The 270,000-nt window shown below is 38.1% G+C and overlaps 6 protein-coding genes and 1 pseudogene across 23 annotated transcripts; 5 read left to right on the top strand and 2 right to left on the bottom strand.

The window, feature by feature from the left end:
* The first annotated feature begins 5,698 nt into the window (after window positions 1-5,698).
* Pus7 (pseudouridine synthase 7) lies at window positions 5,699-34,776 on the top strand. 3 transcript variants are annotated; one of them, XM_076209091.1, is made up of 16 exons: window positions 5,699-5,856; window positions 16,011-16,421; window positions 17,383-17,483; window positions 17,634-17,705; window positions 18,662-19,129; window positions 20,058-20,175; window positions 21,270-21,348; window positions 22,674-22,801; window positions 23,340-23,493; window positions 24,051-24,248; window positions 24,611-24,746; window positions 27,659-27,897; window positions 28,277-28,395; window positions 30,273-30,427; window positions 31,585-31,685; window positions 33,162-34,776. In XM_076209091.1, the coding sequence occupies exons 2-16, from the start codon at window positions 16,042-16,044 to the stop codon at window positions 33,573-33,575; spliced, it is 2,862 nt and encodes a 953-aa protein (XP_076065206.1). In that variant the 5' UTR covers window positions 5,699-5,856; window positions 16,011-16,041; the 3' UTR covers window positions 33,576-34,776. The 3 variants fall into 3 exon arrangements, with proteins under 3 accessions (XP_076065206.1, XP_076065212.1, XP_076065220.1); XM_076209097.1 differs by having other exon boundaries at window positions 27,662-27,897; XM_076209105.1 differs by lacking the exon at window positions 18,662-19,129.
* A 15,825-nt stretch (window positions 34,777-50,601) lies between these two features.
* On the bottom strand, window positions 50,602-83,869 carry LOC143039240 (uncharacterized). 10 transcript variants are annotated; one of them, XM_076209115.1, is made up of 8 exons: window positions 83,750-83,824; window positions 78,172-78,235; window positions 74,750-74,879; window positions 73,607-73,815; window positions 70,829-71,003; window positions 69,686-69,769; window positions 69,427-69,571; window positions 50,602-66,486 (listed from the first exon to the last, which is right to left on the bottom strand). In XM_076209115.1, the coding sequence occupies exons 2-8, from the start codon at window positions 78,180-78,182 to the stop codon at window positions 65,405-65,407; spliced, it is 1,836 nt and encodes a 611-aa protein (XP_076065230.1). In that variant the 5' UTR covers window positions 78,183-78,235; window positions 83,750-83,824; the 3' UTR covers window positions 50,602-65,404. The 10 variants fall into 10 exon arrangements, with proteins under 10 accessions (XP_076065230.1, XP_076065224.1, XP_076065233.1 ...); XM_076209109.1 differs by having other exon boundaries at window positions 78,172-78,297; window positions 83,750-83,771; XM_076209118.1 differs by having other exon boundaries at window positions 78,172-78,251; window positions 83,750-83,765.
* An 8,643-nt stretch (window positions 83,870-92,512) lies between these two features.
* PolQ (DNA polymerase theta) lies at window positions 92,513-141,474 on the top strand. The gene is made up of 32 exons (XM_076209147.1): window positions 92,513-92,606; window positions 95,144-96,460; window positions 106,535-106,646; window positions 107,618-107,733; window positions 109,443-109,567; window positions 111,375-111,525; window positions 112,283-112,489; window positions 112,612-112,744; window positions 112,841-113,005; window positions 114,356-114,479; window positions 114,979-115,067; window positions 117,838-117,974; window positions 118,311-118,477; window positions 119,600-119,762; window positions 120,499-120,660; window positions 121,464-121,626; window positions 122,411-122,654; window positions 124,043-124,160; window positions 124,268-127,400; window positions 128,323-128,487; window positions 128,636-128,728; window positions 128,866-129,026; window positions 130,831-131,025; window positions 131,722-131,823; window positions 133,525-133,664; window positions 135,378-135,519; window positions 135,688-135,810; window positions 136,117-136,230; window positions 137,309-137,551; window positions 137,816-138,047; window positions 139,924-140,126; window positions 140,247-141,474. The coding sequence occupies exons 2-32, from the start codon at window positions 95,144-95,146 to the stop codon at window positions 140,382-140,384; spliced, it is 8,877 nt and encodes a 2,958-aa protein (XP_076065262.1). The 5' UTR covers window positions 92,513-92,606; the 3' UTR covers window positions 140,385-141,474.
* Window positions 141,475-149,265: 7,791 nt separating this feature from the next.
* On the bottom strand, window positions 149,266-161,716 carry Amacr (Alpha-methylacyl-CoA racemase). Of its 5 annotated transcripts, none has more exons than XM_076209172.1 (8): window positions 161,664-161,716; window positions 160,143-160,257; window positions 159,814-159,949; window positions 157,665-157,808; window positions 156,855-156,986; window positions 154,811-154,922; window positions 150,784-150,994; window positions 149,266-150,491 (listed from the first exon to the last, which is right to left on the bottom strand). In XM_076209172.1, the coding sequence occupies exons 2-8, from the start codon at window positions 160,248-160,250 to the stop codon at window positions 150,210-150,212; spliced, it is 1,125 nt and encodes a 374-aa protein (XP_076065287.1). In that variant the 5' UTR covers window positions 160,251-160,257; window positions 161,664-161,716; the 3' UTR covers window positions 149,266-150,209. The 5 variants fall into 5 exon arrangements, with proteins under 5 accessions (XP_076065287.1, XP_076065290.1, XP_076065284.1 ...); XM_076209175.1 differs by having other exon boundaries at window positions 161,649-161,671; XM_076209169.1 differs by lacking the exon at window positions 161,664-161,716 and adding an exon at window positions 161,470-161,625.
* Window positions 161,717-168,791: 7,075 nt separating this feature from the next.
* LOC143039279 (uncharacterized) lies at window positions 168,792-203,008 on the top strand. Of its 2 annotated transcripts, none has more exons than XM_076209160.1 (5): window positions 168,792-169,578; window positions 185,233-185,448; window positions 186,970-187,109; window positions 189,026-189,292; window positions 191,657-203,008. In XM_076209160.1, the coding sequence occupies exons 2-5, from the start codon at window positions 185,398-185,400 to the stop codon at window positions 192,333-192,335; spliced, it is 1,137 nt and encodes a 378-aa protein (XP_076065275.1). In that variant the 5' UTR covers window positions 168,792-169,578; window positions 185,233-185,397; the 3' UTR covers window positions 192,336-203,008. The 2 variants fall into 2 exon arrangements, with proteins under 2 accessions (XP_076065275.1, XP_076065269.1); XM_076209154.1 differs by lacking the exon at window positions 168,792-169,578 and adding an exon at window positions 174,923-175,381.
* Window positions 203,009-212,286: 9,278 nt separating this feature from the next.
* LOC143039316 (acid sphingomyelinase-like phosphodiesterase 3b) lies at window positions 212,287-234,563 on the top strand. Of its 2 annotated transcripts, none has more exons than XM_076209196.1 (7): window positions 212,287-212,576; window positions 220,018-220,234; window positions 224,427-224,574; window positions 226,337-226,477; window positions 227,582-227,707; window positions 227,854-228,034; window positions 233,475-234,563. In XM_076209196.1, the coding sequence occupies exons 1-7, from the start codon at window positions 212,459-212,461 to the stop codon at window positions 234,158-234,160; spliced, it is 1,617 nt and encodes a 538-aa protein (XP_076065311.1). In that variant the 5' UTR covers window positions 212,287-212,458; the 3' UTR covers window positions 234,161-234,563. The 2 variants fall into 2 exon arrangements, with proteins under 2 accessions (XP_076065311.1, XP_076065315.1); XM_076209200.1 differs by lacking the exon at window positions 212,287-212,576 and adding an exon at window positions 213,561-213,582.
* A 15,697-nt stretch (window positions 234,564-250,260) lies between these two features.
* On the top strand, window positions 250,261-253,098 carry LOC143036069 (uncharacterized; annotated as a pseudogene).
* Window positions 253,099-270,000: the final 16,902 nt, after the last annotated feature.

Here is a 270,000-nt window from a genome sequence, read left to right on the forward strand (position 1 = left end):
AGGCGTCCTGAGGCGCGAGTGAGTATATGAGGATGCCGGCGTCCGCGTTTTGATTACATTTATTTTGTAGTCGTAGCTGAGTGACCCCCATATTCTGTGAACTGGCCTGATCATATTTTCTGTGGTTATTGATATTCAGAATGAAAGAGAACGAGTAATACAGCAGTAACTTTATATTCTATAATGCAAGTATTGTGGTGCATCATCGTACATCAGACAGCTCATGCTGTCCGCGAGAATTTGACTCGTACTGAAGAGGTTAACGCATTTACTGAGTACTGGATGGTGATACCCCCCCCCCCCCGCTCTCTCTCTGTGGCGTGTATATGCCATGGTCACCTCCTGAACTAATCGACTGCGTAAGTACTAAGATATTCACAGAGCTGCTGCTGCTGCCGGATTCAGATCAGGGGTCACTCGTCTCCCTGAAACCTTTAGCGTGTTTGCTTTCTGCGATTTATCTGGTGATTAGGCCACCTGTGTTCGATAGTAATTTTTAGTCTACCAGATCCAGTCATGACTTATACTAATATGGAAACAAAGATGCAAATGCAAATGTGAATTCTAATTCTAAGGATAATGATAGCAATAATGATAATGATAATAGTAACAACAGCAATAATAATGATAATGATAATAATGATAATAGTAATAATGATAATAGTAGTAATGATAATAATAATAATAATAATAATAATAATAATAATAATGATAATAATAATAATAATAATAATAATAATAATAATAATAATAATAATAATAATAATAATAATAATAATAATAATAATAATAATAATAATAATAATAATAATAATAATAATTATAATAATAGTAATGATAATGATACTATTATTATCATTATTACTACTATTGTTATTATATTATCATCTTTGTTATCATTATTATTATCAACCGAAATGTTATCCGCAAGTAACAACTGGCTCACCTATCACATCCCTCCACTCCTACTCATCAATCCCAAAAATCTGCTCATCACCCTCGCCAATACCTTCCTCCCCACCCTATCCATACATACAACCATAGTGAAATTACAAAACCCACAGTTCCATGCTCACCTCAGTCTACCCACTGTCTCCTTTCCCTACCCTCACACAAGATCTATCAATCACGTAAATAATTTTGACCTCCCTCAATAGACCTGTTCCCCTCTCATATATCTGCAACATATTCCATAACGCCTATCTGTCAGCCGTCATGCGGCGTCTCAAAATCCATGAAAGCCCGAAAGATGTCCTTACCTTTATACAAAAAAAAAACAAAAAAAAAAAATCCATTAACCACTTCCCCAATATTTCCCTCTGTTCCTTTCCTCATTCCCTGAACATCATCCAGTAGACTTTACCAACTATACTTAGTAATTTGATCCCTTTAAAACTATTACATTTATACGTGTTCCGTATCCTCTTGTATAGTGGGACTATATATGCACTCCTTTAGTCCACCAGTACACACTTCCTTCCCTAAGGCACGCATTAAACTATCTCACCTGCCATTCCACTATAACTATTCCTCCCTTCGTCATACATTCCACACGGCAGCCATCTGACCCAGTTGCTTTACCAGTTTCCATATCTTTCAACGCACCTTGTATCTCCTCTTTTGTTATAACCTTATAATTCTCCTCTTTCATCACATATTTTCTCCTATCGTCTCCTCTCGCCACAGTCAGAGCCTTCTTATCCACCTTTACATTCAGCATATCCGCCTTCCCTTCCATTAAGATCTGCCCCTCTGCACATTTTACCCTGTCCTCTCGACCCAACTCACCTCCCTCACTCTTGTTATCTTCTCATCTCACCATCCAGCACCCACGAAGTGGAAAGTGAGAAACCCCTGGTAGGGCAGCCCGTATCAGTTGCGGCAAGCCGCTGGGTTATTAAGGCCGATGTTTGGGTCGCCTCCTGGCCTAGCCAGGCCTGTCGGGAATCAAAGCAAGAGGCACTCACCAGGTCCCGGGAATCGAACTCACGACCAACTGCCCATGTGTTCGACATGGTATCCTCCCAGCACATTTTTTTTTTTTTTTTTTTTTAAGATTTCTCCAACAAACACCTACCCCATCTCACATTCACTCTTATCTTTGCCTCCCTCACTTTGCGCACTGCTTTCACTCTACTCTCTAACCCTTCTATGATTCCTTTTTTATTACTTGCAAATATTCCTTATATGCTTGTCTTTCTTTTTCTTCCATCACCAACCTCACCTCTTTTTTTCCACTATTCGTTGTTTTCCTTTTTATAGTCTTTCCTTCTGTTCCCTCCCATCCTCGCCATCCCAACACTCAGTCTTTGAGCACTTTTCCTTTATTTTTCATTACATCCCACACCTCTCTTAGCTTTGCCTGGCATTCCTTCTTTTTCGCCTTCTCATTCAACTTGCTCCCTTTCAGCATCCCTCTACCTCCCTCTCTTTCCTCCTTTTCCACTCAACTTTTGATCTTAGTTTCTCTTCCATCATATTATAATTAGACAATACATTTCCTTCTCCCCCGAACGCATTTACTCCCAGAACTCTTCCAGTCCTCTTTGTGGACACCACTACATAATCCATTTATACCCTATTGACTACTCGACTACCCACCACCTTGGGCCAGGTATACTTATACTCATCTTCTCCCTCAAACACTGTGTTCATTATCACCATTTATTTTTCGTTGCGCATGCCAAACAACTTATCTCGGCCATCAATCCTTTCTGCCACTCTCTTCTTCATCTACCGCCTCATCTTCTATACTAGCATCAAGATCTCCCAACATCACAATATTCACATTCCTCCCAAAAAATATCTTTAAACTCGTTTAAATCACTCCAGAACGCTTCTCTTTCCTACTAATTTTTTTTCACTGCCAGTGCCATACGCAATCCCAAATGTCCATCCCCCCCACTCCAATCTCACCTTTGCATACATCTTCTTCTATGACTTTTCTCTTCCCACAACCACGCACTATCTCATCAATCGCCAACAAAGTCAGTCCTACCCTCCCTCGTCCTGTTGTCACTATTGATACCGTACCTACCACGCTCCCAAATCCCAAGTTTACCTTTTCCTTTAATTATCATTCTAGTCAACGCTAACACATCCGACTTTCTTTTCGCAAAACTAATACCAATTTATTCCTTTTATCTCTGATTCGCACCACATCCATAGACATTTACTGACCCAATTACCCGGGTTCTGATTGGAGTTCTCCCAGACCCTCTTATGCACTGACTTCACAGAAGACAATACCTTGGGTGGTGGTGGTGGGGGGGAGATTCCTACTCTCCTCACTTTGTCCCATTTGGTCACTTTCAACGACACATGTGGGAGTAGGGTGGCAACATTCTCCTCTCTACCACAGGAAGACAAAAATAAAAGGAAAGGTGAAGTCTTAGAAGTGTAGAATGTTGAAAATAGGCAGCAGAAAGTAGGGACAGCCATAGTGAAAAACCGTGTCATCGTTCCTTTATGAGTAGAGATGTTAAATTCTAACATAGATGAATGATATGTGACTGATTCATGGTAGTGCCCCCTAAGACCCTGTCTACTGACTGCATTTAACTATGCAGTCAGTATCCCAGTAGTGATAACAGTGGTAGAAATAATAATCATGATGATAATAATGATAATAATAATAATGATAATAATAATAATAATAATAATAATAATAATAATAATAATAATAATAATAATAATAATGATAATAATAAAAATAATAATAATAATGATAACAATAAAAAAAATAATAATAGTAATAATAATAATAATGATAGTAATAATAGCAATAATGATAATAATGATAATGATAATAATGATAATAATAATAATAATAATAATAATAATAATAACAATAATAATAATAATAATAATAATAATAATAGTAATAATAATAATAATGATAATAATAATAATGATAATAATAATAATAATGATAATAATAATAATAATTAAAGTAATAATAGCAATAATGATAATAATAATAATGATAATAATAATAGTAATGATGATGATAATAATAATAATAATAATAATAATAATAATGATCATAATAACAATAATGATAATAATAATAATAATAATAATAATAATAATAATAATAATAATAATAATAATGATAATAATGATAATAATAATAATAATAATAATAATAATAATAATAATAATAATAATAATTATGATAATAACTGATAATAGTGATAATAATAACAGTAATAATAACAACAATAATAATCATAATAGTAATATTAATGGTAATGGTAATAATTATAATAATAGTAATGATAATGATTATGACAATTATAATAACCATAATAATATATACTATTTTGACGGCCACAATGGTTGAAATTAATTCATGTGTGCAAAAAAAAAGGTTTCTTATAAAACTTGTTTTACATACGGCCATTTTAGTTGTTCATGATAGGGTATTTATTTTACTGATTGTATTATCATAATTATGTGTACTTCAGAGGAAGACTGCCGTAATGTACAATCATTATCTGATGGCATGGCAAAGCTACAGGAACCTATTAAATCTTTAATGAAACTAAGAAAATATAAAACCACAAAAATGTTATTAAAGCCTTATTTTATTGTTTTGTGATTTTTACGGCGATTAGTTGTACAAAATACATTAGGGTAATTTTTAAGGTAGGGTGGGGATGGTTGAGCAAGAACTTTTTTATATGTGCCCTTAATATCAGGATGAAAAACACAAAGTATTATCGACCAGCTGGATAACCAATAAGGTTTTGATTATCAGTCTCGCATTCCATTTGCAAACGCATTGGGTTCTTGACACAATCTAATCTTGCATGTATGGAGCGCTTTACATGGAATAATATTGTCATTAGTCAGAATTTATTTTGTGAACATATAATGAGTTGAAAGGTTATCCGTTTGCTATGGTTGATGTCCTCGAAACTAAAGAGAATCGCTTGGTGTTCGTCAGGGAAAGCATTTGATTACGTCACCATAGTGGAGGGGCTAGTAATTTACCCGATGTGCCTGGGGTCAATTTCTTCTATGTTATAACTTTCTCTGTATCCTATATATACCATATTTTTCGTTCTCTTGGTGAATGGTTCCATATTATATACAACCGAAAGTATGTGCCTAATTTTCTGTACGCTCGATATCCCATTCTCTCACTTCTTCACACTTATCAGTCTCACGGCTTCCCGCGTGAACCCTCCCTCCTCCACCACCTCTTCCGCAACGACACTCCCCACCCCCCTGCCACCCTCCCCTGCCTGCGTCGCCCTAACAGGCCCGCCGCCGCGTCGCTACCTTCACCTCGGCTCCTCCTCCCCCCTACATCGGTCGCCCGTGCAGTAGTTGTTTCCTTCTCAACTCGACCCTTGTTTGCTCATCCCCCTAACCCTCACCCCCTACCCTACCCCCACCTACCTAACTGGTCCTCCTCACACAATTCACGTGAAAGTAGTGCCACTTACGCTTCTACTTTCCCTTACAAATGAATATATTTTTCTGGAAAAAACTGTGGTAATCATATTAATAGATTACATATGTTTTTTTATGCAATATACCAACATAGTATGAGGAGTTTCTTGCTCTAGCTGTTTTAGGAGTACCTAAAGGAAAACTTTATTATTCTACATAATATATTACGGGTGTTATTTTATAGCTTTAATTTCTATGAAAAAATTATTTACTGTATCAGAATATAAATTTTATTTCAAAATTACCAATACTATAGAACCCAATTAGACAATTTTTAAATATGATACGATCGCTCAAGTAAATGCGCTTGGGAATCCGAAATGCTACAATCAACAACAAAATACGATCCCGGCATCGCATGGAGAAACGTTGTTTAAATAATTTCTCTGTAATGTAAGTATAAACGGGTATATTCAGGTTAGAAATCTTAAAATTTCTATTGTTCGTACACGTTTGCTTAGTTTAAACTAGGCTCAGGCCTACATATTTTACATTTGGCCGGTATATATGAAACTCAAATTGGAGAAGGAAGCGGGCAGGCGTGGGGTTTTATCCCAGCTTCATGCAACAACCACGCTAACTCGTGTCACTAATTTGTGGAAGTATTTCATGTCATGAGGTACTTGTGTAAATATAACAAATTATAGGGGAGTTATACCAAGGTGTATAACCACTAACAAAACTTTAATATATAGTTGTATTGTTAAGAGAATGCATTTCTTGTTGATGTACCCAAAGTAGCTGGAGTGTAACCCGGCCCATTGCTTGTATGGATATTAGTTGAGGAACTGTTATGTAATGCCATTCCGTTTTCTCAAATTAATGTTCTGTATATATTACTTAAACTTAAGACTGCCTAGTGGCCTTGATTAAGATAGATATATTCCAGATAAATGAAAGCAAGAGAGAGAGCATGTAGTTCCTCTTCAAGTGTTTGAATTTTAATTACAGCTATGAACTAAATAGCATTTCTTCAGGTATATTCCATACAATGGTAATAGGGTTGCCTGTAGTACCATTTGGGTAGAACTCAGGAGTAATGAAGGAAACATATCATGGTATTACATTACTTAGGTGAATGCAAAGAATTTTGCTTCTTTAGTTATTTATTTATGATGCCCATGATTTCATGGATGCATGTTAGAATCTTAATTTTGTGTATTTAATCATTTATACTAGGTATGCTGCAATATTTAAGTAGATTATGTATCACATCTGTGGTGTGGAATACGTTCACAGTTAAACAGCGGGTTAAGGGTTAGGTTTGCATCCTCCGCCAGTCGGCATATGCAAAAGTTAAAAAGAAATATTCAGACTGCTATGGTTTATGTATTGGGCAACTGTGAAAATCTATAATCTTAAGAATTACTATATCTTACATGGTTTTTGACCTTGATCTGTTGCCTAGGTACTTGGAGGAGACTTATAGTTCCCTGGTAACTGGCAATATCCATTGGATCTATCCATGATTCACTCATGGTAGTGATGAGTTTTTGGGTGGATAAAGTTAAAACAGGGTAATGTAGGATTTATTTAGTGTCTCCTATGCAAAAATTGTAATAGCCGCATATTGTTTTAATGGCTTGGCCTATCCGATGTTATTGTGTTAAAGCAGGAAGGTGTCTTAAGTGCAGTCATGCTAGTGTAGTTCTTGCTGTGGTTGTAATTATTTGAAAAGGCTTGTGTTTGAGGAAATTTGCTGGAGTAGCGAGTTTAGTGGTTGGATTAGGATTGCTTGTTTTGTGATCTGAGTGTGTTTGTGTCCTTGTAAGGTTATGTTGCTTGATATAAGCAGCAAGTTGCTTGAGATATTTGACTAATGCTACAGGTATTTTCCTTGTTTTATGCACTTGGTTAGTTGCACTTTTGTTAGATATTGAGATTGGTGACTGTTGTGTAGAACTATGCAACTTCATTTTCAGGTGGTATTCCATGGGAAAGATTTTAGTTTCTGTATTTAGATGTTGTATTTTGAGTGGTTATAGTGTATCCTGTTGGCATTCTTATGCTTTGTATTGCGAAGTTTGTTTTATATCTTTGCTTTCTTGATTGTATCCATGCTGGAATTCAGCATATTCAAGTGTGGTTGTTATATATGTTCTGTATACTGTAAATAATTTCTTCTAGCTGACACAAAATATTTATTTTGTTGATTTTCATTGTTAGGTTCTTGATGTGTCGGGTAGTTGGTTGAGTTCAGAGGCTGCCTCACAGTTGGTGAACCACTGCTGCTGACCCTGATATCCCACATTATTTGACACATCTCATATAGTATTAAGCTTGTGGCTGACTAGCAGCTGGTAGTGTATCCTATATTGCAGACTCATCAAATGGTGTTCCATGAAAATTACTTGTTTTCATTTTGAAGGCGAGAAAGTACAGCCTATATGAACTTACTGCATGGTGATGCCAATGCTTATGTAGGTTATGCTTGTTTGATTAATTTGAGTTTTCCTCTTTTAGATGGGAAAATACATTGCATATAAAGATAGAATAGAATGTGCATAGAAAGTATTGAGAAAATTAATGCAGTATGGAGAGGTGATTGAAGCAGTTGCTTTGCAGAGAGAAAATAATTAATAAGCATAGCTAGTCAGATTGTGGTAATGTTGTCCTTAAGTAAATTCATCCTTAATGACATGTTAACCTGGACTATTGTATAAACCTAACATGATATCAAGACAGTTTTATCACTGATGGGTGGACAAGAAAATATTAAGAATGATTTCAGTATTTGATATTTATTGAAAAAATAATAGTATATAACAAAACTTAACAATCACTGATTATTGAAAGCAGTGCTGTATACTTAGCAACATTCTGTAAGAAATGTTATGCACTTCTGTCCACATCTGTGTACTGCTCCCAGACCTTGAGTCTTACTCTGGAGATCCACATATCTTTTTCTGGCAGTGTTTGAGGTTTTGTTGTCAAATTAATTGACCCTGGGACTCATCATGTAGCTTACATATTACCATGTGAAATAGCAGATGTTTTTGTGTGTTGGTGGTTGTGCCACCCTTCATAGATGTTTGTGCAGTATTGGCCATACTTGCTCCCAATGCTCAGGCCTCTTATGTAATGCTGGTCATCCACATTTTCCTATTGTTAGCCACAAGGTTATGAAAGGTTTCTCCTAGCAAATAGGTGTTGCATGTAGAAAGCAACCATCATTTTCTAGACATATTTGTATTTGATGAAGGCTGGTACATTGTGACAAGATGATGGTGGAAAAAAAAGTCACGGGCCTAGTTCTGTGTTCCTGAGTTTACTTCTGACCAGTTTTGCTCTATGCTTCTTCATGTTATATGCAACCTGCAGGCCAAGGTGTTGAACATTGTTTAACATGGTCTTGCATTTTTGTTCCACACCAGGGACAACCTATGTATGGCCAGCCAGACTGACTTCTCAAGGTCAAAGGCAGTTATTTGGACAAGTAGTGGAGAATGTAGAATGACCTCTAGATGCCTTCTTCTGTTAGGGCATTATCACCTACACCATAGACAACCTGCTTGATGCAGTGTGAAAAGCTATTTAAACAAAGAAGTGAGGTGGGGTCATGCTCACAACCCTGTATTCCCTCACAATAGAAGCAAATGATTGCAGGCTTTGTTGCATCTGAAACTTTGTTGTTCAAAACATTTGAGATTACTCTGTTGCCACCTGTCCATCACTGACATCAACAACATGAGAAGGCCTGTGTTCCAGGTGAAAATGTTGCCTCGCTCTTAGCACTTGTATGTTTCCCCTTCTTATTCTTCACTCATCCATCCTTCCATCCATCCACCAGTGGCAACAATCCTTGGGCCCTTGCGCATCTCTCTGGAAAGGAACTTTTGATTGTTGTCTTTGTTGTATTAGTGTGGAACTTCCTTTGTCATCAGCTGACAGTGGTAAGGAGAATGGAGCAATCACTGGTTGTCAGCTGTCCATGTGTGAAGAAGTGCAAGAAATGCAGTTGAAATTGATAGATAAAGATCTTGGGCCTAGACTGGAAACCGAATGTTAGCTGTGAAGGAGGTAAGAGGGTTGACAGGTTTTGAAAATGGTCAGCTTCACTATTTTATAGGACTACCACTGTACATATCTGTATTTGGATTGATGGATATATATATATATATATATATATATATAGACACACACATATATACATATATATCTTTGTATATATGGGCAGGATCTTTTCTCTCAAGCATGTTTGATTAAAATTTGTGGCAAGATTATTATGAGTTTTTTATCTGCTTTTTCTCCTGCTCTGAGAGCATTTTTTTGCTTCCGCAGGAAGTTGTCTTGGAATGTCTCCATATACATTGTTTTGTACATTACTTAGGTAGCCATGCCCAAAGTAATATACAAAACACTGTCATATGGAGACATTATAAGACAACTTCCTATGGAAGGAAAAAGAGCTCTCAGAGAAAGAGAAAAAGCGGATAAAAACTGCAATAATAATCTTGCTATAGATTCTGATATAATATACAATATATATGTATATATAAACAGATGTAGACACATGTACAAGAGTCAGTGTGGTACCAATACAGTTATCCCTTAAACACTTCGGTACGATGACACTTATGTATGCGTCATGGGGCACAAGTGGATATGTGAAGATGCCAGCATTACTGTCTTGATTATAATTTTTTGTGGTTGTACACAAGTTACCTTCAGATTCTGTGAACTGGTGTGATCACAAGTAATAATAAACACAGTAATATGGCAGTGACTTTATATTGCATAAAGCAAGTAATGTCATGCATCATATATATGGCAGCTGATGCTGCATGCGAGAATTTGACTCGTACTGAAGTGGTTAACATTTGTGGGTTTAGCACTCATATATTTGATTATTCAGGGTTAAGGCCATGAAAATCAACAAGGAATAAATTTGGTTATTCATGGATTGAGTAACCCAGTGCTGCCCATGTGTTTCTGTGCTACTGCCACTGCCTCACTTGTGCTCTGACTGCTGTAGTGACATCTTGTGTATGTACCACATCTACCTTGTATATCTTTCATGATGGCCCCCAAGAAGGCTATGTAGTCATGTGCTAGAGCAGTCCCTAAGTGCCAGATGAAGGTGGTGACCTTGGAGGTGTTGGACAACTGTATAGAGAGTCTTTGTAAGTTATGCTATTTCCACATGAATGAGAGAATTGTACACTGAAAAAACAATCTATCAATATTCCATTTGCTCTGCAGTAGTAAGTGGAGAAAGACTTGCCATTCAATAAGCCCCACTCTTCTTACAACCACTGCATCTTGTTTAATTGGTTTTCATGGAGACTGGAAACAAATGGGTTCAGGGTGGGTTCATGCCTTGGTTGGCTACCTTCCTTATAAGGGAGAAGCCATTGGATAGACCTAATTTCATGAATATTAAAATATTTTAAAGGATGAACATAGTGGTTTTCTTTAGTTTATTTTTGCTTCGTGTTCATAGACATTATTCAAGTTAGGCCTCATGTACTTTTGCAATAAGTACTTTATGTTTACACTTTTTTTTTATTATGTTGTGTACTATAAGAAAATGATTGTGTATCTGATGCCATAGAATTTTGTTTGTTTATTGTTATTATAGTTTTTGTTTCATGATTTAATATGGTTACATTATTTGGGGCAATGTTAAATGAGGTTGAATTTGTGGTTGAAAAGTTCAGATACATTGATGTAGAGAATGAATGTATTATGTATCAATAGTTAAAATTCTTAAGTTGCATATAAGGTTGACTTGCATAACATTGGAGTAAGAGATTTCTGATGTAACTGGAGACTTTACTGTACTTACCTTTTTGGGACCAATTTGAGTCTGTGGCCAGGCCTTTTCTGTGTTGGCACTGTTTCAAAGCTATACCTGAGTGCAGAGTGAGCATTGTTTTAGGGCACAGGTGGTTGATGTGAATGAGTAGTATGCATCTGGTACAGTTTTTATGTTTTTCTGTTGGTGTTACTTGTGAGATATAGTGTGGTATGTGTGTGGTGTTGGGTTCTGGTATAAAAAAAATTGTCATTTTCATGTGGTGTTCTATGAGAAGGATATTGGTTTCTGCATGTACATGTTCCATCGGGGAAGTTTTGGTGCATGCTGTGCTTCATTCTGTAAAGTTCAGAAATTGTTTGTGTTTGTCTTGGCGTGGTTTGTATGAATTGCTTGGAGATAGCTGTTAGAGTTTCATTATTGTCCAAAGTCGGTGCTAGCGATAGATTCGAGTAGGTAAGTTTTCTTGTTGATTTTTGCAAGTCCTTGATATGTTGGCTGAACAATAATAGAGTGCATTAACCCATACAGTCAGTGGCATTAATTTAATGCTGAGAAAGTTGCCATAGCAGCTGCTTCTTTGAACAAAAAAAGAATAATGTGAACCATTGAAGATAATGTATTACATAACCTACATTTCATGAAAAGTGGCACAAGATAAAAATATTTTGCACAAAGGTGTATTGCATTTGAAAATTATGGAATGCAGTAGAAACTAACCTCAGATAGCGAACATGCCCCCCCCCCCCATACTCCTTGAAAATCATGTGGGAGACTATTGACCCATCCTACCAGACTGAGGAGTGGTCACAAATGCAGATGTAATCAGCTGTGAATATTTTTTTATGCTCTACCTTCATTTTATGTTGTCTTATGACAAGTTATGGAAAAAAGAATACATTTTGAAAATTGGCCAATACAAGCTTGTATCTGAACTCTACTTTGTGATAACACTGTATGGGTTAGTACGTGTTGATTTATTTCATACTGTAGATAAACTAAAGATATGAAAAGTTTTATTTATTACTTATAATTACATATATATTTACACATTCTTTGATGATTGCCAATTTACTAAGTCAATGGACAATTGTGAGAGGTAATAGACAAAATGTCTGAACTTAAAAAAATATTGTTTGACTACCATTAGAGGTTTGTTAAATTGTAATTTGAGTGTAAGATAAGAGTATTGCTTCTAATACAATATTTTTTGCTTCGTGGATGCATTCAGCCCAAATCACTAGTGCTCATTAGTTTTACACCTCTGACTGTTGTGCATTTTGTCCATAACCTCTTGGTAATATGGCTGTAATAGATGCAGGATGATTTTTTGAAATAATTTTTTAAGAAAAACATAAATGTGATGCTTTTTCTCTTCATGCCTGCATCACCATCGGGTCCAGTAGCTTTACTTGTTATTATTATTATCATAATTATTGTTATTCAGAGCTCACCCTAATGTTTTATATTTAACCAAAGGTGTCCATAGGTGTTATACAAGCTGAATAGAATCATCTGGCAATAGCTTGAATGAAATCTCGACACTGGGGTTTAGTGGGTCAGTCCATCAAGGGAGTTGTGTTTTTAACCTCTTAGATATGATGATGCCTACATAGGTTTTGTGAGGTGCAAGTGGGTAGATGAGGATGCTGGCTTCAGCGTATTGATTATATTTATTTTGTAGATGTAACTGAGTGACCCCCGAGGTCTGTGAACTGGTTTGATCACATTTTCTGTGTTTATTATTACTCAGAGTGAAAGAGAATGAGTAATACAGCAGTGACTCCATATTTTATGTGAGTAGTGTGATGCATCATACATTTGGCATCTGATGCTGCACGCGAGAATTTGGCTTGTATTGGAGAGGTTGACTTGTTAGCACCCAGGGGTATTCCTACAATCTCAATAAGATATCTGGGATTAGCCAAAAATTCTTGAAAAGAGGACACAGGTCTTTAATGGGTTGAATTGGAGTAGAGCTATCTCATATTTAGGTCATTATTATCACTATCCAGAATGGCTTGTGGTGTGTAAAGTTTCCATAATTATAGTATGTCCATCCTCATATTCTCCATGAACATTCACAAGTTTTCATGAACATTACCAAAATGAGTTAAGTGAAAGTATGATTAGTGAAATACTGAGAACATCTCTCACAATACATGCACAAATGATATGACGGGATGAGGTTGCATTATTTCATATTATGAAAATGTGTGGAGGTGACAAACGTAACATCCTATATTATTGACTGGGTAAAATAGTTTGATCTATTTTTGCTTGTTCTTGTAACTAGGGGGCAATAAATCGATGTCATGAAACCTGCATTAGAATTGCCAGTATGTGGATATCTATTTTTTGAAGATGAGTAATTGATATGTGAATATTTATGGTGTATATTGTCATGCAGTATGTGATAATATGAGTTCATGAACAGCATGGATAAGTTGTATTAAATCATTGAAAGGAAATTGAAATTTTGAACACATTTGAGCAGTATTAGTCACAACATAACATTTTGTCGATGCATTGTGAGTCACTGTTGTGGTGAGTAGAGCCAGTCCACTAGTGCTGTTTTATGGTAACTGCAACTGTTTGTTGCATTTTCACTCCTACACCTCTATACATAACACACCCTGCACATATGCTTTTTGCTCAAGTTGGGAAAATGAAAATTATGCAAAAAGTGAAAATCTGTAAATGTTTATCCCCCCTCCCTCTACATGGCTAATTATCACAAATCTCTCATGGAACAGGCCGATGGGATCGTATTGACTCATACTTAGCTCATATTCACTCAAAATCACATCACACAGAAGCTTCTTGAATTAAGTCTATAGTGAATAGGGATTGTATTGACTCATACTTAGGTCTTATTCACTCAGAAATCACATCACACAGAAGCTTCTTGAATTAAGCCTATAGTGAATAGGGGCAGCAAGAATATTGAGAATGAATGGCACTGAGCAGGCTGGGATTTGATTGGCAGTATGCCAAGGCAGTGGCGGCAACAAGTCACTGCCATGTGGCCTGCTTGTGGATGATGTGGGAATCAAAAATGCATGATGCTATGTCTAGATTATGGTAGGATGGAGCTGCTGCTGTAGGCTTCTGCGAACATGTGAATTGTGGATCTGCAAGTGAATCGAGGAATAGTGGGTGTTTATTTTATTCCTTGACATTAACATTATTATTGTTTTACAATGAAATTTATTATTGTTAATGTCAGTCATTGACCACTTCAGTATGAGTCAAATTCTCGCACACAGCATTGGCTGCCTATGAATGATGCATCACATTACTTGCATTATAAAATATAAAGTCTTTGCTGTATTACTCCTTCTCTTACTCAGAGTAGAAAAAAAAAAGTGGTCAAACTAGTTCACAGAATCTGGGGGTTCATGTACAACAATAATAAATATATAAATCAAGACGCCAATGCTGGCATCCTCGTTTACCCACTTGCGCCTCATGACGCTACGTAGACATAATCATATCAAAATGGTTAATGAAGATGTTAGATGTAACAGTTGTTTGACTCACCCCTCATACGTCAACTGTTCCAGATACCTTTCCTACTGTTGTTGTTTCATTTTTTGGTATTAGTACAATCACTTAAACTCTTTCTCTTCAGCATCATTGAATAAAAAAAATTAAGAAATGAGCACAGTAGTGAGAGTAACTGCATTTGGCTAGTGATGGTGATAGAATTGAATTTGGAATTGTCATTTTTCAAGTGTTTGGAAACCTGAATTTATTCAGAAGTGATCAGTTCTGTAATGTTTGAAATGATTTGTCAATTATTGATAGAATGAATAATGATCAAATTTACAAGATGCTGTTATATTTTTCTTATGCACTGGTAGTGTAATCAGAAGCTTGCTGGTCTCTCATTTGCTGAGATCTGGGTTTGAAACCTGCACTCTCTTTGAATCCTAGCAATGACTACTACCAGCCTCAACAGTCTAGATGTATAGGGTAAAGGTGACGGCTTTGGCTACAGCTATGTGTCTCCAGGCATAGGATCTTCACCTGTTATATTTTTCCCGTCAAATGATTTCTGCTATTGTGTTAGCATGTTGGTAGCTCAAATTCATTTAAGTCTTTTATCATACTAATCGAGGAAATAGGAAAATTGTGTGACAATATCCTTCCAATCAATGCAGAAGATCCCTGGCCTCCAGGAAATTGGCAACATCCCCTAAGTGGGACCATAAGTCACTCAGAGAAGAGATATTGTGTTATTTCCTGGGAATTGTTTGTAGAAGACACTATTGTGGGTATTTTGATAATTTAAAATTGATAGAAATGTAGCTTTCCAAATGGAAGAGCCCAAATATAGCGTAACTGTTGGTGCTCAGAGTTTCAGCCTACACATTAGACCCAACAGTGAAAAACAATAAGGAAATAGAGAATTCTTTAGTTAAGTGAGTTTTACATATGTTTTTAACCTTACACAAGCTAAAATTATAAAATATATTTATTTGTTAGGATTTAGACAGGTGATATAACTTGAAGTTATTTCATAACCAATGCTATGCAACAGTCTGTGCCAACAATCCCGGGGAATGTTTGAAGGTGGCAACTGCCAACAATTTTGATAAATACCATTACAGGACAAACCCTTTATCTAATGTACAATGTTTTGCTTGTTTAAGCTTTCTCAAAATTGTGCAAGATATATGCTTTACTGTTTTACTTCTGATAATCTCAGCAAATTTCTGTGTACCAGATGTGTTTAGAATTAGTCTGTCCATGAAATGTCTTAACAAAGTTGCTCTATTTTCAGAGTGTGAAGCTGTTGTTGATTAAAAGCCAAAATGGGTGATGAAAGCAAAGGAGGGAAGAGTGGAGCAACAAAGGAGGAGGAACAAGAAGAAATGGTTGTGGACCAAGTAGAAGAACAGGAAGAGGAGGAGGAGGAGGAGGAAGAGATGGAAGATGATGATGCAGAGGACAAGGAAGATACTGAAGAAAAGGCTGAAGAAAATGGCGATGAAAATAAAAGTGAAGAGGAAGAGGAAGCAGCCGCTGATACAGAAAATGTAAAGAAAAATGGGGACGTAGCTGAGAATGAATCGAAACCTGAAAAAGAAGTCAGTAAAACTGAAAAGGTAGCCTCATCGAAAGCAGAGGCCTTAGTTGGCATCAAGGCCTTCCTTGGCACTCACAAAGGCTTTCATGGTATTGTCAAAGAAAGGTGGGTCCTATTTTTATATGTACATATATTCTTTATTAAAATTGTATGCATATGGCATTGAACATATATATATATATATATATATATATATATATATATGGCATTGAACATGTGTATATATATATATATATATATATATATATATATCTAAGTCTAAATAAAAATATTCTAAAAAACACTGGAAGTCAGGGACAGGTGGTATTACGGTGACACTGTCCTAAAATATTCTTGAAAAAGCAATTGGGTAAGTCGGGGTCAGGTGGTATTCTTCTTCTTTCCGTTCTTCTTCTTCTTTTTGTTATTCTTCTTCGCGTTCCTCTTCTTCTTCTTCGTGTTCATTTTCTTCTTTGCGTTCTTCTTCTTCTTCTTCCTCACGTTCTTCTTTGCGTTCTTCTTCACATTCTACTTCATGTTTTCTTCCTTGTGTTCTTCTTCGCATTCTTCTTCGCGTTCTTCTTCATGCTGGGGATCCTGTGTTGTGGATCCGCCCCGAGGCCGAGGACGAAGGGAAAAACAAGGGATTAGAGCGCGGAAAACTGCGGCCCTAGGCCGCTGTTTGCGTAGCCAAGCCCCCGGCGAAGCGCGCGGCTTGTATATATATATATATATATATATATATATATATATATATATACATATATATATATATATATATATATATATATATATATATATATATATATATCAACCACAATGCACTTTAATTCTAAGCCATCAACATTGTGAGACCTGTGGAGGCCAACATGAAAGTAAACTGCATTGTGGTTGATAAAAATGTATCTATGCATTGGGACCCGTTCAGTGTTGTACATATATATATATATATATATATATATATATATATATATATATATATATATATATATATATATATATAACCACTTATATGTAATTTGCATGTTGAGCATTTATGTGCATTGAAATTTACATTTTCGTTTTAAATATAAATTTATTGTTTCAGGTATTCTGATTTCCAAGTAAATGAGATCACACCAAATGAAGAAATTGTCCATTTGACAGACTCCTCAACTCCGTCCTTGCCAGTACAGGCTGCTACTATTGGTATGTGGGTGTGTTTTGAAGTTGATGTGATTTGCAGCATTCTTATTAGAATATTGAGTGTTTTATTTTCCATTTGATTTCTTATATATGGTATGTCAATCTGTCTTACTTTCTGCAGTCTTTAATGGGAATTTGTATTTCTATTTTCAGAGAAGACAGCCCCCTTCCCAGATATCCTTCCTCTAGAGACATGGAAGGAAATTGCTGCTTTTGCAGATACAGGTGACTAGTTCAGCAGCAAGCACTGTTATTTATTTTCTTTTTGTATTTGATCATTGTAAGGGTGCAAACAATGCACCTCAAGAATGCAGTCTTTTCATACTACTTACGTGCATAAACCTAAAAGCCTTTCCACCCCTCACATGGGGGGTGGCCAATTCACATATATCCACCGATCCCACATCCATCCAAACCCATTTGTTGTCCTTTCTATCTGAGGTACTAGTGGATGAAAGGTCATTTCTGCCCCCAGCCCACTGCTGGAGTCCAGCATTGCAGCAAGACATAAGAGCATGGCCCAACAACTAAAGCTGGTTTACCTTTAACACTGTATTTCATGGTGACCCTCCACAGTTATCCACTTTAGAAATTAAAATTATATACCAGATAAGAGGAAATCCCAATTTCTCATCCATTCATAACCACTCTCCATTCATATTTTTCAATTGTCCTCTCTCTTCCCTCCTAGATAGAAATTTGTCTTGCACACAGTGCCCTTTTCACTCCATCCATCCTACTCATTTCAGTCTTCCCCACAAGTTTATTCCATCCACCTCTGCCTTCCACACTTTTCTGTCAGAACTACTTTCCTCTTTAGTACAGTGATTTTCTTATCTATCAGCTGAAAGGATTGTTAAGCAGTAGCCAGAATAAACTTTGTAGCTGGCACCTCAGCAACGATAGGGTCACATGGAACTAATATAACCAATGTTTTTAGATTTTTCTATGCATCCCTATTACTACACATACATACATATACCAAGGCTTTTTCCCCCTTCCAAGGGAGGTAGCCAAAAAGGGAAAGGCATAAAAACACTCCCACCCATTTCATCCCTAAATACACTCCACACCCCTCCCACCCTTCCTCTCATCTGAGCACCTCCTGGATGACGGGTCATCCCTGCACCCTGCCCACCGCCCTGGGTCAGAAGCCTATTACTAATTTATGATAATTTCAGGAAAAGATAAAGATAAGGCCAAATCGAAAGGTGACAAAAAGGAAGAGAAAGAATTGGATAAAAAGGACAAGGAATCTGGTGAAAAGAAAGATAAAGAATCTGGTGAGAAGAAGGAAAAAGAATCTGGTGAGGAAAAAGAAGATGAAGAGGCTGGTGAGAAGAAGGAAGAAAAAGAATCCGAGGAGGAAATGGACGACAAGGAGACCGAAGAGAAGGACAATGAAGAGGAGAAACAGGCAAAGAAGGAGTCTGAAGAGGGAAAAGGAAAGGAAGATTCAGAGAGTGGAAAAAAAAGTGAGAAAGGTAAAAAGGAAGGTAGCAAAGGTGATGAAATGCTGGTCAATGTGGACACACTTGATAAGGAAGAAAGGACAAAAGTGCACAAGGAGATCAAGGCTCGATATGAAGGCGTCAGCAGCAACACAAAAGAAGTTGATGGTGTCAAGTACATTATCATCCGAAGAGGGAGTAAGTAGTGAAATGGGACATGTGTCTGTGTATGTATATATATATGTGTATATATATATATATATATATATATATATATATATATATATATATGTATATATATACATATATATATATATATATGTACATATATATATATATGTATGTATGTATATATATATGTATGTATATATATATATATATATATATATATATATATGTATGTATATGTTTTAAATTTATATATCTATGTCTATATATATCTTAGTATTGGTATGCATGTGTGTTTATGGACTGTTACTCCTGAGAACAAGTCATGGAGTATTCTTTTATGAGACTATTCACTATTCATTCAGAATTCTTGAGTATGGAGAGGTTAGAGAGGGATTGGTTGTAGGAGTGGGAGTAGCAAAGGAAACGACTGTAATGGGAGAGGAAAATAAAAAATATAGGAAAAGATGAAGTAATGGAATAATTTAAAATTATGAAAGATGGTAAGGCACCTGGGTTGGATGGATGTCATGAGGTTTGTGCTGACAAAGGGAGGAAGAGTTATAATTAATTGGAAGGTAAGGTTGTTAATATCTTTTGCCTACATTTACTCACAACCTTCTTTCACACACCCTTTCAAACGCACAGTGCTTTAGTTTCTCCTATTGCAGTAAGGGAAAAAGAAGAGGTTGTTTCATAGGGATGGTGGAGGAAGGTAGCAGAAGGAGGGATTGAAATTGAAAGTGATTCTGCATTACATAATGAGTGGAGATGGGTCTCTAAACAAAAGAATGCCATTGGACTGGTTCCTTTGCAACAGTAGTCCCCAAAGTTTTAACTATGTGTAATTTTTGCTGTCAGTAGCTGTTGTAGATATGGTGTTACTGAGAATTTTAAGGTGATGCTGTTATTCTGTTTGACATTACAAAATTTTATTGATTTTATTTATTTATTTCAGAGCTTGCACAGAAAAACAAGCGAGATTGGCCCAAGTCATGTGGATTCACCCATTTTGTTCTCTACAAAGAGAATCAAGACACTATGGATGCAATCAATAACATTGCTTGGAAATTGAGGTACAATTCTAATGCCAGTCCATTGTCACTTTAATTTTTATCATTGTGGTTATGTACTTTACAAATTGTGTGGATTAGTTTTTTTTTATTGTGTGGATTATTATTATTATTTTTTTTTATTTTTTTTTTAATATCCTTTGATACTAGAGGGAATATGCATATGAATGAAGAGATAGTTGACACTCAGCATAGAAAGAGTTGATAGAGATAACCCCTTCATTACTAAAGTGGTCATATACAGCAAGATGATTTTGCTTTGTGTTAGCCAGAATATAAGGTATCGTGCCGTTTCAAATGGAACGAGTTAAACATGCCACTATATTGATTAGATTAAGAACAATTATTACTTCTGCATCTCAAGGTTAAAATATGTACAATAATAGTACATACATACATATACCAAGGCTTTTTCCCCCTTACAAGGGAGGTAGCCAAAAAGAAGGCATAAAATCATTCCCACCCATTCCATCCCTAAATACACTCCACTCCCCTCCACCCTCCCTCTTATCTCCTGTAGACTACCTATAAATATACATACATGCTAAAGGAGTAGGTTAATTTTGTAGAAGTTGTTCACATGGAACATATTTACTCTTGTAGTATTTATCATGCATTTGTATTTGTCCTAATCAAATTTAGAAGAAGAAAAAAATAAAAATAAAACAAATCAGCAACATGGCACAATACCAGGTGGTTGTTGGACCCTAACTAACTATACAGTGTAGATATGTAAGAGTTTAATGTGAATGAGATAGCAACATAATCCTTATGTATTCCAATGTCACTTCAAAAACATCAAGTGGAAAGTGTTTTACCCACATTTACCTTCAATGTTCTCCTATTGAATACCTTCCCAAACTCCGTCTTTGGTACATAAATATATAAAAAGCATTTGTCAAGGTGGTTGGTCAACTCCAGATCAGAGTAAAATTTCATCTTGCATTTTATGGCAAAAGATGTTATACAAGAAATTGGTTAGAAAATACGATGAATGCATTAGCATGGGTAAAGTACAAAAATGTAGCTTAGGTGGTGCAGGTTGACATGATTAATCTTTACTTTGGTTGAAAAATAATTTTTCTTTTCTCTTTCAGGGTAAAGGCCAATATGATTAGTTACCTGGGTACTAAGGACCGCAGAGGCAAAACTAGTCAAATGGTGTCAGTCCGGAAGGTGAGCATAGTTTAACAAGACCTGCCCTTGGTACAACCAATAGGCAATATCTAAAGGCATTGTAATGTGCTCACCCACATTCTACCAACTGTGTGTGTGTGTGTTTGCTTGCTTGCTTTTTTACACAACACATGTATGTACATTCACACACATACACATATCTGCAGCCTTCATGTAACCAGTCTTATGGTGTGCATGTGTGTATTATATTATGTGCACACATCCATGTGCACAATACCATAATGTCCTTTCCCCTTAAAAAGGGGATGGCTAAGTCAAACCACACCCATCTTGTACCCAACCAAAATCCATTTTTTGCCAAATCTGTGTTAGCTCCTTGTAGATGAAGAATTGTCCCCATCTTCCCACTGTGTAGGTCATGGTCAATGTACCAAGACACAGCAGGACTGATAGCCAAAGCTGGTATACCCCCACCACTTGATTACATAACCCTCCCTCTTTATTCACTCGAATAGACAAGAAAAAATTCCTTCAGGCCAAGTCATTTTCTCACCCATTCATAAACACACCATTCACACCTCAGACATTCCTCTTGTGCAATAAGACCCTTTCAACTCTTATCCACCTCATTCGGGTTCAAGATTACTCAATCCATTCTGCCTTTGATTCTTTTTGCTAGTTTTTCTTTTCTCATTCTTTCCATTTGCCTGATCCGTCCTAGTACTCTTTGAATCCTATCTGACATTTCTATTTCCTCCCCTGCTTTTTGCTGCAGCTCCACATTTCTCATTCCATCCATCACTGTAACTATTTTATTAGTATACCAAAGGCCTCTTCCCCATAAGGGAGGTAACCAAGTTAAAGGCACACACCTACTTCCACCCGTTCCACTTTGATCCTTGTAATGACCACCAATAATTCATAAAAACTTCATCCCAAACACATTGAGACACTTCTTTTGTGCCTCTTTTAATTCAAAGTGTCTGTTCCCTCAAGGATTGTAATCAGTGTCATATATTTTATTTTATTAATTTATTTAATTTTCTTCGTGCTCATTTACTAGTCCACAAAGCTTAAGATATACATGTAGTAGTTGAGTTTAGTATTATTCATATTTCTTAATTCCTCAAATGGATATTTTTCTCATTTGGATTGTAGAATTTATAATTGTCTTTTTTATTTTTTTTTTAAGTAACAATTTTGCGTTTGGATGAGATATAATTGTAACTCATTCTCTTTGTTAATTTTGTTACTATTAACTAGTTTGTAGGAGACATTGGTCTCTAAGAGAGACCTGGTGATTGATCTCTATTGTTGTGTACTTGCAAGTGAACTTCATGTGACATATGTATTGAATATTACAGATATTACCCAAAAGGCTGGTGGAAGCAGCCCGAGGCTGCAGAGGGATCTTCGTTGGGAATTTCAAATTCAGCAACAAACCTCTCAAGCTTGGGCAGCTGTATGGCAACAAGTTCACCATTGCTTTGAGGTAAAGTAAATGGCTGTTATCATGATTGTAGGATGCTGGATTGTGTAGAAGATCGTATTTCATTTGGAGTTGGAAATATTAACAGTATTTCATTTGGAGTTGGAGATTTTAACAGATGGAGATGTGTTGTCATCATCTAGTATTAGAATAGTACCAGTGCAGAATTAGCTAGGCAAGACACTAAATGCCCATAATGGAGTCAACACACACAAGATGTAGAATGTATAGTCTTACACTCAGACATTCAGACACTGAATTGATTGTGAAGTGAATGAAGGATCACTGAAGGTTGCCTTAGGGGCTGAAGGTCTCCTGGAAGAGAAAATTAGGGCAATAGATAGATTAATGACATAGTAGTAGATTTTTCACCCATACAGGCCCTTGATTTGCCCAACTTAGATGTCGATTTGTGCGTGAATTTTCAATCTATTCTTTGCATCTGAATGTAGTGTCCAGAAAATTTAGTTTGGACTGAATTTTATAAGCAGTTCAAAGCCATCATTTGTACAAGGCCCTACATTAAATTGGTTGATGGCAGGAAAGTGAAAGGGAGTGATGATGACATCAATGCAGCAGTAGAGTCTTTGAAGAACAGCGGATTCATCAATTACTATGGAATGCAGCGTTTCGGCTCAAGTGCTGCTCCTACTCACAACATTGGACGTGCCTTGCTTCAAGCTGACTGGAAGGAGGTAAGTAAAGTGTTAGAATGATTCAGTTGTAACATCACAAACTCTCACTCTCACAGTAGGTTAGGATGGTGTCACCTTAAATAATGAGGTAGAATTAGATGTCCTTTGATATTCATTTTGTATCATGAAAGGAGCAAGCACATTGGGCTGGGTTTCTCCTCCCCATATTATTTTTTGCATGGTGCTCAGTTTCTCACATAGACAATGGGTGGGGGTTTGGTGGGGGCCGTTATGGCCTTTCATCTGCAAGGAGCCAGAAATTTAAAGGAAAACAAGTTGGTGAAGTGTGGGTATGCCTTGGGTGGCCACCTCCCTTATAAGGGGGAATAGGCCTTTTGGTATATTTATGTACGTACTGAGAAAATTACAGGAGGTGCTCAGATGAGAGGGAGGGTGGGAGGGGTGTGTAGTGTATTTAGGGATGAAATGGGTGGGAGTGTTTTTATGCCTTTCCCTTTTTGGCTACCTCCCTTGTAAGGGGGAAAAAGCCTTGGTATATGTATGTATGTACTGAGAAAATTGTGGTTACCCATATATAATTTTTTTTCTAATTACAGGCCATCAACATGATCCTCACTGCCCGTGAGGGTGCCTACTACATTGTACAGAAAGCTTGCAGAGTGTGGCATGAAACTGGCGATGCTGATAAAGCTCTGGAGGAGCTTCGAGGCAGCAGCAGGAATACCATTGAGGGTCGCTTGCTTGTTGGCATGACTGAATGTGGAGCAAAAGACTATGTTAATGTGCTGAACAAGGTAAGACGACTTTTCCTTCTTCTCTTCCTCCACCTGTTCCTCTTTCTCCGTAAAACTTCTGCTTTCCACATGCAGGCTTTTCTTAATGCATTTTTTCCATATGCCCAGACAGATGAGTCAAGGTTGAGTGTAGGATATGAACTTGACTTGGCCAACCTCCCAATTTTGGGGAAAAGGCTATATGATGTATCTATGTATCAATGTTTGGGAGAAAAGAAATTATCTGCATGCTGTATGAAGTACATGGTAATTTAGAATTTTGTAAGGATACTTCAGCTGGCATTAGCAATGAACTATAGATTTTTCTTGCGAAAGTTAGATTTTTCTACTCGTTAACCTTGGTCTATTTATCTTATTTTCAGATTCCTCGTAATATTCGCACCCTGTACCTTCATGCATACCAGAGCTACCTGTGGAATACAGTGGTTTCCCGCAGAGTAGAAAAGTACAAATTTGCTGTACTGCCAGGGGACCTAGTCAGAGTGAAGAAGACTGAAGGTATGATAGTGAAAATATGATGTTGGATGATATACTTTTCACCCTCACCCACTCTCACCCTCCCTCATCCTCACCACTCTCACCCTCACCCTCTTCCTCTTCCTCATCCACATCCTCATCCTCTCTCACCAAAACTTGATTGATAGTAGGAATATATTTATTAAACCTAAAGCATTCATGATTTTCTCATGTCTTATTGAGTGTCATTTACGAGATGTGCAGTAGGTGTGATAAGAACTAAGATCATAAATATTGTATATATTAACCCTGGTGTGATGACACAAATTTGTGTGAAAATTGGTTAACATTATTTTTCTGGAGAACTTATTCCATGTATTTTATGTATAGTTAATATGGATGAGTGAATAATTTTTTGTGTCTGTGTGTGCATGACTTTTTGAGTATTCATTAAATGCCTTCTTCCATTGTTGTATCCTTGATTGCTTCCTCTCTCTTTTCTCGCTTTCTGCCACTCAACTATTGAGGAAATTTTAGAATGGGAGTGTTTTTCAACATTCAAGGCCTAATAGAAAAGTGTGCAGCACATAATAAATTCCCATGAAAGTGTATTTATATGTAACATTATATTCTTTGTGCAAGATTGATCAAATATGTATTCTTTCATATATTATGATTTTTTATATATATTTTAAATCTAAACATATTCATGTAATTTTTAGTGATCAGTTATTCCTAGTGATTAATGATATAATTGTAACACTTTCCCCCTTTCATTTTAAATCTAAGAATTCACTTCATGTAGATTTTTATATTTCATATTTCCATCCCATTTTTAATGATTATTAAGTGAGTAAAGCAAAAGAAAGCAAAAATGATGACATACCAGCATATCAAAAGGACGTAACCATCCTTAGAAAGGTGTTGGTCAAATTGGTGTTTACCCACCCAACACTTGTCCAAAACACATTCATTCCTCTTTCCACATTAACAGCCTTGAGGTGCTAAGATGGGAGTGAGTTCTGGATTTTTGTAGGATGGGTGTATGCTTTGATGTGGCCACTCCCAGAAAGGTGTTCCTTTGGTATGGTGGTATTTATTTTGTCATGATGTATTCATCACGACAGTGAAGTTTGAATGAGCAGGTTAAGTTACTAGGGTCTTGGATGCATGTAGAATTAATTCATTAGTAAAGTAGTATGGAAGGGACCATGTTATGAGAGCATTAATGACCTACTCTAGATATTGACTGTTTCTAGAGATGATACACTGGTTTTCTAAAGATCAAGCACTCTTCATACACGGGACCAATGTCAGTGTGCTTTTGCAAGGTTTTGCTGAAATCTGTCCACCTCTTGTTATGCTAGAGATGAGGGATGGAGAGGGTGTCGGATATTAGGGATGGTTTGAATTAAAGTGCTGGTAGTTATACAGCAGTTTAGTGTCTGGAGGTTGGGGATTGCAATTACATCTTATTGGACGTAAATTAAAGGGATGTTTGACGTGCCTATTAAGATTGCAGATGCATAATACTGCTCAATATTTCTGGGAAAGACTGCTTAGGTGTGATTATGAGGGTCTGTTGTAATGAGCCACTATATTCAGTAATCAAGCTTTCTGCTCATTAAATGCACAGCTGACCAGATCATAGCAGTTACTCTATTTGGATGACTGGCTTTGGTTTTGACCTAAGATATTTGCATGTGTAAATTTTAAGAAGGTATTTGATTCAATTGATAGAGATTCTGGAGTGATCCTGAGGTAGCAATGAGTATATAATAAAGTGACCTCTTTTATGGGAGTTAAGCTTGTAGAGGGCTTCTCCAACTGATGCAGTGAAGGGTAACATGGGGCAAGTTCTTCCAATATTTCTCATCATTATTGATCTGATGACAAGGCTGGTTGTCTATTGATGTTGAACCAACATCAGAATTGCTTGGGTATCTGAATGTTGCTAATACTGCTTCATTCATTGTAGGTTACACAGATGTCATGTTATCTACTTGCATTTGTTGGTGAAGCCTTATGGATTTGAAAGACATTTAGATAAAATGTATATTGGGAGTGTGAAAGAAATTGGATGGCAAACTGGTTGTAGTGAGAGTATGGAGGTCCTGGAAAAACTCACCTGAATTTATGTTATGCTTTACCCAAAAGATGTAATTCAATTTTTTTGTAGACAACCTATGAATGCTTAAGCACATAGGGATAGGGTCCACTGTGGTATTTGGTTATGTGAGAATTAGTGATGGGTAAAGGCCTTCGTTTCTGATCCCAGTTTTGCTGCATGGTTATGACTGATACTTATAAGTATGCCTTTCAAATCCATAACTAAATTCTGGATGATCATAGTAGCATCACTCAAATTAACATCAAAACCAGGAAGTGCTCTTTGATGGGATAAAGGTAACCTGTTACAATACTTCAACTTGGCATAACTGGTGTGTTTACATGGCTTGTGAAGTTAACGTTTGCCATGCTTTCAAAATCATTAGGGAAAGTATTGCTTTAAGTGAGGCACTTTGTTAGATGTGACGTAGAATAGATTGTCTGTCGATGAGAATTGGTAAAGAGGATTCACACCCTTTTGTCCAGAGATTAGAAGAAATGGAATGACTACAATCAAGTGCTGTTATGATAATGACCCTAATTATTAAGTTGGAAATTGTGAAGTTGCATTGAGTATTGAGCAGATGCATTTGTAATTAGGCATTGTGAACATCTCATTCTAAGCCCACATTCGCAGTTTTCCTTTTGGTGAGACAGATCAAGAGGGATCTGAATTGCACTGAGTATGACAATGTATAGGGTAGATGTAATTCTGTGTTTGATATCTCACTTTGATCATGCTGTTCTTGATGCACTCTTATACAAATGCCTAAAAGCTTCACACATGGATTTATTTTACAGATTGATTTTAAGGATGTGATGATACATATATTGCTCTTTTTAAGCAGATGAAAGTGAAGCCACGGATGAGGCAGTGGAAGAAGAGGAAAAAGATGAGGAACCAATGGAGGAGGAGGACGGGCAGGAGGAGGAAAAGAAAGAGACTGAGGAGGTTGCCAAGGGGGAGGGGGAGAACGAGGAGGAAGAGGAGGGGGAGACATTGGATGAGGAAGAGAAAGAAAGTAGCAAAATCCGTGTGAGGACCATAACGGCAGATGAAGTGGATAGCACGGACATTACAGAGGTATTTGCGTAGAAGACTGTGGGTAAAGGCTAAAATAGATGATGGGGAAGGTATTTTGAAAGTTTGGTACATTTTATATCTGTGTATACAGTAAATAAGTTAAGCCAGTGTGTTAAATAATTTAGTGTTTAAACATGAACAAAGTACAGTTGGTATGGAGGGCAATTTTCAGTAGTGTACCTAATTGAGTATTAGCTAGGTAAGTGTTTTTTTAAGAATAATATGCAGGTTGAAATTACTAAACACAGCCTGTCAATCTCTTTTATCTTTGCCTTACTCTGTCTGTGTATCTATCTCCATTTTCTCTTTTTTGTCTTTGGCTTTAGTTTATATGTAATTTTGAAATGGCATGTGAAAGATTTCTCTTTATTTTTTGCAGGTCTTGATACCATTGCCTGGGCACAACATAACCTTCCCAGACAATGAAATTAAGGAATGGTATGAAGAAATGCTTAAAGCAGATGGACTTGATTTTGATGCTCTTCACCACAAAGTAAAGTAAGTGCTTCAAAAATGTCTAGCAGAGTAAAGTTTATTTTTTAACTTGTATATGCATTCTTTATTTTATTCTTCAAAGGATTTTTGTTAGAAAATATCTGGCAGAGGAAGGCTAATTTTTTATATATTTTTCTTAACTTGTGTAATCATACTTTATTGTAATTTTTGAAAGATTTAGCAGATGAACATTTGTTTCCTCATTAATCGGTTGCCCTGGTTCTTTTGTGGAGGGTCTGTGTTGTGAAGTATATAAGTGTGGTGGAGGTTACAAGGATGGATAGATTGAAAAGTGAGGAGTTGAGGCAGGAACAAGGGGTGGGAAGGTATGCTGAGTTGATTAAAGAATAATGGGATGGTTTGAATACATGGAAAAACTGAGTAGAGAAAGCAAAGAAAAATATGGGGCGGCAGAGGTAGATGAAGTGAACTTGGCAGAAGAGTTTCGTTGTATTTAAGCAGAAATCTGAAAGTAAGCGTGGGGATAGATTGTAAGTAATGAGATGGGAAAGGAGCATTGAAGGTGGCAGGTTGGATGTAAATTTATAGGGTGATGGAAGTGGAGTGTCTAAAGTACTGCAGTTGTGTTTGTGGAAATGAATGGAGTAGAGATGAATTGTAAATGTGGTGAGTAATGTTTGGGTAGAATGGAAAGGTATCTGAGGATGAGTACAAGGAGATTATTAGGGAGTGATTATGCTAATAGCACTGCATGGAATAGAGACTTGGAATTAGAGAGAGGTAGAAAAGAAGACCCTGAACGTGTTTGTAAAGTATGGTAGGTGTTGCAAGGATAGACTGGAGGAAATGTAGATTTGACACACAGAATCAGAGCTGTCATAGAGATCTAAAAGCTCTGAGTTGGGTAAGACCAGTTGAAATAATAAATAGAGAAAGACTAGTTATAAGAGTGTGGAAGGAAGACATGAACAGAATAAACTTGAGAAAGACCAAGAATTAAATGGATGGAAAGGGAACATTGTATATGAGAGAAGTGTTCGTCAAGCAAGGAAGAGTGTGTGCTAAAGATATGAGTGCATGGAGAGCAGTTGTAAATGGGTGAAGAAATTATGCATCCCATTGGGATGATTTTGTCTGCTCCATAGACTTTTCAAGTGCACCTCAGTCTTCATCCCCCACTCACCAACTGCCATTTGTGTGGATGCTTGGACCCAGGACATAAAAGTATTTTGTGAATTGGTGTTTTATGACCAGGGCCAATTCCTGAAGTGGGTTTATGTCCTCGGCCCAGATGATACAAGTGATGGTTGGTGAGTGGGATTAAGACAACAAGTTGTTGATGGGGTGGAGAAGTTTGTCATGTAATGAAGTAGTAGGGGTATATTGACTCAACCTGTCTGAATCTTTTAAGGATGCTGTCCTGCATCATTGCCTTTGTTGTAAGTGGTGTGGTGGGACAGAAGGAATCTTTCATCCATTAAATGCTAAAGTGGGACATATAATGATTTGAGGGGAAAGGACCATTTATGTATGTATTAATAGTGTGTTACTTAGGCTGACTGATTTGTTGGGACCACCTGTAGCAGGTGTGCTTTGCTGCCCTCCTTTGACTCGTCCATTTATTGTTTATTTTATTCTTTGCCAAGATAAGTGGGATGGAGGGGGGTGAATGGGAGTTATGTCGGGATGGAATGGGTGGGAGTGGATTATATACCTTTGTTTTTTTTTTTTTTTTTTTTTTTTTTTTTTTTTTTTTTTTTTTTTTTTTTTTTTTTTTTTTTTTTTTTTTTTTTTTTTTTTTTTTTTTTGTTACTATTTCCCTTGTAAGGGGGAAATAGCCATTTGTATATGTATGTATGTTTGCCATGAGTTGTATTGAAGGAACTATTTTGATTTAAGATTTGGTTATGTCATTTCAGGTCATATTCTGTGAGCGGTGCATATCGCCCCATGGTTGTGAGACCCAAGGATGTGACTAGCAAAGTTTGCTATTACAATAACATGGCACTCCCACTTATCCAGTCAGATATTGAGAAGCTCAAGAACATCAGCATCAAAGATCATCTGTTGGAAGGTAATATTATCTTGATTTGTTTATCACAGGTTATCAGATACCCATGATGAGTACCTGCTAATTGTGGCCCTGAAAAAAGGACAGCAGAGTTCTCTTACCTCCATCTCAGGGTGTTAGATGGTGCTCAGACTCATATCCTACTGCCTTAATGTGGTGACAGAAACTTCTACAATAATACAACACAGTCCAAAGTTTCTTATGAGAAAGATGTAGGAGGTCCAGAGGATCATTGCCAACCACTGTGGGGCCATAGGTTTCCGGTCATTGAAACTTGAAGTAACAATAAACAGGTTACCACAGTTAGGGTTCCAAAGAATAAAACTAGTGGGAACTGTTCACTGACAAAATGAAAATTGTTGTATTTTTATGTAGGTTGAAGGGATGACCCATGATCCAGGAGGAGCCAAGGAAAGAGGGAGGGGTGATGAATGGGAATGGAGTATAAGGGGATGAAATGGGTGGGAGTGGATTTGTGCCATTGACTTTGGCTACCTCCCTTGCAAATGGGAGAAGCCTTCAGTATACATATATATATATGTATGTTTTACTCAAAATATAATAATATATTGTGATTAAGAAAAATTAGATGAACCATTCATGCCACGAAAGAGGGGGTGGGACCAATTATCAGGTACAGCAGTATACCATGTAATTTTTATCCCCAGGGAGTAAGTATAGCCCTGGTTGAGAATTGTTGAATTAATAAATTAGTATTTACTGGTTGAGCAGTTTAGAGCATTGGCTCCTCCCACCCCTTTTAACCCCTTCCATACGGTGACGCCTACGTAGGCGTTATGAGGAGCAAGTGGGTAAGCGAGGATGCTGACGTTGGTGTCTTGATTATATCTATTGTAGTCGTACCTGCGTGACCCCCATACTCTGTAAACTGGCTTCATCATATTTTCTATGGTTATCAAAATTCACGGGTGAAAGAGAACGAGCGATAGAGCAATTACTTTATTTTTTATAATGCGATTATTATGATGCAACATTGCACGTCTGGCAGCTAATGCTGCCAGATGTGCGATGTGGCTCGTATTGAAGGGGTTAAGGGAGAAAGGGCTTTTTGGTATATGTACTTAAGAAGAGTTGATTCAATTTTTTGTTGCACCTGTTTCCCATGAATTGATGATCACAAAGATTATTTATTTTTGCAGAAGGTGATCATAAGGCTGTAATATTGGAAATGACACTGCCATCATCCTCGTATGCAACAATTGCTCTCAGGGAATTGATGAAGATGGATACATCATCAGAGGTAAGTGAATATTATTTTGAGAACAATTATTGTACTTTGGTATTGTAAAGGTTTGGTACATATATACATACCAAAAGGCCTTTCCCCCATATGACAGGGGTGGCCGAGTCAAAACATACACCCATCCCTACCACATTGCTCAGGTCAAAGGCAATGCAGCAAGTCATAGTGCCTGCACAACAGAACAGGGCCTGACAGCTGGAGCTGGTTAACCACACACACTCACACTCACCTTACTCACTCACTCACTCACTCACTCACTCACTCACTCACTCTTGCACTCACTCACTCACTCATTCACTCTCCATGTTACATTTAGGTTCCCCCCATCCTCATCCATTCAAAAAGAACAACTCTTGAGGCTGCATCCATTACAACCACTTGCTGTTCATTCGTGTCTTTTGCACTGAACAGACATTCCTCTTGCATCTAGTGGCTCCTTTATATTATTTACTTACCTCAGTTTTGGTCATTCTTTACATGTGCCCCATTTGAGCATTGTTTGATCTGCACTACCCAATAGCTGCCTTTCTATTCCTGTTTTTGGTCTTCTTGACCTGCCCAAAATTCACTGCTCTCCAGAAGTTACTCTACATTTTGTTGATCAAAAGAATCTAATATTCATGTAATTCAAGGAAAGTTGCATTGATTTGACATGTCCCTTCTTTAAAGTCATTATGAAAGATGCCAAGCCACTTTTATTCAGTATTGTACCCAAAACTACATACATATTTCAAAATACTGTATCCCCCTTTTAATGGTGGGGTGGCCAAGTCAAAGTAACCTTTCACCCATCTTGCATCAATCCAAAACCTATTTTTTGCCTCAATTAATTTGCTCTTTGTGGATGAATGGTCATCCCTATCTCCTTCCCATTGCTCATGTCATAGGCAATGCAGCAAGGCACAGCCCCACAGTAGGGCCTGACAGCCAAAACTGGATTTATCCCCATTGCCTCATTACATAGGGATCCACCCCCTATTATCCATTCAGATGCCAGACCCCCTGATATCCATCCCTCTGAATCCTCTCACCCCTGAGAGGACAGGGTCCACCTAGCCAGGCCACCATCCAGCCCTTCTGAGTTACTGAGTTACCAGAGGAGGCTGGATGACAGCATCACAGATAACTCTAAGATGTAACACTTCACTCCATACTATACAACACATTATGGATGACAGCTTTGTACACAATCATATGTACCGACAACACAATATACACTATAAAGGATTTGTGGGAAAACCCCGTTCCAGCTGTGATGCTTCTAAGGGAAATGGGACTGCTTGGCCAGACAGTCTAGGGAATGACAACAACAACAACAACTCATAATTTACAGAGCAGACAAGAAAATAAAGTCCTTGGGCTGCTTCCATTTGTCATCCATTTACAATCATTCACCAAACTAAAGAATGTTATTTATTGTTGATAATTTAATATCTATTGGTACCACATATAATAACTTGTCTATAATTACAGTTTCAGTCAACTCTTAATGCGAGCAACAGAGGAGGCGGATGGAATAATGACAGGCCCTATGGTTCAAGAGGACGCGGAAGCCGAGGTGGAAGAGGCGGCTGGGGAGACAATCGAAGTAGAGGTTGGGATGATAATAGGGGACGGAGTTGGCATGGTGGAAGAGGCGGTGGAGGATACAGAGGAGGTGGAAGAGGCTGGTATGGAGGAAGAGGAGGTGGAGGAAGTAGTGGCGGCGGCGGCGGCGGTGGTGGCGGTGGCTACAGAGGAGGTAGGGACTGGCATGGAGGTGGAAGCAGTGGTGGTGGTGGTGGAGGTGGAGGAGGAGGAGGAGGAGGAGGATTCAGGGGTGGCAAAAGACCCTGGAGGGGGGGACGTGGAGGTGGGGGAGGTTTCAAAAGACCTAGATATTCCTAGTGAAAAGGGGAGTGTTAGCTAATAATAGAGGAGGTCCACTTCGTTACAACTTCCATTATGTCAACAAGTTCCAAAATGTCCTTTACTAAAGGAAGTTCTTATCTCATATGTTCTGTATGGGCATATATAGACCTGAGCCCAGCTAAAGTAGATTTTAGAGTAAGTATTTCGTATATTATGGGTTCTAATTGACGTATCTGTCATATTCTGAATGGATTGTCCCAAAGCCAAACTCATGTATAAGATTCCATGTGATGGGACTTGCATGTGGTATGTTAATTGAGAAATTTGCTTGTCATTTTTTTCCCTCTTCTTTCTTTCTTTCTTTTATTCATGAAGGCAGGGGAACAGGGAAAGGAAAAAAAGTTGTGCAGGGTATGTCAGTGTGCTCATTTTTTAGTTAACAAATTTTGATTATTATTATTATAGATTCATAATTAGTGTTTATGGCACAAATAAAGGAAAATTGATAATGCTATGTAGTTTGCCTTCACTAGTCTTGGTTCCTGCATCTCTGGAGTGTCAGCATTTCATGTGTACTACTTTTTGGTAGTATTGCATAGTGTTGTTGACAACATTTTACTATCTGTCATGTAAATATTAGATTAATATGCAAGTGGTATATAGGGAATCTGGTTTAATCTGTAAATGGCAAGGGTTTTCATTCAAATAAATAGAATTGGTGGCAGCCATGAAAAAAAAAAAAAAAAAAAAGGAATGACCCCAGTGTCTGTGGGTTAATCTAGGTAGGCTTAAACCCATAAACATTGAGGAGGGATCAGCTGAATAAAATTGCCTGTTAGAATCCAGGAAAAAAAAAAAATTAAAAACATAAAAATGGCCCCTGCCATTTACGGGTTAAGAACTATTAGGTAGTTGCCAGTGAGCATATGGTTTTGATTGGTATGTAATCAAAAGAGGTGAGTGTGAACTTTAGTTTATGAGTATATTAGGAAGAACTCATTGCTTGTGTTGTCCAGGATGATATTGTACATGATAACCTCTTGATATAATTGATGACCACGTGAAGTTGATTAAAATCACTTTTTAAACAAAGATTGCATTGCAGTGTACTTTTGAAAGAGGAGAACCCTTTCCTGTAATACTGAGTGTTTACTACATAGTTATTATATGAAGGTTTTGTGTCAGACTTAGTTCAAATAACTTCATACCCTGTAACTAGTAAAACTTGGTTTAATTTTACATTATTTCCTTGACCATCAAAACTTTCACCAGCAGGACAAAATGGAGCCTTTGGAGGAAGTACATAGATATATACCTAAGGAATTTTTCCCCCTTATATGGGGGCTAGCTGAGTCAGTGCATACATCTACCCTACCCACATTCCACACCCATCCAAAACCCATTCATTGCTACTACCCCCAACCCATCTCATAGATGAAGGGCCGTGTTTCCAGCCATACTGGTTTGGTCAAAAGTAATGCAATAAGGCACTGCACCTCCACAGCAGGGTACAACAACCAGAGCTGGTTTAACCTCACTGGTTCATGGTATGGTAACACCCCCCCCCTCCCCCTCTAAATAAATATGGAGCAGACAAGAGCATCCTTTTGGGCTTTGACACGTAATCCTATCCTTTGCACTCTTACTTGGCTGTATCTTATTTCTAGTGGCCCCTTACTGTCCAATCTCCCGATTTATAGTTTTCCTCTCAAGTTACTTCTTCCACTTTGATTTTCACACTTAAGTGCAAATTTCACTTGTTCATTTCATATTGCCTGACCACCTCAGCATTTTTTTATCAACCCTATCTACCAACTTGGTTTGCACTCTGCCTCACCACATTTCCTTCAACCTTATTCACATTTTTTCTGCCATCTTCAAATTCCAAGTCTGCTCCATACAGTGCTGTGGGCACAATCACTTCCTTCTGTTTATATTCATTCCCAAATACCTATTTCCCCATCTACTGCCACATGCAACCCTAAATTCATAAAATTATTTACTTCCCTTGTTTCTTCTCTGTAACCAATAATCATGTGCTTACTTATTTTCTGCCACCACAACCCTCATCTCTTTACCCCATTATTCACCACCTATGTTTCTATTCCCTCCCATCCTTCTCATTATTGTGCACTTCAGCAGGAAGTTGGTTTAATTTTTTAAAGAGGATTAGGGTGGCAGTATGGTGAAGGGGTGGGGGATAAACAAGCTATGTTTGTCAGGATCTGCTGTGAAAGCTATGCCTAACTACATGTTGCCAAATGGTTGAACTCCCATTTCAGCAATATTTAATTTCACCTGGAGAACTTCGCCTTTGTCTACATTTACTTGCTTCATGTAATATTTCATTGTTTGGTATGAATCTAAATATTACTCTTTTGTTCTGCTGCACTGTGCTATGGTGTAACTGCATTTGTTTGGCAGGAGTAAAGAGTGAGAGTATTCCTGCTTGATTCAGATGCCTTTTGAACACTCATGAACACCTGACACTAGAAATTCATGTTGCCTATCAATGGGAGCAAAAATAGGATGAGGAGGGAAAGATGAGGGAGAGGGAGGAAAGAGTGGGAAGAAAAGTATGGGAAGAGGGAGGATGGTAGGGAAAAGGAAGGATGACAAGTTGTAAGAGAAGGAGAAGGAGGAGGAATGAGGCTGAAGGGGAAGGAACTATTTTGGGAGGATGTGGGATCAGGAAGAGAGGAGTAGAATGAGTAATGGGATGTGAGGAAAAGTAAAAGTGAGGAATAGGACCGGAGATGAGTAGAAGAGAGGAGAGGCAGAAGTAGGTAAGTAGGAGGAAGAGGTGGAGTATGATGAAAAAAAAAAAAAAAGATAAAATAATGAGCGTACCTACGTGATCCTGGTGCTGGTGATCTGGACTGAAACTGTGTGTGGGAATAGTTTGATCCACTTGGCAGCAGTTGTTACGAATGTTCACAGAAGTTGCCTGTTGTTTTGCATTGCTACTGAACAATGTCTAGAAAGCTACAACACAGGAACTTGCATTTCAGCAGTACTCAGATGAGAAGTGATATGTAGAAACAATGGGACACCTGGTGGCTGCCACAACTAGTATTCACCTTCCTGGACCCTTGCCAAACAATTTGCAGTAACTTTATGACGACCAAACACATGTATACATGCATTTGAACATAGATGTATGCCCACTAGAGAATAGTATGTAGATTCTTGTGGGAATATGAAACTATAAGCTGGGAAACAACTGCCTGGTTATTGATACTTACACTGTATACTAGGTAGTTCCAAAAGTAATACTCTCTCTCTCTCTCTCTCTCTCTCTCTCTCTCTCTCTCTCTCTCTCTCTCTCTCTCTCCCCCCCTCTCTCTCTCTCTCTCTCTCTCTCTCTCTCTCTCTCTCTTTCTTTCTTTCTTCTAAAACGGTTGAAAAGTTACAAAGGAGTGACGCCATTAAATCAAACAGACATTTTTGCTCTGGAATTTCTCCATGTAATCACCCTTCTCAGTGCACTTTCGGGAATGAGCAAGGGCCCTTCGGAGCATGGATTGTCATTCGCATCTGTCACCACTCTGGAATCAATGAACCTATCTCAACTGTGCTGACATCAACTTCCTCGGCTCCATAAATGTTTACCAAGTGCTGGTGAATGTCAATTGGTTCCACTTCTGTGTGGAGGAATTTAATGATGCATCTCTGCTTCTGCATCCATGACAGGGATTACTTTATTAGACTGTCAATAACTGCAACAGAGATAATTTCAGGTTGTGAGCAAGAAAATCCAGCAATCACAACAGTGCCATAGACAATTCCCTTCGTGTGTAATAAAAAGAATTTGAAACATTACTTTTGGAACTCATTGTATAATACATACAAATACCAAAGGCTTTTTTCCCCTTACATGGGGGGTAGCCTTGTATAATGCCAGCTTCAAAACTGCATGCCATGTGGACTTTTAAATCAGTTCTTGGAGAAGGCTAATTGGGCCTGCAGTGCAAAACTAAAGAAAGCAATGATAATACAGCATTTATTATAGATTTATATTGCAGTGCATCACATTTGGAGAATTTTGTATTAACATTGAATTAAAATCGAGAGTATAATCAGGCTAGTAAACCAGCTGTCAAAAATGACAGCAACTTTGCTTTTAGCAAGATCTGTGGAAATTCCATAGTTATTCAGCATTTGCCAGCACTTAACATTTGGTATCCTGTACTTATATTCCACATTGTATATTTGATAACTTGGTTATAATCAACTGTAGTAATTATCAAGTTGTTTCAAAAAATATGTGTTTGTATTTGGGAGTAATCACTCCCATCTTCTCTGATGGTACAATAATATATCATGGAATACTAAGTATAGCATTTACAGTGGAGATTTCTGGTGCATTTGGTCAGTGAGTTCAAGCAATAATGCATGTTCACTTTGTATTTGTGTCTGTGTTCTGGTAAGATATTTTATGCCAACTTTGGAAGTTACAATCCTAAGACTGATTCAAGTCTGTGAGGGTGTGACAGATTAACAGACATCACAGAATCTTATAGATAAATACATACACACACACACACACACACATATATATATATATATATATATGTAAATGGAGTAGGAAACACAGGAGTCTTAGTCTGAGTGTCAGAGTGTCTCAACAATATATATATATATATACTGTATACACATGTTAATATCATGTCATCCATCCATCTCAAAAGGCCATTAATCTGTGCCTGGAAAATCTGGGAATCTCCTCCATGGTGCAGGTCAGGGAATAGGTCATTTGTGGACAACCATTGGTATGTGTACCAAATGAGGCATGCCATCGACTTCTCCAGCATGCAAAACCCGGGCTCAGCTACGAAAATAATTAGATACACAACTTCTTTGCTGAGTTTTATAGATAGAAAATTATTCTATCAGTTTCATTTGCATATGTATATATATTGTAGGGAAACAATGATGAAGGCTATTGAGGATTTGTTTTTGATAATTTTCTTACATATATTTCCTATATGATACAGAAGTGCTGTGTCTTGTTTATATGTGGGATGTGTGGAGCATTGGGATTGTATGGTAGATGAGGCTGTTGCTGACTTGCTGATGCTGGGCAATGAGCTCTCAATGTTATCTCTAGGGAGCTCTCCTAGTGGACGAAATGATGGTCTTCACTGGTCTTCTGTCATTCTTTTTCTTGATGGCAAGGTTTGAAGGTCTTCCACTTAATGGTTGTCTGGAGATATAATGGGATTTGTGTGCTAGTGTAATGAGATTTAGATCCATTGCATGAGTGGCATGTCAGGCATCTTGTTAATTTTGTGATATTCATACCAACCATAAACATTCAAGTGGAAGACCATCAAACTTTGCTGTCAGAGTAAAGACTGACAGTGAGAAGACTGGTGAACCCCATCACTTCACCCACTAGGAAAGCTCCCTGGAAGTAAGAACATTATGCACATGCATTGGCCAGCATAGTTGATACGGGAGGCAAGTTGTAGCTGATGTAGTGCCTTGTCTCCACACTAATAATAATAATATTTGTCCTTCATTAATGAAGATGATCATAACTTTAGCTTCAGATTGAGAATCTGTGACCGTGGGTCTGGAGATGGCCCAAGAGATAATCATGGCCCAGAAGGCTCAACCACATGTTGGACACACATGGGTGGATGCTGCAGTGGAAGTGTAGGGGGTTGGTGGTTTGAGCCTTGCGTGTAGTGCGTTTTCTGAGCCTCAGCAGGGTGTCTGATCTCTGATGCATGGCTCCAGCTGTGATCTTGCTTCAAGCTCAATCTTGGGCTAGAGATTCCCAAGTGCTGAGATATGTCCAGGGCTTTGAGGTACACTTTGAGGCAGTCCTTGAAGCGTTTCTGAGTGCTTGCCCTGGGATAGTTTTCCATACAGCAGCTGCTCTGGTAGTCTATTATCAGGCATTCTGGTGATGTGTCCAACCCACTGAGCTTTAGCTTTCTATAGGAAGGTGTGAATGCTGGGGATGTTGGCCCATTCCATGACCTCCATATCCAGGACTTTGTTCTGTCTCTTGATATGGAGGAGTCTGTGGAGGCAGCTCAAATGGAAGTGGTCGAGCTGTTTGGAGTGCCTGCTGTAGACATTCCAGGTCTCACTGGTGTACAGGAAGGTGGCGGGTACCACTGCACAGTAGACATTCAGCTTGGAATGGCAGAAGCCAATGCAGCTTGGCACCAGTGACGTAGCAGGAGTTTGCTGGAATGAAATTGAAGACAACCATGGACTGCCTTAGGGACTACATCTACAGATTGTCCTCAGGGTATACTACTGAAGCCTGTCCCGTGAGTAGGTATGCCACAAGGCAACAGAGGTTTGGACTTGATCGTCTTCCCTGAGATGAAGTGCCTTTCCAGGTTGACAAGCTGTATATACCCAAAGCAAGTGATTTTAAGGCGCCTTCACCCCTTCAGTTCATAGAAGCAGTTATGGTGGGCTTGTATCTAAGCTGTACAAGAAGGGCAGGAATTGGCACTTTATTGTCAGAGGCTGTTTGAGACATATGCCATGGGAGCATTGCATTTCATACTGCCCCTCCCAGCTATGACAACCTTGGAACCATATATATATATATATATATATATACATGCACACACACACCAAGAGCTTTTTCCTTCTTATAAGGGAGGTAGCCAAGTCATGGACATGTACCCACTTTCACCCATTCCATTCTCCTCCACCCCTTCTCCCAGTCATTTTAGTTCCTCATGGATGATGGGTCATCCCATCTTGCCCATTGCCCTGGGTCAGAAGCAATGTAGCAAGACACATTACATCCACAGCAAGGCCACTTAATCGGGAACCCTCCTCTCCATCCCCTCATACAGAACAAGAGAAGGGGGGAAATCCCATTGAGCTGCATCAAAATATATTTCCCCCACCTCTCCCTCGTATAACATTGTCATTCATACACAGCCACTCGCCACTCATCCCCCTCTTTCTCAACGCCCCTTTCGCCCCATCTCATCCTAGGTTAACCCCTCAATTTACTCCCCCCCTACTTCTGCCTTCCGCACCTTTTTCACTAATAGTTCTTCAGTCATACTTGCCATGTGTCCAAACCATCTCAATACTCTTTATAATCTTACACCCTAGGGCGGGTGTAAGATTTAGCCCCCCCCCCCCCGTTAGGAGGAGTAAAATTATTCTTTGATATAAAGCAGGAATACTTAAACTTAAATAATTATCTTCGTTGAATATAAAACTGGGGCGTGTCTAAAGCTAAAGTTCCTAGCCTAGGTTTTTTTTCCTAACCATGAAATTTTGTTTAAAACTTAGGGCTATAAAATTCGCCTAGCCATCGATCCTACAACATGGCTGCCGCCATAGACCAATACAAATATTAATTTGCTGGAAAATTTTAGTGAATTTTGTGCCATTTTAAATCAATAATTGAGTTAAAGTTATATCTTGCTGGTTTCGGGTTTTACCGGCTCTCGTATTTACGTAAATTCACATCATCGTTATGTCATATTTTAATTCATTTTTAAATAGCTGACAATCGTTGAAAGCTAGAATAGCGTCTAAAGCGAATGTAGGTTAGGAAAACATTCATAGGCTAAGAAAATTTGCTTTGTAAAGACGGTCCTGATGCTACAGTTGAAAAATCTGTTTTAAAACTACCATATTACAACCTTAAAAACTAATTTTGGTATAAGATTTAAGTTTTTTGTTATATTTATATTTTTATTTTATTATTATTATTATTATTATTTTACCACAACATCCGACCCCTGACACGTGCCGCCCGGGGCGGACCGCCCCCCCCCCCCTTGCTACGCCACTGTATCTGTCATCTCTTTTTCCACTCCTGCTTTCCTCATCACGTCGTTTCTCACTCTATCCAACCTAGTGACCTCTACCACTTCTCAGATATTTCATCTCAAATACGTTCAAACGTTTCCCCTCTGCCTCTTAAATTCCATGTCTCTGCCCTGTACAAACTTGGTACAATCACCCTGTCCTCTTCGCATCCATTCCCAGACGCCCATTTCTCATGACACTTTTTAATTCCCTAAGACATTTACTTGCTTCTCTCAATCTGTAATTTATCTCTACCTCCACCCACCCACCCCACTTTCCTGCCACATGCGACCCCAAATACCTAAATCTATCCATATCCTCCTGCCTCTGTCCTGACTTACTTCCAACTCACTGCCATCCTCTTCCCTTGTGCATCTCATCACCTTGCTTTTACCCACATTTATCTTCTACTTCCTACTATCGCATACTCAACTAAACTCCGCCACTAACTCCCTTAATCCCTCCTCTGATCCTGCCACCAGCGCAGTGTCAGCAAACAGGAACTGCGCTTCCCACTTTTCTCTACTTTAACCATCTAGTGCCCTGCTCATTACCTTGGCTTTTATCTCCCGCACCACCCCTATGTACACATTGAACAGTCACAGCCACAAAACATCCCTGACGTAATCCCACCTTTACCCCAAACCACTCTCTCCATTTCCCATTCTAACACAGGGTCTACTAGAAAAAGTTAATATTCCATCGGAGTGACACGAAAATCACCTTTGATGAAAGTCCTGTCCCAACGCCCGCAGCGAAGCCGCACCAAAACACCCGATATAGCACCAATCATCGTACGTTTATAAGAAAACTATTAGACATGAGTGATATATATCTAAATTACGTAAATTGGGTAGTATGGGTGATAACTAAGAATTATAGCAATATTGAATATAATCACTGCTGCTTCGGTTCATAAGTCTGTGAATCTCAAGCTTTATGAAAGTTGTTCAAAACCTATCCGAAACCATAATCTATCGGATTTCAGTTGTGCTCGTGCTATCAAACCTGTTAGCTGCAGTTGGAGTTCTTAGTAAGTAAATATATTTTTGTGTTCTCTTTAGTAAATGGATGGACATCAATTTGTAAAATCCCAAATAAAGGCAAACTAGCCTTCGGAACGAAGACCCGAGGAGATAGGAAAGAAACTTTAAAAATATTGAAAAGGGTTTTGTGAATTTGTTTGTTGCCAGAAGTAAGAGGTCTTAACCTCAAGTTATGAAACCGCGCCACCGAACAGTAGAAAGGAATAAGTATTTTTTTTCTAATTCAAGCGTAGTAAATATGTTGAACAGCCTCACTGAAAATGTGATTACTAGCACACATGTAAATACACCTAGAAATGTATATGAACAGTTTTTAGGACAAAAGCTGTAACGGCTCCGCAACACACTTTCATGGTATGACAATTTTCAATACCTTTGGTGGATCGGTATTAGAGAAAGCACACCACGCCCCCGCTGACAAGGAGTGTGGAAATTGTAGAGAAGGCTGTTGAAGAAGTCAAATTTTCAACTTCAGCGACAGTTGCAGTTGTCCAAGAAGTTATACAAGAACTAGGCACCGCAGTAGAAATACCTTCCTCGTCTGCTATGAGGTAAGTCACCCATCGCATCCGAAATTTATATATATATATATATATATATATATATATGGATATATATATACTTATATATATATATATATATATATATATATATATAAAATAAATATCATACATATACCAAGGCTTTTTCCCCCTTACCAGGAAGGTAGCCAAAAAGGAAAAGGCTTAAAATCATTCCCACCCATTCCATCCCTGAATACACTCCACACCCCTCCACCCTCCCTCCCATCTTAGCACCTCCTAGATGACGGGTCATCCCTGCACCTTGTCCACTGCCCTGGGTCAGAAACAGTGTCGCAAGACACAGCACATCCACAGCAAGGCCGCTTCATTAAATCGGCGACCCCCCTCTCCGGCCCCCCATATAAAGGAGAGGACGGGGAGAAATCCCTTCGGGCTGCGTCAAAATTTTGCACACACATTACCTCACCCCTCATCCCCCCGTCCATTCCACCTCGTGCATCACATCTTCCATATACAACCATTCTCCATTCACCCGTCTTCTGTCCTCTCCCGTCCTTCCTCAACAGACATTCCCCTCTTCCCCAAAGCCCCCTTCACCCCATCCATCCATCTCATTTCGAGTGGAACCTGATTATGTGGCAGATTTAATCATCCCAAAATTTGAAATATTTTAACAATGATTCTAGTTTCTGGAATAAAACCTTCGTTAAAAGAAATCTTAAATATACATTTTCAACTCTTATAATTTTTTGTCTCACTTTCCATACACACAAACACACACACGTGTGTTTATATATATATATATATATATATATATATATATATATATATATATACATATATAACGTGCAGTGGTTTCATATCTTTCCCCTGTAATAAAGTTGCCTTGATGCGGGAATGTTCGAGACAAGATATACAACTGAAGCATTATTATACAATATTTGTTCAACTTTTATTTAAATTTAGACTGAGATTGATAAAAAAACAAAAGTATTAGCTTCCTAAGAATCTCGCGTCGATTAAAGGTAGACCACGCGGATTTATAAATGAGATGTGTAGTCTTCGTCGTATCGACGGACAAACAACACAAATATACATACAACTTGTATGGGGCAGAGAATTGGAATTTGAGAGAGGCAGAGAGGAAAAGTTTAAACTTGTTTGAGATGAAATGTCAGAAGTATGGTTGGATAGAGTGAGAAACGAGGAGGAGAGCGGGAGTGGAAGAGGAGATGGCAGATAGGGATGATGAAATATTGAGATTGTTTGGACACACGGAAAGAATGAGTGAAGAGAGATAAAGGTGTGTGGAAGGCGGAGGTAGAGGAAGTGAACTTCAGAGGACGAGCGAGGGTGAGATGGATGTATGGGGAGTTGAGCAAGAGCAGAAGATAGTTCAGAGTCTGTTGAGCAAGGAAGGGAGAAGGCAGGGGATAGGGGTGAGTGGAGAATGACGTTGGATGTTACTGTTATGCAAGTGAGGGATAGGTGGTCTTATGTGTGAATGATATTTTGACGCAGATCGAAGGCTTTCCATTTCTGCATGTGGGGACGGAGACGGGTCGCCGATCAAACGAAGTGGCCTTGCTGTGTATGTACTATGTCTTGATGTATTGCGTTTGACTCAGGGCAGTTGGTGGGTGCAGGGATGACCCATCATCCATGAGGAGCTGAGATGGGAGTGAAATGGGTGGGAATAGGTACGTGTCTCTGCCTTAGCTACTTCCCTTATTAGGGGAAAAGCTGTTGGTATATATATATATATGTATATATATATATGTATATATATATATATATATATATATATATATAGATAGATAGATAGACATGCAACTTTGATAGTACAATTTAGAAAGCAAAATAAACATAGGCATCGAACAGAAAAATTCCGCCTATGATACAGATTAGTCACATGATAAGTAAATACTAAAGAAAGACGTGACATCACACATCCTTTAGGGAATGCAGAAGCTCATGACGTCATGTCTTTGCTTAGACCAGGTTATAGAACACGACGCATCAGTGAAAACCTTTACATGCATATTACTAAGATATAATATGCAAGGATCGTGACTATATATATATATGTGTGTGTGTGTATGTAGCCTATGTATGTATATGTCGGTCCCCTATGTTCCCCATTGGCTAACAATTCAAGTATTGGGACACTTACTACCTTTGACAGGCGAGTGAATCCTTCCCAGTCGTTGGTGATAATATGTACAGCTTAAAAAACATATCTTTTTTCTTGTCCTTCGTGTAAAATCACCACATTGATCCCATCAGGTGCCGACATCGAGTCAAAATGATGAGCCAACGAGCTGGAAATTTTGTGGGTCCTGAGGTCGTTTTTGTGTTCAGGCCTTTTTCAATATCTCAATCGGATTCACCGATGTATGATAATGGACAACCGCTGTGTGTGCGTGTATTTATGTATGTTTACCTAATTGTAATATACATAAAAGGAGCAACGCTCGTTAGGTCCTGTCTCCTATTCTATAATTTTCTAACATACCTCAAATAAAATCCATGTACAGTTCCAACTTTATATATTTATAATTTCCAATTATCATATTTATATTTGAGCTCATGTATTGTTTGAGCTTGGGTTATATCACCTAAGCTATTCCACTGTAGTGTTCTGGTATGAAGGACAACCAAGGAAATCAAAGCAGCGATCTTGTTCCCTTTATTCGCCGAATTTGGCGAGAATGTGGCGAGCCCGAGATCTGGAGCTCCTTGATCCGAGAGAGAAGGTCTTGGAGCTTGTAGATCTTTGATCCGATGCTAGGAGAGAGAGGGTCTGGGAGCTAGTCGAGTTGTTGCTGTTGCGATCGAAGAGGCTGTTCTATGGACTATGGACTAGCTAGGACAGACCACCCGCTCGCGCGGGATCGGTAGTTGTAGGAGGGGAAGAAATGTCTGTATGAAAATGAAAAGATAGTTGTGTATAAAAGAGGGCTACTGTTCTGAATTCCTAGGAAAGACCATCCGCTTGTGCGGGATCGGTTTTTGTGGGAGGGGAAGAATGTCTGTAAGAAAATTAAAAGATAGTAGTGTATAAAAGAGGGCTCTTGCCACCGGGCGAATTAGCGAGCGATTTGGGGCAGTTGGTGGTCGTGGCTCGGGAGAAATGGACTGGGAGCTTGGACGGCGGCGCCGACGCCGGGATTAGGATCACCAACAAAATTTTAGAAAATGGTAGGAGGCGTAGTAGTAGAGAAAGGTAGAAAAACGGAAACAATATTTAGTGGGAGGTAAACTGAAATGAGATGTAGTATAAGAGAAAGTTAGAAAGGAAGCGAATTTTAGTCGAAGAAAAAGTGTAGATGTTTGTGCGTGTGTCGTGGCTATGTTCGTGAGAGGTGTGTGTGTGTATCTTACGGGAAGTGAGTAGAGTTCACTTTCCGTGTGTAGAGCGCGTTCCTGATAAGCCACAGGTGGGGCCTGAGTAACCTGCTTTTCCCCAGGTTGGGTTTGAGATCCTGTAGAGTTGATTCAGTGGCGGTGCGAGGGGGAGGGGGTTCAGGCGGGCGGGTGTTGTATTATCTCTCTCCTCCAATCACAACTCTGAAAGCAGAGAATTACTTGATTGGGAAATGTGTGTAAATGTCAGAAGTGTAAACTCGCTTGCCAGCTTCAGCGAAGAGGCCAGCGTTAGGTTGCGGGCCGGTTGGACAGAGAGGCGTCCCAATTCCTCTCCATCGACCAGCCTGCGAGCAGATGAGGGTTCTGAGAGTTGGGTTGGTCCTCTGCTAAGCCAGCGAGCAAGTGTGCGTGTGCCTCTTTTCTTCCAAGCACTACTCTGAAAACAGAGAATTACGTGTCTTGGGAAATGTGTGTATTTGTCTTGGTGTAAACCCGCCTGCCGACGTCAACGAAGAGGTCGGCCTGTGCCAGACCGGCAGCGGCAAAGGAGATATATCTCCTCGCCACCACCGGGCGACGAAGATTCCAGGGCGTTTGTTGAGAGAGCTGGCGGGGAGAGACGTCCGACCTCTAGGAGCGCCGAGTTGATTCTGGCCTCCGTTGGCAAGAGGCCGTCTTTTAAATCCTTGTGGCTCAGTTTCTGACTAGTCTTCTGATTGGCCACCTTCCCTTTGGCTAAGGGCGAATTGCGAGCCCTGGTGAGTGCAAGGGCTTTCGCTCGCTTTGGTGACGTCACCACTCCCGACTCGGTCTGCATGGGAGACGGTTGTCTCGGACGCGGTCGGCGTTGGAGGATGGAGTACCGCCACTACAGAATTACCAGTATTTTCATTGTTTGAATAAAAAACAAAGGGTTCATTATTTTTAACCTTTTAATTTGTATATCATCTTTATTCATGGGTAACTCTAGCATTTTAATTTTCTCATTCATAATTCTAGATAAAAGTTTGTGATCCTTGGAGGACAATTAAAACTATTTCTGGTATACCTCTTGAGTGAAGAATACATTGCTGCAACTTTTCTGTTTCTAGTTTTCTGTAATCAAATTATTTCAGCAGCAGTTTTAATTTTCCTGTAACTTTGTTTAAACATCTATATTCTGCACACGTGGATACTCATTTACTCAGACGTCATTTGCAGAAAAAATATAAGTATATGTTGTAATTCTAAAATGTTTTCTTGGAATTAATTTCCCAGTAACGAAATTATGATTATAATCTAACAATGAAACTGCTTTTCTGCAGGACATAAGTGGGAAAATGTACAGAATTTATAGAATTTAATATAAAATAAATATATTCATGAACTTGGAAAACAAAGGAAAAGTAAGCTGTTGTTAGGTTGATATTGAGATGATAAAATCTTAAGATATACAAACTTCAAGTCACACTGACAAGTCCACATCTTTTGCATATCCCCTTAACTATCAAATTTTGATCCACATGCCCTCCACCCTTACAAATCTCACTGTTCCTCTCCAATTACTCCCTCTGTTTCCATCCTCCCAATAAACACCCTCAATATGTCCTCCAATTACCGGTACACTCAACAGGCTGATCCCTCCAAAACTATGACAATCATATTTGTCCTCTTTATCCCTATAAAGTGGTATTGCCAAAGCACCACTCCAGCTCCTTGGCAGACATTAGGCAACCTCACTAGCCATTCCCTAGAAAATCTCCTACCACTATCACTCCACAGAACAGCCACTTAAAACCAGATGCCCCACCCCTCACTACCTTCAATGCTTCCTGCACCTCATCTTTTCTACAGCTCCATCATTTTCCCATCACATTACAAACACCCTCCCAGCAGTTCCCACTGCCACATCCATCTACCCCCATCCTCCTCCATATTCAGCAACTCCCCAAAATACTCGACCCATCCTCCCCTCACTACTACTACTTCCATTAACATTTGTCCATCTGCACCCTTTACCTTTTCCTCTCTGCCTCACTCTCTTCCAAAACATCTTTTTATTCTTTCAATATTCTCTATCAAAGGATTACAAAGGCGGAGCATGCCGACAGGAGACCTTTTGGTCCATATCTAGGTCGGATGCAAAAAAAAAAATAATAATAATAATAATGAATTAATAAATAAAAACTATAATAAATAAATAAATGCATAGGTATAGTTAAATAATAAACAAACAGGTAAATAGTAAATAATAAATTAACATATAACTAATAATAAATGAAAATCAAACAGGCAAATGATGACAAAACAAAAACAAATGAATTATAATCATTACAGCATCTTGCTTAGGTGTTTATCTAAATGATTCTTAAAGCTTCGAACTGAACTACATTGCAGTACCTGTGCAGGAAGTTTATTCCATTCATTAACTACATGGTTGGCAAAGTTGTTTTTACCTACTTCCAAATTGAATCTATTTCCGGACAGTTTGAGACCATTGTTTTTTTGTCTGATTCTCATTCAATGTGAAAATTTTGTCACTTTTGATGTTGTCAATTCCCTTTAGAATCTTAAAGACCTGTATCAAGTCACCTCTGAGTCTACGCTTTTTTAGGGAAAACAGATTCATATGTTTTAGTCAAATTTCGTATGATTTATTTTTGATATTTGGAATCAGTTTTGTGGCTCACCGTTGTACTTACATTTTCCATCTCTCCTCTGCCTCCCTCAACTTGGATCATCTTTCTCTCTTCTTATTGTACCTTCCATATGCTTTCCTTGTTTTACTTTGCAGCCAATTCTTACGCATTTGCTTTTCTTCCTCTACCATTTACCTCTTTATTCCACCTTATACATATATATTTGTGTTATATTGCCCACATTGTATAGTTAATCCCCAAGTTATTGTTGTCATCTTAGGACTGTGGCCAGGATGTGGGAGGTTGAGTGGTACCTCAATGTAGGCTTGCCTAGATAGCTTGATGTTGTTGGGGCCATGTATTACTTACCTTAGTGTTGTTCTTCTTTCTTCCTGCTTCTTTGTTGTAGGACCTGATGACGAAGGAAATTCTAGCTAGTCTTTAACTAATAATGCCTATCAATCTTACAATCCTCCTATATTTTCTTCCATTGTACTTTTCTCACTCCTTTCTCTCCCCTTGTTCACTAAACACTGATGTGTCCCCCTTGAATGACATCCATTTACCCCCTTTTACAGGGTGACCTTTGACCCCATGTCGGGGAGCCAACTGCACACCCATGCTTGCACCATATTCATACCACAGTTATCCAAGAGTTCCCGGACAGGGTGCAGATCTCAAAAGCACATATTTAAAACATGCTTTTTCCCCATAAGAAACAATGGTATTTATCAGGGTTTGGGGTTACCTTACCTTATGTTACCTTAAGGAGGTCTTGGCAAATATGCCTCAGCTATACGTACATTCCTGGGCTCAGGGAAAATCCACCTATTGTAGAAGTATGCTATTCTATAATTATTATTCAGGCATACATGGATAGGTTGAAGAAATTATATGAGCACACAATATTTGTTTTATTTATATTATATACACTATTAATTTTATTTTACACTGTATACACTATGTACAGATGAAGCACAAACAATCACTACCACCCCTCCCTCTGTTCCTGGCCCTTCTCACACCTATTGTATGCAGACTCATCTGTCTCTTTTTGTGCTAGAGTTTTATCAATGGCACACTAACCAGGGAACAGCAATGTCATGCCTAGAGCACTGGCATGGATCGTATCAACATTACTCCTGATGAATGTGGTTTCAGGAAAACACATAATGTTAACGATGTAGGCCATACTTTCTCCTCAATTGTAGTGCTCCAACATTACCACCCTCTGTTGGACAGTAAGACAAGACCTGCTGGATTCTAGCCACAGCAGATCTTAAATAGCAATTATGTGATGGCAGTGATTGAGTTCATCCAAAGCCATCAGCAGTCAAGCATGTCAAGTAAGCACTGGAGCAGAAAAAAATCATCCTACAGATGATTATGCAAAATTTCTTTTATCATTTCTGTTCTTGGGTGAGGTTCCAAAGGCTAAGTTAACATCCAAACACCAAGCCATGTGGATAGCAAAGGTTATCAACACTTAAGATATACCTGTTCTAAGCCCAATTTGAATTTAATAATCATAAAAAAAAATCCAAGATACAATGTCAGTCTGTTTATTGCCTTCAGCTATGCCAAGTACAAGAACGAAGCAAAGACTTCATGTGCTATATCTAAAGTGGCTTTCCTGAGGAAAGCCTTGCTCAGACAGCTCTTAAAACATGAAAGTAACATCTCTGATATTCAGAGATGACTCGCTTGACCTTTTTTTTTCGATGAATGGAATGACTTCTCAGAAAAGAGTGCCATCATTGAAAACACTGTGACTGAGAACATGAAAAGACATGAAGAAGAGGGGAAAAATAAATAAGAAATTACTAGAATTCAATACTTTTCTCCTCAATGGAAAATTATTGAATTTGTGACTACCCATGAGCATCTTCAGTGTCCTCCTCCTTCTTGATGGAGATGGAGATTGCAAAGGATGTCCAAGAAATAGATAAAATATATTGTTAATGACTCTGCTGGAAGAACTATTTCTCGTGACTCAATTTATGGACTCTTACATAGGGCAAGAAAGGGAAACAGTATTTCCTGAGGGCTGTGAGGCACCATCAGGTTATGCTGTACTGTTCAAAGGCTTTCATTAGAAAATAATGGATTATTGAGATCAAATGCTGGTACTGTATATGAGCCATCTTACAATTATGAAAAAAGTACAATTTCGAGTAACCTCTAAATACAATGGAATAAAGTATCTTTGTACTATTATCCAGACAGACCATATTCGTCATTTCCACTAAATGGACACTTTTATTCAACATCATTAATCCCACGAATGTCCAAATCTGCAAATATCTACATACAAATGCTCACTTGATCCAGACAACCTGTCCTACTATCTGTTGCTGTCAAGCTAATTCAAACTTTTAAGTGAACTCGTATGAGTGTGAATAGTTTTAAACCCAAATTTCCTACCTCTGCATGTCATCATAGTCACATTTCATGTGATAATAGCCACTTTGAGCACCCATCCTCAGTACCCATCTTGCCCTTGCTTCATAAACAGTTCATGTGTTTACTGATGCCATGGCACATGTGGTAGCTTTTGTGGTGATCCTGGCTATCAGCACAGAATTAAATGGAAAAAAAAAAAAAATGAGTGTAACAATTTGAAATACCCATGCAATACTGGATTGCAAAAACACATACACATGCACAGTTCCATGTGCAGAACACACATATATGCACATGCATTATCTCTCTGCTATGGAAGAGAGAGGACCACATAGGACTTAGGCAGGGGGAGGATTGAGGAGCAGCGAAGGTGGTAAATCACAATGGCAAAATGACAAGGAAGGTGATTGTCCCACATTTTTTAAAGAAATTAAATAGTCTCTAACAATTTAGTAATGACATTATATTTCATAGAAAAAATATCTTTTTTAAATCAATCAATCTGTTCCCACAGGTCTTTCTTGCAGGAAACTTATGGCTTCTAGATAATGGGCAACAGCAATTGGACAGGCCTATATGAATAAGTCACTCAGGGAAGAAATAATGTGTTGTTATCTACAGATTGTTAGTGTGGGGCAATGAAGAATAAGGTGCTTTGTCTTTTGTGTTGTGGTTGCACCTAGGGCAGTTTAATTCTGTGGTTAGGCTTATTCTATGTTGATTAAGTCTTAATTCTGGATGGTACCACTGTGGTTCTTACCTCTCTTGGGAGGGATTTTTCTGTGGGGCTGATGTATGGGAGGGTGTTGGTGGAGTAGAGAGCTTGGTAGTCTATCTTGAGAAGCTTGTTTAGTGATCCGAGTGTGAACGTATCACTCTGCACTTTCTCCCTGGTAAGGAATTGACCTCTGTCATCATTATGAATATTTGTCTCAGAGTATTTAATAGTATACATCTGGGAGCTGTCAAATGCCTTTTTTTTATGTCACTAGGTACCATCATTGTTCTTTCTTGTTGAATTCTTCCAGCACTTGTTGGGAGATATGTATGACCAGCGTGCTGTTGGAGACTCCCTCTTCGAATCGATATTGGTGAGGGGGGATAGGTAATTTTGTTGTAGTTCTTCTTGTTACCAATCTTTCTATCAGCTTGGATATGGAGGAGTGTAGTGGAATTGGTCTGTATGATGCAGGGGTTTCAGGTTTGTTTGGTATTAATATGGGAATTATGCGATTTCTTTTTCACATAGCTGGGACTTTGCTGTGTACCCAGTACATACATACATACATATACCAAGGCTTTTCCCCCCTTTCAAGGGAGGTAGCCAAAAAGAAAAAGGCATAAAATCATTCCACCCATTCCATCCCTGAATACACTCCACACCCCTCCACCCTCCCTCTTATCTGAGCACCTCCTGGATGATGAGTCATCCCTGCACCTTGTGCACTGCCCTGGGTCTGAAGCAGTGTCGCAAGACACAGCACATCCACAGCAAGGCCACTTCATTAAATCGGCGACCCCCCCTCTCCATCCCCCCATTGCATAAAAGGAGAAGACGGGGAGAAATCCCTTCGTGTACCCAGTAGTTGAAAATATCAGTTAAGGTTTTTATAGCTGTTGGGCCTAGGTGTTTGAGAATTTTCTGCACCTTCAGCAAGGGAGTTCTTCAATTCCTTTAGTGTCCATTCTGCAACTATGTCAGTAAAGTGGGGTGGTACTGCATCTGATTTAATTTTTTGCATTTCTTTTATTTTCCCAATTTCTGGAGTGAGTTTGAAGCTTGTTTTGGAGACATACTTTCCTATGATAAACTGCTATTTTGGTGATGGTATTTTCATTTGGGTTTTTCATGGGTTGGGGGGATTATTCAATTTCCTGATTTTTTTTCTGCTCTCTACAATTTGCCATAATGTTTTTTTCTATCTATGGTATTTGTTTTTCCCAGTTTCCTTTCTATGTAATATTATTTATTTTGTTATAATTGTTCTTCTATTATGTTTGATCCTATTTTTCTTTTGGGGTGGCCGGCCATCTCTCATGTGTAGTTGGGGATGTATTTTTTTCCTGTAGCCTCTGGGTGTCTCTTAGCCACTGGAGGGTCATTACAATTTCATTTACAGATCAAAGCTCCCAAGCATAGCACCCTCGGGACCAGTGCCAAGCTGAGTATTAAATTTTTTGACTTCTAGAAAATTAGTTTGTAATTTCCAGTAGCTGTTTCTTGATGTTTTGGAGCCATAATAGGAATAACAGGGCTATAGAGGTACTGTAGATACACAAATTAATAGTGAACTTCACACCACAGTGCTATCACAACAAACCACTACACCTAAATTGGAGGCTGGAAACTATTGTGGCAGTGCCAAGTGGCAATACTAGAAACTATGATGCCATGTTTTGGGCGTTCTGCCAGGTTTTAGAGGACGCTTAATTATAGCTGAGTTTTAGGTGTTACTGTGTCTTAGATTGGTGAGTTTGGGAGCTTTGACCTGTACTCTAGGGATGGGTTATTGTCTCTGAGTTTTTCTTTATATTTTCTGTGTGCTCACTGCATTTCAAAACCAACAAAGAAAAAAGTGAAAATACACATTTGCTTATTAGGGTATTTTTTTTTCTCCAATAATTGATATCTTAAAAAATGTACACATCCTTTTTATTTTGTTATTTTTATTACAGTACAATACTGTATATCTTCTGCACATTACAATGTACAGTATAGTATAATTTCTCATTATATAGTACAGTATTTATCTATAATTTTCATCCACAGTATGTACAATACTGGATAGCATTGTACGTTATGAATCTGAAAGGACATACACTTTACATACATGTCCAGAAGTAGGTTGTACATTATATGGACATTTGCAAAATCAGTACCTGGACATGTTGGTATTCAGACAAGGCTTCAGCCATATATGGATGGATATTGCAGGTATTACTGTATACATATGGATGTAATAAATAAAAAGAAAGGGATGGGGGTAACAGGTGTTTGTCATGCTATCATATTTACTTTTTTATCATATTAATATAATTATTCAGTACACACACACATTTATGCATTTACCTCATTCTAGTGTACAGCAAAGGAGCAATGCTTGTGAGATTCTATCTTATATCTAATTTTAAATTCTTATATGAATCCAACCTGTGCTCTCACCTTATTCTCCAATTATCATACATTGAAATTCATGTATGCTTCCAGTTTAGATTATCTTGCCTTTTAGGTTATTCCAAATAATTATGCATATATATGGAAAACTGGATTTCATCACATCCTTTTCAGTCTTTTTCAATTTGTTCTTATGACCACATCAAACCTTCCCATTCTAATCAAGATTTTTTTTTTTTTTTTTCAATGGAGTCCAACCCATTTAGCATCCTGAATATTAGAATAAAGTCAGCTCTTTTTCTATAATCCTCCAACACTGACAGATCTTCATATGGTTTATCTCAGACTGGGAACCAGTTTGTTTGCTGCCCTTCTTATCCTCTCAATCTTCTTATATTTTTCACTGTGTGGGGGACCACACTGATACATATTCGTCTTTGATGGATTAGTGATTTTTTTTTTTATATCACATTTTCACCCATGAAATGAAAAGCCACACAATCTTACTAATATACCTGTCAGGTTGTCTTTTATCAACATTCCCAAATCTTCCTCCTCTTTTGCCTTTGTAATGGATTCACTTCCCAAGGAAAAGTTCAGTTATGGTCTTTTTGAGCTATTTTCCATTTCCAATACTTTGCATTTTTTGGTATTGATATTAATTTTTCATTCTTGACTCCATGCAAATAATGTATTTATTTTTTTGCAACAGCTGACAGTCCTTAATTTTCACTCTTTTCATGATCTTTGCATCATCTGTAAACATGTTAGTATTGCTTGTAGCACCTGGCATCATATAATTTATATATATATATATTACAAAAAAAAAAAAAAAAAAAAAAAAAAAATATATATATATATATATATATATATATGGGTGCTCATAACAAACTATGAGGGATTCCACTGGTCACTGTTCTCCACCTTGACATCTTATCCTTTACTAGTATCCTTATGCACCTGTCCTTCAAAAATATTTCATCCATTCTAAGACTTTACCTCCTACTTCTCCGATGTGCTCCAGTTCCCACTAAAGTTAACCACGATGTACTTTACCTTGGGTCTTTTCTAGATCTAGATACACACAATCCACCCAGCCCTCCCTCTCTAGCAATATAGTAAGTATCTACTTGAGAGTGATAAGTTTGAAACACATGACCAACCAGATATAAAACCAACTGTCTGACAATATGTTAATTTTTTCAAGATATCTGACCCACTGATCTTTCACAATATTTTCACCTAATTTCACTTTTGTACCAGTTAATGGTACTAATCTATAATTCAGTATCATCTCCTTACTTCCGCCTTTATGAACTGGTACCACATTAGCCATTTTCCAAATCTGTGGCACTATTCCTTCTTCTAATACACAATAAGAAATTTTTTAAGTATCCAAGTCTTTGCCCCTTAGTGCTGGAGGCATAATTACCCTTTTATACAGTCTCCTCTCTGCATTCATCCCCAGACACTTATTTTCAAGACAATTTTCTCCTCTCCCCCCCTCCCTAAGATATTTACTTATTTCCTTTATTCTATAACTTAATGTACTTCACTATTATTAAGATTTTCCTCCAATTCAATGCCACCCTCTACCCTTGTGGATCTCATCAACTTCTACACATTTTCAGTTTTCTCTTCTCATATACCCTCCCAAACTCTACCACTAGCTACTTTACACCCTGCTCTGACCCATCCACAGTTGCAGTGTCATCTGCAAACAACCAAAATTTTATCTGTGTATCCTCTTCCTTTCTTAAACTCACACTTTTCCTCTCCATTTACTTCCTCTTAGCCCCCTCTCAATTAACACCTATATGCCTTTCCTACATTTAGACTGACCTCAAACTACTACATTCGTATTTGCCCCCCTTTTCCTTTGTATAGTGGAACTAGACATGCACTCCTGCCCTCTGCCACATTCTTTCCCTTGGGCACACATTAAACAACCTCACTAGCTAATCCACTACATCCTTTTATCAGACACAACAAATGATAACCACGTAATCCAGGTTCCTTACCTGCTTTAATCACTTCTAACGTTTATTTCTCATTTTTTCCCTATATGTCCCATCATGTTCATCATAGGGATTTTCTTGGTATCTCCCACTGTCACATTCAGTCCATCCCTAACCTCCTCCCACATTCTATAAATACCTGAAATAATTTTAACAATTTTTACTTCACTACCATTAACCTCTTCAATACAAGTCAAATATTCATGCACACATTAGGTTGCCTGATGTAGGATGATACGTCACAATACACACTACAAAATATAAAGCTACTGCTGTTAGTTTTTTTTTCACCCTGAATAAATATAATGTCACAGAAAACATGATGAAGCCTGTTCACAAAATGTGGAGATCAGCAACAACTATAAAATAAATATAATCAGGAAGTCAATGCCGGCATCTCTCGTCATCATATTCAAGAGGTTAACATCTGTCTATATGCACCCTTTATATTTTCCTTTCTACCTGCCTCACTCCTCATTCTATTCACTAAATTCCAAAACATATAAGTCTTTTCAAAATTCTTTGTTGAAATCCTACCCTATTTGACATATCTTCTCACTGTACCTCTTATATGCTCCCCAAGTTCTACTTTGCAATCAATCCTCATTAGAACTTTTCTTCCACGACAGCCCTCTTCATCTTACCACTTGTCTCCTGTTCCTTCCTATCCTCCTCATCCTACACACTATCTTTGTACAATTCATCACTTCCTCTATGAAATACTCCAGTACTCCTGTTTCTCTTTTATCCTTCACTACCTCCCATACTTCTCTCAGCTTCTATTAGTATTCCTTCTCTTTTTCCTTCTTATTAGTTAACCTTCAGGACTTTCCTACTTCCATCCCATTTCCACCTCCTCCACTCTCAATTTCCTTTCTACAAGATATTATATAACAATCCCCAGCTCACTCCTCTAAACACATAAACGTGAAAACTTCTCAAATATTCTCTTTGGGTACAACTAGTCTATTAATGCCATCTTATTCACCTTCCCCTCCACCACCCTTTTCCACATATACTTACATTTGTCTCTCTTCTTTAACACTGGGTTTGCTACTGTCAATTCACTTTCTAAAAATATCTCTTCATATCTCCACTATAGTTTTTACCCGACACTCATTACCTTTCTACTACTCCATCTATTGGCTCATCTCTATTCTAGCAGTGAGATCTCCATACACTTTTACATATACATTCCTCTCAAAACTGTGTTAACTGTCTCTTATTTTCCAATTTATCATAGCTAGCTTCAGGTTCATGTATAGTTCCAACTTGGAATATGTTCTTATTTTCCAATTATCATACTTAGATTTTAATTCATGTATTGTCCCAGCTTGTTCTATATTACTTAAGCTATTCCAAGTATTTATGCATCTATATGGAAAACTGTGTTTCTTCACATCCTTTCTCAATATGTTTTCATCACCTCTTAAACCCCTCCTATCACTAATCAAAAGATCTCCTCAGTCAGTGTAGTGTATCCCTTTTAGAGACTTGAATACTGTAATCATATAATGTTTTTCTCTTCTATCTTGGCAGATCCAGTGCTTTTTGTCTCTCCTCATATGGTTTATCTGCGAGGCTGTGGAGCAGTTTGGTTTCTCCCCTTTGTATTCTCTTGATCTTGCATATATCCTTCACTGCATGGGGACCATACCAATGATGCATATTTCAGTCTTGGACGGATTAGGGTTTCTGAGTTTTTTCATCATCTCTTCATCTATATAAGGAAAAGCCATTTTAATCTCTTGTAGCAGTGTGTACACCTCTCCCACAATCTTGCTCATATGTCTGTCAGGTGACAGGTTGTCTTTTATCAACACTCCCAAAGCTTTCCCCTCTTTTGCTTTTGTCATGGATTCACTCCCAAGGAATAGTATAATATTTTAGAGCTACTGCCCATCTCCAATAATTAGCATATTTTGTGTGTGTGCATGTGTGTATTTAGCTAATCGTATTTACATGACTGTAGTGTACAAGAAAGCAGGCCCAACGAGAGAGAAGGGCAGGGGGCCAGTGCCCCAAGGCCCAGGTGTTTAGGAGACCCAAGAAGATCAAGGACGCAACCTGGGTTTTATATAACTAGACCAGCTAAAAAAAAATTCTTCATAAAGTTGTCTACATGGATTAGCCATTTCTTCTTGTCTTTTTTCTAGCTTTTCCCCCATCTGTAGTACATGTAGGAAAGAGCAACACTTGTTGGGTCCCATCTCCTACTCTTCATGTACAGTTCCAACTTAGTCTACATCCTTGATTTCCAATCATCATATCTAGATTTGAATTCATGTATTGTTTGAGCTTGGACTATATCACCTTCTAAGCTATTCCAACTACGTATGTATCCATATGAAAAATTTAATTTCTTCATATCCTTCAGATATGCAGTTTTCCTTAATTTGTTCTCATGACCTCTTAAAGGCCTCTCATCCTTAATCAAGAGGTCCCTTCTGTCAATGTAATATATCCCCTTAAATAACCTGTATACTGCAATCTTTCTCTTTGATCTTTCAAAGTTGGCACACCCACTGCTTTTAGTCTTTCTTTATAGATTTTGTCTGCCAGGCTGGGGACCAGTTTGGTTGCTGCCCTTTGTTTTCTCTTGATCTTGCTTATATCCTTCACTCTATGTGGGGACCAAAACTGACACATGTTCCAGTCTTGGACGGATCAGGGTTCCTCTGAGTTTTTTAATCATCTCTTCATCCATAGTGTGTGTATTCACCTAGTTGTAGTATACAGGATTGGAACAATGCTCATAGGGTCGCATCTCTTTTTCTACATTTGTCAAACCTTGCCTTGAATTCTTTGTGTTGGCATAGATTATATTTTCATCTTATTCCACAAATCTAGACTTCTTTGTGGAAAGCTGTACTTCTTGACAAGTCACCTCTTTCTCTTCATTATTCTAATGTGGTTAGTCTCAGCTTCAATTTTTCCTCATATACCATGTCTAAATATTTAGACCTGGGATAATTTTGGTTGTTGGATTTTGTATTCTGTCAGTTCTTCTTATCTTCCAATATGGTGACCATATCACCACTGCATATTCCAGTCTGGGCCGTATCTTTTTTTTTTTTCATCATATCCTCATCCATAGGGTGAAATGTCACTCTTATATTTCTCAACAGATTGTATATCCATTCTGTAATTTCCTTTATGTGTGCTTCTAGAGATAGGTCATCTTTGATTATAATACTTAGGTCTTTTCTTTGATTTTGCTATTGTTTCATTTCCCATTTTACAATCTATTGTCAGTCTTTCCTTAGTTTGGCCCATTCCTAATATTTTGTATTTGTGTTAAGGTTAATTTTCCACTCTTGGCTCCACTTGTATACTTTATCCATGTCTCTCTGCAACATTTTACAATCCTCCTCACTTTTCACTCTTTTCATGATCTTTGCATTGAATTGCATAGCTATTTCTTTCATAAAGTCAATTTATATGAGGAACATTAGAGATGCCAACACTAAGCCCTGTGGCACACCACTGGTTACTTTCCTCCATTCTGACTTTTCCTGTCTTTCTACTGTTCTTGTACATTTGTCCTTTAAAAAATCTTTTGTCTATTTTAGTATACTTTCACTGAGGCCTCCTATGTTTTCTGATTTCCATATTAATCTCTTGTGTGACACTTTGTCAAAAGCTTTTTCCAAGTCCAAATATACACAGTATACTCATCCTTTTCTGTCATGCGGCACATCAGTCACTCACGAAAAACTTAGTAGGTTTGAGATACAGGACTTTCCTTCTTTGAATCCAAATTGATTGTTAATATTCCTTGATGTTCAAGATATTTAATTAATCTTTTATCATTTTCTCAAACATATTCACTACTGGTTAAGGACACCGATCTACAATTATGTGGTATCTGTTACCTCCTCAATAAATGGGCATCACCTTTGATATTTTCCAGTTCAATGGTACTGTATCTTCATTTAGTGAACAAGTTATCAAACTGTGTACTTTGTTCAGATGTTGTTTTCTGGATTCTTTCATTACCCAGTTTATTATAAGTATTGTGTGTATACAAACACAGAACACCTCATATTAGACTACCCCACCCTAACCATATTCAGACAACACATTATTCTTACCTTGAGAGACTTATGGGCCAATCCAGTGGCTGTTGCTGGCTACATAGGAACCATGGGTGTCCTGCTGGAGTGACCCATGGTAACAGATTGATTGTAGATATAAAATTTTATTCATACAACTATTGATTAGATTTTATCCTCTCTATTTCTTATCTTTACCATTCCTATAAAATACAACATTTTTAGCTGTATTTGCACCATTGATACTTGTGATATATCTATCTTGCTATGGTAAGGGAAATATTCTATTCAGATTTATCATTTTACCAGATCAAAAATATACCACATGTAGTGCAGAGGTTGTGCTTGATGATGAATACTATATTTCCCGCCATATAACACACATATAATTGGGCAAGAAATTTTTAGGAAAAAATAAGAACCCCAATATTTTCCCTGAGCTTCAATAGCCCTCTCAGCAGGATTTTAAATCAATGTTTACAAAAGGTTAAACAGGGTTTTGTATCATAATTAATTTTACTATAACTTTATTTGGTGTATTCTGTATATATTTTACCTTTATTTCTGTGGCAAATGGTTTGTTTCCATGTTTTATGAAGTTTTAACAATGCCATTTATGTCGTGTAAAATTGCCGTGTTTTGTTTAAAATAAACAAAATCGACCTACCTGGCTAAGGGGGATTCCTTCCTAGAGGCATTAGCTTTCAAACAATGTCAAAATAGATTGAAAACACAGAATAAAGCACAACTGTCAGATATAAAAAATGACTAGCTGATCACAGCACCCATTGCTAAAAGAGACTAATTGGCAACATGATGTAAACATTTATCATAACACTAACCAATACCTTGCTAGTACCCAATATTTACAAATTTATATAGAACACGGAAAACTATATATAGCAGAGTAAATGAATAAAGAAAAAATAAACACTTGACAACCATTCAAAAACAAATTATCAACATTTAGAGCAATTCAACCTTATTTTCAGGTTTGTAGGGTAATTTTAGACTGAGCAAAATGTAGAGTAATTTTGAATGTTTGGTGTTAGTTAATGTTGCACCACATGATTAAAAAGTGTAAGTAAAGAACAAAATTCCATGGTCATATGAGCATTGGCGTGTCAAACAGGGCGTTTCTTTGTTAGTTTAATACTAGTAATCTCTAGCTTTATCCTCAATTTCATTAATTGGGAGCATATGCCAAGGGGCATTTTGCTTCACTTATAGTGAGACCTCTCATTAACGGATGTTAATTAGCTGTGTTTGCGGTGTTTTCAGTGTTTTAGAGTGGTTTTTGGGTGGCAGAGTGATTGCACACACAAAACAACAGCACCAAAAACACCGAAAACACCACAAACACAGCTAATTAGCGTCCGTTAACGAGAGGTCTCACTGTACATGCCTCCTCCAGTCCCAATGGTCTCTCCAAGCAGGCTCCCATGCAGCCACCCTTCCTGTCCACTCTCCAAACAACTCTTGACAAGTTTGATAAACTTGCCTCAGCCATGAGTTCAATAGGCATCCCCTTTCATCTTCTCCAATGGATGTTGTCTCTTGTGGAGACAACCCACATACCACAAACCTATATAGCTGGAGTTGAAATTCATGAATTATGCTGGTAAAAGGCCTAAACTGAATCTCACATTACAAAATCTTATTCGATACCAAGTCATTCTAGCAGTTCCCCATGATTCTATGAAGGTACTTGGTACAAAAGACATAAAGATGCTTCTTCAAAGTCTGCATTCAATGTCTGTCTCACAGCCATACAGCAAGATAGGGAGCACAACTGACTTAAAGATTGAGATCTTAATCCTCCTCCATAAATAATGACAATGTCATACACTCTGGCTGAATGAGTCCATAACACCATGGGCAATGCCAATCCTTCAAAAGACTTCCTGACATGACCCACCACTGTTATGCACTACACTACCAAGGTATGTGAACCTTCCCAAGTCCTCAATGTTCCCGCCACTGACTTATGTCATCCAGTAAGCCTCCAAATGCCTGGAGACCTGGAGTCCATGTAAACTTGTTTCCCTATACTGTGACTTGAGGGGTGTAACCAGGACTTCCAATAACTCCACACAGCTCAGTCAGTACTAGTGACCTCAATGAAGTTATACAAAACAACAAAATTGTCTCATTTCAGGCACTGGTTAACTAAAGTCAAGCTTGGCATTGAACATCTTCTCTAAGTTTGTATGTCTTTGTAGGAGGATATACTGCAATAAGAGAGATGAAGCCCAAGGTGTGATTCAAAATCACCAACATCATACACTCATAAACCAAAGTAACCTTTATTATGGCATGTTGTAGTCAGCTAGATATGCCTACAGCTACTCCTGCGAGGTGGGACCCATCAGTGCAGCCTGATCCAAATTAGCTGTAACCCTCACTACTGATCTAAACACTGTTTGGGGTTCTCATCTCTAAGAGAACCACTATATCCAATCTAAGCTTCCCAAGTGCCGATGAAAAAGGGTAGCTGATTGTCCTGGTAGAGGGAAAGAATGTTTCAGGTGCCCATATGGAAAGCCTACTGGAGGTTTAACCCAGGCCTGGCTCGACATGTTTGTGCCTCATTTGCAATACTCCAGCAACCCATACAGAGGGTTCGGTGATTTTGATGGGGACAGATTACAAGCCTGTACCCCAAGGTCCCCCTAGGCCTACAAAAACCTAACCATTGGCATATAAGATGCTGGGTGATTTTTGGAGGATTAAAAAAAATAATAGATTAAATAAATAAATAGATAAAAACAATAATAATACATGGCAGGAAATATGGTATCTTCTATATAGTCACATGTAAACTTGTAATTTATGAATTGTGATGTTTATGTGCATATGGATGGGGTAAATCTGGTCAAGAGATGTGAAGAAAATTCCATAATTGTGTTATTAAAAAATTTCCATAATTGTAACATTTCATTCACCAAAACTCATCTGAAAAATGGAATGATACATTAGAACATGGGGCTGTACATATGTTAAGACAACCTATAAAAAAGTAGGGGGGAATGTTCTGTTGGAGCACAACTTTTTTTTACTGGTAATATTTTTTCAAATGAAATTTTTGGTACAGTGGGGCATGTGTTTCAATGTGTAGAATACTGTTATAGTGGAGGGAAAAAAAAAAAAAAAAAAAAAAAAAAAAAAAAATACACAAAGTATATGAAAAAATTTCAATCTTTTTCACCACAAATGGGGAAGTAAATTTTTACATGATGTCAACAATTACAGGAGTATATATGGTAAGCACACTGTAAGCCAATACAAAATTCAATGGATTTCTGAACTTGAGAAATGTCATGTTTACAAGCAATGTCTAAACTTAAACAGCGATCGCCATGTCTACAAGAATCCTAATAAAATTAAAATCATTCATTCCTCCATGTGTAGATTTATGCACACAATTCAACTCCTGCCACCAAATCTGACTGCACAGACACCAAGCAACAATGAAAGCACTTTGATACAACCATTGTAATTAACTCCAATTCCTTAGATATACAATATAGTCTGGAGTTTCCATTCCGAGTGACACTTAACATTGGCTGTAAATTATATTATTGGTAGGAATATGGACATTTGTGCCAATACCCTAAGAGCAAAATGATCTTTGTATTAGCGAATCTATAGCACCACTTAGACAAAAAGCAGACGTCTAATACTGCTACTAGTGTCTGGTAACTTAACACTAACTGGAAATAAGATGAATAGGATCTAACTGAATAGCATGGAGATCTGTAAAACCCAGGCAAATACAAGATGCAAATGCCACTTAAAATTTGGTCTATACTTAGTTTGAAAAACTCCAAACTAAAACATAAAGTAGCAACCTCTTAGACAATAATGACAAAGTGCAGAAAGCAAGACTCTAGTCTAATGACTAAGGTACTGCAGGCAATGAGGTCCTTCAGGGTAGGCAAGTCCAACCTTAGCCACTATCCCCTGGCACCATGATGCAACCTGACCATGTGGTAATAATGTGTTTCACTGGAGTTCTTTGGACTACAATATTAAATGACAACCACAAACAATGTGGGTCAACAATCAATATCTGGGTAAGGCCTGGCCTACCTGGTGAAGCTCACTAAATTACTTTACCTTGAAAGGGTGATGTATATTTACATTCATCCCTCTGTTGCTGTAGAGCATACAAGCAAAGACAAAAATAACAACAGAAGTACTTATGCTGTTTCTTCACCAATTCTTGAAAACTACATAATTTGCCATCTAAAAATATTTCTGAACATGGAATAACATTATTATTTTTTCCCCAATATTAAGTACTGGGTTAGCCCATTCTAGAATCCTATACTATTATAATATCTGTCTTCCCAAAATAATACTGCCAAAGCTGTAGTTTTTTTTTATATGATGGATTACTGTACCTCTCTTTACATACCTGAATTGACATTACATCAGCTTACACATTCCATGTACAGTAGATTATGATTGTCTTTCTTATGTCTAAATGCACTCAACTGCATCAAGAATATTTATGTTGCTGATAACCTTGCAACTATAACTGACTGCTACTACAACTACTACCATTACTACTGCTAGTGCTGCCGTTACATATCAACTGATAATGAAAAAATATAATTCAAGTAAACTCCATTTCATACTTATAAGAATGATAGACTAAAGTTTCCTTACACTTCTTTCAAAAAAAGTAATTTTTAACTCTTAGCACAGAAAAAAAAACCATAAATGAATATGTTGTATATTCAACTGTGCAACATACAGAATAATTGTTAAAACAACTTGTTTGATGTACATAAGAATACTTCCCTGTTCAGGGTATGAGCTGGCTACTGTGAACTACAAAAACAGTTGCTTACCCTATGGACTCTTGCTCAAATTATATAGGAACCTAAGGGAGCCATATATTTATAATGTTGTTTCTGTAGCTGAGGAAGTTTTGGTACTGGCAGCAATGACTCCCGAGGGTGTGGCTATAGAAGCTGTTAACACTGTGCTCCTTGCCACACTTGAAGTTACTGCAACAGTAGAGGCAGTACAGGCACTGGCCTTAAAGGACTTGCCACCAGGGGGGGATCGGTGAATAGTTGGAGTGAACACGTCTTGGTATGGTGAACGAGCATTAAATGGAATCTTAGGGGTAGTGGAAAAAGCAGAATTATATCCTAATTTTGGACTCTGATGGGTTGGGCCACTTCCAACACTTGTAGATGCAGAAGAAACCTGACCTATATTGGAAAGCATCTTTTGGTAAGGTGATATCAGATGAGAAGGACCATTTGCTCTAACATTTTCACTGTTGTTATGGTTGGAACTACTTTGTGATGTACCAGCTGTACTATGCATTACCGATTTCTCTGGAGAGTCTTGTGGAGAATTTGTGTTGCTGGTTTCACTCTCATAACTTAAAGATGCACTAATTAAAGATGAAGGAGTTGATGGTGACCCAGAGTCTAGACTTTCTGTTGGCCAGTCCCAGGCACTTCCATTATAGCCTGTTGACAAAGACTGCATCTTGCTACTTCTAGAAGTTGCTGGTGAAGTAGTCGTAGCAGGGTGACTGACAAGAGTTGTTCTTTCAGTTACTTCTCTGCCGTGATCATCAACAGAACTTCCTGAATTGTTACATTTCTCACTCACTGCAAGTTTACTAGATTGGCAGTAGATACAAGTTGCTTGCACTTTTTCAGTCTCTCCAATATACGATGGAAGGGTCTGTGTTCCAACATCAATCACCTGGAGCTTGAAGGGTCTTCTCATGCCACAATCACTATATTCAAGCTCAAAAGTGCCACAGTTTTCACACTGATCCCCACACAAATCTTCACAGTCGTCAGAAATGGTATCTGGTGTGTGTGTGTTTTGGCTATGACTGTTGCACGTGCAAGTAGTACAGTGCAGCTTTGCATGTTCCCTAGCTCTTTCCTCCAGAACAGCTGCCATTATTGCTGCTGACACTGCATCTGAGGCTTCTTCTTTTTCATTCTCATCTGCAATGATATAAATTTGGTTTATTTAAATGTGTTAAAAGCTATGTAACTAAGAAATTACATGTGTTCCAAGCAAGCAAATACCACTGCAATTAATCAATCCATTGACCCAGATCTCTCTTGCTGGAAACCTGTAGCCACGAGAAATCTGGCCACAGCTGTCAGGTTAACCCACATGTCACCCAGATGAAGTACCACTGTACTGAACCTATCAGAGCTTGCATGCCAACCAAAAGAGGGTTAAGTGCCACCACATGGGCATGAAGCCACCCAGATGCAAATTGATGCACAAACACAACCTCCACAAGGATCAAGCCCAGAAATGCAATATATACTTTCTCTCCCTATCAACTTATCTACTCATCTTTCGATTTCGTTTCTTCACACGTGGAGGTCAGTAATCCAGCACCTGCCCTCCTGCACCACCAGAGACATAGAAACCAACCCAAGCTCTTACACATGTCCAACATGCACAAAATCCATAAATCCAAAACCCATGGGTCAACTTCACTTACACCACAATTACCAACACAAACCAATACATAATAAATTGGAGCTGTGTCTAATAAATATATGAACAAACTCCAAAAAATACTCCAGCACAAATATATACCCTAAATAAACAACAAATAATCATCACTCAATCAAGCCACAGCCCATGGTCTTTTTTTGCAAAATGCCCATGGGTTCAAGGTAACTGGCAGCAGCCATTGGATTGGCCTCTAAATCACTAAAGGAAGAAATATTGTGCTGCCGTCTGGGTCTGGCTAGGATGAGGCAGTGTAAGATCACATGTTTGGTGTCTTGTATGCATTTACCTAATTCTAGTTTGCAAGAAAAGAGTATTGCATGTGGGGTCCTATCTCTTATTCTCTAATTTGTCATACCTACCTTCAAATTTAGCAGGGAAGGGAAAAGGCAGAGGATAGTTGTGAGTGAAGAATTGTTGGGTATGGATAATATTTTGATGCAGCCTATCTTGTCTATTTTCTGCATGAGGGGAAGAGGAGGGGAGGTCACTGTGTAAATGAGGTGATCCTAATGTGGATGTGCTGTATTTTACTGCATTGCTTATGACCTAGGTAGTGGGCAGGAGACAGGAGCAGCTAAGATGAGAGGGAAACAACGGGGGACAGATGGAAGTGGAATGGGTGGGAGTGGGTGTATGCCTTGGATGGCTACCTCCCATATAAAGGGGAACGGGCCCATGGTATATAGATAGATCTATCTATTTGACACAGCCCGAAGGGATTTCTCCCTGTCTTCTCCTTTTCTGCATGGGGGGATGGAGAGGGTGCCAAGCTAAGAGGGAAGGTAGTGGGTGGAGTGGAGTGGAGTGTATTAGGGATGGAATGGGTGGGAATGGTCTTTATGCATTTGTTTTTTGGCTACCTCCCTTGTAAAGGGGAAAAAACCCTTTGGTGTATGTGTATATATATATATATATATATATATATATATATATATATATATATATATATATATATATATATATATATATATATATATATATATATATATATATATATATATATATATAGATATATATATATATATATATATATATATATATGTATTTTTTACCAAGAGGTTCTTCCCCCTTATACGAGAGGTAGCCAGTCAAGGCATGCACCTACTCTCACTCATTTCACTCCTATCCATCACTCATTTTTTCCCTCTTATCTGCTTCTGACCCAGGGCAGTGGACAAGGTGCAGGGATGACCTGTCATCCAGGAGGTGCTAAGATAAGAGGGAGGGAGGGTGGAGGGATGTGGAGTGTATTCAGGGATGGAATGGGTGGGAATTATTTTATGCCTTTTCCTTTTGGGCTACCTCCCTTGTATGGGGGAAAAAGCCTTGGTATATGTATGTATGTATGTATCTTAGCTCTTCGTGGATGAACAGTCATCCCTGTCTCCTTCCCACTCCCTGGGTCAGAAGCAATGCAGCAAGACACAGTGCATAAACAGCAGGGCCACTTCACTTACATGGTGGCCATCCCTCCTTGTTCCCTCATGTGGAAAATAGAGAAAATGAGGAGAAATCCCCTTGGGCTGTATCCACATACCATCCATACACAACCATTCTCCACTCACACCTATCCCCTGCCTTCTCCCTTCGCTGCTCAACAGACATTCCCCTCTTGTTCAAAGCTCCTTTCACCCCATCCATCCATCTTATCCTTGGTCATCCCCTCAAGTTCACTCTATCCACCTCTACTTTCCATACTCTTTTAGTTAATCTTTCTTCACTCATTCTTTCCATGTGCCCAAACCATTCCAATAACCTTTCATCAGCTCTATCTACCAGCTCCCTTTCCATCCCTGCTCTCATCCTTACCTCCCCGTTTCCCACTCTATCCATCCTCGTAATACCCTACTTCTCAGTCACTTCGTCTCAAACAAATTTCAAATTCTCCTTTCTGCCTTCCTTAAATTCCAAGTCTCTGCTCCATACAATATTGTAGGTACAAACCCCCTTTCATACAATCTTCTCTTTGCATCCATTCCCAGATACGTAATGTCTGTCTAGCATATACAAAGTGCAAAATATAGGAGTGAGTTGTGGGAGATTGAATGGATGAACGGATGATATGGACCAAAAGAATATTTGTTTAATCTGCTCTTTATATTGTTTCAAATAGATGAGGAGAGTGTGTCACTATATAATTACGTGGAAGTAGACTAGCTCCAGTTCTTGAGACCTACTCTGCATTACTACATTGCCCTCTACCTGAGTAGTGTGATGGGGAACAAGGATGATCTTCCATCCAGGAGGTGATGAGAGATGATGGGTATTATGTTGCTTCTAATGTGTATGAAGTGGGTATGTGTTTCAAGTATTAATCTACAAAGGATGTGCATCATATTTCACAAAAACTAACCCCCATAACCTTTGAGGGAAAAGTGAATTTGACATCTGTATCAACTGTAACTCACCTGTGTATTTGTTGACTGAGTATACCATGGCTGTGGGAGGGAAGGTGGGAATGGGTACCTTGATCACTTTCATTTCGGGTTTGCCACTGTCTTTGGGGTCTTTACTTAGGCGAGCCCGAGCTTTTCTTTGTAGGTCTGACGGTAGCTGAGTAAACCAAGATAGCTATTTTATTTCTTCACTCTTCACATGAGTTACAAACTACGGTTTGCAAATACATTTCAAGTCAAATGGTTATTAGAGTTCTTTTATGTTACTTACATTATCAAGTTTATGTGGAGCATATTTAGAAGGATTACACTGGAGAAGTTGAATGGCAACTGACAAATCATTTTTATATCGTTCCTGTAACAAAAATATGAAAAGATCTTTAAATATACTTAATAATCAAAGACACATCAAAAAAACTTACCTTTCCATATTAACCCCATGAGTACCGGATGTGTGTTTTGTGATACCTGCGTGTCACGGCTGAGTGCACCTGCCAGGAACCGAGCGTGCTCCCCGTGACACGCACGTGTCACAGTTATAAGCTGTGTGTATTGAGGGCTCTCAAGGCCTCGGTTTCTGGGCCATTTCTACCCACATGGTGGCAAGTGTCTGTGTTTACAAACATAAGGCTCCAGCCATTCATGGGACGGTTTGAAACATTTGTTTATGTAAGGTTGATGGGTCGGTAACGAAGGGGTTAACCTGAATGATACATCCTACAACTTAAGATTTATTATTTTTCTACTATTACATCATTTTTTAATTAATTGTTGCTTCTAGTTTCATTAAATGGAAACCCACAACCCCAGAGTGGTTGACAATGGTCCCAAGGCCTACCCACTGATTCCTGTGGGGAGAAACTGTGGACATTTGTCTGTGCTGTATTCGTGTGAGACTGAAAGTGGTAGGAGGAAGGGAGCAGTCACTGGTTGTCAGCTCTCCATGTGTGAAAAAGTGTAGGAAAAATAGTTTTAGTTGATACACCAAGATTTTAGGCCTGAGTGTCAGCCCCTATTATGCTAAGTTGTGGGTGTTTATTCTGTATATGAATTATATGATATTTCTTGCTTTTGGCTGTACAGCTTTATATTTGTCATGATACCTATTTCCTTTGTAAACATGGTTGTTTTGTTCTGTATCTCTGTTCAACATTCTAATTTATAATGTATGAATTGAATAACAAAAAACTTTTAACATTTTTATTTTGTTACCTATTTCCCATCTTCAAGCCCTCTATGAGGGGCACCATCCTAGCCTTCTGATAGGGGGGAGTTTGTGATGTTAAACCATATCATTTCCCATCTTCTTGTATTTCTAAGTGTGGGAATCCCTTCTACAGCAAAAGATAAATTGGGTCTAACCCATTCTCATGACTGCTCATATGAATAAACAAGAGAACTCATGAATACTTACATTTTCCTGTTTTAGTCTGTTGATAGCTTGTGCTGCTGTGGTTAAGGCAGTAGTAAGGTTTGCTGTGTCATTTGTAAGTTTTGACTTTTCACTTTCTGTCCTATCTACCAGGCGTAACAACTTGTCCTCAAGGCCCTGATTAACCTTCTGCAACTTTTTATGAGCCTCCAGTAATCTGAGGGAACAAGACAAAATTATAGCTTTGCCAACTCAGCTCCACTTATAAGGATAAGAACAATTTTTTTTTTTTTTAATATTATGAAATGGAGTTTAGAAAAGGTAGAGGGTGTGTGGACAAAATGTTTGTGGTAAGGCAGATTTGTGACAGTTTTGGGAAAAAAGCAAGGGCATTCTTTCAGCCTTTATGGATTTGGAGAAGATTTATGACTAGGTAGACAGGAAGGCATTGTGGGAGGGATTGCAGACATTTGGGAGGGGGGGGGGAGTGGATGTGAGCCTTGGCTGGCTATCCCCCTTATAAGGGAGAAGAGGCCCTTGGAATACAGATACATAGATAGCGCATGTCAGACATGTAGCTAAAGGGAGGTGTGGGAGAGCCTAATAACCCTTGAAGACAGGCATTTAATTACCCAATTACTAGGGTTTTGTTCAGAATCCTCCCAGACTCACTTATGCTTTGACTTTTCATCTATCTACATACCAAAGGCTTTTCCCCTCTTACCAGAGAGGTAGCCAAGTCTAAAGGCACATACCCACTCCCACCCATTTCATTCCCATCCACCACCCTTTCCTCCCTCTCATCTTAGCTCCTCATGGATGACAGGTCATCCCTGTATCCCACATACTGTTCTGGGTCAGAAGCAATGCAGCAAGACACAGCACATCCACTTTCCATACGAGGAGAATACAATATGGAGGATCCCTAGACTCTTCCCTCCATCCCATCCAATACACATGAGAACACAGTGGTATAATTCTTTTCTCCCACCAAAAAGTGATCATGAACAGATAGTCACAGAAGTGTCAAATGACAGTCTTTAAGGACAAGGATAAGGGAGAGACAGCTGTAGTATCAAAGCATTATCATTCCTTCATGAGTTGAGATTTTAAAACTTTCCTTTGATTTCTATTTACTCAAGGCCATCTTCACTCCATCAATTCATTGAGTACTCAGCCTTCCCCTTATTCATTCAACTCACTTCTACCTTCCACTTTTTTTTTTCTTCATTCTTTCTATGTGCCCAAACCATCCCAGAATTCCAACACTATCTACCAACTCCCTTTCCATCCCCCACTCTCCTGCTGAACTTCTCATTTCTCATCCTGTCTATCCCCATAACCCCCATCACACTTCTCAACTATTTCATCTCAGACACATTTAAATTTCTCCTTTCTGCCTCTCTTAGATTCCAAGTCTCTGCCACCATACAGTGTCATAGGCACAATTACCCCTTCATATGACTTTCTCTTTACATGACACTTTTCATTCCTTAAAGATATTTACTGTTTCTCTCACTCTATATTTTACTGCCATCCCCATTCCTCCATTCCCTGTTACTAATGACCTTATATACCTGAAGCTATCCACTTCCTCTATCCTCTCTCCTTTAAGACTTGTCTCCAACTTACAATCACTCTATACTCTTGTGTATCTCATTATCTTACTTCTACACACATTTACTTTCAATCTTCCTTCTATTACAAACCTCAAACTCTGACACTACCTGTCTTAGACCCTCCTCTTACCCAGCCACGAGTGCAGTGTCATCGGCAAACAACAACCATCTCACCTCCCATTTCCCTCCACACTCTCTAACCATCTCCAATCCTCTGCTCATTGCCCTAGAATTTACCTTCCATACCACCCCATTCATGTACACTTTGCACAGCCAAGGTCACATAATACAACCTTGGCACAGCCTAACCTTCACCTTAAACCACTCACTCTCACCATTCCCAACCCTAACACAATCTCTACTACTCACATCAAAGGCTTTGACTGTCCTTAACAGCTTTCCCACTATCCCATACATCTGCAATATCTATCACAATGCCTTTCAGTTTATCCCATCATCAGCCTTCTTGAAATCCATAAAGCCCCACAAAACATCATACCTTTTCCCCAAAACAGAATTACTCCCTCTGTTCTTCCCCTAATCCTCTCAATTAACACCCTTACATATATCCCTCTAACTATGCTCAACAAAATTATCTCTTTAAACTACATTCACATTTGTCCCCTTCTGTGAAGTGGAACTATACAAGCACTCCTCCAGTCCTCTGGCACACTCCCCTCCCTTGGTCACACATTAAACAACCTCACCAGCCAATCCACTATAACTATTCTTACCTTTGTCAGACATTGCACAACACAACTCCTACCCAGATGCCTTACTAGCTTTCATCATATTCAATGCTCCTTGTACCTCATCTTTTCCTATATCTCTATCATTTTCTTCTCTTATCACAGCTATCTTCCTAGCTCTTCCCTAACCTCTCTGAAGTATTCTACCCATTTTCCCCTTACCATCTTCACTTCCACTAAAATCTGTCCATCTCCACCCTTTACCTTTTCTTCTCTACCTGACTCATCACCCTTCTCATTCACTTCTTTACAATTTTTTTTTCATTCTTTTCCAAATTTTATGCCAAACTCCTTTACTCCATTTTACATCTTCACAAAATTTAACCTGTTTGAGAGATTAGGGAACTGAAGTATGATTATAATGTAAGTATATTAACAATATCACTGGCTATATATGTCAGATATCAAAAATATGTTTTAGAACAATAACAACATTCAAAATTACTTAGCACCTTTCATATTTATCCTGCCAGTGATCACACTGGATTCGGATGGCTGCCACCTGGCCTTGGGGAAAGATGTGTGGAGCTTCTTGAGCCATGTGTGCTTCTAATTGGACAATGGTCAGGTCACGGTCTAGGAGACGGCGCTTTAACACCTCTATCTGCTGGAGCAGGGCTATTCTTCTATCTCCACAACTCAAACACTCTCCCCCCACTCCCTGTATAAATGATTTGACATCAGTGAGATTGCTAAATCAATATTTACCATAAAATATGTCATCATATGTTGCACAACTCCATCTTCCACATTACTACAAAAAAGAAATTATGAGTGATATGAGGATGAAAGTCATAAGGGTAAAAGATGGAGAGAGAAAACAGATGACTGTAAGAACATAAAACAATTGAGCATTGACAAAAGAACAAAGAAGAAATGAGAAAGTAACACAGACAATGTAAAAACATAATAAAACAGAACACAAAATGGGATTGCATAAACACACACATGGGTATAATGGCTAAAGAATGATTAAATGTGAGTTTGTAAGTGGAAAGGGAAAGAAATAAGTGATTAAGACTCAGGAGAAAGTGAGAAGAGATGTATACATGTATAATCAATCTGTTGCCCCAGATCTCTCTTCCAGGAGACCCCACAGCTCCCAGGTAACCAGCAACAGCAACTGGATAGGCACATGTATCACTCAGGGAAGAAATATTGTGTTGTTGTCTAGGGATTGTCAATGTAGGGCAGAACTGTATATGAAGTGCTCAGTGTCTTCTATGTGGTGGCTGCATCTAAAGCAGTTTGATTCTGTGGTCAGGCCTATTCTGTGTTGGTACTGGCTTTGTGCTGGACGGTGTACTGAGAAGTATGCTAGTGTGGATCTTGTTTCTCTTGGGAGGGATGTTGAGTGAAGAAAGTCTACCAAAAATTATGGAAGGCAAAGGTGAATGGAGTAAATTTGATGGGTAGACCATGAATAAGGTACATAGATGGGATCAAAGGAGATTTGGATGTAATATAAATAGAAGGAAGAGGGCAAGAGATACATGTGAATAGTGTGTTGGTGAATGGATGATAAATTGATGTGGGCTAAAGGGATTTCTTCTTGTCTGCTCTGTAATGTCTCCAATGGATGAGGGGGAGGCTACCATATATGGAAGCACTGAAGTAAACCAGCTTTGGCTTTTAGGCCCTGCTGTGGAAGTACTCTGTTTTGTTGCGTTGCCTCTGACCACAGCAGTGGGTGTGAGACAGGGTAGACCCTTCACCAACAAGGAACTAAGATGGGAAGAATAAAAAATGTGTTTTTAGAAGGGTGTGGTATGGGTGAAGGGTGGGGGCATGCTTCGACTTGGCCACCATCTTTTATAAGGGAGGGCTTTTTGGCATATGGCATGCAGTGGAACATTGATTCCCCAAACTTCAATTATACAAAAGTAATTATTTTCTTGACAGTCTTGCATTTCAATTATGGAAAAAATTCAAAATAGTGTCTGTTTGTCAGTGTGGGTTGCTAGTTCAAGTAGTCTACCATCTGTGGTGGTTGCTTTAACAATTGCCACATGACACACAAACAGTGTATCTTCCTGCTGAAGTGGCAAGTGACTGTGACTTTTGTTTGTTCCTGTCCCTGACTGCCAGGTATAGCATTTGTTGACAGTTTTTTTTCACTGAATGTTATTTAGTAATAAAGATATAATGATGCTTAACATTTGCAGGGGTTAGGTAATACTGACCCCTGCAAATGTTAAAAATCCATGAATACCTGATCCCTTCTCCCCAACCTGCATACACCCCTGGACCTACTACATCATTACAGAACTATGGAAAATATCATGTATATATATCTTAAAGCATTTCAACTGAGAAAATAAATCAATATAAAAGATTTAGTATATATACCATATTTTTTGCATTGTTTGATGCACCTTCATATAAATTGTATTCCTATTTTAGAGAAATTTTGTAGGGAAAAAAAATTATTGGCATATTCAGGAAAAAAATATGGTTTCATAAACTTGTTGAAAATACTGATATAGGGGAAATAATGTGTTTGTGCTTTGCCATGTTAGCACCAACAGCAATAGAAATATCATGGTTACAGCAATACCAATAGCAATACTGATCCGATGTATTTTTTTTTCCAAAATGATGGTGACACTTTTAACTGAGATAGCTTAGTTGTCTTCTTTACATCATGAAAGTTAAGCTGGAAAATTTAAGTTACAAAGACAATAAACACTAAATGCACACACTGTGGAGTTACTGCAAAAGTGAGACAGAGCAGTGGTAGCACAGAACCACATACAGTGTAGTGAGGAGTGAGCAAAGAGGAAGGAAACCTGCAAATACCCAAAACTTTAACTTGACAAAATTCATGGTCTTACTCATAAATAATTAAATCCTTGAATGTTAAATCTATGAATACTAAGGTTTTACTGTACTAGTTTTTAAACAATATTAAAATCTTTAATGTTGAATCCATAAATTTTAAGGGATTACTGTATTAGTAGAGGTTAACACTACAGTGAGAACAGAGATTTTATCCCTTGTATTGTCCTTAATTAAAAAAATAAAAAATAAGAAAATAAAATAAATAAAATTGAATTGTATATCTATCATTTGGAAGTTTCCGTTTTTTTTCTTTTTTTTATAATCGATGGTTCCACTGTACATACAAGTTCAATACAATGAAATAATCTAGCCAAGGCCTAGTTCAGTAGAGTAGAAATGTCAATATCTACAATTTGTTACTGACCCCTACCCCATATGCTTTAGTGCACAAGCATTTCTGCTATATTCTTCATAGCTACCAAATGGGAATAAGGTTGATCTGATTCTTTTTTTAAAGCAATACTAAATTAGATAATGACAAAAAGTACAATTGAATAATAAATTAAAAGTTATTTTTTTGAACAAGGAACACAGCAAGACTAGGTGCACTACTAGATGGATTAAGCATGTTTACTACTGTTTACACATTTTAGCTAACTTTGTTTGCAACAAGGAGTTTTTCCCTAGAACTTTTGAGTTCACCATAAAATCCATTTTAGTGAGCTTGCATGTTAGGGTAATGATAAGATCTAAAGACAAACAAAGGAAAGATGGTTCGTTCCAATGCCCATCTTACAGGTCCACTACATGCAGGTTTCCGTCATTGGCTCCAATATGGGTAAAGAGCATTGGGTAATGGTAAAAGCAGAACAACAGAGAGGAGATTTTTTTTTTTTTAATGGGCAACACAGACTATTAAAAAAGGAAGAAAAAGATGGAAAAGACTTTGCAAATATGTGACAATGAGCAATACAGATGAGATGGAGGGACAACAAGAAAAAGAGACAGAAAAAGAAAAAGCTTGGGTAAGTGAAATGTGAAGGAGTAGATAAGAAATATTAATGTATCACATAAAGAAAAGAAATGTAAAAAATGGCACAATGAAAATAAAGGGATGAAAAAAAGAGGGGCATAAACTAAAAAGGATTGGATTTTGTTAAACTGGGGGAGATGAAGTAAAAGAATGAAAAAGCAAAGACAATTCAAGATGGTGATGAAAACTTTAAATGAAAGAGTACAAATCAGTAGAGAAGAGTAGGAGGAGAAAGCAGAACTAAAAATGAACAAAACAAAAGGGAGAAAAAAATGCAGTAAGAAGTACAATGAACATAGGAAAAAAAGAACCTTTGAGTTCATGGAAAGACAGTATCATCAATTAAGAGTAGGATGATAGACAAAAAGTAGAAGACAAACAACACAATGATTTGATAAATTGAATTATGAAAGATAAAGACAAACACAAAAATAAGTTGTTTTATTGTCCTACAGTTAAGTTCTATAATTAATTCAACTTGCAACAGTTTGCCAGCATGTAATATCAAAGTTACATTAGTTGTTATTCCTAAAAAGGAATTATGACATAAGACTGCTGGTTTAACAGAAGAAATGGATTAAAAAAATTATATTAATAAGTAACATCTTATAGTTACAACTTTGAATTTTTCAAAATGTATAATGACACATTTATTCTATTCTCTATAATTTAATTAAATGTTAAACAATTTGATATTTAAAAGGATTCAATATGTCTTATGCCAGTTGAAAAAATATTCACTACAAAAATAAATGTTTAGATGTACTACTGTCTTAATGCCAAATTTAGGCAGCTTTTTTCTTGCATGTGGACAAAAATGAAAGCACAAAACAAAGTCATTCTGTATATAAAACCATAAAAACAGAAGCACAAAAATGGTGTGCAACTGAGAAAAATGCAGATGAAATATGGAAAAAGTGTTTACCCCTGATCACGAGGACAAAAAGGTGCAGGAATCAGAGCACAGCGCCATGGTCTTTCCTGTGTGTGAGAGGGGAGGCCACACAATCATAACCTAGTCCCTTACAACTACTATACAACACAGGACTTAATACAAAATTGACAAGCGACACTAATTACAGTGACAAGGTCTCCCAGGTTTGGAGCCTAATGCTATAAAAAAAGTAGCATTCAAAAAGTCAGCCATTAGTGGCAGGGCACAAGATATACAAGGAGGGAATGGATTCACAACTGGTAGCTTACCATGCCATCATGTTTCTTGTTCATCTCTTGGATCTGGCTCTGCTACCACAACTGCAACTGATGCCTGCCAATTATATCAACTTCAACTCAGAATGATAAAATAGTGCTGTGTTGATGCAACACAGCCTGGTTAAAAGAAAATAAAAGAAAAGAAAAGAAAGAAAAATTAAAGAAGTACAATGCACAAGTTCTGTAATAAAGAGGCAAAATATTGTACATGAACTGATAAAAAAAATGCTATATATTTAAAGAGTAACAAAATCCCCCTTCCAAAAGTAAATTATTAAAATAAAAATAAAATGCCCAAAGATAGACACTCCTAAAAAGAGTGGGAAAAAAAAGTCTGTGTAAGGAAGGTGCCTCAAAATTCCATTTGAGGGTCCAACGCACTGACAGGCAGAGAATTAAAGATAAATGAAAATAGATAAACAAATAAAGTATATATATAAATAAATAAATGAATAAAACAAATAAAGCCATGTGGTCCCCTAAGGAGAGGAAGCACACAGCCACCAAGATCTGAAGAACAATGACCATGAAGATAACAACAGAAAAGAGATGTAATATAGGCAGGTCCCATTTAACAAGCATCTGATTGATAAGAATCTGCACAGAGATCTTGAAATTTGCACCACTGCCTGCTTAACAAGTGTGTAAATCCCATTTCATAAAAATTAATTCAAGCATCATGCCATAGTTGTCCACCACTATCCAATCAGGAAATCATGATTTGATGCAATTCATGTGTCTGCAATAAAATTATATTTTCCAAAAATGTGTTATAGGCATTATGAATGTTTAATGATTATGCTGATGAATTACTGTTTATAACATGTCTTAACTTATCGCATACATCTATAAGGCAAATGAATCCTTCCAAGGATATTAAAATGGCAGTCGCCATTTGGATTCAACAGACAATAATGAAACCATATTGATGATTAAATTAGCAAAAAGTATTTTATAATCTGTCATGTAATAAATACATTTTAATGTATTTTCTCTTTATTGTTGTTATTTTTGTCATGCCAAGTTCAATTACTGATGATTCAAACACTACCTCTTCCTATATACGGTATTGTACTTTTGTAATGATAAGCTCTTGCCCATCACAATTATCAATTCCAATGCTGTGTTTACTTCCAAACCTTTCTGTATGATCTGTTGTTCTGAAACAACCTTAAATCCTGTCTTCACACTCTTCCAGCACAGAATGATCAAGAGGTCCGTTTTGGTGGTTTCTTGGAAGTAACTTAGAGGCCTTGGTCCCTTGCCATATTTTTCCAATAAATTCTCCCTTTGCTTAATGAGAATTTGGTTAACATGCAGATCTCTTGCTCCTAATTAGCTTGTAAGTCCAAGACCCACCTGTATTGCAGCAGACAAGGAAAAGTAGGAGTTTGTCAGTAAGAAAAAAATTAATAATTTGCCCCACTCAGTGCTTCTGAGTAGGACAATTTTCCAAACATGAGGCATACTCCATACTTGTGTGAACTAGTCCTTTCATGAGGTCAGCAGCTGGATATGAGATAAGAATTTTTGAAGGAGGCAGAAAACATCTAATTTCATTGCTGTTATAGCAACACCTATAAGTGTTCCACTCAAGTTTACAAATAATGAGAAGATCAAGAACATTTACAGACCTAGAAGAAAAAGAACTCCTCTCCTGTCACAGAAAAGGACATGGCCTTGTAGCAATGTGGACGATTATATCGAATGTGGACAATTCAGTTTTTCAGGTGGGAAATTGAGGGTAACTGATGAAGTCTGGGTAATTTTTTGGGGGGCAATTCAGTTTTTCAGGTGGGCAATTGAGGGTAACTGATGAAGTCTTTTTTTTTTTTTTTTTTTTTAATTGATGCTTTGTTCTTTTGAAGTGGTTTTAAACCAAGCTTTTATGCTTTTTCAGCTGAAGGGGAGTTTATTTTTCAAGTAATAAGAATTGTATTTCACCACATGGAGGACATCAGGATTTTAAAGGTGATTAGGTGGGGCATGGCGAAAAACACCTCTCTAAACCCACATTGATTAGATGAACCAAGAAGCAACTTGGAAACTGTTTTAAGAGCTTTTGTAAGATGTCTGCAAAGGGTGTATAACAGGCTGCCTAATAAAAATAGTGACTGTCAAGCAAAGTTAAAAAGAAGCTGAAGACACATCTATTCACTGAATGTTACAACCTATATTGAAGGAGTATTAGAAACAACTACAAATGCTAAAAAGAAAATATAAGGTGGGGCCCTGCAGAGCGCTGTGTCAGCAGTGGAGCGCAGCCCTAGAAATTGACACTTCAAGTAACAAGTAAAATAAGAGCATTGAAGCTCAGACTGGGAAGGACATCTGGAAAATCAAGCAAATTGTTGCCTCAGTACTCACTTGCAGGAAATACCCCGTTAATTATAGCAACAGAGAACACAATGACCCAGTGGGTAAAAGAAGCAACTCAGGTGAGGGATGATATTCCAACGAGATTAGATCCACTACTTAGAAAAGTAAGTACTATTACACAAGAAAGGGATAGATGGGGGATGGGGGACAGGGGGTACTATTGTGTGAATTATATTTTGACACAGCCTGGCAGGTTTTCTCCCAGTATTCTCTTTTTCTGCATGAGGGGATGGAGAGGGGGGTCACCAATTAACCACTTCAGTCTGAGTCAAATTCTCACACACAGCATCGGCTGCCATATGTACGATTTATCACACTACTCACATTATGAAATATAAAGTTACTGCTGTATTACTCATTCTCTTTTACTCTGAGCAATAACAAACACAGAAAACATTATCAAACCAGTTCACAGAATCTAGGGGTAACTCATGCACAACTACAAAAAAATATATATATAATCACGAAGCTGATGCTGGCATCCTTGTGTACCCACTCGCACCTGATGACACCTACGTAGGTGTCATTGTACTGAGGTGGTTAAGTGAAGTGGCCTTGCTGTGGATGTACTATGTCTTGCTGCATTGCATTTGACACCTGGGCAGTTGGCGGATGCAGGGGTGAACCATCCATGAGGGGCTGAGATGGGAGAGGTGGAAAGGATGTTGGAGGGGAGTGAAATGGGTGGGAATAGGTAATGCCCGACTTAGCTACCTCCCTTACAAGGGGGGAAAAGCTCTTGGTAGATAGATAGACTTACAAATGAGTCAAACGATATAATTAACTCTAAACTATCTTTACCCCATACGAGAAAATTATCATATAGCAAATGAGAAGAAAAATTTCGGAGTGTTGATAAAAGACCACCAGTCACCTGTGATACATATCAGTAGAATTGTGGGAGAGACATATGGACTGATGCAGAAGGTTAGAGTGCCTTTTCACTATATTGATGAAAAGATAATGAAAAAACTCATCGAGACCCTGATCCATCAAAGACTGGAATATATGTCAGAGGTATGGTCCCCATACAGTAAAGGATAAAAGCAAGATCAATAGAATACAAAGGCCAGCAACTAAACTGATTTCCAGCCTGGCAGATAAACCATACGTGGAGATACCAAAAATACTGCATCTGCCAATCTTGAAAGATCTATGAGAAAAGATGATAAGATTAAAGTACTCAGGTCACTAAATGGGACAGATTACATTGATACATCTCTTGATTAGGAATAGGAGGGGTTAAGAGGTCACGAGAACAATTTAATAAAAATTACATATTTAAAGGATGTGAAGAAATACGTTTTCCTTATATGTGCATAAGTGCTTGGAGTAGCTTAAAGTGATATAGCCCAAACTGCAATAATACATGAATCAAAATCTAAACATAACAAATGGAAATTAATTATATAACAATGTTGGAACCATAAATAAATTTGAAGCTAGGTATAATAAATTGAAGAGTATGAAATGGGATCCAACAAGCATTGCTCTTTTCCTGTATATTACAATTAGGTAAATGTTTTTTTGTATCTCTCACCATGGGCTGAGAATTAGAATTAAGAAAGGAGTGGTATTATTTTTTTTTCCTCTCTCTCTGAGCATTCAAGATTTTTAGTTTGGAGTACAGGCATTTCTTGAATTGAAATTATTGTAGAATTTGTATTCAAAGAGGAAAGATATGGGTTGCCTGGGTGTGTGACCAACCCAGTGCAAAATTTCAATAGTACCTGATCATGCTCTTTCAAGTAAAACATGCAAATTAAAAAATAAAACCCTAGATTTTCTTTAATTATACTATTTTAAAAGATGCAAAACTCAAACTCATGCAATAAAGAAATATGTGTACCCAAATGACAAACGCCAGCAACAATGTCACAACCCTCATTCTGGTACTAAAACCAACCAACATAGAAATAGTGTGTCTGGCAAGATAAAGGGTATATAGAAAAATTAGATTAACACAAAAACTGGATACGGCAAATGTCTATCACGTTTCTTCTACTGGGTGTAATATGATCCACATCGAAGGTGCAGCACAAGACTTTCAGTCCCAAATCTATGAACATCACTATGACGGGAATAAGGACAATATTATGAATATATAACACACAAGAATAACAGTGACGACCTACTGGACTAAACTAAAGCAAAACCGTTTATCAGTGACCTCAATAGGATAACAAGGATGTGTTCAGAACCAGCAATTACATGGAGCTCCAACATGACGGAACAAAGCAAAGGAATGTTTCATATTGCACCACTCTTAATCCATTTATTTCCTAGTTTAATCATAACAATTTTCCTGGTATGTATGATTCAGTTTTCACTTTTGTCTTCCTTGCTACTGAGAAATCTATTTTTATTCTTAATGAAAGATTGCCACTGATGAATAATAATACATCTATAAGTTTGTGATAAACCAAAACATTTAAAAAGAAGGCTAAAAAAGGAAATGCCCTAAAGGCATCCAAACTTATGGTGAGTGGTTCACTTTTGCCACATCACAAGTGACAATGACCTTGGTAAGAATGTTAGTCTTAAAAACAGACAATAGCATCCAGTTCCACTAATTTGTGGTCTTGGAGTAATACATGGTAGTTGTATGCCTTGCATGTAAGAAAGCAAGCACAGGTATAATACCAGAATTCATTAATGAATACCTCTAAGTAATGGCAAAGGACCTTTGACAGGAACCTAAAATGACAGTTTCCTGTTGCTCCAGTGCTCTATATACTGTCAGTGTGCAGATCAACAACACGAATGATAAATGTAAACTGTCATGGAAGGGTATGAGGACATGATAAAGTGGACAAATAAAATTAATAAAGAAGCTCACCAGAGAAGGTTGTTTGATCGTTGATGGAGGGCCGAAAATAAACATAAGTCAAGATTGGAAGATTGGAAACCAGTTGATGGCTTTTATTTTCCGGGTTACAAGAACAAGATCACTATTCTTCCAATAGCCTCGAAGTAATGCCTCGTATATGATACGAACTACTCTTTCGTTCTAGTATGGTTGTTGTGTTTTTCTGCATACGTGGTATAAATTATACGTAACAAGTTGAGGAAGTACGAGATTGATCCTTCTCAAGTATAAAAACGACAAACCCCTATTTTTCCTCGAGTATGGTTATAACTATTACATTCGTGCACATTAAAATTCCTATCGAGCGTCAGTGATTTTTACCTATAACTGTAATGTGTAACAGGTGAGGTCATGGCAGGAAGACTTTCATACACCCAAATCCCAACGACAGCTGACGACGACACAAATGACAACATAAGTCACTACTGCCATCTGTTGGTCAAAAATTATATGGATGAAATAGGCAAAGTTTTGTGCTCACATATAAATACATATACAATAAAAACAGAATAAATGGCTGTAACATTAGAAAATGCAATATTGGATTATATGTTGACCTTGATAACATTAAGTATAAAGATTAATAAAAATATAATAAAAACACACACATACCTCCAGCGATTTTAATCATTCATATGAAGAAAGACTAAAAGCACTTGACCTACCAACATTGAAAGATAGAAGAGAAAGAGGTGATATAATTACAGTATTCAGGTCACTAAAAGGGATATACTACATTGACAGAAGACATCTCGATCTTGATTAGGGATAGGAGGGGTTCAAATACTAGGTCATAATAACAAATTAAGGCAGGCTACGTGTCTAAAGGACGTGAAGAAATGCATTTTCCCATTATATAGGTGCATAAATACATGGGATAGCTTAGAAGGTGATATATCCCAAGCTGTAACAATACATGAACTCAAATCTAGATATGACAATTGGAAATTGGGGATCTAGACAGAACTGTAGATCAATTTGAGGCTGGATATGATAAATTGGAGAGTAGGATATGAGACTGAACGAGCGTAGTTCCAATACTACAAATAGGGAAGTGCGTCATGTGTGTCAAAGCTTTTAGTGAGAGTGATTGGTGTGCAGAAGGGAGGATGCGTCACGTTTACCTTGACCTAGAGAAAGCTTGTAGAACACCATAGTCGACTTATATGGAAATTGGAGCATATTGGAGGACTAAGAGGTAAACTGCTCCAATGGATGATATGTTTTTTGAAGGGAAGATACATGAAGACAGTAGAAAAGGATAATATGGCAAGTTGGAGGGCAGTAGGCTAACCAGTGAAGTTCCGCATCGTTCAGTATTTTCACCAGGAATGTTTCTTATTTTTGTCAATGGCATGATGGAAGGGACAACAAGCTATGCTGACGTGTTTGTTGATTATGCAAAAATCATGAGAAGAGTGAAAAACGAGCCGGACTGTAGACTACTGCAAAAAGATCTAGATACTATTTTTGCCTAGAACCAAGAATGGTAAATGAATCTCAGTACCACAAAATGCAAAAGACAAGGAATTGGCAATAGCTGTAAAAGACCATCTTTAAACTTCTTTGGGAAATGAACCTATTACAAAAGCAAAAGAGGAGAAATATTTGGGAGTGTTGATAAAAATCATCCTGTCACCTGACATCAGCGGGATTGTGGGAAAGGCACACGGACTGTGTTAGGCTGTTTGAGGCAAACTCTGATGGAGAGAATGTTGGTTTTATTTAGCAATGAATTTGGGCGCCAATGTTATGTGGCTCGCTTCTAAGGGCGACAAAAAAGATGAGGGGACGAGACGGCGAGGGAGGTGACCACTGCGTGTGTATAAATTCGTGTCCTAATGCGATCTGCTTGCGGGGGAAAGGGGGGGGGAGGTGAGATGAGAAAGCAAGGAGCCTGCGAGCTAGGGACACAGTTTGATGTTCAGAGGCGATCTAAATCTTCGGGGTTCGTCTGGTCTTTATATACACGGACAGGTCATGACCCGTACTCCTAATTGGCGTGAGGCCAAGTGTGATCCGTGGGAAGTCAGAGGCAAAACGTTCTTACGCTGCTGACTTACGAAGACGGAGGGTATGCGTTCCTCAATTAATCTAGTGTTCATCAACACATGGCTGGGTAGTCATCGCTGGCCGATGCCGGTACTGCACGTGTGTTCTTCAAGGAGGCTTTGTCACACCCGTAGGTCTAAAGGAAGCTTTGGGTCGAGTCACGTGGCCAGGGGCACGTAAGGCAAACGGCTGGCCCCACAAGCAATTCCCTTGGGGGCTTCGGGGGTCAAAGGTCGTGGGACAGCCAGAGAAAAGGTGAGAACAGGAGGAGTGATAAGGACCGAGGAGTGAGGACTAGAAGTGAGGGCAACTTTCTAACACACTTTGTGGATGAAGAGGTGATAAAAAAAAACCTGATTCGTCCAAGACTGGAATATACATCAGTGTTGTGGTCCTCACTGAAGGTGGAAGATGTATGCAAGGCCGAGAGAATACATAGGGGAACAACCAAACTAGTTCTCAGCCTGGCAGGTAAACTATATGTGGAAACACAAAAAGCACTGGGTCTGCCAACTTTGACAGATTGTAGAGAAAGAGGTAATATAATTACGTTATTCAGGTCACTGAAGAGGACAGAATACATTAATGGATGAGACCTATTGATGGATAGGAGGGCTTTAATTGGTCGTGAAAACATATTAAGGAAGACTTTATATCTAAAACATGTGAAGAAATGCAGTTTTCCATATAGATGTATAAATACTTGGAATAGCTTAGAAGGTGATATACCCCAAGCTGGAACAATACATGAATCAAAATCTAAATTTGATCAATGAAAATCAAGTCCACTCACATTTTGAGAGGGCGACTGGACCTCACTCTCCTCTCTGGAAGCAAGGCTTGACGTGCCCACTAGATGGTGAACTTCCAGCTCATTAGAGACCGCTTCGCCATCGTCACGGCTTTAGTCGTGGATCTCCACCACCTCGACGTTGGAACACAAACGACCTCCATCGGGACTCCGTCACCATTGTCAAGGCCGCTGCGATACGATCTGTCTCCATGACAAAGCCAGGCTTCAATCGACACGCTGAACGATGGTACTACAGCGACACTGTACGGGAGCAGAATTACCGGGTCAACGTGTTCTGTAGACTTCTGCGACGCCATCCATCCTTCGAGGCAAAAGGCTCTTTTGCGCTCTGCCACCAGGCACGCGCAATAGGTCATACGCAGGGTCAGGGAAGAAAATTGGTTAGAATGGTGAACCACTTTCTCTGTCAAACCCACCACTAGCACCCTCTGGAAGAAACTGCGGCTGGTAACAGGTGCAGTCTCCTCCCCCCATCCTCCATACACAATTGGCAGAGCTGGAGGCGCAGCATCTGGGGATATATCTTCCACTCTCCAACTCCCACTCCCGGTCTACGCTACACCTACTCGGTCAAGGTAGAGAAGACGTGATCCACACTGCTATGGCACAAGTTCCCCCGACGGACTGTCCCTTCACACTCGAGGAGTTCCATCAGACTTGTAAGAAGAGAAAAGATATTGCTCTAAGTAGTGACGGTTTCTTAATCCTTCTTGAGGCAACTGGGGCCAGCTGGGAGAGCTGGCAGCCCTGACACTCGTCAATGCTTCTTCGAAGGTGGAATGACTACCTGTGGAGAAAGGCGGATGTGGTGCCGATTCCCAAGGCCAAGGAATTATAACTACAGGCCCATCTCCTTCACGTCCTGCATCTGCAAGACCGCTGAACAGATGGACCTCAGTCGCCTCCTATGGTGGATGGAACCCTTCCATCACATTATGTACGGTTTTATAAAGGGAGTGGCAACACCCGTCTGTGTGACAACCCTTCTTGGCCTGGTCGGTAGTTAGCCTGCTATTGTGGTGTTTCTGGGTTTGGTAAAAAAAAAAAAGGGATTAGTGAATGCTTGTACATTCTCTGATCCTTGACTACCAAGGAGATCCAAGGCAGACTCCTATCCTAGGTTGCAGATTACCTCACGGACATGATGGAGCGAGTGCGCATCCAGGGACACCTATCCTCATATCACAGGATGGAAAATGGGACCCTGCAGGGGAGAACCTGGTTCTCCTCCAACTCGGGGTAGATGTTCGCCTCCTCTGCTATGCGGATGATCTCGCGCTGGTGGTCACTGGGGACGGTTCCCTCCTTCCAAGGTGTCAGAGGGAACTCAATCGCCTCTCCCAGGAATGCAAACTGCTTGGACTGAAAATCTGGATGGCCAAGACGCGTTTAATGACGCGGATACACCCGCCCCCACTTACTCTTCAGGAAGACAAACTCACCAAGGTGCCCATCTATCAATATTTGGGAATCTGGATCAACTGCAGGCTCTCCTTCGCTCTGGAAATCAGGTACCTCCGTGAAGCCAAGAAGACGAGAAGAAATCTCTTCATATCCATGACAAGGCCTCGGCCGGGTGCCGGGCACAAGGTCCTCCGGCCATTTTATGTATGTATATATATATATATATATATATATATATATATATATATATATATATATATATATATATATATATATATATATACATACATACATATACCAAGGGCTTTTTTTCCCCCTTACAAGGAAGCTAGCCAAAGTCAAAAGGCATAATTCCACTCCCACTAATTTCATCCCCACATACTCTACTCCCATTCACCACCCCTCCCTCCCTCTTTTCTTGGCTCCTCCTTGATAATCATCCCTGCATCTCGCCCATTGACTTGGGTCAGAAGCAATGCAGCAAGACACAGCGCATCCACAGCAAGGTCGCTTCATTTAATCGGCGACTCCCATCCCCTCCGTCCCCCCATGCAGAAAAAGAGAGGACGGGGAGAAACACCTTTCGGGCTGCATCGAAATATCATTCATACATAATCACTCCCTAACTCCCATCTCCCACACACTTCCTGCCATGCATCACAGCATCACACATATACAACAATTCTCCACTCACCCCTATCTTCTGTCTTCTCCCGTCCTTCCTCAACAGACATTCCCCTCTTTCCCAATACCCCTTTTATCCCATCCATCCGTCTTATCCTAGGTCGTCATCTCCTGTTCACTCCACCCACCTCTTCCTTCCACTCTTCTTTTACTGGTATTTCTTCACTCATTATTCCCATGTGTCCAAACCACCCTAATACTCTTCCATTAACCATATCTCCTAACTCCTTCTCCACCCCCGTTCTCCTCCTCACCTCCTCGTTTCTCACTCAATCCAGTCTAGTAACCCCTACCATACTTCTCAGACATTTCATATCGAAAACATTTAAACTCCTCTCATGTGTTCCATATTTCTGCCCCATACAGTGCTGTCGGCACAAACACTCCTTCATACAATTTCCTAATAGCACCCATTCCGAAATGACTAACTCTCATTACACTTTTCAGTCTCCCAAGGCATTTACTTGCTTCTCTCAATCTACATTCTACCTCTACCTCCACTCCTCCCTTTCTCGTCACATGCGCCCCCAAGTATGTAAAGCTGTCCACTTCTTCCAGCCTCTCTCCCGTAATACTCACTTCCAATTTGTTGCCCTCCTCTCCCCTTGTACATCTCATCACCTTACTTTTACCCACATTTATCTTCAACTTCCTTCTTTTGCACACCTTCTCAAACTCCGTCACTAATTCATTTTACCAATTTTCCTCATTTATCACTGTCATTTTCATAGCGCCTCCCACACAACCACCCTTCCCTCCCTATCCTCCTTCACACTTAACAACTCCCTAAAATGATCCGTCCATCTTCCTCTAATATATATATTATATATATAAATATATATATATATATATATATTTATATATATATATATATATATATATATATATACATGCATACATATGTATACATACACATATGTATATATACACGAAGGCGAGGGAAAGAAAGGGTGGCTATACTAGTAAGTGAAGAGATAGGTAAACGTATGGAGTGGAAGGAGGTTTATTCAAGGTTAATGTGGATGAAGGTGAAACTGGGAAGGGATACGTGGATTTTTGTAAGTGCATATGGACCTAGTAGTGAGAAGAGTGTAGAGGAAATAGATTTTTTTTTATAGATTTAAATTGGTGTATAGAGGGTTTAGGGTAAAAGGTCAATGTATTGATAATGAGAGACCTTAATGCTAGGGTAGGAAATGAACCAATAGTGTGGAGTTCCAGGAAAAAACGTAGTGGAGAGTTAATGGTGAAGATGTGTCTAGAAAGAGAGCTGATAATTTGCAAATACATTGTTTAGGAAGAAAGTCAAGCATATGTAAACATGGGAGAGGGTGGTGGATGGAAAGGTGAAAATAGGGCTTTCATGGACTATATAGTGGTAACCAGGTGAATAGTAGGAAGAGTTAAGAATGTACATGTGCTAAGGGGAGAGAGTGGGGAAATATCAGATCATTTTTGGGTAGAAGGTAAGTTGAGAGTGGAGGGTAGATGGAGAAAGAGGAAAAGTACAGAAGGTAGGGAGGTGCCTAAAGTAAACTGCTTAAATTGTCAAGAAAAGGAGGCGTACAAGAAGAAGCTGAGAGAGGAGTGGGAGAGAGTGAAGGATAGAGTAGAACTAGGAGTGGAGGAGGAATGGGAATGGTTCAAGGAGAAAGTCACACGGTGTGCAAAGATGGTGTGTGGAACAAGGAGGATGGGAGGAAATAGAAGGAAGGATAGTGAGTGATGGGATAAGGAAGTAAAGAAGGTTATAGAAGAGAAGAAACCAGCATTTACAGATTGAATACAAAATAGGATGAGAGGTACAAAGAAAAGAAAAGAGAAGTAAAGCATATTATAAAGAAAGCAAAGAGGAGAACAGATGTGAAACGGGTAAGTGTATGGCAGAATTTTTTAAAGTAATAAAATGATGTTTTGGAAAGAAATTAAGAAAGGAAGAGGAGGCAAATCAAGTAGAGAAGAAAAGGTAAAAGGTGCAGATGGAGAGATGATAATGGGAGAGACGGCAGTAAGAGGAAGATGGGCAGAGTAGTTTAGAGAGTTGCTAGATGTAAAGGAGGATAGGGAAGGAAAGGTAGTTGCAGTGGGAAGCGCAAATAAAATGACAGTGACGAGTGGGGAAAATGAAGGAGAGATGAAGTGAAGGCAATTGATGATAAGAGTAGGTAAGGCACCTCGGTTGGATGGGTGTCAAAAAGGAGGTACAGTGATGGTGGAGTGGCTGGTAAGGTTATTTGATGTTTGTTTAAGAGAGGATAGAGTGTCAGAGGACTGGAGGAGTGCCTGTATAGTTCCACTTTACAAGGGAAAAGGGGACAAGTATGAGTGTAGTAGTTTCAGAGGGATCAGTTTTTGTTAAGTGTAGTTAGGAAGGCTTACGGGAGTGTTTTGATTGAGAGGATTAGGAGAAGCACAGAGGGAATAATTGGTGAGGAACGGTGTGGGTTTGGGACAGGTAGGGGTTGCGTAGATCAATTTTTGTGGTAAGACAGATATATGAGAAAGCTCTAGGAAAAGGTAAGGATGTTTTTTGGGCGTTTATGGATCTGGAAAAGGCTTATGACAGGGTAAAGAGGAAGGGACTGTGGAAGGTATTGAAGATATATGGGATAGGAGGAAAGCTGTTAAGAGCAGTCAAGAGTTTTTACAAAAGTAGTAGAGCTTGAATCAGAAATGGAGAGAGTGAGTGGTTTGAGGTAAAGGTGGGACTTCCTCAGGGATGTGTTATGTCTCCTTGGCTATTCAAATTATACATGGATGGGGTGGTGCGAGAAGTAAAAGCAAGGATTATGGGTCGGGGATTGGAGATGGTTAATAAAAATGGAGAAAAGTGGGAGATAAACCAGTTGTTGTTTGCTGACGACACTGCACTTGTGGTAGAATCGGAGGAGGGATTGAGGAGGTTAGTGACAGAGTTTGGGAAGGTGTGCGAAAGAAGGAAGTTGAAGATAAATGTGGGTAAAAGTAAGGTGATGAGATGTACAAGGGGAGAGGAGGGCAGCAGACTGGAAGTGAGTATTGAGGGAGAGAGACTGGAGGAAGTGGATAGTTTTAGATACCTGGGTGCGAATGTGGCGAGAAAGGGAGGAGTGGTGGTGAAGGTAGAATGTAGATTGAGAGAAGCAAGTAAATGACTTGGGGGATTAAAAGGTATAATGAGAAATATACATTTGGGAATGGATGCTAAGAGGAGATTGTATGAAGGAGTGATTGTGCCGACAGCACTACATGGGGTAGAAACATGGAACATAAGAGAGGACGAGAGGAGGAGTTTGAATGTGTTTGAATTGAGGTGCCTGAGAAGTATGATAAGTGTTACTAGGCTGGATAGAGTGAGAAACGAGGAGGCGAGGAGGAGGACGGGGCTGGAAAGAGAGCTGGGAGATAGGGTGAATGAGTGAGTATTGGGATGGTTTGGACACATGGAAAGAATGAGTGAAGAAAGACTAGTAAAAGAGGTTTGGAAGGCAGTTGTGGAAGAAGTGAACATGAGGGGGCGGGAAGGGTAAGATGGATGGATGGGATAAAAGGGTAATTGTGAATGAGGGAAATGTCTGTTGAGGAAGGACGGAAGAAGACAGACGATAGGGGTGAATGGAGAATGGTTGTGTATGGATGATGCTGTGATGTATGAAAGGGACTGGGTGGGGGATGGAGGGCTGAGAGAGTATGTGTGAAAAATAATCTAAGGAGACGGAGAGGAGGGAGTCACCGATTTAATGAAGCGGCCTTGCTGTGGATATGCTGTGTCTTGCGACACTGCTTCTGACCCTGATCGAGGAGTGAGCGAGATGCAGGGATGACTGTCATCCAGGAGGAGCCAAGATAAGAGGGAGTGAGTGGTTGAATGAGAGTGGAATATGTAGGTATGGAATGGGTGGGAGTGGATTTTATGTCTTTGTTTTTTGGGCTACCTCCTTTGGACCTTTGTAAGCAGGAAAAAACGTTTATTAAATGTATATGTGTATAAATATGTATACGTGTATATATATATATATATATATATATATATATATATAGATATATATATATATATATATAAGTGTGTATACATGTCTTACTTATAATATTAATTTTTCCTATGTATTTTTTTCTGCTTTAGAAATCTTCTTGTCCAATGTTTGGTACAACATTCAAAGTGCAATGACAGACGACGTTGAAGTGATGTTATCGTTGTAGTATTTTTTTCAGTCAAGGAATACAAATTCTCGCCTATTGTAAGATGTAAGTACACGTTTCGTTGTTTTTACGTTTATCAAATTTATTACTTTTTAAATGCATTGACGTGTATTTCCTACGGGTACATGAAATAATACCTATGTAATTCATTCCATTTATGATTTTTCTTAAATTATTATTATTTAATCACCAGCTTCTTTAATTGGTTATTACTAGAAGAGCGATCACTTTTGCTACGGCATTTAATGTCAAAGTAATTTTTGCAATTATGTTAGTTATTCACAAAAAAACAGAAATAGTATTAGTATATACAGTACATATGAATATATCATATGTGCTGCAATTTCATTTTGTCAGTATTTCCAGTATATAAGACAGATATGATTTATTCATCATTTCCGTTATGCCGAGAAAGTTGGAATTGTTTGATTCTTTGTAAAGAGATATCATATGAAAGGTGAACAACAAAATTTGTCTTTTGTATAAAAAAGTTTCAAACAAGGCCCTACTGAACAAGTTTATGGTAAAAGATTGTAATAAATAGATTGTATTTTGATTTTCCCTTCATCAGACTTACACCTGTATAAAATCAATTAATCCATTGCTACTGGTTGCTCTTAGAGACCTACAATCCAGAAGTAGCCAACATTAATCATTGGATTGTGACATGTCCTAACATGTCATTCAAGAAGGATACATGCTCCTATTAGATTATTAGGATGGGGGGAGAGTAGGGTAGAGAAGACGTAGGGGTTCATTATCTTAGTGTGATGGTTGTATCTAAAGAAATTTTAATATGTGGCCTGGCTTATTCTGTGTTGGTACTTATTTAAGGCTGGGTGGTTGTCTGTATATAATTGTGTCAATGTGATTCTTGCCTGTCAGGGGAGTGATGTTGGTTTCACCTGGTTAGCTACCCCCAAATACAGTCCACTATCATGACTCTATTCATGAGTCTGTCCATTGGAGGACTGAGGTAAACTATTTAAATAGATCACAGATTTTCTGAACAGCAGGTACATGAGGACAATAATAAAGGATAAGGCATTAGGACAGAACAGTGACCAATGGAGTTCCAAAAGGTTCAGTGCTAGTACCTATAATATACCCTATGTTAATGACATGATGGAAGGTACAACAGGCTATGTTAACATGTTTGCACATGGTGCAAAGATAATGAGAGATGTGATGAATGAGGAAGACTATCAGTTGTTGCAAAATGAGGGGAAATATGAGTGTATTAGCTTTAGAGAAATCATTCTATTTAGTAGCCTATAGTTAAAAAGGCTTATTGGAGGATGTTAATGAGAACATAAGGAGGTAGACAGGAATAACTAGAGAAGAACAGTGTAATCAATGAAAAAAAATCATTGTAAGGCAGATAGTGCTTGCAAAATGATTTTAGCAAAAGTTAAGAATGTCCTTTTGGCTTTTATGGATATGGAGAAGGTATATGACATGGTTTACATGAAGCCTTTTTGAGATGAGTTCCAAATATATGAGATAGGGGGTAAGGCTGATGAAGATAGTCAAAAGTTTTTACATAAGTGGAAGAGCTTGTGTTAGGGTGGGATGTAGAAAGAGTGGCTTAAAGTGAAGTTTGGGCTGCACACATGGGTGGATTAGTACAGGAGGTGCATGGAAGGGTGATGGATGGTAGTTTCAAAATGGTAAGTGAGAGTGGAGGGAAGTGGGAGGTGAGCCAGTTGTTGTTTGGAGATGTAACTTTAATTGCTACTAGGTCAAAGAAGGGTCTGAGGAGGATAATGATAGTGTTGGGAGTGTATATGAGAAGAGCATGCTGAAAGTAAATGTGGGTTAAAGTAAGGTTATGTACACAGATGTACAAGGGGAGAAGGTGGCAGTACATTTAGAGATAGTCTCAAAGGAAAGAGGAATTGAAGGGATTTACCTATTTTTGGTTTTATGTAGTAGGGACTGGAGGAATGTGGGTGGAAGTAAACTAGAGTGAGGGAAAGGAATTATATAATGAATTGGTGGGGGTAAACCAGCTTCAGCTGTCAGGCCCTGGTGTGGAGGAGTTGAGGTTTGCTGCATTGCTTCTGACTTGGGTAGTGGGTTGGGGGTATGGATGATGCTTCACTTGAAGCTAAGATGAAAGGGAAAACAAATGTTTGTGGGGCGGGTGAAGGGTGAGTGCATGGCTTGGTTGGTTACCTCTTACAAGAGGGAAAGGTCTTTTTGTTATTTGTATGTAAGTTGCTACCACATACCATGTCTTGCTGCATTGCTACATTGGGTTGGGGGACAGGAATGATCCTTCGTCTACAAGGACCTAAGGTGAAATGGACAACAGTTGTGTATGGTATAGATGAAGGGTGACTGTATGCCTTCATTGAGCTACATTCCCTTATAAGAGGAGAGTGCATTTTGGTTTTTATATATATGTTCCACCTTGCTCCACTGGAAGTATAAAAATACCCTAGTTTTTGTGATTGTTTGCTTTATAGGAATGAAATGATGAAGTATGATGTTTAGAATTATTTTTGGACATGATTTTATATGAATATAAAACTTGAAATTTACTTAGGTGTTTTACTAATGGAGTATTGTTATTTCAGATGAACTCTACTTTTAATGATTCCTTTTGGTCTGGAGATATCTTAGAAAACCTCAACGTCATTGAAGCTAATTACCAAAGCAAGAAAACTGGAAGCATAATCAAGAAGCATAATAAAAGGTTACAGGAACTTAGTTTTAAGGCACCAAGTAAAACAATAAGAAATGATAAGAAAGATGTAAAATCAAGAGAGGGTCCAAACACACTTTTTCCTAGAAGTCCAAAGAATCTAAAGAAAAATGAAGACAAGGTCACGTCTGAAATTAAACAAAAAGATCCAACACCGTTGGATAAGAAAGCATTGTTGAAGTTAGAAAATACCAAGAATACTTCAGTCAGGACTAAAACCAATGTGTCTATTCCTGATATTGGAACTGATACACTGAATGACTTTAACTTTGATGGAGAGCATTCAGTATGTGAATTAAAGGAAAACCATTCAGCTCTTTTTGGAAATGAAAAAAAGAGAAATGTCAGCAAAATTGGCAGTCAACCTAAAAAGGAGAGGGGCAGTAATGGTAGAAAGCCTCAAACTGTAAAGAAGCCTGTTGTGCAATGTAAAGAAATGAAAAATTCACAGAGTAGTCCTACTTTGAGGAGATCATCAAGATTGAAGAGCAGCACATCAGGGTCTGCAAGCCAATGTAGAAAACATGACACTGACGAGAAAAATTCTGAAAATGTATTGGAGGAAAAGACGGAAGACAAGCATAATGAAAATATCATGGGAATGAAAGAAACCATTCAGCTTTCAAATACCCCTGAAAGTGCAAGTAAGAAAAATAGTGAAAATCAAGAATGTGGTCTAGTACAGGCTAATAAACTTGAATTCACACCATCCATTGCAAGAAATCAAAAACAGAAATGGAAACAACAACAAAATTCTTGTGATGATGAAATTATCTACAAAGAAAATAGGTTGAGGACAGATGGAGGTATTGAACATCACTCAGAAAAATCTCAAGGAAATGTGGCCATTGAGGCACTTCCTAGGCAGGTAAACAGTGCAGGAATAATGCCAAGGAATGCAGAGGATGAAAGCAATATCAGTCTCAATGACTCTCTTAAGGATAGCAGCTTTTTATCAAATGACTCACTCACTCACAAACAAGCAAATAATTCACTGGAAGGCAGTGATCCAACTAAACCTGTAAAGACACGTTCACGAAGGGCGCTTAAAAGGCGTAAACTTTTAGCTGAGAGTCCTGGGGGAACCATCCTTAAGTCTCCACTAGATACCACTGGAAATACAACAGTTCTGTCTTCACAAACCAAATTACAGCTTGGCTCATGGGGCCTTCCTGATGCTATATTAAAGGTAAGAACTGTATATAATATTGATATGTCACTTAATAGGCTTGTGTATCAGTGTATTATATGTGAGAGAGTAGGTATTTGATTTGTATAATTTACATAAGATTGTTTAGGACAATGAATACAAGGGAGCTTTTATACTGTGTATGTATATATATATATAATATATATATATATATATATATACAGGTAAACGTCGACTTACGATGGCCGCGACTTACGATTGTTCGACTTTACGATGACGACGACGACGACGACGATATGATAATTTAACCCCTTCCATACGGTGCCGCACACGTAGGCGTCATGAGGAGCAAGTGGATACGCGACGCTGCCATATCGGCGTCTTGATTATATTTATTGTAGTCGCCCCTGTGTTTTTACATTCTCTGAAATGTGCCCTGAATCCCATTCTCTGTGGTTTTCAAAATTCGCGGATGAAAGAGAGAACGATCGATATAAGCGGTGACTATATTTTATGATGCGAGTATTATTACGTCACGTCGTACGGCTGGCATTGGCTGCTGCCCGCGAGATTTAAGTTCCGTACTGAAAATACATATTATAGTGTTTGAATATGGTAAAAAGGATAAAAATAATTAAATAAACTACTGTACATGTTTAATAGGCTATATTCAGTATCTCTGGTGGTTAATATACAGGTAGGCTAGGTACAGTGACCACGGAACAGAGTGATACACAAATTGGGGATCGACTTACGATGAAATCGTCTTACGATGGCTCTATCGAAACCTAATGCCATCGTAAGTCGACGTTTACCTGTATATATATATATATATATATATACATATATATATATGTATGTATGTATATATATGTACATACACACACTGGGGTCGTGCAATTTGACAGTCAACATTTTGACAACTCACATATTTGACCTCGATAAATTCTTACCCCTAAACCTTAATTGAACACCTAAACTCAGAAATTTTACATTCAAACTGCACAAAAACTCCCACAAATTTCTCAGTTTTCTGCTAAATTGGAGATGATTTACATTTTGATACATCACTTTTTTATGCCTAAAAAAACCCCCTAACCCTGTTGAATTGTGAGACCCCAGTGTGTGTGTGTGTGTGTGTGTGTATATATATATATATATATATATACATGTATATATATATATATATATATATATATATATATATATATATATATACACACACACACACACACACACTTCAACGAATGGACGGCTTAGAAGACGTTCTGAAGAAAAGTGAAGTCTGTGGATCCCAACGCAAAGAGAAGTGCCTAGTGTTTTTGCAGGGTGGGGGGGAAATTGCTCGTGGAGTAGTGGGAACGTAGGGAAAGAGGAAAAGGGGAGGGATTACTGAGGGAAATGGAAGGAAATGAGGAGGGAGTAGACTTTGACCAGCCAGACAAGCGGAAGGTAAACAAAAGACTTAGCGAGGATCAAATGTCTAATAAAAATGTAAAGATTAGAAGTATAGAGAGGAGCAATACAGAAGAAAGTGACGAGAATATGTTCCAGGGATTTAAAGAGGGTGGGGGGGACACAACCCCCCCCCCCCGACTGATAAGACTAGAGGAGAGAGTTGATAAGGTGATCGAGGACTTGGAGCGTAAGTTAGGTAACGTAGACTCCATTTTTCAAAGAATTGAAAGGTTGGAACAACTAGAGAAGGCTAACAGAAACTTAACTGAAGAAATAGAGGACCTAAAAAGACAGTTAGGAAATGTAAAGGAGGAGAATGAGAAATTGAAGAAGAATAGTAATGAAAACAGAGAGAAACTAGCTACAGAAGCTAAAAATTGGAGAATAACTCAAGAAGGGAATAAGGTTTCATTCACTGACATAGTCAAACAGCAATTGAAAGAACATAATGAAGACTCAGTTATTAAAGTGATGAGACAGAAGGAGAATATAGTAAGAGAATTAGCTGACAAAAAGAAATGTATAATTATATTAGGAATGGAAGAGAAACATAACCCAGATAGAACTGCAAGAATCAAGGAGGAAAATGAAAGAGTAAGCAGTTTATTAAAATTAGTCCAGGAAGATGAACCAGAAATTATAAAGGAAATTGAGGAAAAATTCAGACTCGGAAAATATAGTACAGATAAGACCAGACCAATTAAGATTAAATTCAGGTCACAAACAACAGCAGAGAAAATTCTATCCAAGACAGGGAAACTAGCAACAAATGATCAATATAAAAAGGTATGGATAAAAAGAGAAATGAATAAGGAGGAAAGAGAGGCAGAAAAGCAGAAAAGAATTGAAGCTAAGGCAAAAAACGAGGAAAGAACGGAGTCAGAGAAAGAGAGATTCTATTGGAGAGTAGTGAACATGAAAATAAAGCAGTTCGACATACTAAAGAAAAACATAAGGGAAACAGAGAATACAATGGAAGTGGCAGAAAACTAAGAGTGTCTTACACAAATATAGATGGATTGATAACAGGATTGAATGAACTGAATGATTATTTGAAAGAAAAAGAACCGGACATAATGGGAATTGTAGAAACAAAATTAAAAGGCCCACTACCACCCAACAGTGTAGGACATGATACATACAATTATTGGATTAGAAACAGAGAGAAAAAACAAGGGGGTGGAGTTATGTTCCTGACTAAGAAGGATATAAACGTGAAAGGTGTCATATATGGAAAGAATACAGTAGAGATGATTATGATAGAAGTGGAAGACCGAGATAAGAAGAGCAGAAAATTTGTGATCAATTATGTGCCTCCGAAAACAGCCTCATGGGAGGAGAGTGAACATAAAAGTATGTTAGAGGACACAAAGATAGCATTAACTAAAATAATGGAAGACGGAGGAAGAATAGTTATGATGGGCGACTTTAATTGCAAAGAAATCTGCTGGGAAGAAATGACAGTAAAGAGTGGTGATGACTCATGGGGAAATGCTCTACTTGAGATGATTACTGACCATTCAATGACACAATGGATACAAGAGAACACTAGGTATAGAAATGAAGAAGAACCATCGAGGCTAGACTTAATAATTACATCTGAACCTAGAATAGTGGACAAGATTGAATATAAAACACCAATAGGTAAAAGTGACCACATATTGATTGAACTGGAACTTAATGAAGAAAAATATATGAAAAGAAATGAACAATATAGAAAAGGAAGAATGATGTATGAAAAAACAAACTTTGATAAAATAAGAGAATTCTTCCAACAAGAAAACTGGGAAGAAATATACAAAGAAGAAACAACAGTGGAAGAGAAATGGAATATTTTGACAAAAATTTACAAAAAAGGAGTGGAAAAGTATGTCCCAAGACAAAAACAAGAAAAAGAATATGTAAAATGCTGGTACAACAAAAGTTGTAGGGAGTTAAAGGACAAAAGAGACAAAGCCTGGAACAGATGGAAAAAAGACAGAAGACCTGAAAAATGGAAAATATATACTGGTTATAGAAATGAATATGTACAAAAGTGCAGAGAGGAAAAAAGAAAATATGAAAAAGATGTTATAGAAAAGTGTAAAGATCAACCAAAACTATTCTACAGATTTGTAAACAATAAACTGAAAAACAAACAAGACTTAGAGAAATTAAGACAAGGAGGAGTTGAATACACTGAGGAAATGGAAATGGCAGAAATTATGAACAAACATTTTAAATCAGTGTTTACAAGGGAAAATATACAACCTGAAGAGATTGAGTGGAAGGAAAAAGTCCCCCTATGGAAGAAATAGAAGTAACAAAGAATGAAATATTGACACACTTGGGTAATTTTGATGTCAGAAAATCGCATGGGCCAGATGAAATAGCAAACTGGATTCTGAAAGAATGCAGGAATGAACTGGCAGACAAAATACATAGCATAATAAGCAGTTCCTTAAAAGAAGGAAAAGTTCCAGAAGATTGGAAAAAAGCAAATATAGTACCTATATATAAAGGAGGAAATAAAGAAGAACCTACCAACTATAGACCAGTCTCTCTAACAAGTACAATAGCAAAAATATGTGAAAGAATTATCAAAAGTAGATGGGTAAAATACTTGGAAAAAAACAACGTACTAAATCCAAGGCAATTTGGATTCAGACAAGGACGATCATGCGTCACCAATTTAATATGTTTCTATTCAAGGCTAATAGATATAATACAAGAAAGAGATGGATGGGCTGATTGTGCATTTCTAGACCTAAAAAAAGCTTTTGACAAAGTACCACATAAGAAGTTGCTTAAGAAATTAGAATATGAAGGAGGAATACAAGGTAAATTGCTAAATTGGATGGAAGACTTTTTGCAAGAAAGAAAAATGAGAGTAGTGATAAAGAGATCAGCACTCAAAATGGAATGAAGTAATAAGCGGTGTCCCGCAGGGAACAGTTCTGGCCCCAATAATGTTTGCTATATATATTAATGATATGGATGAAGGAATTGAAAGCTATATGAGCTTCTTTGCAGATGATGCAAAATTACTGAAAAGAGTGAAAACTGAAGAAGATTGTGAATCACTACAGAGAGATCTAAATAAAGTACAAGAATGGAGTAGGAAGTGGGAGATGGAGTTCAATACAAAAAAGTGTAGTATAATGGAATTTGGAAAAAGCAAAAACAGAATAACAGGATCATATAATTTGGGAAAAGAAGGAATAAAAAAAGTAGAAAATGAGAAGGACCTGGGAGTCATTGTTATGAATAATATGTCACCTGAGAAACATATAAATAAGATTTTTGGAGAAACTTATAATTTAATAAGAACAATCAAAGTGGCATTTACATACCTGGATGAAGAAATGGTGAGGAAAATCCTAATCACCCTGATAAGACCAAGATTGGAATATGCAGCAACGATATGGTCACCAAGTACAAAAAAATGTATAAAAAAACTTGAAAGAATACAAAGAGCAATTACAAAACTGGCACCAACACTCTCAAAACTATCATATGAAGAGAGACTACAAAAACTTAAACTACAGACACTAGAGCAAAGAAGAGAGAGAGGAGATTTGATAGCTATTTACAGAATCATGAAAGGCATAGAAATTACTGATAGAGAGAATCTGATAAAATGGGATGACAGAAATACAAGAGGACACGGAAAGAAAATAAAAAAAGACAGCTATAGAAGAGATTTGAAAAAGAACAGCTTTCCTCACAGAGCAATAGACAGTTGGAACAAGTTAGATGAGAAAGTGGTGTGTGCAAAAACAATACATGAATTTAAAAATAGTTTAGATAAAATGAGATATGAAGACGGGACCCCACGAGCATAGCTCCCCTTCCCGTAAAATACAACTAGGTACAACTAGGTAAATACACACACTTTCAACGAACGGACGGCTTGAAGAAAAGTGCCGATTGTGGATCCCAACGCAAAGAGAAGTACCTTTTTGTATTTACAGGGTGGGGGGAAATTGCTCGTGGGGCAGTAGGTAAGTAGGAAAAGAGGAGAAGGGGAGGGATTGCTGGGGAAATGGAAGGAAATGAGGATGTGGAGGACTTGGCCCAAGCAGACAAGCGTAAGGTCAACATGAAACGACCACCGGACCAGCTCAGTGATGACGAAATGGCAAATAAAAATGTAAAGATTAGAAGTATAGAGAGGAGCAATACAGTAGAAAGTGACGAGAATATGTTCCAGGGATTTAAAGAGGGTGGGGGGGACACAACCCCCCCCCCCGACTGATAAGACTAGAGGAGAGAGTTGATAAGGTGATCGAGGACTTGGAACGTAAGTTAGGTAATGTAGACTCCATTTTCCAGAGAATTGAAAGGTTGGAACAACTAGAGAAGGCTAACAGAAACTTAACTGAAGAAATAGAGGACCTAAAAAGACGGTTAGGAAATGTAAAGGAGGAGAATGAGAAATTGAAGAAGAATAGTAATGAAAACAGAGAGAAAATAGCTACAGAAGCTAAAAATTGGAGAATAACTCAAGAAGGGAATAAGGTTTCATTCACTGACATAGTCAAACAGCAATTGAAAGGACATAATGAAGACTCAGTTATTAAAGTGATGAGACAGAAGGAGAATATAGTAAGAGAATTAGCTGACAAAAAGAAATGTATAATTATATTAGGAATGGAAGAGAAACATAACCCAGATAGAACCGCAAGAATCAAGGAGGAAAATGAAAGAGTAAGCAGTTTATTAAAATTAGTCCAGGAAGATGAACCAGAAATTATAAAGGAAATTGAGGAAAAATTCAGACTCGGAAAATATAGTACAGATAAGACCAGACCAATTAAGATTAAATTCAGGTCACAAACAACGGCAGAGAATATCTTATCCAAAACAGGGAAACTAGCAACAAATGATCAATATAAAAAGGTATGGATAAAAAGAGAAATGAATAAGGAGGAAAGAGAGGCAGAAAAGCAGAAAAGAATTGAAGCTAAGGCAAAAAACGAGGAAAGAACGGAGTCAGAGAAAGAGAGATTCTATTGGAGAGTAGTGAACATGAAAATAAAGCAGTTCGACATACTAAAGAAAAACATAAGGGAAACAGAGAACACAATGGAAGTGGCAGAAAACTAAGAGTGTCTTACACAAATATAGATGGATTGATAACAGGATTAAATGAACTGAATGATTATTTGAAAGAAAAAGAACCGGACATAATGGGAATTGTAGAAACAAAATTAAAAGGCCCACTACCACCCAACAGTGTAGGACATGATACATACAATTATTGGATTAGAAACAGAGAGAAAAAACAAGGGGGTGGAGTTATGTTCCTGACTAAGAAGGATATAAACGTGAAAGGTGTCATATATGGAAAGAATACAGTAGAGATGATTATGATAGAAGTGGAAGACCGAGATAAGAAGAGCAGAAAATTTGTGATCAATTATGTGCCTCCGAAAACAGCCTCATGGGAGGAGAGTGAACATAAAAGTATGTTAGAGGACACAAAGATAGCATTAACTAAAATAATGGAAGACGGAGGAAGAATAGTTATGATGGGCGACTTTAATTGCAAAGAAATCTGCTGGGAAGAAATGACAGTAAAGAGTGGTGATGACTCATGGGGAAATGCTCTACTTGAGATGATTACTGACCATTCAATGACACAATGGATACAAGAGAACACTAGGTATAGAAATGAAGAAGAACCATCGAGGCTAGACTTAATAATTACATCTGAACCTAGAATAGTGGACAAGATTGAATATAAAACACCAATAGGTAAAAGTGACCACATATTGATTGAACTGGAACTTAATGAAGAAAAATATATGAAAAGAAATGAACAATATAGAAAAGGAAGAATGATGTATGAAAAAACAAACTTTGATAAAATAAGAGAATTCTTCCAACAAGAAAACTGGGAAGAAATATACAAAGAAGAAACATCAGTGGAAGAGAAATGGAATATTTTGACAAAAATTTACAAAAAAGGAGTGGAAAAGTATGTCCCAAGACAAAAACAAGAAAAAGAATATGTAAAATGCTGGTACAACAAAAGTTGTAGGGAGTTAAAAGACAAAAGAGACAAAGCCTGGACCAGATGGAAAAAAGACAGAAGACCTGAAAAATGGAAAATATATACTGGTTATAGAAATGAATATGTACAAAAGTGCAGAGAGGAAAAAAGAAAATATGAAAAAGATGTTATAGAAAAGTGTAAAGATCAACCAAAACTATTCTACAGATTTGTAAACAATAAACTGAAAAACAAACAAGACTTAGAGAAATTAAGACAAGGAGGAGTTGAATACACTGAAGAAATGGAAATGGCAGAAATTATGAACAAACATTTTAAATCAGTGTTTACAAGGGAAAATATACAACCTGAAGAGATTGAGTGGAAGGAAAAAGTCCCCCCTATGGAAGAAATAGAAATAGAAGTAACAAAGAATGAAATATTGACACACTTGGGTAATTTTGATGTCAGAAAATCGCATGGGCCAGATGAAATAGCAAACTGGATTCTGAAAGAATGCAGGAATGAACTGGCAGACAAAATACATAGCATAATAAGCAGTTCCTTAAAAGAAGGAAAAGTTCCAGAAGATTGGAAAAAAGCAAACATAGTACCTATATATAAAGGAGGAAATAAAGAAGAACCTACCAACTATAGACCAGTCTCTCTAACAAGTACAATAGCAAAAATATGTGAAAGAATTATCAAAAGTAGATGGGTAAAATACTTGGAAAAAAATAACGTACTAAATCCAAGGCAATTTGGATTCAGACAAGGACGATCATGCGTCACCAATTTAATATGTTTCTATTCAAGGCTAATAGATATAATACAAGAAAGAGATGGATGGGCTGATTGTGCATTTCTAGACCTAAAAAAAGCTTTTGACAAAGTACCACATAAGAAGTTGCTTAAGAAACTAGAATATGAAGGAGGAATACAAGGTAAATTGCTAAATTGGATGGAAGACTTTTTGCAAGAAAGAAAAATGAGAGTAGTGATAAGAGATCAGCACTCAAAATGGAATGAAGTAATAAGCGGTGTCCCGTAGGGAACAGTTCTGGCCCCAATAATGTTTGCTATATATATTAATGATATGGATGAAGGAATTGAAAGCTATATGAGCTTCTTTGCAGATGATGCAAAATTACTGAAAAGAGTGAAAACTGAAGAAGATTGTGAATCACTACAGAGAGATCTAAATAAAGTACAAGAATGGAGTAGGAAGTGGGAGATGGAGTTCAATACAAAAAAGTGTAGTATAATGGAATTTGGAAAAAGCAAAAACAGAATAACAGGATCATATAATTTGGGAGAAGAAGGAATAAAAAAAGTAGAAAATGAGAAGGGACCTGGGAGTCATTGTTATGAATAATATGTCACCTGAGAAACATATAAATAAGATTTTTGGAGAAACTTATAATTTAATAAGAACAATCAAAGTGGCATTTACATACCTGGATGAAGAAATGGTGAGGAAAATCCTAATCACCCTGATAAGACCAAGATTGGAATATGCAGCAACGATATGGTCACCAAGTACAAAAAAATGTATAAAAAAACTTGAAAGAATACAAAGAGCAATTACAAAATTGGCACCAACACTCTCAAAACTATCATATGAAGAGAGACTACAAAAACTTAAACTACAGACACTAGAGCAAAGAAGAGAGAGAGGAGATTTGATAGCTATTTACAGAATCATGAAAGGCATAGAAATTACTGATAGAGAGAATCTGATAAAATGGGATGACAGAAATACAAGAGGACACGGAAAGAAAATAAAAAAAGACAGCTATAGAAGAGATTTGAAAAAGAACAGCTTTCCTCACAGAGCAATAGACAGTTGGAACAAGTTAGATGAGAAAGTGGTGTGTGCAAAAACAATACATGAATTTAAAAATAGTTTAGATAAAATGAGATATGAAGACGGGACCCCACGAGCATAGCTCCCCTTCCCGTAAAATACAACTAGGTAAATACAACTAGGTAAATACACAAGTGAATACACATTGAGACATTCTGACAAGTTGAAGTAGGTAGAAAGAGGAAAGACTGGAGTCATAATCTGACTCCCACCTCTCATACCATATCACACAAACACAGCCCACTGAACTTTATATAAAAACAACCCCAATAGTATTCTCCTTAAACCTGTAAACAACCTGCTGCCACAGCCTAACAGTACATTTATACAAAAACACACTTACTCTTGGATGCCAAAACAAGCCCTTCGCAGTAGACAGCCAGATTGTATATTTCACTAGACTTCCCCAGAAATCAAACCAACCAACAAATCATTCACAAGATAAAGAAGAATTGCTCATACTCATCAATATTTAGATCATCATCTTGTATTTAAACAGTATCAACATAGAATATGCTTGGCAACATATTCTAGCTTCCCCAGATACAGTCACCCCATAGAATACACAGAGTGACTTATTCTACAGTGTCCTACACACACCCTTTCTTGACAACATCAAATCTCTTCACTGAGTGACTTATGGGATTAAAATGTGCCTGTGGCTGGTTTCTTGGGGAATGTGAATCGATTGCCTGGCCACAGTAGTAAACTAATCCCTTGTAACTCTTAATCTTTAGCCGAGGAAAGTTAAAAGATTCATTGTATATTAGTAATGATTCTAATACAGTACTACATATTTGTCTGTTATCAGTGTTATGAAGAATGTGGTGTGCAGACTATGTTCCCCTGGCAGGCTGAATGCCTCACTCAACCTGGAGTGTTGGATGGCCATAACTTGGTGTACTCTGCTCCAACATCCGCAGGTGAGTCACTTCTTTCTTGTATGGATTATTTCAGCTTACAGCTGGCAAAGGCCTTTAACTATCTAATTATTTATGCCATGTAAATATGTATGTTTTTAACTATTTTATATATTTTTATACAAAGAAAAGAATACTCTATTATATATATATATATATATATATATATATATATATATATATATATATATATATATATATATATATATATATTTATATAATATTGTATATATATAGCTGGACATGGTACTGCCATATCCAGCTTTTAAGCAGCTTCCACTGACCATCGCTATTGCAGGAAGAGAAAATGCCCCCCACCTCCCTTAAAAAAAATAAAAAAATAAAATAAAAATAAATAAATAAATAGATAAAATAAAATAATAATAATAATCCCCACCTCCAGGAGGTGCAGCTCTGAATTTGCTGGCACCTGGTCTCTGGACTGGGCCAGAGAGTCACTCCTCACACTCCCCTGCAATCCCAACTATTTCCCTGTCCTATATTCCTGTTTTTTCACATAAGGAGGTCAGTACACTAACATCTGCCCTCACACTTTTCCTCCTATTAGTTGGTGAAATAGAGACCATCCCAGGCCCTTACCTATGCCCACTATGCTCTTATCACATAAACTATGCACACACATCCATCAAGTGCAACACATGCAACTATTGATTCCACTTAGCAACAGAACCCAATATCAAAAGAAGCTGAAACCAATATGTAGCAACACTCACAACCACAGACACACCAACACAAAACCACATATTAAACATACTACAAGTAAACATAAGTGGATTCACCAACAAACAGTAGGAGTTACTCCACTTCCTACACATAGCACTTATACAAGAAACAAAAATTCAAGAATCTGTACTCAGGAAATTTAAAATGAAATTGGATTTATCAAGTTCTTTTGTTGAGATGGGTAAGGTTATTATAAAACTCTTTGATGGTATTTTGTTTTTATTTGGCAGGGAAAACTTTAGTGGCAGAGTTGTTGTTGGTGAAGAAAGTGATTGAAAGTGGCAAGAAAGGAATTTTCATTCTGCCCTTTGTATCCGTTGCCAGGGAGAAAATGAACAATCTTAAGGTAAGGATGAACAGTATTCATAAAGTAGGTAATGATAATCTTGGTCAAGAACTAACCAGATATATTCTAACCCATTAATACCTGATCCCATTTCCATTAAATTCTTTCTTTACATGTTTTACATACTGGGACTGGTAAGGGACCAATGATGGGTACCTACTTATAGTAGTCCTACAAGATGGACAGCAGGGCTACCCATTTTCAAAATCTATCAATCTCCCCACCTCCATTAAGAGGTGCAGCCCCAAGCAATCACACTACTAACCACCATATCCAAATTGATAGAAAGATTAGTATCAGAAAGAGACACAACTTAACTTCTGACCTTCCCCAAACCAACATAGTTTCAAAGAGGGCCACACCACCATCAAGCTGCTCACAATCAATCAGTCATTCAATCTGTTGCCCCTGCTCTCTTGTGTGAGACACATACATGGCCTTAAACTAACCTGCCCCATGCTCCAGCTAGGTTCACAAGTCACTCGGGTCAGATATATTTTATTGTCTAGGGATTGGTAGTGTGGGGCATTGTAGTATGAAGTGTTCTGTCCTTTCTGTGGTGGTTGCACCTGGTGCAGTTTGAATCAGTGACTAGGCTTATTTTGTTTTGGTACTGTTTCATTGCTGGATGGTGTCCTGAATGCAAACATTCCAGTGCAGAACTTAGCAGGTGTGTGATTTTTTGTTTTTGTTTTTTCTCCCTCTCTTTTCTGTGGGGCTTAGGTCTGGGTATTGTTGGTGGAGTATTGAGTTTTGTCTGTCTCTTGTTTAGTGATCTGAGTGTATATGTTTTTATATGGTACAAGTGGTAGGTTGTTATAGATATTTGAGTAGTGTGCTGCTGGTGTAGTGTTCTGTTAGTTGTGCTTGGGAGATGTAGTGTAATAGGTTTGTTGTGTAAAGAATTCTGGCATCAAATTGTGTTCCTGTCATTTTCATGTGATGTTTTATGGGGAGGATTTGTGTCTATATGCAGGTGTCTAATTGGGGTGGTTTTGTTACATTCTGTTATTACTCTCATTGCTCCATTCTGTAATGTTTGTAAGTTGTTTGTTAGTTATGCTGATTTTTGAGAATCATGCTGTGGAAACGTGGTCAAGGGTGGTTCTTATGAATTGCTGGAAGATAGTTATTTAGCATTTCTGTTGTCCAAAATCAGTGTATACTTCTCAAATATCTATGACAACATACCATCTCTACCACTCTTGAGTTGTAAATGTAAGGAAGGATTTTTCCATTTCCTCATCATTCTTGTGGTATTCATGAATTCCTCCCAGTCTGGTTCATCAAAGAATTTCTTCAAGGCTGAGAAGTTTGCCTTCTCAGAATAGCTAGTTTTTGTTCTTGGGCTATACTATGGAAAAGCCGTAGCCCTTGCTGCACTGTTTTTGACTCAAGCAATGTAGTGGGACATTGGGCAGCCCATCATCTGCAAGGTGCTGAGATGGGAGGGATGGTAAGTTTAATTTGTTTACTTATTAATGTGTAGGTGTGGACTTTGACTCACTGGCCCTCTTATAAAGGGAAGATCTCCAGTACATGAAATACCATAATGAAAGTCTTATACCTCCCACCCCATGCACACACCATATCTCATAATGTGTATTAGGTAGGCATAGGATACAAAGATCTTCACTCTATTAATCCCATTGTTTTATAACTTTAAAAGATATGTAAGAAAATGTTTTCATAAATTCTCTGGTTAACAGAAACTGTTAAGTGTGGCAGGTGTGCGTGTAGAAGGATTTATGGGTTCCCAAGGACCTCCTGGTGGTCTTCAAAGAACTGATGTTGCTGTGTGCACCATAGAAAAGGCAAACAATATTATCAATAGGTCAGTACACAATTTTTTGTGGCTTATTTGCCTTCCATAGAAATACCAATGCATGTATTTACCTAGTTGTGTTATACAGGAAAGGGGGGCTATGCTTTTAGTGACCTGTCTTTGTATCTTGCAACATCTAGTTTGTTCTTAAATTCTTGTGTAGTGTTTGCACACACTATTGTTTCATCCAGTTTGTTCCAGACATCCACCACTTTGTGGATTTTTTTTTTTTTTTTTTAAGATCTCTTCTATAACTATCCTTTATGAGTTTCTTTTTATGTCCCCTTGTTTTTCTTCTGTCCCACTTTAATAAGTCTTCTCTGTCAAGGACTTCCATGCCTTTCATGATTCTGTAAATGCCCAATAGATCACCTCTTTCTCTTCTTTGTTGCAGGGTTGGTAGTTCCAGTTCAGACAATCTTGGCTCTTATGTCAATTTTGAAAGTGTTGGGGCCATCTTTGTCATTGCTCTTTGCATTCTTTCTAATTTCCTTATATTCTTTTTTTGTACTGGGTGTCCATAGTGTTGCAGCGTACTCTTGGTCTTAATAGTGTGACTAGTATTTTTTTTACTATTACTTCATCGTCCAAGTAGTTAAAAGCCACCTTTATTGATCTTAGTAAATTTTAGGTTTCTCTGGCTATTTTGTTTATATGCTTGTCTGGGGACATGTCTTTGGTGATAATTACTCCTAGGTCCTTTTTGGAACTAACTTTCTTTACTTCCTATGTCCTGATATTCTTTTTTACTTTTTCCAAACTCCATTATACTACATTTCTTAATGTTGAAGTTCACTTCCCACTTTTTGGCTCCATTCCCAGACTTTGTCCAGGTGTCTGTAGTGATTCAGTCTTTTTCTATACTTTAGTTTTACCTAGTAGTTTTGCATTGACTGCAAAGAAGTTCATATAACATTCTACACCTTCATCCATGTCATTTATATATATGGCAAACATTATTGGGGGCAATACTGAACCTTGAGGGACTCCACTTATCATTTCTTCCCAGGTCGAGTTTTTATCTCTGAGCACCACTCATTTTTCTCCCATGCAAGTAATCTTACATCCATTTCAGTAATTTTCCTTGTACACCTGTTGTTTTGAGTTTTCTTAATAGTTTTTTGTGTGTTTGTGTCTGTGTATATATATATATATATATATATATATATATATATATATTTATATGTATATATATGTATGTATATATATATATATATATGTATATATATATATATATATACATATATATATATATATATATATATATATATATATATATATATGTATGTATGTATGTATTTGTACAAAGGCCTAGTTAGAAAGTCACTGTCGCACTTGTCATGAGGATACCCGGTTCGAGTCCTGGGTAGTAGCACATTTCAATTTCAAGCATGCTGGCCTTTGATGGCTTAGAATTAAAGTGCATTGTGGTTGTTAAGATGTGTGTATATATATATATATATATATATATATATATATATATAAATATATATATATATATATATATATATATAAATATACATACATACATACATATAACAAGGCTTTTTCCCCCTTCCAAGGGCGGTAGCCAATATATATATATATATATTCTGACTGATTTTAGGTCCACTGCTATTCAGATTGATAGACTTTTACTAAGGGTTCAAATTAGTTCAAAAGGTTTAAATAGATGCATTGTAGAATAAGCAGTTACTAGAAATTATTATTTTTTTTTATTATTATATATTTTTTAGATAATATCAAGGCAACTGTATGTGAATGGTATTCCATTTAACTTCACTAATTGTTGTATTTTCTTTCTCAAAATCATCAGGTTACTTGAAGGCAAAGGTCTAGGTGACCTGGGAATCATTGTTGTTGATGAGTTACACATGTTAGGAGATCCACATAGAGGTTACCTGCTTGAATTGCTCCTTACCAAAGTCATGTATGTTTGCAAGAAGGCATTAATGTCTGAGAAAAAGGTAAAGTGAATTTGAGAACAAAAGATATTTTTTATATTAACATGATTGTATTATTTTTTTTACTTATTTATATTTCATATCAATTCTTCTGACATATCTCTTGTTTTTTCCTGTGTTCCATTGTGAGGATAAGTTCAAATTCAATCTTGTCATTACTTCAGTGAATCATAATTTCTGGAGTAATATGTTGGAAGATTACTTCTCAATGTATCATCTTAGGTTGGGTTCACAAGATGGTATTTTATTTCTGTAAATCAACTCTGTGTAATAATACTAGAAATAGATCCCTACACTCAATTAATTTTGACTTTATCTCCTTGCTTTTACTTAACCCCGAAGTGACCCCCCCAACTTATTGAGTTTGCTACTCTTTTATCCCTAACAGAGATCTTCCTAGTCAGTTTTCTTCTTTTTGTTGTTATAAACACAGCAATCATATCACCCCTTCCTTTCTTTTAATGAGGGATATTGAATTTATCAAACTTCATGTCTGTCTGCTGTTCTTTATATTTAGTTTAACTTGTGTCTTTTTTGTGTTGAGACCATATACCACTGTTACATATTCCAGTTTGTATTTATACTTTTTCTTTGTATATTTTCCTGTGAAACTAACTTTAATATTTTAGAATAGGAAGAAAGTCCCTCATGTCAAGTATATATTATTGGCATCTTGGCAACATTCTGATGTTCTTTTATGTTGGATAGATGGTCATTTATATGTTTATATATTTAATCATTAATTTTTTTCTTGTGATAGGAAGAAAGTCCCCCATGTCAAGTACAGATTGTTGGCATGTCGGCAACACTCCCCAACATTGATCTCCTTGCACATTGGCTGGATGCTCGTCTCTACACCACACAGTTTCGTCCAGTTCCACTAAAGGAAACTGTTAAGCTTAATAAAAGTATATATGACTCGAGCTTTAGCAAGATTAGAGATATTGATCCAAGGCTAACAGTTCAAGTAAGGAATGCATTTTATATTTGGAGATTAAACAATTATGAAAAGAGATTTGTTTCATTAATCATTAGATACATTAGAACTTGTGTCTTAATTGACTAATTAAGATTTTTTGTATTTATTAGGGAGACAGTGATCAAGTGATCCAACTGTGTTTGGAAACTGTTTTTGCCGGTTACTCTGTTCTTGTGTTTTGCCCTACCAAAGCCAGGTGTGAGAAATTATCAGAAAATATGGCAAAGGAATTTTTTAACATTGGTAATATAATTTTTTTTTTCATGTGTATTGAATACCTCAGTAGACTTTTAGAAATCAGGACTCCTCAATACCTTTTCTTTGTTTTATGACCTGCAGGAAAACCAGACAGTACTTACGCTCCTGCAGTGAGTGGAAGATTGCGAGAGTGTCTTAATACAGTTGGCATAAGTCGTGTACTGGAAGCCCTGAAAAACTGTCCTGTGGGTCTTGATAGAATATTAGGTCGCTCCATAGCTTTTGGAACTGCTTTCCATCATGCAGGTTAGTTATGATTTTCATATGAAAAAAGGGTTTGGGGATTTGGAAGTAGAATAACATGTACTTTTATTTTGATGAATTTAGTGAAAATCTGGAGATATGCATAAGAAAGTAGAGAGATTTAAGTATTTAGTAATCAATCAATCCATTGTCCCTGGTCTCTCAAAATGCTTAATAATAAATGGAGGTATGGCGGCTAGTTATATAATCAGGGAACTGAGAAAATTTCTGGGTGGAGTGAAGTGTTATGAGTAATGGGTATTTGGTGATCAAAATAAAGAGAAGATTGTATGAAGGAGTGATTGGGCCCATGAAACTGTATAGAGAATATCTCTTGCAAGAGACCAGCAATGGATTGATTAATCAGTAACTGGAAACCATTGTGCCCCAGTGTCTGGCAACATTCTTCAAGCCCATTCATAGATCTCTGGGAAGAAACTTTCAACTATTGTCATGTGTTAGTGTAGGACTGTTCCTTTTTTCATTAGAAGGAGGAGGAGGTAAGCAGTTGCTAGTTGTCAACTCTCCTTTTGTGAAAAGATGGAGGAAATAGGTTAAATTGGGCCAGGTCTAGAGACTGAGTGCCAGCCCCTCAGGGCTGCATCTCCAGATGATGAGGTGAGGGTGTTGATAGGTTTTGAAGGTAGGCAGTAAGACGATTCCCTCTGAAAAAGGACCACCATTTGGAGGTACACATCATTAGTGTTAAAAGTATATTAAGAAATGCAATTTTCTGTACAGAGAAAATAAGTCAAGGAAATATTCAAAACCTGTTTGTCTCCTCACATCCATCTGAAGTTGTAAATCCAAAGGGCTGATACTTTGTTTCTGGACCATGCCCAAAATATCTATTCATGTATATGTTGGTGGTGTAATTGTAAGTCTGCTGGTCTTGCATTTGAATCCCACACTTCTCTCTTATTCCCAGCAGTGACTGTTTCTCACCTGGCTCAACAGTCCTCATAGCACATAATAGGGCAAAGATAACGGCTTTGGCCACAGATATACCCCTCCTGGTGTAGGCTCCTTACCACCACCTTAAGCCATATTTCCTCCACCTGTTTACAAAAGAAGAGCTCATGTCTACTTTCAGCTGGTGACAAAGAAACAGTCCAGTTCTATTGCAACACAGACAACAGTCCAAAATTTCATTCCAGAGAGATCAGTGGGAGGGCCTGAAGATTCTTGCCAGCCAGTGTGGGGGCTCTGGGTTTCCAATCAGTAAAATTTGAAGTAATATTTGTCATTGTTAGCTAATATCCTGTATATAGAAACTAGTACATGTTGAATACATAAACTTCATTAGAGATGAAAACTAGAATGGCTAAAGGTGGATATGATTCTTTATTGCAGGTCTTACCTATGAAGAGAGGGATATTGTTGAAGGTGCTTTTAAAAATGGAATGATAAAAGTTCTGATGGCAACTTCTACCTTGTCTTCAGGGGTTAATTTGCCTGCTCGACGTGTCATCATAAGGTAGGCTATTTTTGTTTTATGTTACACAGAGTAAATGAAGCAAATGAATGTATTAGGGGGAGGAAAAGTGTCATGAAATATAGGATTTCTCCATGTCTTCTCTATTTATGTGTGAGGGGGAAAGGGTTGACATGTGGTTGAAGTAGTGGAGGTAAACTAGCTTAGGCTGTCAGACCCTGCATTGGGCAGAAGATAGGGATGACCCATTATGCATGAGTAATTAATATGAGAGGGAAACAAAGGGTGGTGGATGTCATAAGAAGCAATTGAAAGGGGTAAGGATATAAAGAAGAGAAATTAAGTGTTTAAGAGAATACATGGTTGGAAAAAAGGGGAAAAGTAAATATTTTTATATTCAGTTCCGTTCTTTCTTTTCATCTTACACCTGGTTTGAGTGAATATTTAGACCAGTGTAATTTTCATTTTTCTGTTACTTTATGGAATCAGAGACTGAAAGTAAATATGTATATGATATTAATGGACAAATTCCAATTCTCAGATCCCCAGTATTTGGTGGATCATTGCTGGACACCCTGACGTACAAGCAAATGATTGGGAGAGCAGGAAGGAAGGGCATTGATGATACAGGTCAGGAACAAAGCTTTCATAATATGTAGCATAGCAACCTACAAGTACTGCACCATTGAGATTAATCATTTAAGGTCATTCATCATGCTTTAATTAATCATTTATCTATATATTTATTTACCATGAGACAAATAATGGGTATTTACTAGTGGTGGTCCTGGAAGATAGACAGTGGAACTGCCTATTTTTAAGCTTTGTCATCTCCCTCATAAAGGGGGAGCCAAGATAAGAGGGGGTGGAAAGGGGTAATGGAAGTGGAGTATGTGTGGATGGAATGGGTAGGAGTGGTTTTTATGCCTTTGTTTTTTGGCTAAAAAAAAGCCTTTGGTATATGTACATATGTCAAACTCCCTCACCTCCATCAGGAGGTGCAACCCAGAAGGACTGCCACTTGGTCTCTGGACTGGGCCTAATCAACTTCACCTGTGTTTTACCCCTTTCACTCATAGAAGACTGACAACTGGCAGTTGCTCCCCTCCTCCTACAGTCCCATTTCAATACAACACAGACAGTAGTCCTAAGTTTCTTTTTAGAGAGATAAGTGGGAGGACCTAAGGATCATTGCCAGCCATTTGTGGGGCCATAGGTGTTCCATTAAGTAAAAATTGAGGCAACAGTTGTTATTACTCTTCATTTACTGTATATCTCAGCATATTGGACAACATCTAAAGCATCCAAAACCCCCCAGAAAAAATAAATGATCATCCTATATGCCAGGTATGAGAACAGTGACGTTAAAACCTAATTCACAATATATATGTGGCATGTATGATATGTAAACAAAATTGGCTAACAACCTTCATTGAATTAAATGAGTTTACTTCAGACAGAAGTCTACATATGGCATTTACCTTGATATATACCTCACTGATTAAAGTACTGATAATTTAAAGGATTAATAGGCAGTACAGTAAGCCTTTGCTTTGTTACTGACAATGCACTTCTTTCCAAAACATATTTTTATTCCTATTTTTCATATACTTCTCTAGTTCTACTTTGCAACCAATCTTTGTACACTTACTTTTTCTCTTCTGTCACCTTTACTTGTTCATCCCACCATTTTCTACCTTTCCTTCTGATCTCTCCATTTTCCTAATCCCACATACTGTCTGTGTACAGTTTATAATTTACTTTTTGAAACATACCCATTCTTCTGATCCTGCTTCCCCACTATTCTTCATCTTCTCCCACACTCCTTTCAGCTTCTCCTGGTCTTCTTTCTCTTCATTCTTTTCATTCAATTTGTTAACTTTCAGCAATTCTCTGCTTCCCTCCTTTTTCCTACTCCACTTTTCATATGTCCTCAATTTCCTTTCTACCAAAAGATGATCTGACTAGCCCCACTCTCATCCCAAAAAACATGAACATCCAGAGTTCTCTCAGTCCTCCCTTTGTGTACCACTACATGATTCATTAATTCATTATCAATCATCCTTCCCCCTACCTCTCTTCCACATACCTATTCTGGGGCCTCTTATTAAACACTGTTTGCTATCATTAACTCTGCTCCATACAATGCTGTTGGCACAATCACCCCTTCATACAATCTCCTCTTTGCATCCATTCCCAGTTGCCTATTTCTCATAACACTTTTTAATCCCCCAAGGCATTTACTAGCTTCTCTCAATCTACAAGTTACCTCCACCTCTACTCCCTTTCATGCCACATGTAACTAAATACCTAAAGCCTCCTCCAGCCTCTCTTCTTTTAGACTTACTTCCAACTCACTGCCACCCTCTACTGTTGTACATCTCATCACCTTACTTTTACCCACATTTACCTTCAACTTTCTCCCATCGCATACCTTCCCAAACTCTATCACTAACTTCTTTAATCCTTCCTCTGATCTTGCCACAAGCGCAGTGTCATCAGCAAACAACAACTGGCTCACCCACTTTTCTCCACCCTCTTTAACCATCTCCAGTCCCCTGCCCATTACCCTCGCCTTTACCTCACTCACTCTTGCTGCATTGCGTTTGACCCAGGGTAGTTGGCAGATGCAGGGATGACCCGTCATCCATGAGGAGCTGAGATGGGAAGGGTGGAGGGGGTGGTGGAAGGGAGTGAAATGGGTGGGAATAGGTAAGTGCCTCTGATTTGGCTACCTCCCTTAAAAGGGGGAAAAAGCTCTTGGTATATAGATAGATAGCTATCATTAACCCCCTTTCGAAAGACATCAACATCATCTCTTCTGTAATTCTTACCTGGCACCCCAAACTTTCCAACTACTCCATCTATTGCCACATCTACTCTAGCATTGAGATCCCCAACACCACTGTGTTTACATTTTTCTCAAAACTCCCTAAATATGCAATTCTTATTCAGAAAGCTTTTTTTTCATCTTCTCTTTCTTACTATCAAGCCCATATACTTTCACAAAAACTCTCAATTTCACTGTCACCCACGTTATCCTTAAAGACTCCTCGCTCCACTCCACCATGTACTTTCCTGTTCCATCACTTGTCAGCAGAGCCACTCCTTCCCTCCCTTGTCCTCTCATCACTCCTGACACCCTCCCCACCATACCTCCAAACTCAACCACCCTTCTCTTTCAACATAGTTTCACTTAGCACTAACACATGTTACTTGTGTTAAAAATAATAATCGTGCTGAATATTTTCTGATGATTTTCCATGTCAAACTTCATATGTCTGCCCTCTTCATGGAGACTAATTTCAAGTATCAGTTGTCAGCAATTTGTACAAGGTTATACAGGCATTCCTAAGTTTGATTTGTATACATATGTGACAAAAACTCATGTTTAACACAGGTGAAAGCGTCCTGGTGTGCCAACCCAGTGAAAGACATAAAGCTGAACATCTTTTGAATGCTGCTCTGCCACCTGTCTCTTCGTGTTTACAAAAGGATAACTCTCTGACATCAAGCATGAAGAGGGCCATTCTTGAGGTAAGGAAAATCTGTATATACTGTGTGCCTGTGTGTGTGTGTGTGTATTTATTTAGTTGTAGTATATGGAAAGGAGGAGTTCTCATTGGGTTCCATCTTCTACTCTCCAGTTTATCTTATCTAGCCTCAAATTCATTTACACATACTCTATTACTTGATAAATAACCTTCACTTCCACTCTTTTCACTGCCAAATGCGACTCCAAGTACTTTTTCATTATAATTTTATTTTATCCATGTAGTGAATAATTTAACACAAGTTCGGTTAAACAATTCCTTATCTGTGATGTAGCACTTATTAAACCACTTATTGTTAATATATTTACTGTGTTGCCAGGTGATTGTAAGTGGTGTTGCCAAGAGCCCAATGGAGGTGGCTATGTATTCAGGCAGCACTATGTTGGCAACCTCCCTACAGAATGAGCAGATTTCTGAGGGGAATAGCTTAAGAAGAGATGGTACTTCTACCTGTATCAGTTTTTTAGAAGAAAATGAGTTTATCAGGTTAGTACTACATGAGCCTTAGATAAGTTAGCTAGTATACTAACCAGGGTTTTTAGTGTAAGTCATCATAAGTGGTTCTTATTTCTTGAGTTTTAGTACTGTCTTGAGAGCTGTATACATACATACATATACCAAAGGCTTTTTCCCCCCTTACACGGGAGGTAACCAAAAAGAAAAAGGCATAGAAACCACTCCCATCCATTCCATCCCCAACATACTCCACTCCCCTCCACCCTCTTCCCTCCCTCACATCTTGGCACCTCCTGGATGACAGGTCATCCCTGCATCCTGTCCACTGCCCTGGGTCAGAAGCAGAGTCGCTAGACACAGCATGTCCACAGCAAGGCTGCTTCATTAATTCGGTGACCCCCACCTCTCCGTCCCCTCATGCAGAAAAGGAGAAGACGGGGAGAAATCCCTTCGGGCTGCATCAATTTATTTCTCATACATACTCCCTCACCCCCCATCCCCCACCCCCTCATGCATCACAGCATCATCCATACACAAACCTTCTCCATTCATCCCTATCTTCTGTCCTCTCCCGTCCTTCCTCAACAGAGCTATATATTGAAAGAAAGTCTATCACTTCATTACCCCAGGTCTCTCTTGCAAGAGATTTACAGCTCCCAGTCAACTGGCAACAGCTTCCAGATTGACCCACAAGTCAGTCATAGGAGAGATAGTGTGTTTTTTGCTAATACTTGACTTCTCACATGAATGTACTCATAAGGTTACAGAGAGCATGATGCCTGGTCCCACACTCCGTCCTGTTTTAGCTGCCTTTATGACCTGAGTGGGATGACTTGGTGGCATTATTCTTTTTCTCCCTACCACAGGGGAGAGGCAAAAATGGAAATATATACTCAAAGAAGTGGTACAAGATAGTATTAAGAGTGGGTGGGAGAGCATAAAGGAGGGATAATTGCAGTACAGTGAAGTAGCATCATTTCTCTATGCTTAGCAATTTCCTATAACATAGACAAAATGATGTGAGGCTCTGGTCTGTAGGGGCACCCCATTATAGTCCTTAAGGTATTGATTGCATGCTGCTCCACAATATTGATTTTTTTCTTCAATTTCTGTTCCGAGTCCAATAATTTTGCTGTCATGTGTACCTCATAGGTTACAAGATACAGGAGAAGGAGAGCAGTACATTGGTACCCAATTAGGATGTGCAGTAGTAGCTGCAGGGCTCTCTCCAGATGAAGGGCTTCATGTCTTCAGAGAGCTGCACCAAGCAAGGCAATGCTTTGTCCTGGAAAATGAGTTGCATGTTATATACCAGGTGAGTCTAGTAGTTGGCTTTTGATAGCTGTAGTGTGTTTGACACATGTTCTTTGGTGTATATGTTTGATAATTTCACTGAAAGAGAATTTAATCAGAATGAGATCGGCAGCAGATCTACGTGTATATATATGAAAGGCTTTTGTGCCCTTATAAGGGAGGTAGCCAAGTCAAAAGGCATGTACCCACTCCCACCCATTACACTCCCACCCATTCTACTCCCATCTACCACTCTTTCCACCCTCTCTTCTTAGTAGCAGATGAACTCATAAATGATGAAAACAAAATAATAAAGTGTATATTGTTGTCAAAATATCACCCATACATAAAAATTCTCAACTCACCCCTATCTCTTGTTGTCTTTCATCCTTGCTCAACAGACATTCCCCCTTTTGCTCAAAGCCTCTTTCACTACATCCATCCATCTCATCCTCACTTGTCCACTTCATCCACCTCTGCTTTACACACCTCTTTTGGTAATCCTTCTTCACTCATTCTTTCCATGTGTCCAAACCATCCCAATACTCTTTCATCAGCCCTATCTGCCAACTCCCTTTCCACCCCCGCTCTCTATAATACACAAAAATGAACCATATAAGTATGTTTTTCAAAGGAAATTTATTCTTTTTCAGAAGTGAAATTGATATGTGTATTTGAATGGAATGTGTATGAATCAATTTTGTGTCCATATATGTTTTACAATGTGTAATATAACAAATTTATTTGGTCTTCACAAGGTAACGCCCATCTATGTAAGTGGTGCTTGGCCTAACATGGACTGGATGGCCTTCTTAAGGTCTTGGGAATCCTTAAGGACAGATATGAAGAGAGTTGGTCAGCTTGTGGGGGTAGAAGAAAGTTTCATAGTGAGAGCCATGAAAGGCACAGTCAATAAAAAGGTATGGCATGTATAATTTAGAAAGATATTAAAATAATATATGGGAATATATTTTCATCATACGAGATATTTGTATGAAATTTTCAGGTGGAGTTGATAAACCATTACATACTAAATGTAGCTGGCTGAATTTAGTCATGGAGTATTGACTCCCTGTACTGGGGTTTTGACTCCTTGTACTCGGATATTGACTGTATGTTGTCATGCAATAGGGATGGACATAGTAGCATGCAGCTGATATTTTAGGAATTTGATGGGCACCCCTACAGACTAGAACCAGACATTTTGTCCATGTTAGAGTAAAATATTTACTAATAAAGTAATGATGTTATTTTTATTCAATGACTATCTCTCCTTTAAGCTGTTCCCTTAAAACTGTCCTTTACCACTTCCATTATTTCCTTTTCTTAACCCCCATGGTATGGGGTGGGGGCAGAATTCTGCCACCATGATTTCCATGTGAGTTGTAAAAGGTGAAAGTTTCCTCCGAGGAAATACTAAAGACCAATGCCAGCTGCTGTGGGGCAGCAGGTTTCCAGTCTGTGAAACTCGAGGCAATAATTATCATTACAATAGGGGAATTACAGGACATCTAATTGTACACTGCCCAACACTCCAACACTGAACAGATTATAGTACTGAATTTCCTTTTGAGTCACAGTGCGGCCAGTCCAAGATCATTTCCATATACTTTGGGGGTCACAAATCTGCAAAATAGAATTATGGCAACAGATTAATTGATTGTTATTACTATTAAATTAAGATAAAGTGAGACATCAATATTTTCTTGATTATGAGTTACAGATCAAGAGCCAAGCCCAGAAACTTGCTATTCATCAGAGATTCTTCACTGCTCTTACTCTGCATAGTTTGGTTCAGGAAGTACCACTCAACATGGTGGCTCATCAGTTCTCTGCTTCCAGAGGGATGTTGCAGTCTTTACAGCAGTCAGCAGCCACCTTTGCAGGTATTTTGAGTTCTAAGCCTCAGTTTTACTATGGTTTTCTTTTAAACATTTTCTTCTGGCTGATATCAAAATATTTTTCAGCTGAAAGGTGTCCTCATTGGCACTGGGTCATTAAAAGCTAACACAACTCATTTTTGGATGCTTACTGGCCAAGTGGTTTAGGGCTTCTATACTTGTGGAGAGGGTCAAGATGAGGATGGTTTGAACCCTGCTCAGGGCGAGTTGAACTAAGGGCATGGTTCATTAAATTCCACACTACAAAGTCCTCTGAAAGGGGAACTGTCCTAGCCTCCTGATGGGGGGAAGTTTGTGATGTTAAACAAATCATCTTCTTCACAATTAACTCATGGAGGTCCATTATCTCCTGTAAAGATTTTGCTCCGACATATGCCAGACAGTTTTGTTCAGCATGTTCAAGACAACTGTAAACCAAAAACATATTATAGTAAAATTGGATGGCCAAACCGAAGGGATTTCTCCCCGTCTTCTCCTTTTCTGCATGAGGGGACAGAGAGGAAGGGTCACTGATTTAATGAAGCGACCTTGCTCTGGATGTACTGTATCTTTTGACACTGCTTCTGACCCAGGGCAGTGGGCGAGATGCAGGGATGACCCATCATCTAGGAGGAGCCAAGATAAGAGGGAGGGAAGAGGGTAGATGGGAGTGGAGTATGTGGGGATGGAATGCATGTGAGTGGATTTTATGCCTTTGTTTTTTGTCTACATCCCTTGTAAAGGGGAAAAAGCCTTTGGTATATGTACGTATGTATGCATTCCTTTGCAGGTATGGTGACAGTATTTTGCAATCGCCTGGGCTGGCACAACTTGGAGCTTCTGGTGGCACAGTTTCAGGACAGGTTGCACTTTGGCATTCAGAGGGAATTGTGTGATCTTGTACGTTTGAGTTTACTCAATGGACAACGAGCAAGGATCTTGTATAACAAAGGATATGAGACTGTCAATTTGGTTGCAAGTGCTCATCCTAATGACATTGAAAATGTCCTTACTTCAGCTACTCCTTTTGAAAGGTAAGGAGTTATACTGGGCCTCTCTTTTCTTGGATTGTTGTCTTGTAATGTATATGTGTAGATGATATACACAAACACACACGCACACATGACTCGATGGAGTGGTGGTAGAGTTCTCAGCTGCCAATATGGCAGTCCAGGTTTGAATCCTGCCCAGGTCTGAAATAATTTCCGTATCTCTGTGCTGTGAATCATTACTCCAACTCTCGTGGGCAGGGAATTGGGTGTGTGTGTGCATGTAAGGTCACATCATTACCCGTAGACCAGTCATATATGAACTCTGAGCTCTCTACTGGGAGGGAAATAGCTGTCAATCATGGGTCCAACATGTGATCCAAGACAATAGTGAATCACACACTCAGGGGCTTCTCCCTTATAAAGGATGTAGCCAAGTCAAGGCATGCACCCTCTCCCACTCATTCCAACCCCATCCACCCCCCTTATTTCCTTCATATCTTAGCTCCTCATGGATGAAGGTTATCCCTGTCTCCTGGCCACTACCCAGGTCAGAAGCAATGCAGCATGACACATAACATCCACATCAGAGCCACTTCACTTAAATGGCAACTCCCTCTCTCTGTCCCCTTATGCGAAAATAGAGAAGATGGGAAGAAATCCCTTCAGGCTGCATTAAAATTTCATCCATACACAACCATCCTCCAATCACCCCTATCCCCTGCCTTATCCCTTCATTGCTCAACAGATATTCCCCTCTTGTTCAAAACCCCTTTCAACCCATCCACCCATCTCATCTTTGGTCATCCCCCACAGGGTCACTCAATCCACCTCTGCTTTCCACGCATCTTATGCTAATCTTTCTTTACTTATTTTTTCCATGTGTCCAAACTGTCTCCATAATCTTTCATCAGCCCTATCTGCCAGCTCTCATTTCACTGCTGCTCACCTCATCACCTCCTCATTCACATGTTTAGTACCCCAGGTAAGGTGGATGGCAGAATTATGAGGCAGTGGAGAGTGAAGGATGCAGAGATGATGGGAGAAGAAGTGTTGTTTTCTAAAAGGAATGTAACATGGAGATCATATATATTTTTTTAAGACAGCTCGGAAAGCAAGTGAGAAAACTAAATGATTATACATGTAGTTTTGGGGTCTGGAAAAAATAAATAAATAGAATGCACAAGAGGAAGTCCTAGAATGAGGTGAATGGGGGGTTGGATTTTAGTATATTGGCTTTTTGTCTTTTGAACATTTGATAATTCTACCCCATCTGTATTTTTTTTTTTTTTTATTTTTTTTTTTTTTTTTTTTTTTTTTTTTTTTTTTTTTTTTTTTTTTTTACTGTTACATCAGTATGCACTAAATGTTTATAATGATATAATAATTTTTAGCTGTATGCTTTACATTATTTGATCTTGTTTTTTTTTCAGTAACAAGATGGAGAATACTGTGGAGAGAGGTGCAACAATCTGGGTATCTAATAGGGATCTGCTCACAGAAAAACAAATTGCTGAGCTTCTTGTGAAAGAAGCACAGGAGATTGTCCAGGTTTGCATTTAATTTTATGATTTGTTTCATATGGTGTCAAAGATATTTGACTTGTGCTTCATTGGTTGATTAGAATTTGAAATAAAGTTGATACCAAACTTTTGCAGAAAGAAATTGGCATCTGTGGGATAGACTGGCGCCAGAAGCCACGAGGTGTTTCGACAGTAGGTGGTGCTCGAAGTACCAAGAGGAAACGCACATCATCCAGGAGATCAAGATCTTCATTTCGTTCGTCAATTTCACCTAATCTGACTTTGAATACAAGAAATGTTAATGTCAGTAGACATTCCAACAATGTAAAACCTATTCAGAATAGTATAGAAAAATCAACAACACTTTCAGCTAGTGTGCATCATAAACAAGGCACCTCTGGTCCCTTGGAAAATATGAATTTAGTGTCCCCCAAAGGAAATCTGAAACAAGAACAACAAAAACTTGAAAAAGAAAGAGGTGTTTCAATTGAAATGACAGAAAATTTGTGTCCAAATATTTTTTCCTCACCAAAGTTATTGAAAGATAATGGGAGAAATTCTTTAGCAGGTAATGTCCTTAAAGAAAACGAATCTATAGAAAATGGTGAATGTAATGCATATACTGAAGTTGCAAGAACTGGTAATAGTTGTGTAGAGCCAAGTACCAGTACCAAAGATGTTTCTGTGGGCAGTGAAATTGCTGTAGTTAGTGAGGAACAAAGAATTTCAGAAGCTGAGAAACAAGTATCTCTAACCAGGCATGTAGAAAATAAATCTTGTGATAGTAATAAAAGAAGAAAAATATGTATGAGAGAAGGGGACATTAATGGAGCTCCTGAAGTTGTAAGAAATGACCTTTTAGAAGAATGTAGAATACAGCCTTCAAGAAATGAATCTACAATGGCAGCTCTCTTATTCAGAAATTCAAAGTCTAAGACAAAGTCATCACTTACAATTGATTTCAATGATTCATTTGCTGTTCCTGTTTCTCAAGAGCCTAGTGTCCAAGTGGGCTTTGCAGCCAGTCACATGGACCAGAAAAATAACCTTAAATGTCAGGAAATAACTGTGAGAAATGATGAGCATCAATTGAAAAGAAAAGAATTTTTTTCAGAACAGATGAATGTTGGACAAAAGGAGACAGCAATAGAATCCCCTGAGCTTTTATTCTCTGACAAAGGCTCTGCACATAGTTTCGATAAGAATCACGAAGCCCTAAAAAAAGGAAATACTCCAAAAGCCCAAGTTGTGACAGGAACTTTATATGAATGTAATAAAAAAAAGTCAGAGCTGGATGATATTGCCACCAAGCTAACTTTTGATTCCTCGCCAAGTTTGAATGTAGATGAGGAACCTCAAGTAGAACAGTATTCCAGAAACCCGATTCTGAACGTGTCATTGAATAATCAGGTGGAGGATTCCAAAAGAGGAGAAAGTGGGAACAAGGAATCAGAGGGTGCAATGAATTTATCTTGCGATAACCTATTTAATACCACATTAGAGTTTGACATCAATAACATGGATTTACTTGAAGGAATTGAATGTAAGGGTACTTCTGCATTACCCCTACCGAGAGAAACATGTAGAGAGGAAGAAGATGTTAACTTAAATGACAGTCAGTTTGAAAACATAAAAATTGCAGAGGAACATAAGTTGTTTGAAGATATCCCCCTCTTAAACCCAGATACATCCTTTGGTCATGCTAATTCTCAAATCATGAATAAGGAAATTGGTACTCAAAATATAAAGGATGAAGAGGAAGATGGTATGATTTCAGATTCTTTTTTTTCTTCTGCAATTGAGCAGTGGGCAGGAATGCTTGAGGAGGATGATGATGATGAGGATTCCAGTCACTGCATTGAGAATGCTAAAGATCTAGATCTTTCAATTGAACTGCCTGATGATTTGATTGAGAATTTAAAATGTAATAGAGATGTGTCTTCTTCAGACTGCAGTGATTTGTTTCCAGAAGACTACGAGTTTAGGGGAGACAAAGGAGAAAGTATACTGCATTCTGAGGGAAACGTAATCCCAAAATATAAGGTGAAAGAAACAACTATAAAAAGAAAGTCTGTGAGTCCTCATAAGCGAAAAAGTGTCTCTTTTTATGATGTTTGCTCTGAGAAACTTGATTTTGGTTTTGACATGACTAAAACAGAAAGCAGAATTGAAGGAGTTTCAAAAAAGATATTGATAGAGAATGAATTCCTTCAACCCAGAAGGAACATTTTATCAAAAGTTTCCGAAGAACTTGAAGCGGGCATAAGAACAAATGAAACAAGTTCATCACGTAACGATGAAATTGTACTCAATGATAGGGCCAAACCTATTCATTGCAAGGAGTCTAAAGAAAATCAGCACATTGCTGGAAATTCTAAGGATTGTATGATTGTGCAAAGAGGGGTAGAGTCCTATAAATCTGCAGAACCTCAGCCGCAATTATTGAATGAACCAAGAGCAGATGAAAAATACGGGTTTTGCAATGTAGGCTCCAAGGATGAAACATTAAGAGACTCTTTCTTTCAGCAAGCTTTTGACAGCTGTTTCAATATTTCATGTCCTAGAATTCCTGGTCAAGAAAAGAATGAAAATATTAATGGTTTCACAAATAATTTAGAATGTGTCTTTGATAAAGAAGAGGACACAAAAAATAAAAGAAGTCATGTGGAGGCAGGATCACAAGAACCAGTGTGTGTACAGAATGGGAACATTTTGGAAAATCAAGGTGGAACAACAACAGATTTCTCTCAGTTATGTATAACTCAAAGAACCGAAGCTATGTTAATCAATTGTGAGGAGAAAGATAGGAACGATAATATCGTAGAAACATCCGATTGTAATAGTAGTACTGAGTGGAATCCAGAGAAGAGAGGAAAAATAATGAGGGAAAGTACTGATGTTCCTAATACCAGCCAAGAAAGAAAGAAAAAGAAAAGGAAGGCAGTGAGAGGCTTAACAAAAACTCTTTTTCCATCTAAAGCTACATCAAAAAATGACAAAGATTCACAAGAAGTTTTAGTGCCTGCTTCACAGGAGTCCCCAAATGCATCTGATCATGATGTTTCCCAACCATCAAGCATTAAGGTGGATTCTTGTCATAATTTGACATTCACTGTCAACTGCACATTATCAGAATTTTGTATTATTGATGTGGCAAGTGACCCAAGACTATTTAAGACATTTTTTGAAGAATGGAATACCAAGGAAAAATTTTCAGTGAGTTTAGCATGTGAAAAGGCTCCAGAACGACCAAGTGAGGGAGGCATAGGTAAGCAAATTTAAAGGTTTGTACTAAAGTCTTGGTGTTTTTGGGATTGGGTGTTGAAGAGGTCTAATGGGTGGTACAGGAGTGGATGGGGTGGAGTATATGGGAGTGGAGTTGGGGTTGGGGTGGAAGTGAATCTGTTGGATAGCCTAGATCGGAGTGCAAAGGTAGTTTGGATATGTGTAAATGATGAATGAGGGAAGACTACCAAAGAAAGTATGAAAAACAGAAGTGGATGGCATAAGCTTAAAAGGAAGACTGAAAATATGGTAAATGGAAGATGTGACTACCATACAGAGAACACAGAACACCTTCTACTACAATGCCCCACACTAACATTCCCTAGACAATAATACAATATATCTTTCACAAGTGACTTGTGAACTTGGTTGGATGTTGTTGCCAGTTACATGAAGGGTGCAGGTCTTCTGCAAGAGACCAAGGGTGATAAACTGATTGATATAAAAACATGTATATATATATACATATATACATATATATATATATATATATATATATATATATATATGTTGTGTGTGTTTAAGACAGAATGGACATTTTAGAAGCTCTTCCAAGGGATTCGAACCCTGACCTATGCATCTTGGCTTTATGATTATGCACACACAGGTCAGGGTTCAAATCCCTTGGCAGAGCTTCTAAAATGTCCATATATATATATATATATATATATATCTATACGTAGGTATTTATATTTACCTTGATAATTGTAATTGTTGCACTCTGAACTCTGAAAATGGCTATTTCAAATGAAAGCACTTAGTGCTTTACGTCTCTCCTTTATTTTTCCAAGTCATTACTTGATTTTGAAAAAAAGAAGTAAGTAAGGGGAATGGTGCATATGTCTATGATTATATTACCACCTAGGACCCAACACATTTTTAATCTGGCACTGATCCTTTCGCAGGTTGGCGCATACAGGGACGAAGCCGACGGAAGCCACAACAGCAGGATATAGCAGGGTTGGTGGTTGATACTGCTGGTAGCCTTGGGGGTTTGGTGGTAGTTGGCCTTGCAGTGTGCTGGGGAGGTAGGGATGCCTATTACATCAATCTCAGGATAAATCAACACGGTATGTTCTCCACAGTGTAACTTGTCAATGTAATAATGGTCATGGTTTGTATTTTGGATGTTCATTAATATGGGGTTTAAAACAACCTTAGGAATATCTTCATAAATTATAGTGAATATAACATAAGTTTTGTTGATGATTATCATAGAGAATTTGAGCTGCAGTCTCCCCACCCCTCCCATACATGACCTGGTTACCTTAGAGGAACGAATATTCTCCATTAAGGACTGCCTTGCAAAGGGTGAGTTAACTGTGTTTCATTTGATGATTTCAAGTCATGTATTGTGTAGATATAAAATGTATCAACAGAAGACTGAAAAATTTCTGGCATCAACTTGATGATTCATGTTTTGAGCCATAGTACATTTAATTAATCAGGACTTCAGGACAAGCGAGTAATGCAGGCATGGGATGTAAAAAGCCATGTGCGAATATTAGCTGCATCGGGTCTTGGTATGACTACAGTATCTATGGAAGACCCTCGTGTGGCTGCTTGGCTGATTGACCAAGGGGCCAAAGAGAAAAATATACACAATCTGGTAAGGTACAATAGATGTTGTATTAAGTGTATGGCTATATGCAGTTTGCTGAGAGGGCATAGGTGATATTAGTATATTTCAAAGAGCCAATGATGTCTGAGTCTTTGGTCAGTAGCAGGTCCAACCTTGTGGAAATGTTACCCCCTTTTAAATGAGTCACCTTTACTCATTGGATCAATGTGTTCTCCATTGCTATATTTACTAAGGAATTACCCCCAGGAATCTGCCTTGTCAAGTGCTTTCCACTCCCAGTTGTTCTCCCTGCAATTAAAATCTTCAGCTATCTGACATTTCTTGATATTCAGCTTCATTCCAAATCCTTGTCATGGAGGGGACATATGCCATCATGAAGTATTTTCTATTCAGTCTTCTAGTTCTTGTTTTGTGCATTGCTTCAGCCTTGCCTTCACTCAGATTTGCTTCATCCACCATTATGTAATTTCTCACAGTAACTATCACCTCACCGCCCATTTAATTTTCTTTGTCTCATCTTGGTAGCTTGTATGTTATTCTCCAGCTGTAAAGTGGCAACAATTGAAATGTTTAAATGCAAAATGCAATAAAAAATTCCACATGGCATTTTGGCTGAATACATTAACTATAATTCATTGTGCCTGAAAGGAGGAGCTAGCGATGACGTGTGGTTGGTAACTGACTGACACAATGGGAGATGAGTGTCAGTGAGCAGCATGCTGTGATTGGAAGAGGTTGTTTGTTGTATCTCTGCCAGCTATTGCTCTCACTTATACGCTGAATGATGTATTGATTACAGTCATCCAGCAGCTTGTAAAGTCTTTCTATATATTCTAACTTCTTTTGCTACATGAATGACATACATTTCCTGTTCTAATAGTGCTAGAGTATGTCCTTTTTCCTGTAATGTAAGCTTTATCTGACCCATTTTGCTGAAATGGAAGTGGAGTTACAGGATGACAAACTTGGCATATCAGTGAGAATGCAACAAACAACCTCTCCCAATGATAGCACACTGCTTGCTGATGCTCATCTCCCATTGTGTCAGTCAGTTACTCACTTCACACGTCATCACTATCTCCTCCTTTTAGGTGCAGAGAATTACTCATTGTATTCAGCCAAAATGCTATGTGGACTTTTTTATTGTGTTTTGCATGTAAACATTTCAATTGCGGCCACTTTAGATCTCAATCTTTTAAGAGTTTGGTCTCCACTTTCACCTATGAGGAGTCACAGACTTCCTTTTCATAGTTGTTTATCTCATCTCGTATTTTGGTATTACATTTCCCCGAGAATACAATACAGTTTCTCCTTTATTTCCCCTCCACATGTAGTCTTCTGGGAATAAATCAGGCTTGTCAGGCTTGTTTAGTATCAAGTAATCATTCATCTTCAACTTAGCTGAAATTAAATCATTTACATTAGCATAGGCTGCTTTTAAGCTTCTTGTAGTGTTTCCTGTGCTATAGTGCTCTTTTGACATCATGAATGATAGGTGAAGTGGGATTAGAAATATAATACAAGATTTAACAATAGGATGGGATTTGAAAGAATTGTATGTAATAAGAGTGAAAAAGGTGATGATTTTATTCTCCTGTGCCTAACCATATCTCAAGGTGAGGGGACTACAAAAAGAGGTTGCTCAAGATATAATAACATGGGAGGTCATAATCAGGTACACAACCCTGATATATGTAACCATGTATGGAGTCTTTAGAAACAAAAACTGACAAATGAATTTGATTGAATATAGTCTATTATTTCTTCATGTTGTTGGAGATAGATTTACTGGGAAGCCAAAATGGAATTATTTTTCAAACATTTCTTTTAGGTAATAAATCACAATCAAGAGTCACTGGAACTGCTTGAGCAAATGGGAAGTAGTTGGGGTGTTGGTGGCCTTGGTATCAATGTTTGCAACAAAGGATCAGCTCGAGTGAGAGCAGCCACTGAATGTGTGGTTGTGTATCAGCTCATGGAATGTATGAAGAAACAATTGGATGAAGCAAACCTCTTGGATGCATTTGTAAGTTTTATGGAGGTTATTTTATGTTTTGTAAAGGGATATGTGAACTGTATTAATCCTTTTTTTTTTGTCTATGCAAGGAAGGGAGAGGGTAGGGATGGGGAGGGAATGGTTGTGTGTGGATGACATTTTGATCTCGCCCAAAGGGATTTCTCTGTCATCTCTATTTTCTGCATGAGGGGAGGGAGATGGGGGGTTGCCATGTAAGTGAAGCAGCCTTGCTGTGGATGTGCTGTGTCTTGCTGTGGATGTGCTGTGTCTGGCTGTATTGCTTTTTATCTGGGCAGTGGGCAGGAGGCATCATCACCATCCACTTTATAAGGAGGATTAAGCCCATCATCATCATCATCATCACCACGACCACACCACCACCACTACCTTTTAACAGAGGTAGCCAAGTCAAAGGCATGCACCCACTCCCACCCATTCCACTCTCATCCACCACCCTTGTCTCCCTCTCATCTTAGCCCCTCATGAATGAAGGGTCATCCCTGTCGCCTGCCCACTGCCTGGGTCAGAAGCAAATGCAGTAAGACACAGCACATCCACAGCAAGGCTGTGGATAAATAGTAAAATGAATTGAAAGATACATGGTAATCTTTGAATATTAATACTGACAGAAAGTTTTAAACTGTTATAATATTTTAAAGAAAATTGTAATGTAGTGATGAATTTATGTATATATCATAATTTCAGAGCTCCATAGAGATGCCAGTTGTCCAGATTCTTGCCTCCATGGAGCTCAATGGGATGGGCTTTAGCCAGAAGGAATGTGAAAGACAGAAGACAATTCTTAAGGTAGAATTTACAGTTTCTAAATCTTAAGGAGTTCTAGAAACTTGAATGTTGGATTGATATACAACTTAAGAGTAAGTCTTTAGGGAGTTGGTTAATTACATTTATATGTAAGTAGTTGTCAGCTTATGATCAGGTTATATTTTGACTGGGTGAAAATGTTTAGATTATCAATCATACCTCAGACTTCAGATGAAATTTGCATCAGTTGTTTTTTATTACATGCTCAATAGTATGGGTAGTTGTTGACTTAAGACTGAGTTATCTTATGACTGACCAGTCATAAGTCAGTGTGGTCTTCATCTTATATATGGGTGAAAATTTTTTGTACTTATTATCATACCTCAAACTTCACATGTATTTCAATCAGTTCCTTGTTATAACATATGCTCAAGAGTACCATGTGTGATTAATGTCTATCTGTATTTATACCAAACAGCTGCTTTCACCTTATATGGAAGGTAGCCAGCCAAGGTATGCATCCATCCCATACCCATCAGTCACATGTTTGGGGCAATAGATTGATTGATTCTCCCGTGAGGAGTGAATGTCATTGATAATCATTTTTATATACAAGATCATCACAGAGTCCCATAGAGTTGTGACAACATGAACCTATGACCAGGCTATATCTATTGGGCAGAGTGGGCCTCTTGGTTTTAGAAAGTAGGGCATCATGAGGTTATGGGACAATGGATTGATTGTATCACTTAGGGAAGTACTAGTAATGGGTGCATGTGAGTGGTGGTCCTTTTGAGTCTGATATCAAAGACATTTATTTCTTTGTTGCTCATCTTCAAAACCATTGAAAATTCTCACCTCCATCTGGAAGGCTTAGCCCTGAGGGAATAACAGTCAGCCTTTGGAGTGGGCCCAAGATATGTGTGTCTTTTAGTTTTGAATATTGTTAGCTCTCCTTTTGCATAAGTAAAGCTAATAATTGGTGAATATTCCCCTGCTGCTACTACAATAAGTTGGTGACAAGGGGGCCAGAATGAGTGGACTGGGGTTTCTCTTTCTGTATTTTACAAGGAGTGAATGGATACTTTGATAACTACCCTTCTTCAAAGGAAAGAGACAATTAGTATATATCTGTCAGACTTTATGGATTTGTCTTTAAAATTCATGTTGATCTTTTTTGCTGACCTGTTGTATCATTTTAATCTTGTATGAATGGATAAAGGAATGATACAAACTGAGTGGATGTTCTCATCTGCTTTGTAATTTATTTTGAATGGGTGACATTGTACAGTGAGGTCACTCAATCAGTGGAGTCTTACAGCTTCCAAGTAATGACCAACAGCCACTGGGCTGGCTTATGAATCACACAAGGAAGAAATGTTGTTCTTGTCTAGGACAATGTAGAATGCATTTGATGTCTTCTGTGTGGTGATTGCATCTATTGCAAATTGCTTCTGTAGCCAGGCTTGTTGTGGGTTGATATTTCTTTAAAGCTGGATGGTGGCCTGAACACAGTCACATTAGTATGGTTCTTGTTTGTCATGGAAGGGATTTCTGTAAAGGTGCAGAGGTAAACCAGTACCAACAGGGCAACCCTTCATTGCTAAGGTTCTGAGATGGGAAGAGTATATGAATGATTTTTATCTGCTCATGATGTGGGTGTGTGCTTTGACTTGACCACCTCAGTTATAAGATATGTATAATGATACATCCTGAAAGGATTACCTTGTTTTTTCACTGAAGGCTCACCTTGAGACTCTTGAGGAAGAAGCTTACGGATCTGTAGGCCACCCATTCTCCCTGACTTCCCTGGACCAAATAAGCAGCATTCTCTACAAGCATCTTCATCTTCCCCTGCCACCTGGATTTAGCAGTACATCTAGGTGGGTAGTGGAGATATAAACAAATGTGTTGATAAGAAATATATATTTCTTTATAGTAAACTTGTATGCAGAACTTATAATAATAATGTGCTTCATAATGTCTATCTATATACCAAAAGGCTTCTCCCTCTTATAAGAGAAGTAGGAGTCAAGGGTAAGTAGATATGGCAAGATACAGAGACAGGACACCATGAGCATAGCTCTACTTACCATAAGATACAATTAGGTAAATACACACCCATCTCACACCCATTTGTCTCCCTTTTATCTTAGCTCCTTATGGATGAAGGGCTATCCCTGACCAGTCAAAAACAATGCAGCAAGACAGTGCATCCACAGCAGGGCCCAACAGTCAAAAGGGTTTACCCCCACTGCTTCACTTACATGGTGACTGTCCCTCCTCTTCCCCTTGTGTCTGAATAGAGGAGACAAGGAGAAATCTCTTCAGGCTTTGTCAATTTATATTTCATTCACTACCACTCTTCACTGACACCTATTTCTTGCCTGCTCCCTTCCCTGCTCAACAAACATTCCCCCTTTACCCAAGGTCCTCTTCACCCTATCCATCTATCCATCTCATTCTCAGTCTTTGCCTCAAGTTCACTTTATCCACCTGTGCCCTCCACACTCTTTTTCCTAGTCTTTCCTCACTCATTCCTTCCATGTGCCCAAACCATCACAGTATTCTTTGATCAACCCTATTTGCCAGCTCCCTTTCCATCCCCACTCTCCTCCTTACCTCCTCTTTTCTCACTTTATCCATCCTTGTAACCCCCACTTTACATCTCCAACACATTTAAAGTTCTCCTTTCTGCCTCCCTTACATTCCAAGTCTTGGCCCCATGCAGTGTCATAGGCACAGTTACCCCTTGATTTAGTCTTTTCTTTGTGTCCATCCCCAGATACCCATTTCTCATGACACCTCTCATTCCCCGACTATTATTTGTTTCCCTCAATCTACAGTTTACCTCCACCTTCACTCCTCCCTTATTACCTCCAACTCACTGCCACCTTGCTTGTACATCTTATCAGCCTACTTTTACCCACACTTACTTTCAACTTCCTCCTATGACTTTCCTAAACTTTATCACTACCTGCCTTAGAACCCTCTCTGACCCAGCCACAAGTGCAGTATCATCAGCAAACAACAACTGGCTCACCTCCCACTCTCCCTAACCACCTCCAATCCTTTGACCATCACCCTCACATTTGCCTCCTATACCTCCCCATGTATGCATTGAACAACTACGGTAACGACATAACCCTGGTGCAGTCCCACCTTTACTTTAAACCTCTCACCCTCTTTATTTCCTACCCTAATGCAAGCTGTTTTGTCTATATACCAAGGGAGGTAGCCAAGTCAAAAGGCATATACCCACTCCCACCCATTCCACTCCCATCCACCACCCTTTCCTCCCTCTCATCTTGGCTCTTTGTGGATGAAGGGTCATCCCTGCATCCTGCCCACTGCCCTGTACATTACTTGTGTATTACCCCAGGAATCTGCTTTGCCACTTGCTTGTCATTCCTCTCAATTAACCTCATTGCAATTAGTCTCCTACGAGAGCTATGCTGTTGCTCTCTTCACCATATTTTTTTTTTTAGGAAATGAGGTGTGTCTGACAAAAAATTTTATATTTAGTTTCATTCCATGATCCATGTGTGTGTTTTGTATGTGTGTGTGTGTGTAAGTATATAATTATTTAATTACAGAGGTGGTGGGAGAGGTCGCGGAGGCAGGGGTGCTCAGATGAAGGGTCCTACTAACAAAGATGCATTGGAAAGGTTAAAGAATTTCCACCCCCTTCCTAGCATTATACTAGAATGGAGAAGGATCACATCTTCTCTCACAAAGGTTTGCTGCAATGTCATTTTACTTTTATGAAACAAAAAGTTTTATTGATGTAGCCCAGAGTATTTGTGTTACTTATTTCATTTGTCACTATATCGAATTTCATTTATCCACAAACTGACTTTCATTAATGTAGATGGATTTGGAGGTCTTTATAAAGTATTATTGCAGGTTTTATTTCCCCTTCAAAATGTTCGTCATCCAAACAAGTATTTGGGGATGGACAGAATCCATACTTTGACGCATACTTTCACTGCAACTGGAAGAATTACTATGCATGAGCCCAACTTACAGGTAATTTCAGTTTATATACGCACTCACCTGAGGTACATCCATGAGGGGCACATACCTTGTTTCTGAAACATGCCCAACACTCATTCTTTTGCAACACTAACTCTCTTCCTTTCCAAGAAGCCCTCTGGTTTCACCAGAAAGAGTCTGAATTTTCTATGCTAACATGTGTACATGCTTGCTTGTCAACATGTTCTTTATTGCCTAATTTACCAGTAAAGTTTAACATTAATTTCCTTTTTTTCTTTCATATACATAAATGTTTGAGAATATAATTTTGAATTGAACTAACAAGATTATACTTTCCAGAATATTCCCAAAGACTTTAATATAACTGTGAGAGATGTACAAAATACTGCCCATAATAAGACTGGAAGGACACCAAACAACTCATCTGTTATGTCTGATTTGGCACCCTTCCTGGTAAGCCTTTAAATATATGAGGGAAAGATTTTGTTACAGTATATAGGTGAGTGGAGATGTTTGGGTAAAGGAAGAATATAAGAGAGGGAGTCAGAGGAACAGAAAGACCCTCAAAGGTGGAAGGAGGAAAAATCAATGTAATTTATTTATAGCTATAGGGTTCCTTTCACATTAACCCCTGCAGCATCTAGGATTAGCCATTGGCTGGACCTATAGATCTCGTAGTTCTGATTAGTCCTGAGACACCTTCAATTCTGAGTGAAGAAAAGTTGAGGCTGTGTTGTCATGATTTTGGTGTCTTCACTTCTTGAACAGTACTATCATGTACAAGTGCCTCCAAATGTCACTGAGAAATATTTGGAGCAGAAGAAAAAGAGGTGGGCAAATACTTGAAAGCAAGTTAGAGTGGCATAGGTTGAGGTGATGACAGTCCGAAACTGCCACCAGTAAGTTGGACCAAGGTCATGGTTCATTAGGTTCCAAGCCATCAAGTCCTCTGTAAGGGGCACTGTCCTAGTCTCCTGATAGGGGGTCTTCATGATGTAAAACTGAATCATCAATCATCATGTGTAGCCCCAATGAAAAACAAGTGCCCTCATCATGCTTCCTCACCCCTGATTATGCCACTGAGTCAGTGTTAGAATTTGGGATGGTATGTGGGAGGAGAAATCAATCAATCTGTTGCCCCTGGTCCCTCATGCAGAAAAAAAAACTCAGTCTTCTTGTCTGGGAGGAGAAAGCTGAAAGTAAATGTAGGCAAAGGTAAGGTGATGAGATGTACAAGAGGAGGAGGTGGCAGTAAGTTGGAAATGAGTTTGAAAGGAGAAACACTTGATTATCATGACTGACTGATTGATATTATCTTCCCACTCTTGATTATTTTTAGGAGTTGTGAAGTGCACCTAAGAAATATGGATGATGACCTTTTGTGTTTAGATATGTAGATTGAAAAAAATAATATCTTTTTAGTCATTTATAAACTTGAGTAAAACCAATAATAATTCAGGTTGGTATAGGCAATAGAGAATGATCAAGTAATGTATGGTACAGCTGAATTTTTTTGTTTGAAATTTCCAAGCGTGATGACCATCAACCCCATACTGTGAGTCTGCGTCATGCCATGGTAGCTTGCAAAGACCATGTTCTTCTTGCTGTTGACTATTCCCAATTGGAACTGCGTATCCTGGCACATTTGTCTGGAGATGAGAAACTCTGCAGGCAGCTGAACAGTGGGGAAGATGTCTTCAAAATGATTGCTGCCCAACTTCATTGCACAGAGGTAGAAGATGTTAGTGAGGAGCACAGACAAGAGGCAAAGCAGGTAAAGTATTTTGGTTTATGCCTCATGATTATTCATATTAGTCTTGCATGTTTATACCCTCACACAGTGAGGGTTTCTGATCGGGTTCTTTGGGTTTTGTGTGAAGCAGTATGCGGGTTGAAATTTGGTGTCTTATTTTTCTTTTTCTTCTGCGTTTGAAGGGTGTGAAGAATTTGCTCTCTTACACCTACCCACCTTGATTTACAGATAATTATGTATAAAAACAAATGTATATGAAAGGAAATCAAACTTTGGTTTTGACAGATATGCTATGGAATGATTTATGGTATGGGTCCCAAAGCCCTTGGTGACCAGCTTAATATTGATGAAAATGCAGCATATACCTTCATGGAGACTTTCAAAGATCGTTACCCTGGTGTGAAACGATTTTTACTGGAAACTATTCAGAAAAGCCAGAAGAATGGCTATGTACTCACCATGATGAAGAGACGCAGGTACCTTCCCAATATGAACTCAATGAATTTGCACATAAGAGGTAAGTACTCTAAGTCATAAAGAGTTTTTAACACATACCCTTGATGATATATGCACTACATTAGGGACTTTTTTGGAGCACCCTAATGGACCAGAGCCACACATAATTTGGGTATGTTAGAGAAAAAGTTCTTCTTATGAGCTGAGCCACTGTTTTACTAATGCTATAATTTCTTATATCTTGAATATTTCCTTTACCGCATGTAAGTCTCCACCTCTTTTTTTTTTCTTATGCCACTTTGGTTGCAGGATAGGGGATAAGAATATTATCACTGTGTTCCCATCCATATTGTACAAGGAATTCCCCTTTCTGGAATTTATTTTTCTCTCGCAAAGAATTGAGGCAAACGAGGGTATCAAAGAAAAACTAATAAGAACCTTAGTAATAGTATTTTTGAATGTGAAACGATGTGGAGCAAGTGAGAGTAAAAAAGTAAAGATTTACAGTATGTTTGTGAGAAGAAATATGTGTTAGCATTTGGTGAAAGTAAACTGAAATGGAAAGGGGAATTTGAATTTGTGAGTGTGATAAGTAGTGTGTCAGGAGTGGAGAGAGGGAGAGAAAGAGTGGATGCTTCTGTTCAATTTCAGTTGATGGGAGGTGTTGCAGATATATGGGAAAGGAGGAAAATTATTAAGGTCAAAAGCCATTATGTGAGTAGTAGAGCATGTATAAGGGTTGGAAAATGCAAGTGAGTGGTTTAAGGTGAAGGTTAGCTACTAGAGTCGTGTAATGTCACCATGCACCATGGTTGTTCAATGTGTATATGGATGTAGTGGTACAGGAGGTAAATGCAAAGATGATGGGCATTGGATTGGAGATGGTTAGTGAGTGGATGAAATTGGGAGGTGAGCCAGATGTTGTTTGCTGATGATACTGCACTTGTGGTAGGGTCAGAGATAGTAGTGACTGAGTGTGAGAGGGTTAAAGTTTGGAATGTACCCACTCTGTAGCCTCAAATCTCTCTTGGAGGAGATCCACAGCTCTCAAGTAACTGGCAATAGTCACTGGATTGCCTCATAAGCCACTTAGCTGGAAGACAGTGCAGGGTAGCCTAAAGCAACCAGAAATCAAGGACAAAACGAATGTACACTGGAGGCCCAGAAGGAGCAATACTGTCACCTACACTATTCAATTTCTTCATTAGTAATCTCTACACCAGATCCAGAACATAACACCAAAATGCTCACAAATGCAGATAGGACAATAATAACCTGCATAGCAACTACAAAATAGCTGCTATGAACATTCAATTTTACTTAGACAAACTAGAACAGTGGGTCAGAAATAATAGAATGGAAACCTCCCTTTAGAAGTCACGAGTAACATTAATCACTATAGACAACTATAAATCAGACATCCAGTAGCAAGATTAAATGGCTAAACACTTCCATTATAAAAGAACTAAAAAGTTTTGAACCTTACTTTTGATAATCACATTACCTTAAGCCCACACATAAGAGACCTGACTAAAAATCAAGAAAACATATTAAGATCAGTAGCAAAAACAGGTTTTGGACAGTAGATTAAAACCTAATCAGTAACAGATGAATCAGTAAATACAGAGGTGAAAATATGTGTAGGTGACAGTGAGTTGGAGAGAGTGTAGATTATGGTAGTGACCTGGTGAGGGATGCATCAAGTACAAAGTGTCAGTACTGTAAGGAAAGTAAACATGGTGTACTTTCCTTATAGTTGTAGCAAGATGTAAGGAAAGGGATTAGTTAGATGGGAATGAAAATGGTGGGAATTTTTCTTCATCATGTCTGGCTCTCTCTCACTGGATAGGTTGGGAAAAAATATATATTTACAAAAATATTTTGTTTATGGATTCAAATATGTAGTTGTTGAACCCTTCCTCATCCTTATACTTCAGCCCAGTGTGAACGGCAGGCAGTAAACACAGCTATCCAAGGCTCTGCAGCTGACCTTGTCAAGTTAGCTATGATCAGGATAGATCAAGCTTTACAAGAAACGTTTCCTGATACTTCCAAGTTCTTGACTCAGCAGCTTTCAGGGGTCAATCAGTTACGAGGAGGATATTTGGTGTTGCAACTACAAGATGAACTAATTTATGAGGTTTGAATTTTCTTTTCTTTTTTTCTATGGTTTACCTTGACTATGGTGATTTGTGTTTTTGGGTAGTCCTACCACAATATCAAATTCATATAAACTTCTTTGACATATTTCTCTCTGCAGGTGGTAAGTGATGATATTATCCAGGTAGCCCAGTTGGTTCTTCATCATATGGAAGGTGTCCTGGAGCTGAAGGTGAGTCTGCCTGTCAAGATGAAGGTGGGCCCTTCATGGGGTGATATGTGTACATTAACCCTCTGAATACTTAACCCCTTCCGTACGATGATGCCTGTGTAGGTGTCAATGAGGGCGCGAGTAGGTATATGAGGATGCTGGCATCGTCCTCTTGATTATATTTATTTTGTAGTTTTAGCTGAGTGACCCCTATATTCAGTGAACTGGCTTGATCATATTTTCTGTAGTTGTTAACTTCTTCAATACGATGATGCCTATGTAGTCATCATGAGGCGTGAGTGGATATGAGGATGCCAGTGTCAGCATCTTGATTATTTTGTAGTTGTAGCTGATTAACCCCCAAATTCTGTGAACTGGTTTAATCCTGTTTTATGTGTTTATTATTACTCAGTGAAAGAGAATGAGTAATATAGGAGTGACTTTATTTTTTATAACGAGTGTTTTGATGTATCAATCATCATACCTCTGGCATTTGATGCTGCGTGAAAGAATGTGACTTGTATTGAAGAGGTTAATATTCAGATTGAAAGAGAATGAGTAATACAGCTGTAACTTTATATTTTATAATGCAAGTATTGTGGTGCATCATTGAATCATCGCACATCAGGCAGTTGATGCTGCCCACAAGAATTTGACTTGTATTGAAGAGGTTAAGATAGACTTACCTAGTGAATATTCAAGAGCACTGTGCTTTGTTCATTATGTGGGTATGTGCTTTGATTTGGTCACTCCCCTTGTGAAGGGGAAAATGCCTTTGTTGTATAATAATGAATCCACTTGTGATATCAGATTAAACCATTTATTGGGTGATATGATCAGAGTGCTCTGCAAGTGTGAAGTGATTGTCTATCTATATACCAAGGCCTTCTTTCTCCTTATAAAAGAGGTAGCCAGTCAAGGTAAGCACCCACTACCACCCATTCTAGACTGATAGTAATATGAATATACATTTTTGTCTGAATATAATCACTTAAAAAATAAAGTGATTATACTCAGACAAAAAGATTAATATATATACATTATTATCAATCTAGTATGATGAGAGGGAACCTGTAGGTGGGCTGGCTCTACAAGGTGGACATCAGAGAAAATCATCTCCTTGCTGCTCGTCTCAAAATCTATCAACACCCTTGCCTTCATCTGGATGTAGTGAACTTCAGGGTGAAATGGATGGATGGGGTGAAAGGGTCAGTGAGCAAGAGGAGAATGTCTAGTGAGGAAGGAAGGGAGAAGGCAGAAGATAGGGGTGAGTGAAGAAAGGCTGTGTATAGATGGTACTATGATACAAGGAAGGGAGGGGGGGGTGAAGGATGGGGGGTGTAGGGAGTGGTTATGTATGAATATTTTGATGCAGTCCAAAGGGGTTTCTCCCCATTTTCTATTTTTCTGTATGAGGGGACGGAGAGGAGAGGTCACTGATTAAGTGAAGTGGCCGTGCTGCATTGCTTCTGACCCAGGGCAGTGGGCAGGAGACAGGGATGACCTGTCATCCATGGGGAGCTAAGATGAGGAAGCAAGGGAGGTGGATGGACTTGGCTACATCCCTTGTAAGGGATATTATTATCATTATCATTATTTTTGAGGAGCTAAGATGAGAGGATGGGGGGTGAGGTAGTATGTGTGAGTAAATTTTGATGCAGCCTGAAGGGATTTCTCCCCGTCTTTGCCTTTATGCATGGGGGGACGGAGAGGGGGGGTCGCCGATTTAATGAAGTGGCCTTGCTGTGGATGTGCTGTGTCTTGCGACACTGCTTCTGACCCAGGGCAGTGGACAAGGTGCAGGGATGACCCGTCATCCAGGAGGTGCTAAGATAAGAGGGAGGGTGGAGGGGTGTGGAGTGTATTCAGGGATGGAATGGGTGGGAATGGTTTTATGCCTTTTCTTTTTGGCTACCTCCCTTGTAAGGGGGAAAAAGCCTTGGTATATGTATATATGTAAGATGAGAGGGAGTCAAGGGTGGTGGATGGGAGTGAAATGGGAGGGAAAGGGTACTTGACTTGGCTACCTCCCTTGTAAGAAGGAAAAAGCCCTTGGTATTATTGTTGTTGTGATGCTGTGATGCATGAGGAGGAGTGGGTGGGGGATGGGGGGTGTGGGAGTATGAGAAATAGATTGACGCAGCCCAAAGGTATTTCTCCCTGTCTTCTCCTTTTCTGCATGAGGGGATGGAGAGGAGGGTTGCTGATTTAATGTAATGGCTTTGCTGTTGATGTGCTGTTTTGCAACACTACTTCTGACCCAGGGCAGTGGGCGAGATGCAGGGATGACCCGTCATCCAGGAGGTGCCAAGATAGGAGGGAGGGAAGAGGGTGGAGGGGAGTGGAGTATGTTAGGGATGGAATGGGTGGGAATGGTTTTATGCCTTTGTTTTTTGGCTACCTCCCTTATAAGGGGGAAAAAGCCTTGGTATATGTATGTATGTATTGTTGTTGTTGCATTGAGACTTGCTGTGTGTGTGATTCAGTTTAGTTGTCTTACCCATGATTTACCAGTAACTAATCATTTTACACAATATAAAAATCAATAGGATACTCACCAAGCTCACTACACAGTATCATAACTCATATTCTTATGTACATATAACAAAGGTTTTAGAAATTTCATCTGTTACTGACTTTTTCTCTGTACAGTATACCTGGTTACCCGACACTTTTACTTTATAGATCATGACCATAGTGCAGAGCAACTCATGCAGTATATCCAGTGTTAAGTTGAATTTACAACACAGCCCCACCAGTGTATACGGTATATTGCTGTCTGTGCTTGCTTATGCAATTTTAGTTCCCCATTATGAAATCAACCATTATGATTAGATAACAAACCTAGATATTTATACATACATATTATACATACATACAGATATTTGTAAGAACATGAAATTTCAAGTGTCTCTCCTCTTGAGTTCAGAATTGTAATAATTTGTTGCAACATTACAATTGCTGAATGTTACGATATATTTTTTTTCTTTTTGCAATTTCTATTTGCTACAGTTCATAGGTAAAGTGGTGGCACCAACCTTTTAATGGGGGAAAATTCTTGTTGGTAAATGTATTGTTATTATTATTACTGTGATCATTATTGTACTTCCTATGGTGAGATATGGAAACTGAGGAAAAATGAAATATTTATTTACCTAACTGTAGTATACAGGATAAGAACTATGCTCATAGGGTCTCTGTTCCTAGTGCTCATTAATCTTAGATTGGCTAATGTCATTCAACTTTACTAGTCCTTCATCATCTTAAATTGGCCAATATCATTTGACTTTACTAGTCTTTCATCCAAACTATTCCATAAATCAATAATCCTGTACAGAAAACTGTACATGTATTTGTATATATTTTTTTTAATCTCATTCAGACGTCTAGTATTTTTTATTTGATCTCATGGCCTCTGGATTTCCTTTGTTCCCAAACAAAGAGGTCTTCTTTATCAAGTGTGTTCACACTTTTTGTGGCTCTAAACATTGCTATTAAAATACCTCTCTCTCTTCTCACATTTAACATTGGCATCCCAAGAATGTTCAGTCTCTCTTTGTATGATTCATCAGCAAGATCAAGAACTATTTTAGTCACTGCTAGTTGAATATTCTGTCTTGTATACATTTTTTTGTGTGGCAAGCACACCACTGCAGTAACTTATCCCTCATTTAATGCTGGTTCACTTAATGAAATTTCAGTTACACTTTTCTTTTCTTTTTTTATCCAAAACTTGATTAACAAATAAAAAATTTGAAGGTATGCAAATTCTTCATAAATTTACAAAAATTAAAATACAAAAAAATGTATTTACAACCAACAAATAAAAATAATTTATGAATGCAGTCAATAAAAGAACCAACTAAAACATTCTGGTGTATGTGCGGCAGCTACATGACTGTTTTACACAACACTCAAACATTGGATTACAGTGCTTCACATATTTTCATCTGGTTTAGAGCAAAAAGACTGCATAATGTCTGCTAAGCATGTTGCTGGTAGTAGTGCTGGTGCTGTTAAGCCTGAAAACTGCCTACAAATATATGTATAACTGCATTTTATGACAGGGTCAAAATGTGATTTTTTTTCATAAGAATGTATTTTGACTTACATAATGGGAGTCATTGGGAAAATGGAATTAATTTAATGCATTCTCGCCTAACAAACTATTTCCCAGGAATGTACTCATTTGTTAACTGAACTCATTCGTTAAACGAGGGACAAGTGTCTAGGGTGAATTAAATTTTCAATAATCTTTATCATGTCTTTGTCCATGTAGTTGTATGCTATTCTTATGTTCTGCAATAAATTATAAGTTTCCCTAGTGATCATTTTGATGTGGCAATAAAGTTTCCATTATCATCACTTCTAAGTATCTTCTTATGCTTCTGTAATTAAATCATTACCCATTCTATAGAGCAGTGATGGCCTATTCGTACTTAAACCCATTTCCAATGTCTTGTATTTCTTCACTCTGAAACTCATCTCCCACTCCTGGTTCCTCTTATATACCTTATCCAGATCTTGTAACAACCTGTAATATTTTATATTCTTTACTTTCCCCATGAGCTTTGCATCATCAGCAAATGAAATATTATTCATCACGTCATCAGCATACACCATCTGGAACTCCAGTAGTAATTTCCCTCCATCCAGACATCCAGTCCTTCATTACATTTCTCATTGACTTTTTGTAAGGTATTTTATAAAATATTTCTCCCGAGCCAAGTAAACACAGCTCTTCCAGCCGTGCCTCTCTTGGAGCATATATATATTACTGTCAGTCAGTGCTTTGGTTCCAAGTCTCTCTTGCAGGAAACCCATGGCTCCCAGGTAACTGGCTACAGCCACCAGGCAGACTGATAAGTTGATTAGGGAAGAAATACGGTGTTGTTGTCTTGGGATTATTAGAGTGAGGCATTGTAGAATGTGCTCTGTGTGTAGGTGTCCTGTCGAGGTGGTTGTTATGCATTCTATCATTACTTTCAATGTATTATTTTGTATATTGTATATATGTATTTTGTACATAGATTACTTTTGAATAAAAACTCAACAAGTTGGAAAAATGAGATCTTTCTTTCCTGAAGCCATATTGGATTTCCGTCATGAATTTTTTGTTCTTAATATTTCAACTTAGTCTTTCACAATTCTTCCTCAAATTCTAAGTACCACACTGGTCAGTGATTTGAATATGATAGTGAATCATATTCAAATCCCATTGTAGCTTTTGTAGGAAAATTGTGGAGTCTTCCTTAATGTCAAGAGAGGTCGGACAAAATACCACAAACTGTCCATCCTTGACCCAACCACATCAAGGGCATGTAACCTGAGTCACCCCCACCCCCCACTTTTCCTCGTCCCCTTTTCTGTACTCCTCACTACCTCATTTTTACCTGTACTCTATCTTCTTGTAACCATTCTGCTGAAGAGGACTACAGTTAGTTGTTGAAATATACGGTTTTCCTGTACTTCTGATATTATTTCTCCGATAGTGGGTTTAAAGTGTACATATATATACAGGTACTCCTCGTTTAACGACAACTCGGAGTAACGACGGGCTTTATGACGTCGTTTTAACGTAAATCTCCCGAAGTTATGACGTCGTGTACGATAATTAAGTTGCCTGAGGCAAATTTGTATGATGTTATAAATGAACTTGTACGGTGGATATTAGCTGTGAGGTAAAGTGTTCTGAAGCTTAGGTCTACATTACCATCCTGCAAGCTGCAAAAACTACCTAGGGTACAGTGTATACCGGTAGTGGTAAATTTTTAGTTTTGACCATGGGCGCAATATAGCAACAGAAAATTAATGATTAATTTTGTAAATTATAATGTATCAACGTAATATGCAATTTTGTGAGTGGAAATGAAAAAAAAAATGCTAAAACAGATTTCGTAAGTAACGAAGTCATGTCAGACGAATGGTACACCATGTTTGTTATGATAGATGCCAATGTCGAAGAAATGAAAGGATGATAAATTAATTAAATTAATTCGTCTAACCTAAACTAAACTAACCTAACCTGTGTTTAATAAATCATTACCTGCAAATTAAATGTCATCCGGCTTGTCCTTGTTGTCGTCGTCGTGAGAGACGTTGGCAGACGACAAGATGGCGTCCCGAGCCTATGCTACCGACTTCGTTCATTAGCATATTGTCTTGTAGCAAGGTATTTTTTTACTTTCATTTCTGCCCACAAAATTGCATATTACGTTGATACATTTTAATTTACAAAATTAATAATTAATTTTCTATTGCTATATTGCGCCCATGGTCGAAACTAAAAAAATACCCCGGTATTCAATATGGAATGTCAGCATACGCGGATTTGGTCATATACGGTAATTTTAGGAACCTAACCACCGTAAATAAACAGTAAATAAAGCTTTAATGTACTGTATAAAAGAGGAAAAATACATGAAAATAAAGATACATGTATTGCTGGACATTGTACATACAGTACATGTACGTACAGGGTCTAATAGATAAATCCGTACAAACTTTGAAGAGGTTTTAAGCACTTAAAAAGTAACATATGGCAATTCTGATTGTTTCCAGATACTTCCATTTGTCTAATAATTTAGCCAGTTGTATACTAGCACCGGTGCAATAAACATTAAGCAATGGAACAAGCCAAACGTTCAGCCATATGCGAACTTCGTCGCGCGGGTCACACTCCTAGTGCCATAATAAGGATGCTAAAATACTCCAGACAAACTGTTTACGATGTTTGTAAACGTTTTGATGAGACCGGCGAAGACCAATGAGCTGCTCACAAGCCCAGAAGGGGCAGAATTCTAACACCTCGCTTTTTAACTGGTCTCAAGAGTATTTTCAATGCAAATCCAGCCTTTCCATTATCGACATTGGCAAAGAAGAGAGGTGTCAGATCAATGACAATTCACAGAGCATTAAAGAAATTAGGATTAACCTCATTCTCACAAGGAAAAAGACATCTTTTGATACGAAAAATTAAAGAAATCCGCTTGACCAGGTGCCAAAAGCTGTTGAACTGGATGAAGTCGAATGGCTCAGTCATCAAGTTTTTTTTCCGACGAGAAGATTTTGACGGTTGATGCGACTTTCAATAAGTGGAATGATCGCTGGATAGCCTCCTCATCCTCAGAGGTTCAACACAAGACAACGACGAAGAAACCAGCAAGTGTCATGGTGCTCTGTGTGGTGTCAACTGAGGGGGACGTCTTCACTCACTTCTTCAACAACAAGGAGAAAGTCAATGCCGTTGTCTATTGCAAAGTTCTAGAAGAGAAAATAATACCCTGGATGAAAGATAAGGCTAGTGGCAACCAGTTTGTCTTCCAACAAGACTCGGCTCCAGCCCACACAGCGAAGAGGACCACCAACCTTCTCGAAGGGTCAAATGTGCAGTTCTGGAACAAAGAGTTGTGGCCCTCAAATTCGCCAGACCTAAACCCTTTAGATTATTATTTTTGGGCACGAATTGAGGCCAAGGCATGTGACAAGCCACACAGAAGTATAACAACCCTGAAGACAGACATCAAGAAGGCTGTGGGTTCATTATCAAAGTCTGAGATCATCAACGCTGTATCCAAGTTTTGTAAACGCGTTGAAAGCGTCATAACAGCTGAAGGTGGTTACATTGAATGAAATCATTGTTCTTATTGCCTTTTCTAAATATACTGAAAATTTCATAACTCTCTGTTTATTATAACCCGAGATATTAATCTTAAAACATGTGATAAGAAGTTGTACGGATTTATCTGTTAGACCCTGTATATGTATACACTTTCGCTTAACGACCAATTCGGTTAACGACGGCGCGCTGGTCCCAATTGTCGTCGTTAAAAGAGGAGTGGTTGTACATGCATCATATTTATGGAGGTATAAGATTTTTTCTACATACATATACCAAAGGCTTTTTCCTCCTTACAAGGGAGGCAGCCAAAAAACAAAGGCATAAAAACCATTCCCACCCATTCCATTCCCAATATACTCCACTCCCCTCCATCCTCTTATCTTGGCACCTCCTGGATGACGGGTCATCCCTGTATCTTGTCCACTGCCCTGGGTCAGAAGCAGTGTCACAAGACACAGCAAGGTCACCTCATGAAATCGGCGATCCCCCCTCCCCTCATGCAAAAAAAAGATGGGGAGAAATCCTTTGGGGTTGTGTCAAATTTTTCTCACACATACTACCTCATCCCCCATCCCATCTCATGCATCACAATATCATCCATATACAACCATTTTCCATTCACCCGTCTTCTGTCCTCTCCTGTCCTTCCTCAACAGACATTCCCCTCTTCCCCAAAGCCCCTTTCACCCCATCCATCCATCTCATCCTAGGTCACCCCCTCATGTTCACTCCCTCCACATCTGCCTTCCATACCTCTTTTACTAGTCTTTCTTCACTCATTCTTTCCATTTTTTTGTCTAAATATATTAAAAAACTGCCATGCATCCAATGTAGCTGTATCATGGATGATGGATTGTCATTGGCTAGTAAGCTAAGGTGTCAGACAAGCATGGGTTTGCTAAGCACAAAAATTGTTACTAATAATAAAATATCAAAAACAAGTCAAATTAATATTGTAAATGTGTAGCCAATAATATCGATAAGAAGCCAAATTATCAATCTATGAGTATTAGCATAAACTTATGACAAATTGGTCATGCTACATCAGTAATTACAGGTAAGATGGAAGTTTACATAATCTCACTGTACCTCCTTCTCCAGCATACATAATTCACACCAGATATACCATTAATATATTATATTATTTAACAACTCGCTGGCTGAGTGAGTTAGGACGTTACTTGGAGCAAAGGTAGAGGGGATGGCGGTTCAAGCCCTGCCACCAGTGAAGTTGAACCAAGGGCATGGTTCATTAAATTCCATACTACAAAGTCCTCAGTAGGGAGCACCACCCTAGCCTCACGATAAGGGGGTGTTTGTGTCGAGGGGAAAAAAGGAATAAATATATATATATATATATACATTTATTTATTTTTATCATCTTAGTGAAAAATGCTTCTAGAAAGATAAAAGGAATATTAACAAACTTCAGCCACCTATCAGCTATTTACAATGAGTGTGTGACAAAACAATAGTGATCTAATCAGAGGTAGAGTATGAGTACAGTATACCCATAACATATTTTATTTATAGTAAATTCCCTATGACTGAAAAACAAGAGACATAATTACATAAGATTTAAACTAAATGTCATAGCATTAGCAAAAGACCATGGTAATAGGGTAGCTGTTTGGTATTTTGTTCCACCACCTTAAAAAATGGCAAAGGCTTGGAGAAAACAAGAACAACAGTTAGGTTAGTATAAAGTTACAGTAGATGATTTCATACTTTACTCCAGTATCAATGTTGTATTTACATACAATCATACATTTTCCATTACAAAACTACTTTAAAACATCTTTCAATAAATGTATAATAAAACACACTAAATATTTTGTTTTATAAAGTCCTCATGAAACAAGGGACTATCATAGGTGGGGGTTCATATATTAACCCTATAAATATGGTGTATGTATTTGAGTATTTACCTAGTTGTACCTCATGGGAAGGGGAGCTATGTTCATGGTGTCCCATATGTATCTCGCCATATCTAATTTGCTCTTAGATTCTTGTATTGCTTTTGCACACACTGTTGTTTTGTTACATCTCTGTATCTCGCAGTGTCTAAATTGTTCTTAACTTTGTATATCCACTGCATATCTAGGTGTTCAGTTAGACCTAAACAAATGCAGCAATCATATTATAACATCCCATATAGTTGTAAAAATACTCTCATATATTAAACACTTTAACTTTTGAAAAAAAAGTAATAAATAAATAAATTTAAAAATATATAGCATAAGGGGCTAAACAGCTCTATGAAACTTTTGCCCTTACAACTTTGCTTTTTCCTATGATAGTCCAACTACTTTCTTTTCTACAAGTCCGCTTATTTCCTCTTTGGAATATCCAGCTTCTGTAAGAATTTCTTCAGTGTGTTGGCCTTTATTAGGTGGAGGAACAGCAACATTGGCTTTGGCGGGAGTACGCATCAGCAATGGGGCTGGTCCTGGTTCATATTCTCCTGTTCTGGCAGATTTGACAAAGAAATTTCGAGCTTTGTTATGACTATGATATGGAGCCTCTTCAATATCCAGAACTGGTGTGACACAAGCATCTTGTCCATCAAATATCTGAAATTGGGGGAATAATGATTAACGTCACTCATTACCAGCATAATTGGATGTGAAGAAATACAGTTATCCATATAGATGCATAAATACTTGGAATACCTTAGAAGGTAATATAGCCCAAGCTGGAGCAATACATGAATTCATAACTAAAAGACTGAGGACTGTTGCCAGCCACTATGGGGCAGCAGATTTTCCATTTGGCAAAACCTGAGGCAACAAATAACAAGTGGGGCATTTATAAATATAATTATTAATCTTTCAGCCTACTAATCAGAAATCGTAAAAGACAAACCTTCCTCCATTCTTCTTGTGTTTTCTGGCAAAATACTGAGGACACAATCTTCTTCATTGTTTCATAGTCATCAAACTGACCAACCTCATCTTCATCAAGACCAAGGAGGTTAATAAATTTTGAGTAAAATTGAGGTTCTACTGCTCCAACTGCCATCCACTTGTCATCTGAAGTCTTGTAAGTGTCATAAAAGTGGGCCCCTGAGTCAAGCCTGTGTTAAAAAGATATATATATATTATATATATATATGATAATTTTTTATGACAGTCGCATCCAGGATTCAAACCCACTGCTATCGGCCACTCGTAAGATCACCTTCACAGAGCCTTAGACCACTACACCAACAGACACTATTAGTGTCTGTTGGTGTAGTGGTCTAAGGCTTTGTGAAGGTAATCTTAGGAGTGGCCGATAGCAGTGGGTTCGAATCCTGCATGCGACTGTCATAAAAAATGATTGGATTGATGTTGCTGTTACTAGCAAATTTCTCTCATATATATATATACATAAAGTAAATAATTAAAACAAATATTAAAATAAATAAAATATAAAAATTATCATGTGTGTTAGATACAAAAATAAAATTTGAAGTAATTATTGCAATTTGCTTCTCTCTACTGATATACAATTACATTTGGCCCTCAGTAACTTGGCACCTTAGGGGTATGGGTTTCCTGAAACAATCAACCTGCCAAATGATCAAAATTGCCAAAATTTGTTCTTTATTTCAGGATAATAATGAATTGCTGACATGGTTTCCTGAATTAATAAGTACTGGGGTATAGACTGTGGTATTGGCTAAATGGTGACATGCAGCCATTACTTTTGGGACTGTTGTAGTGCACCCCTACAGATCACAGCCACACATCATTTATCTATGTTCAAGTAAAATCTCTACTCATAAAAGGATAATAAAATATTTGTGTACTATTGCTGTCAATATTCTTAAAGGACCATAGCTAAATATTTATATTAGAGTAAAACCTTTAGGGTTGATTCACACTATCGGTCCGGTCGCGCTCCACTCCCGCTCCGCTCTCGGTCCGGTCCAATATTGTCTCATTAATTTCAATGGAAGCATTCACTATGGCGCTCTCGCTCCAGTCTCGCTCCGGTTTCGCTCCGGTCACGGTTCCGTCAAAAGATATTTTTACTGGAGTGAGACTGGAGCGTGACTGGACTGTGAGCGCAACTGTGAACTCAGTTGCCACGGTCCTGCTCCTCCTGCTCCACTCCAGTCGAGATTCAGCCTTCATATAAGCAAGTAGTGTTACCTTCTGTCCTACCAAACCATGGATAATCCAAAGGAAACACCACAATGGGATCATGAGAAGGTTAGAAAAATGATGAAAATACATTTTCTTTTTATTTATCACTGATACAATGACAATGCGTACAGCGAGGATATTCATAAGCACCAACTGAATAAAATATAACCTACAAAACTTACTTTAATTTTGTGGATTTAGATGAAATGCTAATAGAATTAGTCAAAAGGTAAACCAGAGCTGTATGACCTGACTTCGCTGCACTACAGTGATAATGTTTGCATACTTATCATATTGTCAAGGTACTGAGAGAAAAAAATACACATTATTAACCGAAGAAAGAAATTCCATATGTATAATAACAACCTATTATCAACTGCGGAAATGCATCTCCTTAGCTCACTCAACAAATATTCCTACACAAGTTTGTTTGTCTACTTATATTTTATCATTTTGCCAAGGCATTGAACCAGCTGGGGAGCTGAAATAATCTTTCAGTGTTTCTCTTGTGCCATAAGCCTCCTTTGTAGCATTTCCCCCTCTTCCTCTCATTGGACGTACTGTGTTTGATGGAGGCATGACAACAGTATCTGGTAATGCAACAGCATTTGGGTGTATCAGATTGTGAAGTATGCATGTTGTCGTAATGATTGAATTAGCGTTAGAAGGCATAGCTTTAAGTTTCCTTAAATATATTCTGAAGGTTTGCACTAGAATGCCAAATGTGCACTCAACTATCCTCCTGGCTCTAGATAATCTATAATTAAAAATCCTCTTCTCTACCTTATGTTCAGTCTGAGAACCTGGGTAGGGCCTCATCAAATTTCTCTTCAGCGGGAAAGCCTCATCTCCCACTATAACGTATGGTGCAAGCACATCAGTGCCAGGAAGTGCAGCATCTTCTTGTACATTTCAAGTCATCCTCAATTTTGGATAGTATTTTCTCAAATGTTCCTTTGTTCATTCTGAAATAGCTGTGGAATTTACTCTCATCATCAATAAGACGAGGATACAGAGTATGAAATTCTCCTTCAGTCTTCCTATCTTGCAACATAGGATGAACCCACAATCTCTTTCTTTTTCTATTTTTTTTTCTTCTTCATCAAGTGCAATAGCGATTATTGCCAACTCGGCGTCAGAAAAGTCACACATCCTTCGTAACTGATGGTAAGACTTCTACTGGTGTCGAGGGAGGGGGGATGACGGGAACGAGAGCGGACCGATAGTGTGAATACCTCAGAACCGAGAGCGGAGCGCGACCGGACCAATAGTGTGAATCAACCCTGAATACCTCAGAACCGGAGCGGAGCGAGAGTGGAGCGTGACCAGACCGATAGTGTGAATCAACCCTTATACAAAAATAAATGATGAAATACTTTTGTACTGTTGCTGTCTGTCATTAAATTGTCCACCAAAACATATCCTTTACATCTATGACTTCCTGCTCTGAACTCCCTGTGGTGGAGAGGGGAGAAGAATGCCTCCACCATACATGTTGTAGAAGGTGACTAAATGGGATGGAGTGAGGGGACAAGGATCCCCCTCTGTATTTTTCTCCTTCCAAAATTCAAGACATAACTGGGTCTGAGGGGGCTCTCAGACCCATTGTAATTACTGACTCACTAACTTAATCATGTGGTTCTCAGGCCTGCCAACTCATTACTACTTTCTCTAAGCCTCTCCACCTCCATCACTGGTAGTAAGGCCTCCCAATTCTCGTGACCCAGTTACTCTTTCATTTATCACCTATAAAGAAATCCATGTATGCTCCATCATTGTACAATGACCATACCATCTAAGTCTTCCAAGAGGCTACTAAATTCTGAATTAAGGGCTGCTTCATGATCTCTCTTGATCTGATTATGTAGTTGGCTTCAGTGAGCTTTATCATCATTATATACTGGTCCAAAAATCTTTTTCAGAACCCAATTTTCAAAACCATTGAGTCTCAATATCCATTTCTTAGTGAGTCTCCAGGTCTCACATCCAAACAAGATTAATGGTCTAATCATCATTATCATCACATCCCAGGGATTTATTGTTCATTACGATAATGTCTCAATTTTTATAAGAATAGTTAGATGTATGGTCACATAACACTTCATTTATACAGTATTAATCATTAGAATTTTCTATATATATATTTTTTTTCCTTCATCTGACTCTGTGGTGGGGGATACATATACTGCCACTGCCCTTGTAGATCACAAAACGTGATTAAATGGGGGAAAAATTCTTCCACACAGAGTCAGATCAAAACACATGTTTTAATTCAGCCATTCCCTTACATGGGAGGGTTAGGATATCTTTTAATGTTTTACGTGACCAATCAGTTGAAATTCTGAAACGAAGTCAAAACCAGGAGTTTTTCACCTTTGAGCTGGCTCTAATATATTGTCTTCTGATGTAACATTTGCACTAATGAATTACTAGGAACTAATGAAATTTGAGAAAATGTTAATGTAATTTAGAAAAAAAAAAATGCAAATTTTAGAATCCAGCCAAAAATCATATGAATCCTCTGAATTTTTAAATTATATCTTCAATAATTTAGAAACAACATTCACTCACTATCAAGAAACTAAGTGACTGATTTAAATAGATTAACAGTGATTATATTTGCTCTGTATACATAACCGTCACCACAGTTCCATATTTTACCATATTCTATGTCTTGGAACATTTGGCACAGCTTTAACTTAAAAGGTTGACAAAGTTAGGAAAAAAGCTTGAAGAAGTACAAATTACCCAATACTCACCAGTTCTCTCCTCTTCCTTTGCCCCAAATCCAAAGATCTTTTGAGGAATAAAGCCAGGTACCAATGTACGCTGCACCTTCTACCATGCTACAGTCAATCACTTGCCCAGCACCTGTTATAAAAAGAATTTGGAACTGTCCAGGTATAGACCAATTTGTGATGCTACAAATGATACTACATGAAAGACCAAAGAAACATCTAAAGACTAAATTATAATGAACAAGCTTTTGATTTTAGGCTGGGGCAACTGAATACTGTATATCTTGAATTTCTATGAGTCCTAGGATTCTTTCTGATAACAATGGGTGAATTGATTGTACCCCCTTTCTCCACTGTCAAAAAGTTTGCAATCTGCATAAAATTATCCTACTCTAGCATTGAGATCCCCTAAAAGTACATTGATATTCCTTCCAAAACTCTCTAAACACTCATTAAAATCTATCAAAAAAGCTCTTCTTTCCTCCATGCAGAGTAAATAAAAAAGCATTGCTGACCATTCCCATGAAATATTTTTGCTATTAAACTTGACTTTAGACAATATAAATTATTTTTTCAACTCTGAAAAAATTATCTGCACTTCAAAAACAGTTTTGGGAATCTTCTGAAGTGTGATGTTTGAGTAATCAAATATCAATATTCACTCACCATTGTTAAATGTACTAATACACTGTGATGCATGAGGTGGAATGGTTGGGGATGGGGGGTGATGGAGTGTGTGTGAAAAAAATTTGATGCCGCCCAAAGGGATTTCTCCCAGTCTTCTCCTTTTCTGCATGAGGGGACGGAGAGGGGGGGTCACCAATCTAATGAAGTGGCCATGCTGTGGACAAGATGCAGGGATGATCTGTCATCCAGGAGGTCCCAAGATAAGAGGGTGGAGGGGAGTGGAGTGTGATAGGGATGGAATGGGTGGGAGTGGTTTTTATGCTTTTGTTTTTTGGCTACCTCCCTTATAAGGGGGAAAAAGGCCTTTGGTGCATGTATGTATATATGTATTGTAAAATGTTGAATCTATTAAATAGTTGAGAAAATTTAATTAATTATAGTCTATTGTGTAGCTGGTGAATGTAAAAAACAGTTAAGGGAAAAAAATTGATTTCCATATCTGTAAGACTAAAGCTTTTAACACCTGTTGATCTATTTATGATGTTTTGGGATCCCTCCTTATAATATATAATATTTATAAATACAACAGTTTTCATGCAGAGGGTTCTCTTACAAAGTGTAAAGGCCCTCCCTCTATGACTGCAGGATATTCAACAAGACATATTACAGACACACATACATATACCTGGGGCTTTTTCCCCCATACAAGGGAAGTAGCCAAAGTCAAAGGCATAAATCCACTCCCACCCATTTCATCCCCACATACTCCACTCCTATTAACCATCCCCCCGTCCCTGCAAGTCATCCCTGCATCTTGCCCACTGTACTACATCAGAAGCAATGCAAGAAGACACAGTAAGGCAGCTTTATTTAATCAATGACTCCCCCCTCTCCATCTCCTCATGCAGAAAAAGAGAAGACAGGGAGAAATCCCTTTGGGCTGTGTTAAAATATCATTCACACATATTCCCTCACTACCCCCACCCACTCCCTCCTATACATCACAGCATCATCTATACAAAACCATTCTCCACTCACCCCTATCTTATGTCTTCTCCCCTCTTTCCTCAACAGACATTCCTCTCTTACTCGAAGCCCCTTTCACCCCATCTGTCCCATCCTCAGTTGTCCCCTCAAGTTCACTTCATCCACCTCTGCCATCTACACCTCTTTTGCTAATCTTTCTTCATTCATTCTTTCCATGTGTCTACACCATTCCAATACTCTTTAATCAGCCCTATCTGCCATTTCCCTTTCCACCCCACTCTCCTCAATTCTCACTCTATCCAACCTTGTAACCCCTACCATACTTCTCAGACACTTCATCTCAAAATATAAAAACCAATGTCTTAATTGTAATTTATACACTAGAAAGTGCAACATTAATGCACAACTTTACAAATAAAAGCAACTCTGTAAATCCTGGCAAAGTATTTACCTGACCATGTGCGTTCAAGAAGAGCCATGGTAATACCCAGTGCACACACAAGTCCTCCACCAGCAAAATCAGCTAACAGGTTGATGGGAGGTGTAGGGGGACTATCTTTTCGGCCTAACATGGACAAGAGACCTGTAAAAACATTCATGTTAAAGATACTAAAATCATACATACATATACCAAGGCCTTTTCCCTCTTTCAAGGGAGGTAGCCAAAAAGGGAAAGGCATAAAAACACTCCCACCCATTTCATCCCTAAATACACTCCACACCCCTCCCACCCTCCCTCTCATCTGAGCACCTCCTGGATGACGGGTCATCCCTGCACCTTGCCCACCGCCCTGGGTCAGAAGCAGTGTCGCAAGACACAGCACATCCACAGCAAGGCCACTAAAATCATGCACAGTTCAATTTTTATTTATTTTTCTAATTTTTAAGATATTAATTCTTTGGATAATAACAAATCACTAATGGCTATTTCTGTCCATTATAATGTAAACTATGGATATGCTGATGATATTAAGATAAATAGAATAGCAAATGATCACTCAACCTATGTCCCCACTTCTATAAACTGGCACAATATTTGCCAGTTTCCAATCTTTTGGTACTTTCCCTTTTCTTAGTAAACACACAAAAAGTTTGTATATCTTATCCACTAGTTGTCACCAACATTCTTTGAATATTATATAGCAATTAAGATAATGTGATGGAAGAATTAGTAATATTAAATAAAAATAAAATTGAATCAGGCAAACAAAAGTACATACTGAGCAGTATATCTAAATTTACAAATACAACAAATACACACCAGAGACAGCTGAAAAATTAATGTCATGCCCAGCCATATCAGCATAAGGACCAGATTGGCCAAAACCTGTCAATCGGGCATAAATAAGTTTGGGATTCTCAGCTAACATCTTGTTTGGACCTAAACCAATCTTCTCCATCACACCTGTAATATAGCAAATGTTTGCATATGTAACAATTAATACTACACAGATCATAAAGTAGATTTCCTAGTAGACATGGAGAAAAGATCAAATGCATAGTTAACTCTTGAGTTACATGAATTTTATCTGAATATATCTAATATAACACAAGCTAAAATCAAATAATATTTGCTTGAGATACACATTTTAACTTCATGTAGTTTACTCAGTTTATGACAATGACAACCACTGACAATTTTGCCAGATTAAACACCATGTGAAGACTAGTCTTTATTGAATACCACACCCACATTAGAGCAAAACATCACTGTAATCACACTGTTCCCTGGATCATACATTCAAATCAACTGCTAATCAGGCAAAATGTCTATACAAGTTAAAACCTAAAAATATTTAGTGAAAAATCTATCAAATACTGTATTATTATTTTTTCTTAATGATGTCCTTGATATGTAGTTTAAAATCATTTATAAAGATAGGGGTAAATGGAGAATGGTTGTATATGGTTGTTTCTGGATGATGCTGTGATGCATGGAAGGGAGTGGGTTAGGGATGGGGGATTTGGGAGTGGTTATGTGTGAATGATATTTTGACACAGCCTAAAGGGATTTCTCTCTATCTTCTTTTTTCTGTACGAGGAGACAGAGAGAGGGGGTTGCTGATTAAGTGAAGTGGCCTTGCTCTGGATGTGCTGTGTCTTCCTGCATTGCTTCTGACCCAGGGTAATGGACGAGATGTAGGGATGACTGGTCATCCAGGAGGAGCCTGGAAAAAAAGGGAGGGAGGGAGGGAGGGAGGGGTGGTGAATGTGAGTGGAGTGGAGATGAAATGGGTGGGAGTGGAATTATCCCTTTTGACTTTGCCTACCTCCTTTGTTAGGAGGAAAAAGCCCTTGGTATATGTATGTATAAATTGTTTTTATTCTGGCAACTCTGGGTCATGCATGTGTATAAATATTCCTACTTCTATTCTCAGTCACAGTAAAGACAGACTCTTCACTCCACAGAATGTGTAGCTAATTGTCCTTATGTCACTTCAAGTATTTCATACCAAAATCAACACTACTATGCTGCTGTTTATGGGTTATAAGCAGCTTCTTAACAAAGCAGCAGTAAATCTTTAGAAGTACATGCCAAAGTGATATGGCAATAGAAAATTAGATATTAATCTTGTAAATTAAAATACATCAATGTAATATATGTTTTTCTTGGTGGAAATTAATAACAAAAAAGTTGTTAAAAGCAACACCCTAGCAACAACTCTGATGTCGGTGAGCTTCGAGACACCATGATTGTTTTTGTTGTACAAGACAAACTAACGAAATTCTAATAAATTGGTCTAGTCTAACCTAACCTCCTACGGGGTATGCATTTAGCCTCCCTAGAGATCATCAGGGTCATCACCATCAGGAAATGATATGATTGTCTCACTTTTATAATTTCTTTTTATTGATTTCCAAGAAAAACAGATATTATGTTGATGTATTTCAATTTACAAAATTAATATTTAATTTGCATTTCTAAAAGAATACCCCTATTCCTACTACTCAACATTCATGGTAGGTCTATCCTCAGATTTCTGTTAGTTCATCTTCCATAAACATGGCATCTCAAGGCACATGTTGAGCTCCATTCAGTAATGTCTTGCTTTTAGAATTTTTTTTTGTTATTGAGTTCCAGCAAGAAAAGCAGATATTACATTGATGCATTTTAATTTACAAAATTAATATATAATTTTTTTTATTGATATATCACTTAGGTATGCACTTCTGAAGTAATACTTGGAGTGAACCAAGGATGAATAGGCAGTGCAGATGTGGAAGTAATGTGATGCAATTTTCTTATGATTATAGTAGGAATGAATGAAAGAGATGGGTGAGATGGGAATGTGAAAAGGCAAGGATTGTTCTCTTCCATGTCTAGCTATCATTTAGTTACCACACTGCAAGAAATGGCATATAATTGAAAATGGAGAGGGAAAAAAATAAGTACACTTAATATACAGTACCTCTACGGAATGGCTCAATAAGAACATCTGCTGAGGAACAGAGAGATTTCAAGACATTTACACCTTCAGGTTTCTTGAGGTCAAGCACAATGGAGCGCTTTCCACGTGCAAGGCGATCAACATCTGGAGAGAATGGCTAAAAAAATAAATTAAAAAAATCAAAGGGGGGAGGGGCCAGAGAGAGAGAGAGAGAGAGAGAGAGAGAGATAAAGAGAAAGTTTATGTACTGATAAGCATTCAAACATATTAGTCAATCTCATGAGTAAAGTATATGCAAGCTCATAATTCATCCTTATCATTTTCACCCTAATCCAAACAAGAATTCTTACTTTGTCAACCCTTATAACATTGGCCCCAAAATCAGACATGATCATGCCACAGAATGGTGCAGGTGCGAGACCAGCAAGCTCAATTACTTTCATTCCTCGAAGAGCCATTGTTTTGCTGAAAGTAAAGTAGCTAATGAAAATTCATCCTTACAACATTAGCTAAAAAATGTAACTTATACACTGTTCAGTACAACAAGTGATGTGTATAGAAAAATGAAGATGAAACAAGATAAAAAAAGAAAAATATATATATATGTATATATATACATATATATATATATATATATATATATATATATATATATATATATATATATATATATATATATCCTTTTAAATTCTTTGTAGCTAGGGCCCTCATATAAGTTTATGTCCTTAAATGGTTATACAATTTTGTGCTTCTGGGTACAAAAGACTTTTAAATTGAGTTAAGAGGTTCATGTTAACTTTTATAAGAGCTTCACCGAAGAAGCTATATTGTTCTATCCCATTCTCATTCTATGATTCTGTATTATTTAATAAAGAAATATGGAAGAGGGTCTCTGTGTTTACCTAATTATAGTATACACCCCATTCTTCACAATTCATTAACATCTAACATTATTCATCATTTGCTGGCCTATCAAGGATTTAGGATAATAATGATTCATAATATTGCAATATCAGGATACTATACTGTACATACTTTACTGAAATTTCTGCACACTCATGAACACTTCACTAATGGAATAAAAAAATTACTGGTTTTTCACTCGTCATCATTTATACTCATAGATACATTTATTTAGCATACTTGGTAAAGGAATACTTTTCTAATGCTATACTTGTACTTAAAAGTACATTTATTGAACATACTTTAACTAAGGAGACCCACGCTAGGCTCTAGTTAAAGGTACGCGACCGTACGGTATCGACAGCCGTTTCAAGAACGTAACTCTCGTCGATAAGGTAGATTAAATTGTGGCCGGTGCCGGTTACTTGGGGCAACAGACGATTGGTTATAGCAAAAGTAACGGTAAAATTCCAGAAACACGCAAGCACGGATATTTAACAACTTACAATCTCCAATAGCTCCTACCCAAACAATTTATTAGAATATATTAAATCCTTCAAATGAAAAAATATGAGTTCCTGTGTTACTGGAACATAATCAACGTATCCTACAGGCTACTCGACCTATTTTGTAGAAAATAGTCCGTAGTTTATTATGTAATAACTGAAAATACTTAGCAATACACCTAATCTATCTGTGTATCATTGGTAAACAATGCAGCAGGTTTATTTATGTCACACTAATGACCATCTAGGGACACTAAATATTAAGTACCCAATATTCGACAGTCCTTATCCGTCATTGAATGGTTGCCCATTGGGTTTGTTGACATTTCTGCAGACGATCACGGACTCAGGATACTTGATGACAACATAAGAATTAAATAAACAAAGGGCATTCTACAACCACTTTTTCTTTAACTAAATTTTAAACAACATAAATGTGAATTATACAAAAACTATCAATACAAGCAGCAAGTATTCGTTTATCCTCAGCAGCACACAATATATAGCACCCTCCGTTTCACCCCCCCTAGTCACCACTGTCACTTAAATTTGACTTGTAATATCACTCGTCTCGAGGCCCCTTGCCTCTCGTTACGTGAGGTTCACTAATATTCAAGTTCCTCTTAAGTAGTAGGCCCAATGCCTTCTTTTTCCTGTAGTCTCACTATTTTCTAGGCCCCATGCCTATTCCTCTCGTCCTTTGGGTTAATAAAAGGATGGTGAATTTTCTTTCTTCTTTCACTGTAATTTCACCTTAGCTTACACTCGGGATCTCTTTTCTCTCGTCTCTACATCGTCTCCTGATCCTCTCTCCTTACACCCTCTCTATATCTTCTCCCTATATCTTCTCTATCTCTTCTCTGTAGAACGTCTGACGAGATCCCGTATCTTACGCTAAGCTACCTTCGTCTGACGTCACTAATTTTTCTAAACCAATCCCCGGTGACTTCTCAAATAAATGTCACTCCTTATGGGCGTGACTTTGAATTCATGCACCAATAGTTTTTTCCTCCTTCTGCACCTTGCACCAATCCGGAAAGCCATTTCAATGCCACTAGCAAAAATTGTTTACCTCAGCATTAGTCAAACGAAGGTAACCCGCGCTTACAATGTTGTGATTACATAAGCGATTATAAAAACAGTCACCACCGTCGGTGTGTTTACATAGACAAAACGTCGCCCTCACCTAGACATAACATTGCCCTCTTCGGAGGCGTCGAGTCTGAGTTATTCTACTGCCCTAGCTCATTTCCATTCGTACACTACCGGCCTCTTACAGGGCTCGGCAGCTACCCTTGGTCGTCCCGACCAATTTCTTATTTCCCTCTTACAGGGCTTGCTAATATATTTCTAGAATAAGCTAATCTACCCTTGCGTTATTGTTAATCTATCTTCCAAAATACATCATTCATGCTATAAATTGGGAATAATACATAAACATAATACCTATAAATGTGAATAACATGCATCTCAATATATATATAAGGTATTGAATTAAGCGGTTACATGGTTGATTTGCTTTGACAGAGCCAATCTCCGGAATACAACAAAGGCAATCAGTGCTGCCACTAACACTGAAAGTAAGGGTATGATAAGGATTAGTAACATATGTAAATCATTTGAGGGAGATCTTGACAATGGTCTTCTCTTAATTTTCAAGGGAGGGGAGTTTTCAGGCAATGTGAAGTTGAAGGTTGAAATGTAGGTGTCCTCGGTTAAATGCATTGTATTAAGGGTATTAGAAATGGTGGAAATAGTGTCTGCATGCAATTCGCAGTTATCTTGAATAGAGACAAGACCTTCAACCAAATCCAATTTAGGACTCAACCCGGGACAATTTATTGATACCTTTGTCTTGTTAGGGAAAAACAGGTAATGAGATCCTTGTATGTTACAATGAGGGATCTGGTCTACCAAAATTCGTTGGTAATGACAATTGTTCATAACAGACATATTCCTAACCAGAGAGTTCATGTGAAGCCTCTCGAAACACAAAAGAGATCATGCTTTCTCTTAGATTGTCTACAGAAAAGATATAATTGATTAGAAAATTCACTATGAGCACTAGCTTTCAATTGTGATGATAGCAATTAATTTATCAAACACACTATTCTAGAGTTTGAGTGTCTCTTCTTGTTCAATATTCATAATTTCATATATTATTTTTCAACACACTTCATTTTCAAAGATAGTCTCATTACTTTAAAATGGTCACAATACTCATGTGTGTACTCAGATGAGAGGTCCTTAAGTCCTTAAGATTCCAAGTCTGACCACAGCAGATCCTAGGTTTTAGGTTTCCATGTATCTGCTTGACACCAAGTTCCAGTTGTCTAGGTCTCCCATCCCAAATACATACAAATGGTCAATACTATCTGTAAAATACATCAAGATTAATGTTCAACTCTTGAAAAATATAGGAGCAGGTTTTGGTGTATTTCCCTTCACCTTTACACATTTTACACATTTTTCTATATAATCATATATAGTTTTCTTCATACCTAGCCAAAAGTACTTAAGTTGTGCCTGTCTATAAGTTTTATCCTTTCCAGGATGTGAACTACAATCACTATCATGAAGTAACTTCAATATCTCATTTACCAGAGTTTGTGGTATAACCAACTGATTTACTTGACCTCTAGAATTATCTTTCCCATTTACAAATGTTTTCCTATACAAAATTCCATTAATCAAATGAAATTCCTCTATCTTATACCCCTTTGGTAGCTTTGGAGGATCTCCTCTTGGGTTCATCAAATGCTTGATTATTGAATCACATGTCTCATCATCTCCCTGTTCTCTTATTAGCATTTCTTCATCTAAAGTTACTAACTCTTCTATACTACAAACAAAATTAATCAATCCAGTCCCAGTCATTGGTTGACTAATGTTTCTAGAAAGTGGATCTGCTACATTCCTTCTACCCGGAATATAATTAAATTGAACATCATAGCACTGAAGTATCGCAAACCATCTAGCAAGTCTGCCTCTAAGATTCTTATGCTTAAATAAGTTCTGAATAGCTGTGTGATCAGTCCAAACTCTGATGGGATACCCTAGTATCATATCCCTAAAACTTTCTAAAGAATAAATTACTGCTAAAGTTTCTCTTTCAGTTATAGAATAGTTCCTCTCTGCACTATTACAAAGTCTGGATGTGTAAGCTATGGGTTTTAAAGTTCCATTTCTCTCTTGCATTAGTATGCCTCCTAACCCTATGTCAGACGCATCAGTACAAAGAATAAATTCTTTTTCATAGTCGGGGAAAATTAAAATAGGTGAACTTGTGAGTTTATCTTTCAACTTGTCAAAAGCTTGCTGTTGCGCAGGTCCCCATATGAACTTTGAGTCCTTTCTCAACAAAGAACTTAGTGGATTAGCAATGTCAGCATAACTTTGAATGAATTTTCTATAATATCCTGTTAATCCCAAAAAGCTCCTAACCTTGTCTACATTGATCGGAACTGGAAAATTCTTGACAGCGTCCACCTTTGAATTTACTGTACTCAGTCCGTGTCTGTCTATCTTATGTCCTAAGTAAATGACACTGTCTTGCAAGAACTTACATTTTTCAAGTTTTACTTTTAACCCAGCTTCTCCTAGTCTTGAGAATATCAAATCTAATTTCTTAAAGTGCTCCACTGCAGTCTGAGAAACTATTAAAATGTCATCTAGAAATACACTGGCAGTGTTTCCTAACAATCCATCTAGAATAGTATTCATTAATCTCATGTAAGTTAATGGACTATTACATAACCCAAATGGCATTCTCTTGAACTCATAATGTCCTGTTGTAGTAGAAAATGCTGTGAACTCTCTTGAATCTTCATGCAATTCTATTTGCCAAAAAGCTGATTTGATATCTATAGTACTAAAATATCTATTCTCAGTTCCCAAACTTCTCAAAATGTCACCGATAATGGGTAATGGTAACCTGTCACGAATGGTGTGCTTATTCAGTTCCCTGTAATCAATAACTGGTCGCATAGTCCCATCAGACTTTGGTACTAAGATCAACGGAAAATTCCACTCACTCTTACTATGTTCAATAATATCCTGTGATAACATTTCAGTGATGAGTTTATCTACTACAGCTAATCTAGAGTGAGGAACTCTGTAGGCTGGTATGTAGATAGGTTGTGTTCCTGGTTTTAACTTAATGTGATGTTTTAAAACAGTTGTTTTGCCTAAGGCGTCCCCCGGCAAAGCAATTGTTTTTTTATGTTTCATAAGCAAAGCAAATAAAGCTTCATCCAACTCAGGGCAATTAGTTGATTGTAATAATTCTTTATATCTATTTCTTAAGTCTATGCCTTCTTGTACTGAGCAAATTGATGAAGTTGGTAATTCTATCTCCTCACTATTCTCATTTAAAATCTTAATAGGTTTAGTACACACCTGAATACATCCTATTTGTGTACCTTTCTTTAAAACTATCTCTTTATTCATAGTATTAATTACTAATACTTCTACTCTGTTCTTATTTGTCTTATAAATCCCTGAGTCCCACTTCAATCCTTTAAGTTTAACTGATTCTGGGACTGTAATTACTTCAGAGTCTACATTGATTCCTTTCAAACACACTTCAACCTTATTAATTGACATGGGATGTAACAATGTCGACCTTGTTAATCCGCAATCTGCAATTCTCAAGGCATCTGTGGTTAATAATTTAGTAATCTCTGGGATTTCTTGAACTTCTGAGTTGGGTTCACAAATTGTTTTACTTTCTGTAGGGTTGGACCGCTCGGCCTCGCTATCTAGGATAGAAATGTTATCTAAGGATTCATTGATTCCTGTCACTGGTCTTAAGTCTGGTTGATTTAAGAATGGGATTAACTGTGACTTCACTAAAATTCCTAAGTCAGCAGGACAAATTACCATGTTTTCTTTTCTCATAGTTGCAAATCCTATCAATAAATCTCCTGGAAAAACAGACTCTTCTACCACTATCACTGGGATGTACAATTGTTCATTTGTATATAAGGCAACTTCTAGCTCAATCTTGCCTAATGTTTTTAACTGATTTCCAGTTACACCTTGCAATGTGTAACGGATTGGTTCCAACATTTTCACTCCTGGGTTCAACTGGTTTAAAACTTTACTAGTAATTACATTAACTACAGACCCTGTATCAATAAAAATTTGAATAGGCTTATTGAACACTTTACCCGCAATGAGAGGTCCTACAGAAGTTTTACCAACAGTAATTATCAGTTTGTCAGTTTCTTTCATCTCCCTTGCATTCCCATATTTAACACAATACCGCCTATCGGTATATATATGGGGAGGTCTGAAATGGTTTATTCTGTGTCTGGGGGTTTTCCTCTTAGCCCTGGGGGTACCCGAAAATTTCGGCACTCATGAGTTCTGTGTCCGATTTTATTATGGTAAATACAGAATGGAGGGTTCCTACATTGATACTCATTGTGACCTTCGTATTTGCAATTTCTGCAAATAATCCCATAAAAACATTCTTGTGCCTTGTGTCCCCATGCATTACAATTAAAACAAAGGATTCTGGTATCCCTATCCCTAGATGGACTTCTAGCATGCCGCCTATGTCCTACTTCTGTTTTCTTAAACTCTCTAGAGTTCCTATATTGGCTTTGTTGATTTATAGGCATTACATATGGGTTTATTGTTCTGGTCTCACTGTATCCTTGAAGAAGATAATCTACTTCTCCTAAACAGATATTTGATTTTAAATCTTTGTACAGCCTTTCTGCTGTTAAGTCATCAGAATTCTTTGCCAATAAGCTAAATGTAATCAATTTGATTACCTGTGAGATTTCCATCTTCTCACTAGATCTTTCTATCCAGTCTGAATCTTTCAAGATAGAATTCATGTCTTTTGACCATCTATCTAATCTAGCTAAGTACTCTGTGTCAGTTTCACTTGTCCTAACTTCCTTAATCATTTTTACCAATGATCTAATAGGATCCTGATCACATTTGGACATGAAATGTTTAAGAAAGGCTTTCTTGTAATTATCATATTGATTAATTAATTCCATTTGCTGAAAGTTAATGACAAACCTCGCCCTTCCATGCTCTGGATCTATATTCTCCTTGAGAATCTCAATCTTACGATTCTCATTTGTAATGTTTTTACTAACTATAAGTGTGTCAATAAGGTTCAAGAACTTGTTTACACCATATGTGTTAGACTCTCCTGTGAATTTTGGAATATTTGTATTTGATGTGTGAATTTCGTGTCTCAACACGTTAGAATTCTGAGGGGTACTCATACTTTACTAATACCTTGCTTTAGCCTGGCTGCTTGCGATGTCGCTTCGTGATGTCAATGTCTGGTTTGACGTCCTTCTACGGTCTTGTCATTCCTCAACGACGTTGTTCCTCCTCCATCACACACTCTGCCTTGAAGACCGCCTTGTAGATGATGATCTCCTTGAAGAATCTTGAAGAATGCTTGTTCCCAACGTAGCAGTTACTTGAAGTTGTAGATTTCTCTCGTAGTCGTAATACACTCTTGATTTTGGTTGTCTTGTTCCCGTAGACTTCTGGCGCCACTTCTCTTCGGAGGTGTTTAACACCCAGTTCATCCCACCGCTGCCACCACTTTCACCCCCCCTAGTCACCACTGTCACTTAAATTTGACTTGTAATATCACTCGTCTCGAGGCCCCTTGCCTCTCGTTACGTGAGGTTCACTAATATTCAAGTTCCTCTTAAGTAGTAGGCCCAATGCCTTCTTTTTCCTGTAGTCTCACTATTTTCTAGGCCCCATGCCTATTCCTCTCGTCCTTTGGGTTAATAAAAGGATGGTGAATTTTCTTTCTTCTTTCACTGTAATTTCACCTTAGCTTACACTCGGGATCTCTTTTCTCTCGTCTCTACATCGTCTCCTGATCCTCTCTCCTTACACCCTCTCTATATCTTCTCCCTATATCTTCTCTATCTCTTCTCTGTAGAACGTCTGACGAGATCCCGTATCTTACGCTAAGCTACCTTCGTCTGACGTCACTAATTTTTCTAAACCAATCCCCGGTGACTTCTCAAATAAATGTCACTCCTTATGGGCGTGACTTTGAATTCATGCACCAATAGTTTTTTCCTCCTTCTGCACCTTGCACCAATCCGGAAAGCCATTTCAATGCCACTAGCAAAAATTGTTTACCTCAGCATTAGTCAAACGAAGGTAACCCGCGCTTACAATGTTGTGATTACATAAGCGATTATAAAAACAGTCACCACCGTCGGTGTGTTTACATAGACAAAACGTCGCCCTCACCTAGACATAACATTGCCCTCTTCGGAGGCGTCGAGTCTGAGTTATTCTACTGCCCTAGCTCATTTCCATTCGTACACTACCGGCCTCTTACACTCCGGCCTCCGAACACAATCACTGATAAGCAGTGTGCCAACTGATTACCATCAAATATCTGTAAATACCAGGTGAAAATATATTGATATTCAATAGACTTTCTCTAGAGTTAGGGGTGTTAAACTCATATCCCGCAGGATGGTCTTAAGTGGCCCACGACAGAGGTCAAAGTAGTCCTGAATATTCTACTGTATTCGACGATTATTGCATTGGAATATACAAAATATGAAATAATTCCCCTTATAATTTCTGCAATAGGGACATTTAATACAATTTTTTTAAATTATTTCGCCATCCAATAGCTAAAATGTCTTCATGAAAAAATATTAAGTTTAACTCAAAATATCCACATTTCCTTTTTCAATTGTTTACCCATGCTCAGTTGATTTGTGGTTTTTGCGGATTTTGGAACTGGTGATAGGGGGTGGGGGTAGGTGTTTTTGAGAACTTTGGCCCGGAGCGGCACTTGGGTCCGTGCATAGAGAACGCTATTTTTCGCGCGAGCAGCCCGCGCCGAACGGCGCCGACCCGCGCCAAGAATTAAACCATGTGTAAGCGTACAGAGAAAGCAGGTTCCAGCGTGTCGGATGGCTGGTTTTCTAGCTCGAGGAACCAGCGCCGACTGGTGCGGATCTACGCTAGTTTACAGCGCTGGTGGGTGACCTCAAAGGACGCGGGTAATCTGCTCCGACCAGCGCAAGGAGGGACATGGTAGCTGGTGTATTTGTCACTGTCAGTTGTGATTGACCAACTCCGAAGTATGTCAAGCTCATCGTCCGATGATGAGCTAAAATTGCTCGACAATACTCGTGTAAAACTGAATAGAAAAAAAAAGAGGAATACATGAAATAAATCGCCAAGGAAAAAAATATGGAGAATATCAGCATCTTTTTTGGTGATTTGAAGAGGGACTCGAAAAGGTTCTTTGATTATACACGGATGAGCTAAGATACTTTTGACTACATTCTCAAGAAAAGTGAGCATCGCTCGGGGGAAGACATGGTGTAACTGGCACAGCCAGCTTATTCAGGTGAGCTGAAATAAAAACCCAGAATAAATTTAATGTGATACTAAATGTACTGACATTTTTTAAAATTAGATAATTTTTTATTTATTTTGAGATACAGTTTGTACCGTAGTGGTACTGATAAACACTAACACTGAATAGGGCATATACACAAATATTGTCACAAAATCCCTGGACAGTGGAAGGAGGAGGTGGTGGATGTGGGTGCGTGGGAAATACTCTTACCTCAGTGGATGGGTGAAGGGGGATGGATAGCTGCAGTGGGAAGCCGAAGTCCAGGAGATTTGAGTCACCGACCGGGACCACGCGCGCTCCCTTTTCGGCGCGCGTGTATACAACTAAAAAAAAAGGGGGGGGGGAGATAACTCAATCAAAGCACAGACCTAGGCTAATCAAACAGATCATCCTATTGTGAGTTTTAATTATCAAGATTATTTCTACAATCAAACATTATTGGCATGTAACTCAAACTCTTAGTAGTTTCCTTAGGAATTAATCAAGATTTACTTCTGTTATGTGCCTAGCTAACCTGCGCGACTTTTTTAACATCTAGCTAATAATACCACTGTGTCGATACTTGCTGCCCTCTTTAGGAGACTTCTGCTGGTTGCGGGGATGTCTTCAAATAGGCGCGGGTCCCTCGTTCAGGCAGGATGCTTCTGCTGTGGCAGGATAACTTTGCTGTTGAGCTCGGCGGGTAACTGACTGTCCTCGTGGGGTGGTACTTCGTGGCGGGAAGCGAGTTCGATTCCGTAAGCGTCTCCCCGTTATCCACTCTGGCACAAGTTCCTCTCTGGTCAGGATGTCCCGAAAAGGAGGAACTGCTCACGCTAATCGTCGAATTGGCACAATGGTGGCGATTCAGCCCACCCTAAGCGCGGTGTGTTCACTGGAGGCTGACCTCGTCGCGACACCGTTCAAACCCGTTCCCACGAGGGTCGGGGCGTCACTCGCATCACTGTCTTCAATTCGATAAGTCTCCGGGGGATTTTGCACATGAATCACTCGTGTAGGGCCTGACGGTGCGTAAACGGGTCGTATTAATGTAAAAATCCTCGATAGCCACCATATGGGAGGGTAGGGCGCGTTTGATCTTCCGAGAGTACGAGTGGCCCACCTCTCCCTGTGGGGACCCAGGTGGATAACTGACCTGTGCTCGGCACCGACGGGTCAACTGCCTATGCCCATACTGTATGGCATACACTGTTGCCGGTACTTCCAATTTCAAATCACTAGTTCTGAAGGGAGCGCAGTGCAACGTTTATGTGGAAGTTGAATCGTTTCTAGTTGTCCCTTGAGGGTAGTCACTACTCACGAGAGTGGAAGATATGATCCTAACTAATCTAATTAAAAGTAGCCTAAACAATAAATGGCAAGTGCGCAGGGGGAAAACCGTAAGAACCAATTCGAACGGTAACTCTCGGATAAATACACCAATTCTAATCATAAAGTAGCAAATTACAACTGTAAGGAGGAACAACAAAACTGCGAGATTGTGGAATCCCACTCTTACTATTAAACATTCGTGTCTTTGCTCGCAGGCATAGGCAGACACCTATAAAGGGGGGGGGAGGGTTTTCCTGAGAGTAATTAGAAGTCTCTCTCAAATTCGTTAAGGCACTGTAATTGACTGCCAAACTGGCGCAACAGTTAATGAAGATAAGAAGGAAAAATATCAAGAAGTAGTTGATAGAGGCCTTAAGAGTTCCGGCAATTCCAAAGAGTAGAGGGAATTGATAGCCGAAAATGGACGAAAGGAGACGAAAAAATGTGGAGCCTGCGTCGGCTAGGCCTTTGAGCGAAAGTATTTGGTAACGGGGTTTTGAGAGCAGACGTAAAAAATGAAAAGAAATAATAGGCTGTTTGTCACAACCCAAAGTTGTGACATATATATATATATATATATATATATATATATATATATATATATATATATATATATATATATATATATATATGCACAAATTTCACAAGTCACACGCGAATCACAAATATGCAGAGTCCACTAGGAAAAGGAAAAACACACGTAGTCCGAGCGCTTTCGTGATATATTCACATTATCAAGGAGTACAGAAATATGTACATATGTACATATGTACATATTTCTGTACTCCTTGATAATGTGAATATATCACGAAAGCGCTCGGACTACGTGTGTTTTTCCTTTTCCTAGTGGACTCTGCATATATATATATATAACATAAAGACAAAATAAGGTAAGGGAAACACATACAAATGAGAAACTTGCATGCAATATGATTAGGGTAACAATATACAAAATACATGAAATGGAATATAGATATGGCAACAACGCCAAAGCTGAGTGCGTATATGGGGTCTACTAAACTGCGTAGGTCTAACCAAGATCTAAGAATATAAGGTCTAACCACTTCCGACCGAATTTCGAGGGAGTTGGCGCAGCGGGCCCGTGAACGTCACCTGGCTGTTCAAAGTGGGGTTGGCGGGTCCTATAGCTGTCAGTTGAAGCTGGTGCGTCGATTAGGAAAGACGTTGCCTTCGCTCGCACCGCTCCACGCAATTAGTTATATTCTGACAAATATTATATAAAATACATATATAAATATATATAAAATATTATAGTTCCTGTCTATATATATGAATATATAATATATATGATATATAATATATATATAATATAAAATATTATAGTTCCTGTCTTCCTTGGCGTTTCACAGTTTTCTTCAGTGTTTCACAAAGAGAAAATGGACCCAGCCTAATGACGTCAGAAGCTGCGCAGAAGAATTCAAACTGTCTGACCTGTATATTTAGACCTTGGGTCTAACGACGCACATAGAGCGATTACGTAACGTAATGACTACGTAGACTACATACATAAAACAATTACTATATAGGGATTAAGTAATACATATATGCAATAAAGAGGAGAATGGCTATATTATAACCATATACTAACTATACTATAAGTAAAGAGAAGAATTACTACAGTTCTTGCTCAACTCACGCGAGGTGAGCGGACAAGAATGGTCCAGGGGAATCAAAAAAGCTGATTAATGCTAGCTGCCAAAGCCGACACGATAGAACCTGCTTCCTCTGCGCACGCTTAACACTTGTGTATATGGTATAAGTCTTGGCGCGGGTTGGCTCCGCTCGGCGCTGGTTTTCCGGAGCGAGCAGCCAGCACCGAATGGTGCGTAACCACGCTAGTGTCCGGAGCTGGTAAGTGATCACAGGACGCTTGTAATCTGTTCCAACCAGCGCGGGGAGGACATTGTAAAAAGTGTATTTGTTACTGTCAGTTGTGATTTACCAGCCGTGGAGTAAACATGTCACGCGAAGAATACGAGTTTTTTAATTATTCTTATTGAATCATCCTTTAGTATATAAGGACAATAAACAGAATAGGTCCCTTATAAATAAAGCATAAACCAAAATTTGGAATCTGTGTTGGCTTCACTTTTTTGCCTTTGCTCTTGTACTTCTTAATACTATTAAAACACACACAGTCAAATATATTGCTCATCACTGCTAACTATTTGCTTAACTTATCTTTATAATTCACTGCACTATTGTCGACAAGTGTGTTTGGATATATTAGTAATAAACGAGATGAGGAGGAGAGCGAAAGTGGAAAAGGAGATGGCAGATGAAAGAATATTGGTGTGATTTGGACACATGGAAAGAATGAGTGATGAAAGATTAGTAAAAGAGGTGTGGAAGGCAGAGGTGTAGGGAGCGAACTTGATGGGACGACCGAGGATGAGATGGATGGATGGGGTGAAGGGAGCGTTGAGAAAGAGGGGAATGTCTATTGGGGAGGGAAAAGAGAAGACAGGAGATAGGGATGAGTTGAGAGTGAGTGTATAGATGATACTATTATACAAGAAAGGGGTGGGGATGGGGGTTGGGGGTGTTTATGTGTGAATGATATTTCGACACAGCCTGCAGGGATTTCTTCCCGTCCTCTCTTTTTCTGAATAAGGGGACCGAGAGGGGGGGGGGGTCGCCGATTAAGTGAAACGGCCTTGCTGTGCATGTATTGTGTCTCACTGCATTGTGGCTGACACAGGGATGACCTGTCATCCATGAGGAGCCAAGATGAGAGGGGGAAATGGGTGGTGGTTGGGAGTTAAATGGGTGGGAGTAGATACGTACCATTGATTTTGCTACCTCCCTTATAAAGGAAAACAGCTCTTGGTATATATATATATATATATATATATATATATATATATATATATATATATATATATATATACACGAGTATATATTGTATATTTTGGGTGCAGATTCTCACTAATACACACTGTGTTAAACATGACAGCATTTTGACACTAATTAATTTTCTTACTGAGATTTTCAAAATTTCTCACAGTAGATCTCATTTCAGGGGGGTGGGCAAATACAAGCCTTCCATAGTCTTTCATATTGAATTGAAGTTTCGAATTCAGGGAGTCATCTTCAGAATAAAATACAAGAATTAATTCACTGTCTTGCACAGCTACATAATGCACAATTGTCAATTTTGTACAGACAACATGGATTTACTGTAAGTATAGGCCGCTTGGGAACGCTGAAAGGATCGTGTTGACCTGCGTGGGCGGACACTTCGCTCAGGAGGGGGAGGGAGAGGGGGAGAGTCAGGTAGGATGGTTCGTCTCGCAGGGACGCCCCGCTAGTCAAGAGAGGGTTGGTGAAGTGGAGGATGGGGAGAGGAAGGTGGGTGTTGTTTGCCGATGGGTTTCAAATCTAGATGAGGAATTAAAGAGAGGAATAACATAAGTCATGTTAGATTGTATGTTGATTATCGGAGCTCTTTCCTTTATGTGGATGGCTTCTAGCATTTTTAATTCCTTTATTTTGTTACAACGTGCAACTATCTTAGTGTTGTTCATAATAGTCTCCCTATCAATTACAGCCTGGTGGTATTGGAGGTGGTGTTGTTTAATTGTTTCTTGTTGTAAATGTAAGGACAACCGTCTACTTAGTTGGCACGTGACCGACAGCCATTTCCCTCCCGTAAGAAATCTCAGCTCATGTATAACCGTGTGTGTGTTTACCTAGTTGTGTTTTACGGGAAGGGGAGCTATGCTCGTGGTGTCCCGTCTTCATTGTGTGTGTGTGTACATACACATGCAAACAGGACTGGGTGAGACATGAAATTTGTGGGAGTTGTATTAACAGACATCCTTTGATAGATTTGTGTAGCTTTTCAACGTCCCTGTTTGTTATTTCTATATTCAAATGTAAGTGATAAGATTAATTGCTTTGAATAATTAAACATACGTGAATTATCTTTAAATGAACGACAGTTTTGTGTTCTGGTTTTGGCCACTGTAATCAAGCAAATGCATGTGATCAACAATAAAAGCTTTACCTCGCGAAGACGCAAACATAACATTGGTGATTGGTCTGGATGTATATGTATATGATTGAGGAGTGAGGCGCGTGAAAAGTGTTGTCAGTATTATTCATTTGAGATTTTTGAACAGGCACTATAGTGATATTGAAATCAATTATGATATTAAAACAATATTGCCATCTGTTATCGTTTCTACATTACAAAACTTACACCAAATTCCAAAACACAGACGTCTATGTTTGGATGCTATCATGAAGAGTGTTGTCCTACAGGTGTTCTGTACAGTTAAGCTTGTGTTGATGAGGCGAATAGATGTGAATATTATCAAACAAACCAAATTAAACCCTGTTGATGTTGGTGCAATAGAAAATTCAATTGGTGTGTTAGCCAGAGAACGAGATGGCCACTCGATGTGTTTGTGATGATGGAGAACAATGTTATTCAGAAGCTCATGAACCCCTTTTGGTAAGCAATTTTAATATAGATTGCTCTGTATAAAGTAACCTTTGTAGAATTAGGTTGTAGTTTCATATTCAGGTATTTTTTAAAATGGGTACAGGTATCCTGGGAGTCCCTCTTGCAAACATGGTTTTCTTCCCCACCCCTCCAGTGGTTCTTGGCTACTTACTTGGTTTACTTGGTGGGGTTTCGAGGGCAGTCCTCACAGCCATAGTGGGCTACATCTGCTGCCAGTCCTGCTGTCCCTCCTCGCAAGGGCCAGTTGGTCTGGTATTATAATTATGTTTGAAGAAAACCGACTGATACCTATATGATTTGCAACTATTTGCACTTTTGACTACTTCAGTTTTATCATTATTCACATACATGGCAATATAAAACTGTGTTAAAAAGTGAGTGAATTCACTCATGTTGACAGTGCTGTACTGGTATGCACCCATAATTCTATCCCTATCCTATGCATACCTAACTTCCACTCACTGCTATTGATATAAAGTTAATGATGAAAGTGACTAAGACAGTGAACAGGAGAAGGAAGAATTGCCTTGAAGTGAATTTTTTTTTATAAATGGGTGGCAAAATCTTTGTAATTGCTCAACAAGCTGTCACTACTTTTGAAAATATTAATCTTAATGTGGAAAGATTTCCTAGGGTGAAGGTCACAGTTCTTCTGCAAGTGAGACCAGGGACAACAGATTAATTGATTGATTACTGATTGATTCTACGATTATCATACTCAGATATAGATTCAAGTATTGTTCCTGACTGGGCTATATTGGCATCCAAGCTATTCTATGTATTTACGCATCTGTATAGAAAACTATTTCTTCACATCCTGTCATGGTAATCAAAGAGAGACTAGGGACAACAGATTGATTGATTGATTACTGATGGATTCTACAATTATCTTACTCAGATTTAGATTCATGTATTGTTCCTGCCTGGGCTATATTGCCATCCAAGCTGAAGTTGTCAGTAATTAGTATGACTGATGTGGTACACAAGTAGAATTAGTGGTCCAGGACAGTGTTTCTGTTGTGTGTATTTTACATAATGGGTGTTTGATGTTGTTGATTATGATTTTGGGAATAATAACTAAAAAAATGAATATTATTGTAGTTGTTGGCAGTTGTTGGTAATTAGTATGACTAGTCTGGTACACAAATAGAATTAGTCTTCCAGGACAGTATTTCTGCCATGTGCATTTTACATAAAGCATGTAAATAATGTTTTCTAGAATATTATTTGGTTGCATATTGGGTTTTTGATATTGGTGATTATGATTTTGGCAAAAACAAAACCCAAAAATAAAACTTGGGTTGGAAGACAGGGGAGGACAGTGAGTAGCATGACCCCTTCACATCCTTTAAACATTTAGTCTTTCTCAATTTGTTCCTCTTCTCTCTTTCTGGATTGAGGGGTGGAAAGGGGGGTGTCACTTTTTGAGTGAAGCAGCCTTGCTCTGGATGTGGTGTGTCTTGTTGAATTGCCCCTGACCCAGGGTTATGGGTGAGATACAGGGGTGACCCATTGTCTATGAGGAGCTGGGATGAGAGGGAGGAAAGGGTGGTGAATGGAAGTGGAATGGTAGTTGTGTGCCTTTTGACTTAGCTACCTCCTCTATAAGGGGAAAAAGCCCTTGGAATATACATACAATTTGTTCTCATGACCTCATAAAACCCTCCCATCCCTATCAAGAGATCTTTTTATGTCAATATAGTCTAATTCCCTTTAGCAGTCTGAATATTGTAATCAAGTTACCTCTTTCTCATTGATCTTTCACTATTAGATCCAATCCAATCCAATTGGTAAATCTCTCCTCACATGATGTATCTGTCAAGCTGGGTTAAGGTTGTACTGAAGGCCAACAACCTGCTCAAAAGTGCTGTCAACTCAGTTATTCCATTCCAAAGTTTGAATATTCCATCAATTTACATAATATATTCAATTGAGGTACTCTATTTAATTTTATGTTAAGTTTGGCCCCCAAAACATAAATTTAAAGTGCCAATAACCAGGATAATGGAGAGGGATCATGTCACCGTCTTGAAGATGCTTGACAGCTGATTGTGATCTTGACATTAGAGAATGATGTTTCATACCCACACAATGTGTAGCATTGATTAGGTGGGTATTGATAATGCAGGACTGGAAAAATCTCAACATGGGACTCATTCATGAGAATTGATACAGATTTTAAACAAAATCAAATGATGCCTCGAGATTCCCAGACTGTTACACAAGACAGGATCAAACTCATAATGATGGACTGAATGTGTGAAAAGGACATAATTCCTATTGAAAAAATTTATAAATCAAGCTTATTTCATTGAGTTCTTCATTTTCTAATGACCTACTAATCATTCTTGAATCCATCTGTCAACCAGCAGGGCCATCACATGGTTGACAGTGGCTGATTGATGGCACTGAAAGCTCTTGTATGTTCTTGCGATGTCAAATATTTAAGAGGTATTGTTTAATTTGAATCGTAAAGTACAAAATAAAGTCTATCAATCAGGAATTTTTTTTTACTGGGTTGTCAGCAAGTTTTTATGGGTTTTCACCTTTTAGTATGACCACTAGGAACCAGTTTGATTGCTGTTATTTGTATCTTCTTGACCATACCTATATCTTACTTGAAAAAAGAATTGGTTTAGGGAAGATGCAGATGAAGATGAATGTGCAAAGACATGGAAATTCTTAGAGGAAGCTAAAGTAAAACATGAAATGATGACATAAGAAGAAAAACAGCAATCTTTTTTTAGAAAGTTATTAATCAGAATGTGAGGAAATTATTTTGAAAACAACAACAACAAAACAGGAAGGCAGTATTGCACAGAAACCACTACAAAGAAACTTGAATTAGCTTGTGCTAATGTAGACGGTCTATTACTGGTAAACTATCCTGATATTTTGTGCTTAATAGAGACCAAACTCCCCAAAAATGTTGATCTACAACTGTAATGGTAGGGTGAGCATCTACTGAAAAGAAAGGAATGAGAAATGAAGGAACAACTCAGAGCTAAAGAAATAAGGAAGACATAAGTGAAGAGATTGAAAAAGTTTATACAGTAGGAAGATATAAAGATGGTACAAGATCAGTGAAGATCAAATTTAAATCTCAAAACATATCTAAAATAATAATACAGAGAAACTAGCAACTGTTGAAAAAATCAAGAAAATATAGGTAAAAAGAGACCCAGCAGAAGAAGAAGAGAGAGAGAGAGAGACAAATAGTGCAAGAAGCCAAGTGAAAAAAATGGGAAGAAGACCAAAAAGGAAATGAAGGAATTTTATTGAAAAGTGGTAGATCAGGGAATGAAAAAGTGGAACATAAATCAAAATCTAGAAGACAATAAAAGGGGAAGGAAAAAATACAAGACTTAATATTGCATACACAGATTGCAGCAAATCTAAAGAGAAATTATTAAAAAAAAAAACAGATATGATGTGCTATATTGAAACCAAGCTCAATGAAAGCATTGATGTTCAGTTTAGCAAACAGGAGATGAAAAAAGAGGTTGAGTGATGATAGCAGTAGAAAATTGCACTGATGTGGAAGAGGTGAATATAGGAGAAGCTATGGCCAAAATAATGAATTAAAAACAAAAATGAAAAATGTGGAACAAGAAACATAACAGTGGCATACATCCCCTTTCAAGGCCACATATTCAAGCTGTCTCAGATGCAACCACCACATAAAAAATACAGAACAGCTCATAATACAATGCCCCACACTAACAATCCCCCAGGCAGTAACACAATATATCTTCCCTAAGTGACTTGTGTTCCCAACCAGAGGCTGTTGCCTGTTTCCTGGAGGCCACAGATCTTCTTCAAAAGGGACATGGTCATTGGATTGATTGATTATAGTCCTGAAATGAATTTTATAAGCAACCTCTGTGTTACATAGTGGATTGTTTTGGATGAGGCTTCTCTTAAGGGTATTATCATGTTTGAAGACTACCTTTGTATTAAATTTCTTTTGGTACTTTTGCAACTCCAAGAAAATTTTCATGGAAAAAGAGAACAAGTGTCCTCTGCCTATTCTGACATTTAAACTCCTCATTTTCTGTTCTAGAAATGTTCTGTAGTGGTACAGTATTATGATACTGGTTAAGAATGTGGGTAGTGGAATATTTTTACTTGGTTGCAGTGCTCTGGATTATACTAATTTCCTAACAAAAATTTTGTAGACTGAAATGCGGTAAACTCAAGTATTATATATGGATATGAAGACATCTTTTAACAGTAATGTGATAGAATGATAATGAACATATGACAATATGTTTGTTGGTTTCCATAATTCTTCGGCATGAAGTCTTCCTTCACTGGTTCAAGGAGGTAAGTTCATTTTAGTTTGTTAACTTTCTCACTGCAACTCTGTTTTTTTCATTTCTTCTTATCTGAAAGCATCACTGACAGTTCTTGTTCTCCCTGTTAATGCTAATACTAAAATTGCCTTGTAATTGTGTATATATACTGTATGATACACTAGTGTAATTTTATAGGATACAGTATGTTACTAAATTGATAACCTAACTGTGGTCAATATCACAATCTAACCTAACCCACCAGGGCAAATAATAACAAAAATACTGTACAGTACACAATGTATTGCATACTTTTCAACTTGTAATAACTGCAGGACACAAATTTTTCAGTATCTCTCAGTCCACCCCTCTTATGTTACTAATGATTTGTTATAATGTAATGAATATTTTTCTGTAATTTTCACTCCAGGTGTTGTGCCCAGTTCTGAGGAGGTTACAACAGTAAACATATGGTAACATTCAAAAGGATATGAAGGGTAGAAGGCTATCTTATGGGCAATGCTCATTAACACCCTGGCAACAAGGTACTGTTAATTGATGATGGCAATATCAAAGTCATCTTCTTGCCTCACAATACCATATCCTTGATCCAGGTCCTGGACTGATGCATGTAACTGATGCATGTAACAAGGTGCCTTTGCCCACCCAAACAATGAATGAACAAAGATTTGAAAATTCTCATAGTGTCCAGTGACTTAGAGAGATTCACAGCCCACAACCTCACTGACCTCCTGTAGGTTGATGGTCAAGGTGAGACCCAAAATGAGGAAGTTGAGTGGCTTTATGAGGATGTTGATATGCGTGGATACCACCACTTGACAGAAGAAGAAATTGCAGCTGAGGTCTTCCACCCACATAAATATGAAATGGAGGAAGAGAAGAAAATAATGAACACCAGCCATACTTCTCTGTACCTGCTGTCCTTGACATCATGGACTAAATCCTGCAATTCCTTAGCATGAAAGAAGGATCAGGATTTGGCAAGTGTTATGCAATCCTCCACCAGCTGATACAAAACTTACAAAAAGCAGTGATAGAGAAGAAGTGGCATGCTAAAATCACCTTTTCAAGCCCATTGTGCCCAGCAAATGCTCAGATTCCTTTTCAAATGTATACTGAGTGGTGTCATGACCCCTAAGAGTGGTATGTGTATTTCCCTGCTTTCACTCTCAAGCTTATAGTGACATTATAGAGTGTGCAGACAATGACAAATCTAGTATAAAGTATAGTAGGATAAATAAACATGATAGTGAACATTTTGTAGAAATGTGAAATTAACAGAAATAAATTCAAAATTAGGATTTTTTTTTATTATTATGGTACTGTTTCCATCTTTAGTTAATTACCAAAACAAATGTGTTAGACAGCAAAGGTCATATAACATTAATAAAAATAATAGAATTACAGTGTACACTGCACACTTTTTTTTTTTTTTTTTCTGCAGAGGACTGCAGCATAGACAGCTAATGTTTGAATGTAAATGAATGGAGTGAGCACTTTGATGAATGTTTTCTTGGATAGGTATTATTTTTTATTTTCATTTTGATGTTCCCTCACTTGAGTGAGCTATAGCAGTTATATATGAAATAAATGTACAGTAACACAGTATATTGTAAAAATGTATAGTAAGGTAAATAAAAAACACTAATGTATAGCCGAGAATTGTTACTCCTTGTTCCTTATTTAAAGTGTAATATATATTGCATGCAGAAGGATTTAGGTGGGAAGAACCCTTGGTAAGCTTGTGTGACACAGACTTTATATGGTACATTGGAAATAATTTGGAAAAGGAAAATATACAAGATTATGATTTTAATGGAATTTTGCTTTTATTGGAGCAGGGTTTCCCCAATTAGTGTGATATAGCAGGGTCCTTTTTCACCTTACACCCTTCATTATATCACAAAATCACAACCAATTGAGTAGAAGAAAAATACAGCAGCTTACTTATCAGACATATCTGCAACAGTCCCTCCTAAGAGAAGGAAGAAATACACTCACACACTAATGTTCAGGTCACCATCCAGCTCTAAGTGAGATCAAACATATAATAGGCCTGACTACAGAAACAAACTGCCCCAGATGCAATCATTACACAGAAGACAGCAAACACCTCATCTTACACAACCCCACCCTAGCTATACTCAGACGTTAACACAATATTTCTTCCATGAGTAACTTATAGGCCAGTCTGGTGGCTGTTGTTATTTACCTGGTAGTCATGGGTTTCCTGCAAGAGAGACCTGAGGCAATAGATTGACTGAATTCTCTCTAAGGATCTTGTATTTCAGTTTTACTTACCTCATCTTTGGTAGGCAGTATTACATTTGAATAAAGTTTACCATACTTCAATTTGAAAACTGGGCATCAATATCTGTTTTTATTATACTGATATCATCAACATGGGATGAGTGTATACTTTTACTCTGCCATCTTTTCATATAGGGTGAAAGGTCTTTTCATATGTATATAACATAATTAAAATAATGAAATTCCACTGTCAGTGAAACTCAGATTTAATTTCTGCTCCTTTCCTAAGGTGTTGCAAAATCTATCATTTTTTTTTGTCAAACACTTTTTGACACAAAGTATATATGTTTGTATAATATTGAGATAGTGGGAGGTGCTAGGAAAATGACTGATGTGAGAGGAAAATAACAAGGGTTTAGAAAAAGATGAGATATAAAGAGCATTGGAAGTGATGAAAGATGGTCTCACATGGGTTGGATGGATGTCATGTGGAGTGTCTGACAATGGGAAGAACTGTTAAAGTGGATTGGCTAGTGATGTTTAATGCATGCCTAAGGGAGGTGGATTGGAGGGGTGTGTGTATAGCTCCACTTTACAAAGGAAAAAGGGATAAACGTGAATGTAGTAGTTTTAGAGGGATCAGTCTGTGAGTGTAGATGAAAAAGCATATGGGAGGATGTTAATTTAGAGGATCAATCAATCTGTTGCCCCTAGTCTCAATTGCAGAAGGCCCGTGGCATCTAGGAAACTGACAACGGCTGGATTAGGAGGTAAAGAATGGTAGTAATTGGGGAGGAACACTGGGTTTAGGAGAGGTAGAGGATGCATGAATATAATTTTTGAGGTAAGGCAGGTATGTGAGAATATTTTGGTAAAAGGTAAGGATTTTTTTTTTCTGGATATGGAGAAAGCTTATGACATAGTTGACAGGAGGGGATTGTGGGAGGTATTTTAGATGTATGGGATAGGAGGAAAGATGTTAAGGGCAGTCAAAATGTTTTACACAGGTAGTAAATCTTTTGTTAGGCTTGGAATAGTGAGAGTGAATGGTTTGAGATGAAGATGGGGTTACATCAAGGTTGTGTAATGCCACTATGGTAGTTCAATATATATATGGATGGGATGGTACATGAGGTACACGTGAGGGTGATGGGCAAGGAATTGGAGATGGTTAGAGAGAATGGAGGAAGGTGGGAAGTGAGCCAGTTGTTGTTTGCTGATGACATTGCACTTGTGACTGGGTCAGAGGAAGGTTTAAGGTCATTAGTGATTGAGTTTGGGAAGTTATGTGAGTAGAGAAAGTTGAAAGTAGATTATGAGATGGACGAGGGATGAGGGTGGCAGTGAGTTGGAGGCAAGTGTTAAAGGAGAGAAGCTAGAGGAAGTAGATAATTTTTAACTATATATGTTTACATGTAGCAGGGAGTGGAATTGAGAAGGAGGTAAAATGTAGAGTGAGGGAAGCAAATTAATGTCTTGTGGGGGGGGGGAATGAAAAGTGTCATGAGAAACAGGGATGGACACAAGATCAAATTATATGAAAGGGATGATTCTACAATATTCTATGGGGAAGACTTGGAATGTAAAGGAGACAGAAAGAAGATACTTAAATGTGTTTGAGAAGTATGGTGAGGATTATAAGGATGGATAAAAGGAGAAATGAAAATATTAGGTAGAGTGGGGACGTGAAGGGAGTGGGCAGATTGGGTTGACCAAAGAATACTGGGATGGTTTGGGCATATGGAAGGAATGAGTGAAGGAAGACTACAGAAAAGAGTGTGGAAGGCAGAGGTGGATGGAATGAACTTGAGGAAAAAAAAACAAAAATAAAATGGATGGGGTGAAGGGGGCTTCAGGTAGAAAGGGAATGCCTATTGAGCAAGGAAGGGAGAGGGCTGGAGATTGATGCGAGTTGAGAATGATTGTGAATGGATTATAGCTTGATGTGACCTGAAGGGAATTCTCCTCATCATCACTAATTACACATAAGAGGACAAGGAGGGAGAGACACCAGAAGGAATTGGTGAAGGTAAACCAGGTTTGGCTGTCGGGACCTGCTACGGATGTGCTTGTCTTGCAAAATTATTTCTGACCTTGACAGTGGGCAGGGGGTAGGGATGGACCTTTACTTACAAGGAGTCAAGAGAAAAGGGAAAGCAAATTGGTATGGGATGGCTGAAAGGTGGGTATTAGGGTGGCTGAATAACACAATTTTAAATGGCTTTAGTGTTTATACAAGCACTGGTGTGCGCTCACTTCTGCGACTATCAAAACACTGCCTGCTTGGCTATGCCACGCGGGTATAAACAATACACGAACGCATGGTTCGATTACAAAAATATATAATAATTATACATATATTTTAATAAATAAACAACGGGAAAATATACATAAAAATACAAGAAGGGTCACCATTACATATAGCTCAGCCACCACCACTCGGGGACCCCACCGAGCAAACAAAAAGAAAAAAAATTGGATGACCGAGACTGGAGAACACAATATAAAATGTTTTAACCGCTGCCACCAAATGTTAGGGTGGCTGAATAACACACAATTTTAAATGTCTTTAGTGTTTATATAAGCACTGACGTGCGCTCACTTCCGCGACTATCAAAACACTGCCTGCTTGGCTGTGCCACGCGGGTATAAACAATACACGAACGCATGGTTCGATTACAAAAATATATAATAATTATACAAATATTTTAATAAATAAACAATGGGAAAATATACATAAAAATACAAGAAAGGTCATCATTACAGTGGGTGTATGCTTTGGCTGGTTACATCCCTTGTAGGAAGGAAGAGGCCTGTTGATGAGCAGGGAAGGGAGAAGGCAAGAGATAGGTGTGAGTGGAGAATGGTTGTGGATAGATGCAGCCTGAAGGAATTTTTCTTGTCTTCTCCATTTATGTATGGTGGGATGAGAATGGAGGGTTGCCATGTGAATGAAGTTGTAGGGGTAAACCAGCTTAGGCTGTTGGGCCCTGCTGTGTATGTATTGTCATAATGTTTTGTGTCTGACCCAGGCAGTGGGTGGTGGGTAGGGATGGTCCTTTGTCCTCAAGGAGCTAAGATAAAAGGGAAACAAATTGGTGTGGGAAGAGTGTGGGGGTGGATATATGCCTTAACTACTATATCCCTTATAAGGGGGAAGAAGCCTTTTGGTATATAGATAGAATAGATCTTTAATTTTTGGATGTACTTAAGAAGATCATTCTGTCTGATGCTGTGAAAGTTGTTCATATGATATTTTATTTTTATTTCCAGAAAATTTTGCCGCATGATGTCGACTACAGGATTTGCTATTATGAAGAAATTGGTGAACAGGATCCTTCCAAGCCCAGGTTTGAAGCAGCAATTCGTTTGCCATATTCCACCATTGAAGAAGCTAAACACTGGTTTAAGGAATTCCAAGAGGTCACCCTAACCACCATGCGGATTTCTAAAACCCACCCTAATGTTGGGAAATACTTATTGTTCAAGGTAGAGCACAATTTCTATTTTCCTTCTATCCTCTGTTGCCCTTAAAGGTACAAGTTATTGTGAAAAAAAAATTCTTCCTATTGACATTATCTTTTTTTTTTTTTTTTTTCCACCAAAGCTGAATACTAGTGGCAGTCATTAACTAGAATAAAACCAGTAGTGATTGAGATTCAAAGAGTTAATTGGAATACCTTGTATATTTTCAATCAGTCAGTCCATTGCCTCTGGTCTCTCTTGCAGAAGACTTGTGGCCTCTAGGAAATGGCAACAATCTCCAGGTGGAGCCATAAATCACTTAGAGAAGAGACATTGTGTTGTTGTCTGGGCATTGTTAGGATAGGACACTTTAGTATGGGGTGTTCTGTGTCTTCAGTGTGGTGGTTGCATCTGGGGCAGTTTGAATCTGTGGCCAGGTCTATTCCGTATTGGTAGTTTTGATGACAGGTGGTGTCCAGAGTACAGGCATGCCAGAGTGCTTTTTGTCTGGTGTGTGAGGGTTTTCTCTGTTGGACTTATATCTGGGGATTGTAGTTGAAGTATTGAGTTTGGTGATATTTCTTGAAGGGCTTGTTTAGATATCTGGGTGGGACTGTGTTTCTGTGTGGATGTTTTGTGTGGTATAGGTGGTAGATTGTGGTAGATGTTTGAGTAGTTTGAAGCTGGTGTAATTTTTTGTTGTGTTCTGTTGATAGTGCTTTTGAGATGTAGTGTGAAGGGTGTGTTGATGAAAAATAATGGTGTTACTATTCTACTAAAACATTACAATAATTACCAGTCTCTAGCTGCCAGTTGTACATCATAGAAAAATACAAACACACTTGGATCATAAAACAAGCACCCTGCAAGGGACCTCCAAATTCTATAATTCACTAAACTCCCTCAGAAGTCAATCCAACAAAGAAATCACTCACAAGACAAGAAAGACTTGCACTGGTATATCTACATTCAAGTCCCACCCGGCCTTAAAACTACCAACTTAGAATTGACCTAGCAACAGACCCAAATTACCCCAAATACAACCATCACACACTTCATCCCTTCCGGACAATAACATAGAATCTTTTCACTAAATGACTTATGGGTTGAACTGGTGGTTGTAACTGGCTTCCAGGGGGTTCATGGGTCTTGTGCAAGAGAGAATCAGAGCAATGGATTTATTGATTGATTGGTATGCACTATACCATTATATACATGGCATTTCACTTTATCTACAAGAGATATAAGATACAATTGTTTAATATGGGAAGCTGCTGCATTCCTTATGTCTAATAATGTCTGCTGCATCCCTTTATACAGTAAGGATTTCTGAAGTCCTATTATAACCTTTTGGGAACATGGACGTGTACATGGTTAGAAATGAATGGAAAAACATTATGTGGCATGTAACTTTTCTGATCCTGTCATTATATTATTTATGGTATAGAAGATTCTGATATAGATTTTGTGTGAAGTTATTTCGTTTAAGAATATTCAGAAGCTGCTGTGTTTAAATTATCCTCCACATACTTTGTCTCTTTGCAGAGCATCTACCGCTGTCAACACAATACACGTCAAAATGATGAGAAGGTGAATATGAAGGCTTCCTCCAAGAATACTAATTGTCCAGCCCAGGTCATTTTAACCATAAAGAGAACTACTGGCTTTGTTAAGAAGAAACAGCAGTGAGTGATATATTTAAATATGGTACTTTCTCTCTCTCTCTCTCTCTCCTTTTATTTTTCTATGCATACCTGTCATTTTGTATAAATGCTAGAAAACTGCACAGGAATACCCTCCAATAATTGAATGTGTTACATCCTTGAAAGACCATTTGATTAGTAACTTTTCAGATATTGAATAAATTTTCCCCTTGAGAATATTGATAAATGAAGGTGATAATTTCTAAGGCATCTCTTGATTTACAACAGTTATCTCTTTCCACCCAAGAAAAGCATAAAAAACACACATGTTAATGTAAACATATTAATATACTTGTGTGGAAATTCAAACATCAGTCACTATTTGCATAAAGCAGATGGTAGCCAAACAAATGAAAATAATGCATAATGCATCCTCTCGATTCATTTATCAGCAAATTTGTTTCATAAGCAGTCTCATACCAGTACATTTTAATTTTGTGTTTCCTTTTTATTACTGGCACTTATTTTTTATATGCAAGATTAAACTTATGATAATTAATTAATTATCATGTCAGCATACATTTTAACTATATAAGCATGCGTCCATCACAATAGTTAATTTCAGAGCTGTTCTTACTTCACATCTTTCTGTTCCAGTTGCCATTTTGGATCAAATTTACTTCTTGTTTTCATACTGGATATAGTGAAATTGATAGCCTTTTAAAGGACTTAGTGGTTGGAACAATGTGTATAAAGGCATCTTTATGACAGCCATACATACATTCATACATACAGGTACTCCTCGTTTAACGACAACAATTGGGACCAGCGCGCCGTCGTTAACCGAATTGGTCATTAAGCGAAAGTGTATACATATATGTACATGTACTGTATGTACCATGTCCAGCAATACATGTATCTTTATTTTTGTGTATTTTCCCTCTTCTATACAGTACATTAAAGCTTTATTTACTGTTTATCTACGGTGGTTAGGTTCCTAAAATTACCGTATATGACCAAATCCACGTATGCTGACATTCCATATTGAATACCGGGGTATTTTTTTAGTTTCGACCATGGGCGCAATATAGCAATAGAAAATTAATTATTAATTTTGTAAATTAAAATGTATCAACGTAATATGCAATTTTGTGGGCGGAAATGAAAGTAAAAAATACCTTGCTACAAGAAAATATGCTAATGAACGAAGTCGGTAGCATAGATTCGGGACGCCATCTTGTCGTCTGCCAACATCTCTCACGACGACGACAACGAGGACGAGCCGGATGACATTTAATTTGCAGGTAATGATTTATTAAACACAGGTTAGGTTAGTTTAGGGTTAGACAAATTAATTTATCATCCTTTCATTTCTTCGACATCGGCATCTATCATAACAAACATGGTGTACCATTCGTCCGACATGACTTCGTTACTTACGAAATCTGTTTTAGCATTTTTTTTTTTTCATTTCTGCTCACAAAATTGCATATTACGTTGATGCATTATAATTTACAAAATTAATAATTAATTTTCTATTGTTATATTGCGCCCATGGTCGAAACTAAAAATTTACCACTACCGGTATACACTGTACCCCAGGTAGTTTCTGCAGCTTGCAGGATGGTAATGTAGACCTAAGCTTCAGAACACTTTACCTCACAGCTAATATCCACCGTACAAGTTCATTTATAACATCATACAAATTTGCCTCAGCCAACTTAATTATCGTACACAACGTCGTAACTTCGGGAGATTTACGTTAAATGACGTCATAAAGCCCGTCGTTACTCCGAGTTGTCGTTAACCGAGTAGGTCGTTAAACGAGGAGTACCTGTACATACAATGATAAGTGGTGTCTCGCAAGGTTTAGTACTGGCTCCAATCATGTGTGTGTGTGTGTGTTTTCTCATCTGAATGATTATAATGTGTTTTATTTTATTATTTTCCTTTGCTAGGTCAATAGATGTCCATCTTCCAACCCACCCAACCACAGTGTCCATCCGATTTCTTCATAACCATCCACTTCGTTCAGCTGAGGTCTTAAAGAGAAGAGATGTTGCCCCTGAAGTGAAAGCAAAGTTCGTCAGACTGTATGAGGCAGGGCATACTCCAACTTCGGCTATCAAAATACACAAATACGATTTGCAGATGGAGGAAGGCGAGAATTATAGCATCAGCATTAATGACCGAAGGAAGTGTCCTGATGTGTCCTGGTGCTTTAGGTAAGTGTTTAGTAATCAGACGTGGGTGTGTTACCATTGGACAGGTAGTGCGTTACAGTCAGACAGGTAGTGCGTTACCAAAAAATCTGAGGTGCATATCTGTCATTGCATTACCGATTTTAATTTCCTTAGAGCGGTCCATGTTACTGCATATGTGTACATGTATATACACATATGCAGTATGTATATGCATATTTTTTGGTAATGCACTACCTGTTTGGCGGTAATGCGCCCAGCTGTAGTAGTAATGTGTGTGATTATGTATACCATGATAATAATTATAAGTGAAACTCAAGGCAACAGTTGTGTGAATGTGTATAAAGGAATAAGTTAAATTTTAGGTACAGTGTTCAAGATATATATATATATATATATATATATATATATATATATATTTTAGTATTAATCAAGCAACTACCAACATCTCTAATGATTTCATATCCTCCCTCAAGAATTGTGTGTTAGAAACTTGTTTTGGAGTGTTTGCTAATAATATTATATCACTGTTTAGGTTATTGTATTTTTCCATGGGTTGCTCTAAACTGTATTTATGGGTGGAGAGTAGGTTCACCTTTGAGTTTTTTTTTTTTTTTTTTTTTCTCTCTTTTTCTTGCTTTAATCATTAGATAAATGCACCACAGTCACAGTACTTCCCCATACTCGTACTGCACTGCCCAATCACAGCAGTGCCAGGGGGTTACCAGACTATCTATGAAGCAAATCAAACATTCATAGACTGGCTAGCAAATACAAAGTTGGAGGTGTAAGAAAGCCATACGATACTACTACTACTTCCCCATAAACACTACCAGTTCCTTGATTCAACCCTCTCTTAGAATAGGTTGTCACCTTAATATCTATGTTTTTCTCCAATTCATTGTCACCCACGCTCATTATTGTTTTGTTTAACATCCTGATCATGAACCATAGAAGAATGTTTTAACCCTTTTAATGTGCAGGAAATTTCCCTCAGTTGAACAAAATCCCCAGCAGTAACCAAAACAAAGATACAAATCATCCTTACCTTTTGTTTTTTATATACTCGTGGGGTAGAGACAAACCCTGCCCCACAGACTCCTAGGTCTCAAACCCTGTTCCTGTTAAAATTAGTTAGCCATGGGGATGGACCTTCCTAGTACTCCAGTGTAACATCTTGGAGGAGCCTCATGGATTCTCTCTGGAGGCAGGGCATCTGGTGTCCTTCAAGAGTTTGGGAAATGGGATGGGACCCTTAGTTTCTGCAGCCGAGTGGTGTAGACCTTGGACAACATTAAACAACATTTATTTGGGGCTATGTTTCAATGTGGCTTAGATCTGAAGGGATCAAGAGGAGTGAAGGGACGAGTTAAGTGTTTTCTGTTGCATGCCAAAGGAATATTTGATCATTTTCTTTGTAGTAAAGTGGTGCATGCAGTAGTTGTACTGATCATTAGTGCAGTTTGACTGTTGGTTGTATTCTACACAAGACTTGTAAATTCGAGTGGGGTGATCGAATTAAGCCCAAAAGAAAGTGACATACATACATACATATACCAAGGCTTTTTTCCCCCTTCCGAGGGAGGTAGCCAAAAAGGGAAAGGCATAAAAACACTCCCACCCAAAAGAAAGTGACTTTAATTTATAATGATAGTTATTTCTGCTCTTTGGGTGGCTAGTATTCATTTTGATTTGTCAGTCCCAACTAGACAAGTGAAGGGAATGAAATAGGTTTAAACCTTTAACTGTGCTCTGGGTTCCCTTCATCTGAATTCAGTAGCTTGGGAACAACGAAAATAAAGGTACAAGTCATCATTGTCAGTAAATGGGTTTATCCTTGATGAAGAACAAAATAAACCTAAAGAATTAAAGAATTAAAAATGGATGTGGAAAACATTATGTATATTTTTGGGTTTCTTGCTTTGATATATACATGTATATATATATGTATATATATATATATATGTATATATATATATGTATGTATATATATATATATATATATATGTATGTATATATATATTAGATTGCACTAATGTCGTAACACATTGGTAAAATTTATACTTAGAACCCACTGTCAGTGGAAAAAGATAAAATGTGAGATGATTGTTCCTGTATATTTCGACCACTCTCTGTGGTCCTCTTTAGCTGAAGAGGATCACAGAGAGTGGTCGAAATATACAGGAACAATCATCTCACTTTTTATCTTTTTCCACCGACAGTGGGTTCTAAGTTTAAATATATATATGTATATGTATATATATATACACATATATATATATATATATATATATATATATATATATATAATACATATATATATATATATATATATGTTCAATTTTCATTCACATGTTTCTCACATATTTCCCTTTCTGTATCTTTCAGGCTATATTACAAGATGATTGGTAAAAACAATTCAGGAAAAGCTTGTCAGGATTACCAAAGTCGAGAGGTTTTGAAAGCAATGCTTAAAGCATTTACAACAACTTTATGTGAAAAACTCGACTCAAATCCATCTGCATTTTATGGTCCAGTGTCTACCTTCCTCAAAAGTTATGGTAATTTAAGGACACAAGAGGCTCTGATTGCTGCTTTAAAGTGTTTTGGTAAATGTTCAAGTGTTGTTGGGGAAAGGGGGAAGAAAAGACCAATAGTGTGTACTACTAATAAAGTTGAAGAAGTTGTAATTCAGCCCAACATTTCCAATTTTGACACAAATGGATCTCCTAAGGGGCGTAGAAAAAGTCGCATAGGGAAACCACCCAAGAAACTCAAGTTTGATGAGGAAGAAAAGGTGGAGCCTCTTAATAACTATGTTCCCAGTGTGCCTCCTCCACATCCTGTGCCAGGACAACCTGAGGTGCAGCCTCATCACCCGATAGTTTGTTTGCCTCAAAATATTCAGCCACCCCCAGCACTTCACATCAACAATTTTGGAGTACCACCCCACCCTCAGCACATTTCGCATTACAATATTGGTACATGTGTACAGCAGAATGTTCAGAGTAGTGCTGTTTTAACAAATCCAAATATAATTCCAGAGTATTCTGAATATATGATGTGACTTAAAACATAAGTATTCCAACTGTTTTTGTAAGCATTTGGATCTAATATTTTTATGGCCTTATGCATTTTAGACTATAATATGAACAATCTTTGCAAAACACATTGAAGGATTTCAAAACTATTTTTGTGGAATGGGTTCACATTGTGCAAAGACTGAGTAATGCCTTAGCTAATGTTTGAAAGTAAAGTTAAGCAGGTGTGTGAGTGCATATGTATTTGTGTGTGTGTGTGTGTGTGTGTGTGTGTGTTTACTCAATTATATTTACCTAATTAAAGCAGTATAAATGTTGTTCATGTAAGAAGTGGGGCAGCCATGAGTGTTTGTTAGTGAGTCCATTTACATTAATCTGTATTATGTTTAGGTGCATTTTTGTGTTCATGTGCTTATGGGTGTAAATGTTGCCATTTGTTGGTTTCAGCTCCAGTTCTTTATGTATTGGTTTATGCTGGCAAGTATTCTTATATTTCTTACATGAACAGAGTACTAATTCTAGAAACAAAACTGACACCACAAACAACAATACCCTCATTCATATGCTGCAACTAGGTAAATTCATGCTACCTATGAATCCACCTTACATGCACCACACTTCCCAATACAAACCAATACAGTACCCAAAGGACTGGAGCTCCTGTCAAAACACACACACCCAGTACCAAAAAGAATATAAGGAAAATTGAAAAAATCCAAAGAGCAACTATGAAGATGGCCCCCACACTTTCAGAACTGTAATACAAAGAGAGACTGTCAAAACAAGAGTTACTGACCTAGGAACAAAGAAGAGAAAGAGGAGGCTTGTTGACCATCTATAGAATCATGAGAGGTATGGAAGTTCTTGATAGAGAAGACTTACTAAAATGGGATACAAGAAATACAAGAGGACATGGAAAGAAATTCAAAAAGGACAGTTATAGAAGAGACCTGAAAAAGAACAGCTTTCCCCACAGAGTGGTGGATGTATGGAACATACTACATGAAACAATAGTGTGTGCAAAAACAATACACGAATTTAAAAGCAAATTAGACACGGCGAGATACAGAGACAGGACACCACGAGTGTGGCTCCCTTTTCCGTAAGATACAACTAGGTAAATACAAACAAACAAACAAACACACACACAGGAGGGCTTTAAAAGGTCATGGAAGTAAAGTAAGAAAGACCACATGTCAAAAGGGTGTGAAGAAATACAGTTTTCCATATAGATGTTTAAATATGTGGAATAGCTTAGATGATATAGCCCAAGCTCAAACAATACATGAGTTCAAATCTAAGTATGATAATTGGAAATCAAAGATATAGAATAAGTTGGAACTGTACATGAATTTGAGACTAGGTGTGATTAACAATTACAGAATAAGAGACAGGACCCAATGAGTGTTGGTTCTTTCCTGTACACTACAATTAGGTAAATATATACATACATATACCAAAGGCTTTTTCCCCCTTACAAGGGAGGTAGCCAAAGTCAAAGGCATAAATCCACTCCCACCCATTTCATTCTCACATACTCCACTCCTATTCACCACCCCTCCCTCTTTTTTTTAGCTCCTCATGGATGATGGGTCATCCCTGTATCTTGCTCACTGCCCTGGGTCAGAAGCAGTGCAGTAAGACATAGCACATCCACGGCAAGACTACTTCATTTAATTGGTAACCACTTCTCTGACCCCTCATGCAGAAAAAGAAGACTGGGAGAAATCCCTTTGGGCTGCATCAAAATATCATTCATACATACTCGCTCAAATCCCCCCCCCCATCACCCACCCCCTTCCATGCATCTCAACATCATCCATACTCAACCATTCTCCATTCACCTCTATCTTCTGTCTTCTCCCTTCCTCAACAGACATTCCCCTCTTTCCCAATGCCCCTTTTACCCTTTCCATCCATCCATCTCTGGACAAATTTAGATTTAAGAAGGAAATAGGCAAGAATTGGTTTACTAATAGGGTGGTCGATGAATGGAATAAACTTAGTAACCATGTAGTAAGCGCTGAAACTATCAGTTGTTTTAAAAAACGATTAGACAACTTTATGGATGGGGACGACAGGTGGTGATGGATACGGAGCTGCCTAGTGTAGGCCTTATGGTCTCTTGCAGTCTCCTTTATTCTTATGTTCATCCTTGGTCACCCCCTCATGTTCACTCCCTCCACCTCTGCCTTCCACACCCCTTTTACTAATCTTTCTTCAGTCATTCTCTTCATGTAATTATAGTATAAAGGAAAGTGGCATTCATGGGCTCATGTCTTGTAATCTCCAATTATCATACCTTGTTTTAAATTTGCGTATGGTTGTAGTTTGTGCTTTATTACCTTTAATTTTTTCTTGGAGTTAACATATCTGTGGAAAATTTAATTTTTTCACATCCTTCAGATGTGTGGTATCTTTCATTTTGTACTATGACCTTGTGATACCTTCCTGTCCCAAACCAAGAGATTTTCTTTATTTTCTTTCTCACCTTTGTCTAACCCTTTCAGTGAGCTTAACACCACCATCAGGTCCCCTCTCTCACTTTGATTATTTAATGCTTATGTCTTTTCATACCAATTATCTACAAAGCAGTGTTACTGCTCTTTGTTTCTTGTCAGTCTTGTTATATCTTTCACTATGTGTGAGCACCTTACAATTTAGGACAGACAAGAGTCTGAGTGATTTTATTCATCATCTCTGTTCCCCACAGTCTTACTTATATTCTTGTCAGGTAACATTATCCCTTATCAATACTTTCTCCTTTGTAATTGCCTCACTTCCCATTGAGTGATTCTACAGAATAAAAGCTAAACAAAATTTTCCTCATGGCAGCAGCTCTAGTTGATTAATAATATCTGCCTCTGTACATGAGCAGGCAAGCCAGCTCACTTAATTCAAAACTATTTCCAGTTGCCACAAATAACATGTTTCCCTGCCACACACTACTAGCCCTACATAGTGGTGCAACCATGATGAATATTATATACTGATCTCGGCTGAATAGATTCACCACCAGAACAGAATGAAACAGAGCTCCATGTCAACCCTTGTCACACATCATGAAACTATCTCCTCTCTCTGTGACTTCTCCCACTTGACTTATTCTATCAGGCCACCACCAGTGTTTTCACTCTCCAAAGTTTCCAAGATTTATCCAATACCAATGAAACTATATATAACAAACTATACCATATGCTTCCTTGATCTCCAGGTCAGTCCAGAATAACAAAAAATAGAATAACTGGCATGCCATACTACAATGAGACAGCAAAGAACCCCTCTATCCCACCCACTACTCTTTACTCATACTTCTCATCTCATACTCTCTCATGAACACTTGCCATCATCTCTCTCTTTATGACAATTATGGTAATGCTTCATCTTCTACCGTCTCATGTTCACCATAACTCACTTCATCATTCAGCTTATCCTTCAGCTCACTATCTACTAATGTATCCATCATTCACCTAAAATCTAAGACATGATGTGGTGTCCCATTGACATAAATGTTATTATGGAAATGCAAATATGGCTTGGTACCTCCTCTTCACAGAGATGTACACTTTGCATTATTGGGCTTCACTCATATCTCCTCTCCCATTTGGATAGAGGTATTTCCTACCTGCCAATAGCCATCAGCACTGTACTAATATGTTGTTCTTCAAGGTATTGTTCTTTTATCCTGCCCCAATCTAAGTGACATTACACCAGATTACTGTTTCCTCAGGTGTCAATTGAGCCCTCTTTTCCATAGCATTAATTATTTGATGATGGCTTTTAGTAATCCCAATTCCACTTGGCTCTAAATAAGTGTCTTGGCATTCCTTCTATTAAGCATTGCCTGAAAAGATGCAGAGTGTGGGGTGATCTAATAGAGGTATTCAAGTGGATCAAAGGATTTAACAAGGGTAATGCAAACAAGGTCATCATATTAAAACAATAGGGCAGGACTTGCAGTAATGGATTTAAGAAGGAAATAGGCAAGAATTGGTTTACTAATAGCGTGGTCCATGAATGGAATAGACTTATTAACCATGTAGTAAGCACTGAAACTATCAGTTGGTTTTTAAGAAATGATTAGACAACTTTACGGATGGGGATGACAGGTGGTGATGCATACGGAGCTGCCTAGTGTAGGCCTTATGGTCTCTTGCAGTCTCCTTCATTCTTATGTTATGTTCAAACTTGCAAAAAAAAAAAAAAAAAAAAAAAAAAAAAGGCACCATTACTAATCAAAATTTTATCAATTGGACTTCTCCCTAGGAAGCTGTATTTCTACATACGTGCAATTGCTTCTGCATTCTTTGCCCCTGACTCCCTCCAGATGGTGACTCAGCCAGGTCTACATTCTACCATAGACAGATACAATCATTGTCAATAATGTGTCATATCAACTTCCAACATTTTGCAATTACTCTCCACTCTAGTTTTCCCCACTTCATGTTAACTTGGTGGAAAGTTCATTGATTGACATTAGACACAAAATTGTACCATATTTCCTACCATATAACCCCCCCCCAAAAAAAAAAAAAAATTAATAATAATAAAAATAAAAAAGGCTCTTCCAAAAATCACCCGGTGTCTTATACTGTGATGGTTAGGTATTTGTAGGCATTGGAGATAGAGGTTACTAGTATTAGACTAGCAACTAAGCATCCTGTTTGACACTAATTATTTTATGACCATAGAATTTTGTTCTTTACTATTTTTTTTTTCTAATGTAATGCTGCAACATTAACACCAGACATTCAAATTTATTACATACTTTGTCCAGTCTGCAAAATTACCCTAATGCTATATAAACCATAAAATAAGGCTGAATTTAAGCAAGGGAGATTAGGTTGATTTTTTCTATTTTAAGCAAAAAACATCCATTTTATGTGTCATGAATGGTGTTATTAAAACTTCATAGAATATGGAAACAAAATATTTGTCACAGAAATAAAGGTCAGATTCATTCATAGCACAACAAATAATATTATAGTAAGAATGAATATGATGCAAAACCCTGTTTAATTTTTTGTAAACACTATCCAAAATTCTACTGAAGACAGGGCAATTATAGCTTTGGGAAAGTATGTGGATTTTATTTTTTTTTCATAAAGTTTCTTGCCAGATTATAGGTACATGTTCTATGCCAGTGCATGTTATATGATGGAAAATATGGTATCCTTTGTATCTCTATGGTCAACTTTCCTAGCCACAGCTCTATTTTACTTGGTGCTCCCATGTAACACACTATAGCCTCCTCTTCCTCTGGTGCCCCAAGCCAAGCTTTCATTACTCTGATCAGAACGACTGCCTTGGGAACCATTCCATGAGTTACACAATTGTGCCAACCTCTGCCATGTCTATTCTGCACACTTTTTCATCTTGTCTCCCCACCTTTCTAGCTCCCTCTTCCACACTTCCCATCTCATGGCGTTTAGTTAGTAATACATTTGCCCCATTGCCCCTCATTCTTTTGCACTGACTTCCCTGCTCAATTCCATTTCCTGTTATTTACTGCTTCCCCAATGTCTTTCACTCCAGTCTGCTGTCTTACCTAACTTGTCCTATTCCTGTCTTTCAATGTTATTTTCTACTACTGTCCGCACTTCTTAGCCATATCTCCATCACCATCAGTTCTCTTACATCTGTTGATTACAGTTAGCGTTATACTGTACAATGTATACTGTTTTGAACTTATGAGCAGGTGGTCATGAGTTTGGTCACCATGACCTGCTCTGGGCTATGGTGTGTTTGTTCCCAACAGCCTTAGCCAGACAGGGAGGCAACCCAACATCAGCCTAAAAAAACCTAGTGGCTTGCTGCAAGTGACAGGGCTTTGCTGTACTAGGGGTTTCTCACTACCCACTGCTTGGAAGTGGGATGGTGAATTTGTAAATTTTGCATTTCAGATACATAGGTAGAAAGCTTCTCATGATGTTCTTATATTTACCAAACATTTTCCAATCATTTGTGATTTGGTTTTTTATATAATTTCCGTGACCTTTTAGCATCTGGTTTAAATGATTATACACTTCACTTCTTCAAGACTCGCCACCAATTATATTGTCATTTGGAAATCTAAAGTGATAAGAAATTACCCATTTATCTTCAAACCTTTCCCTTCCCAAGTCAACTTCCTGAAAATCTCTTCTGGGTAAGCTGTATATAGTTTTGGTTAAATTGCACATGAACTCCTTTCTTGATCTTTATCTTTCCTTTATATTTATATAGTTGAATTACAGCAGTACCTCTCACATTAATGGTCTCTAGATCCTTTACAATATGTTTATTTGTACTCTGCATATAGTTTAATATTGCTATTTATTCTACTAAGTTAGACTTTTTCATAGTAGACTAAAGTTAAACCCAGAAGGTTATTATATTGCTTTTTTTCAGAACATACTAAAGTTAAACTGAGAGGTATTCTGTCATTCTCATGATTAGTTGATTCATTGCCTGCAAATAATCTGTTAAGTATCTGCTTCTAAGGCCTATCTTTTCCTTTGGTTGTCATCTAAAACTTAACATTGTCAATTTATAAGAATCTTGGAAAATACTTTCTATATATTTGATAACAAAATAATCACTTAGTAGTAACTGAAGTCTTTTTTCTTTTTATCTCCTTGAGAAGTAAAATCGCCATAGCATTGCACCATAGTTTAGGAACACTTTCATGATGTATACATTGGATACATATTTGAGCTAATCTACAAGAAACTTCTTTCCCCATGTCTTTCAAAAGATCTAGTGATATTTAATCTTCTTGAGGTGTGTTTCCGTTTTATACTTTTTAGAGCCAGTACTACTTTTATCATTTCTAACTTTAGTACACTACTAACATCTACAGATGAATTTACTGACTTAACTGTGATATTTGATGATTAAACCTCTTGGTACCTTTTTTTTTTTATTTTTTACTCTTATTACCCTTCAACCACAGCATTTAATCTTTCAATTTCTATCTCTTAAAGATAGCTGCTGCCTCTCTAAAGTTAGTCTGTGCTTAGCCTGTTAGATAATTTTTTCTTACTGAATAGTCTCCTATTGTTTTTACCATTCTATATACATTTAATAATCTCCATTTCTATCTCATAGATATAATTTGTTGCCTCTTCAAACCTACTCTGCAGCTTGTTTAATATTTTTACTCTTCTGAATAGTTTCCTCCATATGATCTGTTTCTCTTTCATTTCTCTGATCTGTGCCTTGTATTTATAAGTTTGTTCAGTTCAGCTCTCCCTGTTTCATCCCTCCTGGTTTTAATTTGCATAATCCTTTGCCTTAGGTTATTTATAGCTTTGGCATATTTGCTTGCTCCCTATTTTCTCTGTCACTTCCATAATCATCATGAAGTTGAAATTCATACCCCTGATGGTGTCCTTTATCTTCAAATGTTAATTTCTAGTTGAAATTCCTTCCTGTTATTTCTTAGCTTCATAGGGTTTATTTTCTTCTTCAAGACTAGTTTGTTTCTCTATTTCTGAAATTGAATTTAGCTCTGCACCTTACCATTCTGTGGTATTTACCTATATTTTATTTATAACTGTAACATTGCTAGTACCGGTACTATTATTCTCATCTAACGTGGTCTATTTAATTCTTTTTTGTTCCATTTGTACTTCTCCAAATCCATGTATGACCTACACCCTTTAGGAAGTATTCATTATTCTCATGTTGTAGTTCTCTGCATAATTGGCTAACATTTTGTCTCTGTCTATTCTTTTGCCTACTCCTACCTTCCCAACATGTGATTCACCTGCCATGTTCCTCACTACTTTAGCACTGAAGTCATTGATTACCAACATAAGTTTAATTTTTCTTGATTCATTACCTGACTCAAATTATCATAGTACTCAATCTCATTGTCTGAACTCTTGTGAAGTTGGTGCATAAACCTTAATTATTTTTAGTGTGCCTTTTACAGTCTCATCAAAATCAAAGCTACTGTATATGATACACTTTAAGCTGAAATAAAATGATATTGTGATCACTGGTGCCAACTGGAGATTGTACTGTATATCACTTGTAGTTAATTTTTGGTGTAGACCAAATCCAGCAAAGCCAGATTGTCACTTCCTTGGGCCATGGTGAACTTTGTTATCTTAGGAGCCATTATAGACTTAGTTTATTTACTTTCAGGTACACCATGAACATAATGATTTATTCAATCTATTTCCTTAAAACTAAAGTCCCAACATAAAAGCTCACCTAACCCCAGATGTTTGCTGCCTCCACTTTTACAGACTCGCAAATTTGTGGATTTTTCATAGGGTAGGATAATTCTAAATACTGCCCTGTTCATAACTGTTGTATTGTATTTTCACTTTTTTGTGTTGTATTGGTTATAAATTAGGTTATTAAGGCAATTTGAAGTGTTCAAAATTATTTTATTGATTGCCTGTGTAGGTTGTCACTGTATTACAACTATGATTGGTTCCGAGTAGCTGGTCATAAATATTTCTGGTCATGAGTTGACTATGCAAAAAATACCATGTGTATATTATACTGTGTAATTATGTAATCATCTTTAAGTCATATTTTATCGATATTTTCTTAGTTCATTATTGATATAATCATCTTTAAGCCATATTCTATCACTTGTTTTTTGTTCATTATTGTTATAATCATTATCACCACTGTCTTAGTACTGTATCATCTTCTTACACATCAAATAAAAATTCAATCTTGTTTTTAGTTATATTATTATTATTATTTTTTTTTTTTGCCTTTCTTTAGACAGTATTGTATTTTCTAATTTCTAAAGTTAATTCTATTTCGTATTATTTGCATCATCTCTACATGAAATTTTGTTTCTTATTCTTGTATTTGTCAGGTTTAAGAAACACTGCATACTTCAGTATTGTATAAAAGAAGACTGTTGAACATATTGTAGCTAAACCAATAGGAGACAACATTATCTCCCAAAAGATGTATAAACATTCCTCCTTGCATACATATGTACGAGTATGTATGTGCCAGCATACAAGTCAATCCAGTGCATAAGTTGACACCTAAAATTCTGAGGTGTAATTCAAGTTTAAGCCTATATTTGCTGGATAAGATGACTCCTAAAAATGATGCAGTGCAACTTTCCTAGCACTATTGTGTGGAAAGGAAAAAAATATATATATTTCATAGATATATGGTAGCTTAATGAATATTACAGCACATTTACAGGTTTACATGTAAGAATATCAGCAATTATAATTATGGCATTTATTGCATCCTCAATATGTACAACAGTAAGATAGCACTTGTGGAATGAGCCCATAGTTCAACAGCCTTTGGTATGTTGATCAGCTGTTCTAGTTGGTGGGCCTGCACAACTATGTCCTCTACTACAGCAAGTGAGGTCTAACGCACAGTAAACCAACCTAATCTACCCCTTGAGTTATAATTTCTATGTTAAATAGACTTACCGTAAATGAGTTTCAATGGAAAATGATTGTGGCAAGCTGCAAAAGTTACGGCAAGTGGTGTGCAGTGAGTGTTAGGGAAGCAGTTTCACTTGTTTACTCCTTTGTGATAAAGGTATAGTATTCAGCATACAAGATAACAGCTGGATTTGGAGAGGTATTTTTAGGCTTCAAATGTCAACTTGTATGTCAGCATATACGATACATGAGTGCATGTATATAGATGTGCAGGGGATTGGGGTTAGTGGAGATGGTAAAGAACGGTAGCAGAGAGACAAGGGAGGCAAGTGTCGTATATCATCCAAGAATTTAAATAGTATTGTTATTTATATGCGACAACTTTGTAGCAGAAATAACTAATAAGAAATAGGTGTCTCACAAGAAAAAAATTATACTTGGGTAATTTTTTTAAGAATTATTATCAACATCAAACTTTATTATAAAAAAAGATGAATGGAAATATATGGTCACTCATGACATGGACAAGGCTGGGATTCATATGGTTCATCATCATGTGAGGGCACATGAGATTTTTTATTAATTGGTTTTTTAACATGTTATGTCATAAATATAAATATATATGTATGTATGTACACACACACATATACAAAGCAGGATCTTGGTTCTTAAAGGCCTCACTAGTAAAGAAAAAAAGACATTTTCCAAAAAGAGAGAATTCTTTTTGCCCAATTACTCAACCAAATTATCAGTTCTTGACCAACTCAAATAGAGCCACGGGGTGAAATTCAAAGTTATGTGGAAAAATATCACCCTGATAGAGATCCAGCAGATCAGTAAACATTTTTGGGCCTTGACCAAATCTGTTCTGGAACATTTTTCTAGAATGGATTGTAGTTGAAAACTGATGTTCTACTGTGCATATATATATGTATACACATGCACATCATAAGTTTCACTGTAGCTTCAGACAACTCTCATTTGTAGTTCACCCTGGCAAATCTTTTCACATACATTTTCAGACCCAAAACAACCACATCTCAGGTACAAAGAGACTATTATAATGGAGTCCCTTAAGGAGCAGTTCTTTTTCCTTTACTATTCAACCTCTTCATGAAAGATTTACCAACTCCTGAACTAGAACTAAACACCAAAGTTCTCTCATATGCAGAAGACTTGAAAATAATAACCCAGCACATTAAATACAAAATAGCAGCAAAAAAATACTGAAGCATACCTGATCAAAGTGGAATAACGGATCAGAAATAACAGAATGGTAGCTTCACTCCAGGTATCAACAGTAACACTCCTGACAACCATGAATCAAAAAATACAATAAGAAAAAGAAAACGACAATACGAAATGAACATCGCTGAGAAATCCAAAGAGAATCCCAAAGAATTCTATAGTTACATTAGAGATAAAAAGGTTGTTAGGAATCACATTGGTCCACTATTATCTGCTGACGGTCAACTTGAATATTCAAATGAAGGAATGTGTAATCTCTTAAACAATTATTTTAGCTCGGTATTCGTAAACGAAACACCTCAAAGTGAATTCCAAACTGAAACCTGTGAAAAGTCTGGGGTAAACTTACTCACTACGGTAAATATAACAAAAGAAACAATTAAAAGGTGTATAGACAAACTCAAAGTTAATAAAACACCAGGGCCTGACGGTTGGCATCCAAGAATCTTAAAGGAAATGAAAAATGAGATTGTTGTTCCATTAGAAATTATTTTCAAGAAATCCATCATATCCGGAGATGTCCCAAGAGAATGGAAGCTAGCTAACGTTACTCCCATATTCAAAAAAGGTGACAAAAAGAAACCAAATAACTATAGGCCTATTAGTTTGACTTCGATCGTAGGAAAAATAATGGAAACTATCATCAGAGATGCTATCGAATATCATTTAGAAAGTAACCGTTTGATAAATGATAGCCAACATGGTTTCAGACGGAAACGTTCTTGCGTGACTAACTTACTCGAATTCTACAACACAGTTATCTCCAATTATGACAAAAGAAACAATATAGACTTAATATATCTAGACTTTGCAAAAGCTTTTGATACCGTCCCACACGAAAGACTACTTACTAAATTAGCTTTGCATGGAATAAGTGGTAGCCTATTAGGTTGGACTAGTAATTGGTTGAAAGGTCGAAAACAGAGAGTTGTTTTAAATGGAAAAACTTCTGGATGGAAAAGTGTTGCAAGTGGAGTTCCTCAGGGTTCCGTTCTTGGGCCACTTCTATTCATAGTATATATAAATGATATAGACCATGGACTAAAATCTACTGTTTCCAAATTTGCTGATGATACAAAACTGTGCGGAGTGGCAAATGATCACTCAAACCAATTAGATATTCAAGAAGATTTAGATCAATTACAGCAATGGTCTGAAAAGTGGCTAATGAAATTTAACACAAGTAAATGCAAGGTAATGCACATAGGTAAAAATAACAGCAAGTACGATTACAAATTATTTGGAAATTCGTTAACAAAAGTGGATAGTGAAAAAGATCTCGGCGTAATTATCAGTAACGACCTCAAATCATCCAAGCAGTGTATTTCAGCCTCTGAGAAAGCAAATAAGATTCTGGGATTGATTGCGCGATCTTTTGATTTCAAAAGTCCATCACTCATTAACAAGCTATATAAATCGTTAGTTCGTCCACATTTGGAATATGCTGTTTCCGTATGGTCACCGAATCTCATTAAAGACATTGACAGACTGGAAAAAGTACAACGGCGAGCCACAAAACTGATTCCAAATATCAAAAATAAATCATACGAAAATCGACTTAAGCACATGAATCTGTTTTCCCTAAAAAAGCGTAGACTCAGAGGTGACTTGATACAGGTCTTTAAGATTTTAAAGGGAATTGACAACATCAAAAGTGACCAAATTTTCACATTGAATGAGAATCAGACAAGAAACAATGGTCTCAAACTGTCCGGAAATAGATTCAATTTGGAAGTAGGTAGAAACAACTTTGCCAACCGTGTAGTTAATGAATGGAATAAACTTCCTGCACAGGTAGTGCAATGTAGTTCAGTTCGAAGCTTTAAGAATCATTTAGATAAATACCTAAGTAAGATGCTGTAATTATTATAATTTATGTTGTATTATTTGTTTTTGTTTTGTTATAATTTGTCTGTCTGATTCATTTATTGTTGGTTATATGTCAGTTTGTTGTCATTTACTGTTTGCCTGTTTGTTTGTTGTTCGGCTGAACCAGTGCATTTGTTTATGTATTTTAATTGTTATTTACATTGTTATAGTTTTAATTTATTATTATGATTTTTTTTTTTTTTTTTTTTTTTTTTTGCATCCGACCTGGATGTGGATCAGGGGGTCTCCTGTCGGCATGCTTTGCCTTTGTAATCCTTTGTAGTGAAGCGGAATGGCCAAGCCCTTCCATTGGAAAAAGACCCAAAAATTCTAGGTCTAATATTCAGCCCACACATGAAGGACCTGACAATGAAGATCAACAAGAAAACAAACCTATTGAAAACCACCTCCAGTACAGACTTTGGGAAACATAAAGAAGCTTAAATGACCATCCATATACAGTTCATAAGAATCACCCTAGAAATGTCTCCACAGCATGGTTTCCAAAGATCAGCAAGTCAAACATAACTTACAAATACTATAGAATGGAGCACTAAGAGTAATAATGGGATGCATCAAACCACTCCTATAGAACACCTGCAATCAGAAACCAAAATCCTTCCAGAAGAAAATCATATGAAAACAACAGAAATGCAATTCTACACCATAACCCTGAACAGCACAGTTCTTTCACACTTCAAATCAAAAGCACAACCAACAGAACACAACCATGAAACTGCACCAGCAGCATAGTACTCAAACATTTACAACAATGAATCATCCAAATTACATCAAACATCCACACAGAAACACATTCACACCCAGATATTTAATCAATCCCTTCAAGAAAGACCATCAAACTTAATACTACATCAAAAAACCCCAGATATAAATCCTACAGAAAAGACCCTCCTACACCAAACAAGAATCACACTAACACAATTGTGCTATGGACAATATCTATTATCAAGAAAATACCAATGCAGAATAAGCCTTGCTTCAGACTTAAACTGCCCCAGACGTAATCACCGCACAGAAAACACATAATACACACCACTGTGCCCCATATTGACAATACATAGAGAACAACACAATATCTCTTCTCTAAGTGATTGATCCCATTTGGAGGATGTTGCTAGATTCTTGGTCTTCTGCAGGAGAGCCCTGGGGCAACAGGTTTGTTGATTGACTGTTTTCAGAGGTAGTAAGAGCTTTAAGCAGGGAAAAATATTCCACCAACCCCTTTGTTGGGTGGTCTATCAATAGTAACACTCTTCTTCTTTGTTCACACTTTAAGTGGTAGAGGTAGAAATTACTGAGTGAAAGTTAGCAAGATATATGCATGGGACTGTATGTAAGAGAGGGCACATGTCACACTGCGCCAAACAAACTGAATTAAACTTTTTTACACAATTATAAACTGCCTGCTGTATGGAGAATGACACAATCAAAATGGTCATTAATTGCACAAGTTGTAAGTTGAGTGACTACATGTACACCTTTTCTGTATTTATTCTATATTGTATTGGCTGTGCTTTATTGGTGTAAGTCTCTTGTAGTTTCAGGATCAATACAAACTGTTAGAACCATATCAATGAGTGTTATTTTGTGTTAAATAAGGTTTATTTTTTATTATTTGGGCTACTTTCAGGTGTTGAAGTTTATTTTGGTGCCTTCTAGTGGTATTTCTTTGCATATAACATGGGTTTAGAAGGCTTGGAATTATTTACAGAAATTCCATATTCATGGGGGTATGTGTTCCCCTTACCCTCATGAATGTTTGGGGTTAGGTGCATGTGCACTTGATTGGCTTTAGGATTAGATTTATTTGGGTCTAATACTTTTGTATTTGTAGGCTGAGTTTGGAAGTATGTTAAAACATCCAGGTAAAATTTTGTTCCCTTCAATTCTAATCTCATAACCAATAGCCTCAACATAATTTTAGATAGCACATAAAACTGATGAAGGCACATATTTTCTCACCAATATGACAAATCCTGTACACTCTCTTCTCTGTTTTTTTTCTGTACTGTATACAGTGTAAGAAAACAATAAAAATACCAGGCAGACTATTCTTCCTAACTTAACTTAGCCTCTGAAATAAAGATAACTTGTCACTGCTCCCTTTTCCCTACTATTTTCAGCTGGTGATATGGAAACAGTCCCATATTAATACAACACAGACAACAGTCCAAACTTTTATTTCAAGAGAGATAAGTAGGAGGTCCCAAGGACCATTTCCAGCTATTCTGGGACAATAGATTTTCCACTTACTGACACTAGAAGCAACAAGTGTATTTTTTACTTTGGTGTTACTGTGTCTGGCCTGCAAAAGTCTGCACCACAGGAGAATGAGACAGAAGATATCAGATGTCACCAGCACATGTTATCCAGTATGCCCTATAAGCAGACACAACTTTCCCAACTATTCCAAGGGTTGCGGCCCTGAGGGGCTGGCACCTGATCTCCAGAGTGGGCCAGAGAGCCACTTATTACACTCACACTCTACTCCCAATACTCTCCCTCTTCTGTATACCAATTTTTTCATATAAGAAGGTCAGTATACCAGCACCTGCCCTCCCACTTCTATTAATCAGTGACATAGAAAGCAACCCAGGCCCATGCACACACTCCACCTATACTAAACAGGTAGATTATAGGCATTATCACAGGGTCATGATCACAACTCTAACCCTTTATACGACCAATAAGTAAAGAAATACAATGAAAGCTATGGAAGACTACCCAGCTACTAACACAACTCTGACTTGTTTTACAAACCACATAACAGCACTTTTGTTAATTTCCAAAATTTCATCCGAAAATGGTAAACTGGTCATTATAATGGTGTTTGCTCTGATCTACTCGCACTGTTTCACTACCATGTGAATAAACACATAATTGCACATCTACTCTTGTCACGAGCTACATTCCAACCAGTGTACCAGTTATAAGTACTGTATTTACCTAGTTGTATTTTATGGGAAGGGGAGCTATGCTCATGGTGTCCTGTCTTCATATCTCATTTTATCTAAACTATTTTTAAATTCATGTATTGTTTTTGCACACACCACTTTCTCATCTAACTTGTTCCAACTGTCTATTACTCTGTGAGGAAAGCTGTTCTTTTTCAGATCTCTTCTATAGATGTCTTTCTTGATTTTCTTTCCGTGTCCTCTTGTATTTCTATCATCCCATTTTATTAGATCCTCTCTATCAATAATTTCTATGCCTTTCATGATTCTGTAAATAGCTATCAAATCTCCTCTCTCTCTTCTTTGCTCTAGTGTCTGTAGCTCAAGTTTTGCTAGTCTCTCTTCATATGATAGTTTTGAGAGTGTTGGTGCCAATTTTGTAATTGCTCTTTGTATTTCAATTTTTTTTAATACATTTTTTTGTACTTGGTGACCCCATCATTGCTGCATATTCCAATCTTGGTCTTATCAGAGTGATTAGTATTTTCTTCACCATTTCTTCATCCATGTATGTAAATGCCACTTTGATTGTTCTTATCAAATTATAAGTTTCTCCAAAAATCTTATTCATATGTTTCTCAGGTGACATATTATTCATAACAATGACTCCCAGGTCCTTCTCATTTTCAACTTTTTTATTCCTTCTTCTCCCAATTTATATGATCCTGTTATTCTGTTTTTGCTTTTTCCAAATTCCATTATACTACACTTTTTAGTGTTGAAATCTATCTTCCACTTCCTACTCCATTCCCATACTTTATTTAGATCACTCTGTAGTGACTCACAATCTTCTTCCGTGTTCACTTTTTTTTAATAGTTTTGCATCATCTGCAAAGAAGCTCATATAACTTTCAATTTCTTCATCCATATCATTAATATATATAGCAAACATTAGTGCTGGCAATAGTATGTCATTGTTATATGTATATCATGAAAATGGGGAAAGTGGTCATAGAGAGTTGTAGAAGAAAGAAAGACTAAAACAAATGTAGTAGGAGGTGAACTGAGATGAGAAGATGCATTATAAGAGAAAATTAAAATAAAAAAATTTAGTGAAAAAAATGTGTACATGTTTGTGCATGTGAATGTGTTTTTGTTCATGTGAAAGGCGTGTATTTTTCCTATGAGAAGCGAGTTAATTTCACTTCCCATATGTAACAGTGAATATCTTGGATTGCGGTTTGTAGGTCATGTCACCTGGCTCGATCCTGAAGACAGACAATAACTGCCTGACTAGTGCTAGGTACAGTCGATATTCAATGGGCAGTGTTGCAGCATTCAAGCAGCCTTCACAGTGCACCCTCAGCCATCGCCTCCTGTTTATGGAAATGTACAGTCCAGGTAAGGTTGTCCAGTATGCCACCAAGCATATAGGTGTAGTTCTTCACTGGGATATTTGGTTTATCATAAACAGGAGTGTTCGTGATTGTTCTGGTGGTTTTACTGGTGAAAATATACTGCTTTGCTTTTTGACGTGTTGATCTTGATGCACCACTGCTGCTCCCATGTACCTCATCAAGCTTGTTCTCCTTACGTGCAAAGCTCCTTCCAGTGTTTTGTGTCTGCTCAGGATTTTCATATAGTATTTGTACATTTCAAGCAGGCGTACAAATATATCCTTAGAGAAAGTCTTTGGAAAGTCTTAGCCTTCCTTGGAATCCCATCCAAGCTGATAAGACTCATTCAAACCCTATACAACAGTACGACCTCCCGTGTGAGGGTCTCAGGAAATTTTGGTGAGCCTTTTCAGATTATGTCTGGTGTGAGGCAAGGATGCCTATTAGCACCCAGTCTCTTTAACTTGGCCCTGGAATGGGTATTCCGACAAGTAGTGAGGGATGACAGTGGAGTTATGATAGGCAGTTTAAGTCTGAAAGAACTCGCCTATGCAGATGACGTGGTCATCCTCGCAGAAGACATGAGATCTTAACTTGGCATTCTGTGAACTTGTGAGAACCGCTGGAAAAATAGGGCTCAGAGTAAACGAAACTAAAACAAACCTTATGCACACCCAGAGGAGAAGACCTTTTGTTGGTGGATATGAAATTGTAGCGGGATTCAACTTGGAGTTTGTTGACAGTTTCACATACCTTGGCTCCAAATTGTCACCAGAAAATAATATACATCTCGAAATGGATGAACGCATCAGATCCGCAACGAAAGCATTCCATGGCTTAAGATCTTTGTTCAAGTCAAATATTCTCTCTAGAAAAACAAAGACAAGGTTATATTCCACCATGATATGGCCTGTGCTCACGTTTGGGGCCGAAACCTGGAGCCTCAACCAACTCACAGAGAAAATTACTCAGATTTGTGAATAATACTCTCAAATCAATCTGCGGCCCGGTATATGATGGCGAGTGAATTTGTGAAGAAGGCATTCTCACGTGAAGTCCGGGATTTAATACCCATGCCTCAAGTGACTGACTACATTAGATCATTGAGACTGAGGTGGCTTGGTAACATTCTCAGATCCGGCCCGGACAGATTCACTTCTCGTGTTTTCACCGAGAATATAGTGGGCAGGAAACCTCAAGGACGCCCCCGCACTAGATGGAAGAATGTGGTGGAAAACGACTTGCGAGCCCTGGACGTCGACCCCGACGATATAGAGATGTTAGCAGCAGATCGGAGAGTATGGAGACATCTTGTTGTAGCAGCCAGGGGCCTCAATAGGCCTGTAGCGCCAGAGGAGTAGAATAGTAGTAATAGTAGTTGTAGAGTAATGTGATCAGTGTCGTCTGCACACAAAAGAGTATGAGCCCGACTGCATGGGTTAGGTACAAAAGATGGGACAAGAAGCCACCTTATTATTTTTGTCCTGCCATCCAGGTAGGTGCAGAGCATACTTCACATGAAAAAATAAAATGCCCACGTGCGCCAACATAAATGTATACTTTCTCTTATACAAAAATGAACTAATTTCTAAGTTTCTTTCAGACTATTTTCTTATTTGAGTTGGGTTCACGTGAGGAACTTGTGGTCTGTGGCCGCACACAACAGTAGCCTCCACAAAAAAATGGCGAGTGGGAGCACCGTGCACACAACCACTCAGTGGTGGCCACAAACGAGGACACACTGTGCCGGGCATTTGTCGTGTTGGCGCTAGATGTAATATGAGAGGGACAAACGTAAGAGATCACTTTGCTAGTCTTGAAGGAACTATTTTTATGGCAGTACAACAAAATGTCGATGCCTACCAGGATAAGTGAATCTCATGATAAAAATAGAGAATAGGAGACGGGACGCAACGAGCATTGCTCCCTTCCTGTAATCTACAATTAGGTAAATACAGTGTTAGAGACTAGACATACGCACTTCCACGTACAAACGCATGAACACACCCAAATACATACAAACATGCGCACATACAGACTTACATACACACATATAAGCAGGCAACTATAACAAAAATTACAGATGAACAATGTTTTTCTTTCACAGTAATGTTACCACCCTCTCTCTATACTGGCGAAAGGTTACTCCAGTTAATGACCACGGCATTACACACATTGATCCACAAATTTCATTTAATATTCTTGTCACCGTATTCCTCCACATCTAAATCATAAAGTGCTGGTCTCTTCTCCATCTCTGCGATCAATATTTCACAGTCAAACAACTCTTTAAAAGCCATTCTTCCCGCACTCTTGGAAAGGAGTAGCCTTCTTGAAGCTGTAACAGACAGGAAAGGACAACACGAAAGTAGCGGGAGGCAAGGTGGCGGCAACCGATAGTGGCTCGTGTGTATACTACCCTTTGAAATGACTGTTTCTATCGCTGGCCACTGTGGCCGGCCACAGTGGTCGTTGGAAAATTGGTTCCGCCCACCACAACTCGTAACTGCCACAAAAAGTTGCCCGTGTGAATGGAGCCATATAAATTTGTGTTATCTATGTTTGATAATTTATATGTGGCAGCCACTGACCACAAAATAGTTGCTAGTGTAAATAAATAATCAAATTAAGAACTGAAGATGCATTCATTGAGAATAGCCCATTTTACACACAATTATCCTTTTCTTTTCCTACAAACTTACCTTCCCTCCCACAAAAACCAATCCCACGGAAGCGGGTGGTTTTAATTAATTGTTCATAATCCTAAGTGCAAATGTAATCCACAATGTGAAAAAGTCTAATGCCAAGGTCGTCATTGATACAAATGGTTCTCCGGTGAGGTGTCAGACGTCGAGGTTTTATTTTTCATGTTTGCAGCTCGTATTTTTTCATAACGTAGTTAACACTGGCAACGTTTACCTATTACTGTGGTATTATACAACTTCATGGTGCCCAACAAACGAAATAACTTTTTGAAAAGTATCTAGGGGATGGTGGAAATGACATCAGAGCCCAGGGAGTTGTATTAGAAACTCATATAGACAAGACGTAGAGATTATAAGCTCTTTGACGATTGAAGAAAAGACAATTGTTTGTACGGTATTGTACCTAGTCCTATACTAGCGACATCTATGACACAGCAAACGAATCAACATTGTAAACGACAATTATTTATCTACGAGCTTTCCTGTCTTCAGTTGATCATCTTTGTGAAAATGAGATAGTAGTTTATTTGGAATATGTTGCAATCGTGTTTATAATTTCTTTGGTACTGACAGTTCGTAGAGTGATAAAAGATAGATTCTACGAAAGTCAAAGTTGTCAGATCAAGGTCACTTGAGAATCGAGAAAAATGCAGAACCTTAGAAAAATATGTATTATTTCACTGTTAATAGTCTCTGTCACTGAAGTGAGTGCATGGTTCATTAAGAAAGATAAACCAGATCGAGGTGACAAGATTCTAGGACCAGGTAACGGAAAGGGTTTTCTCATTGTTTATATCAACTAAGTAATGTATGTCATGATGAAGTGCAGCATAATGGCTAAATGGTTGGTAAAATTTCCGCACATATCCAACCCCTCCCCTCAATCAAAAACATCACAATTAAATTTTATAACGTGATTCATGCGAATCTTATTTGAATTTCTACCTCAATTTTTCGATGTTTTTTTTTCCGAGGGGGACACCCCATACCTCCCGGGGATGGCGGGAAAATAAGTAATTTTTGTTTGAAATAACAATAGGATCGCAAGAATAAAACTGTGAAATATTGATTGGTGACATATTTGTGTGAGAAATTAATTACCCTTATCAACGTAATCGAATGGAACATAATATAACCCACCCTAACTTACCTAACCTAACCCAACCTAGGTAAATGTTGAATTTATTGCAAACACGCATTTTCACTTTGTTTTTTTCTTTCGTTGAAATATTTCTTTGTCAATGGTATTTCGTCTTAATACAACTGCACCGCAGTTAGATGATAACGGCGTTGTTTACTTTATGAAATGATTACGACATTCGTCTTCATCTCTTCGCCATTATCAGTTACATGGATGACCGCGTTGGACAAAAAAGGGAGTGTCCATACATTACGTGGACAAAGAAAATTTAAGTAATTAAATGAAAAGTTGGTGCAATCGACGAAGTGATTTTGTTTAGAGCAGAAAAAAAAAACAAAAAAACACGAGCCTTATGGTGGTTCGCTGCGAAAATGAAACCCAAAGGTTACCAGTCATATAATTTCATGCTTTTCCTATTTTGTAATTATTCGTAATTTTTTTTCGAGCTGGTTATGTTCGGCATATGGTAGAATATTTCGGTATTCTATTTTCGCCGTGAAACCATGTTGGTAGAAAAAATGCTGATTATTATACATCAGTGAAATAAGTCAGTTGCTGTTTGCTGATGATACTGATTTTGTGGGTAGGTCAAAGGAGGGTCCAAGGCAGTTATTGGCTGACTTCGGGAAGGTATGCGACCGGAATAAGTTCAAAGTAAATGTAAGTGAAAGTAAGGTGATATATATATATATATATATATATATATATATATATATATATATATATATATATATATATATATATATATATTTATATATATATAAGGTGTGAGCTTAGTGAGTTGGAGAGAAGATTTAAAGGGGTTTCGGGTGATTTCGGTCTAGGGTTTTTCTGGGCCGAAATCACCGGTGATTTCGGCCCAGCGAAAATAACCTTTTAAGCTTGATGCAGTGTATAGTTTCAATTTAGATAATTTATTTCATAAATTTCATTTCGTTTTCACACAGCATGTGCAAAAATATTGTTACTTGAAATGATATATAAGTAGTTTTTTTTTTAATTATCTAAATAAAAAAGTTGCCTAACATTGATAACATATTATAACAAGGAGTCTATGGTTGGGTTGTTTAAAAAACTAATTCTGGCGTTAGTTTATCTTGATGAATGTCATGGTAACGTTCTGTGTTACCATGATGTTTAATGTCAAGATAGATTTAACGCCAAGTTAGTGCAAAAATTTGTTTTGAACAACCCAGCCCAGAAGTTCAACATCATTAGTGAGCATGCAGGAGGGGAGCGCATCGAATGTAGGATGTTTCGGCCACAGACGTTCTTGCCACTGACGTTTCGGCCAGAACTCTGCAGTGTTGGACGTTTCGGCCAGAACTCTGCAGTGTTGGACGTTTCGGCCAGAACTCTGCAGTGTTGGACGTTTCGGCCAGAACTCTGCAGTGTTGGACGTTTCGGCCAGAACTCTGCAGTGTTGGACGTTTCGGCCAGAACTCTGCAGTGTTGGACGTTTCGGCCAGTCCTCCAAATGTTGCTATTATTATTTACTTATCATTGAAAGAAAATATATTATTAAAAGAATTTTAAGAAATTACTTGTATATCATTTCAAGTAACAATATTTTTGCACATACTGTGTGAAAACGAAATTAAATTTATGAAACAAATTATCAAAATTGAAATTGTACAGTGCACCAAGCCAGGGCAGCCTTCAAGCTTAAAAGGTTATTTTCGCTGGGCCGAAATCACAGGTGATTTCAGCCCAGAAAAACCCTGGGGCGAAATCACCTGATCCCTTTAAAGGAGAGAGGCCAGTGGAGGTGGGTAGCTTTGAAGTATCTAGGTGCACATGTAGCAGGGTTTGGAAGAATGGGGGTGGAAGTAAACTGTAGAATGAGAGAAGCTAGTAAATATCTTGGGGGAATGAAAAGACTTGTAGAGTCGAATCCTACATTGGCTGGAGGCGTTGGAAACTCTGGGTTCTCTTTATTTCGTCGCGTTCGTCACTGGTGCTTTCCACCAAAGGGAATGACGAAGAAAATGGTTGTTATAGGTGACAATGAAAAGCACCTTGACACTGGGAATTGTGTATTGAGTCACCTTTCTCGGCATACACAAAAAATACAAAATCGTGCTTACACCTTGAAGGTTAATACACTAGTGCCACGTTCTGTTACCAACAACGATTTGGTGGCAAACTCATGGAGGCGCGAGTGGACTTAATACTTGGTTCCCATATACATTGTACATTCATTTTAATTACAACACAATAAATCAACAATACACTCAATATTTAATAAGACAATAGTTAACAACTACACCCAATTGTTTATGATTAATAATACAATGGTGAAAATATACGCAGACATGGTGGTGGTTGCCAACAATATAATACATTTTATTGTTATGTACATATTCTGTATTTACAAATTATTACGTTATGGAACTGAATATGGACACTCATTATTCATTTTAGTTCTTTATACCTCTTTATTTACAAGAGATGATGAATTACGTTAACTGTTATCGCATGGCAATTATGGTTGAATCTGCCGGTTTGAGATGCAGGTGTAACGGCGATTGAACCATCAAGCCAAGTTGACCGAGGGTCACATCACACAATAGGTTGTCCGTTGAAGGCTTGCTACGAATACCAGGATCTGACGTCGAGTAGTTAATGCATGCGCGTATGCATACTTAGCATAGAATGAATAATCCACACTCGAGGATAAGCACAATAAATACAGGCATTTCTTGCAACAAACTATGTGCTGGGGTGATTGTGGCAACGACACTGTATGAAGCAGATTTGAACGTGGCAGAGGCAGAAAGAAGAACATTAAAAGTGTGAGAAGTTTGGTGGTTACAATGATGGTTCGAGTAAGATTTAAGGTGAGGAGGGTGGGCGTGGAAAAGGAGTTGATAGATAGGGTTGGTGAAAGAATACTAGGATCTAGGCACATGGAAAGTATTAGTGAAGAAAGACGATGTGTGGAAGGCAAAGGTGGATCGATTGAACTTGAGAAGACCAAGAATGAGATGGATGGATTGAAGGAGGGCTTGGGTAAAGGGGGGATGTCTGTTGAACAGTGAAGGGAGAGTGTAAGAGATATTCGTAGGTGTGAGCGGAGGATGGTTGTTGATATAAAGGCAATGTAAGTGATGAAAAGACCAACCATAGAAAAAGGCGCACTTTTTTCCAATGTGAACGAAGAAATCACGTGACTCGTTAATTTTTTTCTTAAGTCCAGAGAGCGGGCCTCTGGCTTGCAAAACTATTTGTGGATTTTTTTTTCCAGGAATACTATCCTATATCATCTCCATGGATAATGAGAGAAGAAAAACATCATAATTGTAAATGTAGACAAAGAAAAAATCACAACTACAAATGTAGACAAGAAAAATCGTATAGATGTATACTAAGAAGAAAAGTCGTAACTATAGACATTGATTGACAAGAAGGAAAATATAAACGTAACATTTTGAATAGCCTAGTAAATTATGTACACACGCATATAAGTACTGAGAGTTCACAGTTCACGTGTTGGGACTGAAATTCACCCTTCTCTTTTATTCTAAGGAATTGAACATATAATTATTATAACATTCTGAAGGCATAGCGTGAATGTAGGGTAAATACTTTTATATTGTGTACAATAATATAGTATAACATTCCTGTTTGTATAAAGTTTTCGGTTAATATACAAAGTTACTGTAGTTACTCATTTAACCCTTAAGTTTTCTCTTGTGGGTACAAGTAATAAGAGAACGTGCACGTGGATTGCAAACTATAAACTATACGCTTATGGCTGCTGTGGTAGTAAAAATTATACGGGGCTTAAAATGTTATTTATGGTGCACAAGGATATTAAAATAATCCAGAAAGGTAATGATTTACGACGCTTATATACCGACATGGACATTCCTGTAGGGAGTGTTTGACATATTTGGGGTGGATGGTGAAACGCACCGTGAATTTCGTAGGTCAATTTGGGTGTAAGAAATATAAGTACATATTATCGCTTCACTGCAAGCTAGATTAAGTTCAGTCGAGTATATCGACAAAGCTAGGTACGGAGGTTATTATAAAATAGTACACAGTGAGGTTAGGTGCACACGTCTAACATTAAGATAGTACGTCCGGTAGAACTGGATAGGTGGCTAATTCAGGCCTGGCCATAATGCTCATTTACATTTGGGACTCACGGGCATACTAGGTTGCAGACGTAACAAAAGGTCGTGGTTATACAATATATGTGGAAGGTTGTGTTCAGGGCATAAGTACATATACAAAGCATCTGCATGCTACGATGCGTACACGAAGAAGATGGGAACCAACTACCGCAGGGAATGTATAGCCATACGTGACATGACCTTATACCATGTGGCACTGACGCGTTGGCGTAGAAATGCGTGTATGCTTGGCAAACGGTCACTCACTAACCGGGTCACTAACGAGAGGTTGGTGCCTTTGACCCACTGGTACCAGCGACACGGGACGGTTACGCACATCTAAAATATTACTATATACTCTCACAATATTACCATATCATTACGATACTTGTAACATCACTATATATATATATATATATATATATATATATATATATATATATATATATATATATATATATATATATATATATATATATATATATATACAGCCGTCCTATCCCGTGTTACAAGACTTCATATCTGGTTTCAGTTATTTTGACGTTCTGTGTAGCAAGACGATAGTGAGCAAAACTCACGCTCAGAGAGACCCGCGATCGAGGCTTCATATTCCTCCTATTCACCCAACTTTTCCTCCTTGTCTTCCTTCTGCTTCTCCAATTCATCTTTATCTCTTCCTCACCATTGATACAGAAACAGTCCCACAGTTGCTCAACACAGTCCAGCATTCCTTTCTGGTCTGTAGAAGGGGTCAAGGACTATTGTTGGCTACATTAGGCTGTGGGGATCAAGTGTTTTATTGAACTTGTGTCATAGATCATTTTTTTTAAAGTCAAGAACTGACATGTGTATATATTGCGGAAACTAATAGTATTTTTACTCTTGCAATTGGGGGTGGGCAAGTCATAGCATGCCTAGACTGTTTGTAAGAGAAAAATACTGGAAGGAGAATCCCCATCACCACACTCCACCCCATTTAGTTGCCATATAACATGTGGTAATACGGTGATGACATCCTTATCCCCCAACCATAGTAAAAGAAAAGATGTGGTGCCCTAGGAGTGGTAGAGGAGAGGTTGATGAACAATAGCAAAAATAGCAGATTGTGAAATTTATCTGGGTTGATAATCAATCCGTTGTCCCTGATCTCTCTTGCAGAAGACCTGCAGCCATGAGGTAACTGGCATCATCCTCTAAGCGGGTCCACAAGTTACTCAGAGAAGATATATTTTGTTGGGGAATTTTAGTATGTGTTCTGTGTCCTCTATATTGTGGTCGCATCTTGGGCAGTTTGAATCTGTGGCTAGACCTATTCTGTGTTGGAACTGTTTCATTACTGGATGGTGTCCTAAGTGCAAATGTACCATTGTATTCTTACCAGATGTAGGAGGATTTTTTTGGATGGGGTTTGTTGGTGGAGCATTCTTCTATGAGTAGAGATTTGGCTCATAACACAGAAGAATGCTGCATGACTGGTCCATATGGTAATTGTTAGTCCTTAAAGTATCAACTGCTTATAGCAGTGTAGCCATTACCCCAGTGTGGGAAAGAAATCACATAATTACTAAGTGTGAAACACTGTATTGAAACTATTGTTTTTTACCAGTGCTGAACATAAATAGTTTTTACCTAATTAATCATAAATGACTACAGTGAAATACCTTTGTATATTTTCGTTGCACCTAAGTTTATTTCCATTGAGAATCCCTGCAATATTTAGTAGAGCTACCATAGAGACTGGAGGAAGTGGATAGTTTTAGATATTTGGGTGCAAATGTGGCAGGAAAGGGTGGAGTGGAGGTGGAGGTAGAGTGTAGATTGAGAGAAACAAGTAAATGTCTTGGGGGATTGAAAAATGTAATAAGAAATAGACATTTGGGAATGGATGCTAAGAGGAGATTGTATGAGGGGGTGATTGCGCCAACAGCACTGTATGGGGCATAAACATGGAACATAAGAGAGGGAGAATTTGAATGTGTTTGAGATGGAGTGCCTGAGAAGTATGATAAGGGTTACTAGGCTAGATAGGGTGAAAAATGAGGAGGAGAATGGGGATGGAAAGAGAGTTGGGAGATATGGTTAATGAAAGAGTATTGGGATGGTTTGGACACATGGAAAGAATGAGTGAAGAAAGATTAGTAAAAGAGATGTGGAAGGCAGAGGTAGAAGGAGTGAATATGAGGAGGCGACCAAGGATGAGATGGATGGATGGGGGAAAGAGGGTAATGTCTGTTGAGGAAGGATGGGAGAAGACGGTAGATAGGGGTGAATGGAGAATGGTTGTATATGGATGATGCTGTGACACATGAAAGGGAGTGGGTGGGGGATAGGGGGTGAGGGAGTATGTGTGAAAAAATAATTTGATGCAGTCCTTTATTAGAAGGCCAATCATACTTTGAATGCAACAAAACAGCATGGCACTGTATGTAAACAAACAAATATGGTGGATGCGCATCTGTTTCTGTGATCAATCACAATTTGAATTCACTCGGTAACCTAATGTCTCTCCTTTTTCCTATTTCCTCACAAGTATTTTGCACACACCAATTTCTTTATCCAGTGAAGAAGAAAATTGATCCCAGACAGGCCCCCATTTATATGTCACAAACTAGCCTTTGTGTTAGATTCGATGCATCAACTCAAACACAAAGGCTAGTTTGTTACACAGCCTTGCTGTGGATGATGTGCCGTGTCTTGTAACACTGCTTCTGACCCAGGGCAGTGGGCGAGATGCAGGGATGACCTGTCATCCAGGAGGAGCCAAGATAAGAGGGAGGGAGGAGGGTGAATGGGAGTTGAGTATGTGGGGATGGAATGAGTGGGAGTGGATTTTATGCCTTTGTTTTTTGGCTACCTCCTTTGTTAGGGGGAAAATGCCTTTGGTATATGTATGTATGTACTGTACCATCACTGAGAGATGTACCTATAGTATATTATTTTTCAGGTCAGTTTTGGCAGATCACTGACATCCACTGGGACCAACAGTATGATGAACATGGAGATCCAAAGAAAATGTGTCATAAGAAGTATGACGACCTCACAGATTCTAGCATTGGTTATTATGGAAATTACCTCTGTGATTCACCATGGCCACTTGTAAAATCTGCCATACAAGCTATGGCAGACATAGAAAGTTCTCCAGATTTTATACTGTGGACTGGGTAAGTGGCATTAAAGAATTATTTTTTATTGCCATAGTTATACTGTACATGTATAGATGTATGCTATACATATCTCACAAACCCAGTGTCACCATAATCTCATTAGGTAACATTTAGATTTTATTCAGGCTAATTTAAGATTATTTTTATTCTTTCATTTTATCAGTCAATCAATCCATTGTCACATATGTCTTTCAGAAGACTTGTGGCCCTCAAAGGAAAGGCCATGGCCACCAGTTCAGTACATAAGTCATCCAGTGTAGAGATTTTGTGATATTGTCTGGAAAGAATGAGTATAGAACAATGTAGTATAATGTGTTGTGACTTCTGCATGGTGGTTGCATTTACGGGAATTGGTGTCCGATGTTGGGCTAATTCTATGTTGGTACACTATTTTATTGCAGTTTTTTATGTAGCTTGGAAAAACTATGTCGTAAGAGTAGCCTCTGAACTAAACTGATTCTTTGCAACCATACACCTAATAAACACTGTAAACAATAATGATACTACTGTACAAATGATTCTGGTGCTACCTTACACTTCCTTTGTTTTGCGAGAAGTGAGATCATATGAATTTATTAAAATTAAAAAGGCTAACAGTGCATATTGTATTTTGTAGCCTTATACTATAAAATTTGAATATACTTACTAAAACAATGTAGGGTAAGTTTACTTTGATGATAACATGTCAGTGTATAATTATGAATTACATCATCAGGCTTAATCACTTTGTTTTGGTTTTGATATCTTCAGTCTTTCATTTGAGGTTTTCTCGAATTTGGATATAGTGTTTGATCAACAGCAGGGGTGCAGTGCCAATTATACAGGTGGTAGAAGTCTGGAGAGCCTGATTTTTTTTTTTTCCACTGTATGTCACCTGATGAATAAATATGTTTGTATTCACTGATTATCATAGATTATATATAAATTTCAAGAAAATAAAGAGAAAAGAAGAATCATGTATTCTATAAATTTAAGAAGTTAAAACTACTTGCAGAGGTGCCAGAGTAGTGCTCCAGTGAGCTCTGGTAGCACTGCACCCCTGATGAACAGACTCAACTTGAGTCAATAAGGTAAAGTCTAGATGGCCAAAATTCTTCACTTTGTATCAAAAGATAATGAATTGTCACTAGTGACCCCTTTTGTTTGGATTCATCAGAATTTCCAAGTCATAAACTCACCCAGCTTCACTAATTTTTCACCACCCTCATGATCTTTTCACTTGGCACACACATACCATCAGAAATGGACAACAAAGTTGCCCATTTTCAAAACCTGTCAAACTCCTCACCTCCTGATGGAGGTGCAGCCCTGAGGAGCTGATACTTGTTCTCCAGACTGTGCCCAAGATTGCTCCATGTCAACAACAGCTGCATTTCTTACACCTTTTTGCTCATGGAGAACTGACAACTGGTGCCTTCTATCCACATCCTACTTTTAGCTAATGGGATAGAAACAGTCCCCCACCAATACAATACAGACACTGGTTCAAGTTTCTTTCTAAAGAGGTCTTGATGTGGATTATCTTGATGTAATAGTTATTAATATCATACCATCAAACAGCTCAACTAGTAATAATCTTACAAATAAATTAGTTCCTTTAAAAAAGAATATATATAAAAGTTACCATTGGCAATTATGGTGTGGTATACATATACTCGTATAGTTATGAAACAAAATTGTTATAGCAATCACTAAACACTTCTTCCAAGGGTAGGCATCAGTTTTAGTTAGTATATAGATAGGTATTTTTTACATTATAGAGCTATGGAATGGGGCTACATAGCCCTGATGATTATTGAATAGGGTCTTTTACACATTATATATATCAAAATGAAAAATATGAGCATATATTAAATGCCTAGTTGCAGACATGCTTTGATAATTTGTTTTGGCCTGTCACTTAAGCACCATAACTGTGTGGATACATATTTTTGTACCCCACATGGGACCTGTTCATCGAGGGTATACAATGAATATATTTGGTGTGATTATGTACTTTGGAGCCATGGAGTACAAATTTTATGAAGGTATGATAGAATAAGCATGTAAAACAATGAAATTCTTAATAATGACCGTTGCCTTGAGTTTCATTGACTAGAAACCCATAGCCCCTTAGTGGCTGGAAGTGGTTCTTGAGCTTTCTAATAGATATCTTGGGGAGAAAATTTTGTTGTATTATTGTAGGATTTTTTCTATGTCATGGAATAGGAGTAAGTGCTGGTTGTCAGTTCTCCTAATATGAAAAAGTAGAGGAAACACAATTGTTAGAGATTCTGGGCCTGGTCCAGAGACTGAGTAACCACTCAGGATAAGAAGGCACAGGTGTTAATGAGTTCTGAAGATGGGCAGTGTTACTTGCAGTGGGAGGTATGAAGTTTTTAAAGTAGAGCTAATTTATTTACTCTAATTTCTCCAGAAACAAAAAGAGTGCTTCACTTTAAAATTTTATTTACACAACAAAACAATAACAATGAAAACACTTGGGTAACAGAACAATTAAGTATTTATCTTAAATGAAAGTTAAAATCAGAAGATAAAATCATGTGAGAAATAACAACCCTTAACTAACACATGGTTTACTTGTAATGTGGATAAACACAGGTGGAGGAAACTGATAGACAAAGGTCACTCACAATAACAAATTGGTAAAAGCCTGGAGCTTGGATTTATTTTTTGTTTGTTCATATATTTTGTTGTCAAAGTTTTGAAAAAAAAAAAAAAAATACTGTGCATGGTTGCTCTCATTGTTTTTTTTTTCCCCATCCGTTTTTTTGTCTGTTTGTCCATAATTTTGGTTGTCAGGTATTCTAGGCTTTTGTATAGTGTTTTCTCCATGTTCATTCTGTTTTTGGTTATAATTGTCGTGATGTCCAGCAACCCCATTTTAATGTATAGTGTCTAGTGGTATTGATTGGGGTACCATTAGTATTCCTATTATACTGTTTGAACAATTTTAGAAGCTCTGCCAAGCAGAGCTTCTAAAAATGTTCAATCTGTCTTAAACATACACAACTTATTATACTGTCTTGTATCTGGTTCAGCTTTTTTTCTTCCTTTTTATTTGGAGTCCTTGTTTTATCTGCATAGGTTAATAGTTGTATGCATGTTTCTACGCGCTTTCAGGTTGTTTCCATCTTGATATTTCTGATGTTCTATTTCCCATAATATTTTTTTTTCTTCAAGGTTAAGTTTTGTATTCATATATTTTCCGAGGTATTTGTATATTTCACAGTATTCAAGTTTCATGGGTCCTAGGTTGAAGTCTAGTGTTTCCTTTGTTATTCCTACTTTTAGTATTTTTCTTTTTTATTTGCCAAATTCTATGTAATACTTCCTGTTTCATAGGTAATATAATTTTTTTGCATTGTTTCAGGGTTGTTTAAAGTTAGGGCTACATCATCCATCTATAGTAGGCATCCTAATTTTTCATCTTTTGTTTTGTATTTTTGGTCCTATTTTGCCTCTTATCATTTTGTTTATTTTATCCATTAGTGCAGCATATTATATTGATAGTACTCCTTGTTTTATGTTGTCATGTATTTCTATTTTTCTTGTTTGTCTGAATATTGAGTTTATTCTTGCTTCTAGGTTCATGTATAGGGCTTTTATTATTTTCCATAAGTTTGGTTCTGTGCCTTCTTTGTTCATGACATACATGATGGCATCTAGCCATGCTTTACGATGTGCTTTGGTGACATCAAGGAATGTTATGTATGGGGTTTCTATTTTGTTTTTTATGTTTGTTACTGTGTCTTTGAGTCTAAGTAATGATCTGTTGTTGCTTTGCCTTTTCTTCCTCTTGCTTGTGCTTGCTTCTTTTATTTTTTACTTGTTTTATGAATCTGTTGTTTATTATTCTTTGAAATAGTTTTTCAAAGTTGCTTTCATTTCATTTGAGCATTTGTCTCTTTCCTTTTCAGTTGTTGATCGCAGGAAACTTTTGAATAGATTAATTGAGAATAAGGGGTCTCCCATAGTAACATAAAATCACCCGGTATTTGTCAGAATGAATATACAAAATAATACAAATTGGCCTGTTTAAATAAAATAGTCTGTCTCTCCATTATAAACAAATAAATTTTGTGTGTGCAACAAAATGGTGTTCATTGTATTCATAAATTTTGTTTTTAATATTTTCCTAATTACTATCAAGATAGTGTTATATATATATATAATAACTTTTTTTCAGAGATAATGTTCCACACACTGATGATCCAGAACCAGATTTCAGCACAATCTTTCAAACCTTGAGCAACATTACAGCTGAGCTACGAACAACATTTCATCACAGTATTCCTATCATTCCTGTTTTAGGCAACCATGATGCCTACCCTAAGGTGGGTTTAGTCACATAACTGTTATGTTAATGGTGTCATTTAGTATTTGTTTCTTTCAAATTATATGCCATTACCTGCAAAGCAAAGTGGTGCAGCATGGGAGAGTTACATCCTCACCTCCTTCACTCCATTCACACAAATTCCTTTCACTCCTTTCTGCTGGGACTACTGTGCTGCATCTGCAAGAGGCTTGCTGGTCTGGAAGAAAACTATCTACCTATCTATTCTATATACCAAGGGCTTTTTACTCCTTATCAGGAAGGTAGCCAAAGTCAAAAGGCACATACCCACTTCCACCCATTTCCTTCCTATTCAACACCCTTTCCTTCCTCTCATCTTAGCTCCTCATGGATGATGGGTCATCCCTGTATCCTGCCCACTGCCTTGGGTCAGAAGCAATGCAGCAAAAGATACCACTGTGTTTTGCTGGAAGGAGACAGAAGATGGAAAAACACTGACTTTCAGTCAACTAGACACCAAAGTAGTACTAATTCTCCACCTTTGCAAGGAGGTGTAGCCCTGAAGGGTCTGTGCCTGGTCTCTGGATGAGTTCAGAATCTCACTCTGTTCATCCTTCTCTTCAACTTTTTCAGTCCCTCTTTTCTTTTCTCTCTCTCTCTTTCATATTAGGGGGTCATTACCCTAATACCTGCCCTTGCACACTTAATAGCTGGAGACAGTAACAACCCTAGGCCCATAAAAAAAAAAATAAAAAAAAAATAATAATATATATATATATATATATATATATATATATATATATATATATATATCTCACACATCCATCAAATGTGACACATGCCACTCTTGGTTCCACTTCACATGCACTACATTCTCCAATACAAGCCAGTACACAAAGAATTGGAGCTGCAACCATCACACAACCCAAAATTTTATGAACACAAAAACATACCCTAAACATACAGCAGATAAACATATACAGAATCATGAACAACCACATAGAGCTGCTTTATTTCCTACATGAACACAACATACAGAGCTCTGATTAAAAAAGCAAACAAAACTAACATTAGTCAATCAATCTCTTCCAACATGTAACTCTTGCAAGAGGCCCACACCTCCCAGGTAATCGGCTACGACCACCAAGGAAGTTCATAGGTCATTTATGGAAGGAATGTTGTGTTGTCTTGAGATTATTAGTATTGGGCATTGTAGGATGAGGTGTTTAGTGTCCTCTTTCTGGTGGTTGTATCTAAGCCAGTTTGATTCTGTTGCCAGGCCTGTTCTGTGTTGATATTGTTTTAATGCTGGATGGTGTCCTGATTGCACTAGCATCACAATATACATTACTCATACTCACTGATTATGCAACATTAAGGGAAGACAACACACAACACAAAGGTGGACTCATAATGCTAATACACAACAAGTGCTGCAGTGTCCTGCTTGCAAGCAGCTACACAGAATGTCAAGATAGCTTCAAAGACACACGATCAGCACAACAGACAGCCTCAGAACTTGATGAGTTAGAGGTTGAGTGTAATTATTACTCATACTCACTGATTATGCAACAGTAAGGGAAGACAACACACAACACAAAGGTGGACTCATAATGCTAATACACAGCAAGTGCTGCAGTGTCCTGCTTGCAAGCAGCTACACAGAATGTCAAGATAGCTTCAAAGACACACCGTCAGTACAACTAAAGACAGCCTCAGAACTTGATGAGTTAGAGCTTGAGTGTAATTATTACTCAGTAGAAACAACTGTTTATGAAGAATAATCTCTTTTCTTATCACAGGATGACTACCCGGCAAACTTGAATTCTTTTTATGAGGCTTATCTCACAAAAGGAGGTTGGGGAGCTGTACTTCCTTCAGCAGCACAGGATGAGTTCAAACAAGGCGGTTACTTTGCTTATCCAGTAAGAAGTGGTGCTATGGTAAGTACATTTTTCCTCCTTTATTGATAGATACCTATTATATTTCTATCACAGTTTATTTCAGTAGATTATTATTAAGGTTTAGCACAGTTATGTTGAGTGTATAAATGCTAATGGTGGATCTAGGCGATTCATAGGGTTTCTGTGAATTCTACCTCCTACCTCCCAAACCTCAGTTTTATGAGTAAGTGATTAATTACATTTTCAATGTTTCACAATCCCCATGATTTAAGTAGTGAACATTTTGTGCAGTACATTTACCTGATTGTAGTATACAGGAAGGTAGCAACACTAATTGGGTCCCTTTTCCTAATCTCCAATTTATCATACCTACCCTGAAATTCATGTAAAGTTCCAACTTAGTCGATATTTGTGATGATATGGTTTAACGTCACAAATTCCCCCCCTTATCAGAAGGCTAGGATGGTGCCCCTCATGGAGGGGTATGTATCGTGAAATTTAATGAACCATGCCCTCGGTTCAATATCGCCAGTGGCAGGATTCGAACCGCCATTCCCTTGACCTTTGCTGCAAGTAATGACGCCCTAACCTGCTCAGCCAGCGAGCTTCCCAATTATTCATGATTCCCAATTATATTTAGATTTCAATTCATGTAATGTTTGAGCTTGGGCTATAGCACTTTCTAAGCTATTACAGGTATTTATGCATCTATATGGAAATTGTATTTCTTCACATCTTTTAGACATATAGTCTTCTTTAATTTGTTCTCATGACCTCTTAAAGCCCTCCTATCCTTAATTAAAAGATCTCCTCTGTTGGTGTAGTCTATCCCCTTGAGTGACCTATTTCCTCTCTTAAATTCCAAGTCTTCACTCCATATAATCTCTTTGCATTCATTCCCAGGTGTCTATTTCTCATGACACTTTTCAATACCCCAAAGCATTTACTTGCTTCTCTCAGTCTACAATTTACCTCCACCCTCTAAGTCTTGGGTATTGGATGCATGTTATTGTGTAGTATAAATTGGTCAGTAACATGTGGCTGACACTCATGGGACTATATGGGGCAGATATTCTACTCAGTATTCTTCTTCTTGAAGAATAAGACATGTATTTGATATGACAAATAACTTCTTATTTACAGGTACTTGTAGTCAACACAAACCTATATTATGCATACAATACTTTAGGCAGAAATTTGAAAGACCCCTGTGGACAGATGGCATGGTTGAGAAAAAAGTTTCAAGAAGCCCAAGATGGGGAGTATAAGGTGAGGGTAATATGAATTCTTTCTTTTAACTCTGTAGGTATATTACAAACTTTTGCATAGTGAGGAGAAATAAATCACATATTAGAAATGTAATATGAGAATATGTGGAATAGATTGAGTAGATCTAACCATTAATGATATTTCAGGTAATTATAGCAGCCCATGCACCCCCTGGTTATTTTGAAAGGAGTGCCAAGGTTCCTTTTTTCAATCGAACTTACAATGATGCATATGTTGACCTGTTGAATGAATTTGGGGAAGTCATTCAAGCACAGATATATGGACATGAGCACACAGATAGTTTTAGGATCTTTGCCAGTGCTAAAGGTAAGATATATATATTATATATACATATTTTAATACTAGAAACTATCATGAGTGAAGAAAGACTAGTAAAAGAGGTATGGAAGGTAGATGTGGAGGAAGTGAACATGAAGGGACGTCCTAGGATGAGGTGAATGGATGTGGTGAAGGGGGCTTTGGTGAAGAGGGGAATGTCTGTTGAGGAAGGATGGGAGAGGACAGAAGACAGGGGTGAATGGAGAATGGTTGTATATGGATGATGTTGTGATGCATGAGGTGGAATGGGCGGGGCGATGGGGGGTGAGGTAGTATGTGTGAGCAAATTTTGACAGCCTGAAGGGATTTCTCCCCGTCTTCTCCTTTATGCAAGGGGGGACGGAGAGGGGGGGTCGCCGATTTAATGAAGTGGCCTTGCTGTGGATGTGCTGTGTCTGGCGACACTGCTTCTGACCCAGGGCAGTGGATAAGGTGCAGGGATGACCCGTCATCTAGGAGGTGCTAAGATGAGAGGGAGGGTGGAGGGGTGTGGAGTGTATTCAGGGATGGAATGGGTGGGAATGATTTTATGCCTTTTCCTTTTTGGCTACCTCCCTAGTAAGGGGGAAAAAGCCTTGGTATATGTATGTATGTATGTATTATGTATAGATACATGCTTTTGAATTTTTTTTATATATAGTATTGATTACCAGTAATTCCAAGTATACTTACCTATTAGGTTTTCTTTAAGCACCAGGCATACATATACACTATCTATTCTATATACTAAGGACTTTTTCCCCTTTACCAGGGAGGTAGCCAAAGTCAAAAGGCATATACTCACTCCCACCTATTCCACTCTTATCCACTACCCTTTCCACCCTCTCATCTTAGCTCCTCATGGATGATGGATCATCCCAGTATCCCCCCCACTGCCCTGAGTTAGAAGCAATGCAGCAAGACACACTCCATCCACAGCAAGGCCACTTCACTTAATCGGCGACCCCTCCCCTCTCTGTCCCCACATGCAGAAAAATAGAAGATGGAGATAAATCCTTTTGGGCTGCTTCAAGATATCATTCACACATAACCACTCCCTACCCCCCCTCCATCCACCCACCCCTTCCTTGCATCATAGTATCATCTATACTTAGTTATTCTCCACTCATCCCCATCTGCCTTCTCCCTTCCTTGCTCAACAGACATCCACCCCATCCATCCATCTCATCCTCAGTCGTCCCCTCAAGTTCACTCCTTCCACCTCTGCCTTCCACACCTTTTTTACTAATCTTTCTTCACTCATTCCTTCCATGTATCCAAACCATCCCAATACTCTTTCATGAACCTTATCTGCCATCTCCTTTTCCATTCCTGGTCTCCACCTCACCCACTCATTTCTCACTCTATCCAACCTTGTAACCCTTACCATACTTCTCAGACACATACACAAGATCTGTATATATGTTCTTTGGAGAAGTATCTTCTAATTACAAACTTATTTGCAGCATAAAACTTAGGAATTGTACTCACATATTTGTTCATGCACATTTGCTATTTTATAAGCCATTACTGGGACCAGTGATGGGTAAAGTGAGTCCTTCTTATATGGTAATTCTTTATCTGTTAAATTCACAGTTACGGTATTTGGTAATTACCACCCTCGATTCTATTTATGGTAAGAAAAATTCACAGATACAGTATCCTTTTGTGTTTTGAAGAGGAAAGAGCAGGGAGAAGGTACATCTGCCATATCTTATTATTACATGTTATAATGGATTTGGTATATGGTAATTTCAATTTGCGGTAAGGTTTTCAGGAACGCATATGTACCTTATAATGAGGACTTACTGTACCAGCAAATGGTGGTCTTGCAAGAGAGATGTTGGAGAGAATCTCCCTGATGCTTATCTTCAAAACTTGTCAACGCCCTACATGACTCAGTGGCGCGGGTGATAGAGTCCCCGACTGTCACTATGGCGGTCCATGTTCGAATCCTGCCCAGGGCTGAAATAATTTCAGTATTGCTGCGCTTTGAGTCATTACTTCAACTCTCATGGGTGGGGAGTTGTGGTTGTATGTGCGTGTAAGGTCACAGCATTACCCATAGATCGGTCATGCGAGCTCTGAGCTCTCTTCTGGGAGGGAAATAGCTGTTGATCACAAGTCCAGCACATGATCCAAAGACCAAGGTGAATACTTCCATCTGAAGATGCCTCTCTGAGAGACTTACAGTCTTTGGAATGGGTCGAAGGTCTCTTTCTCCCAACTTCAATTGTATTTCCACTAGTTTTTCACTTAAAGAGAGCTGACAATTGGTGAATTCCCTTTCAGTTACTCTAACAAGCTAGTGACATAGAAACAATCTCATGCTCATATCAATTGACCTGTTGCCCTGGTTCTCTTTTGTAGGAGAGCTGCAGTTTCCAGTTAGCCAGCCATAGTGAAAATATTTGTAATGAGTGAGTGTGTGTTTGTAATGAGTGAGTGAAAGACTGTCATATCAAATGTTTGTTTTTTCTGTGCAGTGTTTGCATCTTTTGTCTGTGTTAGAGGAATAGTGCTACTTTTGTACTATGACCATTCCTATGTTATTCTCTTCCCTCATGACTCTGTTACCACCTCTTTGAATATACTTTTTCTTTTACCTTGTGTCCCCTGTGATTGGGGGAGGAAAGAATTGTGCCACTGCAATTCCCATGTGAGTTGTAAAAGATGACACAGTGGGACAGAGTGATGGGACAATGCATCTTGCTTTTTATATACGTATCTTACCAGAAGCTGAGGCATAAAAGTGTCTGGGAGGTTTCCAGCCAAAAACCTAAAGTTTGGGCCAATAAATGTGCATGGTTGTGGTACAGATTAGAGTAAAAGTGAAGATAGGCAGTATGTTTGTGAGAAGGAAGGTGGATGCATTAGCTTAAGTGGAACTGAGATGAAAAGGAGGGGTGATTTTAAGTTTGGGAGTGTGGTGGGGAGTGTTGGGTGTGAGGATGGGGTGAGGGAGGGAAGGGGTAACTTCTAGTAAGCAATATGAATATACCGGTAGTAATTTTAGAGGGATTAGTTTTTGTTTTTAACATAGAAAGAATTTAAGAATGTTTTGGGAGGATTAGGAGAGGAACAGAGGCATTAATTGGTGAGAGCAGTGTACAGTATTAGGAAAGGTAGAGGGTGTATGGATGATGTTTTGTGGTAAGGTATATTTGTGAAAAGGTGTTAGCAAAAGGCATTTATGGGTTTGGAGAAGGGTTGTTGTTGTCGTTCCCTAGACTGTCTGTCCGAGCAGTCCTGTCTCTCCAAGGAATGCCACAGCCGAAACTGGGTTTTCCCACAAATCCTTTATAGAGTGTATGTTGTGTTGTTTGCGTGCATGATTGTGTATAATGCAGTCTTCCATTATGTGTTGTATGGTATGGGGTGAAGTGTTACATCCTGGGCAACCTGGAAAAAGGTTGACAGGTTAGACAGGAAGGTTACTGTGGGAGTTAATGCAGGTATATGGGATTGAGGGGAAGCTGATGAGGGGAATCAAGAGTTTTTATGTGAGTAAAGCAGAGAGGGGGTGGTCGCCGAATTTATGAAGCGGCCTTGCTGTGGATGCTGTGTCTTGCGACACTGCTTCTGACCCAGAGTAGTGGACAGGATGCAGGGATGACCCATCATCCAGGAGGTACCAAGATAAGAGGGAGGGAGGAGGGTGGAGGTGAGTGGAATATATAGGAAATGGAATGGGTGGGAGTGGTTTCAATGCCTTTTTCTTTTTGGTTATCCCCTGTATAGTGGGAAAAAGCCTTTGGTATATGTATGTATATATATATATATATATATATATATATATATATATTTATGTATGTATGTATGTATGTGTATATAAAGCATGTAAGGATTGGAAAAGGAAAGAGTGAGTGGGGCTGTGTTAGGACTGTGTCATGTTGTTATGGTGGTATGGGAGGTAAATGTAAGGGTGATGGGCAGTGATTGGAGATGGTTAGAGATAGTGGAGAGAAGTAGCAGATGAACCAGTTGTTGTTTAAGGATGACAATGTGCATGTGGCATGGTCAGAGGAGGGAATAAAGCAGTTAGTGACAGATTTTGGGAATATGTGTTATAGGAGAAAGTTGAAGATAAACATGGGTAAGAGGAAAGTAATGTGATGTACAATAGGAGAGACTGGCAGCAAGTTGGACATAAATATTTAAGAAGAGAGGATGAAGTGGATAGATTTAACTATTTGGGGTCACATGTGGCAGGAGATGGAGGAGTGGAAGTGGAGGTGAACTCCAGAGTGAGGGAAGCAAGTAAATGTTTTGGGGGATTAAAAAGTGTCATAAGAAAAAGGCACTTGGGAATAGATGCAAAGAGAAGCTTATATGAAATAGGTGTTTGTGCCTACAACACTCTATGGGGCATACTTGGAAATTAAGAGGCAGGAAGCAGAAATTTAAATGTGTTTGAGATGAAGTGTCTGAGAAGTACTGTATATGCTGGCATATGAATTGACTATATAGATGAAGATCCAGACACTATTTTTGCATGGAGCCAAAAATAGGAAATGACTTTTAATACCAAAAAATACAAAGCACTGCAAAAGAGACCATCGGTAAACTATTCTTAGGGAACTGAACCCAGTACAAAAGTAAAAGAAAAAGATTTGGGAGTGTTGATAAAAGACAACCTGTCACTTGACAGACATATTTGCAGGATTGTGGGAGAGAAGTAGGGACTGCTGCAGAAGATTAAAGTGGTTTTTCACTATATGGATGAAGAGATGAAAAAACTCATTGAAATCCTGATCCATCCAAGACTGGCCCCCATACAGAGTGAAAGATATAAGCAAGATCAAGAGAATACAAAGGGCTGCAACCAGTCTGAACCCTAACCTGGCAGATAAACCATATGAAGGAAGAGTAAAAGTACTAGGTCTGCCAACTTTGAAAGATTGAAGAAAAAGAGGTGATATGATTGTAGTATTCAGGTTACTGAAGGTGATAGACTACAATGAGAGAAGAAATCTCTTGATTAAGGATAGGAGGGCTTTAAGAGGTCATGAGAACAAATTAAGAAGACAATGTGTCTACAGGATGTGAATCAATACAATTTTCCTTATGGATGCATGAATACTTGGAATAGCTTAGGTGATATAGCACAAGCTTTCTAGAAGAGTACTTGAATTCAGATCTAAATAAGATCATTGGAAATCAAGAATATAGACTAATTTGGAACTGTACATGAATTTGAGGATAGGTATAAAAAATTGGAGAGTAGGAGACGGGACTATTCAAACATTACTCCTTTTCTGTATACTACAATTAGGTAAATAAATATATGATGATATTGTTGTTATTATTATTATTATCATTATTATTGTTGTTGTTATTGTTATTGACAAATTAGTTTTTATGGTGAGGATGTTATAAGTTCAGTTCTCCTGCCCATGAAATGAACATATGAAATATTAAAAGTGTCATACTTTTCTATCTTTGACAGATGAAGTTCGAAGTGTTGCTTTCTTAGCACCATCAGTGACACCTTGGTTTCCTTCCATGGTACCTGGAGGGACAGCAATCAACCCTTCCATTCGTTTGTACTCATATAATGTGTCTACCATCATTGACTACAAACAGTACCACCTAAATCTTACTAAGACTAATTCAAAGGATGAGACTCAAAAGAGGATTGAAGATGGTTTGAGTACAGATAAAGGTAGTCCTGTGTGGGAAGAATTTTATCAGGCAAGAACAAAGTACAACCTAGAAAGCCTTGACCCTGATAGCATTGTGCAGTTGTACAGCAGGCTCATTAAAGATGATAAGCTCTTCCAGGAATACTATTTTTTGAATTCTGCTGGGTATGATAATGGGATATGTGATGATCAGTGTAAAAAGGGTCAGATATGTGCTATAGCTCATATCAAGATTGACGAATTAGATAGGTGCATGGATAATGTGATTAAAGAAGATGCAGTTCATAAAGTTAAAGTCACTTCCCTGGGTGTTCATAATATAGGTGGATTTCTTGAAATATGTGGAGAATATCAACCTCAATTTTTTTTCCTTATAATTGCTATTAGTATTTCCATGGCTGTCTTTGTGTCTGCCATACTCATCATATTCAAAGTTAAACAGATTAATAGATATACAAAATTAAAACTTTCCTATAGTGGAATGATTTAATTGTCAACAGGGTTGAAGATAATTTTTGTGAGGAACTTGTATAGGTATGAAAAAGCATATAATTACCTAAAGATCCAGGGGATGGACCCAAGACCTTGACTAAGAGGTTTTATGGTCTACTCATTAACAATGGCTGGCTTTGAGGATGCTGGAGAGTTCTGTATTTATTTACTGTAAAATATATTATTCTGTTATTAAGGCGCAAGAGTGTCTTTTGACTGTGGCTGTCTCCCTTGTAAGGGAGAAAAAGCATTTGGTGTATGTATATTATTCTGTATAGGAGCTACATTTGTGGGACCCCATCTCTGCTTCCATCAGTCAAACTACTGTAAATTGGTTTGTCTGATTGGACTATTTCTTCTTTATGTTGTTTCATGAATAAATTCATCTTTACAGAAAACTATTTTTTAATATCATTCGAACACCTTGGCTTTTTTCAATTTACTTCAGTGTCTTCTGGTCATTCATCAGCTCCACATTAAGAAGTCTTCTATGTTGATTGTCTATTGCTTCCATAGTTCAATGGGAAAAATATATATATGAAATTAGTTGGCTAAACCCTTCCAATAAGACTAAAATTGTAGGTCCCACTTTTTATTATTTTTTTTTTAATACTAATATGACCTTCAGGATGCATGTTAACGACCTAACAGTAAAAATCAACAAGAAAATAAATATACAGTAACCCCTCTCATGTCTGAACTTATTGAACTATAGGGTGTTCAGATTTGGGAATTATTTGGATATGGAAAAATGAATAACAATAATCTCATGGTTGTCAGGTGGATGGACCCTCACTGCTTTCACTATGCCTCTCCAGATGGTTCTATCCTCTGCCAATTCTTTCCAGTACTCTCTTGGTGCCACCCTCTCCACATCCTTTTCTACTCCATCCATCCATCTATACCTGGGTCTCCCTAATGGTCGTCTGCCCTGTACTCCCCCTTCCATGACCTTCCTTGTTAGTCTGTCTGCCTCTAATTGGATGCAGTGTCCAGCCCACCTTGTTCTTCCTTGTACTTCATCCTGAATGTGCAGTTGTCTGGTCTGATCTCTAATTTCCCTGTTATGTCTTTGTTTCCATCTCCCTTCTTCATCATTTACTGGGCCAAAGATTCTTCTCTGGATATTGTTTTGAAAAACTTCCAGTCTCTTCTCTCTTTGTTTTAGCAGTGTCCATTTCTCACATCCATACAGGACTGTTGGTTTTATTACAATGTTATATGCTCTTATCTTAGTTTTTCTGTTGATGGTTCGACTCTTCATTACAGATGCCAGGGCATGGTAACATCCATTTCCTATAGCTATTCATTCACTTATTTCTATGTCCAGTTCATTTCTCTCACTGACAGTGGACCCCAGGTACTTGAACTTATCCACACTTAGTGATCCAACTTGCTTTTCTCCTGGTGTATAATTGCCATTTAATATTTATACTTAGTTTCATAATTTCCATTTTCTGCTCATTGCATTTTAGGCCTATCTGTTCTGCTGTTCTATCTAATACTGTAAAGATCTCATTAATTTCCTCCACAGTCTTGGCCACCACATCCACATCATCAGATGTGCAAGGTAATATTATTTCCCCCAGTTTCCATTCTGCCACTCCAGTGATAAATTTTCAGTTCTGAAGGAAAAAGTGGTACACAATACACATATAAGTAATAATTATTCAATTGTTCCACTGAGTTTCATAAAGTGGAAACCCTGCAACACCAATACTGGAGGCAGTGGTCCTGGGGCCCTCCCACAAATCTCACCATGAAGAAACTTTGAACTGTTCTCTGTGTTGTATTAGTGTAAAACTATTTCTGTCACTGACTGAAAGTGGTAGAAGGGGAGCACTCACCAGTTGTCAACTTGCCATGTGTAATAGCAGTCATCAGTTGTCAGCTTGCCATGTGTAATAAGGTGTAAGAAATACAGTTGAAATTGATTGACAGAAGTTGATAAGACTGGGCCCAAGATGGTCCCAGTCCAGAGACTGAGTAAAGGGCTGCACCTGGTGGAGGTGAGGGGGTTGATGAGTTTTGAAAATGGGCAACTTTACTGACCATCCTGTAGGACCACCACATGTAATAATGTATGATAACAAAAAATGCACCCTGAACCAAATTAATTATATTTTATCTGATGATATGTACAGTATTGAGGGTATGTATGCCCCTTTCATAATCCCATATGGTCTAGTGGTGGGGAAAAGAATACTGCCACCAAGTTTCCCACTTGGATCGTAAGAGGCGAGAAGAAAGGGACGGGGAGAGGGACTAGGCATCCTTCTCCCTGTAGCCCCACGGGGCATATTCCTAAAAAGAAAAGTGAAGGCATAAGGGGTGCTGGAGGGCCTCGGGCCAGCACCCTAAGGTTTGGGTCTTTTAATGTGCGTGGATGTGGTACAGATGAGAGTAAAAGGGAAGAGATAGGTAGTATGTTTGTGAGAAGAAAGATGGATGTGTTGGCTTTGAGTGAAACTAAGTTGAAAGGGAAGGGTGAGTGTAAGTTTGGGAGTGTAAGTGGGAGGTTATCAGGAGTGAAGAGAGGGCGAGGGAGGGAAGGGGTGGCTATTCTAGTAAGTGAGGAGATAGGTAAACAGGTAGTGGAGTGGAAGGAGGTTTCCTCAAGGATAATGTGGATGAAGGTGAAACTGGGAAAGGAGATGTGGGTCTTTGTAAGTGCATATGGGCCTGGCAGAGAGAAGAGCGTGGAAGAAAGGGAGGCCTTTTGGATAGATTTAAATGAGTGCATAGAGGGTTTAGGAAGAAATGTCAATGTAATAGTACTGGGAGACCTTAATGCTAGGGAGGGAAATGGTCCAATCGATGGAGTGGTTGGGAAGTGTGGAGTTCCAGGAAAGAATCGTAGTGGAGAGTTGATGGTGGAAATGTGTCTAGAAAGAGAGTTGATGATAGCAAATACAGTGTTTCGGAAGAAAGTCAAGCATAAGTACACATGGGAGAGGGTGGTGGAGGGAAGGGTGGTAGAGTACTAATGGATTATGTAGTGGTAAATAGGATTATGATATGAAGAGTTAAGGATGTACACGTGCTAAGGGGAGAGGGTGGGGGAATATCAGATCATTTTTTGGTGGAAGGTAAGCTGAGAGTGGAGGATAGATAGAGAAAGAGGAAAGGGACAAAAGGTAGGGAGGTTCTTAGAGTGAACTCCTTGAATGAAAAGGAAAAGGAGAAGGAGTACGAAAAGAAGCTGAAGGAGGAGTGGGAGGGAGTAAAGGATAGAGCAGAGATGGGTGTGGAGGAGGAATGGGGATGGTTCAAGGAGGGAGTCTTAAAGTGTGCAAGGATGGTGTGTGGAACAAGAAGGACAGGGGGAAATAGAAGAAAGGGTAGTGAATGGTGGGATGAGGAAACAAAGAAGGTTGTAGAAGAGAAGAAGCGAGCATTCACAGATTGGTTACAAAAGAGGACGGGGAGTCATATGAGACGTACAAAGAAAAGAAAAGAGAAGTAAAGCAAAAGGTAAAGGAGGCAAAGAGGAGAGCAGATGTGAAATGGGGTAGGAGTATGACAGAAAATTTTGAAAGTACTAAAAAGATGTTTTGGAAAGAAATTAAGAGAGGAAGAGGAGGCGAATCAAGTAGGGAAGAAAAGGTAAAAGGTACAGATGGAGAGATGATAATGGAAGAGATGGCAGTAAGGGGAAGATGGGCAGAATATTTTAGGGAGTTGCTAAATGTGAAGGAGGATAGGGAAGGAAAGATAGCTGCAGTGGGAAATGCGAAGAAAATGAGAGTGATGAGTGAGGAGAATGGAGGAGAAATAAGGAAGGATGAGGTGAAGGCAGTTGTAAAGATGATGAAAGCAGGTAAGGCACCTGGTCTGGATGGATGCCATGCAGAATGTCTGAAAAAGGGAGGTTCAGTGATGGTGGACTGGTTGGTGAGGTTATTTAATGTTTGCTGGAGAGAGGGTAGAGTACCGGAGGACTGGAGAAGTGCCTGTATAGTTCCTCTTTACAAGGGAAAAGGGGACAAGTGTGAATGTAGTAGTTTCAGAGGGATTAGCCTGTTAAGTGTAGTAGGGAAGGCGTATGGGAGGATCTTAATTGAGAGGATTAGGAGAGGAACAGAAGGAGTAATTGGTGAGGAACAGTGTGGATTTAGGACAGGTAGAGGTTGTGTAGATCAGATCTTTGTGGTAAGACAGATATGTGAGAAAGCTATAGGAAAGGAGAAGGATGTTTTTTGGGCTTTTATGGATCTGGAAAAGGCTTACGATAGGGTAGACAGAAAGGCACTGTGGGAGGTTATGCAGATTTATGGGATAGGAGGAAAGCTTTTGGGAGCTGTCAAGAGTTTTTATGAGAGTAGTAGAGCATGTGTCAGGATTAGAAATGGAGAGAGTGAGTGGTTTGAAGTAAAGGTGGGACTTCGTCAAGGATGCGTTATGTCGCCCTGGCTGTTCAACTTATACATGGATGGGGTGGTGCGAGAGGTGAATGCTAGGGTAGTGAGTCAGGGATTGGAAATGGTTAAAGAAAATGGAGAAAAGTGGGAGGTGAGCCAGCTGTTGTTTGCGGACGACACTGCGCTTGTGGCAGGGTCAGAGGAGGAATTGAGGAAGCTGGTGGCAGAGTTTGGGAGAGTATGTGATAGAAGAAAGCTAAAGATAAATGTGGGTAAAAGTAAGGTGATGAGATGTACAAGGGGTGAAAGTGGCAGTAGACTGGAAGTGAACATTAAGGGAGAGCGACTGGAGGAAGGGGATAGTTTTAGATACTTGGGTGCAAGTGTAGCAGGAAAAGGTGGAGTGAAGGTGGAGGTAGAATGTAGATTGAGAGAAGCGAGTAAATGCCTTGGTGGTTTAAAGAGTGTAATGAGGAATAGACATTTGGGAATGGATGCGAAGAGGAGACTGTATGAAGGAGTGATTGTGCCAACAGCACTGTATGGGGCAGAAACGTGGAACATAAGAGAAGAAGAGAGAAGGAGTTTGAATGTGTTTGAGATGAGGTGTCTGAGAAGTATGGTGGGGGTTACTAGGCTGGATAGAGTGAGAAATGAGGAGGTGAGGAGGAGAACAGGGGTGAAAAAGGATTTGGGAGATAGGGTTGATGAAAGAATATTAGGATGGTTTTGGACACATGGAAAGAATGAGTGAAGAAAGACTAGTAAAAGAGGTATGGAAGGCAGATGTGGAGGGAGTGAACATGAGGGGATGTCCTAGGATGAGGTGGATGGATGGGGTGAAGGGGGCTTTGGGGAAGAGGGGAATGTCTGTTGAGGAAGGAAGGGAGAGGACGGAAGACAGAGGTGAGTGGAGAATGGTTGTATATGGATGATGTTGTGACTGCATGAGGAGGAATGGGCGGAGGGGTGGGGGGTGGGGTAGTATGTGTGAGTAAATTTTGACACAGCCCGAAGGGATTTCTCCCCGTCCTCGCCTTATATGCAAAGGGGGACGGAGAGGGGTGGTCGCTGATTAAATGAAGCGGCCTTGCTGTGGATGTGCTGTGTCTTGCGACACTGCTTCTGACCCAGGGCGGTGGGCAGGGTGCAGGGATGACCCGTCATCCAGGAGGTGCTCAGATGAGAGGGAGGGTGGGAGGGGTGTGGAGTGTATTTAGGGATGAAATGGGTGGGAGTGTTTTTATGCCTTTCCCTTTTTGGCTACCTCCCTTGTAAGGGGGAAAAAGCCTTGGTATATGTATGTACATCATGTGTCCAAACCCTTGAACTCTGACTCCAGTTCAAACTATTTGGGGGCCCTATTTGGATTTGTGGACCAAAAAATGGATGTTTGAAAGGCAAAAAAGAAATGAAAAATGAGTTTGCATAATAATTTAATAACCATTTACTAGGTTTGCAGAACCTAACCAAATTTGTACACACCTATGGTGTGTACACATACTTCAGAAAGTTATAAACTTATAGGTAGTTCAAGCTGAAGTAATGTGAAGCTACCTGTCCATAACTGGAATTCTTTGCTAGACATATGAAGCAGTAAAACATTCAGTAACTCCAATTTTAATTCCATTAACCAAATTTAAATTATTCACTTTCTCAGTGATTTATATTAAGTGTATCAAATTAATTAATTGTCTACCCATCTTAAAAGTCATTCTTGCACATCATATTGGTATTCCAGACCTTTAGTCACAGGGTTTTATGAATAAAAAACGAGAACATCTCTAGTGACATGTTACTAGTTTTCATGGCTAAAATACAAATTACGATTCTGCTTTATGTAGCAAAGCTTAATTAAATACATTATACCGTGCAGTAGTCCCTAAATTAAACTAATTAGTATCAAGTTCTACTACACAATTTTTTAAACAGTAACTCCATCCAGTCATATAGGTATTGTACCAAAACATGTAGTTTACACGCTTCTCCATTTTTAATTACTCGAGCATCATTTACCACACAAAGAAATAGGGATATGAGAGACCGACGAAACAATACGTGTACAGTGTTTACGATCGTTTGTCAAACCCGGATGCTGCCAACTTGACGGCGCATCCGGGACTTCCGGATTTCGGTGACGTCAGTACAAACACTCTACTATAGTAAACCATCTACATTAGCGTAGGCTACTATAAGTTTCCTATGAAACTTTTATTTACTTCTACCAGTAATCACTTGTCTTTTATCTTTCATGAATAAAGCTATACAACATTGACTTTTGACATCCTTCAGTGAAAGTAAATTACCCTTCCAACCTAACCAAACGGCACATCCCGGACTTCCGGATTCCGGTGACGTTAGTACATACACTAGTACAGTAAACCATCTACATTAGCGTAGGCTAATATAAGTTTCCTACGAAAATTTTATTTATTTCTACCAGTAATCACTTGTTTTTATCTTTCATGAATAAAACTATACAACATTGACTTCTGACATCCTTCAGTGAAAGTAAATTACCCTTCCAACCTAACCAAACATGCCTCCCAACACCTTGGTGCGGTTAGGTTGAGTAAGTCACCTCCCCCGCCCCGTGGTATTACCTTGTTGAATTATGGTTACCCAGTGAAAATAGCCACTTCGTGTGAGTCACATTTGAATTTGTGTTAAATTTTTGTGTCCCATGGCAAGCTTTGCTGGAAATCAGAATGACAACATAAGACTATCTTTAGGTTTATGGTGAATGACGCTATTTATGCAACCTTCCGATTTAATACACACTACCAATTATTTTGGGAGGCAGTGGTTCCTTTTGTAAGAAAGGGATTTCGTTGTATTTTGAGTACAGTACTTTCGACCAAATAATATATTAAACCAGTGGTTCTCATTTTTTTTTTGTCATTATGCCCCAATTAATCACATTTAAAATCCTAATGTTCCCTATGTGGTGATATACAATTTTTATAATTTGAAAAATAAACTCCCTTTCAGCTGAAAAAAGTACTTCAAAGGAACAAGGCATCAATGAAAATAAATAAATAAATGAATAGATTAATAAGAAAAAATACCCAGACTTCCTCAGTTGTCCTCAATTGCCCTCCCTCTTTAAATCATACTGCCCACCTGTGGGGCGTACGCCCCACGTTGAGAAGCAAACCCTGAAGCACAAGAACAAACAAGATATGGTCGTTGCATTTCTAGCATGCGAGAATGTATTCTCATATATTGAATGAGCATTTGACAGGACTTTATTCTGTCTACGAAATTGGCAGTGCCCATATGCGATTTGAACTAACATAAAACCATGCAACATAAAACAGTGAACAGACAAGATAATAATATCTGCCAAAACAGTATATATACACGGTTGACGAGTGCTTATAATAACGCTTGTTTATTACATCTATTCCCCTCTGGTCTTAAAGCTCGCTCACACCAACGCAGTTCTAGCTCGGTGCTAGTACGAGTTGCAAATTTTGAAAATGGCCGCATTCGATACGTTTCTACCCTACAGATCGGTGATACTTCGGTGTCAGTACGGTGTATGCATTTCCATTACGCTCTCATTTCTGTGCCAGTTAGGTTACGATACGGTCTGGAGGGCTACCGGGGTCTTGATACCTATTGCGAGGTCAGCTCGGTGCTACTACGGTGACTTCATTATCACTTCGATGCACGCATTGTTGGTTCGGTGTCGATTCGATATCACTGCGATGTCCTCGTTGCTACAGCGGTCTACTCTGACGTCGTAAAAATCGAAATCGAAACACCGGCTCCGGCCGCTTTTTTTGTATTCTGGATTTTGGACTGACATCACTTCCACAGAGTTATACTTCAGAGTTTCTATAATAGTAGTAGTAGAGTGCATCTAAAGCAGTGTGGCCTCAAAGGGAGATAATAGGAAGAGGAGGCAGACCAAGAGAATGAGGCCAGCCAGAGAGTAGCAGCAGGCAGCAGAACAGGCCCAGCAGACTCGAGGAATGTCCCGAACAGCCAACCCCACCTGCACAGCCTGTATTAAAAAATAATAAAATAAATAGATAAAAAAAAAAAAATAGATAAAAAATAAATGCTAAGATAATTTTTCAGGATATGTAATTATTTGAAGCAATCATGTTATTATTCTTTATTTACTTATTATCATTATTGTTTATTTTTGTGTATTTTATTTAATTTACTTATTTATCTATTTACTTTTATTTTATTTTATTTTATTTTATTTTTTATTTTTTTGTCAGCTTGCCCAGGATGACCAGCTGCCTGGAGCCTCCAGCCCGGAAGAAGACGAAGGCCAAGTCCATCACCTCCATCCCTCAGCTGCGAGACAACACGGTCAAGTCTGACCTGACTAAGTTGTCGTAGGCTCACCCTGAACTCATAACGCGAAGAGGAAGAAGAACAACAAGCCTCTAGAGGATGGGTATCACTGGTAAGTTAATATTTCTTCACCTTAAAATCATATTACTCACCTTGGACTTGCTAGTGACGACTAACAGGTCACACTCGGCGACTAGGCGGCTAACAGTTGCAGCTACTGCAGTAGCGACGAGTAGAGTCGCCTCATGTGACTGCAGTTTAACTGTAAGATGAACATTAGAGCCTGGAAACATGGTTTTCCAGCCGAACCACCTTCGACTGGAAAATTATGAGCTTCTAGAATAGTCGCATAGCTAGAGGAGGACAACACAGATCTAAGAGTGGAGTGAAATTGCATCACTACCGTAACAATCCAGAACTATTCTAAACTCAGTGGACGGAACCAGCTTCAATGGGTCAACGAGAGAACCAAAGGAGAGGCCATTCTCGATTGCCTTGAATTACGTGCTGGACTTATGATTCGTAGCTATGACCCATACGGATAAGAGCCTCAAAGGTCGTATGATTCTATCTATGTGACCTGACACACCGCACACACACTGACAGAGATGCGAAGTCGTGTCTTTGTTGCAGGCTGAGGTACTAACCTCTACAATAGCAGGCCCAACGCCTTTTACTTGGATGGTTGCTTGCTCATCACTGGTAGCGGGTATTTCCACTTCGGGTCTAGTGAAATATTCCTACTACCCTTGAATAAAAAAAATCATGGCAGAGAACTGAATTTTTCATCAACACCAACCGACAAAACAACAACAACAACATCATTTCAGCGAAAAGAAGAAAGACTAAGTGACTAACAGTGTAATCTAATAAATTCAACCGCGTTCCTGTAATTGTCCCCTGCTTTCTCGTCTCCTTCAGTCTCAATTGCCATCTTCTTTAACCCCTTTCAGCTGTCCTCTTATATCTATTTTCCTCCACGTTTGCTTAATACACACGCTAATGACTTAAGGGCCATTTACACGCTCAAACGGTGTGTCAAACCCGGTTTGTCAAACAAGTTTGAAGTAATGTTTGACCTTGTGAATGGGGTATTTGGTTGTCAAATATGTTTGACAAACGTGTTTGACAACCAAATACCCCATTTACACGGTCAAACATTACTTCAAACACTTGTTTGACAAACCGGGTTTGACACACAGTTTGAGCGTGTAAATGGCCCTTTACAGTTTCTTCAGTTTTGCATCTCAACACGTGAAATCAGTTTTATATTTTGTCTGGTTAGCTTTGTTATAGCAGTTCCTGAACTTCCAGCTATGATAACAAAATGAAGTGTCAGAAGTACTGACACTTCAACGTTTCATGAAGTGCCAGTTACGGTGCATATTCCACTACTTCACGAAGTACGAGTACGAGGACTTTCGCTCTATGAATCGGAGGACGAGATTGTAGTGACCATAGAATTCTGATCGTCGCCAGATGAATTTCTTCCATCTGAACCTTTTGAATACGGTGAGCTGGAATTTATTAAATGTGAATTCTGAATATGATCATAATGATCTGAAAATGTTCTCGGTGCATCGTTGTTTTTTTCCCCTTCAAAACGACTTGAACCGGCAAAATTCAAAGACACCATGTCTATGATTTGCTGCTGCTTCCGCAAAGTTCGGGATTCGTTGTATTTTCTTTTCAATCTTTTTCTCCGTCTGACGTAAGAAGAGTACTCGTTTTCTAATTGGAATATCTGCAGTGAGAGAATAAAACCAAAAACCAACGTCAGGAATGCAACAGCCATCTCCCAGGCTACCAGGATGTCACGTACTTCGTCCTCAGGATTCATCTCCCCCGTCAGTTGCGGGGACCAAGAATTCCTTACATGTTCAGCATAGGGAAGTAAGTCATATCTGCGAAATCATAATCATAATTCGACTCTTGACACTAAATATTTTATCGTTTGCTATCAATACGAAGAAATCTGGGCTCCGTATAGAATATAGACATCCAATGATTCAAGTATTCTTGCGAAGATTCTCCATTCATCTTTTATAGACATGTTAACAGATGGATAGGGGGATAGTTAGATATAGGACCACAATGGAAATAAGCGTACATGCTTTTTGTGTTATCCTCGGCAATTTGCATTTATTATTCCGAACTATGTGTTCTTGTCATTATTTGCACTTCATGTACATTGATTCATTGCCAAATAAAGTCTATCTATCTATCTATCTATCTATCTATCTATCTATCTATCTATCGATACGTAAACAGGCAGGTAGGGACACACACATACGCACATATAGAGAGAGCGGGCGAGAGAGGATAATTACAAAAAAATGATACTCAGAACCATGTCTACAATGCTGGCAATAAAAACTAGTTCATTATTGGAACTCTTCCTAATATCACACGATATTCTGATTTTTTATCTATAGACATCTTTCTATTGAACGCAGGCACAAGGAGGAAAATGTGATAGGTACAAGAAGGTACAATGTACAAGAACACTAGAAGATATATACAGCATTCGCTCTTGGAGAAGGCACGTTATATGAGCTAATCGTGAGCAATTTAAATTATGCGTGCCCGAAAGTGGCGAATGGCTTGATTGACCGGCTCTTGAACCAAGGGATAGGGGCGGGGTGGGGGGGCTGTTCGAGGAGAGAAAAATTCTCTGCTGCTTGAGTGTTGTTGGGGGCGTCAACTGAATGTTGATTGGTGGAGTTTTGTAGTTTGACGGCTTTGACAATTTTGAGGCGACATATGTCATTTTCCTTGTGTGTGATCTTTATATTATCGTTGTGTTGCTCTGTTGAGAGTAATGTGTCCTTTTTAGTAATAATGATGGCATTGTTTTGAAGGTGGTAGAATAGGCTTTTTCTTTTGTGCTCTACATTCTTCCTCCCGCTTTCCCTCCCACTCCTTAGATGTGATTAAACTCGCAAAACCTATCTAGGTATGTCGAAATGTTAAGATACCATAGCTCGAGGTATGTCAGTGCACTACCTCGAAGTATGTCTCCTTATAACGATATCTTAGTCTCTACTAAAGTTCTCTACACACATGTGCGCCCGAGGTTAAAGTAAATTTATATATTTTTGTAATATTGATGAACATTTTTTTTAACTACGTGCCAAATAGGGCACATCCATATCAGCAGCAAAGCCTCTCCAGGCACTCCTATCTGGGGTCGTTCTTTTATTTTATTTTATTTTTTAATTTTCCCTGTGGTGGGGGTCGATTATTTAGAATTACGTATCTCAACACAAACTTCTATATTAAAAAAACATAGTTTGATTCTGGAAGGCAGAATAGATTTTTTTTTTTCGTGATTAGTGTACTCAAGTCAAAATCGGGATAAATGTATTTTCTCGAACACCAAATACAAGGGAGGAAATGTTAAAGTAAATTGGCTTGTAAGGTTATTGAAATGTGTGACTAAGGCTCTGTTCACACTAGCGGCTTGAACTGCGCAGAAACCGCGGTGATACCGCATAGTCAAGGGAAAACTGTGCGGTTGTCCGTTGACTTATATTGTAATTGAATCACCGCGGTTGAAACCGGTAGTGTGAACAGGGCCTAAGGGAGGGTTACAGGAAGGCTAGAGGAGTGTTTGTATATTTCCACTAAAACAAAAAGAGACAAATACGACTGTTGAATGTAGTTGGAAAGGCATATAGGAGGATGTCAACTGAAAGAACAGAGAGAGGAATAGAGGAAGTAGCTGAGAAGTAGGCTAGTTGAGTGGAGCATTTTTTTTTTTTTTTTTTTTGTAGGAAGGAAGATATACGATTTTTTTTTTTTTCTACTGGAGAAGGCTTATGGCATGGTCGAGATGAAGGTATTGTGGGAGACGTTACAGATGTTACAGAGCCCTTACATGCCTAAGTGCCGCCGTCCCGGGGCAAAGTTCTCAGTGACGACCTTCTCTTCCCCCATCACCACTTCCCATCTCCACCATTCCTTACTACCTACTGCAGAAAAGATAAGGGAAAAAAATATCATATTCTTTTGATTCTAACTCAAAATTCGTATTACGGTAAAATATTGAAGGCTCATTTAATTTTTTATTTTTTATTATTATAATTATTTTGTCAGCCTTGTGGGCGGCATGTCCAGAATTGCCGCCCCCCTAAATGTTCCACCCCAGGGCATATGCACCGCCCCCCCCCATGTGAGGTTACAGATATATGGGATGAGGAGAAATTTGTCAATGGCAGTCAAAAGAATTTCATGTGATTAGAAGAGCTTGCGTTAAGGTTGGAAATAGTGAGAGTTAGTGATTCGAGTTCAACATTGACTGCTCATGATTGTGTAATGTCACCATGGTTGTTCACTGTGTACAGTGGTAGGGGAAGTAAGGGAGGTAGATGAGAGGTTGATGGAAAGTAGATTGGAAATGGTTACTGAGAGTGGAGGAAGTGGCTAGTAAGTTATTGTTTGCAAATAGTATTGCACTTTTGGCTATATCAGAGGAGGGTCTAAGGCAGTTAATGTCGGATTTTGGGAATGTATGTAATCGGAGGAAGTTGACGGTGAATGTGGGCAAAAGCAAGTTTGTGGGATGTATAAGGGTGGCAGTAAGTTGGAGGTAAGTTAAAGGAGAGTGACTAGAGGGAGCGGATAGTTTTGTGTATTTAGGCTCACATGTTGCAGGTATTGAGTGAGTCGAGGTGGAGGTAAACTGTAAAGTGAATGAAGCAAGTAAATGTCTCGGGGGGGGGGGCGGATGAAAAGCGTCATGAGAAATAGGTATCTGGGAATGGACGCAAAAAGAGGGGACTATATGAAGGGGTGATCCTGACTACATTATATAGGGCAGGTACTTGGAATGCAAGGGAGGCAGAAAGAAGGATTATAAATGTATTTTGAGATGAAGTGCTTGAGAAGTGTGGTGAGTGTTACGAGGATAGTTAGAGTGAAAAACGAAAAGGTGAGGAAGAGAGTGGACGGAAAGGGAACTGGCAGATAGTGTTGATGAAATAATACAAGGCTGGTCTGGACATCTGGAAATAATGGGTGAATAAAGACTTGGAAAAAATGTGGAAAACAGAGATGGATAGAGTGAATTTGAGGGAAAGACAGAGAATGAAGGTAGGGGGGGGGCTTGGGATAAAGAGGAATGTCTGTTGAGCAAGGAGAGAAAGAGTAAGGGATAAATATGAACGGGGCCTGGTTAAGAGTGGGTGATGAATTGATGAGGACCGAAGGGATTTCTCCTCGTCATCTCTAATTACTCGGGAATGGACGAGGAATAAAGGTCGCTCTTTAAAGGAAGCGGTGGGAGTAAACCAACTTCGGCTGTCAGGTCCTAATATGAAGGTGCTGTGTCTTGCTGCATTACTTCTGACTCAGGCAGTGAACGGATGGGGTGGGGGGTCGCCCTTCATCCAGAAGGAGCTAAGATAAAAGGGAAACAGATGGATGCGGGGATGAGTGGAGGGTTTGGTGCATGCCTTGGATGACCAGCCCTTATAAGGGGGACAAAGACTTTTGGTATAGAGATAGACTTTCATGCTGATAACATTACATTTTTCTACCTTCATTCTCTAGACATCATTCTCAAACTGAGCTTCGTTGTTCTAAAAATTTGAATGATCGCTGCATGAGATTTAACTTTTGACTTTTCTATCATATCTATCTAGAGCAGAGAAAACTTAATGTCGTTCATCGCCACTAAGAGTCAGTTTCTCTACCTCTCCACTTGACTCCATCTTTCACAGAGATACCCCGTTTTCTTTGATGGCACATAAACACCCTTCACTGGTCAGTTCAATTAGAAAACTTATATCTCATCTATTGGAGGACAAAATTCAATGAAACTAGGCGTTCTTTACTGTTCTCAGAATTTCCAAAGTACATTTCATCTACTGACCCTTTCTAAGGAACGTATTCCCTCTTTCAAGTCGTCCGCTTGTTTGGGGTGATTCACCCCACTCAGATCTCCTGATCTAGATAAAGCCCAAAGCCTTCTGCCTTATCAACAGTTCTTTCTGGCGAAATTCAGCCTCCCCTTGCCCGCCGCAACACTGTACTGTATATCTATCTCTTTTTTATCGCTGTGTTCATGGTCACTGTTCATAATTTAGCAGCTGCGTGCCGCCCCTTCTTAGGACACATTGCAACACTAAATCATGTGAAACGTCTGTTATTTTTCTGTGCAATTATCGCAAAAGTCGTTTTGTATTCTGTTTCTACTGGTTGGCTCTGGAATTCCTCCACCCACCCCATCACCTATGCTGCTTTTCTACGAAGACTCGGACTCTCAAATGGGGAATTTCAATACCCTTTCTCTTCCCTGCTCAACAGGCATTCTTCTTATACCCAAGGCTCCCTTCACCCAATCCATCCATCCTTGTATACTATACGTTTTCCTCCCCGGAGAAGCTATGTGCGAACCTTTTATTTGTGTACCCCCTTCCCCCCCGCCGACACACACACACACACACTTTGTGCCACTGTCTGGTGTGTGGTTAAAGCCTCATATTTACTCTCCTGATCTCACGCACTCTTTCTTATATCACCACCAAGATACATCTCGATCCAAGGTGCATTCTACACTTTACAGCCACTCTTTAAATGTGTCGACGGAGTAGGTAACATCACACGGCCTGAAAACTGATTTTTATTTTTATTTTATTTTATTTTATTTTATCTATCTATCTATTTATTTATTTATTTGTTTATTTATTTTTGCCTAGCGAGTGCTACAGATAAATGCAATTGTCCGATGGTAACCAGGATCAAAGGGTCAATACCCTTCAGGACGGAAGAGGAAATACTGTTGACTTTTAGTAGAAGTTTTCAACGATCCGACTCATTCACCGTTTAAAAATACGATTAAATGGTCCGAATCCTCCACTTCTCTCCGATTCCCTATAGTGACAGTTACCTGCCCCAACAGTTCTTTAAGCCCATAGGGCAAAGGTGACGGCTTCGGCCACAGGTACGTCCCTCCTTAAATTTTATGAGTGATCGTCCACAACTCAGCTAGCATCGCATCTAAGGCGAAAGAAAACCAAAAGAATGTAAATGTCGTCAAGTTATACAAAGTGTTTTGCTCCCTGAATCTGTTTCTAGTCGTCTGGTTTCGGAGGACTTGAAGGAGTTGAGTTGACATTCCACCTCATTTCTCCCTCCTCACCCAACACGATCTACCCCAAACACGGACATCACCGTCAACGTCGGGACGGCGAATCCCGGCCGCAATCCTTCCATTTAGAAACGCCAGCCAGGCTGTCGCCGTGCTTATCAGACCTCACACACCCTGTCGTGTTTATGTTATAATGGTGCTACGGAAAGGTACTGCGACGTTAGTGGGGTTGACGCCCAACACGGAACTCGTCAAAGCTAATTCTAGACTTGACGATTTTTATTAAGCTGTGGGGACGTCACTGATTGATATCTATTTCAGAGGAACATGAAGTATAGGGTGTGCTTCAGCGAAACCTGGTAAGTTTACGAACAAGGTGTAAGCTGAAATTCCCCTTCAATCATACTGTGGGGTAGTTGTGTGACACCGGTTATACCAGGCCATTTAGCATTTGTACTTAGCTGGGTGGAGCCCCATTTACTGAGTAGTTCCGTGTCGAGGGGTGTTTGCTTGTGGGTAAAAACAGGAAGTGTTATTCAGTTTATGACAATAGAGGTGGGGGGAGTCCTGGCACGTTGGCGACTTTTACATATTTCATTCTGGCTGGTGTTAGACCATTTTATCTAGCTGGGAAGGTAGGGGGTCACCACAACAACGAAAGAGTAAGTGAAGACAAGATTCGTTTTGTTTCTTTGCCGGATGACGTTGACCGCGGGTTAAGCGTGGGACTAAAATTATTGTCCTTTGTATTTTTACCGACCAGACGATTGCGCCATCTTTGTTCAGCAAGATATCCTTTTCAGCATTCTAAAGTCCGTCGCTCACGACTCCGGGGTGTGGTCATTTCTTAGCTACTGGCGGATATACATCCGGCTACATCACAGAAGAGCGATCCCAGTCACGCACTCCAAGACTATCCGCACTCGATCATGACCAATATCTGTATTTAGTATTTCTGTCAAAATCGACACCAGAAAATTAGGAGTAATGACTACGGGCACTTCGGGATTTATGAGGTTGTTTTCGGCACAGTAAATCGGTGCAATCCTTTGTTTTATAGAGAAAAAATAACAAAAATGTTACACAAATTTTGCGATACACTAACTTCATATGCAAGCTTTGTTCTGAAATTGTTTCGTTGGTATATGTGGAAAGTTATATGTTGGTTATGATAAGTCAAATGTAAAATAAGTACAAATATCCTGTGTTTATGATATTCAATTAACAGTTAAATGGAAAAGAATATTACCCGCCAAAACTCCAGGTTCATTCCTACAATTAAATTATCTTCCAGGCACTAAACTTTTATTTTCCGTATAAGTTTTGAAAACAATCACGAAAGGAACTCGAGTCTTGATCAGCACAATTGGAGTTCTCAGACACTGATATATTTTCTGTATCTTTTTATTTTTTAAGATTTTAAAGTTATATCTCGTTTTCTTAAATTATATAAAACTATCTTGTAAAATTTTTAAATATGATAATGGTATCACACAACTTCGTAGTAATACATCAACCAGCTGGCGTTGAATGGACAGCTTCTACTCGGCTCCAGATTTTCAGTCAAAATACTCAGTATCACATTTAATGACTCAGAAGTATTGTACGGTCGTATACTATATCTATTTCTCTTCTTTTGACCAACAGTGACCTTATTGCAAATCAAATAGATTTCCAGTCTGAATTCCATTCTTAGCATTTATCCTTGTGAAACTCACGCCATTAACTTAAGGATTACAAAGGCGGAGCATGCCGACAGGAGACCTTTTGGTCCATAACTAGGTCGGATGCGAAAAAAATTATAATAATGATAAATAAATAAATAAAATATATAATAATAGAAATAATAAATAAATGCATAGGTATAGTTAAATAATAAACAAACAGGTAAATAGTAAATAATAATAAATTGACATATAACTAATAAATGTGAATCAAGCAAATAGTAAACAAACAGACAAATGATAAAACTCTTTGAACATGGAGTCCTACTCTCATTGAAGTTGGCGAGTGTGTCTGTTGTTGATGTGGCATATCCAATGACGAATCCAGAGTCAACACTGATTTCCTGTTTACTAGCATGACTCATTGGCGTCAGCGAACTGATTATGACACTTAGAATTCCTCTGGTTAAAAGACACGGTACTCTGGTCAGTATATAAACACTAGATATCACGAAGTACAGGTGGAGATATTCCTGAACTCCATATCTACTAAGTATTTCAGCGGCTTTGACCCATTGTTTTTCGCTCATATTTCCGAAATAACCATTCACATCAGCATGATATATTAGCACAGCCTAATTCACACCCTGCCCTAATTTTTGACGTTATAGTGCATTCACAAGTGTATTTAATTACGGCGTTTACTCTTTATATTTAGTGTGTCGTAGCCGACACCCGTGAAGTAAATCGAACAAGTGAAGTTGTGACGTCATCACAAACTACCTCTTTGTGGTAGTAGCAGGTGGCACAGATGAGGGATTCATTGACGAATCATTTCTGTGCTACCCTGCCAAGAACAAAACAGGAGACTACCATGGTGAAATGAACAGCGCCCTATTCATTCGCTGGCTGACATCACAGCTTTTGCCGGCGCTCGTTGAGCCATCGGTGCTTGGCGCTTGACAGCGCACCCTACCACAGTCAGCTGACCGAGGAGACCCGTTGTCTCACCCCTGCCACAAGAAAAGCGGAGATCGTGAAATGGTTGGAGTGCCGCAGCCTACCATTCCCACCACATGCTACGCGCCCTAAGTTGCTACCGATCTGCAAGGAGAACCGGCCCGTGCCACGCTACACGGTTGACGAAATTATCCGACCATGGGGTCATGAGGTCATCCGTTTGCCACCAGTTCATCTAGAATTAAACGCCATCGAACAAGAGTGGGGCTGCATGAAGCAACACCTGCGTTCAACGTTGCAGCGGTTCACTCGGGCAGACCTGCAAGCGCGGCTCCAGGAGGCAAAGCTTATCGCAACCAAGGAGGTGTGGGTGGGTGCTGTGAGAAGGTACAGATCGTTCGAAGAAGAGTACTGGTCATCGGACAACATATATGAAAGGGTGGAACCCGTCATCATCACCATGGACACCGATGACGAGGATGAACTGTTTATCCATAGTGGTATGGAATGAAATAAAATGCATGTCCAGTTATCATCATAATTTCCCTATCCATCATATGTATAAAATTTTTATTGAATTCCCTCTCCGGGTGCATGGTATTCAATTATTATTACATATTTTTTCTTTAGAGAGAGAGAGAGAGAGAGAGGGGGGGGGAGGAAGGAGGGAAGGGGAGGAGGATGGGATACACGAGGTAATTTGTGATGACGTCACAACTTCACTTTGTTCGATTTACTTCACGGGTGTCGGCTGCGAGACATTTGATGTCAAGAGTAAACGCCGTAAATAAATACACTTGTGAATGCACTATATCGTCAACAATTAGGGCAGGGTGTGAATTAAGCTGTGCTATTATATTATGCTGATGTGAATGGTTATTTCGGAAATATGAGCGAAAAACGATGGGTCAAAGCCGCTGAAATACTTAGTAGATAGGACAAAATAATCTTACTTGGGGACTGTAGGTGTACGAAAAGGGGGTTTTCTACACTGACCAATCGAAATACATTTTCATAATGAGGAACACATTAGAATATAAATGATGTATGATAACTGGGGAATGGGATGATAAATATATTTAGCAAGACGGGATCAATCGTGGTGGTTAGATAAGTATTCACATTTAAGTTTATTGACCAAACTATAGTATACAAAATAATGTTTCATACAACTTCCTTAAAGTTAGTATCGTCCAGTATACAAGTCAGTCACTATGCCGTACATACAATGCGAACTTGCTCCAGTAGATGAACAAGAAAGAAGTACTTTACATTTATTGTTGTGCATTGTACACATTCACACACAAACACGGTCCAAGGAAATGATACGCACTCGCAGGTAAAGTTTAATTACCGCTTGGTAGTCATAGTTAAACAGTGTTCGGATACACATAAATGGTCAAAGGCATAATGTGTAGCATATTAATGAAACAAGGTAACCTTAGTGCTCGGCCTCTGGCGTTAATCGTTCGTACGACAGGACTCAGCGAGACGTTACAGTGCAAGGAGTCGTCTTCATTGAGGGAAGCCCAGGGTCCGAAGGCTGAAGAATTTCTTCCCCCAAATTCGGACGCATAAGTTCCTTGGATACTGTAAACATGGAAATTATCGTTAGTAATTTAGTTTAATATCGGTTTTAGTTAATATATTAATTTTGTTTAAAGTGTGCGAACGACTGCCTACTTTACCTAAGATTTTTTATTTTATTTTATTTTTTGCTTGTAAAGTAGTGTAATAATGATTGTTGGAATACTCCACTTTCACCTTATCCATACATTTTAAAATGATTATTAAATTTGTAGTTTCTATTTTATTTTGTTTAGTATAATTCTGTGTCTTGATTTATTAGTTATAATTATTTATTAATGCTAATAGTAGTTTATTTCCTTCCTTTCATAATTGTTGAATAATTGAATACAATAATTTGTCACTGCCTTCTGCTGGTTTGGTTTTAGATATTGCTTGAATTCATTTCCTAAAAGTGAAGTTTACATCTAGAGTATATATAATGACGTATCCATTGTTTAATCTTTTATACTATTTCTGGTATGAACTACTGTAATTTGCAATTTCTTTTGTTGTCGCGAGAAATATATATATATATATATATATATATATATATATATATATATATATATATATATATATATATACACACACACACACACACACACACACACACACACACACACACACACACACACACACACACACACACACACACACACACACACACACACACACACACACACACACACACACACACACACACACTTCAACGAATGGACGGCTTAGAAGACGTTCTGAAGAAAAGTGAAGTCTGTGGATCCCAACGCAAAGAGAAGTGCCTAGTGTTTTTGCAGGGTGGGGGGGAAATTGCTCGTGGAGTAGTGGGAACGTAGGGAAAGAGGAAAAGGGGAGGGATTACTGAGGGAAATGGAAGGAAATGAGGAGGGAGTAGACTTTGACCAGCCAGACAAGCGGAAGGTAAACAAAAGACTTAGCGAGGATCAAATGTCTAATAAAAATGTAAAGATTAGAAGTATAGAGAGGAGCAATACAGAAGAAAGTGACGAGAATATGTTCCAGGGATTTAAAGAGGGTGGGGGGGACACAACCCCCCCCCCCCGACTGATAAGACTAGAGGAGAGAGTTGATAAGGTGATCGAGGACTTGGAGCGTAAGTTAGGTAACGTAGACTCCATTTTTCAAAGAATTGAAAGGTTGGAACAACTAGAGAAGGCTAACAGAAACTTAACTGAAGAAATAGAGGACCTAAAAAGACAGTTAGGAAATGTAAAAGAGGAGAATGAGAAATTGAAGAAGAATAGTAATGAAAACAGAGAGAAACTAGCTACAGAAGCTAAAAATTGGAGAATAACTCAAGAAGGGAATAAGGTTTCATTCACTGACATAGTCAAACAGCAATTGAAAGAACATAATGAAGACTCAGTTATTAAAGTGATGAGACAGAAGGAGAATATAGTAAGAGAATTAGCTGACAAAAAGAAATGTATAATTATATTAGGAATGGAAGAGAAACATAACCCAGATAGAACTGCAAGAATCAAGGAGGAAAATGAAAGAGTAAGCAGTTTATTAAAATTAGTCCAGGAAGATGAACCAGAAATTATAAAGGAAATTGAGGAAAAATTCAGACTCGGAAAATATAGTACAGATAAGACCAGACCAATTAAGATTAAATTCAGGTCACAAACAACAGCAGAGAAAATTCTATCCAAGACAGGGAAACTAGCAACAAATGATCAATATAAAAAGGTATGGATAAAAAGAGAAATGAATAAGGAGGAAAGAGAGGCAGAAAAGCAGAAAAGAATTGAAGCTAAGGCAAAAAACGAGGAAAGAACGGAGTCAGAGAAAGAGAGATTCTATTGGAGAGTAGTGAACATGAAAATAAAGCAGTTCGACATACTAAAGAAAAACATAAGGGAAACAGAGAATACAATGGAAGTGGCAGAAAACTAAGAGTGTCTTACACAAATATAGATGGATTGATAACAGGATTGAATGAACTGAATGATTATTTGAAAGAAAAAGAACCGGACATAATGGGAATTGTAGAAACAAAATTAAAAGGCCCACTACCACCCAACAGTGTAGGACATGATACATACAATTATTGGATTAGAAACAGAGAGAAAAAACAAGGGGGTGGAGTTATGTTCCTGACTAAGAAGGATATAAACGTGAAAGGTGTCATATATGGAAAGAATACAGTAGAGATGATTATGATAGAAGTGGAAGACCGAGATAAGAAGAGCAGAAAATTTGTGATCAATTATGTGCCTCCGAAAACAGCCTCATGGGAGGAGAGTGAACATAAAAGTATGTTAGAGGACACAAAGATAGCATTAACTAAAATAATGGAAGACGGAGGAAGAATAGTTATGATGGGCGACTTTAATTGCAAAGAAATCTGCTGGGAAGAAATGACAGTAAAGAGTGGTGATGACTCATGGGGAAATGCTCTACTTGAGATGATTACTGACCATTCAATGACACAATGGATACAAGAGAACACTAGGTATAGAAATGAAGAAGAACCATCGAGGCTAGACTTAATAATTACATCTGAACCTAGAATAGTGGACAAGATTGAATATAAAACACCAATAGGTAAAAGTGACCACATATTGATTGAACTGGAACTTAATGAAGAAAAATATATGAAAAGAAATGAACAATATAGAAAAGGAAGAATGATGTATGAAAAAACAAACTTTGATAAAATAAGAGAATTCTTCCAACAAGAAAACTGGGAAGAAATATACAAAGAAGAAACAACAGTGGAAGAGAAATGGAATATTTTGACAAAAATTTACAAAAAAGGAGTGGAAAAGTATGTCCCAAGACAAAAACAAGAAAAAGAATATGTAAAATGCTGGTACAACAAAAGTTGTAGGGAGTTAAAGGACAAAAGAGACAAAGCCTGGAACAGATGGAAAAAAGACAGAAGACCTGAAAAATGGAAAATATATACTGGTTATAGAAATGAATATGTACAAAAGTGCAGAGAGGAAAAAAGAAAATATGAAAAAGATGTTATAGAAAAGTGTAAAGATCAACCAAAACTATTCTACAGATTTGTAAACAATAAACTGAAAAACAAACAAGACTTAGAGAAATTAAGACAAGGAGGAGTTGAATACACTGAGGAAATGGAAATGGCAGAAATTATGAACAAACATTTTAAATCAGTGTTTACAAGGGAAAATATACAACCTGAAGAGATTGAGTGGAAGGAAAAAGTCCCCCCTATGGAAGAAATAGAAGTAACAAAGAATGAAATATTGACACACTTGGGTAATTTTGATGTCAGAAAATCGCATGGGCCAGATGAAATAGCAAACTGGATTCTGAAAGAATGCAGGAATGAACTGGCAGACAAAATACATAGCATAATAAGCAGTTCCTTAAAAGAAGGAAAAGTTCCAGAAGATTGGAAAAAAGCAAATATAGTACCTATATATAAAGGAGGAAATAAAGAAGAACCTACCAACTATAGACCAGTCTCTCTAACAAGTACAATAGCAAAAATATGTGAAAGAATTATCAAAAGTAGATGGGTAAAATACTTGGAAAAAAACAACGTACTAAATCCAAGGCAATTTGGATTCAGACAAGGACGATCATGCGTCACCAATTTAATATGTTTCTATTCAAGACTAATAGATATAATATAAGAAAGAGATGGATGGGCTGATTGTGCATTTCTAGACCTAAAAAAAGCTTTTGACAAAGTACCACATAAGAAGTTGCTTAAGAAATTAGAATATGAAGGAGGAATACAAGGTAAATTGCTAAATTGGATGGAAGACTTTTTGCAAGAAAGAAAAATGAGAGTAGTGATAAGAGATCAGCACTCAAAATGGAATGAAGTAATAAGCGGTGTCCCGCAGGGAACAGTTCTGGCCCCAATAATGTTTGCTATATATATTAATGATATGGATGAAGGAATTGAAAGCTATATGAGCTTCTTTGCAGATGATGCAAAATTACTGAAAAGAGTGAAAACTGAAGAAGATTGTGAATCACTACAGAGAGATCTAAATAAAGTACAAGAATGGAGTAGGAAGTGGGAGATGGAGTTCAATACAAAAAAGTGTAGTATAATGGAATTTGGCAAAAGCAAAAACAGAATAACAGGATCATACAATTTGGGAAAAGAAGGAATAAAAAAAGTAGAAAATGAGAAGGACCTGGGAGTCATTGTTATGAATAATATGTCACCTGAGAAACATATAAATAAGATTTTTGGAGAAACTTATAATTTAATAAGAACAATCAAAGTGGCATTTACATACCTGGATGAAGAAATGGTGAGGAAAATCCTAATCACCCTGATAAGACCAAGATTGGAATATGCAGCAACGATATGGTCACCAAGTACAAAAAAATGTATAAAAAAACTTGAAAGAATACAAAGAGCAATTACAAAACTGGCACCAACACTCTCAAAACTATCATATGAAGAGAGACTACAAAAACTTAAACTACAGACACTAGAGCAAAGAAGAGAGAGAGGAGATTTGATAGCTATTTACAGAATCATGAAAGGCATAGAAATTACTGATAGAGAGAATCTGATAAAATGGGATGACAGAAATACAAGAGGACATGGAAAGAAAATAAAAAAAGACAGCTATAGAAGAGATTTTAAAAAGAACAGCTTTCCTCACAGAGCAATAGACAGTTGGAACAAGTTAGATGAGAAAGTGGTGTGTGCAAAAACAATACATGAATTTAAAAATAGTTTAGATAAAATGAGATATGAAGACGGGACCCCACGAGCATAGCTCCCCTTCCCGTAAAATACAACTAGGTAAATACAACTAGGTAAATACACACACACACACACACACACACTTTCAACGAACGGACGGCTTGACGAACGCTCTGAAGAAAAGTGCAGATTGTGGATACCAACGCAAAGAGAAGTGCCTTTTTGTATTTGCAGGGGGGGGGAATTGCTCGTGAGGTAGTGGGAAAGTAAGGAAAGAGGAGAGGGGGAGGGATTACTGGGGAAATGGAAGGTAATGAGGAGGTGGAGGAAATGGCCCTGACGGGCCGCCGGGTAGACAAAAGACCCCAAGACGAGTTGGATGATAACATGTCTAATAGGAATGTGAAGATTAGAGGTATAGATAGGAGCAATATAGCAGAAAGTGATGAGAATATTTTCAAGGGATTTAAAGAGAGTGGGGGGGACTCAAACCCCCCCCGACTGACAAGACTAGAGATGAAGGTTGATAAGGTGATCGAGGACTTGGAGAGTAGGTTAGGTCATATGAACACCATTTTAAAAAGGGTTGAAAGATTGGAAGAACTGGAAAAGGCGAATAAAAACTTAACTGATGAAATAGAAGAACTAAAAAGACAGTTAAGAGAGGTAAAGGGGGAGAATGAGGAATTGAAGAAGAATAGTAAAGAAAACAGAGAAACAATAGCTAAAGAAAGTAAAAATTGGAAGCAAACCCAAGAAGGAAATAAGATTTCATTCACTGACATAGTCAAACAGCAATTGAAAGAACATACTGAAGACTCAGTTATTAAAGTGATGAGACAAAAGGAGAATATAGTAAGGGATTTAGCAGACAAGAAGAAATGTATAATTATATTAGGAATGGAAGAGAAACACAACACAGATAGAACCACAAGAATCAAAGAGGAAAATGAAAAAGTAAGCCAATTACTAGAATCAGTTCAGGAAGATGAGCCAGGAATTATGAAACAAATCGAAGAGAAATTTAGACTCGGAAAGTATAGCACAGACAAGACCAGACCAATTAAGATTAAATTCAAGTCACAAACAACGGCAGAGAATATCTTATCCAAAACAGGGAAACTAGCAACAAGTGAACAACACAAAAAGATATGGATAAAAAGAGAAATGAATAAAGAGGAAAGAGAGGAAGAAAAGCAGAAAAGACTGGAAGCTAAGACAAAAAACGAGAACAGAACGGAGTCAGAGAAAGAGAGATTCTATTGGAGAGTAGTGAACATGAAACTAAGGAAGTTCGACATACAAAAGAAAAACATAAGGGAAACAGAGAACACAATGGAAGTGGCAGAAAACTAAGAGTGTCTTACACGAATATAGATGGATTAATAACAGGATTGAATGAGCTGAATGATTATTTGAAAGAAAAAGAACCGGACATAATGGGAATTGTAGAAACAAAATTAAAAGGCCCACTACCACCCAACAGTGTAGGACATGATGCATACAATTATTGGATTAGAAACAGAGAGAAAAAGCAAGGGGGTGGAGTTATGTTCCTGACTAAGAAGGATATAAACGTGAAAGGTGTCATATATGGAAAGAATACAGTAGAGATGATTATGATAGAAGTGGAAGACAGAGATAAGAAGAGCAGAAAATTTGTGATCAATTATGTGCCTCCGAAAACAGCCTCATGGGAGGAGAGTGAATATAAAAGTATGTTAGAGGACACAAAGATAGCATTAACTAAAATAATGGAAGACGGAGGAAGAATAGTTATGATGGGCGACTTTAATTGCAAAGAAATCTGCTGGGAAGAAATGACGGTAAAGAGTGGTGATGACTCATGGGGAAATGCTCTACTTGAGATGATTACTGACCATTCAATGACACAATGGATACAAGAGAACACTAGGTATAGAAATGAAGAAGAACCATCGAGGCTAGACTTAATAATTACATCTGAACCTAGAATAGTGGACAAGATTGAATATAAAACACCAATAGGTAAAAGTGACCACATATTGATTGAACTGGAACTTAATGAAGAAAAATATATAAAAAGAAATGAACAATATAGAAAAGGAAGAATGATGTATGAAAAAACAAACTTTGATAAAATAAGAGAATTCTTCCAACAAGAAAACTGGGAAGAAATATACAAAGAAGAAACATCAGTGGAAGAGAAATGGAATATTTTGACAAAAATTTACAAAGAAGGAGTGGAAAAGTATGTCCCAAGACAAAAACAAGAAAAAGAATATGTAAAATGCTGGTACAACAAAAGTTGTAGGGAGTTAAAAGACAAAAGAGACAAAGCCTGGACCGGATGGAAAAAAGACAGAAGACCTGAAAAATGGAAAATATATACTGGTTATAGAAATGAATATGTACAAAAGTGCAGAGAGGAAAAAAGAAAATATGAAAAAGATGTTATAGAAAAGTGTAAAGATCAACCAAAACTATTCTACAGATTTGTAAACAATAAACTGAAAAACAAACAAGACTTGGAGAAATTAAGACAAGGGGGAGTTGAATACACTGAGGAAATGGAAATGGCAGAAATTATGAACAAACATTTTAAATCAGTGTTTACAAGGGAAAATATACAACCTGAAGAGATTGAGTGGAAGGAAAAAGTCCCCCCTATGGAAGAAATAGAAGTAACGAAGAATGAAATATTGACACACTTGGGTAATTTTGATGTCAGAAAATCGCATGGGCCAGATGAAATAGCAAACTGGATTCTGAAAGAATGTAGGAATGAACTGGCAGACAAAATACATAGCATAATAAGCAGTTCCTTAAAAGAAGGAAAAGTTCCAGAAGATTGGAAAAAAGCAAATATAGTACCTATATATAAAGGAGGAAATAAAGAAGAACCTACCAACTATAGACCAGTCTCTCTAACAAGTACAATAGCAAAAATATGTGAAAGAATTATCAAAAGTAGATGGGTAAAATACTTGGAAAAAAACAACGTACTAAATCCAAGGCAATTTGGATTCAGACAAGGACGATCATGCGTCACCAATTTAATATGTTTCTATTCAAGGCTAATAGATATAATACAAGAAAGAGATGGATGGGCTGATTGTGCATTTCTAGACCTAAAAAAAGCTTTTGACAAAGTACCACATAAGAAGTTGCTTAAGAAATTAGAATATGAAGGAGGAATACAAGGTAAATTGCTAAATTGGATGGAAGACTTTTTGCAAGAAAGAAAAATGCGAGTAGTGATAAGAGATCAGCACTCAAAATGGAATGAAGTAATAAGCGGTGTCCCGCAGGGAACAGTTCTGGCCCCAATAATGTTTGCTATATATATTAATGATATGGATGAAGGAATTGAAAGCTATATGAGCTTCTTTGCAGATGATGCAAAATTACTGAAAAGAGTGAAAACTGAAGAAGATTGTGAATCACTACAGAGAGATCTAAATAAAGTACAAGAATGGAGTAGGAAGTGGGAGATGGAGTTCAATACAAAAAAGTGTAGTATAATGGAATTTGGAAAAAGCAAAAACAGAATAACAGGATCATATAATTTGGGAGAAGAAGGAATAAAAAGAGTAGAAAATGAGAGGGACCTGGGAGTCATTGTTATGAATAATATGTCACCTGAGAAACATATAAATAAGATTTTTGGAGAAACTTATAATTTAATAAGAACAATCAAAGTGGCATTTACATACCTGGATGAAGAAATGGTGAGGAAAATCCTAATCACCCTGATAAGACCAAGATTGGAATATGCAGCAACGATATGGTCACCAAGTACAAAAAAATGTATAAAAAAACTTGAAAGAATACAAAGAGCAATTACTAAACTGGCACCAACACTCTCAAAACTATCATATGAAGAGAGACTACAAAAACTTAAACTACAGACACTAGAGCAAAGAAGAGAGAGAGGAGATTTGATAGCTATTTACAGAATCATGAAAGGCATAGAAATTACTGATAGAGAGAATCTGATAAAATGGGATGACAGAAATACAAGAGGACACGGAAAGAAAATAAAAAAAGACAACTATAGAAGAGATTTGAAAAAGAACAGCTTTCCTCACAGAGCAATAGACAGTTGGAACAAGTTAGATGAGAAAGTGGTGTGTGCAAAAACAATACATGAATTTAAAAATAGTTTAGATAAAATGAGATATGAAGACGGGACCTCACGAGCATAGCTCCCCTTCCCGTAAAATACAACTAGGTAAATACAACTAGGTAAATACACAAGAGGACATGGAAAGAAAATCAAAGAACATAGCTATAGAAGAGAACTGAAGAAAAACAGTTTTCCATATAGAGTTTTGGACACTTGGAACAAACAGGGTAATAAAATAGTATGCGCAAAAACCATTCATGAGTTTAAAAGCAAACTAGACACTGCGATATACAATGGCGGCACACCGCGAGCATAGCTCCCCTTCCCGCAAAATACAACTAGGTAAATACAACTAGGTAAATACACACACACACACACACACACACACACACACACACACACACACACACACATACATTTAGTGTTGGATATTCTAACAAAGCAGATTCACAGCTTGGTGTCCTTCCATATTCGCTGCCTGCTGACTATCCTTGGCATCGCCTGGCAAGATCGTGTCCCTCACGTCGATATACTGGAAACTGCGCATGCTCATCAACACTGAATACTATCTCGTCAACTTCACTGGGTCGGGCATGTGTACTGAATGCCTGAAAATAGATTCCCATAACAGATCATTTGTGGTGAACTGGTTGAAGGTAGCTGCACAGTAGGAGGCCAAATGAAGAGATATAAGGACTGACGATCGTCATGAAGAAATGTGGGATACACCCCGCTCATTTTTAAAACTGCATCTAACCGATCCACAAGGTGTACGACGACACGCCAAAGAGCCTAGGCCCTGGTGTCAGTATCACATGCAACCTGTGGGCGCGCTGTGCATCTGAGTTCGGTTGAAGTAGCTACCAAAAAAAGAAAAAAAAATTACAGATAACACCCAATCATATCAATAGGAGGAAAAAGGGACGTGGGTGAGGAAGGCACGTAGCTGTTCCTGACGCACAAAAAAGATCAAATCGCATGTTTTTTTTTGGGAAAAAATATGTTCAAGAGTTTATGAAATGTGCATTTTCGAAAAACGCAGCCAATATTGGCACATGCACATTCGATGGTTTCAGAATGGATAAAACATTCCAGAAAAATATAATTCTAGCGACGTTTCTATCATATTCTGAAGTCTTTGATTGAAAAAAGATAGTACTCTATGATACGTATTTGCCAGTGATGGTTGCCTTAAAGATATTTTTGTGAAATACTTGTTTATAAAGTTTATAAATAGAATTTTTTAAACATGTATTTTTGTATTTCTATGCGTCAGCGACCGCCACATGCTTCAACCACAAACCTTTCCGAACATTAGGAGGGGTGGCTTGTGATGGAAACTAGTTTCAGAATTATTAGAATCACATCGAAAGCTGCAGGGGACAATGTAAGTTTATTTTTACTTCCCTTGAATTTATATATATTTTTTCTTTCTCGCACTGATTTTAATCTGAAGTTTGAACGCGTGCAGAAACGAGGCAACGCATTTATTATCATGCCTAACATATATGGGATATGATTGGTTGATATTGATGATGTCTTCAAAAACGTTCTATCCTCTGCCAAGAAAATATATGGTAAAATGACTGAATATATCAAGAACAATGCACACAAATCACATTAAGAATGTTATCCAAATATACCATAATATATTTTGTATATATTTTCAAACTTTTAGAGTATCGGAAATTTCCGTAAGCTGAATAAAGTCAATATTATTTAGCTCTAGTCTCTTTCATGCTGATTAGTTATATCAAATATTATATCGTAATAGTTATAGCATATTATCTGGAATTAATAGTTCAGAGGTGATGTAGGTAAGACTCTTAATTTAGTGATGCTACCTCAGATTAACTAAAAACCTAATCTAACGTAACGTAACCTAACTTACCCAAATGTAACTTAACCCAATGAAAAACCCAAACTAACGTAGCGTAACTTTACGTAACGTAACCTAACGCAAAGTAACATAACAACCTAACCTAACCCAACGTAATCTAACCTTACCTAACCTCATTTGACCTCACCTACCTCATTACTATCCTAACCACGATGAAGTCACGCGAGAGAAAAATAAAATATAAACATTCAAGACTCAATCAATATACTCGTACCAAAGTTTTTTTTTCCCCGTTTACAAGGGAGGTAGCCAAGTCATAAGGCATATACCCACTTCCACCCATTCCACTCCCATCCACCCTTAGCTCCTCATGGATAACGGTTATCCCGCCCACCGCCCTGTATCCCGTATCCTGTATCCCGCCTACCGCTCTGGGCCAGAAGCAATGTAGCAGGACACAGCACATCCACAGCAAGGCCGCATCACTTAATCGGCAACCCTCCTCTCCATCCCCTCGTGCAGAAAAAGAGAAGACGGGAAGAGATCCCTTCGGGCTGTTTTAAAATATCACACAACCACTACCTACCCCACCTCCAATTCCCCACCCCTCCCTTCCTTGCATCACAGTATCATCTATACACAGCCATATTATCTACTCACCCTTATCTCCTGCCTTCTTCCTTCCTTGCTCAACAGTTATTCCCCTCTTCTTCAACGACCCTTTCACCTCATCCATCCATCCTCAGTCGTCCCCTGAAGTTCACTGCTTCCATCTCTGCCTTCCGAACCTCTTTCACTACTCTTTCATCACTCCATGTATCCAAACCATCCCAGTACTCTTTCATCAGCCCCATCTGCCATCTCCTTTTCCACCCTAGCTCTCCTCCTCACCTCGTTTCTCACTCTATCCAACCTTATAACACCTACGATATTTCTCAGAGATTTCATCTTAAACACATTCAAACTTTTCCTGTCTCTCTTAAATCCCAAGTCTCTTAACCATACAGTGTTGTCGGCACAATCATCCCTTTGTATAATCTATTTGCATCCGCTCCTAAATGCCTATTTCTCATCACACTTTTTAGTCCCCCAAGGCATTTACTTGCCTCTCAATCTACAAAATTCATCCATCTCCACTCCCTTTCCTGCCAAATACGACCTCAAATAACTAAAGCTATCCACTTCCTCCAGCCTCTCTCCTACAAGACTTACTTCCAAATTGCTGCCATCCTCCCCCTTGTGAATCTCATCACCTTACGTTTACCCACATTTACCTTCAACTTTCTCCTATCGCATACCCGCCCAAACTCCCCTAATGCCGCCTCTGACCCTGCCACAAGCGCAGTGTCGTCAGCAAGCAACAACTGGCTCACCTCCCACTCTTCTCCATTTCTCCATTCCAGACATTCCCGACCTCCATCAACACCTTTTTCACACCATCCATCCACATTAAACAAAAGAATAACATAATATTTTGAAGTGCCTAGCCAATATTGGATCTCCAAAACATACCCGCAAAATTATATATTCTGCGGCACCCCGGATCGAAGCTTTGCGACAGCCAAGTTTGATTAGATAAGAACGTAAAATTATGGAACACCCAGTTAATATTGAATCGCGAAAACTTACGCGCATGCGCAGTTCCACATGGAACACGTATACATGCACGCACGCATTATCTCCCTGATTTGGAAGAGAGGACCGCACGGGACTAGTGTGGAGGGGATCGTAGTGCGGTGGAGGTGGTAAACAATGATGGCGGAGAAACGAGGAAGTCGAGTGTCGTATATTATTTTAGAAATTATATGGCGTCGGTCTTTCAAAATCAAATAAATTAACAAACAAATCGAATGAATACATAAATTAATAAATAAATAAATTGATGAATAAGTAAATGTATAGCTAGATAAATATAATGAATAGATAAATAAATAGGTAATTAAACACATATAAATAAACAAATATAACAAAAAATAAAATAGGATACGTGTTTGCGTACATTGATAATTTTTCTGACTCCTGTTGAGGGTTGTGATGGTGAATTCCCGTTTGTTTCTTTTCTTAGATCGGTCATCCATATATTAGCCAAACTGGCAAAGACCCAAAGACGATCAATCAACATCAATCTAGAATGAGAACTGACCAAGTGTCCAGTGTTTTTATTTATTTATTCATTACTACATGAGACCATAATAATATCCATTTACTGGAATAACTCCTATAATTCCTTGTTAGGAAGAAATATTATTGAATCTAGTCACATTAAACATTCCTTTGATGATAGTAACTTAAGTTTGGGGTAATATATGTTTCATAATTTCATCACAAAGGAAAAAAAAGAACAATGTTCTATAGCCCCAGGGGCTTTCCGGCCTGTGTGATATAATATCATGTGACCTTAAGCCTCTAAAACCATAATTCCCAACAGAAGCGTTTTTCCCGACGTGTGTGATGCAGTATCTTGTGTGATCTTTCCATGTTTAACCATGTTTTTATCTATTTAGTACATACATCACCGTCTCTTGTCACTTTGTATTCCATGATGATGTCTTAGAATAGAAGAAAAAGTTCGGACTAAGTTTCTTATTTCTCGTGGGTTTTCTGCACACACACACACGCACGCACGCGCACACACACACACACACACACACACACACACACACACACACACACACACACACACACACACACACACACACACACACACACACACACACACACACACACACACACACACAAGGTTGGTAGAGCGCTGAACTGGGAAGTAGAAGTGCTCCCAGTACCCAGTTCGAATCCTGCCCAGGGCCGAAATTATTTCGGTATCGCTGTGCCTCGGGTCGTTACTCTGACTCTCGTGGGCGGGGAGTTGGGTGTGTGTGTGTGTGTGTGCAAGGTCATAGCATTACCCATAGATCGGATCTACGAGCTCTGAGCTCTCTTCCAGGAGGGAAATAGCTGTCGATCACGAGTCCAACACGTGATCCAAAGACCAAGTGAATACACCCCCCCCATATATATATATATATATATATATATATATATATATATATATATATATATATATATATGCAAGCAATCACATCACCGTGATACAAAAATGCAAAATAACCACAGGAGAAGGGAAACTTGTAGACAGTAAGTATTTTCGTATATTACATCTTCAGACTAAAAAGATGTAATATACGAAAGTATTGTCTACAAGTTTCCCTTCTCCTGTGGTTATTTTGCACATATATATATATATATATATATATATATATATATATATATATATATGTGTGTATGTATGTATGTATGTATGTATGTATATGTAAAGTAACGGAAGTGAGCAAACACAAAGCATTAATTTTTCAATACAGTTACCATCCTGCTCAGTACAATTCTGAAGACGATACTTCCACCAATTCAACCCTTCTCTGAAGACCTCAATAGTCCTCTCTCGAAAGGTGTTTACAGCATTTGGAGCTTCATCCGTGTTTTTAAAGCAGCTTTAACTCCTTTAACTGACCCCTTGAGCTTTGGAAAGAGGAAGAAGTCTGATGGGACGAGGTCTGGCCTGTAAGACAGATGTGGTAACGCTTACGACCGGAATTCTCGAACCACATTCTTTGCAACTCAAGCAGAATGTGTTGGTGCATTGTCATGGTGAAAAAGGAATCGGCCGTGTAGCTTTCCTCATCGTCTTTTCTTTTTCTTTCTCCCTCTCTCTTTTTATTTTATTATTATTTTTTTTTTACCAGTGTCGTCCTCAGTTACTTTAAAGCTTCTGCATTGTAAGGTCCGTTAACATTTTTTTTCCCGTCAAGGAAGTCTACGAGTATCACTCCTAAATCCCAGAACAAGGTGGCCATCACTTTCTGAACTGACCTTTTAAATTTGGGCTTGATTGATCCAGATGATCCACGTGGAAGCATTGTTTGGACCCCAGTTTACTTTCAGGATCATGCTGGTAGATCCAGGTCTCATTGCCTGTAATAATTCGATTCATGAAAAGCTCTTCATCAGCCTCAATTTTGCTCAGAATCGCCAATGAAAGATTAATTTAAAGAATCAGCTGGTTAGGTAGCAACGCTTTTGAGACCCATCGCACAGAGAGCTTGCCGAGTCCTAGGTCGTCATGCAAAATTTGATTTGTTGAGCTATGTGATATTTCCAGGACCATAGCTACTTGATTAAACCTTATTCTTCTGTCCTTTTCATTAAGATTAATAACAGCATCAATCACTCCATCATTCTTTCGGTGTTCTTGCTCTCCCGATGCGAGGATCATCTTCCATGTCTTCTCTGCCTTCTCAGAATCGCTGAATCTGATTGTAGACGGTTGATGTCTTTGGAACATCTTCAACATAATCTCTCTACAAAACCCCAGTAATCAGCATCCACTTCCATTTGAGTTTCACCAAGAAATTAGTGTTCGTTCTTCTCTCAAAACTGCTAATTTCCATGGTTCAACAAAATCAATTTTATTTAAGAGAACCCTCATATTGTAAAAGTCACTATATCATTGAATGTAAGTAACTGATAGCGAGTTAAGGGTTCCGTGGCGCGTGCCAACTTGCTTAGTCTTGTCCTCACCTGTTCGTTCAACCAATGGCAGTGTTCCTTGTACTTTTTTTTTTTTATCTCTCCTCGTGTTTATATATATATATATTTATATATATATATATATATATATATATATATATATATATATATTAACTGAATATCCCACTATCGGAGAAAAGAAAGTAGTTTGAGGATAAGTATATTGCAATCACTATTTGTGATCCTTTTCAGCGTGGTTGCACAAAAGAATGGGTGGACTTACATACTTTAATATATAAGTCCACACACCCTTTTGTACAATCACACTGAAGAGGATCACAGATAGTGATCGCAATATACCTATCTTCGAACAAGTGTCTTTTCTCCGATAGTGGGATATTCAGTTTATCTTACCAATGTGTTAGAACATTCAATTCGCTTGCACACACACACACACACACACACACACACACACACACACACACACACACACACACACACACACACACACACACACACACAAATATATATATATATATATATATATATATATATATATATATATATATATATTTGTGTGTGTGTTGAATAAACTAAGCAATGACAAATTATAATGAAGGTGGAGGGAGTAGACTAGGATTTATGAGAGAATTTTAATGCGGGTCGGAACATGGAAGCATTAAAACTCTCCCATTAATCCTCGTCTGCTTGCTCCACTTTCAGTATA

This window comes from Oratosquilla oratoria, chromosome 2 (genome assembly GCF_046742065.1).
Source record: "Oratosquilla oratoria isolate Oo_2021 chromosome 2, ASM4674206v1, whole genome shotgun sequence".
NCBI lineage: Eukaryota > Metazoa > Arthropoda > Malacostraca > Stomatopoda > Squillidae > Oratosquilla > Oratosquilla oratoria.

Bases quoted from the DNA above. Each gene is read 5' to 3' on its own strand.
- Pus7 (XM_076209091.1), top strand. From the start codon at position 16,042: ATGGGTGATGAAAGCAAAGGAGGGAAGAGTGGAGCAACAAAGGAGGAG. The intron at 21,349-22,673 runs GTGAGCATAGTT...TGAATATTACAG, and splicing joins AAATGGTGTCAGTCCGGAAG to ATATTACCCAAAAGGCTGGT. The intron at 30,428-31,584 runs GTAATATTATCT...TTATTTTTGCAG, and splicing joins CAAAGATCATCTGTTGGAAG to AAGGTGATCATAAGGCTGTA.
- PolQ (XM_076209147.1), top strand. From the start codon at position 95,144: ATGAACTCTACTTTTAATGATTCCTTTTGGTCTGGAGATATCTTAGAA. The intron at 117,975-118,310 runs GTAAGGAAAATC...CTGTGTTGCCAG, and splicing joins TGAAGAGGGCCATTCTTGAG to GTGATTGTAAGTGGTGTTGC. The intron at 131,824-133,524 runs GTAGAATTTACA...TTTTCACTGAAG, and splicing joins GACAGAAGACAATTCTTAAG to GCTCACCTTGAGACTCTTGA.
- LOC143039279 (XM_076209154.1), top strand. From the start codon at position 175,316: ATGGCCACTCGATGTGTTTGTGATGATGGAGAACAATGTTATTCAGAA. The intron at 187,110-189,025 runs GTGAGTGATATA...TTCCTTTGCTAG, and splicing joins TTTGTTAAGAAGAAACAGCA to GTCAATAGATGTCCATCTTC. The intron at 189,293-191,656 runs GTAAGTGTTTAG...TGTATCTTTCAG, and splicing joins GATGTGTCCTGGTGCTTTAG to GCTATATTACAAGATGATTG.
- LOC143039240 (XM_076209115.1), bottom strand. The intron at 73,816-74,749 runs GTAGCCTCCCCC...TCATTTATACAG, and splicing joins CTTCAGTGCTTCCATATATG to GGAGTGGGGGGAGAGTGTTT. The intron at 69,572-69,685 runs GTAAGTAACATA...TGGTTTACTCAG, and splicing joins CTCCACATAAACTTGATAAT to CTACCGTCAGACCTACAAAG.
- Amacr (XM_076209172.1), bottom strand. From the start codon at position 160,250: ATGGCTCTTCGAGGAATGAAAGTAATTGAGCTTGCTGGTCTCGCACCT. The intron at 156,987-157,664 runs GTGTGTATTTGT...ATGTTTTTACAG, and splicing joins TAATTTTTCAGCTGTCTCTG to GTCTCTTGTCCATGTTAGGC. The intron at 150,995-154,810 runs GTGAGTATTGGG...TTTTTAACACAG, and splicing joins AAAGGAAGAGGAGAGAACTG to GCTTGACTCAGGGGCCCACT.
- LOC143039316 (XM_076209196.1), top strand. From the start codon at position 212,459: ATGCAGAACCTTAGAAAAATATGTATTATTTCACTGTTAATAGTCTCT. The intron at 212,577-220,017 runs GTAACGGAAAGG...ATTATTTTTCAG, and splicing joins TGACAAGATTCTAGGACCAG to GTCAGTTTTGGCAGATCACT. The intron at 228,035-233,474 runs GTAAGATATATA...TATCTTTGACAG, and splicing joins GATCTTTGCCAGTGCTAAAG to ATGAAGTTCGAAGTGTTGCT.